Source organism: Pongo abelii, chromosome 11 (genome assembly GCF_028885655.2).
Source record: "Pongo abelii isolate AG06213 chromosome 11, NHGRI_mPonAbe1-v2.0_pri, whole genome shotgun sequence".
NCBI classification, from domain to species: domain Eukaryota; kingdom Metazoa; phylum Chordata; class Mammalia; order Primates; family Hominidae; genus Pongo; species Pongo abelii.
In genome coordinates, this window is record NC_071996.2 from 92690001 (window position 1) to 92913560 (window position 223560).

General features: G+C 36.7%; 3 protein-coding genes, 1 long non-coding RNA gene and 3 pseudogenes across 55 annotated transcripts in view; 3 read left to right on the forward strand and 4 right to left on the reverse strand.

Moving 5' to 3' along the window:
* The window catches only part of OSGEPL1 (O-sialoglycoprotein endopeptidase like 1), a 17492-nt gene extending 1396 nt beyond the window's left edge, over positions 1–16096 (reverse strand). For 3 of the 8 annotated variants that reach the window (XM_054548982.2, XM_054548978.2, XM_054548981.2), the window contains exons 1-8: positions 13926–16096; positions 12778–13018; positions 7251–7638; positions 6220–6424; positions 5995–6143; positions 4814–4944; positions 4618–4689; positions 2501–2607 (exon numbers count right to left, since the gene is read on the reverse strand). In XM_054548982.2, coding sequence (XP_054404957.1) covers positions 2529–2607; positions 4618–4689; positions 4814–4944; positions 5995–6143; positions 6220–6424; positions 7251–7638; positions 12778–12998 — 1245 coding nt within the window. In that variant the 5' untranslated portion in view covers positions 12999–13018; positions 13926–16096 and the 3' untranslated portion in view covers positions 2501–2528. Of the gene's footprint in view, positions 20–2500; positions 2608–4617; positions 4690–4813; positions 4945–5994; positions 6144–6219; positions 6425–7250; positions 7639–12777; positions 13019–13925 lie in introns of those variants that run through there. The other 5 variants (XM_024243730.3, XM_024243729.3, XM_054548980.2 and 2 more) reach the window with 4 other exon arrangements.
* A 5577-nt stretch (positions 16097–21673) lies between these two features.
* On the reverse strand, positions 21674–35638 carry ORMDL1 (ORMDL sphingolipid biosynthesis regulator 1). 9 transcript variants are annotated; one of them, XM_009237897.4, is made up of 5 exons: positions 35550–35638; positions 34322–34427; positions 33730–33910; positions 26872–27023; positions 21674–23268 (listed from the first exon to the last, which is right to left on the reverse strand). In XM_009237897.4, the coding sequence occupies exons 3-5, from the start codon at positions 33901–33903 to the stop codon at positions 23133–23135; spliced, it is 462 nt and encodes a 153-aa protein (XP_009236172.1). In that variant the 5' UTR covers positions 33904–33910; positions 34322–34427; positions 35550–35638; the 3' UTR covers positions 21674–23132.
* Positions 35021–146966, forward strand: PMS1 (PMS1 homolog 1, mismatch repair system component). Of its 37 annotated transcripts, none has more exons than XM_054548658.2 (15): positions 35751–35868; positions 36626–36751; positions 43116–43267; positions 47106–47288; positions 57021–57123; positions 69480–69643; positions 95423–95539; positions 104076–104198; positions 105346–105489; positions 105645–106534; positions 116008–116490; positions 120114–120244; positions 125816–125976; positions 129570–129676; positions 144840–146962. In XM_054548658.2, the coding sequence occupies exons 3-15, from the start codon at positions 43136–43138 to the stop codon at positions 144973–144975; spliced, it is 2874 nt and encodes a 957-aa protein (XP_054404633.1). In that variant the 5' UTR covers positions 35751–35868; positions 36626–36751; positions 43116–43135; the 3' UTR covers positions 144976–146962.
* Positions 70301–74637, forward strand: LOC134759552 (glucosamine 6-phosphate N-acetyltransferase-like; annotated as a pseudogene).
* Positions 146967–147139: 173 nt separating the features above from the next.
* Positions 147140–158438, forward strand: LOC129057849 (uncharacterized). The gene is made up of 4 exons (XR_008522623.1): positions 147140–149919; positions 154752–154822; positions 156047–156126; positions 156943–158438. It is a non-coding gene; the product is annotated as an uncharacterized LOC129057849 (long non-coding RNA).
* A 12070-nt stretch (positions 158439–170508) lies between these two features.
* Positions 170509–172923, reverse strand: LOC100434848 (telomeric repeat-binding factor 1-like; annotated as a pseudogene).
* Positions 172924–183026: 10103 nt separating this feature from the next.
* Positions 183027–183808, reverse strand: LOC112132398 (RING finger protein 11-like; annotated as a pseudogene).
* Between the last annotated feature and the right edge of the window lie 39752 nt (positions 183809–223560).

Below are 223560 nucleotides of genomic sequence, written 5' to 3' on the forward strand. Positions count from 1 at the left end.
AATCCATTCTCTACCTGGGCTGCAGTAAGCATTGAAAGTATATATTAATTAGCAGTTATTTTCCCCGATATGTACTTAGGGCTTTCAATGTGCCAGAGTCCAAAGTCAGTGGGTGAGTGAGTGGGTGAATGAATTATTATTTATTTATTTGTCTGTTTGAGACAGGGTCTTGCTCTGTTACCCAGGCTGGAGGGCAATAGTGCAATCATAGCTCCTGGGTTCAAAACAATCATCCCACCTCAGCCTCCTGAGTGGCTAGGGCTACAGGTCCTCGGTCTTTGTTATGCTAAGTGTGGTGGTACAGGCCTGTAGCCCTAGCTACTCAGGAAGTTGAGGTCTCTGCTGTGTTGCCCAGGCTGGTCCCAAATTCCTGGCCTCAAGTGATCCTCCTCCCTTGGCCTCCCAAAGCATTAGGATGAGCTACCATGCAAACCTTGTGTTCTTAACCACTAAAAAATAAGAGACCTCTTTAATCTTCATATTTAATTCTAAATTATCTTAATGGTACTGAGTCACAACTTTCTGGTGGATTGACTGAAATATAGGAAATGCGGAGGGAAATGGTCTATTTTATACTAGAAAGGGATACATATTCAAGTGATGAATTGTGTTATCCAGCACCATTAAGGATAAGAATTTATAACAATGGAAATATTAAGCTTCTGTAGATAATTTAAAAAGCCTTTAGAGAGCAACTTTTGAGCTCTGAAACTGGTTTCAGGTAGGCTCAAGACTATATTTTAGGACTATTTTCAGGTTATCAGAGTTTCTTTGCATTCAATGCCAGATATTTCCTGAGTATCTTGGCCTAGCCAGACCATCCTACCACTCCTAAAATTTATACTACTTCTCCTATAAATCTCCCCTATAAAGATTATTTTTATTGGCTGGGCATGGTGGCTCATACCTGTAATCCCAGCACTTTGGGAGGCCAAGGCGGGTGGATCACATGGTCAGGAGTTCGAGACCAGCCTGGCCAGCATGGTGAAACCCCACCTCTACTAAAAATACAAAAAATGAGCTGGGCATGGTAGTGCTTGCCTGTAGTCCCAGCTACTCGGGAGGCTGAGGCAGGAGAATTGCTTGAACCTGGCAGACGGAGGTTGCAGTGAGCCAAGATTCAGCCATTGCACTCCAGTCTGGACAACAGAGCGAGACTCTGTCTAAAAAAAAAAAAAAAAAAAAAAAAAAAGATTATTTTATTTTTATTACTCCACGGTTTTTTTTTTTTTTTTTTAAAATGATGTGTGAAAAGTCAGGCCCTGGAGGCTGAAGTTGGAGGATTACATGAGCCTAGGAGTTCTACTCCAGCCTGGGGCAACATAGCAAGATGCTGTCCATAAAAATAGAAATAAAAAATTATGTATGAGAAAGTCCTCCAGATATAGAGGGTTATATTCAAAGAATTGTACTTTTAGTTACTTTAATCAAGGCAGAAAAACAGTGATAAGCTTATAATATTTGCAGTACAGTTTGGATTAAAAAAAATCCAAAAAATCTCCCTCATTTATTTCCATCTGATTATATACAATTTCTCAAATAACTGATGTGAAAGTATGTGGACAACTAAAGCGTACAATACATACTTGAGGGATTACTTACATGTTAAAATTGTAAAACCTCAAATTATATGGATTTTAAAAAATGCATAGACATCCTATTTACTCCAGAGATGATGATACCTAATAACGAACTCTTAAAATTAATAACATATTATGTTAGAGAAAGTCAGCTTTTCTCTTGATTTGGAAATGTCTGCTTTGACATGACTGATCTAAAATCGCTCTCTTGCGCACATCTGTAATCCCAGCATTTTGGGAGGCCGAGGCAGGCAGATTGCCTGAGCTCAGGAATTCAAGACCACCCTGGGCAACATGGTGAAACCCCATCTCTACTAAAAAAACAAAAAATTAGCCAGACGTGGTGGTGGGCTCCTGTAGTCCCAGCTACTCAGAAGGCTGAAAGCAGGAGAATCGCTTGAACCCAGAAGGTAGAGGTTGCATGCAGTAAGCTGAGATCACGCCACTGCACTCCAGCCTGGGTGACAGAGGGAGATTATCTCCAAAAAACAATAATGATAAAAAAAAATAAAACTGCTCTCTCATTATAAAGTCAGCTTCTTGTTTCAGTAGGAGTTAAAAAATAGCTTCTCCTATCCTGATTTGAGGAAGTGGGGGAAAGTCCTAGGCCTGTATGATACAAGGCCAGAATTCAGCAAAATTACTGTGCTTCTTTCAAAGCTTTTCTTTTTACCTGCCAACATCAATACATTCCTTTCTCAAAAGATGTTTCATTTTGGTTTTTAATAATTAAAAGAAAAAGAAAAAAAACTATCTTCCCTTGTAAGACTTTAAACACATTACAGTATCTCAGAAGAGTAGGTAAAACATCAATTATAAAAAAAAAAAAGAAATAAAGTCTTGATGAATAATTAATATTATATATCTTCTACAATTTGATACACAAAACAATAGAAACTTAATTTTAACCTTAATACTACCTTTAGGGACTTTTCTGAACAGCAGAAATCATATCTCCATTTTTAATTGTGGTACTTTTATGGACGCTTCTCCAACTTCTTTTGATATGTCTACTCCAAGAGGACATCTACATCATAAGCAGACAAATTGTATTATTTATTTGCTTCATGATCCATCACTAGTTCCGCAGACTATTTGCTTAGAATTCTGACAGTATAAATATCTAATATTTAATTCATCATATGTGGTGATGATTCTTAAATACTTACAAATATACTGGGACCTCAAGTCAGGATAATGAAAGCTAGTCTCATTAATAAGAAATCTAAATTTTGAGATGTTTTTGAAAGAAACAGTTTTACTGTTCTCAAATACTGTAAATAAGTTAAAAACATAACATGAAGTATAAAAATAATGAAAAATATCTTATAATTCTCTACAAAGCTAAAAAGGTAAAACCATTTTTGCCACACAGCTAAAGTCAAACCTGTATCCATTTACATTTTAGAAATGTCCTAGGTTTCTATAGGTTCTTCTCTGAAGTTTCAAAAGCTGCCTTGCCCCGCCCCTTTTCTACCATCCTTTGCCATTACTAGCCAAAGAGGTCTTAGTTCCTGCTGTCTTTTTCTGTTCCTCCTCAGTAACTAATTTTTGCTTCAGATTTCTGCTTTTCTACCATGTTGTCCAAGATAAGGCTTTGCTTTGACTGAATCCCAACCTGGAAAAAGCCATCATCTCCAGCCTCAACACTGCCACAAGGGGACATAACTGAATCAGAGGATATACTCTATCTGAGACAAGGTATCAAAGGGATGCCTTCCGGTACTACTAACTCAATTCAGTTCATTCATCATCAGCATACATGTAATTCATATATAGCACAACTGTCAAGTTACGGAATATAATGCTGACAAGTTGTCTTTTTTTTTTTTTTTGAGATGGAGTCTCACTCTGTCACCCAGGCTGGAGTGCAGTGGTGTGATCTCGGCTTACTGCAACCTCTGCCTCGAGGATTCAGGCAATTCTCCTGCCTCAGCCTCCCGAGTAGCTGCGATTACAGGCGCCTGCCACTACGCCTGGCTAATTTTTGTATTTTCAGTAGAGATGGGGTTTCACCATGTTAGCCAGGCTGGTCTCGAACTCCTAACCTCAGGTGATCTGCCCACGTCAGCCTCCCAAAGTGCTGGGATTACAGGCATGAACCACCATGCCTGGCCAATGCTGACAAGTTTTAAAACATCAGATGAAACAGTGTTCAAAATATAATTATGTTAGATTATGAAAATAATTGTCTTTTACTATTCCAGAATTACAACAGAATTTGATAGTAATTTGAAAAACCAGCCAGGTGTGGTGGCTCACACCTGTCATCCCAGCATTTTGGGAGGCCGAGGTGGGTGGATCACTTGAGGCCTGGAGTTCAAGACCAGCCTGGCCAATGTGGCAAAACCCAAAAACTAAAAACACAAAAAATTAGCTGGGCACAGCTGTATGAACCTGTAATTCCAGCTACTCAGGAGGCTGAGGCATGACAATCACTTGAATGTGGGAAGCAGAGGTTGCAGTGAGCCGAGAATGCACCACTGCACTCTAGCCTGGGTGACACAGTAAGACTCTAAAAAAAAAAAGAAAAAAAGTAAAATAAAAAACTGTGCTATTCACTGGAACTTTGATTTGGGAGAGGAAATAAGGCTTGCAGGAAACAGCTATCTTTTGGCCAATTCTCAACTGCCTGTGTAAGAGCATAGTCACAACCCACTACTCTCACACCTGAATGCTTTCTGCATGTTTTCCTTAAATTTCCCAGCATACTTGCTGGTTCTGAGATGTTCTTGACATTGCAAAAGTCCAGGCCATGGACATAGTTTACATTCTAGTTCCAAAGGAAGGAATTCATCACTCTTACTCATGTCCTGTTTCTAACTCACCTAAACTTGTCAAGATTTTTATAATTTGATACTGTAGCAAAAATATTTCTCATATGGTATCAACCTTAACTAGGTTCATGAAAGAAATTTATGTAACTTTCCTTCAAGTACCACCAGAATGTCAATGAAAACCTCATATATAAAGGCAAAATCCAGGCTTTGTCTTAAGTAATGTAACTTGCATAAAGATCATGAATGATACCACATACTTTGGTTCATAGCGGATGCCTTCTATGTCATGTAAAATGCCCGAGCCAGCACGTAGTCTTTCAATACCATTCCTAAATAAGAATCATTAAAATAAAATCAATAGCTCCAAGATCTGAAGGAAGAAGGCTTAGTATGATAAAATGGCAATTAATATTTACAGAGTTATGAGTGAAGCACATATATCCTGTGGCTTACCATGCAATCATAATGCCATTATCAGTGCATAGTCTGGGAGGAGGACACAACAAAGTGCACTGTGTTGCGTTTGTTAAAATTTCCAGAGCTTTGCGGATATAGAAGTTACTCGCGACACCACCAGATGCAACCTGAAGGAATTGAGAAAACCAAAATAACTATCATATATGGATATGAACCAAGCTGCTAATTAAACCTGGAGAAAAATATCAGCATTAAACAATAATAAACTATCCCATTTTGAGATGGGTAATGGGCAGATGATATATCTATATAATAAAAATTTGGAAAGAAAAAAATTACTAACAATTCTAATAACGTACAAACATTACTAGCATTTTTGTATATTTTCTTCCAACCTTTCATCTAAATATTTATTTAATATAATTACAGTCATAGTACACTACTATTTTAGACCCTGAAATTTTTATTAAATATTTTGTGCATTTTACTACATAACTGAAAAAATTATTCTTTGATATCCATGTAAAATTCCATCTATGAATTACTACCATTTAAACATTTTCCCACTTTAGTTTATAATTTTTAAATGAATAACTTTTAATAATTTTAAATGAATTTTAAATGAATAGTAAATGAATTTTAAATGAATTTTAAATGAATATTAATTTTAATAATTTTAAATGAATAATTTTTAAATGCATAAAGTTTAAGATACAGTTAAACAGGATGTTTGTCAAGGCTTTTAAGCACAATTAAAGGGATTTCGGCTGGTACAATATAGTGGATTATCAGAACTTTATCAACATTAGTGTCACGAAAGTTGGTATACCACCTCCCACTGCTAAATTTGACTGGCTTATTAAAAAAACAAACAAACAAAGGGATTTCATCAAAGGATGAAGGAAATCCACCTATTTTTCTAAAAATAGTGAGAGCAGTTACTGCATTTACTTTCTTTATTGTAAGCCCTCTTTTAAATCCAACAAGAAGATGCAAAATTAGATTTATGTGCCATAGAAGCTATACAGCTGTCCCATAAAGCTGCCAAACTAGTACAAGAAATGGCTGTTAGTCTTTCCTATCCTGCATAATTTCATACTGTCAGGGCTAGCGTACGGCATAAAGATCTGTTCATCCTAAACACAAGGTCAAGGTCTTGGGAAAAAAGTAACATATTGCAAAGTGTAACTATTACTATAAAATGAGATAAAACTTACCAGTACTGCATTATTTTGAGGTAACAAGTCTCTCTGCTTACAAAACAGAATAGCCCGATGTGTTCTTTTCACAAGATGACATGCCATTGTGTGCTGTACTGTGGCAGCAATGTCTGCAGCTGAAGACAGGATTTGCCCCTTCTCAATACCTGCAGAAATGAGCAGCTATTTTTAGGCACAATCCAGGAATATTTATCTGTTCAACTTTACTAATTAGAAATATACCTTCCTCTTTTTCCTTTTTCATTATTATTTTATCAGTAACATGTTGAAGTCCAGTAAAAGAAAAATCACAATTTTTAGCACGATGCAAGGGAGGTTTGATGTCAAAATGAAATCTATTTCCTTGTTTGGCCAAATGTTCTATGGCTTTCCCACCACTCATGGTGGAGCACTCTGGATGTTTTATTAAAGAAAGTCTTCTTGCCACCTATCAAAGAAACATATTTTTTAGAGTCATAAAATTAAATACTGTGAAACGAAAAGATGCAAAGGAATAAATTGAAAATTACTAACAAAACAAAAATCCCCTGAATGAATAAAACATGCTATACTTTGGCAAATATAGATTATAGCTGATATTGAGGTAAGGAGACAACCCTGTTCCTTATGATGACCCGAACAATAAGAGGCCAATCACTGCCCCTGTCTATGTTTGCTCTTCTATTGGGATTGGAAAATAGGCTTGAAGTTGACAATAACTGCTTAATGATGAACGTCAATAAGAACTTGTCCTATACTTCCTATTATTTCACTGTGGGAAGCAGTGTTTTTTTGTTTGTTTGTTTTCCTATATATGGCAGTAGCCTCTGTAGTATTCTAAAACAAAGGGGGGCGGGGGGGGGGACCCTACCTGTCTGTGGTGTAAGTAATTGTGTGATTTAATTCTGTGCATTGCATATTTAATGTCCTTATGTTAATCTATATATATTCTCTTATTTTACCTTTTTTGCAGTATGTTAGTTTACAAAGCACGTTCTTTCACATATATTATTTGACAAAATACATAACTGTATCTGCAAACTATTTCAGCCTTTATGTACAGATATGAACCTCTTACCATTTTATTAAGAAAGGCTAAGAATTATAAAATTGTGTACTACTCTTTGTATTTTTTCTTACCATATGTGAATTTTTTTCAGTTTACTAAGATATCATTCAGAAATATTTAGGTGAATGGTGGTAGCACATCTATTGCTACTTAGTTGAAATGGACAACATAACAAAAAAGAATGGAGAAATTAATTCTTAATTACCTTGTCAAGCATGTCACCTGGTGCTATGTCCAAAGACTTTCCAAGAAGCAGAAAATCTGAAACTCCTTGAACTAATGCCAACAGACAGTGACCTCCAGAAATCAAAAGAACTAAAAAAGGAAATTCTACTTTATTGGTCAACCTAATAGTAAGTGCATGAGCCTCCATATGATGAATGGGAATGAATGGCTTTTTTAACTGTCCCACCAGCTGTAAGCTAAATGATAAGCCCACTCCAAGGCTTAAAGCAAGTCCTGGTTTTATGGTAGTTGCAATTGCTGAGAGGTCACTTGAAGAGATTCTACTGGCAGAAAGAGCTTCTTGTACTATTCGTTGAATATTTTCTCTGTGAAGCTGTTGAGCTACTGGAGGAACAATCCCACCTGTTCTGAAAGAAAGAAAGACAGCTTTTTGTAGTTTTAAGATTGTAAAAATGAAGAAAAATGATATTACAGCTAAAGGCATGCCTTCAAGTTAATCATTATATAGCTGAGTAAGTCAAGTATTTTCTAATTGTGTGCCTTCTAACATAGCACACTATGGTTAAAACTCAGTGAGCAGTAATTAAGGGGATAATGTTTCTGACTTTTTCAATTTATGCACAACAAACTCCCTTGGATTTGTTTGTTGACAAATGAAATCACCAAAATAATCTTGCAAAGCATTCCACACAAGTTTTGAGCATAGGAAGGACAGGAAAAAATTGTATTTAAGGAAAATTAATTCCCTTGCTGACAGAAGATTTTAAGAGAGATTACTGCGAAAGTATTTGGTAAAATGATTATATCTTAAACTGGGCGATTGTGGGAATGGAAAGAAAGGGACAGAGAACCTTAAGAACTGTAATAACTGTATATAAGGGGACAGGGGGACTAAGGCATCAAAGTTTGTTCAGCTATTCAGCTGGAATGACCGGGAGAAAAGAAATTCTAAAAGAGAAACATGAAGACAGTTTTATAAAGAAGATGAGTTTATTTTAAAACACATTCCACTTGAGGTCACAGCAGGACAGCAGATAGCTTGCAATCCTGAAATACAGTTTGGGAATCTGGTGCTCAGAGTTGGTAATTTGGATTTTTGGTCCATGTAGGATGGTGGATGGCCACTCCAAATGTCAGATGTAAAGAACTAAGAGACAATTTTGCTAGCAACAAATTTGCTACCATGTGATTGATTTACAATATGAGAACTAGAGCAATAAAATAGAGTCTGCAAAACGCACTGCTAGTTTCAAAAAAAAATCATCTTCAAATATTTGATGTTGCAAGATCTACTAGTTCTATGTGTAGAAATGAAAATCCTCAGTAAGTGCATTCAATGAATATTTGCTGAGTAATTAAAATATTGTTTCAGGCAATGAGGGGGATATAAATGAAATGATCTGATTTCAACACTTCCACATTGTAATATAATTTTCCTTAATTCTTCAAAGCTACTTTTTCTCTTATATTCCTCATCTTTGTTAGTGGCATCAAATAACCCTTGGGTTTCAAAGTTCATCTTTACTTCCTTTCTCTCCCTCACTCTCTGCATTTAAGTTTATCACCACTCCTACTGCCAAGTCTCAAAAGCCCTCATCTCAGTCTATTCAACAGTCTTCTAATTGTACTTTCCTAACAACGTCCTTTGATCCTTAGAGCCCATCCTATATTGCTGCCAGAGAATACTCTAAAGCAAATGCTACCACTGTTATTCCCCTACTGAAAACCTTTAGTTTCATGGAATTTGGGAGACATCAAATCCAAATTCTCTCCCTGCCACTCATTTCTTCCTTCTCTGTCTTGCCTCCCTCCTTTCCTTTCTATGCCTTTTCTATTTTATCTTCCAGGGATTATGCTAAACACTAGGGCCAAATAAGAACATGGCTTTATTCTCAAAGAATTAATAATAACAATGTATTTTTGTCTATGATTTGTAGACAGTATGGAGTGTGGATTAGGGAACAAAGCTAAAAAAGAGGCAGGGAAACCATTGAGGCTTGAAGCTATAGCCAAGAGTCTGTGCAAAAGACAATAAGGGATTGAACTCAATCAGTGAGAAGGGAGAGGAAAGTTGCAAAAAATATTTGGGAGATGGATTTACTATGAATGGATGACTGATTTGGATTTGGAATGGTGAGGGAGAAGTCAAGGGTGTCCTTCAGGTTTCTGGCTTGGAAGAAGGGACTCCTCCTGCCAAGTAATCCTCTATTATTGCATTTTCCATGCTGTTTCACAATGATCTGCTTACTGTCTTCTTCATTTTTACTGATAGTAGTAGTAGAACTACTATTGTTACTAATAGCTAGCTTGTATTCAGCCCTTGCTATTCATCAAGAATGCCCTAAAAGCTTTAAAGGAATTCACACTTAATATTCACAACACTAATTTGAGTTAGTGGTCATTATTATCATTTTACAGATAAGGAAACTGAGGCACAAAAAACTGTGCACAGTATCAAATGTAGTAAATGGCTGAACCAGAATATAAGCCTAGTAAATGGCTGAACCAGAATATAAGCCTACACTCTAACCCACTTATATGGTGAGCTGTTCAAAGGCAAGGGTCATATGTCTCATTTATATTTGTATCCCAAATGCCCTAAGTATTGCCTGGCAGCTATAGGTATTCAAAAAATGCTGAGATGAGCCAGGTGGATGGTATCACTGAAGCCTGTTTGCCCAGTAGTCTCCTCAATTGACCTATGCTCTAGCTAAACTGAATGTCTAGTACTTTCTCACTTCTTTGCCTTTGCTGACAATGCTCACTTAGTGATATGGTTTGGATCTGTGTCCCTGCCCAAATCTCACGTAGAATGGTAATTCCCAATGTTGGAGATGGGGCCTGGTGGGAGGTGACTACATCATGGGGGCATATTTTCCCCTTGGTACTGTGTTGCGATAGTCAATGAGTTCTCATGAGATCTTCTTGTTTAAAATTGTGGGCCGGGCACGGTGGTTCACGCCTGTAATCCCAGCACTTTGGGAGGCCGAGGTGGGCGGATCACTTGAGGTCGGGAGTTCGAGACCAGCCTGACCAACATGGAGAAACCCCGTCTCTACTAAAAATACAAAATTAGCTGGGCATGGTGGCGCATGCCTATAATCCCAGCTACTCTGGAGGCTGACGGGGGAGAATTGCTTGAACCTGGGAGGCGGAGGTTGTGGTGAGCCAAGATTGTGCCATTGCACTCTGGTCTGGGCAACAAGAGCAAAACTCCATCTCAAAAGAAAAAAAGTGTAGCACCTCACCCCCCTCTCTCGGTCCTGCTCCTGCCATGTAAGATGCCTACTCCCACTTTGCCTTCCGCCATGAGTAAAAGGTCCCTGGGGCCTCCCCAGAAGCAGATGCAGCCACGCTTCCTAAACAGCCTGTGGAAACATGAACCAATTAAACCTCTTTTCTTTATAAATTACCCAGTCTCAGGTATTTCTTTATAGCAGTGCAAGAACGAACTAACACAGCCGGGTTATAATATTCTTTCCATCTCCATTCACTGAAGGCCTAATGAAAGGCCACTGAACACCTGTGATGTGTCAAACATTGTGTTAGGCACTAGGCATAGCATAGTGATTAATACAGACATGGCCCCTGTCACCATGGCACTTAGACTCTACTGAGAGAGATTATACATACACAAGCGAATGTATAAATTGTGAAAGTATTACAAAGAAAATATGCAGGGTATCATGATACAGAATAAATAGGATGGGAGTACCTAATTTAGATAAAGTGGTCAGGGTAGTCCTTTCTGTGCCATTAACTTTTACATGTTCAAAAGTTCAGTGCACTCAGGAAAAACTGAAAGGACTGTGAAGCTGAGGCACAGTAATAATAGTTACTGTCTGCATCACTTGTTTTACCTTATGCTATGCTGCCTTGCACTATTAATTCTCCTTGTAGGTCTAGATACCATGTCTCCATAATCAAGTTAAGCTTCCTTAAACCAAGGACTTTGCAGTACTTCACAGTGCCTTACTAATATCCAACACAGTCCCTTTCACATAGTTATTGTTTGAGGCTTAATCTGCCTCTTTACATACATTATTTCTAATGCCACCCTCCCGTAATTCTATGAGGCAGATGTTAATTTTCCTTTTTTTTGAGACGGACTCTCGCTCTGTCGCCCAGGATGGAGTCCAATGGCGCGATCTCTGCTCACTGCAAGCTCCGCCTCCCGGGTTCACGCCATTCTCCTGCCTCAGCCTCCCAAGTAGCTGCGACTACAGGCGCCCGGCACCACGCCTGGCTAATTTTTTTTGTATTTTTAGTAGAGATGGGGTTTCACCATGTTAGCCAGGATGGTCTCAATCTCCTGACCTCATGGTCCACTCGCCTCGGCCTCCCAAAGTGATGAGATTACAGGCGTGAGCCACAGTGCCCGGCCAATTTTCCTATTTTACTGATGTGAAAACAGAATCAGAGAGGATATAGAACTTGCCTACAGTTACAGAGCCAATACCAAGTGCTTAATTCAGGATTCAAATACAGGACTGTGATTCCAAAATACCAGGCTTTTTCACTATTCAGATGTTGTAAATTGATAGCTTAAAGGTATACTCATCTGTAGAGTATTTTAATATATTTTAAATTAGCTACTAATGTAAAAAATCTGCAAATACGACATTAACAATCTGGATTTCCGGCCCGGCGCGGTGTCTCACGCCTGTAATCCCAGCACTTTGGGAGGCCGAGGTAGGTGGATCATGAGGTCAGGAGATCGAGACCATCCTGGCCAACATGGTGAAACCCCGTCTCTACTAAAATGCAAAAAATTAGCTGGGCGTGGTGGTGCGTGCAGGTAGTCCCAGCTACTTGGGAGGGTGAGACAGGGGAATCGTTTGAACTCGAGAGGCGGAGATTGCAGTGAGCCGAGATCATGCCACTGCACTCCAGCCTGGTGACAGAGTGAGACTCTGTCTCACCAAAAAAAAAAAAAAAAATCTGGATTTCCATTTTCTCTTGAAAATTATAATAATCTAATAACACAGGTCCTGCATTCCCACATGACAACTGGCTAGAGCTGAGTAGTGACCTACTCCAGACATTATCCACTTTTTATCTTGTCCATTTATTTAGGTAACCTGCCTGGTAGTCCTCTACAAACATCACAGTTTATAATCCTTGCACCATTCTATGCTTTAATACAACAGTGTATTATTATTTAAGTACTAATACAAGTTATATGTATAAATATGAATAGGATTTTTTTTTTCAATGACTGTTTTCCTAGGACTTCAGCTGAGACCATGAAACCTAGAAGTAGAGAAAAGAAGGAATGCATTACTGAAGAAAAATCATCAATAAATACTGAAGCTGGGAATGAGCTCAGTTTCTTTTGGCAACAGGATTAGTTAAGGTTGGGACCTTATTGTGAAGACCCTTAAAAGCCAGGATGAAGTGTTTGAGGTTTTCTATAGCAGTTATTAAAAGTGTTTGCAAAAAGGAATAAGACAGTAGCTCCTGAAAACTTTTATATATAACAAATACAAAAGAATGATTTTACTTTTTCCAAAAAAGTGGAAATGACTAAGATAATGTCTACTTACTTTAAATGAACTTCAGTTTGGGAATGTATTGCTTCTCCCAACACATTTCCAGTTTCATCCACCACAGCAGCTGCTGTATCATCACAACTGGTTTCAATTCCCAATACTATTTTATGAAGAAATAGTGTTCCAGGATGAAAATTAAAACTTCTTAAAAATTCATAAACTTTCCTTTTTGATGGTTTAAAAAAAACTCCTGCAGTCTTAGTCAAGATTAGCATACTTACTCTATAGATAATTCCTGAAAAAGAATTACAGAAACAACTTATTATTTGCAACTGACATTAGCCAGCTTATTTTTCAATATATAGTTTTATAGAATTAGAGGAAAGTTTGTAAAAGTCACCAAAAGTTTGTAAAGGCTACAGCAACATGTGAATATAAATAATATTATGAATGAATATAATGTTCTCCAAGGGGGAAAACAGGGGTCAGATATAAAATTTTTTAGTATTATTATTACTTGCATGCTGTTCCTACCAAAAGACTTATTATTAAGACAGCTAATATAAAGTACAATAATTGATAGTCCTCTGAAAAGTGCTATTTATTTTTTGACAGCTAAAATTAAGACAAAATGTGGATTTTCTAAAAAGAATCAAACAACAAAGGCAGGTGGAACAGATAAAAATACTGTTAATGTATTCCATCTCTTAAAAACATCTTTCAAAATAAAACTGGATCATTTGGTTCAAAAACAAGAGTTAACATAAACACACACACGCCAACTGCAACCTAACACCTATTTTTATCCTTAATTACAATCTTTGGAATTAAATCTCCACTTTTTGCTACAGGTTTTGTCATAACAAGGATCTTCCCAAATCCTTTTCCCCCAAAATAATAGCAGCCCATCACTAAAGCACACTAGTATTTTCACAGTGCGAAGCACCTAATTTTATGCCCCCAAATCATCCGTTCTAAAACTTTCTGGGTGTTAAAGCAGGGCCTTTCTCCACCACACTAAAGGGACACAGGGCATCCCAGGGATTAGAGATGAGCGACCTATTTGCAGAGGGCAGTTGCGGGCAGTGCAGCCCAGACAGACACAACCTAGAGGAATTAGATTTGCATTAACAAAATCTGGACAAGGAGGATTGTGCGAAGCACTACCCTTTCGGGCCAAGAAAGCTGCAGGGTGAACCCACGTGACTTGGGTAGCGCTGGTCTCCTGTCGGCTCTAAGGCGGCGATGGGCGCAAACTGGAACCGCTTTTCCAGGTGCGCAAAAGCGTCAGTGGGGTGAAGAGTGAGCAATTTCACCCACCTTCCTCTTGGGCGGCAGTAGCTAGCACTTGTCTCCTTTCCCTAGTAAAGACTGTTGACTCCCCTTATCGCTGCAGGAGAAAGCCCGAACCTGGCGCCCGGAAGTGATGTCATCGGAACTGTGCAAGGTCCCTTCCAGAGCCGGCTGCTGTTTCGCTAGCGAGCGGCATGCTTAGTGAAGAAAAGCTTAAAGGCCGTCTTTGCCAAAAATGCTCTCTGTGCGCGCCTGCATTTCCCCCAGATTTGCAGGTGATGAGAGTTCTGTAAAATTACACAGCTAGTGACTGATCCAGCGGAGGCCGAATACAGGTTTGTCTGACTACACAACATCAAGTTCCAAACACTAAGCTACATTAAAAAGAAATTGGTTTTTTGCCCTTGGCTGGAATTTGGTTGCTTCTGTGAGAAAAGGATGGGGTAGATTATTCGTCATTCATTTTTAAGGGAACTATCACCAAATCTAAACGTACGGGTGAGGTACCTGATACTTTCATCGAAGAAATAGGATGGAATCTAGCGGCGCCCCCTAGCAGGGTTACCAGAGAACGGAAGTGTTTCTGGTCGGACAGTGTAAACCGTTTCTCCCACTTCACTAGGAAGAAAGGGGCTGGCTTATTTTTACAATTAAAAAAAAAAAAAAAACTCGGGAGACTGAGGCAGGAGAACTGCTTGAACTGGGACCCGGGAGGCGGAGGTAGCAGTGAGCCGAGGTTGCGCCACTGCACTCCAGCCTGAGCTACAGAGCGAGACTCTGTCTCAAAAAAAAAAAAAAAAAAAGGCTGTGGTAAATATGTAAATATTCAGTTGCCTTAAAAAAATCCTATTTTCATAATGCATTATATTGTCCTTCCTTACTATGTACACGAAATTCAGCATGGTATGTTTGCAAAGTCTTGCACCTGCTTTTTCTTTTTTTTTTCTTTTATTGGTTTGTGAACTTCGTTTTGAACATTGTTTGGACAGATTTATTCCAAGAGTCAGCCTTTTCCCCTGCTGGTATTTTAAGATTTTAGTAAGCAAGGACCTTAGAATCCACTGTTGTACAGGGCTGGCATATATACCTGCACTTTGCACGTTGTGAAGCTCTGGATATAAAAGATGAGTGAATCCCATAACAACATGTTGGGAAGCCACAGAGTACAGTCTAGAGGTGGATACAGATAAATAAGTAAATAATTACCAGAATAGGTGGAGGTTTTTTAGGTGGAACTTATGTTTTTCAAAAATTTCATTTATGTGTAACAATAATGATAAAGTGGCACTATGTACCAGGCACCTGCTGTAGATTAATTTCTTTCAAAATCCCATGAAGTAGTTTCTGTCCTCATTTTACAGGCAACTGGACCACAGAGTTTGGGTGCTTTGGAGGTCACACAACTAGGAAAAGCAAAGCTAGGATTAGAAGTCAGGCCATCTGGCACTGGAGTCTGTTTTCTTAACGACTAGAAGAGAAAATAACTCACGTTTTCTCTAGGGTGCACTGTTGGCCTAAAAAACGAAAAAAAGAAAAATTAAAACCTAAAGGTTAAGAAAAATTAGTCATACTGTTAGAGAGGTCAGAGGTTATTTCTGTTATACACTGGAATCCAGTTTGAACATAAAACCTTTCACATCAGGTATTATTTTTCTTACAATTCCAATTATGTTCAGCAGGTATATCCCGATGCTCTTCTGTGCTGTCAAGACAAGCAAGATCCTATTGTGTGTGCCATCATTGGTAGATTCTTCATCTAGGCACTCTTGGCCAGTGTTGAGTCCGAATGCTGTATTATGTGAAATAGGAGAACTCTAGGGCACATTAGTATGGAATTTTCTTTCCCTTGACTGAATATATGTGAAGTGGCACTTATACAAGTCCCACGTATTTAGCAAAGGTGTACATTTTCTATGTTCTTTATTGTAACATAGGAGAGGGTTGTTGGGGGAAAAGCAAGTATACTCTCTGAGGCCTGTCTGTACTTTTATGCAGATACAGTTAGAATGCCACTCATGGGCATTCTAAAAAAATATGGCTTATGTAAGTTCAACATAAATCGAGAGTTCCAGCTGAATCTAGATACGCTTATTTTGTCTCAGATATTGTGTGTCTAGCTTTCCATTTGTAGCCTTCAGAGGAAATTTGTATTATTAATACATATTATATATTAATACATATAAGAATCTTTTTTAGATGGAGTCTCACTCTGTCACCAGGCTGGAGTGCAGTGCTGCCATCTCAGCTCACTGCAACCTCCACCTCCGGGGTTCAAGCAATTCTCCGGCCTCAGCCTTCTGAGTAGCTGGGACTACGGGTGCCTGCCACCATGCCCAGCTAATTTTTGTATTTTTAGTAGAGATGACATTTCACTATGTTGGCCAGGCTGGTTTCGAACTCCTGACCTCGTGATCCACCTGCCTCAGCTTCCCAAAGTGCTGGGATTACAGGCATGAGCCACCACACCTGGCCCAAATCCTATTTTTCAATATTTATTTCTTAATTATGTCCTACTAGGTTAGGTTTTATTTTCATTTATTACATATTTTTTGGGTTATTTCCTTTATGCTAGGAACTTTATTAGTTATTAAGGATACAGATAAGGTCCATTCTCTGTTCTCAAGAATCTGAGTCTATAGGCAGAAGACAAAATGCAGTACAGAATTATGGAAATGTGAATGGAAACTGCATTCAGAGAGGGGTATTGCTTGGGAAAAGCCACACTGGCGTGCCACAGATGTATGCCAGCCTGGCAGGCCCATAGTGTGATTACTTGAGTTTCAATATCTGATTCTTTTATAGGCTTGAAATTGGTTTATCAGGTCTGGAAGTGACTGGACTCAGGAGTACTGAGTTACCCATCACAAATTGCTAATAAAATGCTGTGTAAAAGCCATGAATACTACTGTATTATTTATGAGAAACACAATTACGGGGAAGCTAGGATAGTTGAGTTTGTTGATCATTATCTTCCTTGTATTGACCATATTACAATGAAGGCTAAATCCAAGTTATAATCAGAAGATTGCTTGGTAAATACGGAACAGAAACAATAGAAATGAGCGTGGTGCTTTTAATGGCTAATATTTCAAGCCTGATGCAACCCTTTCCACTTGAGTCACAGTCTTACATTCTTTGAGTTGGCTAGTGCTAAAAATACATTGCCATTTTCCTTTCTCCATTTTTTTTTTTTTTTTTTGAGATGAAGTCTGGATTGCAATGGCGTGAGGTTGGCTCACTGCAACCTCTGCCTCCCGGGTCCAAGTGATCCTCCTGCCCTAGCCTCCCGAGTAGCTGGGACTACAGGTGCACGCCACCACACCCAGCTAATTTTTGTATTTTTAGTAGAGACGGGGTTTCACCACGTTGGCCAGGATGGTCTCCATCTCTTGACCTCGTGATCCACCTGCCTCGGCCTCCCAAAGTGCTGGGATTACAGGCGTGAGCCACTGCACCCGGCCCATCCTTTCTCCTCTTAAATTTTCTTTGCTGACCAATATCTCTTGATGTGGAACGTTCTTTCATTAGTGGTAATACTGTCAATCAGGTCCTTGGGAGATATTTTGGGTTTTGTTTGCTGAGCCATTATGCTTATTTTACAAATTAACTTTTCTGAACTTTATTGTGGTAGAATTTACATAACAAAATTTACCATTTTAACCATTTTTAAGTTCAAAGGAACTAAGTACATTCACATTGCTATGCAACCATGACTACCATCTAGCTCAAAAACCTTTTCATCTTCTCAAACTGAAATTCTGTACCCATTAAACAATAAGCTCCCAGCCGGGCACGTGGCTCGCACCTGTAATCCCAGCACTTTGGGAGGCTGAGGTGGGCGGATTACCTGGAGTCAGGAGTTCGAGACCAGCCTGGCCAACATGATGGTCGTCTCTCCTAAAAATACAAAAATTAGCTCGGTGTGGTGATGAATGCTTGTAATCCCAGCTACGCAGGAGGCTGAGGCATGAGAATCACGTGAACCTGGGGGGCAGACGTTGCAGTGAGCTGGGATTGCACCACTGCACTCCAGCCTAGGCAACAGAGGGAGACTCCCGTCTCAAAAAAAACAAAACAAAAACAAGAACCAATAAGCTCCCATTCCTTCTGCCTTCCAGCCCTTGGCAACCACCGTTCCACTTTAAATTTGATTATTCTAGGAGTTCATAAAAGTGGGATAACACAGTATTTGTCATTTTGTGACTGACTTATTTCACATATCGTAATGTCTTCAAGATTCATCCAGGATGTAATATATATCAGAATTTTCCTCCTTTTTAAGGCTGAATAATATTCCATTATGTGTATATGTCATATTTCTTTTAACCATTCATCCCTTCATGGACACTTGGATTGCTTCCACCTTCTGGCTATTGTGAATAATGCTGCTGTGAACATAGATGTACAAATATCTGTCCAAGTTCCTGCTTTTACTTCTTTTGGGTATGTACCCAGAAGTGGAATTGCTGGATATAATTTTAATTTTTGAGGAATCTCCATACTCAGATGATCTTATTTCCTTATTTTTCAAGTGTGTGGGTCTACGTGTGGTTTTGGCAGGGAAGGGAGAGGGTGAGTCTCTGTCGTTCCCACATACTCCCCATGACTGTTAAGTGCTGTGTTAGAAGCATATGGTTTGATGAGAATTCTAGGAGAGACAAATGTTTCAAAGGATCTCTGTATTTTCACTGGCAATTACTAATAAATCATCTGGCTTCTCTGTTCCCCCTATAAAAATTATAAAATGGAGAAAATAATGCATGTTTTATCATCTTGGTAAAATGGTCAACATAAATGCAGAATATTTGAAAACTCCGGGGTTTTCAAAATAAGATTGTCAATAAAAATTTATAATTGCTAATTGGAAAGTCAGAAAATTTATACACTGTAAAATTCCTTTCATACTTTATATCTTAAAACTATTTTACAATGTTAATGAAGTAGCTTATTTCTTTACTAAAGTTCTTGTATTTAAGATTATTTCATCATGACATACTTATGCAGTCTGAGTGAACGGACACTGTGATAAACTGCCTTATCTGCTAAACTTAACATTATTTAGAACTTGAGAGCTACACGTAAGTCATTCCATAACCATTGTTTATCAAAGGCTTGAATAATTAGTCAAGAAATGAAATAAATTACAGTGCTACACTGAAAACCCAATTTTTTTTTACTATTTTTCTAATTATGAAATATTTCAGATTTTGAAAAAATTAAATACTATAAACAACTTCTGTGAGGCCAACATTCAACCTGAGATAAAATCATCCAATACAGTTGAAGCCCTGTGTCCTATATACTTGATACATTCAGGATTCTGACTTTGATGCTTATAATTCTCATGCATTCATTTGTAGCTATATGAAAATTTTTAAACCCAACATAACAAACTACTTGCTAAATCACTGGATCTTTTTTACCTGGAACTGAAATTAGGCAGTAAAATAAAAATGTGATACATCTCATTCTTTTTTTTGACACAATAAAGGAGAGTTTATCTCTGCTATTCTACTTACCTTCCCCTTCCCTGCGCTGCACTACTCCAAACCTCCTTTTAGGGTATTTTACCTAGACATGTCCTTTTAGTACGAAACTTGTTCACATTTCTCACATCGACATGTACTATCCATGTTATTGTTTTGGGAATTACTCTTCTCTGTCTATCCTGTTAGAAAGACTATTAAATTGCACTGGTTGACACTGGGTTGCTCCATTTGTGTTCTTCATTACTAGCATGAGGCTATTTTTGGGTGATACTTGCTGATGACATATATAATATAGAAGACACAGGAGAAATATACTGCATGAAAATCAAGATTCAGCTTTAGCTAGACAAGATGAATCAATAAACTAAAATCTAACAAGATGGAGTTCCATAGGAAAAATGTCTTAAGAGTTTGGTTTAATAAATCAATTTCACATGTGAAGGGTAAGCCATAATTTAACAGCACTACATATTGAAGATTTAAGGTTTTAGTGACATAAAGTGAATCAGTGACATGTGGTCGTCAAAATAAAAAACTAAAGTGGTATTAGGCAGCATTAAAAAAAAGCATCCAGAACAGGGGAAGTGGTACTCTTTCACAGCATATCTGATCACCTCTTGTATTTAACTCTTGTGCTATATAATAAGTAATAAACTGGAACTCAGAGCAGAATTACCAGGATAGGGAGAAATCTGAAACCATATCATATGGAAAATGGTGAAGGCTCTAGTAATATTTATTCCATGCTGTTGACACCAATTTAAAAGTTATCTTTAAATACTTGAAGAGTTAGGTAAAGATTAGATTTTTGACTCAATATACAACAAAGTGTAAATTCTATTACAAAAATAGAATATACTGTCTTATAAGTCCTCTTCTATTAATATTATTATTAAAACAGAACTAAATGGAAGGGTGGTAATTAATGAAGATTCAAGCTAAGGTAGGGGGCCCAGCATGTTGGCTCATGCCTGTAATCCCAGCCTGACTAACATGAGGCTGAGGCGGGCAGATCACTTGAGGTCAGGAGTTTGAGACCAGCCTGACCAACATGGTGAAATCCCATCTCTACTAAAAATACAAAATTAGCTGGGCATGGTGGCGCACGCCCATAATCCCAGCTACTCAGGAGGCTGAGGCAGGAGAATCGCTTGAACATGGGAGGCAGAAGTTGCAGTGAGCCGGGATCACGCCACTGCACTCCAGCCTGGGCGACAAAAAAAACCCGGCTCCAGCCATCTCAAAAAAAAAAAGTTAAGGCGGGGGTTGAATTACATGGTGTCTAAGGGCTTCTCTAACTTAGCCTCATATAGCTCTATAAGCTAATTCACATAGGTATTAGTGAAGGAGATATTATTATGCCCCTTAGGATCTTTATAATTCAATAGACAATAACACCATAAACCTAGAAAAAGGATGGGGGCAGGTCAAAGGGACACAGCAGTCAGCTTGTAAGAGCTCCTAATGGTCAAAGCTGGAGGACAATTTGAGCAACAAATCATGATAATGGATTATAACTCAAAGAATGAAATATCCATAAGCCCAGAGTATAAGTGATTTAATAAGTAAATGAGGAAGGGACAAATCTTCCTTATAAAAGATTCTAATAAATAATTATAGAATAAGGGAAACAGAAAATCATCACTAGAACTCCACAGTAGTAATTGCTACAAGAAAGATCCACCAATGAATGCTAAAATTTGTGGCATTTCTGAGCTCATGACTCCTTAGAAATTGCCATTATGTCTCCTGACTTGAAGTCAGGAGCATTTATGGCATGGCAATTTATTTTGTTCCAAGTAATAGTCATTTTTAGATTTTGTTTTAAACTGGAATGTAGGCACCAAAGGGAAGGGAGTTGGTTTTTCTTGTCTACAAACTATCCTCAATACCTAACATAATTCCTGTTACAGAGTGGGCCCTTCGAATATCTACTGAGTAAATATTTTTAAAACATTGACGGGAGAAAGCAGTGAAGAAAGCATGTATAAGAGGGAGACTTCTATCTCTGAAGTATGTTAAAAAAATGTAAGCCTTTTGAGAGGAACTTTAAAATAAAGAAAAACGAATGTTTTTTGTTACTTTAATTTTACAAATTCAGTTGCTTAAAAATAAACTTGAAAAATGTCACTTTAATTTTGATGACTAAATTTGGAGGGCTTTTGAAATAATCTTACACCAAGGAAAAATTTTATTAAATTATAGATCACCAGTTATTTTAAAATACACGGGAAAAGACAGACATACAAAGGTAGTATCATACAACTGATTTCTAAACTCAATACTTTTGAGATACAAAACAATGATCATTACCCCCAAAAGTCAGTTTACCGACACAAATTGATGTTTAAGTTGGTCTATAACTCTTTTCATTCAATTCTGTTTATAAATGTTACTGAATTTTTAAATTTTGTCCCATATCTGAACTTTTTTTTTGACATGTTTACTTCTCAAAGTAGTATATAGTTATTTCTTGCAATTAATGTCAGCAACTATAAGAAGCTTTCCTAAGTCACAAGAATTCAATGTGGTTGCTGTTCTGGAGACAGTTACCATTTTGGGCTATATATACTAAAACCCACGTATTCAAAGGCAAAATATTAATGGGCAAAATATGGGGGTTGAGAGCAGGAGGACTACTAAGAAAAGAAAATGTTATCTTTTACTGCAGACCTGCCAAAAAAGACTCCATTACTTACTTTGGTACTATTGCTAGAGACGTTGTTTCTGCCAGACCACAGGCTGGCTATATGGTTGTTCCTTTTATATTTCCTTTTTCAAATGATGACAAACTTTCCCAATTAAATTGTTCAACCAAATAAGCAGACACGTTTAAATTACCATATTTTTTTAGTTGCTTGAAAGAAATAAATTATTTTCTTAATTGGTTTAGCAGCCTTGTGTCTGGAAAAGCAGTAAAACCCGCTTTGTTCCAAAATTAGAACACTGACTCAGAGGCTGCTTGTAAGATACTTGGCTATCTTTTATCACCAATCAGTTACGAAGGTGAACCTCCATGAACTCTGTAACGTAATAAATGTAAAAATGGCCTCATTGCCCAATACACAATATTGAGCCAGCAAAACCAAAAAAGTACCCTCAAAAGTGGGAACTGGCTTGTATAAAACAAGAGGATATACATCCTCTTACATAAAACAAGAGAAATATGTATGGTAATAAAAATAATCTTTAATAAACTTGTATAGAGAGGATTCCGGTTTACATGTAAGTCTGCTTTAAATAACCATGGCCGAATGATTGGAAATGTTCTTTTCTTAACACAATGCCCATTCATTATAAGTTAAGCTGGTCCTAGTTTCTTACAAGTCTCTTATTTCCTTGAATTTATCTACTACACCCTCACTGTGATGCCCTTTAACTTATAAGCTGGGCCTGCCCAGCCTGCTTATAAAGCCCCCTCTTCAGAAATGTACCAGGTGTATTAAACAGAGGCATCATTTAATGGAAATCTGCACTTCAAAACAGCACTTGAAGGACCAGCCATTGGCCCTCCAATGTAAATACTTCTCATTTCACATTATCACAGAAACAGTGCAGTTTACTAACCACTCCTTCCTTGTAAGAAATTCAGTAGCTGTAAAAATTTTTGTTCAGTTTCAAAACATTTCAATACTTATTAATTCCAAAGATCCGAACACCATGTAGTTGTGGCATTTTGGGAATTAGCACACTCAGGAGAGAAGCTGTGTTTAGGATGAAGTGAGTTGGATCATACTTCGTATAGAAACTTGCCAGAAAATATCTGTAGAGATAAAAATTAAGAATATATATAACATCCAAAAATAAAATTACTTAGAACTTAAACAATTTTAAAGGTAGAAAAAAAGGCCACTAAAGCATAAATACCTAAAAATGAAACTATTTTTGAGCACTAAAACAAGAGGAATCAGTTTGGTCCCAAGTTTATCTCGTTAGGAACTAAAAAATTTGTTTAATGGAGGTCCACATTTTCCATTTCTGTAATCGTATTAAATACATTTAATAGAACACACTGCATCCTTTAAAGCAAGGCTTATCAAACTAGGGTTCATATGCCCTCTGTAATTACAGGTGTAGTTCTGTATTTCCATGTACGTTTCTGAAAAAGATCTGGATTCAAAGCATTCATCTTATTCTCAAAAAGTTTTGTGACTCACAGGTTAAGAACCTCTACTGTAACGCTCCGAAAAATGGGGTTTTAGTGCATTAGTACAATTGCTATCTTTGAAGGAAATAAATATTTGGTTGCCCTTTTGATGTTCTCATTTTCATACTGTAGTTGAGCAGCTCTATAACCAGTTTAACCGGTAACTTGAAAGACACTGTTGTACCATTCCAGCTGCTTTTTAATAATCAAATGCATGTATGTTTTTTGATATCCAACTGAGAATTTGTTTTAACAAGCCCCAAGCCTAAAAAGCACCTTTAAAACCATAAATCACCAAGTCCAGAATGTTTAGTTTTACCTACAGGTATATCAAGGTGCAGACACATCATCTGATTACTAACAGAATAATACAGATAAGATGTAAAGAATAAAACATCATATCTTATTTGTTCATAACTAAGAAGTTAGTTTCTATTTAGGTGTTTGCAGTATGCAAGGAAAGTATTCTAACAGTCTTTACTGACATTAGTTTCTCATAAGGGAAAATAAACATCTTGTGTAACATGGTTAGAAGAGAGGAGCTACTTCCAAGTATGACAAAAAACATCACAAGAGAATTTTATACATTTTTAAAACCATCTAGATTGAGAAATTCTACAATCTTCCACCTATTTTGCAAACTACAGTTGGAAAATTCTTTCTCTAGTGTAAACCATATTCCTCAATTCTGAAATTCTTTCTTCCTGCTTTCATATATTTAAAGACTAAATTTATACTTCCTTTACTGAACAAAATAGGACATCACTTGCATTTAGCAAACTCATTTTATTTCCCACCATCATAGGTTTAATCTATAATCTGATAGGTTAGAAATAATAAATCTTATAATGGGTTCTTTTGACTATAACCTAGCATATGTCCCCTTTTTGTCTTTTAATTAAAACTAATTTTGTGTGTAGATTATATGAAAATTACTTGACTCTTTCAAAAACTTAGACAATCCTCTGATGGTATGCAAAACCCAGGTGGGACTCAGTGTGACAACATTTATTTACCAACAGCTATATTGGAAAGAGACCTGTATTACAAGATAGTAGTTTAGGGTTTAACCTGAGCTCTGAACTCCAACTAGGTGCAAGATCTTCAACAAGGTAATGCATTTGAGTCTGTTTCTTTACTTAAAAATCTGGAATATGTAATCCCAGCACTTTGGGAGGCCGAGGCAGGCGGATCACCTGAGGTGAGAAGTTCAAGACCAGCCTGGTCAACATGGTGAAACCCCATCTCTACTAAAAATACAAAAAGTAGCTGGGCATGGTGGTGCACGCCTGTAGTCCCAGCTACTGGGGAGGCTGAGGCAGGAGAATCACTTGAACCTGGGAGGTGGAGGTTGCAGTGAGCCAAGATCATGCCACTGCACTCTGGCCTGGGCAACAGAGCGAGACTCTGTCTCAAAAAAAAAAAAAAAAAAAAAAAATTCTGGAATAACATTCCATGTTACACCTACCTGACAAATAATCAAATAAGAAAATGTGAAAGCACTGAAAAGTCTTAATGCTATATAGATGGCTTTAATGCTATTTCTTCAGTTAAGTAAGCAATTTAATCAGTATATTTGAAATCATACCTGTCGGTCAAAAATATATTTTGAGAAATATGGACACTGTATACAGGTACATCTCAGTTGGCCTTTTGTGTGATAGCTGTGATTAAAACTTCAGAATGTCAGGCATTTTACATGTATTATAATGCAATCCTCAATGTTTTACAGATGAGAAAACTGAGCCTTTGAAGAAAATGGCCAAAAGTCACAGAGCTTCAAAGGGGTTGAGCCAAAATCCAAATTCAGGGCCATCTGAATAACCAATATTTTTGTTAATACATGCATGCATGCATTCATTCACTTATTTATTTAATAAATCGGGTCTTGCTCTGTTGCCCAGACTGGAGTACAGCGGTGTGACTACAGCTCACTGCAGCCTCTAACTCCTAGGCTCAAACCATCTTCCTGCCTCAGCTTCCCATGTAGCTTATATTTATTTTTATTAGACTACACTGACACTTTTCTTTGAGGTTAATATTATATGGGACTAAATCAATTCAAAATTTCCTCAAAGGGCTATAAATTAAGGAAAAAGAACCCCATTATTTTATGATCAGTTTATTCCTTTCACTTGACAAATGCCTTCCCTTACTTAAATATCTAAAACCTAGTCTCTCTTAAGTTCTAGCATAAGGATTTCCAACACCTCCAAGAAGTCTTTTGTGCTATGCCAGGCTGCACTGACTCTATCATGGACATTATTATGTATAGGCTAGATGGTACAGAGTATTAAGATATATGAGCAATACCTCTATTATGTGTAGGCCAGTGTACTTACTGTGGGATTCAAAGCAATCCATGCACTTATAAATTCTTTGGAGACAAAATAAAACATATATACATTTTTTTATTTGTCAATTATACCTCAATAAAGCTGGGGAAAAAAGGAGGAGGCATTTCAGGTAGGAGATATGATTTGAACAAAGACAGAAATAGGACTATACATGAAATATTCAAGAAATGCTGCTTAGAAGGCCAGGTAGGAGTTGGGTGGGGATAGAATATTTACATCAAGGGAAAAGGAGGTAAGAACTATTTTCTGGAAGGCCCAGAACATCAGATAGGAGAAAGAAATTAGATACCAGATACAGGTTACATGCTATCCAGGTAGATTATTATCTCATTTATTTCTTACAGCATTAGGATTGAATTAGGTATCACTAGCTAGAATTTTATGTATGAGCAAACCAAGCTGGCTGAGTGATATATACAGTGACCTACTTTTTTCGAAACCATACTCTTTTCCAAGGAGGCTGAATATCTTAATAGGATAGGTGGCCAGTGAAATTCTTCTGATTATCTAAATCATTGCTTAGGAAGATTAATCTGACAGTGCAATATAGAATATGATTATGTATTTTGTGTCCTTATATGAAACCTAAGGACAGGAGCTGGAATACATTTGACCTGTATATCCTAAATGTCTAGGTGCACTGATTAGCATGTAATATTGTCTCTGTGTGTACTGACTGAAGTGAAAATTAGTTTATTATCAACTTGTTAAAAATTTTGTCTATATTTTATATTCTATCCGAGGTGCTACTTATTGATAGAAGTTGTCAACAAAATATTGTTTCTAATTCCAATTCAATCTGATGAAAAGGTATCTTCCTCTTATCCAATCCTCCTCCTACCTAAAAATTTCTGCCACTTACAGAATTATTGGAGAAATTGTGAAAAACTTCCGTGAAGATGTAAACTGTACTCCGTAGTCCAGTTGTTCCCAATGAGTTAGGAGCCTTGCTTTACCCTGGTCAGGAGTTTCGAAAGGTGTTCCTTTCACTGCATGCAAAAATACGTACATCCCCTAGAAAACAAGCAAGGGGTTATAAATGATCAATATTAAATACAAAATTAGTCTTTGTCAGTAGCATTAACGAGGTTCCAAGCTGTTTGTGAGAGTGCGTGATTTAACTGAGTTCGTTTTAAGCTTTCATATAATAGTGAAAGGCTGTAGCCAGTTTCTTTATAATAAAGTAGAACTTTCTGGGGTATATAAATATTATTAAGTGAGAATTGGTAAAAGGTCAACTGAAAGTAACCTGTTTGCATTTCTTTTCGTTAAACTAAAAATAGTTATCAGGGTGGCTTCATATCTTTACATTCAGATTTTCTTACACTTTTCCTATTAGGAAATAGGATTACTTTTTCCCCAATGTACAGGAGGTTTTTCTTCAGGGTATATTAGTAAATTTGATGATACTTAAAAAATGATAAAGACATACAAACTGGTAGAAAACAATAAAATGATTAAAATCTATTGGGAAAAATAATTTTGAGATATTTAATATGACGACTGCCTTTGCCTTAATAGTTCTCTTCCAAAGCAATAAAAATAGTTTGATATAATAGGTATAATGTTCCACTCAATTCCCTTTTTAAATCGCCATTATGCCTCAATAGTGTTTCTTCTGAAGTCAGTTTTTAAAACTCAAAGCAAATAACATTACTAAAAGCCATTCTGTCAGATCATATGTCTAAACATATAATTTTTTTTATTAAATTAGGGTAGATTTGGTTTCCTTGAGATTATGATACCCATTTAGACTGATAGGCAGTGTTTCATTCAGGATCACTGCTTAAGGCACTTTATGTAAAAGGATAATGCCTCAATATTATCATGACACAAAGTTTTTCCTTCTAGACGCCACAATGTGATGTCATTTTTCCTACCTCTACTTTTAATGATTATATAGAAAAATTAGGGATTTGAAATTTTATATGATACCAAGTTAACCAAGCCCTTCCTTTCAAGGCTTAGTCTACTTCCTAGTTATTCCATTAGGCAATTCAGAAGTCGTTTAGCTACAATAACACGTAAGCTATGGAGGAAAGGACTCATGTTCAATTAGATTTAACCCACCAAACATTTAATAAGTGGCTCATATGTACAAGACATAGGACATATATGCACATATGAAATTGAATGAGATGTACCCAAGCCTTGGAAAAATTCAATCCTCTAAGAGATGATAAGGAAAAAAAAAAGATATGCATAAACAGCTAGAAAGTAGGGCAGAAATTGCTATCAAAGGTACAATCAGAATAGTCAGCAAATGGCAGGGGAGGGAAAGGTTCCTTGTTGCTGTGGCAAAAGTCTTGATGCTACTTCATTAATTACCTCATTCTTAAAGGTTCAGCTCAAATAACAATTCCTTAGAAAAACCTACCTCATTAGTAATAATTTCCTGTTTATGTAGTTGTATACAATTTTATTGAAAATACGATTACAGTACAATGTATCATGTTAGAGTTGTTTGCATGATGTTTGTTTTCCCATTAGCCTGAATACACTCAGAATAAGCACTGGGACACCGCAAGACATTAGACATTGGACACTTCCAACATTAGAAATGTTGGAAGATGACATTACGCCAAGGAGTATTTATTCTGTAAGCTCTACGAAACCATTTTCATCTGGGCTTTAAAGTGAATTATAAAACAGAAAGTATATGTTTTCAAATCATCAGGGGGTACAGGACCCCCAAAAAGTTAAGAACATCTATTCCAGACCACATAGATATTAGAATCTAAGAGAATAATCATCCTCTCATTATTTCCTTCAAACCATATGTACTTAACTAGTGTTTAGAATATCGAAAGTTTATTTTATACATCTTTTCAGTGAAAAATAATAAAATCTTATCTGGCCATATATCTTCTGCCCCAATATTTTTTAAATTGCTTTTATGTAAAAATGTTTGTGATTATTATTCCTCCATTAAAAGAATTAGAGAACAAAAGTATGTAACTTATGGCTAGTCCTTACTAAATACCTACTGAATCAAAATGAATCATTCATTTTTAAAGCTGGGCCAAGAATCCTGTGAAGCATTAATACCTCTAAGGGTAAGGTAGCACTTAATAAAGCAACCACTGTAGGTTTCTACTGTACGGTTCAGAAAGGCAAATACACTGTATTTTTCTAACCAGGTGTGACAATTAGGTCCATTTTCTCATTTTTAAAGGCATTCAATACGTACTTCAGATTTTTAATTGGTTTAATGTGGCTATCTTCAAAGGAAACTTAAATTTGGAGTCATGTAATTCCAACTCCGATGGCTAATTAAGTTTTTAGTGTGGTGAACTAATAACAAATAAATCAGAAGTTTGCTTTTCTATACAATGTCAATTACCAATCATTTGTCCATGGTCAATCAATTTGAAACACGGTTAGGGGGTGGTGGTGGTACAGGGATGGCATCTAAACCGTGGTGGCTCACGCTCGGCATTTTGGGAGGCCGAGGCGGGCAGATCACCTGAGGTTGGGAGTTCGAGACCAGCCTGACCAACATGGTGAAACCCTGTCTCTACTAAAAATACAAAAATTAGCCAGGCATGGTGGTGCACACCTGTAATCCCAGCTACTCAGGAGGCTGATGCAGGAGAATCGCTTGAACCCAGGAGTGGGAGGTTGCAGTAAGCCAAGATCGTGCCACTGTACTTCAGCCTGGGTGACAGAGTGAGACTCTGTCTCAAAAAAAAAAAAAAGAGTAACTTATTCAGCAAACATTTAAATACGTTCTTAGTGATACAAAAATTAACGCATAAAGAGATAAACTGCTAATTATAAAACAATGACAAACACATGATAAAAGAATGCAGCATGGGAGTTGTGTAGATTCCTGGAGGGACAGTTTTGCTGTAGGAAATCAGGCAGAGTAGGAAGGAGGGAGAGGTATTAAAATAGTAGAGACTGGGCCAGGCATGGTAGCTCACACCTGTAATCCCAGCATTTTGGAAGGCCAAGGCAGGTGGATCACCTGAGGTCAGGAGTTCAAGTCCAGCCCGGCCAACATCTTGAAACCCCATCTGTACTAAAAATACAAAAATTAGCCGGGTGTAGTGGCGCATGCCTGTAGTCGCATCTGTTCAGGATGCTGAGGCAGGAGAATTGCTTGAACCTGGGAGGTGCAGGTTGCAGTGGGCCAAGATTGCACCACTGCACTCCAGCCTGGATGACACAGAGGGACTCCATCTCAAAAAAAATAAAAGTAGACCCTGAGTGCCATGGCTCACTCATGCTTTGGGAGGCTGAGACAGGAGGATCACTTGAGGTCAGGAGTTTGAGACTAGACTGGGTAACACAGCAAGACCCCCATCTCAATTGGTCAATCAGCTGAGCATGGTGGCACACACCTATAGTCCTAGCTACTTGAAGGCTGAGGCAGGAGGATCACTTGAGATCAGGAGTTTGAGGCTGCAGTAAGCTATGATCATGCCACTGCACTCCAGCCTGGGTAACAGAGTGAGACCCTGTCTCTGTAAGAAAAACAAAATGGCTGGGCATGGTGGCTCATGCCTGTAATCCCAGCACTTTTGGAGGCTGGTGCAGAAGGACTGCTTGAGGCCAGGAGTTCAAGACCAGCCTGGGCAACATAGTGAGACCCTATCACTATTAAAATAAAAACAAATTAGCTGGGTATGGCGGCATGTGCCTGCAGTCCTCAAATTTATTGGGAATCTAAGGTGGGAGGAGCTATGATCACGCCAGTCTTTTAAAAACAAAAGAGTACTTGGTCCAGGTGAAAAGAAAATATAGTAGAAAAGCTTAAGCCAAAACAATAAAATGAGAGCAAGATGATTTTCTTTATTGCTAGTGTATAGCCTCTATTTAGAGATGGCTGAGATAAGGTGAAGTCTTGTTTCTGCACTGTTATCAACTGGTCTTATATGTCACACAAGAAACTTGGATTTTAGTATGACTGCAATGGATCATCACTGAATGACTTAGAGTATGACTTGAGCAAACATGCATTTTTAAAACATCACTCTGCCAAGTTGGAATGGAGAAGGGTAGAGAAGCTTCAAGAAGACCATTTGATTTATCCGAGTAATTTACTTGAGGAAAAAATGAGGGTATGGGGATCAAGTTGAGAGTAAAGCAGTAGAAGACAGTGCTCTGAGCAAATGGATACGGAATATAAAGGAAAAGAAGTTATCCTAAGACTTAGGTGACCTTGTATTCTTGTTTGCATAGGATGGTTCTGATTATACCTATTCTCTTGTAGTAGTTATTACCAAAGCTCCATTTTACTCTCTAAACAGCCTGTTTGGACTATACATTACAGGTCGAGTATTCCTTATCCAAAATGCTTTGGAGCAGAAGTGTTTCAGATTTTGGATTGTTTTGGATTTTGGAATATCGGCATGTACATAATGAGATATCTTGGGGACAGGGCCCAAGTCTAAACATGAAATTCATTTATGTTTCATATACATCATACACACACAGCCTAAAGATAATTTTATATGGTATCTTTAATAATTTTGTGCATGAAATAAAGTTTTGACTGCATTTTAATTGCAACCTGTCAGGAGGTCAGGTATGGAATTTTCCGCTTGTGGCACCAGGTTGGTGCTAAAAAAGTTTCGAATTTTAGAACATTTTCTATTTTGGGTTTCCGATTAGGGATGCTCAACCTATATATTAATTGCTTTACCATTAACATTCAGCTGTCTGGCTTGGCCTTTGGATAAGATTAGTAGTGAAGTCAGAGGAGCAGATTGTGGGTGGTAAGGGACTAATCAGGAATAAGATAAGCTCCATTTATACTTGTTTAGTTTAAGGTGCAAGGTAATCTGGTGATATAAATAAATAGGAGCATCCTTATTCTACAGGTAGAAACAGAAAATATGGGTAGATGAAGTAACCTAGGTAGAATACATAGCATAAGAAGAGATGAAGAAAAGAACCTTGGGAATAGGAATATTTAAGAGAGGAAAAGAGAAGGAAGACCCCATAAGAAGAAAGAGAAGGTCAGAAATACATGCCGGTGAAAGCGATCCTATGGAAGCCAAAGGAAGTTTCAACAAAAGGGAGATGATTAGTGTAAAATATTTCAGAGAAGACACTATTTAAAAGAAAACATCGTTTGCCCTTACAAAGTCTATCACATAAAATGGACTAAATGGACACATATTTATCATGTCTACCAGCACATCATTCTTGTCCTCCTCCAGTCAACTTCAAATATACTCCAGAAGATAAAAAATAAATATTATTGTTATTATTTGAGGCAGGGTCTCACTGTCACCCAGGCTGGAGTGCAGTGGCACGATCTTGTCTCACTGCAACCTCTACCTCCCAGGCTCAAGCGATTCTCCCACCTCAGCCTCCCGAATAGCTGGGACTACAGATGTGCTGCCACCATGCCAGGCTAAGGTTTTGTATTTTTTGTAGAGACAGAATTTCAGGTTTCACCATGTTGCCCAGGCTGGTCTTGAAATCCTGAGCTCAAGTGATCTGTCCACCTCAGCCTCCCAAAGCGCTGGGATTACAGGCATGAGCCACCGCGCCTGGCCAAAATAAATATTAATTTTTAAAATCAATTTCTTCTGTTTTCCTGTCTTAATGCTTTAAGTTCATTTTTAAAAATATCTTTCAACAAATGTACTGCTAAACTGGATTCAATTAAAATCCTCAACTAACTGTATTTCCTCCTTTTCACGTTACTTTAATGGGTTATTAAAGACAAGAAAAGTCACTGTCAGGATTTTTTGTTTTTGTAAAAGGCAATTTCCAGGGCTGCATAATATGGTCAGTACAGTCAATCAAAACTTTGATACTCTGTAGAGCTAATACAAGAGAGTGGTATTCAACAAGCAGCAGCTAAGGCACCATAAGATCCTGAATCACATAAGATATGATTAAGTACAAAACTTAAATACTGAAACAGTAAAGTATACTTATACTATTTAGATAGATAAGTTAACAAGGATTGAAACTAAAATGATCTATTTTCTAGATTCTATACAATGAGAAAAAAAAAGTCTTACTTAGAAAAAGGCCCAATGTTGAAATAAAGTGTGAAAGAAAAAAGAAAATTCTATCCCAGATTAGAATTCTTCAAAATTAAGTCTTATATACTAAAAACCACTAAACTATACACTTTAAATGGGTGGATTTTATTGCATGTGAATTATATCTCAAAAAAGCTGTTTTTTAAGTTGTATACAACACAAAACCTTAAGCTTCTTTAAAAACTATGTTTAAACACACATGTCATAAAGTTTACCATCTTAGACATTTTTTTTTTTTTTGAGACGAAATCTCACTCTGTCACTCAGGCTGGAGTACAGTGGAATGATCTCGGCTCATTGCAACCTCTGCCTCCCAGGTTCAAGCGATTCTCCTGCCTCAGCCTCCCGAGTAGCTAGGACTACAGGCATGCGCCACCATGCCCGGCTAATTTTTGTAATTTTTGTATTTTTAGTAGAGATGAGGTTTCACCACGTTGGCCAGGCTGGTCTTGAACTCCTGACCTTGTGATCTGCCTGCCTTAGCCTCCCAAAGTGCTGGGACTTTAAGTGTACAATTGAGTGGTATTAAAAACATTCATATTGTTGTGCAATCATCACCATTACCATCCACATCCAGAACTCTTTTCATCTTACAAAACCAAAAACTCTGTACCCATTAAGCAATAACTTTCCATTCCTTCCTCCCCTTAATTTCCGGCAACCACTAAACCTAAAACTTTTAAGTGTTTAGTATAATGTGAAATTCTTACCAGATTATGTATAATATTTGTTAAAGTCCAAGCAACAGGAACACTGAAGAAGGGAATGCTGAGTAAGACAATATGAAGCAAGCCAACTCCCAATGCATATGTCAGCCACATACCCCGGCTGTTCATGACACGGGTATTTGGATTCACTTCACTGTGGGCAACTCCAACATTCATGTTTGCTCTGTAGGAAGTAATGAAATGAATCAACACTGATACAACTGGCAACCTAACACCCCCAGTTCTGACATGACAAGGTACATGTTTTACAAGGATTATTTTTTCCTAGTTATTTTGAAGTAGCACACAAACACCATCCAAAATATGCTACTTGTAGATGCTGATGACAGCAGTAAAGAATCTTCAACATTTGACTTTATGGTAAGACAAGACTTGTTATTATGGTTCTATTTGAAAAAATACTTAAAATGCCTTTCCTAAAGTTTGTTTTCTAGCATGTTGTTTTACTGAAAAGGAAAATTCAAACTGAAAGAGAAAACCTACATTTTCTTATATCATGAGAGCAAAGTGAAAAGCCAAAAGCTAAATTTACCAACATAATACATTTATATTAAAAAGAAAAAGCAGAACTCACCGAGCCAGTGTGTCAAGTAGTCAGACTCTTATATCTGACTTAATGTATCCATAAAGAATGGTCAAAATTCAGATCACTTCTTTCTGATCAATGTGGAAGGTACATGCTGTTGACATAATGTGGTGTAAAATTTACATGGTCAAGGGATAATGTTTGTTTCTCAATTTTGTGATACAACTAGGTGAAAATAAGGAGTCTTCTGAATATTTCTCTAGTCAAATCAAAAACTTCAGTTTTCTTTCTTCTTTTTAAAAAAGGTTTTCCCTTCTCCTTTCCATTGAAGATGGACTCCAAAGGAAGAATTGGTAATAGTTCTCAGTTCTTTTAATGATGGTGTTTACTTGAGTCTAAGAATTCCTTAAAATAAAACTGTCCTGAAGAACACCTATCATCCGACGGAGGGGGAAAACGAGGCTAGATTATATTTGGAACAGCTGTGATTTTAAAATACACAAACGCTTGTATTACGGAGTTAGCATACAGAGAGGAATTTCTCATAACCCCTTTCAGCAAGTGTTTCCGGAGTATAATGCTCCCTCTAGAGACCCATAGAACAGGCATCAAGGGTTAAGGGGACGAAAAGTTAGTTACACTAAGACCGCTAAAGTCTCCAATTTATATGTGTAAATCTTTCGTCTAAACACCCATGATTTATCATAACTATTAGAACATGCCAACACTCAAGATAGTTTTCCCACGTTCCACAGGATGGAGGCCTGAAATTTACATCTCAGCTGGAAGGCAAAGCTGGTGCGGTACTCATTCTATTCCAACCAGAAAACCTTTCCCCAGCAGGTTTGCCGCGCTGCCCACGACTGGCAAACAATGACCTTACAGACCGTGAAGAGGCTGTTGGCTCTGCCCTCGCCGGTGCCTCCGAAGACGGCGACCCGCAGCGGCCCCTCAGGGTAGTCCCCCTGCTAGACCAACAGCCCGAGCGCTCTGGGCAAGAGAAAACTCAGCAGAGGCCGCCGCTGCTACCACTTCAGCGCTTCCCCCAACCCGCCCCTTCCTTCTCGCGGCCGCACGTCACGTCAGGACCCTGGCAAGACAGCGAGGATTTGCGTAGGGGGCGAGCCTCTGAGGCCACTTGACTCTTACGGCCACGCAGGGCGCCGCAGATGCAGCCGGAGCCCACTTTTCCCTCTCAGGACGACCCCTAGGCCGCCAGCAGTTCCCTACCGAAGAAGGTGACTGTACAGCGTCCAACGCGTTCGTGCCCACTTACCCGCCGCCCCACTCCGGGCCGCCGGCTCGCAGCAGGACCAGCCCGGCTGCTACAGCCGCGGATACACGCCCTCAGGCCCGGCGCTGCGCAGCTTGCGGAAGCTTTCACGGACAGACTCGCTGCCAGCGGATTGGCTGCGAGCAGCGCCAATCTCACGTTCCCCCCGGGCGAGGCGGGACTCAGTGCCGCGCTCCCTGCATCCGCTCTGCTGCGCGCGCGCGTGGTGGGTGCGAGTATGGGGTCGGGCCTGCTCACCGGGTGAGATGCTGGCTGCTTGCCGCTAGTGGATGGTAATTGCTTGCCTCGCGCTAGAAGGAAGGTAGTGTGGTGTGACTAACGGGTATTTATTATATCCTCGATGGCTCGAGGGCCACCTTCCCTCTACCCGTCCTGGTCCGGGCGCGAACGCTATAGGGCAGCTAAGGGCGCTCCCCGCGGGGCGGGAAGCAAAGCCGGGCTTGCGGGCGCGCACACGTGGAACGCGTTCTCTGAGCGGGTCTGGGCTACGGGGTGTTGTGGCTTGGTCTTTGTTGCGGCCCATTCCCCAGACCCTTCTGGGTGGAGGACTTAAAGTTTGTTTTCCAGGCAGCAGATTTAACCCATGGCAACTGTAACTCATCTTGTGTGGGTGGCGGTTTATAGTATTGTATCCTGTGGCATCATACAAGGGGTGCAAGTTAAACTCTTTAAAGTTAATCACGATTTTTGCTCGTGGCCTTCTGGGTTTATCCGTACGCCGAAGAAGACAGGCACCTATATTACATGCTAAGGAAATGTGAATACCAAAAATTGATCCTGAGGAAAGTCTTGATTAGGTTTTTTGGGAATCGCCTTTGAAATGTAATTTCCCTCGCCTTGGCAGTGCAGAAAGTTTGTGATTTTTATTGCCGAAATAGCTTTCAACATTTTGAAATTGACTTAAGAGAATGTTGGCTGTGTATGTCTATGTATCTTGCATTTCTGTTGGCTTTCTGAACCTAATTGTTTTGGATTTAGTCTGATCTTTAAATAAATGATTTCTTTGTGTTCTCTTTAATGGAAGTCTGTGAGTTCTCTGATCTTTACTTCTTTTTTAGGCACACCTGTTGTCCTTAACTGACTTTCCGGGTCATCAGCACTCCTTCAGAAGTGTTCCTTTTCCCTCCCAGCAAATATGGAAGACTGACTATCTTGATATTCCCAGACATTCTTTGCTGTGATTTGTAAGCCCGATTAAACCCTTCCACTTTTTCAAAAGCATTCATTTGGTACACATATGGTATAGAGTGCTATATTCCAGGGGCTATGCTAGGGATCTGTGATTGATATAAAACCCTTGTCCTCAAAGAACTCTGAGTCAGGAGGAACAGACAGAAACACATATTAATAGAGTAACTTGTGATGAGGTTAATTAGAAATGAGGTAAAGGGGGACTGCAGAGGAAGGAATACCTAATCTGTTGGCAGGTGAAGGAAAGGAGGCTGCAGCGGGGAAGAAAGGCTTTCTTGAAGAGTTGATACTGAACTAAATCTGGAAGGATGATTAGAAGTCAGCTGAGAGAGAACCATGTGAGCTGAGGAAGGAGTGAGTGTCACCATGTTAAGAGAGACGAGTTGGCTGGGCACGGTGGCTCACACCTGTAATCCCAGCACTTTGGGAGGCCAAGGCGGGCGGATCACCTGAGGTCAGGAGTTCGAGACCAGCCTGGCCAACATGGTGAAACCCTGTCTCTACTAAAAATACGAAAATTAGCCGGGCGTGGTGGTGCGCTCCTGTAATCCCAGCTACTTGCAGGGCTGGGACAGGAGAATTGCTTGAACCTGGGAGGCAGAGGTTGCAGTGAGCCAAAATCGCTGCACTCTGGCCTAGCAACAAAGTGAGACTCTGTCACAAAAAAAAAATAAAAAAAGACAAGCTGTGCAGTATGATCGCCCTAGAGCACATTTGGGCAATGATGGGATGACTGGGAGAGTAGGCAAAAATCCAATTGTTAAGAAGTTTGTACTTAACCTGGTTGGCAGTTGGAAACCTTTATAAAAATTTTAAGTGGGGCAGCAACATGATGAAATTTAAATACAGAAAGAACCCTATAGGTGGTTGAGATTCGAGTCAAAATATCAATTAGGTGGTTATTGCAGTAGTTCAGGAGAGAAAGGTTGAGAGGCTGAATGGAGGCAGTACAAAGAGGAGAGGACTAGTTTGGGAAACATTTAGATAGTAGGAGAGAGATGACTGGGTGGCAGGATGTAGAGAGCGAGTAGAATTTCTAGGATGACTTCAAGGTTTCTAATTTTGCTTTATGTGCCTGGATGGAAGGTGTTTGAGATCATGGCCTTTGGAGTCAAACATGCCAAGGTGTGCATCTGCCACTTAATAGTTTTGTGATCTTGAGCAAGTTACCATGCCTTTAAATCCTATTTGGTGATAAAGGATGATAGTATACGTAGAGTTGTGAGGATTAAATAGGATAATATATATAAAATTCTCATGATGGCTATTACTTTTATTATTAAACAAGAAATATAGGAAGAACAGTTGATTAGAGGCCGGTCGTGGTGGCTCATGCCTGTAATCCCAGCACTTTGGGAGGCCGAGGCGGGCGGATCACCTGAGGTCAGGAGTTTGAGACCAGCCTGGCCAACATGGTGAAACCTTGACTCTACTGAAAATACAAAAAATTAGCCAGGTGTGGTGGCGGGCACCTGTAATCCCAGCTACTCGGGAGGCTGAGGCAGGAGAATCGCTTGAACCCGGGAGGTGGAGGCTGCAGTGAGCTGAGATTGCGCCATTGCATTTCAGCCTGGGCAACAAGAGCGAAACCTGAAACTCTGTCTCAAAAAAAAAAAAGAAAGTTAGAGAAAGATTCTCTAATCAGTTTGGGACATGCTATGTTTAGGTTGCCTTCAGGTCATCTAAATGATGATATTTAGAAGGTAGATGGAAGTAAGGCCCTAAAGTCCAGAAAAAAAGTGTGAGATACAGGTGAGCTGGGGATGGTGTGGAAGCCAGTTGAAATTATGTATATAAAGGGAAGGAGGATACTTTTTCTAATGTTTGCATTAGCATAAGAAAGATGCTGATAAATTATATTTAGTGGTCCTTCATTAATATTCATGAAGTGAAGGGCTTGCCATGAGTGAAGCATTTGATTGTTCTGCCTGGCATCCAGAGATACATAATACATAATGTCCTACATTCAAAAGTTGTACAGCAGGAAAAAAAAAAAAGTTTTACAGTTCAGGACAAAGATGTAGTAGGTTTAATTATACGATTTAATTAATTTAATCTTTACAGTTATTTTACATTGATTATAGGACAAAATGATATTTGATATTTTGAATATATTAGTTTATCCAAATACGTAATTAAAATTAACTTCACTTTTTTTTTTTTTTTAACCTTTTTTAATGTGAGTACTAGAAAATTTTAAATGATATATATGGCTTACATTATAGTTCTATTGAACAGTGCTGGATAGAGTACTGGTTAAAATGGCAGGCTCTGAAATCACGCTACTTTGGTTTTATCCTAGCTCTTACTAACAGCTACATAATACTGAGGAAATTAAACTTTCTAAAACTCAATCAGCTAATCTATAAAATGGAGATAATACAGATATCATATGCTTATGAATTTGGTAGAGACACAGATATTCAGACTGTAGCAATATTAGGAGAGAAGAAAGATGACATGACATGGAAGAAGAGTATGAAAAGAGATGCAGACATCTTAAGACCAGAGGACACAATGGGATGGGGTAGATAAAGTGTGATGGAATTCATGCTATGAATTGCCATGATCTTAGTAAACTAGAAGAATGAGGAATATTGGGATGCAATTATAGAGATTTAAAAAAAAGATTTTGGATTTGGCATTGTAGGAGATGAGGTATTATAGGAAACGAGACAAAGATGATGAGATTAAGACTGCTCAGAAGGAGTCAGTCTAGGTTTATACCCCAAAGTTTTGTTGATCAGTGTTTTTCTTAGATCCTTGGGATTTCCTAGCTGAGGTGGAAGACTTCTTGAACCCAAGCCTAATGTGTGAGCCCCTTTGGGGTAGGGGTTAGAAGTGGGGGGATTGTTCATTTGAGGGTTTAGAGGAGCTCAGTTTAGTCCCAGTACCCTGGGATGTTTTTAGCATTTATATGCCAAACACTGTAATACATTATTTATATATACTACTTTATTTACTTCTCACCACAATCATATGATATCATTATTAGATCCATTTTATAGATTAGGTGATTGCATTTTAGAGAGTTTAATTTCCTCAGTGTTACATATCTGTTAGTGTAAGAGCTAGGATAAAACCAAAGTAGTGTGATTTCAGAGCCTGCCATTTTAACCACTGCTCTATCCAGCACTGTTCAATGGAACTATAAGCCACATATATCATTTTAAATTTTCTAGTAGTCACATTAAACAGATTTTTTAAAAGGTTAGTTTTAGTAATATATTTTATGTAATCTAGTGTATCCAAGTAGGATAAAATCATCCTATAATCAATGTAAAAAATTGATATGATTTTTATTAATGCTGAGTTGGAAATTGAGTGTGTATTAGCACATCTCAATTTGGACTACTCACGTTTCTAGTGCTCTAGTGTTCAGTAAGCTACATATGAACTAATGGCTACCATATTGGACAGTGCAGATCTGTCCCTTAGATTGAGGTAATTCTGAAGCTTTGGAAGAGTGCAGAGGTGCCTTTTGCTTGTGACAGCACTAATTTGTGTGAATGTTATGATGATGGAGTAGCCTGTAGTCCACTGTTGTCCTGCTTGACTGGGACAGGAAAGCCTCCCAGCTGTTGAGAACAACAAAAACAACTATTGAGAGGTAGTTATTCACAGCTGCTCTCCTGAGAACTGGGTACCCCAAAACTGAATCAAATATATAGATTAATTAGAGGGTAATTAATATTTAAAAAGAATTCCCAGCATTCCTTTACATAATGATCTCTCATAATACTCTACATTTTATAAGGCCTTATCATTTGTAGAACAACACTTTATATATACTTCCTTATTTGATTCCTCACAGTAAACCAGTGAGGTATTAGCTCCATCTTTATAGATGATGAATTGATTTATGGAGGGATTTGAGTGATTTGCTCCATTTTTATAGATGACAAATTGATTTATGGAGGGATTTCAGTGATTTGCTGAGTTTATGTGTAATAAAGGTGAACCCCCAATACCTATTTTATAGGCTCTGGTCTGTTATATTTTTTTCATTGTGCCAATCACCTTTGCCTTGTATATAGCAAAATATACCGTATTTATGAACTGTGATCAGTTAACACTCTCGGAACCCAATATGTTGGCCTCTTCCCAGAAGTGCATTCCTTAAACTCCTGTGTAATTGTTATAGTGCCTATACTCCATTTCCGACTCAATTACTGAGTCTTTCTTTATATGTCTTTGTTTTATGCTGCCTGAGAAATAATCCTAAACTGATGACTTTTTGTTGTGTTTGTTTTTGGTGTTGCTATTTTATTTGCACCTAGATTGCATAGGATTAAATCATCATAGGAGCATGTAACTAGTCATGGGAAATAAAGTACCTTGAGTCCACTCCCAGCCCCCATTTTTTTTGTCCAATAAAATCTTGATTCTGCAGAGGAATTGCATGTTGTCAAGCTTGTGCTTATTTTCCTGTAATTTTTTCTGAAATTAGGCAATAAGATGCAAAAAGCACCCCCCTCCCTGCATGCTTTACAGATGGGATTTCCATAGAACGTTTTTGGATTTTTCATTTGTTTGAACAAAGGATTTCCAGTTACCAACAGAGATTTTGGATTTGCAGGTTGGATCTATAAAGGACCTCAAATGCCAACTTAGAGATTTGAGCTTTATATTATTGGCTTTGAGGAGCCACATGATTAAAATAATGTTGTAGGCAGAATAATATAGAGCATAGTTATCTGACATGTCTGGTATGAGACTAGTTCAGATTAACAGTAATCCTAACTCTAAAGGAGCTCAGTGATTGAAAAAGGCATTATAACTCATCAGAATGCATGGATGACTAATGATGTTTAAATGAGACTGTTGGTAAGGCACATAACTGATTGTCATTATCCACTTCCCAAAGTTATATTATCACTTGGTCATTCTCAGCCAACATTACAATCATTATAGCACAATTGTTCTTATCATTATTCAGTTATTACCATAGCATTTGTTTTTAAGAAATCTTTTTAGAACATGCATGTCTTGATTCCAGTATCTGTTAGCTTTCAGTGATCTACTGTAATGAGTTTGGACTAAGATGTAGTTGGCACAGACATTTAAGGAAATAGATTTGAAAAAATCTCAAGTGAAAAGTACCTGGGCCCAGTTACTTACTCAGCTTTCAGCCTCTTAAATGTCCATAATAAGTATAATGTTTTATACATAGTACCTGCTTTCTATGGTTTAGCGGTTTAAATGCAATCCCATATGTAAAGTGTTCAGCATACTATATATTTAATGTAGTAGTTGCTGTTCTTATTGTAATCATCATTTTAATAAACGGCAGTATAGACTGGGTGACCAAAGGTGAAGAGTCATTGGGGCTAATTAGGAAATTATATTGGGAACTAAACATGAGAAATACTAAGAAAAGAATTGATAGGATTTAGGAGTTGATTAGATTTGAGTCAGGGTGAATGGATTATTCCTGTAGGAAAGTTGTGGGTTTAGGGTAGGGATTGGTTAATTATACCTGGAGTTTGAGCTAGTGATTATTTCAGCAGGCAGTTGGAAATACAGAGTTCAAGTTTGCAAGAAAAGTCAGAATATAATTAGTCACACAAAATCCTGGAAGAAATTAGAAAAAAAGCAATTTCTTCCTCTAATGTTATTGTGGACTTTTTTTTTTTAGGTGCTTGTGGTAGAATATTGTGGACTTTTTGAACCCATTTTTGGTTATTTTTATTCATAGGCATTTATATGTATTCATATATTAGGTATCAATAGAGGAATTGTTGAAGGACTTGCCTTACTTCTGCCTCTTAATAACTGGATGACCTTGGACAAGTTTTCTAATTTCTTTATGCCTCAGTAGTTTTATAAAATTGAGGTGATAATGGCACCTGTTTTCATAGGGTAATAAGAAGAAATAGAAGACTTATGGCTGGGCGTGGTGGCTCACGCCTGTAATCTCAGTACCTTGGGAGGCCAAGGCAGGCGGATCACTTGGGGTCGGGAGTTTGAGACCAGCCTGACCAACATGGCAAAACCCCATTTCTACTAAAAATGTAAAAATTAGCCAGGTGTCCTGGCGGGCGCCTGTAATCCCAGCTACTCTGGAGGCTGGGTCAGGGGTGCCTGAACCTGGGAGGCAGAGGTTGCAGTGAGTCGAGATCAAGCCACTGCACTCCAGCCTGGGTGACAGCAAGATTTCATCTCAGAAAAAAAAAAAAAAAAAAAAAAAAAAAAAGCAGAAATAGAAGACTTAATATTGTATGTGCTAACAGTTGAGCATAGCATACAGTAAGTCTCAATGAAGATGATCTGTTATCATCTGTCATTATTATTGCCGTTTGTCCTGTTGGTCAGGAATGTTTAACAATTCTTACAAGTTGCATTTTTATCTTCTAGCTGCTCTGTTAAAAGCGAAAATGAAACAATTGCCTGCGGCAACAGTTCGACTCCTTTCAAGTTCTCAGATCATCACTTCAGTGGTCAGTGTTGTAAAAGAGCTTATTGAAAACTCCTTGGATGCTGGTGCCACAAGCATAGATGTTAAACTGGTGAGTGTCCTTGAGAACCTAAATACCTTTAAGACAAAGAATAGGGGCTGGACACATGTTTTCTCCTTAAACTGTTACCTTTATTTTATTTCTTTACACCAATAAATTATTCTTAGGACATTGGACCCTTTGTCTTAAGAGTAAATCCTTAAAAATAAATTTTGATTTAAATTAACATTATAGTAACACTAAAGGAAATATAAAAGAAAACATGTTCTTTAGGTCTCCATCACCTAAGACATCTAATGTTTGTATTTTCTACAAATATTGGCTATTCATATTTCCTTGTTTTAGATATTTACTTTTGCATTTTATTTTTTCCATCTAATCTAATTTCAAACCGTTTCCCTTGTTACTTTTTTCACATTTTAAAATTTAAGTGCTGTATATTAAATCATTTGAGTAAATATGGCCTATGTCACTCATTATGATTTGTTGCAATTAGTTTCCATGACTAGTTCCCCTGTTCTAAATTGCTAACACATAGAGATATGGTCTTTTTTATTCATTTTTGTGTCCTCTTTACCTGGCTAGTACCTAGTACGTACTAGGAAGGTAAATAAATCTGATTGAATGTAAGAATACATTTTTTTAAATCTCTTAATTATCAGATGTTTATGCTATTTCTAGTGTTATAGAACTAGAAACAATGCTGATAGAAATATATTTGTAGGAAAGGGACCTAACTTTTTCTTATCTACCAGATAAGATTCTATGAGGTAGACATGTGTATGTGTATATATATATATATATTTTATATGGACACAAATATATATATATCTATATGTAAAATAAAATCCCTTCTTATAAATCACTTGTCATAAAACACTGTGACTTAACTACTACTATACCCATTTTATTTGTTATTTATTTATTTATTTTTTGTTTTTTTGAGGCGAAGTCTCGCTTTTTCGCCCAGGCTGGAGTGCAATGGCGTGATCTCGGCTTACTGTACTCTCCCTCCCCAGTTCATGCAATTCTCCTGCCCCAGCCTCCTGAGTAGCTGGGATTACAGGCACCTGCTACCACACCTGGCAAATTTTTGTATTTTTAGTAGAGGTGAGGTTTCGCCGTGTCGGCCAGTCTGGTCTTGAACTCCTGACCTCAGGTGATCCGCCCACCTCGGCCTCCCAAAGTGTTGAGATTATAGGTGTGAGCCACTCGTGCCTGGCCGTACTATACCCATTTTACAGATAATGTTCTGAGAAGTTTCCCAAAGTCTCATAATTAGTAAGTAGTGGAGCTAAGACTAGAATCCAGGTCTTTCTCACTCTTAAAACCCATTCTTGATCTTCTCTCTGTGCCAGTGGTTCTCATGATGTTTGGGTGCATCAGAATAACTTAGGATGTTTGTTAAAACCGTTACTGGGTCTTACTCATACAACTTCATAGTCTAGATGGGGCCTGAGAATTTGCATTTCTGGTAAATTTCTAATTGATGCTGATGCTGGTGGGTTATGGAACACACTTTGAGAACCATTCTTCTATATCAAACCTCTGCTCTGTTTTGAATACACTCTAAGCTTTATAAATGAGAAAACAAATATATTAAATTAAACCCAAAGAAAGACAATTTGTTTTTCTTAGGCATTTCATATAGTCAGTTCAGTCTGATTAGAGTATAATTGATAATGATTAAACAGGATTAGATAGTTATATCTGACAGACTTCACTTAAGAATCTTTGGCAGGCAAACATCTTTTTCTTAAACATTTCTGGAAGAAAAACTGGTTTTTAAAACAGTGTTACAAAGCCAACAGAAGTCCTGTATAAACTAAGTTAAATATTTTAATCTGGCTGTAAATTTTAGTCTCTTGACATTTACCATTATTTGCTTTGTAGAATTTTAAGATATACACCTTAAATGTGTGGCTCTACATAATAAGACCTGTTTCATTATGGTTTTATGCTATAATAGCTATCCTGACTAGATATGTTTTCATAATTAATTAAACGTGATGGTACTATTTTAAACATTTAAACAAATCTTTGTGTTCTTTATTACGGGGTTTCGAGACCATGTTGCCCAGGCTGGTCTCGAACTGCTGACCTCAAGTGATCCACCCATCTCAGCCTCCTAAATTGCTGGGAGTACAAGCGTGAGCCACCATACTTCGCCTGATTTTTCTTTAAAATGAGCAAGACAGACGGTTCCCAGAATGTAAACTTAACTTTATTCGTTTATTTATTTATTTTGAGACAGTCTCATTCTGTTGCCCAGGCTGAAGTGCAGTGGTGCGATCTCGGCTCACTGCAACCTCTGTCTCCCGGTCTCAAGCGATTCTCCTGCCTCAACCTCCCAAGTAGCTGGGATTACAGGTGTGTGCCACCATGCCCAGCTAATTTTTTGTATTTTTAGTAGAGACCGAGGTTTCACCATGTTGACCAGGCTGGTCTCAAACTCCTGACCTCTAATGATCTGCCTGCCTTGGCCTCCCAAAGTGCTGCAGTTACTTGCATGAGCCACTGTGCCCAGCCAAACTGAATTTTAGATTGAGAGGTGTGAGGAAGAAAATCTTAGGCATCTGTCTCCAATGTTTTGTATATCTAATTTATCTAAAAATTGCTGACATATACAGTATTATATCATTTTAGGTTATTAAAAAGACGTGATTTTATTTTAAATGCCAGAGTCAGCATAATTATAGAAAGATTTTTTTTCCCCCTTTGTAACTTGCATCTGTGGTCATACACATAAGACTTTGTGGAGTAAAGTCAGACTTATTTATTATGGAAGTTGGCTACCAAATTTAGAATATGGTGTTCATAGAAAGTGTGATCACTATGAGAATTTAAATTTTGTTTTTGTTATATATGCATATTTTTAGTATAAGAATATAAAACTAAGCTATGAATTGAGATTTTGAAAAAATTTTCATCTGATATGATGGCTCACACCTGTAATTCCAGCACTTTGGGAAGCTGAGGCAGGAGGATCGCTTGGAGCCAGGAGTTTGATACCAGCCTGGACAACAAAGTGAGACCCCACCTGTACAAAAAATAAAAATAAAAATAGTTAGGCACTGTGGCGTGCACTTATAGTCCCAGCACCTCAAGAGGCTGAGGTAGGAGGATCACAAGCCCAGGCATTCAAGGCTACAGTGAGCTATGATCATGCCACTGTATTGTATGTAGCCTGAGTGACAGAGTATCTAAAAAAAAAGTCTTGATTTTTTTCAAATTAAAAACTCACTGTTGTTGCTAAATTAGATGTGTTTTCTCAGCAGTTTCCTGTTAGATGGCTGTTTGCAGAAAAAGATTTAGAAAGTTATAATGTAGTAAACATAGATTTTTATGTCTACAGTAAGGGAGAAAGTATTAAATATCAGGTTGATTCCTACCATAGAAAAGTAAAATAAGGAAACAAAAAACAAAATAAATAAATAACAATCAGGTTGAATAATGATACTTGCTAGGTTCTTCCTCACTAGAACATGTGTTACTTTGTCGCTGATGGAGTTCTGTTCTGTTTTGTTTTGTTTGAGGGCCATACATACCAAAGGTGTATGTAATTCAGAAGAATTTTTTTAGTCAAATTTAAACATAAATTATTGTTTATTGTAAATACCCATGATAATGAAACAGTGAAAAGAAACCTTAAAGATCAGCCTAACCTCCTTATTCAACAGTAGAATCTGTGTCCAGAGAAAACAAGGGAGTTGCCCATTGCACCATAACTAGAAATTAGTAGAGCTGAAGAATTTCAACTCTTATATCCATAATGCTATGCTTCCATAAAAGTAAATAAATGTCAAAATTCTTTCACTTGTGTTTCTTTCTAAGTGTGATAACAGTTTAATATTTTTACATATTAAAAGTGTTTTTTGACATTTTATAGGAGAACTATGGATTTGATAAAATTGAGGTGCGAGATAACGGGGAGGGTATCAAGGCTGTTGATACACCTGTAATGGCAATGAAGTACTACACCTCAAAAATAAATAGTCATGAAGATCTTGAAAATTTGACAACTTACGGTTTTCGTGGAGAAGCCTTGGGGTCAATTTGTTGTGTAGCTGAGGTAAGGTAATTATGTTGGTTATTTTAGTGATTTCATATTCACTGAATATTACAGTTAAAACTAACCCAGTATTTGGTGAAGTATGGTTTTAATTATTTTTATTATGGTAAAATATACATAACATAAGCCAGGCGAGGTGACTTATGCCTGTAATCCCAGCACTTTGGGAGGCCGAGGCAGGTGGATCACCTGAGGTCAGGAGTTCGAGACTAGCCTGGCCAACATGGTGGAACCCCGTCTCTACTAAAAATACAAAATTAGCTGGGTGTGGTGGCTCACATCTGTAGTCCCAGCTACTTGAGAGGCTGAGGCAGGAGAATTGCTTGAACTCAGGAGACAGAGGCTGCAGTGACCCGAGATTGTGCCACTGCACTCCCACCTGGGCAAGATAGAGCGAGATTCTGTCTCAAAAAAATATATATATACATAACATAAAATTTATCATTTTAACTATTTTTAAATGTACAATTCAGTGGCAGTGGCATTAGCTACAGTCACGTTGTCGTGTATCTATAACCACTATTCATCTCCACAACCTTTTCATTATCTCAAACTCTGTACCCATTAAACAATAATGCCTTTTCCCCCCATCCCCTAGTACTCACTGTTCTACTTTCTGTCTCTATGAATTAGACTATTCTAGGTATCACATATAAGTGGACTCATAAAATATTTGTTCTTTTGTATCTGGCCTATTTCTCTTATAATGTCTTCAGGGTTCATCCGTGTTGTAACATGCATCAGAATTTCCTTCCTTTTTAAGGCTGAATAATATTCCATCATGTGTATATACCACATTTTGTTTATCTGTTCATTTTCATCGGTGGACACCTGGGTTACTTTCACCCACCTTTGGGCTATTGTGAATAATGTTTCTGTGAACATTGGTGTACAAATACCTGTTTGAGTCCCTGCTTTTACTTCTTTGGGGTATATATCCAGAAGTAGACTTGCTATGTCATATCATAATTCTGTGTTTAATTTTTTGAGGAGCAGCAAAGTGTGTTTTGCATTTAAAAATTGTATTAAGAAAATTAAGCAGATATTTAACTATAGCACTTCTCAGAGCCTTTACTATATTCAAGCATGTTGTAAATCTCTAAGGTTGGTGGTTTATATAGGCACTTTTTCCTATACCTACTTGACCATCAAATTCTTTTATTGAGAAAGCATATCATTTTTGTTTGTTTGTTTGCTTGTTCTGTGGACTACACTTTGGAAATACCACTCTAATCAGTACAGTTAGTGAGATTATGCTCTAGAGATGTGAATTGACTTGGTCTAAACCCTAACTAGTTAAGGGCAGATTGGATCTGAGAACTTTACCCATCTGACTGTGGGTTAGGTGCTCAGTGTCTATGAACTCCTGAGTTCAGTGCTTGGCACACTCAATTGCATAGTTGCAATTATACTACACTGCCTCTGCCCCAGATCTTATAACTAGTTTGTGGCAAAGCCCATCTAGAACCTTGATCTCTTCATTTCTGTTATCTCAGTTGTGTTTGATCACGTGACTCTGTACTACTTTTTTTGTACTATACTATTACCCTGTGGATGTTGGGCTCTTATTGTGTGACAGTATCTATGTGCCAGGTGACAGGGTGATTGTGAGGGTCTCTTGAGCTATTGAAATTTGCCCAGTAGCCATGTAATCCTTCATTTGTGCTTAGGCTGGCAGGCCCTATTTAGGCAAGAATGTTCCAGTACAATAAAATGATAGGACTTCATACCTGTTGTTCTGGAAAAGTGGCACAGACATGAGATATTGTTGCTGTCTCCCCTTCTGGTCTTTGGACATCTGTTTAGTAGTCCAGTCTTGCCAAGAGTAATGATATATTCTCTAGGTTCATTGTGGTCTTCCCTCAGCCCTTCTGTTTTTGAAGTGCTGGCATAGGATAGTGTAGGTTTTCTCCATTTTTTGTGGCTAGCATTCCAGCTCAGTACAGATGCTCCTTGACTTATGAGGGGATTACATTCCTGATTAAACCTTTGTAAGTTGAAAATATCATAAATCGAAAATGCATTTAATATGCTTAACTTGCTGAGCATTACAGCTTAGCCTAACCTACTTTAAACATGCTCAGAACACTTACGTTGCTCTCCAGTTGGGCAAAATTATCTGGCAACATAGTACACTGGAGAGGATCTGTTGTTTATCCTCATCGTCACATGGCTGACTGGGAGCTGTGGGTCACTGCCTCAGCATTGCTAGCGTATCCACTGCTTTCTACTGAATGCATATCACTTCCACGCCACTGTAAAGTCAAAAAATCCTAAGTAGCACCATTGTTAAATTGGTGACCCTCTGGGTTCAGTTTTTTACTTTTGGGCTTTTCTGGCTGTATAACATGATGTCTTAAGTAGGCCAGAGAAATTGCAAAGGAGATGAAGTTTAAGTGGAAGATTTTGCTGTTGGAGCATAGAGGACTAGGGGCCCTTGCTTATTAGAATCCAGATGTTTAGACATCATTAAAGGGAAATTGCTACATGTACTCTTAAAACCGCTGTCCAAAATCTAGCACACTGTGTACTTCTCTATTTTCCTCAGCACTCGCTTTATTTGGAGTTCACAGAGCCTTCAAATAGATTTTGGGGAAGAGGGACTAGAGGGTTCAATTGGGCATTGTCCATTTTTCTCCCCAAGACTATAAATGGGAATCCACAACCCTGGATCTTATACAAAGAGTTTGTCTTTAAAATTGCATGAGGTTTCCATCTGGGAACCTCTGAATCTGCCAGTACTGTTTAGCTGTCAGTGGCTACTTTAGAAGTCATTTTTTTTTTCTGTTTTAGAGCGTAAGTATTTGATTTTTTTTTTTTTTTTTAGCTGTCGTTCAAACTTGACAGGCTTTAAGCTTTATTTGGTAGATTATTGTGTCAAAAAAGATAATTTGGCATTTCTGTATTTTCTGCAAGATAGATATGTAACCCTTCAGAGCTGAAATTAGTCATAATTAGCTTTGCCTACTAGGTGGCAGCACTATACTTGGTTTTTAGAAATAGGTTTCACATGAGCTGTATGATTTATTCAAATCTTCACTGTAGTTCTGAGTTTAGATGGCAGTTGTGTAAGTCTTTGTCCATTGGTCACTTTCTATCTTGTTTCCTTATTTGACTACTTAAACCCACTTGATAGGCAAGTTTATCATTTTGTCTTTGTTTTATTTTGAGGCACTCAAGTGGCCTTGAGTATAGATAAAATAATTTTGCTCATCAGAATTACAAAAGAATTGTCAAAGTATCACAATAGTGGAAAACTATAAAGTTTTAAAAAAAATGTTTGCAATGCCAAGCATTTATCTTAGAAAATATTAACAGTATTTTATGGAGTTTCCTTTCTTACAAGTCTTTGGGAAAACCACATGTAGATGTGTGTGTATGCATGCACACACACACCTACACTAACAACACAATGAATTTTTACATATGTGTACTCCTGATCAAGATTTAGACCATTATCAGAACCCCAGAAGGTTCCCTCATACCCACTCCCAGTCAGTACTTCTCAGAGGTAGCTGTCATTCAGACCTCTGTCAACACAGATTAGTTCTTTATGTTCTTGAACTTGATATAAATGAAATCATATGGTATGTATTATTTTGGCACAGAGTTTTTGATGATGATTTAGGTTTGATTGTACCTGAAAACTAAAGGAAATACAGAGCTAGTTGGAAGGAACTTTTATAGTAGTAGGGGACCCTAGTACACCATCTAGATCCCCCACTTCAGGACTGAGCAGTCAGCCCCCAGCTGCCAAGAGTGTTGGTGACTCACCCCTGAGTCTCCATCTGGAGCTTGCCCTTACCGCAGCTGAAGACAGCTGCCTTACCCAAGTCATGCAGGGCAACCTGCATCCAATGAATCCAGTGACTGGTTGAGGGGTTATAAACGTCCCAGTTCAAGACAACATTGCCCTATGCCCACTGGTGATCATCCCAGAGAACCCCCCAATAAACTGCCTGCTCACTAATCTCCATCTCAGAATGAGCTTCATGGATTAGCCAGCCTACAATGTAGGTCTTCTGTGCTTCAGTCTCTTCATAGTACTGATGAGGAAACTGAGGTCTTTTGAAGCCAAATGCCAAGTCTTCTTACCTCAACTTCAAAACACTGTCTCTAATACTCAAGTAATATTCATTGTCTACTGCATGCAGGGTGCTGCGCTAGGTAGTTGATTTCAGAGGAATTGTACACAGTGAAATATGAAATTTGTAACCTATTCAGGTATATATTGTGTGTTCAAGGCAAAGCCCAGAGTTCAGTCCTAATTTCATGCCTTTCAGTAATGTATTTTCCGTGGTAGGTTATATTACCTCTTTACTAGCATGATTAGAAATGTATTTATAAAGTTTAAAAATACCTCCATATTAAATATTAAATTATTTACAAATATACCCAGGCCTGCAGTGCTAAGTTCAATAGATAAGTTGTTAGGAGTAGACAAGTTGAAACTTATATGGGAGGACTGTGAATAGTATTTGAGAAAAACAGGAAGTAAGGTATGTTTGTTGAAGTCAGTTACATTTAAAAATAAATATTTTTAAATAAGACTTAATGGGTGCATTTTGGGGGAAAAGAGTTCACTTTTTAAACTTAACGAATATTCCTCAGCACTCAGAAAGAATTGAGGTTTCATATATAGAAAAAATATATTTTCAAGACTGGCTTATTTTGAAACTTAGATGAAAATTACAGTGAATGCAATAAAAATGAGTAATTTGGTTATTTTGTCTACCAAACTAACTGATGCATATAATTTTAAAGTCATAGGGTTGTAAACCGTCCTAGGCTCAGTGGATCGATACATAATTGGGCACACTATTAAAGAGCCATCACCTATAACTCTAGTTGTTGACATTACTTTCTGTTTATTTAAAAAATGTTATTAAAATTAAGTTAGACTTTCAGCAAAATTGGCTGGAGAAATCTAAAATACATCTAATTCTATGTTCTTTATTTATATACTTGAATGGTCAGTTTTCCTAATTTGTCAATTATAAAATAACTTCCAACCTTAAACAGTCCAAAGAAGTAAAGCATTATTTTTGTTTTGTTTTGTTTTATAATTTTTATAATTTTTTTGTAGAGATAGGGTCTCACTCTCTTGTTCAGGCTGGGCTCAAAATCCTGGCCTCAAGCAATCTTCCTGCCTCAGCCACCCACATTGCTGGCAGGCAGGAGCCACTGTGCCCTGCAGGCATTCTTTTTATATCTACAGAGTAAACTATTGGTATTTTAAAATGGAATTACTGCTTTCATGATCTGTGATGAGTATATCAGCAACTGACACAAATTTACTGGTAATGGTTTTCTTTAAAATCATAACAGCAAGCATAACTTCTTGAAATTTATTGTTTGTAGAGCAATAATTTTGAGAAATTTGTCATCTTCAATGTTTAATTACTGGTACTAATTACTAAGCACAGTGACTGGGTTGAAATAGAGAGAGTGAAAATCCTGTCTTGACCGTCTCATAAAAATTTTTATAAAGATAGTGTGTATTATTCCTATCACATAATAAAAAAGACAAAATATTTTTCTTTTTAGGTTGATATTTTATATGTGTTATCAAAGAAATGTTTAAGAAACTAACAACATTTTTGAACTGGATTTTACATGGAGGCTGGTTTTAGAAATATAGAACAGTTTATTTTATTTTATTTTATTTTTTTCTTAAAGAACAAATTCTGAAGTAGGAGTCAGAAGCCTAATTCTAAATCCTGAGTGTTTGAATAGGAGCCCTGGCCAAAGGCCAAAGTCAGATTAAGTTTTCTGAGAATTTTTTTTTTTTTTCATTTATCAAGTGAGGGTCAAATACAATAATACATCTTACAGTGTCTTGAATATTGTGTACATACAGATGCAAGTTATTTCTACTTTGGACTTTTATGTGAAAAGTAGTATGCATCTGGATAAGATCATTAGACTTGCTTATTCCCCTCTGCAAACAGTATTTCACCTCTGCATTCAATGTATGCTATTCCACATTTTGGGGAAATCCTTTCTAAAATGTAATAGCCATTCATAGGTAAATTCCTTCTAATTCTCACCAAATGTCTTCATTCTGTAGTGTTAGTTCATTTTTTTCTCTCGTTTTTCCCTCAGAAGAATAAATGTCATCCTCTGCATAACATTTACATTTATTGATTCATTCATCCACCATTTAAATGATTACAATGTACTGAATATTATTCTCGCCTTATCAAGCTCATTATGCAGTTGACCCTTGAATATCACCCAGTTGAGGTGCAGACCCCCCAACCCCACCACTTCGCTATGCAGTCAAAAATTCACATGTAACTTTTGACTTCTTAAACTTAACTACTGTTGACCGGCCTCCTGTTGACTGGAAGATAACATATTTTGTATGTTGCATGTATTATATACTGTATTCTTACAATAAAGTAAGCTAGTGAAAAGAATGTTATTAAGAAAATTATAAGAGAAATATGTTTGCTATTCATTAAGTGGAAGCTGTTCATTAAGTGTTCATGTTGAGTAGGCTCAGGAAAGGGTAGAAGAGGAGAGATTGGTCTTGCTGTCTCTGGTGGCAGAAAATCTGTGTGTTAAGTGGACCTGCACAGTTCAGACTTGAGTTGTGGAAGGGTCAACTGTACATAATTTTGTGATGTGATAATATAGGATCTGTAGGTTTGTTTTTGTATCACCTCACATTAAGCCTCCAGGGCTTAGAGGAGCAGAATGAGAAGCTGAGTCATTTTGTTTTGAAGATGGAAGTTGGGACTCACTTATTTGTGGGCCCACATACTATAAAAGGGTCAGGGGAAGCCCCTAGTGTCATTATGATGGTTCTAAGCCAAGGACTCCTGACTCCTTTTCCACAGTGTAGGGTTGTCTCGTATATTTTTTGTAGCTGTGATGGAAGAGCTTTAGTCAAAATACGTCTGGGAAGTTTTGAAGCAGTTGGAATATTTTACTTCCTAAATGCAGCTTGGTCACAGATGATGGAACTCTGTTGCTAGGAGAAAAGCCAGGGCCAAGATCTCCCTGTTGCTAGGCTCCCCATAGTGGGTATCTGGGAACAAGTCCTGCAGTCAGAGTACTTTAATTAGTGCACAGTATTTGCACAGGCAGGCAGGCAGGCAGGCATACTCACATGTAGAAAAGAAAACATTTCAGCCATTCAGGCAAAAGTCTGTATTTGACCTGAATCGTAAAGACCCTGCATTTTCAACTCGTTTTTGTGTCGGTCTTCATCTAAAAGTTAGCCCCCCCAAAACTCAAAAGGCTTTATCATAATTACCTTAAATGAATTTTTGTCAAGAGGATTTTTACCTGAATTATCAGGATATATTCTAAGTTTTTTCTTTACTTTTTATCTAAACATTGAAGAAAAACTATGTTTATCTGAAGTTTAAATGCTTTTATGTAATTTTAATTTTGTAATGATACTGCGATTTCTTGAAACTCAGTAAACTGGACCAGAGAGTCAGTTTTTAATAACTGACAACTAATATAGCCTCCAAGGTCCTCTAAGGACTTGTAAAACTTTTCCTTTTAAAATACTGGTTTTCTTTATTTCTTCTCTTGACACCACTAGATTCACTCTCTGCCACCATTCCTCAATGTCTCTAGTAAGAATCACCAGTAATAGTGTGTACTGTTAGAGATGCTCCTGATGGTGGAGTTACTGCAGGCTCAAATGCTAGCTCCTGCACCGCTAATGAATTCTGAACCTGTGCCTGGTCCAAAAAAGAGTTTCCTGCTCCGGACACAGGGTCATATAAGGAAACAAACTCTCGAAATACAATTCCCTTTCCTTCCTCTGTGGAACACACTGTATTTCATAAATTTATGAAGTACACTTATGTGTTTGCTTTATGTTTTACTGTCTTTAGCTATGAATTGGAAAGCATTTCATATCTAAATACGTTTTCATAGTATTCTACAAATTGTAATTTTACAAAATTTTAATGTTGGAAAATAGAGGGTTTTTTTTAAATTTTAACATAAATGTTACATTATGAGCACTAAGGTCTTATTTTGCTTTTTAGCACTTCAGTTTCTTCGTCTAGACTGGAGTATATATGTTTAAAGGATGAGCAAATTAATATCTTGTAAGATACTTTGAAGTGGTTAAAACAAAATCCCATGTAACCTTATAAAGTATTAGCATCATCTTCATCTTATCATCACCCTTCCCTTAAAGATGATCCGTGTAATCATTTATTCAGGACCATCTAGAAGCCACTGGCAGGGTTAGTACTGGAACTCAGAGTTCCAGGGCCGCCTTTGCTCAGTGACACCAACTTTAGGTCAGGTGGCTAGTTCTTTGGAGTAGAGAAATAGAATTCAGTTGACCTTAGCATTTTGGAAGAGCAGTTGGTTAAATGTAGAATTGTCTTTAAAGGGATAATTATGGAATAATTAGGCACAGAAAAGAAAATCTCTAGCACTTTCTGTCCTCTAAATTACACTGTTTTTGAACCATGGAATGTATTTTGGAAGAAGTAGATCCCTTAAGAGTACTCAGAAGCTCACAACTTTGTTTTAGGTTCTGCTATTTTGGGGCATAGTATCACAGTAATAGCAGCTTGACATAGTGCCCCTAGTAAGAGTTTCATAGACTTCTATTTTCAGAGAGAATCTAACGTCCTCTGCTGGTACTGTGAGCTGGAGAAGCCGTTTCTTTTTGTTGCTCTGATATTCCCTGCATGGTACCAACATGTTCCACAGAGCTGTAGGCCCTACAGTAAATCTGCTTGGTTAGGGCAGGGTGACAGAACCTTCAAATATAGACCCATCTGGATTCAGATGAGTTCCAGCAGTGGGGTTGGATTCTTATGGTGTCTAAATTATATAGATTTACTTTAGAATATTCAGCTGTTTGTATAAAGATGGCCAAGAAAGATGACTCCCAATTTTGGGTCATCATTGGCTCACCAGACGTGTGAGGAGGCTACCTTCTTCCCTATGCTTTCCTTGCCAGCATCCCCACTCCCCACTGTTTTTTTGGTTTTTTTTCCTGACAATGGCATATTTTACTATTGTTGTACTTTCATACCTACCTCATGGGGTAAGTAAATAGAAAACAGGGTGAAGCTAGCTCAAAAGAGGGCAGACACTTTAAAATATATATTTCTATGACTAACATCTGAGGAAATATTTTCATGCTGAATGAAATGTCTTCTTGACTTATGCTTAAATATTTTAAAGATTTTTTTAATTAATAAAAAATATATGCTTAATGAGTTTAAAGCTCAGTTGTAAGAAAAAATATCTGTAAATATATATATAATTTAATTTTTTTTGGACCATAAACTTGAAATACAGAAGTGCAGTTTTACACATAATAAAGAAGGGGGAGGGAGTGATCACTTTACCAAAGAACTATTCATTTACCAACAAATTTATGGAAATAGTCTGTTAAAAAGCAAGTTCCCTTAATACAGTTGAAGTACTTGCTTTTACAGACATAAGTCATATAATGCATACAATACAAATGGCATTTGAGGTATACTTGTTTGTGTACGAGTGTTTTAATAAAGTGAAATACTCAAAACAGTAATTTGCAACGTAAAAAAATACAAGCTGGCCTGTTGCTTATTCATGTAACTCTAAGGAATATTACAAAAGAACTGGTCACAAATGTTTATTAGGTAAAATACACTATTGAGTAAATATATTATGCAATAATCATTTCAAATCTTTGATAATGAACCTATCGCAATATCTGAAGTGTTAGTTTTATTAGATGTTTTTTTCCCCCAGGTTTTAATTACAACAAGAACGGCTGCTGATAATTTTAGCACCCAGTATGTTTTAGATGGCAGTGGCCACATACTTTCTCAGAAACCTTCACATCTTGCTCAAGGTAAGAAAGTAGCTTTGTATACAAACATTCTTTACCTTTTCTGTCTTAATTATTGGTTTTAAAAAAAAGAAGTTACTCCGTGAATACAAATGTATTGCTTTGGGCTTGGTCCTGATAAAGGCTAGTTAACTTCCAAGTAAACATTCAGCCTTTATTCTAGCCACCAATTTCTTAAATATTTAGAATTGTTCTCAAAAGGAACTGTATTGCTTTGGGCTTGGTCCTGATAAAGGCTAGTTAACTTCCAAGTAAACATTCAGCCTTTATTCTAGCCACCAATTTCTTAAATATTTAGAATTGTTCTCAAAAGGAACTGTATGAGAGACTGGACACTTCCATGGACTAGTTACTCCTCTGTAAAAACTAAGAGTATTTATTTTACCAGTGCTGGATTACCAGTGTCATCTTCATATATGAAGAAGATTAATATTTTATTGAAATATATAAAACATAATTGATTTGGTAATAGTGGTAATAAACCATACCATCAAGATATGATTAAATAGATAATTTAAAATCTATTTATTTATGGAAAACTTCAAACATGCATAAGAAGTTACTGTACTTATCACTCAGTTTCAATAATTTATCAACTCATTGCTAAAGTTCTTTCATGTAATACCCTCGCCCATTTCCTCCCTTTCTATATTACTTTGAAGCAAATACATATTGTTTCTACTTGTAATGTAGTTAGTGTTTTATATACTTTTATGTAATATTATTACATTTTAATTGATATCTTATGTTTTTATTTTTTATTTTATTTTATTTTCCTGAGACAGGGTCTCACTCTCACACAGGCTGGACTGCAGTGGCATCATCTTGGTTCACTGCAATCTCTGCTTCCCAGGCTCAAGTTATCCTCCCACCTCAGCCTCCTCAGTAGCTGGGACTACAGGTGCATACCACCACACCCGGCTAATTTTTGTATTTTTAGTAGAGACAGGGTTTTGCTGTGTTGCCCAGCTGGTCTCGAACTCCTGAGCCCAAGCAATACACCTGCCTTGGCCTCCCAGAGTGCTGAGATTACAGATGTGAGCCACTACATTCAGCTGATAGGTGTTTAAATTTCTCTAAAAACTATTTACTTATAAAGGTAAAAAAGATCTCTTTAGGCTTCAGTTTCACATATCTCCTTTAATCTTTTTTTAATAATTTCTAGTAATGGGGTGATTAAGAGACTATTAAAGCTATTACCTCTTTAGAGTCATGTTCAAAATAATTATTAGATCTGAAAAGGGACTTGTGGGTTTTGTTGTTGTTGTTTATCCTTCTGCTTCTCCGATTTGTGTTGTAAATTCATGTTTAATTTTGTGTTCCCTCATTGTAATTTATCAAAGTACATTCTGTATATTTTCTGTGTTTTTTTTCCTTCAGTTTTAATATTAAATTATTGGATTTTTTTTCCGAATGACTTCTGTCTTCATTTCATGTATAAAATATAAATTTCTTATATTTTAATACTGGTACCAAATTCTCTCACTCGTTCTCTTATTTTGTAAATCCTTAGCTTAATTACTGATTACTTTTGCCCATTAGGAATTGATATTTTTGTGCCACATAAAGGAGAGAGTTAATAGAAACTCCTAGGACAATGCACATTTTTTCCTCATTTATTCAGTTAATGAAAATGAGCTCAAGTCTAACAACTATTTTATTTGATGTAGAATAATACAAATATTATATATGTTTTAATTAAAAGTAATAGATTATAATTCTTTTACTATATATCAAAGGTTAGGACAGAGAAAAGGCATTTTTAAAATATGGCTCCTCTCTAGAAATACTCTGACCCCAGTTCTTACGAGTTCAAATTAGGAAACCATTAGGAGATATTTGAGTGGCTATCCAGTAGAGTACTTTGAAGTAATCTAGTTGCCTTATAAAACTTAAAGGAATTTATTTTTGTCTTAGTAGTGACCAGTCTAATCTGGATGGCCAATGGCTTTGCATCACTCATACTTCTCATGCTTTTCTTTATTCATCTCCATGGGAACTATGAAATAATCCTTAGATATGGAATCCATCTGATCTTTGCCCTTTTGCTGTTGATTTTCCTTTTCCTGCTGACCTCAGTCTTCTACCTTAAGTGAGACCAGGTATTCATATTAAGGAATTTCTGTAGTCAATAAATGAACTTTAACTTTCTTTAGTATATTTCTTTTATCTCAAGAAACAAGAATAAATACTTAGAAGATCAGTAGTTGCAAAACTACTAATTGCTTTTCATAACTCAATTTTTTCACCTAATTATAGTTGATTGGTTAGGAAAACAGAAAGTTAAAGTCTTAATTTTAAGTTGTTCTAGATGGACATATTATATATATCTACAAACACTTTCAGAAGCCTTTTATATTTACATTGCCTTAGTGCTGATAGGTTTTGAGTGATTGAATCACATACTCACATTTCACCAGCTGTCATTTAGCTTCCATTTAAATATTTTCTGCGTAAGATAAAATTACAGTTCAACCATCCTAATTTATACCTGTACATGTAGGGTTCTTGGCCTAATTTCTGCTGTGAGGTGAACATCCCTGCCTAGCATGTACTCTTCATGTCATCTGATATAATGATACCTGTGGGTGGTATAATTGTAGGTATGGGAACAACTTACAACAAAATTTTATTTAGGCATTGGAAAATTTGTTACTCCTTTAAAAAACATAATTTTTTATTATTACTATTATTTTGAGACAGAGTCTCACTCTGTCGCCCAGGCTAGAGTGCAATGGTGTGATCTGGGCTCAGTGCAGCCTCCACCTCCCAGATTCAAACAGTTCTTGTGCCTTGGCCTCCCAAGTAGCTGGGATTGCAGGTGTGTATCCCCACGCCTGGTGAATTTTTGTATTTTTTTTTAGTAGAGACAGGGTTTTGCCATGTTGGCCAAGCTGGTCTCGAACTCCTGACCTCAAGAAATCTGCCCTCCTCGGCCTCACAAAGTGCTGGAATTATAGGTGTGAGCCACTGTGCCCAGCCTAAAAAACATATTTTACAGTGTTTAAAAATAGTTTACTAGAAATTCCAGCTCTGGTTTTTCTAGGTGTATATTTGTTTTATGGATTAATTCAGCCATTTAAAATGATTTATGTGTTTAACAGTATGTCACCCTAAGTTGCCCTTACCTTCTGTTCACTACCATTTTAAAGCATTTTTTTAAACTAAAAAGAAAAATAGAAATAAGTCTGTCTTTTAAATTATTGTACCAAGAACATGGAGTAAATTATTAGCTTTAGTCCTATCATTTTCTGTCATCACTTCTATTCCCTTTACCCTAGATAATCAGTATTAAGCTTTCCAAATTGATTTACTCTCCTGGTAAAATTCTTTTAACATCTCCCAGTACTTCTGCCTTAGAAATTTCTCATATATCAAAAGTAGTATTTAAAGAGCTCTGATCATTTTCCTACCCTGTTACTAGAGTTTCAGAACATCACGTTCTTTGTAAATTCCTACTGTGTGTGATTGTGCGTGTATTAAAAGATCTTTTCATCTTAATTTAAGAATGGACCTTTTATTCCTTAAATATTTTAAGAAAACTTTCTGATATATTCAAGCAACCATACCTTTACATTAGGAATATAAATAGCTGCCATTATAATAAATGGCATGCCATAGGGTCATGTAAAAATATAACAGGGAGCATATTACAACACTGCAGTTTAATTCTGGTGTTTGTAGGACGTGCTAAAGTTAGAGAGCTGAATGATTTTCTTGTAAAACATGATAGTATAATGGGGCCTCCTCCCTATTATTGGCCAGTATTAGTTGGTACTTTTAAGGAAGCACATTTCTTATTGTTTGTTTTTTTTTTTTTTTTCCTTTTTGAGACAGGGTTCATTTGGAATCAGAAAAGACTTTTCCATAAGTATGTTTTATTCAAACATATAATTCTTACTAATCTCAATTGGCTGGGCGCAGTGGCTCATGCCTGTAATCCCAGCACTTTGGGAGGCCAAGGCAGGCAGATCTTGAGGTCAGGATTTCAAGACCAGCCTGGCCAACAAGGTGAAACCCTGTCTCTACTAAAAATACAAAAAATTAGCCAGGTGTGGGGGTGGGCGCCTGTAATCCCACTGAGGTAGGAGAATCACATGAACCCAGGAGGCAGAGGTTGCAGTGAGCTGAGATTGTGCCATTGCACTCCAGCCTGGGCAACAAGAGTGAAACTCCATCTCAATAATAATTCTCATTTTACTTTCAGAGGATATTTTTAGGTGCTGAAGCAATAATTTATCAATATACAGATTAGGTATAATGTGGTCTTAGATACATAACATATATTTAAAAATCAACAGGTATCTCTTTTTTACTTTCATATACACATTTATATTTTGCCCTCTTGATTTCTGTCTTCCTTCTGTCTAGAGCTACAGTGCATGCCATTATATTTGTCATCTAGGAACTTACTGACTAGTGGGGAACACAGGTGAGTGAATAATGACAAAATGAAGCCACTGACTGCCTAGAGAGAGGTTAGCAAGTTTTTCAGAAAAGATGACGTTTGAGTTTGAAGATGGTAGGAGTTTGAAGATGATAGATAAGACATGGAGTGTAACCTTTCGGCAAGAGAAAAATGATGTACACAGATTTTCAAGAGACCATTGCTATCTGCGTTGCAATGAGGGGAAAAAACATAATTTTAAAAACTTGTAGTCTTTAAACTCATTGAAGACCTGTGTCACAGAGAAGTTTAAATGAACAAAGCTCAAGAGAAACACTACATCTTCCTAGAAAAGAAGTGCCTGGTGGCCATTTGCATCCCTGGGAGCATTAACTGAGTCATAGGTGGATGAAGGAGCAAGTCTTCTATAAATAAGGGAGCTTTTATGGTACTAGGAGAAACCAGCTGAACTCTTATAGCCACTCGTGGGCGGACATGACAGATTAGAATATGGGATCCTCAAACAGAGCTAGTCCAACCCCCACACTGAATCTCAGCAGGACTTTAGTTGAGTAAAAAGTGATTAAGAAAATTGGGACTGAGCTAGAGAAAGAAGGATCTTAAAACCTTGCTAGAGAAAGAGACCTGATTCCATCTTCAAGACATTTGAAACCAAAGACATTTGAACTGGAACTAAACGGTTCAACTCAGATGAACTCCTGGTTAGATTGAAGAGATATATTCTTCACTCTACCTTCTTGGCAGGAAACAAAGCACTTTCTCTGGGAGAAAATATTTTCTTCTTTAGTATCTATTGTTCTTTTATATACAATGTTTGGCAAAAATAAAAATTTTGAGAGACTTGAGGAAAGGAAAATGGAATCCATAATCAAGAGAAACAATAGTGTAAATAAACTCACCAATAACCCAGATGTTTGAATTAACAGACAAAAACTTAAAAAAAAACTTATGTTAAAGAATTTAGAAGAAAAGATGGTCAAAATTGGTAAGAAGGTAGCAAATTTCAGCGGAGAAATGGAAACTAAAAAACTAATTGAAAATTCTAGAACAGAAAGTACTATGTCTGAAGAATTAATTGGATGGACTTATTGGGGTCAGGTCAGTAAAAATGATATGCAAACAGAAGCACAGAAGTAGAATGAGAAAAGAGCATCAGAGACCTGTGGGGCAACATTAAACGGTCTAACATACCTGTGACTGGAATCTCAGGAGAGAGAATGGGGCAGAACAAAATCTGAAAAAAAAAAGTCTGAGGGCTGGGCACAGTGGCTCACACCTGTAATCCTAGCACTTTGGGAGGCCAAGGTGGGCAGATCACTTGAGGTCAGGAGTTTAAGACCAGCCTAGCCAAAATGGTTAAACCCCATCTCTACCAAAAATACAAAAATTACCCAATTTTTTTGTGTTTTGGCACATGCCTGTAATCCTGGCTACTTAGGTGGCTGAGGCAGGAGAATCTCTTGAACCCAGGAATTAGAGGTTGCAGTGAGCCAAGATTGTGCCATACACTGTAGCCTGGGCAACAGAGTGAGATTCCTGTCTTCAACAACAACAAAAAAAACTAACAAAATTAAGATTAAAAAAATAAAATGTCTGAGAATATTCCAAGATTTTTGAAAAGATATAAAGCGACGTACCAAAGACAGTGAACAGAACCAAGTGGAATAAAAATAAACAGAACCACAGCTAACCACATCATAACTGAATTACTGAAAACCAGTAATGTATTGGACAGGAGTGTTGTTAAGGCAATGTATTATACTTAAATTGGAAGTGTTTTTTCTTTTTTAGAGATTCATGAAAGTGTGGTGCTATTTACAGCTTTCATGAAATATTAAAAGCAGCCAGAGGAGAAAATACATTGAATTCAGAGGAACAATAAAAATAATGACAGCTGACTTCCCATTGGAAACATAGAAGTCCAAAGAAAATGGAATGACATCTTTCAAGTATTTAAATTTTTCATCCGGGTGTGGTGGTCACGCCTGTAATCCCAGCACTTTGGGAGACCGAGGCAGGTGGATCACCTGAGGTCAGGAGTTTGAGACCAGCCTGGCCAACATGGCGAAACTGTGTGTCTACTAAAAATATGAAAATTAGCTGGGTGTGGTGGTGCATACCTGTAATCCCAGCTACTCAGGAGGCTGAGGCAGGAGAATTGCTTGAACCCAGGAGGCAGAGGTTGCAGTTAGCCGAGATCACGCCACTGTACTCCAGCCTGGGTGACAGAATTAGACTCTCAAACAAAACAACAAACAAAATTTGATTTAGACTTCTATAACCAGTAAAAATGCCCTTTAAAGAATGAGTACAAAGTGAAGGCAATTTCATACGAATAAAACAGAGAATCTCCCACCATGCACTACAAGAAATACTAACAGGGTTTTTAAGCTGAAGGAAAATGATTCTACGTGGCAACCTGAATCTGCAAGAAGGAAAGAAAAGCACTAGAAAATGTGTGGAAAAAATGGAAAGACAAGTATTTTAAAAACTTATTTTACAAAAACAAGATCAGTATATTGTGGAGTTTATCACACAGAAAAGTAAAATGCATGACAAAAACTTTACAAAAGGTAAGAGTAAATGAAGTACACTATTACAAAGTTGTTACATTGTGAAATATAATTTATTTCATGGTAATCAAGGTAGACTGATAATTTAAGAATATATGTTATACTCTCTAGAGTAACCACTAAAAGTAATACAAAGTTATATGGCTAAAAAGCCAATTAAAGCATATAAAATGGAGTACTAAGAATGACATGACAGAATTCAGTGTGAGGATTTTGGAGTAGTAGAAGCAGGAGGTTTAGCTTAGAAAGTGGTAGCGTAGGTGTTAGATTATGAAGGGCCTTTTATATCATACCAGGTAGTTTGTACCTTACCATTATGAGCCATTGGAATTTATTTTAGGCAGATGATTGATACCATGTTATTTACAAAATTAACTGGTAGGATTAATATGTTATTTACAAGATTAGCTGGTAATTTCTACTATAAATTTTGTCTTACTGTAAGATACTGTCTTCAACTATTAGGGTTTGAGGGGAGGGAAAGGACTTGACATAAATTGGAGAGAGACTCCTAGGATAGAATAGATAGACCTATAAGACTTATGCAATATTGCAGTAAGAAGTAGAGGGAAGAATGAATTCTTTCTGTAGTATCTGCCTTTGGAAACCATTGGATGTTGGTGTTATATGAGAAAGGAAGGTTAGGTGTAGTATCAAATCCAAGGAAGAAGATAATGAGTTCCAGCCTGAGTGTGATCGATTTCATATACCTTGAGGATAGCCAGGTGGAGTTAATGAGTGAGCATCTGTCTATAAAACTTAAAAGAGTAGTGTAGGTCTCAGATATGTGTCTAGTTAACCAATTCTAAGATGCACATTTTGTCACACTTGACGTCCCTGAAAACAGATTGTGGCTTATAATTAATGGCCTCCCAAAATCCTTTTTGGAAAAGCAGCAGTTTTGGATGTTCTTATTGTTGTATCAATTGAATTTTGTGCAATATTGATAATTCATGTGTTGACTGGAGGAATAAACAACTTCATATTTTATTGCAACAATTGCTTTATGAGAGTTAAAAAGGGAAACAGTCACAACTAAATGAAGCTGTGTTAAGTGCCAAAGTGTTGCTGTCATATGCAAAGCATTGAAATTGATGGCACCAGAAGAAATTGCCATATTCATGGGAGTAAAGAAATTTCAAAGGAATGAGAGGTTGATGTGACCGTTTCATGTGTTACACGGGACTATTGTTAAGGCAGTGTATCATAGTTTGATTGGAAGTGTTTTTTTCTTTTTTAGAGATTTATAAAAGTATGGTGCTGCTTACAACTTCCATGAAAAGAATCATTGGCATATAGGTAGTAGTTGAAGACATGGGAATGGAGGAAACATCTAGGGGAACAGAAAATGAAGTGAGGTCTCTGTGAATAGGATCTGGTATAGATTCTGGTGTGTGTGTATTTTCCATTTAGCAGTAGAGGCAGAATGCATACCTCTTCTGACTGCTAAATGCATGCATTTCTTGATCTCCATCAGCTTCTGCTCCAAAATTTGGCAGTGACCTTTTTACTTTCCTAAGCCAAAGAATAGTAGCACCAAAGTGTTACTAGTGAGAAATACCATGGTGTTCCAAGGAATTTAATCCTGCCTTTGGAAGTGATGTATGCAGTTAAGCCAAGGAAATGCTCTATATAAAAATAGAGGAAGACCCCCCCCCAAAAAAAATCGTTAGTAATGTTATATGCTGATGAGGCACCAGATCAAGAAAAAAGCAGGAAAACATCAAGTGTGAGCAAAATAGGAATATTGCACTTCCTTTAGTCTTTTTCCACAAAAATCTTTTCCCCCCAATCTTGTTTTATTTTTCTCTTATAGTAAATTTCCTTTCAAAAATTACAAGTACTATGTGTCTTCCATAAATAAATAAATAATTCAGACAAATACAAACTTTATTACTTTCTCTTATTTTCTTTCTTCAAGTATTCATTTAAGACTTTTTTGTTAAATGCCTACAGATTATTCATCGTTGTTTAAGGTGCTAGGGATATAATGGTAAACATGGTAGTCCTTTGCTCTCATACTCGTAGTCTAAGAGGCGAGGCAGACAAAAGTTTTTTCAAGTAGTGACATTTTCTAAAAAGAAAGAAAACATAGTTCCACTGTAGAAGCAGCAGCCTTGGATAGGGCATTTAGGGATGGATTTTCAAAAGATACGATACTCTGGGCCAGGTGCTGTGGCTGACACCTGTAATCCCAGCACTTTGGGAGGCTGAGGTGGGCGGATCACGAGGTCAGGAGATCGAGACCATCCTGGCTAACGTGGTGAAACCCCGTCTCTACTAAAAAAATACAAAAAATTAGCCAGGCGGGCTGGCGGGTGCCTGTAGTCCCAGCTACTCAGGAGTCTGAAGCAGGAGAATGACGTGAACCTGGGAGGCGGAGCTTGCAGTGAGCCAAGATTGCGCCACTGCACTCCAGCCTGGGCGACCAAGAGAGACTCCATCTCAAAAAAAAAAAAAAAAAAAAAAAAAGATATACTCAAGCTGAGATCTGAAAGAGTTAGCTGTGGAAAGGTTGACGGAAGAACATGTACAAAGGGTCTGAGGTGGAAACAATTCTGATGTGCTGTAGGAACAGAAGGAAGGACATCGGTAGGAGAGAAGTAGGAGAGAAGAAGGTTGTGTAGGACAGTGTAAGCTTTATACCTCTTAATTCCCACCCCTTTTCTCCAGTTAACTGGTGTTACTGATATGGTTTGGCTCTGTGTCCCCATCCAAATCTCATCTCGAATCGTCATCTCCATGTGTTGAGGGAGGGACCTGTAATCCCTCTGTGTTTAGAGAAGGTGGTGATTGGCTCATGAGGGCGGTTTCTCCTATGCTGTTCTCATGATAGTGAGTTCTCATGAGATCCAATGGTTTTTATAAGTGTTTGACAGTTCCTCCTTCATACGCTCACACTCTCTCATGCCTCATGCCGCCTTGTGAAGGTGCCTGCTTCCCCTTCCGCCATGAATGTAAATTTCCTGAGGCCTCCCAGCCATGTGGAACTGTGAGTCAATTAAACCTCCTTTGTTTACAGATTACCTATTCCAGGGTAATATCTTTATAGCAGTGTGAGAAGGAACGGACTAATACAGTTACTGATAATAGTTTATAACATTGAGTTACAAGCTGTTGTTAGGCCTTCTCAGACTTACATAATATCTCTTCATGAATCTTTAAGTTATGTTGCAAAGCCCACCCACATTAGCATCTTCTGTTTACAGTCAAACTTTTAAGATGCTTTGCACACCACATTTATTTTCTCATCTTGTTGTCATAAAATGTCTTTTTTTTCCCCCTTAGAAACAGGGTCTTGTTCTGTCACCCGGGCTTGAGTGCAGTGGCACAGTCATAGCTTACTGCAGCCTTGAACTCCTGGGCTCAAGGAATCCTCTCACAGCCTCCCAAGTAGCTAGGACTATAGGCATACACTACCGTGCCAGGCTAATTTTTAATTTTTAATTTTTAAAGATGGGGTCTCACTGTGTTGCCCAGTCTGGTCTCTACTTGCTGGGCTCAAGCCATCCTACTGCCTAAGGCTCCCAAGTAGTTGGGATTATAGGTGCAACCCACCACACCTGGTGAAATCTCTGTTTTCATATTATAGTCATTTGGTTAGAGTTTATCTTCCATTATTTTCATCAAATACATTTGGGTGATATACTTCTGGATCTTTGCAAGTCCAAAAATGTCTTCATTTTGCCCTATACCTATCTTAACTGGGTGTCAATTTCTTAATTTCTTCTTAATAGTTAGTAAATTGTTTGTCTTCTAGTGTTATAGGTGAGAAATTTGATGTTAGTCTTTTCTTGTAAGAAACTTTTTCTTTCTGTATGACAGTTTGTAAAATTCTTTTCTTGTCCTCAAAATTTAGGATTTCCAGTAGAATGTACTTTCTTTTTTCTTCCTAAAATATTCCTCCTTATAATGAAGTAAGCTCTTGAAATCTGCACTTAAGCCTTTAACTCGAAAATTTTCTTCTAGTATTTATTTAATTATATCTCCATTTGTTTCTTTTTCTCCTTTTGGAACTTTAAAACTACTAGTAATTTCTTTTTCTCCTCTTGGAACTTTAAAACTACGTAAAATTTTACACTACGGTTTCAAAGTCTTATATGTTCCTTATGATTGCCATTTTCTTTGTGTTTTTGCTCTATGTTATAAGCAGTAGGACAAAAATTGACCTATTGCAGCAACTTTAGCCTTTTTGACTGATTCACGGTAATAAATATATTTTACATAGCAACCCAGTTCACACACAGCTAATCAAAACAAAATGTCATGACATAATATTTATCCTAACTATAGGTGATGTACTCTATTTTTCTAGTTTATTCTATCTTTTTATTCTATTTTATTTCAAAAAAAGATGGTAGTTTTTAAATACTAAATCAGGGGTTCTCAACCAAGGCAACTTTGTTTCCCAGGGAATATTTGGCAGTATCTGGAGATATTTGATTGTCACAACTAGGGAGGATGCTACTGGCATCTAGTGGGTAAGAGGCCGGAGATGCTGCTAAACATTCTACAATGCACAGAACAGTCCCCCACAACAAATTACCTGGCCAAATGTCAATGCTGCGAAGGTTGAGAAGCACTACACTATAAATTTATTTCATTACTCCTCAGTGTAATGATTCTCTACTCTGACTATACATTCATAAGAATCACATGGGGAGATTGATTTCATAAATCTGAGATTAACTGGTGACTAGTATTTAAATGTTTCATTCTTCAGTGTTTTAAAAATATGTACCTGTCGTATATGGCTATGACAAACATTCAGTCCTAATTTTATGTGGTAGTGGTGTTTTTTTGAGTAAAAGCTAGTAGTTAATCTGATAGTTCAGCAGTATAATTTTTGCACCTTTATTCAGTTTTCCAGTTAAACTATAAGTTAAAAAAATTCTTTTGTTAGGTTATCCTGTGTTTTTGAATGTTGTTGAAAATGAGGTAAATTTAACTAGGTTACTAGATATTTCAGGTAAGAATTTCCAGTGACATAAGGTTATTATATAAACTGTGTAATATTATATCTCCAATAAATTATATTTTAAAGTCCAGAATAAGCACCATTCCCAGGTAGTTTGAGCACCAGCAGATTTCTTATGATACTGCATTCTTGTAAGCCCGTGTTTCTACGTAGTGATAGAAGTAAGATTATACTTCTTTAGACCACATAGACGAGGTCATACTTCGTAGGTCAGTCTTGTTACAAATAGAAGAGTCTAGCATGGAATCAGAGTAGTTTGCAAAGTTGAGCCTTTGGGTTTCTAGAATTGGAGGAGGAGACCTTCAGTTATAGAAGGGGTTAATTACAAATTATATACGGATTTGAAGATCTGTGACGTTCCTTCCAAATCTAAATATGCTTTTCTCTTGTCTGCCAACAGGTACAACTGTAACTGCTTTAAGATTATTTAGGAATCTACCTGTAAGAAAGCAGTTTTACTCAACTGCAAAAAAATGTAAAGATGAAATAAAAAAGATCCAAGATCTCCTCATGAGCTATGGTATCCTTAAACCTGACTTAAGGATTGTTTTCGTACATAACAAGGTAAGCATTATTTTATTTTTATAAGTTTCTGGGTATATGATATAATAAACAAACAATGTATACTTTCTAAATCAGTTAGATATGGGCTATGACTAAATGTTTGTGTGCCCTCACAAAATTTATTTGTTGAAACCTAATCACCATGTGATGTTGTTAGGGCATGGGGCCTTTGAGGAGTGAAATTCATGCCCTTAAAATAAAGGAGACCTCAGGGGGCTGCCTTCCTTCTTCCACCATGTGAGGAGGCCACTACATAGTCAGAGGCGCCATCTGTGAACCAGAAAGTGGGACCTCACTAGACACCAAGTCATCTGGTACCTTGATCTTGGACTTCTCAGCCTCCAAAATTGTGAAAAATAAATTTATGTTGTTTATAAGCTACCTAGTTTATGGTATTTTGCTAGAGCAGCCCAAAGACAACATATAAAGAGTCTTTTTTTCAAAATGTTAGTCCACATTTGTCTAGTTTTATCTTTATTTCATAAAGAGTGTCTTTAATTTGTTGCCTAATATCTATATGATCTGATTGAACTTTTCATTTCTTAATCTCTGAAATCAGGGATTCCCCCAGCAGACGTTTTTCATCTAAGAAATGGCTTGAGCGCTTCCTTTTATCGGGTGCTGTGATAGATTCTGAAAATATGAAAATGAGTAAGACTGGTTCTTTTCCTTTAAAGACTTCACAATTTAGTGACATTTTTCACCCTCTACACTGTTTATTCTTTGGAAGAATGTGTGTGTCAGGAGGATACAGGTGTAATTTTGTTACATGGATATGTTGTGTAGTGGCGAAGTCAGAGCTTTTAGTATATCCATCACCAGAATAACATACCCTTTTACCTTTTAAATAATTTGTCATCATCCACCCTCCTCCCTCTCTACCTTTGTGAGTCTCCATTGTCTATCATTCCACACTCTGTCCATACATGTGGTTTAGCTTCTACTTATAAGTGAAAACATGCATTATTTGTCTTTTTCTGAGTTTCACTTAAGATAATGACTTCCATTTCCATCCTTGTTGCTGCAAAAGACGTGATTTCATTCTTTTTTATGGTTGAATAGTATTCCACTGTGTATACATACACATTTTCTTTATCCATTTATACGTTGATGGCGCTTAGGTTGATTCCGTATCTTTACTATTGTGAATAATGCTGTGATAAACATGAGCACAGGTGTCCTTCTGGTATAATGATTTCCTTTGGGTAGATACCCAGTAGGGAGATTACTTGGTCAAATGGTAGTTCTATTTTTAATTCTTTTAGAACTAAAAATACTCTTTTCCATAGAGGTTATACTAATTTACATTCCCATCAGCAGTGAGTAAATGTTCCCTTTTCTCTGCATCCTCACCAACATCTGTTATTTTTCATCTTTTTAATCATAGCCATTCTAAGGCAAGATGATATCTCATTGTGGTTTAATTTGCGTTTTTCTAGTGATTAGTAATGTTGAGCATTTTTTCATATGCTTGCTGGCCATTTGTCTTCTTTTGAGGAATGTCAATTCATGTCCTTTGCCCACTTTTTAATGGGATTATTTGTTTTTGTTTTTGTTTTTTGAGGTTCTTATACCTTCTGGATGTTATCTCTGTTGGATGCATAGTTTGCAAATATTTTCTCCTATTCTGCAGGCTGTCTGTTCACTCTGTTGATTATTTCTTTTGCTGTGCAGAAGCTTTTGAGTTTAAGGAAAACTCCAGCTCCTTTCTTTCCATTTTTCTAAGCGCCGATAAGAGAGGGTAATCATCTTGTTACTTGGTGAATCTTAAAGGAAAGAAAGGTTTATATATTTTCTAATTATTCCGTTTATCTAATGAAATTTCACATGGGTATCCTGCAGGAAAGCAAACTACACAGCAATGTGGAAACCTGATGGGGAATAGGGAATTAACATCTATTGAGGGCCTACACAATGCCAGGACCTGTGCTAGGTGTATTAGTTTTCTGTAATCCTCACAGCAACAACCAAGTGATGTAGGGATTATATCAGTTTTGCAGTTGTTCTCTGAATGGAATTCAGATAGGTTTAATACTTTGCTCATTGTTGTGCAACTAGTAAATTGAGATGGGATTTGAAACTTAACATGCCTTCAGAGTGCTTTGCACTCTACCGTGTTCTCTTCCCTTTTTTTCTTTCCTTTTTTAATTGAGAGGGTCTCGTTCTCTCACCCAGGCTGGAGTGCAGTGGCACAATCACAGATCACTGCAGCCTTAGGCTCAAGCAATCCCTTCCACCTCAGCCTCCTGAGTAGCTGGGGCTACACATGTGTACCACCATGCCTGGCTCATTTTTATTTTTTTTTGTAGAGATATGGGGGGTCTCCCTATGTTGCCTGGGCTGGTCTCAAACTTCTGAGCTTTCAAGGAATACACCCTCCTCAAGCAATACACACTCCCAAAGTGCTGGGATTACAGGTGTGTGAGCTACTATGCCTGGCCGTTTTTCCTATTTTAATACTACTTTACATTTATATAGTTTTTTCCCGTGTTTCAGAACAGTTACAATAACTTTGTGAGATAGAAAGCATTATCTCTGTTTATATGGGGGAACTTAAAGCTCGAGGCAACTAATGGAATTGTTTTATATTTTACAGTAATAGTGCTGAGGTCAGAACCCTTTTTGATCCAGTTTTCTTATTGTCAGGAAGATTCTTTATTAAAGCCATGGTAGAATGTTTTTGATCAATCTTTGATCATTTAAAATAAAGAAAATAAGAATAGCAACCTGTTCTCATTGGCATAGAGCTCAACCAAATGATACCTTGAGATCCTTTCCAGTGCCACCGTGCTATGATTCCTTAGGATGTTGATGGATGGAGGCTCATCCTATTAATAAAAATAACCCTATGACCTCTGGATCCAGAGGATATTTAGTAATAAAAAGTTTGTCCCTAAATTAATAAAAGACCAACATCAGAAGGAACATAATAATTAGGAAGGAAAAACAGATGAAAAAGGTAAAATATAAAGATAAATAGGAATTATATATTTGTAAAAGAAAAGTGGGCTGGGCGCAGTGGCTCACACCTGTAATCCCAGCACCTTGGGAGGCCGAGGTGAGTGGATCACGAGGTCAGGAGATCGAGACTATCCTGGCTAATACGGTGAAACCCCGTCTCTACTAAAAATACAAAAATGAGCCAGGCATGGTGGCATGAGCCTGTAGTCCCAGCTACTCAGGAGGCTGAGGCAGGAGAATCGCTTAAACCCGGGAAGCAGGGAGGTTGCAGTGAGCCGAGATTGCGCCACTGCACTCCAGCCCTGGGCTACAGAGGGAGACTCCATCTCAAAACAAAAAAAAAAAAAAAAAAAAGAAAGAGAAAAGAAAAGTGAGTAGAAGAGAAATCTTTTGAGTTAGAAAATATAATAAGTGAAGGATGGGTCCGGTGGCTCACACCTGTAATCCCAGCACCTTGGGAGGCCGAGGCGGATGGATTACTTGAGGTCAGGAGTTGGAGACCAGCCTGGCCAACATGGTGAAACCCCATCTCTACTAAAAGTACAAAAATTAGACGGGTGTGGTGGCAGATGCCTATAATCCCAGCTACTCGTGAGGCTAAGACAGGAGAATCGCTTGAACCTAAGAGGCAGAGGTTGCAGTGAGCTGAGATCGCGGCACTGCACTCCAGCCTGGGCGACAGAGTGAGACTCTGTCTCCAAAACATAAATAAATAAATAAATAAATAATAGGTAAAAACAAGATTATTACTTCAGTGATAAAAATGAATATATTAGAAATATTTGAAATGACATTAGAGTTCTTATTTCAAGTCAAATATGTATCTTCTAAGTTTTTTTGAGAGGTTTATATCATTTTCCCAACCAATGTAAGATTATCAATGTAGGTATTTTCTTTAGAAATTGGAAAGCAGGGGCCCCCGCCACTCGCTCTCCGGGCGGGACGGGTGGCGCCTCGGGCCTCCACCTCCGCCTGCTTGCGCGTGGTCCTGCGTGAGAGGGCAGAGGCAGGGTGGAGGCATTGGCACGGGACATGTGGGCCACGGTTGCCGACTGTGGCGCGGGCAGTGGAGGAGGAGGTGGGGCTGGCGCTGAAGTCGGATCCGGATCCGTTGCTGTGCACCCTGGTCGGGAAGAGTGCGATGCGCCTGGGTAGGAGCACCGACTGCGGGGCCTTTACCGACCTTACTAGAAAGATGAAACCTGATGAAACACTTATGTTTGACCCAAGTCTACTCAAAGAAGTGGACTGGAGTCAGAATACAGCTACATTTTCTCCAGCCATTTCCCCAGCACATCCTGGAGAAGGCTTGGTTTTGAGGCCTCTGTACTGCTGACTTAAATAGAGGGGTTTTTTTAAGGTATTGGGTCTGCTGACCGAGACTGGAGTTGTCAACCCTGAACAGTTTATGAAATCTTTAGAGCATATGAAGAAATCTGGGGATTGTGTTACAGTTGTAGAAGATGTGACTCTAGGACAGATTGTTGCTACAGCAACTCTGATAATAGAACATAAATTCATCCATTCCTGTGCTAAGAGAGGAAGATTAGAAGATGTTGTCGTTGGTGATGAATGCAGAGGAAAGCAGCTTGGCTAATTGTTATTATCAACCCTTACTTTGCTAAGCAAGAAACTGAACTGTTACAAGATTACCCTTGAATGTCTACCACAAAATGTTGGTTTCTATAAAAAGTTTGGATATACTGTATCTCAAGAAAACTACATGTGTCTGTTTCTAGAGTAAAAATCTTATAATAAAATTGTCAAAGGAGCTAATGCTACAAGGCTCCACTCTTCCTAGAGTTAAAATATTTTGTTGCTGCAGCAGAGTGACCTCTGTAAATACTGGACTGAAAAAACATTGTGATACTACAAGTATAATGACATCTACAAGATTACTTTGGGCTGGTGGGAAATGCTGTGAATTTAGATTACAAATGAATATTATAAAGGTGATTTTTTTCATGTCTTTTTTTCTTTATTTTATTTTACATAATTCATGTCTTGATCTCTAAAACTAGGCAGTCACCTTTAAGACTTTGGATCTTTAAAAACAAATACCCTGTTACTCCTAAAATTTGACTGAAAAAACTCACAGATTTGGGTTTTTTTGTTTTTTTTTTGTTTTGTTTTGCTTTCTGCTTATATTTTATTTTTATTTTTTAAATTCATTTTTATTATTATACTTTAAGTTCCAGGGTACATGTGCACAATGTGCAGGTTTGTTACATATGTATACATGTGCCATGTTGGTGTGCTGCACCCATTAACTTGTCATTTACATTAGGAATATCTCCTAATGCTATCCCTCCCCCTTCCCCCCACCCCCCCCGACAGGCCCCGGTGTGTGAAGTTTCCCACCCTGTGTCCAAGTGTTCTCGTTGTTCGATTAAGGGGATGATTTTTAACCAAAGGAATATATTTTAAACTTGAATCTTTTCTTGCATGGTATTTTTCCAAAAGTTTGGCTTCATTTCTTGGTAGTTAAGAGTATGGGTAATAAGGAGTTATATGTCTGCTATCTGTGTTGCTCATTTAAAAAAAGTATATATTGAATAAGGCTGTTTTTTATCACAGGCATAAAATTAAATTTTTTTGTTTCAAAGAAACATCTCAGTACACTTAGGGGTGTATCGTTTCCCACATATTAAGTCAGGCTGGATAAATTAGTTATTATAACTAAACATAGTGTAGTCCAACATTCGTTGATCCCAATACAGGCAAATAACCTGGTCAGCCTTTTAAAGAAGTAGAAGAAATGAAAATTATTTGACAAGATTAAAAGTAAAACAATTTAAATGTTTTACTAAAAGTTTATATAGGTCTATGTAGATAAAAAGTACCACTTGTCTTATCTGTGAATTATAACTGTTCATTTGTTAAAAACACCTAAGAGCAATTATAGTGGGACATCTAAGGTACTTTTTAAACAGTGAATTAGCAAACCTCAGCATATGTGTTTCTACCTTGATTTTTTTCTTTTCATGGGTATCTGAAGCCTCTCTTCTGAGTAACAGGTTTTTCAAAAATGGAGTATCACAAAATTGAGTGAAATACAGTACTGAATCAATACTTAAAAATATATTGTACTGGATTTGTCAAATTCATAAAATGTTGATGGAAGCTTTACTTTTTAGTGTGATTATAATGGCACTATTCTGGTCATTATCCTGTTTTTATTTTATTTATTTTAATTATTTTTTAAAATTGAAGAATTAAATACTTTAATGGTTCTAACTTTTTGCATTCCATGTTACATTAAACCTGTTCATATGATGAGTAGTTTTCTGTTAGGAAAAAAAAGAAATTGGAAAGCAGTATTTATAGTGTACTACATTTTATTATTTTTGGAGGACACTATATCAGAACTTATATTTAGCAAACACAAGTTCCTCTATAGCCTTCAGTAATTTCAGATGCAGTTCAAATCCTGGAGAGTATGTTGAGATGATTATACTGTGAAAGTAACATAAAGTTATTAAAAGTCTTTTTGTAAAATTAAGTATTAGACATTATACAGAGAAATCATGGACTGAATTAGAACAAGCTATTTATGTTCAAGCTTTTTTCTCATAGTAGATTTTTTTATTTTTATATTTCTTAATAGTGCTGTTGCACCTTTAAAATGTTAAAATATATTGTTAAACCTCCCAAAATAGCAATGATGTGTTACTATAAATCTCTTTGAACATTGAGTCCTACTTTGCTCTTAGCCTTTTTCTTTTAAGCATGCCTACTTTCATCATTCTTTATGTACTTTTTTGTAAAGAATTTGTCTGCTTAGAATTTAAACCTGACGATATTACCTTTATTTTTTTCACGTTAGAAACAATCATATTGCGCATAATACGAGAAGTACTATTGCTATTTTGATAACTTGGATTAGATAGTGTTCCCTCTTTTTATGAAGGTTTAACCTGCCAAGACATTCTTTGAATACTGATAATGTTGATGTTCTTGCCAGTATGGTTATGTTAGAAAGAGGTATTTTTCTTCTTTCATCACCATGTTCCTTGAAAGCATAGTGAATAATGACACAGCCAAAGGGAAATAATTTACAAGTGGATTCAGTGAGTTTATTTAAAGTAGATATTATTTGGAGAACTGCTAGAGCCATTCCTTAGATGAGCACTACAGTTTTCAGCTTTAGTTGTAATAACTGAATCCCTGTGAGGTCCTACTGTAAATATTTTTATTTATAAAGTAGTTATTTTGCAGAATTAACAGTTTTTCTCAATATGATAGTATCTGAAACCACTTTAGTATTCTTAGCTATTTCATAGGACAATGCGTAATTTCATAGACCACTAGTTCAGAACATAATGTGAAACGTATGATTTCAAATAAGGGCTACTCCTATATACATTATAATTGCTGATTTGTGTGCGTACTTGCTTTTCCAAAAATATTATTTGTGGTTTTAAGAATTGTTTTGATTGAATTTTGTTTTGATAATTAGAGGCCCACTGGTATTTGCAAAAGCTGAATTGGATGTCATTGATATAAGAAGATTTTAACTGTTACGAAAGAGAGACATGAATTAAAGAATGTTTTCCTTCCTATTCCCACTTCTATATCACATGAGCATTAAGGCTTATTGAGATGTTGGTTTTCAGTGTTGTTTTTGTTGTTGTTGTTTCTTTGTTTGTTTTGAGGTCTGTAAGAATGATGTCAGCTCCGAAGGGTTGAATATCTCTTAATTCAGTTAATCTGGGAAGATGCAGGTCCTTAACCAGGAACAGAGACCCAAAAAACTGGCCGTGGAGATCTGGTAGTGAGTGGTGGCTGAAGATTTGGTTTATAAGATGAAGATAAATAAGTGATGCCCTATAATATATATCCCCTGCAATCATGATATTCTCCATGGTCATTTTATCTTTCTCTACCTTTTACCTGATCATCTTGAATGTCCCAGGTTTGTTTCACCTGTGCTATGGGGAATCAAGGAAAAGTCTTTTGCCACATTTGGTCCAATGTTAAGGGTCAGCTCCCCTCCCCCAATCCCAGCCAGGAATGTGGAGTCAGTATAATCAGAGAGAGGTTCCAATTCAGGAGTGTGGCTCAAATGCCCCTTCCTTAGGAACAAATTATTCCAGTGCCAATCTGGAAAGTTTGGGTGTGTTTTGTTTTTGTTTCCTTTTTAATTAAAGAAGGCAGACATCTTTTCAGATATATTTCAAGATTAGCTTGGGGCTGATTATCAATATGGTTTGGTTTGGGGTCTTTTTTTTTTTTTTTCTACTTACAAATTAATGATGACTAAATTTATTAAATGGTTTTCACGTGTTCTTCTTTTGTTAAGAATTCTTTTACTTTTCACCTAAATTTTGTGAAATATAGAAAAGATGAAAGACATATAAGTCAAGTTTTAGTGTAGTTTTTTGTTTGTAAGCACTATTAGGAGTCTCTGAAGTCTTCCATTATCCCTCAATAGGACATTATTCCTCAGCTGCTCTCATTGTGTTTTCCACGTATTTCTGTTATGTCATTTTGCTTCAGTGGCAGTGATTTGCATTCTTTCTTTCCTATTTGACAGCCTTTTATAGGAGGGAGGGTGCATCTAGTTCGTCTATATTCCCCTTAATACTGAGTGCATAGTGCAGGATGGAATATTAAATTAATTAGGTAGTGTTAAAGCCAAAATAGTAAGTGTATGAAACACTAGTTTTAAACACTCTGGCCTCTCTCAGACCTTATTCATAGTATTTATTAATAAAATTCATTCTTTTGAATTCCTTGGTGACCTCTTGTGTATTTAGGGAGTGTATTTTCACTTGTATTCATGTATACAATTCTAGTCCATTGCCCTTCCTGGAAGCTAAGTCACTGATACATCTTCTTTAGAACTAATAAAGAATACTATAAAGACTGCATGGATGGGGCAGTTGAGGGGAAACACTTGATGGACAGTCTCTAAGAGCTGTCAATTTAATGTATTTTGTTGCTATTAACAGTCAAATAGAACAACATAATTGTTCGTTTACTGATCCTCTAACCAAATACATTTTATGTACTTATTATTAACCCAAACACACATTTCTCTATTCCAACACTGTAGATTTCTCTTCCAAACAATAATGCCCAGAGAATCCTGTAAAATGTAGCTTTTTGAGTTAGGCCAATGAAAGTCAATGACATGATCTCTAAGGCCCTTTTTAACTCTAAAACTCTTTGATTTTTAAGGATGTTTACATATGTATATCTTGAGCACTTCATTTCTTTCTTAGAAAATTGGAATTTCACATTTCTCTTACTTAGAAGTTCTACTGAGTTCATATATGAAATCATAAAATAATAAAAGGTAGAAAGTTCTGCAATAAACATGGTTATGCAGATCTCTTTGACATACTGATTTTCAACCTAAATGCCCATCAAATGATGAATGGATAAAGAAAATATCATGTGTAAACATTGGATATACAACAGAATGCCATTTAGCCATAAAACAGACTGAAATCCTGTCGTTTGCAGCAATATGGATGATCTTGGAGGACATTATGTTAAGTGAAATGAGCCAGGCACAGAGAGACAAATACCACATGATCTCACTTACATGTGGAATCTAAGAAAGTTGATTTCCTAGAAATAGAGAGCAGAATAGTTGTTACCAGAAGCTGGGGAGGGGAGGGAGAAGGAGGAAAGCTGGACGGGTTGGTCCATGGGGATAAAGTTATGGTTAGGAAAAATAAGTTTTGTGTTTTTTTTTTTTGAGACGGAGTCTCGCTCTGTCACCCAGGCTGGAGTGCAGTGGTGTGATCTTGGCTCACTGCAAGCTCCACCTCCCGGGTTCACACCATTCTCCTGCCTCAGTCTCCCAAATAGCTGGGACTGCAGGCACCTACCACCACGCCCGGCTAATTTTTTGTATTTTTAGTAGAGACGGGGTTTCACCGTATTAGCCAGGATGGTCTCGATCTCCTGACCTCGTGATCTGCCCACCTTGGCCTCCCAAAGTGCTGGGATTACAGGCATGAGCCACCGCGCCCGGCCCAGGAAGAATAAGTTCTTATATTCTGTCACACCATAGGGACACCATAGCAAATAACAATGTATTGTGTATTTCAAGATATCTAGAAGAGCTTTTGAATGTTGTCATCACAAAGAAATGAGAAATGTTTGAAATGATAGGGTAATTGCCCCAATTCGATCATTGTACTATGTATACATGCATTAAAACATCACATTGTACCTCATAAATGTGTAATTATTGTGTGTCAGTTATAAATTTAAAATCAAAAATGTTTTAAACACTCAATTGCAGAGTTCACTGGTAAATACTTCACTGTAATAAAGCATTTCTCACAATGTATCTCTGAAGAAACATTCTCAGATTTAGCTTTTCAACCTGTGTATGTAAACTCTTCACAGTGTCACAATGGTAAAATTAAAATAGTTAAAAATCATGCTGTAGATGAAAAAACTAGCTTATAGGGTTTACTGGTAAACATTAAGTTCACTGTAATAAATAAGCTCACAACGCATCTCTGAAGAAACGTGCCCAAACTTAGCTTTTCAACCTTTGTATATAAACTCTGCCATAAGTCGCAATGGTCAAAACCATAGTTAAAAAGCATGTTCTAAACACTTGATTACAGAGTTCACTTGATTGGTAAACAGTTCGATTCACTGTGAGAAAGCAGCTCAAAATGTGTCTCTGAAAAAAAAAAAAAAGGACGTAGAAGGATCCTTAGATCTTTACATCTGAAAAGACCACTGAAAATTTTTTTTGTCCTGCCTCAAATCTTTTAGTAAATAGTGTTTTTAATGTTTTTAATCCTGTCCACCTCCCCTTTTATCTTTATGTGACCCCAAGAGTTTTAGTGGATTGCCCAATGACTTAAACATTGAATATAGTAGAGGATGAACTACAGTTCACATATCTTAATTTTTAATGCATCATTCATCCTCACTTACTGTAGCTTCCTCCCACCAACTATACTCAGAGTATTGAGTAGGTGCTTTGGAAGGGTTGAGTGATGGCTTGCACTCTGAAGGAGGTTACAATGTAAATGAGGAGATAAGATGTGAAAGTGTATAAACATAACATAAATATACCGTAGACCTTGTCATTGCCCAAAACCACACTCACTCCATAATTTCACTGTTAACGTGTTCCTTCTTTAATCACTACCTGATGCCTCTCCATCTTATTCTCTTCAACAATCCTTAGACTCTGTTGGACCTGTGATCCATTGTTCCTACTGCTTTTTAACTGTTTCTTGTCCCCTGGTGTCCTTGGTTCTCTCCTTCCCCTGCTTAAATTTTGTGGTCCATCATTATCATCCTTCTCTTGGGCACTCTGTCAGGTTCTCTTGGTCCTTTCTCACTTAATTGTACTTGTTTGACTAACCAAATCCTGATTAAAGCCATCTGGTCATCATTTTGGTATCTGAGCCAGTATGTAGGGGAAGAAAACACACACCCATGCTGAATAGTGCCTCTGTAAATTCATGAGCACTAATCTTCATGCTGCCAGACAGTCATACTCCTGTTTTTCCAGTTAGCAAACCAGAAGCCTTAGGGTTATTCTTCGCTACTGATTCTCTCACACTCTAATCTGATTCCAGAGTAAATTCTGTAGGTCTACCTTTAAAATATATCTAGAATCTAACGACTTTTCACCGTGTCTGTGACTACCACTGTGGTCCAAGCCACCATTATCTATCACCTGGATTTTTGTAATAGTATCCTAATGGACTCTCCCTGCTTACTTCTTACCCTCTTCAGTGTATTTTCAGCTCAGTGATTCTGTAAAAATGTGAGTCAGATCATATAACTTGTGTTTAATTAGTTCCCATCTCATTCAGAGTAAAATCAAAGCCTTTATAAGCGGACTATGAATTCTCTATCGGGGTCAGTATATTTTTTTCTGTATAGAGTCAGATAGTAAATATGTTAGGGTTTTTAGGGCCGTATAGTTTCTCTTACAGCTATTCAGCTCTGTTGTTGTAGTGTGAATGTAGCTATAGACAATAATACTTTATTTACAAAAACAGGAAGGCCATGGGCTGTAGTTTGCTGACCTCTGTAGATCTGATGCCTCCATTAATCTTTATTTTCATTAATCTTTTTCCTTTTGCTCATTTTGCTTCAGTTGTTCCTGGAACCTGCAAGTCATGCTTCCAGCTCAGGACTGTCGCATTTGTAGTTTCTTTGCCTAGAACATTTTCCCTCAAGTAACTGGTTCAATCCTCATCTTTTAGGTCTTCACTTAAACTTTCTCCATGAGGCTTTCTTTAGCCTTCCTAAAATTGCAACCATTTCCCCTGTCCCCCCTCCCCCCACTTTCCTGCTTTATTTTTCTTGAACTTATCAGTATTTAATATGCTATATATTTTATTTATCTTGATTTATTCTCTCTCCTCCTCTAGAATATAATTTCCTTGAAGGGAAGGACTTTGGCTCTTTTTTCGCTGTTGTATCCCTAGTGCTTACAGTAGTGCCTCAAGTGGGTGCTCAAAAAACATGTCAAATGGATGAGGGCTGACAACAGGATCAAGGGCTGAGAACAGGAGCACTCCATTATGCTGGTGGCACCAGCCCAACTGGACTGTAAGCGTAGCCCTTAAAGCACCTGAGATCCAGAAGCAGGTGTATCAGTGGAGATTAAAGGTAACAAGTGGACAGAGAGACAGCAAAACAGCAAGTATTAGCTCTCATACTCTAGACACTTCCCACTCCTATTGGTTGGGAGACTTCTAGAAAGTCACCAAAAAGAGAGGGGTGAGCCTGGCCACTTGGTAGGTGGGTGTTACTCATTCAGTGGAGTAGGAACAACTCTGAACGTGATTTCATCTAGGACCCCCACGTGGTTGGGTTATAGGAAAATTTTGTTCCAGCAGAATTTGGTTATGTGGATAAAATGGTCAAGATTATTCTAAGTAGAGAAATAGTTTAAACATAAAATACGTAGGCAGGAGAGCACATTTAGAGGCAGTGAAGAAGTTTCTTTAAATGAGTTGGTATTTAATATGAGAGAATAGAGGACGATAAATCCAGCAATTTAAACTTTTTAAATGAGAAAATTGGAAGCCATTAAAAGTTTTTAAGTAGGGAATTGACATGATCAAGATGCTGCTATCTTTGAGAGTCAGTTTGGCAGTACTCTACAGGGAGGAGCTAGGGAGACCATAAACATTTAGGAAGCTGCTATAAATTGTAGGCTTTAAGGGCCTGAATTCAGACAAACACATTAGGTGTGAAAAGCACAAAGTGTCTATTTTCTTTTGTAGCTATTATGAGGAAGAATCAGTGGGACTAGCTGTGAGTAGAAAAGGACCAGAAAAGGTTTGAAGATAACTGATTTATTTAACTTATATGCCTAAGGAAATGATAATACTACATCCTTTTTTAACCCCTGAATGCACACATTTGAGTTTCTCCTATAATGTATTACCTTCATGAATTACACTGACATAATTTTGATTTTACTCTCAAAAGAAGCTTTTAGAAACAAAACTTTTAAGTGAAATTGTTACTGCACCAGTAGAGAGTTGTTAACTAGTCAATTCAGAGAGAAAAGCTAATTAACTCTAGGCTGGATAGTATTTATTTTTTTTAATTTTTTAATTTTTTTTTTTTTTAAGACAGAATCTTGCTCTGTTGCCCAGGCTGGAGTGCAGTGGCATCATCTCAACTCACTGCAACCTCCGCCTCCCAGGTTCAAGCAATTTCTGGCTAATTTTAGTATTTTTAGTAGAGATGGGGTTTCACCGTGTTGGCAAGGCTGGTCTCCAACTCCGGACCGCAAATGATCCTCCCGCCTTGGCCTCCCAATGGATGTTATTTGTTACCCTTAAAACTTGTTGCTTGTTTTGAAAAAAGGCCCAGAAGTAGAATAAAGAACCATATTGTTGAGATATTTGCCTGAACAAAATAGGGTGTATGGGAAGGGAAATAACATTGAGTAGGTACCAGGGAGCTAGCTGATGGGAGTGTTATAAGCTCAACATCTGTGCGTTTGGTCTTAATATGAAGGAGAATAACTTAAAAATCATGTAGAGGATGGAGTTGTAATGCAGAAGAGATGATTGGGATGGCTTCATTTTGAATGGAAAACAGAATGTAATCTAGAAGGGTGTTCTATTAAAATAGAGAGTAAAGGCTGAAATCAAATACTACTATGTTGTTACAAAGCAATAGTAGCTTGATTTGTGAGTAACCTTTTCTGTATAGTGAAATATGTTAGAAATGAGCAGTTGCCTCAGGGTTCAAAGACTGAAGAACTTATCAGCAAGGCTGACCAGAAGGGTTTTCTTTTTTTTTAATTGAGATGGAGTCTCTGTCGCCCAGGCTGGAATGCAGCGGCACAATCTCGGCTCATTGCAACCTCTGCCTCCTGGGTTCAAGCGATTCTCCTGCCTCAGCCTCCCGGGTAGCTGGGACTACAGGCGCGTGCCACCATGCCCAGCTAACTTTTTTGTATTTTTAGTAGAGACAGGGTTTCACTGTATTAGCCAGGATGGTCTTGATCTCCTGACCGTGTGAGCCACCACACCTGGTCGTGTTTTCTTTAAACAGTATTAAGAAGTACAGATAATATAGAGGCAGAGAAGAGAACTTCAAATATTGTCGTATTTACCTAACTTCAGTGCTGTTTGAAAGGTAGGTAGTGAACTTTAGAAGGCCAGTTATTGAAATATTTGTTACTTAAATAGTAGTCTCCTGTTCCTAAATCATTTTATTATGTATTTTAAATAATAAAATACAAAAATGGATACTACTGTATTGAACAACTCCTGAATATTATTACTAGTGTCAAGACCAACCATCTCCCTCTGCCAACTTTGTTCTTGAAAACAGAATGTTACACATTTTAATGTGGTGAGCCAAGAGAGTTCTAAAAGGTATGATTTTAAAATTCATCTCCAATGTCTAAAAACACACATTAACTTCTTTTTCTTCTTCCTTTTCTGTGTGAAATTTGAGTAAACTTACTGTTGATTTGCTTCTCATAGAATAGTGTTGACCTTTTCTCCTAGTTGCAGTGACCTGTATTTAAGTTAAAGCTTGAGCTGGCTAGTATAAGAAACAAAATTTGCTTTCCATTAGTTAGTTAAATATAGTTAATATAAGAAGTAAATTTATGGCCGGGTGCAGTGGCTCACGCCTGTATTCCCAGCACTTTGGGAGGCCGAGGCAGGTGGATCATGAGGTCAAGAGACCATCCTGGCCAACATGGTGAAACCCCGTCTCTACTAAAAATACAAAAATTAACTGGGCATGGTGGCACACACCTGTAGTCCTAGCTACTCGGGAGGCTGAGGCAGGAGAATTGCTTGAACCTGGGAGGCAGAGATTGCAGTGAGCTGAGATCACGCCATTGCACTCCAGCCTGGCGACAGAGTGAGACTCTGTCTCAAAAAAAAAAGTAAATTCATTTTCATTTGGGTAATTAAATATTTCATATATACCAACTGATACTTTTTCATTAGGCTTTGCTTATAAACTTTAAATGTTATAATGATATGATTATTTTTAAAAACCTGAACCCCCACTACTTCCCTGCTGGAAGAAACCATGCCTGTAGCAGCACTATGTGGGAGACTTGTCTTGATGGATGAGAATAATTCGTAATTAATCTTTTTTTCCTTTATTTGTTATAGAAAGTGCTTTAGATCTTCAAGATTTTTACTTTTGAGAAAAAAATTATAGAACTTTCAGAGACCACCACAATCTTCCTTTCATCCTTAGGAAGAACTTACTTAACTACATATCAATAAAATAGACTCTGGAGCATAGTTTCAAGTTCTGACCTTACATATTGCCGCTAACTGGCTTACATTACGTGTCGAGGCTTCAATTTCTGTCTCTTTAAAATGGAATAATAGTACCTACCTTACAGAGTAAGGTTTTTAAATGAGAGAAAGCATTCACAGCACAGTGCCTGCTCTGTAAGTACTCAGTAGAGGTTAATTGCTATTGTTATTGATGTGAATATTATTAAAATCTGATTAGATTCAAAAAGGATTATTAGAGGAAGTGGCCTTAAGACTGGTTCTTCGGAAAGACTATGTGGACAGAGGTATTCAAAGCAGGGAGAACAGCATGTGCAATGTCAGGGAGTCATCAGAGGTCAGAGAAAGCTTGTCTAAGAAATGAGATGAGGCTACAAAGCTTGCTTGGAGCCAGATTCTGAAGGACCTTGTGTATCTTACATGGGAATGTGTACTTCTTGTTGAAGTGACCAAAAGGGAACTAAATTGAGACATTTCAGTAGGAGACTAACAAAATAAGATAATTCTCATGGCAGTTGGAAGACGGACTAAATTATGTTTAATCGTTGTTAAGAATGTGGAAAATGATTCCGTTGTCTGGGAAGTTACACAAGGAATGGAGAAGAGGGTCTAGGCAAGAAAAATATTTCTGATGTAAATAAGATTTGATTACTTATTGGAAATAATCTTTCTTGTTTTTAAAGACTGCAAAGAAATGAGTCTCAACAATATCCCTTTGAAAGTTACGCAGAGATTAACTTTATACCTTTACATTTTTATTAATGTTTTATTCTATTTCATTTTATTTTTAGAAACAGGGTCTCATTCTGTTGCCCAGGCTTGAGTGCAGAGGCATGATCATAGCTCACTTCAGCCTCAAACTCCTGGGCTCAAGTGATCCTCCTACCTCAGCCTTCTGAGTAGCAAGGGACACAGGTGCATGCCACCATAACTGGCTAATTTTTTTATTTTTTGTAGAGACAAGGTCTCACTGTGTTGCCCAGGCTGGTCTTGAACTCCTGCCTCAGCCTCCCAAAGTGCTGGGATTACAGGCCTGAGCCAACATGCCCAGCTTATTATTTAATTTTTTAAAAGATCGTACCTTTACATGGTTGAAAACCCAAAAATGTATGAAAAGGTAAAATGAAAAAATTATTCTTATCTTTTTCTTTCATCTGCCTAGCTCCTATAAACCACCCCTTCTGTAGGTAAAATGTCTATTAATTTCTTTGCAACCTTCAGGAAAAATAATTATGCATGTTCTCTTTCAAGAAAAGAATATAAAATTAAATAAGAGTAAAAGTAAGAGATTTTAGAACTCATTTGTACTGCATAAATTTTACCAAGACATTCATTTTTGAAAGTTTGAGGCTGCTTAGCAATAATCAATTCATATTAATGTTTATTATGTCAGTAGAATGTGGTTTGTTCTTTTAACAATAGTATTGATACTGTGATGGAATAATCTATAATTTTATACTGAATTTAAAACATTCAGCAGTGTCTTAGTGGTAAGCTGCTATAGCTCATATTGTTCCTGTGTTGCCAATGTGGGAAAAAAAACCTTTTCAATATTGTGTTTGTGCCTCTGTACTTTTTGGAGTCAGAGTCAGTGCAAGTACATACGCAGGAGTAAATAATAATAGATATAGATCTAGTTATAGTAACCTGTAAGATCTTAGAAGTAAACTTCTGGTACTTAAGAAATTTGGCTGGGTATGGTGGCTCACACCTGTAATCCCAGCACTTTGGGAGCCCAAGGTGGGAGGATCGCTTGAGTCCAGGAGTTCAAGACCAGTCTAAGCAACATGGTGAAACCGTTTCTCTTTAAAACATACAAAAAAATTAGCTGGGCATGGTAGTGTGCACCTGTAGTCCCAGCTAATCGGGAGGCTGAGGCAGGAGAATCCCTGAGTCCAGGAGGCTGAGGCTGCTGTCAACTATGATCACACTACTGTACTCCAGCCTGGGTGACAGAATAAGACCCTGTCTCAAAAATAAAATAAAATAAAATAAAATTCATTGGTGCTGCTTCTTGTTTGGTGAAAGAAAAAAAAAATCCAAATATGGGTTTAGTACATCTATGCCTACAATTTGCAAGAATTTTGGTTGCAGTCTAGGCCAATAATGTATCCTCTTTATCTAGAAGGAGTTGACTTTGCTCAAGCAGTTTTCGCATTGTACTATTCACTTAACTATGCATCATCTGTGTGCAGCCTACATTTCTCTTTATCACACAAATTGCCTTTACAAACAATTGAGGTTTACTAATTAAATATTGAGTATTCTCATCTAACTTCATTTTCTTCAAGTAGCGTATGTCAGTGAGGTAGGAATTAGGGGCAAGATATATTTGGCTAACTTCAAACCTAAGATGGTGTGCATGTAATAATATATTTTTGAGGTGTTTTTGCACTGTCATCATACTGACTAGAGTCAGATTCTTAGTTGGCACATCCAGGTGCTCCAACTTTGTGTGACCTAGATAGAAAACATATGGAGGTTTGTGTGTATTTTTAGCACATGTTAAGCTTTCGGCCTAAGGGCAAGATTTACAAAAACCTTCAGGAAGTGAAAAGAAAATCTCTGTTTTTGAAAATAACATAGAATTGATGAAACGGTAGAGAAAGCAAACTGAATACTGTATTCTGGATTCCCAGTATTCCCAGTTTTTATTCATCACATTTTATAGTTTAGTTTTTTAATGATGGGTCCTGTTTTGAAAATGAATCTTAGTTGCTCAATGAGAAGATTTCACTTGTTGGCAGACCACTTTTATTTATTGCTAGCCCAAGTGTAACTAGTTCAGAAAATGCTCTTAAATTAGTCCCTCGATCTGATGCAATAAAAATTGCCTAGTGTGAAATAATGCTCCCAGACTCCTAGCATGTTTACTTTAAAGTAAAATCACATTGCATAGTTCTCATGTTTCATAGCTTTTTCTAGAACCCATTTCCTGAAGTGATCTTTTTACAGTTGTGTATACTAACTATTCAGCAGGTCAGGCAGTGAAATAGCATCCTTGCATTAATCAGCAGCTAAGATTTATATCTATAACTAAGGCATCTAATATAAACTAAAATAAACAAGATGATGTTTACATTAGTAACACCGCAGGCTTTTTAGCTATATTCAGTGCAGGAATTTTAAAACATTAGTTTTTTGAAATATTTCCTTGAATGCTTTATTTTAAAAATGTCAATATCAGAGAGTTAGCATTTCTTTAAAGAGGTACACTTTTTGTGAATAAGTTTGGTGTTGTTTTTTTCTCTTTTTAGGGAGGGGGTCTCTCTCTGTCACCCAAGCTGGAGTGCAGGGTGAGCCACTCCCACCTCAGCCTCCTGAGTAGCTGGGACTACAGGCATGTGCCACCATGCCCAGCTAATTTTTTAATTTTTTTTTTTATAGAAACAGGGTCACACTATGTTGCCCAGGCTGGTATTGAACTCCGGACCTCAAGTGATCCTCCCACCTTGGCCTTGTGAATAAGTTTTTATGGTTCAGCTATTCTTTGCCATAAGGAACTTCTGATGTGGAAAATATGAAGCAGGGGACATTTCATTTCCTATAATTGCAGATTATTCAGAACCTTATCTACTTCCTTTAATTTTGAACATTGTTCCTTAAATTATTAGCTGTTGGCTGGCCTAAAACTAGAGCCATAATAGCAGAAGCCAGTAGTTTGCCTTTCCAGAGTGCATGTGGACGCAAAGATTACAGTCTGGCAGTTCTTCAAAAAACATGGAGCTACCATGTGGCCCAGCAGTTCCACTCATAGGTCTATACCCAAGAGAAATGAAAACATAGTGCCAACACAAAAACATGAACATGCATGTTTATGGCAGCATCAGTTATAATAGCCAAAAAGAAACAACTCAAATGCTCATCAGCTCATAAAAGGATAATTCAACTGTGTTATCTACAATGGAATATTATTCAGCCATTTAAAAGGAATGAAGTACTGATATAAATAAACTTGAAAAGGTTATGCTAAGTGAAAGAATCCAGTCAAAGACTGTATATTGTATGATTCCATTTATATGAAATATCCTAAGTGGGCAAATTTTATATAGAGAGAAGATAGATTAGTGATTGCAAAGGGATAGGAGTCACTGATGATGGATATAGGATTTCTTTTTGGACTGATAAAATTGTTCAAAGATTAAATCATGCTGTTGGTTGCACAGCTCTGTGAATAATCCAAAAACCATTGAATTATAAATTTAAAGTGGGTGAATTGTAGAGTATATGAATTATACCTTAAACTGTTATGTTAAGAGGAAAGAAAAGCAAAGATTGGTTTGGATTTCCTTAAGTCAAGTAGTAGACAAAAAGTGTAATTTTAACAGGTATGGTGGTGTGACAACTAGCAGCCTTCTCTCTAAAAACAGCTAGTTTTCAGCTCTACTGGGGTTACTTTTCCCTAGGGAAAAAAAAAATGTGTTTATTTGCTCATTCCTTTAACAAGTAAGTATTTAGTGGGCCTTACTAGGTGTCTGGTACTGTTCTTGGTACCAGAGACTCAACACTCAACACTGAACAAGCTGAAGTCATCATCTTCCTGCCACCAATCCTGCTCTTCTGAGTTTCTTATCTTGTTGAGTGTTACTACCACCATTCCAGTTTCCCAGGTCAGAAATCTGGGAGGCATTCTTGATTCTTCTCTTTTTATTCCCTCTCCACATGGAGTCAGTCATCAAGCCCATTTCGTACCATTTAGCCTGTCCCTGTTTTCTCTTTTCCTCCTACCAGAGTGCTGGTTCTGTTAACACAGCCCAGTAATTCTCAGCTGCAGTGTATTAATACTAGTAAAGTACCAAAGTTTGCAAATGGTTTATCTTAAAAAGCAAACGAAAAAAAACCTAAGGGAATAATCCTGTCAGCGTCAGTTTCACTGACTTGCATTCCACTGAACTTTTGCAAGAGGAAGAGAAAGCTGTAGCATGATAGCTAGTATATTAGGAATTAATTACACATAGTCCTCAGGTCACTTATCGGAATATTTTTTGAATGTGAACTTTCAGTTTTGCATGTCTTTTGTAAAAGTTGAGAGTCTCTGAGGTGGAGGAATACAATACAATCACTTTTTTTTTTTTTTTGAGACAGTCTCTTTCTCTGTTGCCCACGTTGGAGTGCAGTAGCGCGATCTCAGCTCACTGCAACCTCCGTCTCCTGGGTTCAGGTGATTCTCATGCCTTAGCCTCCCGAGTAGCTGGGATTATGGGTACCCGCCACCATGCCTGGATAATTTTTTTATTTTTAGTAGAGTTGGGGTTTCACCATGCTGGCCAGCTGGTCTTGGACTCCTGACCTCAAGTGATCCACCCGCCTCGGCCTCCCAAAGTGCTGGGATTATAGGCACGAGCCACCACACCTGGCCTTATGATCACATTTTATAAAAATCATATTGCTATAGTTTCAGTTCTCACTAAATCACTCTTGCCAAAGATCTTTTTCTAATATCTATCTCTGATCATGGTATTTTCCCAATTAGATTTATCCAGTGACTCTACATTGCACGTAAGGGAAACTATAAACCCCTTTGCACGATGTGCCGGGTCATTCATGATTTAGCCCCTATCTGTCTAGTTTCATCTCTAGCAAGGCATTCTCTCTATATGTTGATGATTTGGCATGTACTATCCTATTTGTCAGGAAGGCACTTCTTGTGATTTGTCTTAGAGACAAACTCCTGTCAAGTCTGATTGTACTTGTGGCTTCTCTGTGCAACTGACTAGGTTTCTTCTACGATGCTCCCACTGTGCTATGTAATAGTAGTTTTTATAATGTATTATAATTATTTTAAGATTCTGATTTCTTTTTATATTTTTAGCTCCTTTAGAGCTGGGACCTTGTCCTTTTATCTTTATATTCCCAGATTTTAGTATGGAATCTGGAACAAAATTGATGCTCAATACGTATTTATTGAACAAACTCAAAATTAGTTACTTTAAAATTTTTAATTTAACCAAAGTATTTTATGTTATAATATGAGATGAAATTAAGGGATTAAAATATGCTTATGGTGACTCTACATCCCATTTCCTGGAGCAATTCCAAATTTAGTCTACTTCATTGGCCTTGAAATATAATTAACAAAATATACCATAATTTTGTTTAGAAATGCAATATACACATTGAACCTATACCTTAAATTTAAAATTATATACAATTTATTTTTATACTTTGATTTCATATACTTGTTAAAAGAAAAACTTTAGATAAACTAAATTTAACAGTGTTTATTTGAGCAAATAACAGTTTACAAATCAGGCAGCCCCCAGAACCAGAGTAATTTCAGAGCAACTCCAGGGCTGCTGCATGTTCAGATGTTATTTCTGGACAAAAAAAAATGAAAGTGATGGACAGAAAACGAAAGTGAGGTGCAGAAACAGCTGGATTGGTTATAACTTAGTGTTTGCCTTATTTGAACACAGTTTGAACAGTTGGCTGCCTGTGATTGGCCGAAACTTTGTGATTGGTACAAGAGTAGGTTACAGCCTGTTGACACGTCCATTTAGGTTACATTTCACTATGTATGGAGAAACTTATAGGCCAAACGTAAAATATACAAGGAGGCAACTTTAGGCTAAACTTAATTTAACATACTTTATGTCTTTTTTTCTTATACAGGTCATTTTGAAAGCAATAATAGTGAAAAGTTGAAATTTAGGATGGAGAAATACCTGAATTATTTTTTAGCTCTGCTATTTTGCTGTGCATTATGATACTAATTATTGCATATCTGTATGAAAATGAATGCAAATTTTTGAGAATGTGTAAATCCTTAGGTATAAGGATCTGCATAATATGATTAAGGTTGTTACCAAGAACTATGTTCTCAAAAATATTCTGACTTTAGGATGCTAGAATAGTAGCTTTCAATCTTTTTGGACTTTACTATTCTAATGTGCTTTTTTTGAGTTGAGAACCCCAGTGTACTCCTTGCCCTCCTTCTAAAAGCAGATTATTTATCTGAATAGGATAAAAATAATTTTGTTTTGTCTTCACTGGTGCCCTCAATTGGAGATTACATAGCGTATCACAAGGCCATGGGGGAGAAAAATGCATTTGTCAGTCAGACCCTTTACTTTTTGAGAATTCCCAATTAGAGTCTGGAGTTGGTTCTAAATTGTTGTTGTCATTGACTAGACAGGGAAGGAATATTGGCAAAGTAAAAGGAGTGAATGTTTAGAGCCAGAAAGATCAGATATTGGTTCCATGACCTACTATTTTTGTTTCTTTGGGTGTAACAATTTCTTTGAGTTTCAGTTTCGTCATCTGTAAAATGAGATAATAATACCTACCTGAAATGATTGTGAAAATAAACAGTAGTTTCTAGAACATTAGTACCTAACAAAGAATAAGGTTTTCATAAATTTCAGCTCTTATCTGATTGGTATCAGTACAACTCTAGGAATAGGTAAAAGATCTTCCTGTTACACTAAATATTGAGTTATTTGTCTTATTGAGTAGTTGTTACACTATCTCTGCTTTCTCAAGCGGGTTGCTGTTTGAGACTCTAAAAACAAAGTGGTTTGCAGATGGCACAGATCAACAAGCAGAGTCATTGATTATTGTCACCTTGTCCAGGAGAGTGCATTCCTTCATTTCTATTCCTGATGTGCCGATTAGAGAACATGAGTCTGTTTACTTCACCTTTCATCTTATTATACGTAATATCATTACCACTACTTCCTGACTACATAGATTCCTGGTTATGGTTAAGGAGTTCCTTTGGCCAGAATCCTTTGGTCCAGTCTCCTCTCTCTTTCTCTGTTATAGACTTCTGCCTCTTTTAGACTGCAGGAAAACAAGACTCTCCCAAGAGTGTGCTGGACATCATTGGTTTTCAAATGGTTAAACAATGCAACTTCACACATGTAGAATGGGAAGCAGAATTTTATTACTCAGTTTCATTAGCTTGGTTCACTGAAAACCTTTCTTCAGTGAACCAAGCTAATGAAACTGAGTAATAAAATTCTGCTATTTTATACTTCCTCCATAATCATCAAATATTTAAATCACTGTTATTTTGCTTTCAACAAAAGACCTCCTTTCTGCATTTTAGAACAAAGGGGAGCTTTCTCAGCCTCCAGCCACTGAGTCTCCAAACCTACTTGCTAATGTACCCATTCTTCCCCTTCAGTTTCCTGGTCAAATGTGTCCTATTCCTGCCTTGTTATTTCCCTGTCTGCTTGCATTTCCCAGCCAGACTTTCTGAAACACTTGTTTCAGAAAAGTTCTTTTTTTTATATCCTCCCCACAGTCACTATCCAAATTGGTTCCGTTTACTTCTCTTGATTGCTGTTTAGCCAGCCACGTCTGTTCCTACCATACTCACTCAACATTGGAAACATATGATGACGACTTTCTTCAAAACGTCCTTATTCTGTGTACCACACTTTGCTGCTGCTCTTTCTGCCTCTGTGACCACTCCTTATAGGTTCCTCTTCTTCCTCTGCCTGCCCTTTTAATGCTGATATTGATGTTTTCTCCCAAGCCCTTTGCACAGTTTCCTCCAGACTTAGGAATTGCTAAGTGAATTTGTTTAATTCTACCTGTACTGATGATTTCTCAAGGGATTTGACTATAATTGGACCTTCTTGAACTGAAGAAATTGCAGTATGTCAAATCTGATTATGTACTTCACAGCCAAACCTTGGTCTAGGCTCTCTGGACCATGATTCTCTTAAAATCTACCCCATGTTGACCTAAAAGGAAGAAGCTGAGGCAGAATTAATATTGGGAGTTTATTTGAACCAGTGTTGAGGACAGCTGCCTCAGACACACTTCCAAATTACCTTGAGGAGTACTCCATTAGGCTTCTGTTACAAGCAGGTTTTTAAACGCAAAAAGGGAGACAAAGAGTGAGTTGATAGAGTTGTTTGTCAGGAATTTTGATTAGTAATTAGCTATACATCGTTGAGCTATAGGGCATGGATTATGGTGTCTGGTGTGTGGCATTGTTAGGTCAGTGGCTACTTGTGGCAGTAGCAAGCAGTATTTTCAATAAATACTTAGCTCAAGGGGGGAAATTACTATCATTTTAATGCCTCTCTGGGCCTGATAATTTAAAAGGGCTCACATTTTTCAGATACAAAGTATTTGTGTGTATATATATATATACATATGTGTGTGTGTATATATATATTTTTTTCTTATTTTCTTTTTTTAAGACAGAGTCGCGCTCTGTCACCCAGGCTGGAGTGCAGTGGCGTGATCTCGCCTCACTGCAACCTCTGCCTCCCCAGTTCAAATGATTCTCCTGCCTCAGCCTCCCGAGTAGCTGGGATTATAAGGGCATGCCACCACACCCAGCTGATTTTTGTATTTTTAGTAGAGACAGGGTTTCACCGTATTGGCCAGGCTGTTCTCGAACTCCTGACCTCAAGTAATCCGCCTGCCTCAGCTTCCCACAGTGCTGGGATTACAGGTGTGAGTCACTGCAACCAACCTATTGTTTCTCTCATCTCCAACGTACTTGCAGTGAAAAAATCCAGCCTCATTATTCAGCTTTTATGCTTATAGATTCAGTTAACATTTTGTGAATTGTCTATTTCAAAGGTACAAAGGTAATTTTAAATTATGATTTAATTAAGAATGCTTTTTCTGAGATTTTTATACCTGTTGGACTGTTTATATAAATCCTATAACATAGCTGATCATCCTCAGTAAAATAGTAATACCTTACTTGAAGCAGCAGTTTGTTTTTAAATATACACAGAAGTCTATATTTTGAATGTGAGGATTAGAGGTGGAGAGAGAATCAGTATTTAGTGAAACCGTTTTATGCCAGGCACAGGCATATGTGCTTGTCTACATATGGATTTTTGTCTTCCAACAACTCTGAGACATCTTGTAAAGAGGAGAAAACCAAGGTAAAGGGAAGTTAAATAGATTGTACACTGCAACATATACAGCTTCTAAAATTCAGAACCAGAGTTTCTTCTGTCAGACCTCATAGCTCATGAATCTCTTCTAAGTGATACTGAAATTTTAAGCTGAGGATGAATGCCAAATATAGGAATAAAATACTGACTTCTTGAGTTTAGTGAATCTAAATTGTACTAAAAGTTATCTGTATCATTTTTGTCCCTAGGCAGTTATTTGGCAGAAAAGCAGAGTATCAGATCACAAGATGGCTCTCATGTCAGTTCTGGGGACTGCTGTTATGAGCAATATGGAATCCTTTCAGTACCACTCTGAAGAATCTCAGGTATACTGCAAAAATGTTCTCAGATAATTCTGATTTACTAATGAAGCTGTTCACATATTTCCCTTTAGGGGAGTTACAGTGGCAAGAGGTTAGTCTTTTAATATTTTAATCAAATATGTGTGTAAGGTAAAAGAGACAATACAGAGCTTATGTTAAACCTCTTTCCCCAGCCCTGCTTCCCTTTTTATCTTTTCTGTTTGTTGCTTACATTGATTTTCAAAAAAATCATGTTCAATTTAGAATCTTTTCTGTTTACTTTCTACTATAAAAGAAAAATAGTTGGCTGGGCATGGTGACTCACGCCTGTAATTCCAGCACTTTGGAAGTCCAGGGCAGGTGGATGACCTGAGGTCAGGACTTCAAGACCAGCCTGGCCAACATGGTGAAACCCTGTCTCTACTAAAAATACAAAAATTAGCCAGGTGTGGTGGCACATGCCTGTAATCCCAGCTACTCGGGAGGTTAAGGCAGAATAATCACTTGAACCCAGGAGGCAGAGGTTGCAGTGAGCCGAGATTGCGCCATTGCACTCCAGCCTGGGTGACAGAGTGAGATTCCATCTCAAAAAAAAAAAAAAAAAAGAACCGTTTTTCCCCCCCTTTCCCATTCCAAATATGTACTTAAACTTTTTCTTGATCTATCAGTTTAGATAGTACTTTTTTACTCCCTAATACTGGATGACATTCTTAATTCAAACTTTTCTTCTTACTCCTTCCTCTTTCAATCATATCAGCAATAGTTTTATATTATCAAGCTTAATTATATATATAAATTTTTTCTTCTTTTTCTTTTTGAGACAGAGTCTCACTCTGTCACCCAGGCTGGAGTGCAGTGGTGGGATCTCAGCCCACTGCAGCCTCCATCTCCTGGGTTCAAGTGATTCTCATGCCTCAGCCTTCCTAGTAGCTAGAATTATAGAGGTATGCCACCACACCCAGCTAATTTTTGTATTTTTAGTGGAGACAGCATTTCACTATGTTGCCCAGGCTGGTCTCTATCCTCTGACCTCAGGTGATCTGCCTGCCTCAACCTCCCAAAGTGCTGGGATTATAGGCGTGAGCCACCACGCCCGGCCTCATATTTTCTTACGTAGCCATTTTTTAAGTCTTCTATCTTTTATCTGAAGATTGATTCTGAAAGTTGAAAACTTGTATGGACTATAAAACAATCTTCGTTAAAAGCCCAGTATTGTAGTAGGATTACATTTTACCTCTAGAGATCCATTGTTATATCTCTTATGCCATGCAAATGAGAATATTCCTAGAGCACTGATTAAATGGAATCTCTGTTCTTGTACTCCCTCAGTTGCTCAAAATTTATCATGTTTTTCTTTGCTTAATAAATGGACTATCTTACGTAGTTTTTCGCTTTTTCTGGGATTTTCAAAAGTTTTTTTTTAATGAAAAAGTTTTCTTCATCATGTTAGCAATAAAATCCAACTCTTAGTCATCCTAGCTGTAGTTGGTAATCCATTTCATTACATCTTTTTGAAGTCATTGTTCTTAGACCCCACTTATTTCTTATTCGGATCATATCTTAGGCCTTCTGCACAACTCTCATCTTCAGATATCTTTTTATAGGAATGATGGTTGGTTCAATTATTACCGGTATGTCATGCCTTCCTCTTTCTTGGCACTCATACTCATTTTTCTTTTTTTTTCTTTTTGAGATGGAGTCTCGCTTTATCACCCAGGCTGAAGTGCAGTAGCGCAGTCTTTGCACACTGCAACTTCTGCCTCCGAGGTTCAAACGATTCTCCTGCCTCAGCCTCCTAAGTAGCTGGGACTACAGCCACAACACCCAGCTAATTTTTCTATTTTTAATAGAGATGGGGTCTTACCATGTTGGCCAGGCTGGTCTCAAACTCCTGACCTCAAGTGATCTGCCCACCCCAGCCTCCCAAAGTGCTAGGATTACAGGCGTGAGCCACTGCATCTGGCCCCATACTCATTTTTCTGAGGCATATCTTTAAGTAACTTCCACAGAAAGAGGGGACATGAGAGGTAATTTTTCATGTCTGTGGCTGGGCGTGGTGGGTCACACCTGTCCCAACACTTTGGGTGGCTGAGGCACTTGAGGCCAGAAGCTCAAGACCAGCCTGGGCAACATAGTAAGACCCTGTCTCTAAAAATAAAAATACAAAAATTGGCCTGGTGTGGTGGCTCACACCTGTAATCCCAGCACTTTGGGAAGCCAAGGCGGGTGGATCACCTGAGGTCAGGAGTTTGAGACCAGCCTGGCCAACATGGCGAAATCCCATCTCTACTAAAAATACAGAAATTAGCTGGGTATGGTGGCAGGTGCCTGTAATCCCAGCTACTTGGGAGGCTGAGGCAGGAGAATTGCTTGAACCCAGGAGGCAGAAGTTGCAGTGTGCAAAGACTGCGCTACTGCACTTCAGCCTGGGTGATAAAGCGAGACGCCATCTCAAAAAGAAAAAAAAAAAACTAGTCAAGCATGGTAGTACATGCCTGTAGTCCCAGCTACTAGGGAGGCTGAGGTGGGAGGATCCCTTGAGCCCAAAAGTTAAAGGTTACAGTGAGCTATGATCATGCCACTGCACTCCAGCCTCGGCCAGAAAGAGACTGTGTCTCAAAACAAACAAATTTTAAAAATAAGTCCAAATTTTCATGCCTGAGAATGATTTTATCTTGCACTTTCTCTTGTTGATAGTCTGACAGACATAGACTTTTGGATTGAAATTAATTTTTGAGGTCTTGAGTATTTTTTTACTATCTATTTTTGCTAATGGGAAACAATGCGTTCCACTTATTTTTTTTCTTTTTTTTTTTCCCGAGATAGTCTCTTGCTCTGTCACCCAGGCTGGAGTGCAGTGGCACAATCCCGGGTTCAAGTGATTCTACCTCAGCCTCCTGAGTAGCTGGGATTGCAGGTGCACACCACCACATCCGACTAATTTTTGTATTTTTAATAGAGATGGGGTTTCACCATGTTGATCAGGCTGGTCTTGAACTCCTGACCTCATGATCCACCCGCCTCGGCCCCCCAAAGCGCCCATTTCTTTTTTCTAGATGATATGTTTTCTTCTATTTGAAAGTTCTTAGGATCTGTCCTTTATCCTTACAAGGATGTGTCTAAGTGTGTGTCTTTTATTATTTGTTTATTGTGCTGAGCATTTGATGTGGATCTTTTGAATCTGAAAGCTCATTTCTTTCTCAGCCCCAGGTTATATACTTCCATCCATTATCACTTCGATAATTTTTATTTTTTATGAACCTCCCTATTGTTATTAAGACCTCCTGTTAATTTTCTCCTATTGTTTTTTCTCAGGTTTCCCATCTTTAATTTTTTCCATAAGTTTTGAGAGATCTGGTTTTTAAACCTTCTATGGATTTTTTTTTATTTTAAAATTTATGTTTAATTTCCAAGAGTATTTTTTATTGCTTTTTCATACGTACTGTTTTATGGATACAAAACTTGGGTCTCTCTAAAGATAATTGTTTTTGTTTTTAAATTATTTGTTCCTTTAATAATTTCTGTTTATTAGGAGGTCAGTTTTGTTTTACTTGTCAGGTCTTTTTCCTTCAGTCCTCTAATTCACTTGTCTTTCTCCATGAATAGGAAATCTAATTGGGAACAGGGTGTTTGTGGCTGGGCTTATTGACTGTCAGGTTCCACTTGAGTGTTGAGTAATTAAGGTCCTAATTCTGTTCCTGGAGTTGTGCTAAGCAGTTGGCTTCTTTTCTTCTCCCATTTTTTTTCATAATTTGTTGAAACCTCTTCTGCTACTATGTCCCTTCCCATTCTCTTTGTAGTATTGAGTTCTTAATTATTGCTTATCATTTTATTAAAATCTTGGATGGAAGCTTGTACTCAGGTAATGCTTGGGATTTTCTTTGCCGGGGGACAATTCAGGCCAACCTTAGTGGCTACCTACAGTGTTGGCCATGATGTGACATGGGTCCTATTTTTCAGAGCTCCCTAAAGAGTTGTTTTCTAGTTTTGACACACTCCATTGCTACTTCAAACTGGTTACGGTCGCTGACTTGGGATGGCAAGGGTACTGTCTGAATTCTGCTGGATTCCTCGTAGCTTCGTGGTACTTTGTTGCCTACAGTGTAACCCAGGCAGCTTATGGCAGGAGATCTAGACTTGATACCTTTACCGGCATGCCCTGGATATTCTAGCTATCATAATTTAGTCTGAAGACTAGCAGTGTTGGCATCACCTGGAAGCTTATTGAAAATAAAGAATCCTGGGCTTCATCCCAGATCGACTGAATCAGAATCTGCATTTTAACAAGGTCCCCAGGTGCACATTCAAGTGTGAAAAGCACTGATCTAGACTTTGGTCAGCTATGATTTCATGAGTGAATGAGACTATCGCATGAATCAGTCCTGTACTTGGAAATCTTTTCCTCCCATCTGTTTTGAGATGTGTTGCCAGATCTGTGCTTGCCCATTGAATTTTTATTTTCAATGGGCAAGCACAGATAGAATTGCATAAAGACTCCTAGTAATCCATCATAGATATGAGAATTTTTGCTGCACCTCTATGTGGTTTTTTTTTCATGGTGGATTGAGGGAATTTGGCAAGCATGTGTTAGTGTTCCAGTTCCATGGGCTGTCAGAATGATAAACTTTTGAGTGTCTCTCTGGTGAGAGTGATCATCTAACCAAATCCCTCTTCTGTTATTGCACTGTGTTGTATTTATGTTGCCACCAGCTACCCATTATCACTCCATTCTTTCTGGACTTGTATGGTTGAAAGAGAATGGTCCTATATCACAGTTTCTTTGAGCCCTTTCTCCATCCCTGGCCAAAAGCAATCTTAAGTTGTTTTCCACTGCCAGTTAGTGGTTGTCCTCATTCACCTCACTTCTGTCCCCATTATATGCCTTTAAGTTGTGCAACTTGGCCACCAAGGCCTCTTGACTAGTCTGGGATGACAGTGCCATTGGCCGTTAGGAACCTTGGATGTGGAGAATCTTTATATATCTCTTCTCATAACGTGAGGGTACCTTTTTTTTTTTTTTTTTCCGTCTATAGGGACCCCACATGGGAAGAACTAATTATTGGTGGTGATCTCAACAGGGCCACTGCTCTGGTGGCTTTTGTGAGACATTTCCCATCGTGACTTTGTGGGCTTGATGGAGCTCCTGAAGTTATCCTTTTTGACATCTGTCTTCTTTTTGACATTTCCATCTCTGCATTACTTTATGCTAAGTTCTGAATAAATTCCTCATCATTGCCTGATTTTAATTCCCAAAACTATATATTTTGTTTTTAGGATTTACAATTTATTTGTTTTCATATTCTTCTCTTCTAAACTTGATTTATAGCTACCAATTCTAATTTCTTTACCTTTTTTTAAGTGTACGCTACTTTTCTTTTTTAAAAAGCACGTTACATATACTAATAATTTCAAAGTCCTTTTCATATTGCTCTGTCGTTTCTACTTTCTTGAGACAAAATTATCTAATTCTCTGATATTTTATATGCTTTGAAAATTTAATTTCAAAATCATCTTGAATGCAGGTTTATTGTTTTTGTTGCTTTGTTTTTGCTTTCCCCAACTTCCACTTCCTTCCCATAGTTTGGCAGATAATTCACTCGCCGGCCCCAATTCGACACCAGGTATCATATTAGTAATTCATGCCTCATCCTGCCAAGCTTTTACAGGCCCCTTTTCTTGCCAGTTTGGCTTAGCCTTGTTCTTGGTTTGGAGTTGTTTCTGTTCTTTCTTGTGACTCTGGCAAGCAGCTCCAGACAGTGGCTACAGTATTATTAAATTTTTTTTTTTTTTTGGAGAAGAGGTGCTATATGAGCCCCCTTTTTTAAATGGAAAGACAGATTTCAGTCCCCTGTCTTGAGTGGGGTGTTTTCAGTCCTTATTTCTGTACCGCAATTTAATTTCCAGCTGACACATCTTGTTTCTGATCCTAGACCACATAGGACATTTGACTTTAGCCGTCACTCCCTGTTAAATGTTTTGCAGTCATAACATCTTTAACTACTTTTATGTGGGTGGCCTTTTGAAAATTTGTATTTTATCTATCACTGTTATATATTTTCAGTTGGAATGGCGGAGAAGGGGATTTCACATGAACTTGTTTCACTGTCCGGACCAAAAGTACTTAAATTACTACTGTAAAAATGTAACTTCATGGTGTTGTGGAGGTTTACTGAAAGAGGAGAAGGATTAGTGTTAGGAGACCAGCCAGGGTTACATCAATATAATCAGGGTTAAGAAGAGGAAATGGGTTTGACAGACTGGGTAGCTGGCAGAGCCCTTATCATAGTAAAGGAGTATAGGAGGAGCTAGCAGGATAGAAGTAGGATGAAATATTTTACCAAGTTTTGAATGTGATGAGATTGAGAATATTTTTGTGACAGCCAGTTGAAGATGGTAAGCACTGGGGAGTGAAAGAAATAGCAGCTATACAGCTATATCTTAGCATCACTGGTGTATGGGTAGTTGTTGAAACTATAGGTGTGAATAAAATTAGGAAGAGTAACTAGAGAGCAAGAAAAAGGGGCCTGATAATGGAACTTGGGGACCATCATCATTTATACGGGGTAAGGAAAAGGAGAGAAACCAGCAAACCAGAATGAAGAGGAGGCATCAGAGAGGAAGCAGGAAGACCAAAGGAGAAGGATGAAACAGATTCATTTAGTGAGACACTTCCCAGATGAGAGAATTGTGAGGGTGTCAGGCTGCAGGGAGTCAAATAAGAGAAGGGCTGCGTAGTGTCCCTTGGAGTTGGTTATTGAAGTAGAAGCCTGCTTATACGGGATTAGAGATGAAGGGAAGAGAGGGGTGGACCATAGTTGAGAAGCAATTGGGGAGGAGAGGTATTTGTATTTTGCCTTCAATTTTTGTTATGCTTTTTAGGAAATTGATGAATACACTTGGGTACAGAATTTTGTAAAGTCTTATCTAATTTTCAATTTTGTTGTACTGATTTGGTGTCTCGAGTTATTTTTCCATGAACTGGCCTGATTTTCACTTTTTACAGCATTTTATGAGTCTACTGTTTTATTTTACTTTGCCATGTAACTTAAACATAGTTTGTTCTTAAGATTATCCTAAACCATTTTTAAAGCTCAGTATCTAGAATAGTAATTATTAAGTGGCCAACCAAGATAGTGTGAAAGGAAGTCACTAGCAATATTACATATTTCTTCTTCATTTTATTCTTTATTCTTATCCTCTCAGGGCAGACTTTTTTTAAAGTCACAAACCCAGTAAGTCTTTCAGAAGCCAAACAGGTTCTCCCTGATGCCCAGCAGGTGCTTTAAGAAGGGTCTCATGTTACCTGGTAAATTATACAACCATTTTTAAATGCTATGAAGTTTTGCAGTTAATTAAGTAGTATCATTTTATAATGGATTATACAGATTAATTTATTTTTTCAAATTGGCACAATTTGGCATTGTGACAATAATGCACTTAGTGTTCTAAAACTGGTAATCCATCTCCTTAAACACTTATTTCCAAGGGCAGGGATAGCCATAGACATAGGTGGCAGCTTACAGGCTATGTTAATAAGGAGCCCCACGGTTCCTGCTTAACTAAAAATAGTACCCCCAGTGACTTGCTTATTTTTCTCAACTAAGCTAAAATTTTACTATGAGTGTTCCTTGACAGATTAATAACACATCTAGTTCTAGTTGTTTCTGATAAGAGATTTTAAGCCTATATTTTAAATAACTTAACAAAAATCACATAGCTAGTGGTAGAACTGGGATTCAAACCTTGTCAATCTGGCTCTGTCTTATATTCTTAACAGTATAGTATGTTGTCTTTAGCTGTGTTCATTAACTAAAGATAAAAGTGGGAGCATGTTTTCTGCTTCCTATCCCTTCAATATCTTTGTCTTCTCTCTGGTATTCTTTTCTAGCATCCTTCTTCATTTTCTCTTTCCTCTTTATACATTTGTAAAGTAGAGAAAGATAGCTTATAAATAATCAGTAAAATTTTTGTAGAAGAGTTTTCTAAACAAAAATGAAGCTAAAGTATAACAGTGCAATCAGTATGTAGCCCTGAGGAAGTTAATACAGAGTAAAAGAGATTTTTTTTTAACTCAGAAATGAAAACCCAGTAAGATTGGCTTTATATAGCATACTCAGAATGAAGATAGAAACAGCAACTTCTTTATAGGAAAAGATGGTTAAAGAGAAAAGGACAAACAGCCAGAGAAAAGTCACAATGTGAGGAAAGAAACTTTTAAAAGACAGAAAAAAGGTTGAGTAGAGAGTGAATGCTGTATGTTCTATGACAGTTAAATATCTGAAAGTATAACCATTCATGAAGATTTTATAAATGCCAATTTTTCCTTAGAGTTGCAAAAAAAAAAAAAAAAAAAAAAAGAGGCAGACAGCACCAGTGTAGCATGCTTTACTATTTTATTTAAAGTTAATACTTGAGACATGGTTATCAGGAAGTATATGGCTTTTTAGACCTTAAGATGAAAATCTGTTTTTTAATTTTTTTATACCTTTCAAAGTTTTGTATATAGCCGGACCCGTGGAACTACACTGTTGACATTGCATATTCTGTAATTATTATATAGATTTATCTCAGTGGATTTCTTCCAAAGTGTGATGCAGACCACTCTTTCACTAGTCTTTCAACACCAGAAAGAAGTTTCATCTTCATAAACAGTCGACCAGTACATCAAAAAGATATCTTAAAGGTAATATGCTTTAGAAAAAAAAATTATTTGAATTGGAAATTTGTCACATTGTAACAAGGACTACTTCCAAGAATTTGCTCTAAAATAAAGAAAAAGAAATACAATGTCATTTATTAAGCATTATGCATGATAGAAAGACATATGATGTCTCTCTTATTCTTCATGGCAATTCTGGACTGCATTATCATCCCCATTTATAGTGAGGAAACAAATGTTCAATGTTTCTCTTAGGCCACAGAGCCAGGAAATTAAAGTTAGAGAGTTAATAGTTTTTTTTTTTTTTTTGAGACGGAGTTTCTCTTTCCAGGCTGGATTGCAATGGCATGTGGCGTGATCTTGGCTCACTGCAACCTCCTCCTCCTGGGTTTGAGCAATTCTCCTGCCTCAGCCTCAGAAGTAGCTGGTATTACAGGCACCCGCCACTATGCCTAGCTAATTTTTTTTGTAGTTTTAGTAGATATGGGGTTTCACCATTTGGCCAGGCTGGTCTCGAACTCCTGTCCTCAAGTGATCTGCCCACCTCAGCCTCCCAAAATGCTGTGATTACAAGCCAGAGCCACCGTGCCAGAGTTTTGATTTGAACCCTAAGCCTTTAGAACTTCCATGACATTGTGATTTTTAATTATTAAGCCAGTTTTATTGCATGTTTGTATTTGTTGTGAATGTTTGTGCTTCATTTAGGTTCAAGGCTTCCAAAGGAGTATTACTACTTAGTTAATGCTTTTCTTTTTTTTTTTTTTTTGAGATGCAGCCTTGCTCTTTTGCCCATGCTGGAGTGCAGTAGTATGATCTTGGCTCACTGCAACCTCCATCTCCCAGGTTCAAACAATTCTCCTGCCTCATCCTCCCAAGTGTCTGGGATTACAGGATCCTGCCACTATGCCCGGCTAATTTTTGTACTTTTTAGTAGAGACGGGGTTTCATCACGTTGGCCAGGCTGGTCTTGAACTCCTGACGTCAAGTGATCCCCCCGCCTTGGCCTCCCAAAGTGCTGGGATCCTAGGCATGAGCCACTGTGCCCGGCCATGATAATGCTTTTCCTGATAAGCAGTTGCATCTACTCAATTTCTCAGTTGAATTTGCTGGTTTTTATTGTACTTTTTAATTACATATAATTTTTTCTTTTATTTATTACGTGTATTTCTAGTTAATCCGACATCATTACAATCTGAAATGCCTAAAGGAATCTACTCGTTTGTATCCTGTTTTCTTTCTGAAAATCGATGTTCCTACAGCTGATGTTGATGTAAATTTAACACCAGATAAAAGTCAAGTATTATTACAAAATAAGGTAACTTTTCAGATAATTTTTTCTTACGCTATTTATAAACATATATTCCTGTTTTCATATAAAAAATATTTGTTTATATTTTTCTTTTTTATTATGTAAAATCTTATCTATTATTTTCATAATTTCCCCTAACATTTGTTAATTTGTATTTTTAGGAATCTGTTTTAATTGCTCTTGAAAATCTGATGACGACTTGTTATGGACCATTACTTAGTACAAATTCTTATGAAAATAATAAAACAGATGTTTCTGCAGCTGACATCGTTCTTAGTAAAACAGCAGAAACAGATGTGCTTTTTAATAAAATGGAATCATCTGGAAAGAATTATTCAAATGTTGATACTTCAATCATTCCATTCCAAAATGATATGCATAATGATGAATCTGGAAAAAACAATGATGATTGTTTAAATCACCAGATAAGTATTGGTGACTTTGGTTATGGTCATTGTAGTAGTGAAATTTCTAACGTTGATAAAAACACTAAGAATGCATTTCAAGACATTTCAATGAGTAATGTATCATGGGAGAACACTCAGACGGAATATAGTAAAACTTGTTTTGTAGGTTCCATTAAGCACACCCAGTCAGAAAATGGCAATAAAGACCATATAGATGAGAGTGGGGAAAATGAGGAAGAAGCAGGTCTTGGAAACTCTTTGGAAATTTCTGCAGATGAGTGGAGCAGGGGAAATATACTTAAAAATTCAGTGGGAGAGAATATTGAACCTGTGAAAATTTTAGTGCCTGAAAAAAGTTTACCATGTAAAGTAAGTAATAATAATTATCCAAGCCCTGAACAAACGAATCTTAATGAAGATCCATGTAACAAAAAATCAAATGTAATAGATAATAAATCTGGAAAAGTTACAGCTTATGATTTACTTAGCAATCGAGTAGTCAAGAAACCCATGTCAGCAAGTGCTCTTTTTGTTCAAGATCATCGTCCTCAGTTTCTCATAGAAAATCCTAAGACTAGTTTAGAGGATGCAACACTACAAATTGAAGAACTGTGGAAGACATTGAGTGAAGAGGAAAAACTGAAGTAAGTTTCCAGAGCTTGCATGTGACCTGAATGTTCAGCTATTTCCATTCTATATGACTCACTGTTTAAAAAGAATTTTTTTCACTTCTTATTTATGGAAAAGCAGATCGTAAAATACCTTTGGCTTGGATAGAGTACCTTTTTTGGTAACACTTTTTTTTTCTGCTGATTTAGGTTTTTTGTTGGGACGGGGGCTTGTATTATGTTTTTTTGTTTAAGCCTTAACTGCTTTCTGATTTATTAAGTTTTTTGCTAAAGGTTTTCCATTCATCTTCTCAATTTCAAACCACCATTTATCTTCTATTTTTTTTGTTTTATGTTTAATAACTTTTCTGTTGTAGAACTTTTTTAAAAAGCTTTTACATTGGAACAGTTGTAACTGGTGTTTTTAATATCTTAACTATTCCCTTTCTTAAATTGGTCTCCAAAATATGTAATACAACACAAAAAATTTTGTATTATTGGCGATTCAATTTAGTGTTGTTCATTTATACTGTTTTTCTATTCAGTATAACTTAAGACTTGCTTCTAAGATGTATTATTTATTATAACTTATAAACTATAGTGGGGTATTTTTATTATGTAAATAGGTGATTTGATCTGTCTTTGATTAAAATAGTACTTGCCATATTTAAATTAGATTTTCTGAATAAATGTTCCAAAATAATATGATGAATGTTTTTAATTGACTTAGGACACTTAATATAAACACAAAATATTATGTTCTGGTGATCTAACCCAGCAGAAAATGAGAGTGAAATTATACCTCCAATCATATACAGGTATCTAAGTATCTCAGTATTATGTCAAATGTGTGGACAAAATTTTAAACGTAATCCATCATCAGGAGTTTATATTTGGTGATAAACTACCTAGATACTTGACCAATTTTTTTTTTCATTCTTTCCTTAGCTTATTCAGTCTTATAAAAACAATATCAATTTAAAATGATAAAGACCACTATTAACACCAAAATGAAAAGCCTCCATAAAGCTTTTCAGCCTTTTTTTGTCATCTTTTTTTTTTTTTAAGTGGGAATGGTTATTGTATTTTGTTCTTTTGGAAATATCCACAAAAGTAGACATTTTGAAGTATAAAGCCATTACCCCATTTCACCACCCATCATCTCATAGTCAGTCCTATTAGTCCTGTTTCATCCATACTTCCATTCACTTTCTTTCCCTTTCTTTATTATTCTGAAGCAAATCATAGGCATATCATCTATTTCATTATGTACCTCTAAGAGATAAAGATACTCATATTTTAAACATAACCATAATACAATTGTCATAACTTTTTTAAAGGTATAGATTCCTTAATATGTCAAATACTCAGTGTTCAAATCTATAATTGTTTCATAAATGTCAGATTTTTAAAGATTTGTTTTGAATTATGATGCAAATAAGGTTCACACAATTGTGATTGTCTTTAGTTTTACCTAAATGACACAACTATGCAGTTTAAAGGTGAGGGGACTTAACTTTTAAATACAGTAAGCCCACAAAAGTTGAACTGCATTGCCCAGGGAAATGAACTGAGAATTGTCTGAGAATAGGAAAAAACCATAGATGTTTCAAGTTCTCATGGAAATAGGGACAGTGTACAAGCTTATGATGGAAACTTATCTTGCTGACTGTTCCTTTGCAGCCTCACAACAGCAGGTATCATTCCAGTTGCCTTTTGGGGAATGTCTGCATTGTTTCTCCTTGTGGGTCCCAACGTGGCAGGTTACTAGGATTATGATTAATAGGCCTCATCTAAAAATCCATTTACCATAAATTACCGGAATATTCCAGGTAATATTCTGGAATCAAGCTTACTTTCTCTCACATTGCCATAAAGTAGACAAAAGAGGCATTGATGGTCAAGACCTCTGAAGCTTCACTTGGGTTCTAATCACAGTTCTGTGTTAGCTTTGTATTAAAAAGTGTGGACGGTCTCTCATGGATTGTTGTGAGGATTAAATAAGATATTGTGTGTTATGATACAAGATCAATTACTAACACTTAGTAAATGATTGCTCACAATGTCAATATGATCAGTTTTTAATCTATGAAAGGGAATTTTTCTGTTGAGAACATTTCTCATTTGTTGAGTCAAGATTAAATTGAATTTGGAGGCCAGAAATAGAAACCTATGAAGAAAATATAGGTATCTTGGGATCAGAGTTCTAATTGTATGTCACAGAGTGCTGTGTTAGAACCTTTCAGAGCCAGGGGTCCTGGGACCATGATCAGCTGAGTCTAGTAGCATCATGATTAGTGAGAAGGTAGAGCAAAAATGATGTAACACCCAAGAATCATACTAGCTACCATTTCTCTCCCTGTCTTTATCTTGGAGTTCTTTCTATGACCCTAGATTCTCTAAGGTATATTAAGAGATATGAGAGTAGACTCCTCTTCTGTAGACTTTCAGTCCATCCTTTTCTTCTTTCTTATTTTCTTCCTTTTTTCCTTTTCCTTTCTTCTTCTCTCCATCCCTCCTTTCCCTTCCCTTCTTTCAACTAGGAAATATTAAGGGTTTTCTGCATATAAGGCCTGAGGTACTCTAACTAGTCACAAATAAAACATACTTTCCCAACTCATGAATGGTGTAGGCTAGTAAGGAAGATTCAGTTAAACAAGAATGTGATGAGCTTTAAGATGTAAGTTTTAAATATAAGGAATTAAGGGAAAACTTGGCAGTTGGACTTAATATTATCTGTGGGACAGGTAATGCTTCCCTGCATAGAAATTAACCAGAAGGATTTTAGGGAATTGTGTAGGTTGGAGGAACAGTATATGAGAAGGCTCAGAAGCTAGAAGGAACATGGTGTTATTAAGGAAATAAGATTCTATGACAGGAACAGAATACGAGGGAGTATGTGTAAAGAAAGTTGGGGGAAGGTGGGGGATGGATAATGGAAGGATCTCAAAGCTATAACAAAGAGTTTGAATAAGGAGTAGGATCAGGATTGTTCAGCTTTCTGATGAGAGCTTGGGACAGATTTTGGAGTCAGGGAGTTACTGACATTGTTTTAGTTCTTCCTTTCTGGAGTTTTTTTGTTTTTTGTTTTTTTCCTTGCTCGACTTTCTTCTAGTGGATTAAAATCCAGATTTGGGCCATGTGCCCTACCACTGGGGTCTCACTCAGTTGATGTTAGCTTGAACTTTTCATTTGCAGTAGTTATGAATATATTGCTATTTAAACTAAAAAAAAATTGCAATTAGGGTATTATGAAAATGATAAACTTTGTAACTAAATGCAGTGTTTAGTCACAAGAAAATTATTTGAACTGACTTCTGGTCAAATCAGGATTAATATTTTCCATTCAAGTTACTAAATCCCTTCTTGACATTAAGTACAACAGTAGCAGCTGCTTTTACTTAACATTTACTTAATATTCCTTTGGACATAACTTTTTATATTTCCCAAAGATGAGTACCATATGTGAAAATTTGCACATTATAATTAATTACAAATGGTGACCTTTGTTTTGAACTCATTTTACCGCTGCACAGGAAAAATCTTTAATTTGAATGTCTAAGAGCTAAAAATACTATTTCTAGGACCTGTTGAAAGTAAACTCTTGAAAATCATGTGTTTTCACTTCTAAAAAAAAAAAAAGAAAAAAGAAAATCATGTGTTTTATATAGCTAATCCAGAACCTCAGATTCTAAGTAGAAAATAACTTTAAAATTGTGAATATGGCAAGGTAAGTAACCAAAGGAGCCATTTTTTTTAATGTAGTTTACAATGAAATAAGGTCTTTTTTTAACAATCTTATTCAGGTAACATTTCTTCATTCAGCACACAGGTACTGAGCACAAACTACATGCCATGCTGTGATCTCTTGTCTTTTAAATCTCACTTTTAACAGCACTGTTCTCTCAATAATATTTTTATTTCTTCACATTCCATATTTTTCCTTGAGATTATTATATGCATATAATGAAATTGAGTTAGTGTTTTAAGAGTATGAGACTAGAAATAACCTTAATTCTCTAGTCCCAAGTTTAAAACTTTCTTAAAAGGTAATCTTTTAGCAAAGTTACTTAATTTCCAACCATTACTCCCCCCTTTGTTGTGAGATTTGTGTTTCTTGGTAGAAAATAATGAGAGCAAAACATTTATCACCATTTACTCTGTGCTAAGTAATATTCTAAGTACTTGGCACACTTTAACTCATTTTATTTCTCACAACAAAACTGAAGTAGATGTATATTATCCATATGTTACAGTTGAGCATGAGACACAGAAAGATTAAATAATTTTCATAGGTTTACAGAACTACTAAGTGACAGAACCAAGCCAGGCTGTCTTCAGAGTCTGTGTTATTAATCACCACACTTTGCTGAACAAATAACAGTAGTTTCCAATTCTGGGTATGTACTGCAATCACCTGTGGAGCTCTGTGACAACAGCTGCCCAATCTCAACCTAGGCCTAGAGAATTAGAAGCTCTGAGGGTGGGATCCAGGTATCACTTTTTAAGAAAAGGGGTGACATAACCGCTGTGCTAGGTCTTTGGCCCCGGAAGTTTCATTTTTCTCATATTGTTGACAAAAAGATCTCTTAACTTTCTACCCAGTGTAATTTTTTTTTTATTCTTGAGTTCTTAGAATCTATCCAGTATAATTTTTCGAACATCCATTATCTTGTACCTTTGAAATTGAGTTAAATTAGATGGTTTGGGTGTGTTTAGTTTATCCAAATTTATCTTTTCATTGATGACTAAAATGAGAGTTAAAAAAATTAACAATTAGCTAATCACATACTTTGTTTTGTGATTATTGTAGTGACTATAATTTCACTAGCAGTTACTAAATGAAGTATTATATACATAAATTTTCTTTAATGTTGTTCAGGAAATTGTTTATTCCATGTTGATGTTAAAGCAGATATATAAGGAACACTTCAGATCTGGAACTGATGCATTTCTTTATTCATCCTCTCTTTTTCTGATTGTTTGTGGCCCAACACTTTCTTTCTTTTTTTTTTTTTTCCATTGTTTAAGGAATTTTTATTAAAGCAAGAATTTTATAATCCAAATTACATTTCCTTGCTCAGTTATTAATTCTGTTACTTAGAACTGACATTTTGAGCTATTCCACAGTAAAGAATTACAAAATTAAAGAAAGGAATGCTTTAAATTTTTGTACTTTGCTGAAAATTCTTTTTCCCAGGGTCTATAAAACATTAATTTGTTTTTATATTTTACTATTTTTTTGTGGTTTTTTTTGTTTTGTTTTTAAATCAATAATTAATCTAGGACTAGCATTATGTTTGCTAGACCTGGCATTTGCTCGATACATAAGGTTCAAAGTTTCCTTTCCTTTTTTTATTTATTTTATATTTTGCAATTTTTTTTTCCATAATATTTAAGTTTTTCGATGTTTAGATATTTTTCTTCAGTGAAGCACAAGTTTCTTTTCGTGGTGCCTGATCAATTTTAAACAGTTGGAACACCGGTGGCACTGTTAACTGCTTTCTGGGCAGCCTCTTTAGCTTGGTGGGCTTGTAGTACAGCTACAGCTTCATCAGCCTTAGAACGGAGTGACTCTGGAGACTCGAGCATATGAAGAAGTTCTGAATTATCAGTCTCCAACAACATGCCAGTGATTTTACCAGCAAGAGTAGGGTGCATGGCTTGAATAAGAGGAAACAGCCGTTCACCCAGCATTTGCTTTTGCTCTTGAGGAGGGGCAGATGGCAACATGGAAGCAGTCAAAGGTTCCTGACCTTGTACATGAACAGCAGACTGTTGCATTGTAACTTGTGGCTGTGCGTTAAGATGTTGCTGAGGATTGCGAACTCCTGCAGCATATTTATACTGTGGAACGGTGCGGACAGCAGGAGTAGCTGCAGCAGCTGCAGCTGCAGGACGTGGACCCATTGTCTGTGTTGATGTCCCCACACTTTCTTAAATGGTTTTTTTAACTGGGTAAAATTACCTAATATGAATTGCAGAGATGTTAATGGTGTAATTTGATGCATTTTCATACATGTGTACACACACATAAACATCACCCCAAACAAAATAGAGAACATCTCCATCATCCCAGAATGGTTCCTCATGCCACCTCTTAGCCAGTCTCCACAGGCAGCCACTCTTTTGAGTTTTGTTACACTAGTTTGGTTTTGCCAGTACTTGAACTTCACATATGTATAAAATCATGTGATGTGTACTCTTTCGTATCTGGCTTCTTACCCTCAACAAAAATATTTTTGTGACTCATCCATGTTGTTGAATCTATGTGTAGTAGTTTTTTTTTAATCAAAGAATAATATTCAGTTGTATAAATATACCAAAACTTGTTTAATCAGTCTCCAGTTGATGGACATTTGGGTTGTTTCCAGTTTGGGGCTATTATGAGTAAAATTGTGTTGTTTACTTTCCAAATATCTGGGGCTTTTCCAGATATTTAATTTCTAATTTAAGTGTTTCATGGATAGAGAAAATGCTAAGTTAGATTTCAATCTTTTGAAAAGTAGTGAGAATTAAAGCCCAGTATATGTTCTGTCTTGACAAATGTTCCATGTTCACTTAAAAAGAATCAGGATTCTGCAGTTGCTAGACGGTAGTGTTCCAAAATGTCAGTTAAGTCTTAAGTAGTTGATAATATTGCTAAAATCTTCTATAGCTTTCAGGATTTTTTTTTTCTTTTTTTTTGAGGAGGATCTCTAGTTCTGTCAGTTACTGAGGGAGGAGTATATACTGTTGCAACTCTGGCTTCTTATGCTTACTATTTGCGTGGTATATCTTTTTTTCAGTCTTTTAGACTATCCTCGTCTTTATATTTAAAGTGTAGACAAAGTTGGTTGTTACTTTTTAAATTCAGTTTGATAATCTTTGCCTTTGAATTGCAATATTTAGTCCATGTAATATAATTGATATGGTTGGGTTTAGGTCTGCCATTTTCCTATTTTCTGTTTGTCCTATCTCTATTTTGTTCTTTTGTTCCTCCTTTTTGGGGGGAGAGGAGCCCTTTAGGGTTAAAAGAATATATTTCAGTATCTAATTTTAATTTCTTTATTGAGTTTCCATTAGTTTTTGCTTTGGTGATTACATTATGCATCCTTATAATCTACTTGGAGTTAATAAAATGTAAAAACCCTGTAAGTATAATTTCACTTGTATTTGGTGTCACTTTCCTTAATTGTGCACATATACTGGCAACTAATTCTCATCTTAATCCGAAAACATCTATTTCATCTTCATTTTTGAGGGACTTTTTTTTTAAATGATATAGCCAAATTCTGGGTTCTTTTGCCACTTAAAAGATTTCAGTGTTGGCCAGGCGCTGGCTCATGCCTGTAATCCCAACACTTTGGGAGGCCAAGGCAGGTGGATCACCTGAAGTCAGAAGTTTGAGACCAGCCTGGCCAACATGGCGAAACCCCATCTCTACTAAAAATACAAAATTAGCCAGGGGTGGTGGTGCACCCCTCTAATCCCAGCTACTCTGGAGGCTGAGGCAGGAGAATCGCTTAGAACCTGGGAGGCAGAGGTTGCAGTGAGCTGAAATCGTGCCACTGCACTCCAGCCTGGGAGACAGAGAGACTGTCTCAAAAAAAAAAAAAAAAGATTTCACTGTCATCTGGCTCTGCATTGCTTTTTACGATATCCCTTATTTTTGCGGTTTCCTATTTGTACTGTTTTTTTCCTCTTTATTTTCAGGATTTTATCTTAATCTTTGGTTTTCAGCAGTTGAATCTAATATACCTTCCTGTGAATCTCTTTGCATTTATTCTCTTTGGAGGTTTGCTGACCTTCTTGCATCTGTAAGTTGTATTTCTCCAAATTTGCTGATTATCAACCCTAATTTCTTCACATTTTATTTTCTTTCCCAGTTTTCCATTGTTTTTCTGGGACTCCAATAACATATATATTGGATTGTTTGTTTTGCCTTAGGTCACTGCAATGCTTTTCCAGTTGTCTTCACTTTTCTGTGAAAACAATACATTTTATCATTTCTATTGTTCTGTCTTGAACTTTACTGACCCTTTCTTTTGCCATCTTTTATCTGCTGTTAAGCCTACCTGGTGAATATTTAATTTCTGATATTGTATTTTTTAGGTCTAGAACTTCCATTGTATTTTTTTTATAATTTCCACTAATCTGTTGAGATTCCCCCTTCTATTTTCTCATTATGATAATCTTTTAAGACCTTAAACATTTATTAAACCTGTTTTTAAATGGTTTTTTGGTAATCTTGACATCTGAGTCATCTTGAGGTTGGCTTCTACTGACCACTTTTTCTTTTGACCATGACTCATTTTCCTGTTTTGTTAGAGTGATAACTTTTGATTGTATAGCGGGCATTGTGGGTGATATGTTTAAAACTCTGGATTCTGTTATCTTCTTCTGAAAAGTGCTGATTTTTGTTCTACCAGGTATTTAAATTACTAACATCACCTTGAGCTTGTAGAGGTTTTATTTTATACTTTTGTTAGGGAGAAGCTGTTTCAATTTTGTTCTTAGTCCCAGGGCAACTTCCTTGGTTTAGGACGTAGGTTTTTTATCCTAAGATGTGGCCCTCTTCCAGTTTTAATTGAAAGCCCAAAGTGTTTACCAGGCCATGAAACTGTGGAATTCAGATTCCAAACTTTGTTTCCCTGCAATGGGCAGCAGCTGAAATCTCTGTTCAGCTCCTTTAGCCTTCTAATGGTTGTTTTTCTTTGGGTTCCCACACATGGAATTTTCTGGGATTTTCTTTCTCAATTTTCAGTTGTTCTGGAAGCAGACAGCTCTGTGTCCTGGTGACTTAGGCTAATAAGAGTGCAACTTTCTGACTGAGTTCTGACCACCCTGCTCCCTGTTAATACTGAGGACTGCCCTCTGGTTAAAAGTCCTATAAATGTGGGTCTCTGTCTATTTTTTTCACCCCCCAAGGAGTGAATCCATTCTAATTTCTTCCTGCTTTTGGCTGTTCTTCAGTGCCTACTTTAAATAATTGAGGGTTTTTTTGTTTGTTTGTTGCTGTTTTTTCTTTTTGGTGTTTTTGTTTTTTTTTTTTTTTTGAGGCAGAGTCTCGCTCTGTCACCCAGGCTGGAGTGCAGTGGCACGATCTCGGCTCATTGCAACTTCTGCCTCCTGGGTTCAAGCGATTCTCATGCCTCAGCCTTCTGAGTAGCTGGGACTACACATGCACACCAACATGCCTGGCTAACTTTTGTGTTTTTAGTAGAGACAGCGTTTCGCCATTTTGGCCAGGCTAGTCTTGAACTCCTGACCTCAGGTGATCTGCCCGCCTCAGCCTCCCAAAATGCTGGGATTACAGGTGTGAACCACCACCATGCCCAGCCAATAATTGATTTTTATATTTTGTTCAGTGTTTGTCATAATTATATGCAGGAGAGTTAGTCTAATACATGTTCCTTTGTCATTACTATACCTGGAACACCAGTTCTTTGTTTTTATAAAATTTACTTCAGATGGTTAATATATTTCTGATTATGATCTCATTAGTTCTGTTTTATTTCTATTCTTAGATATGAAGAGAAGGCTACTAAAGACTTGGAACGATACAATAATCAAATGAAGAGAGCCATTGAACAGGAGTCACAAATATCATTGAAAGATGGCAGAAAAAAGATAAAACCCACCAGCGCATGGAATTTGGCTCAGAAGCACAAGTTGAAAACCTCATTATCTAATCAACCAAAACTTGATGAACTCCTTCAGTCCCAAATTGAAAAAAGGAGTCAAAATATTAAAATGGTACAGATCCCCTTCTCTATGAAAAACTTAAAAATAAATTTTAAGAAACAAGACAAAGTTGACTTAGAAGAGAAGAATGAACCTTGCTTGATCCACAATCTCAGGTTTCCTGATGCATGGCTAATGACGTCCAAAACAGAGGTAATGTTATTAAATCCATATAGAGTAGAAGAAGCCCTGCTATTTAAAAGACTTCTTGAGAATCATAAACTTCCTGCAGAGCCACTGGAAAAGCCAATTATGTTAACAGAGAGGTATGATGATACAATACTTTTTAAATGTAAAAATATTTATTATAATAGTTCATACTAGATTAAAATTGAAGGTAGAAGGTTGGGAATGTTTCCTAGTAAGGATTAGTGGTGTTTATTTATTTTAGTCTTTTAAAAATTTGATTTCTAGGCTGGGCACAGTGGCTCACGCCTGTAATCCCAGCACTTTGGGAGGCCAAGGTGGGTGGATCACAAGGTCAGGAGTTTGAGACCAGCCTGGCCAACATAGTGAAACCCTGTCTCTACTAAAAATACAAAAGTTAGCCGGGTGTGGTTGCACGCACCTGTAGTCCCAGCTTCTTGGGAGGCTGAGGCAGGAGAATCACTTGAACCTGGGAGGTGGAGGTTGCAGTGAGCTGAGACAGTGCCATTGCACTCCAGCCTGGGTGACAGAGCAAGAGTCTGTCTCAGAAAAAAAAAAATATATATATATATATTTTTTATACATTTATATAAAATATATAAATATATATATTTTTTATATATTTATATAAAATATATAAATATATATATATTTTTTATATATTTATATAAAATATATAAATATATATATTTGATTTCTAATCTTTAATGGAATTGTTTATAAATAGTATCAGAATACTCTAGATAGTTCACTTCTACATTTAATAAGTATGAAGCTCATTTCTCTTGTACATTAGTGACTTCTTTAGGGTAATTTTGAAGTTAGATTGCCATGTCTTTATTCCATTATGTACTCATTGTTTTAACATTTTCAAACACATAATAAAATAGAAGTATATGATGCATACCTTTATCAGTAATTATCCAAGACTTTGCTTTACCTTTCTATACAGTATATACACGTACATTTTCTTTCCTTTGCCAAAGTAGTTTGGAACAATTCCCCCTCCTATATCTTTCAATATCTCTCTCTCAAAAAATGGCTGTTTTCTCAACTAACCACAATACCTTTTTCATACCTTAAATAATAATAATTCCTTGGAATTGTTCCTCATTATCTCAAAATACCTTTTTTTCCAGTTTTAAAAAAAATTTATATTTAATTTGTATCTAAACAAGATCCACATACTACATTTGGTTATCTTGTTTATATATCTTAAAAATCACTCTATTATTATAGATTCTGAGTCATTTGTTCAGTGGAATGTTCTATTGTCTGTATTTGCTTTCTTATGTTGTTCAGCTTCTCTCCCCCATGTTTAATTGGGGGTTAGCTCAGGAGGGCTGAATAGATTTAGATTCTGTTTTCTGACGAATCTACTTAATAGGTTGGCTGTGTGCTTCATATTTCATCACATCAAAAGGCACTATCACTAGGTTCAGCTAATGACAGCCTGTCTTCACTGGAAAGTTTCCCATCAACCTTTCCATGCATTGGTGCCAATCATTGATGATTTTTGCCTGAAATAATTTTATTATTGGTTGTAATATAGGGTATTTCCTTTTCCTATTCTATATGAGCAAATTGCTTTCTGTAAAAATAACCTTGGATGACAAAGCCTGGGGAGACAAAAAAAAAAAGATTAAAAAATAAATAATGACTAACCTGTTAACATTTCCCTTTTTTAACTTAATATTTCTTTTTCAGTCAGACACAGGTAGAAGAGAATCATAACAAAAATAATAAAAACCTGAAGTTTAAAAAGATAATTTGTTCCCTAGGACACATCGTTAGATAATTCTGTTTCAGAACTTCCAAGAATAAAGCAGAAATCATTTATAAAATGTGTTAAAACTCTTGTTAAAGACACTGCCATCATTGGAGAAGAAAAAAACAGGGACAGAACACAGAAAAACTTCTGTTAAGTCTGTCTTTTTAAATAAGGAAACAGCAACCACATTAACCAAAATCCAGTATCTTTCATAGTATTCTCTTGAGATTGGCTTAGGAAACTGTCAGAGGAACAATTAGAAAATAGTGTCTTAGGCTGCATTCAAACAGTTTAAACACCTGATGGTGCTTTTCTCTTTCTTCCCTAAAAAAGAGCTAGGGTACATCTGAATTTTTAGACTTGACTGTTTTTCTGAATGGCATTTGTAAACTTCATTTAAATTTCAGAAATCTTTTTGCGCTTTTTCAAATTGTAGGTTTTTAAAAATATTTTTCTATGTGATGTTCTGTTCTTCAAAAAAACAAATACATTAAAAACTATTATTGTGGGACCATATTGGCCTGAAAAAAAAAATCTTTCTTAATTGAGCATAAACAGGAATAAAGATTAATTCAAAATAGTTTTTCCTCCTTCTTTTGGAATGTGGCATCCCCATCACAGTTAATGATGTAAGTTTTTCAAAACTGAGTCAGGGACTAATTTATCCCACAATGCGACAATGTGGGCAGGGTAATTGTAGGTTGGGCTCAGTTTTTTTGCCATAGTTCTAATGCTGTTTGTGTAACTTACCTCTAAGTGGAATAATTTAGGTATCTGTAAAGTAAGGGCTCAATAATAATAACCTTAGTGATGGCTAATATTTATTGAACATTTACTATATGACAGGAATTTGGCAAAGTTTTTTCATGATCTTCACATCAACTTTATGAGGTAGATAATATCATCCACATTTTATAGCTGAGGAAACTGAAATGTAATGGTTAAATAACTTACCTAGGCTCACACAGACGGTAAATAAGCCGTATGTCCAAGATTACAATCTAGACAGTTTAACTGTGGAGGCTGCACCATTAATTGCTATACAGTATCATAATCATCACCACCACCGCCATCCCTACTGTCTCTCAGATCGATTTTTAGGATATTGGTTAGATGAAACAGAATACATGTGATATATAGCCAAAGCTCTCTTCTCTATAATATCAGCTCTCACAGCCATTGGGGTCTTCAACCATTCAGAGCTGATAAGCCAAGACATCAGCGTACTGGAACACAGAACAGTGCCTTGCACACATACCTAGGACAGTATCTGCCACAGGGTAGGCACTCAAATATTCATTGAAGGAGTGGCAAAATGGTAACTATTCACATCAACCCCGACAGACACCTTTTGGCAATGACTATAACGCATCCTGACCAAGCCTAAAAGCAGTATGTGTGGTTGATTTGTACCCTAGGTAATCTTTGGCTTCCTCAAGTTTTTGCACCACTCGGAATCATTTCATATACCACCTTTGGCAGACATGCCAGACCTGCAGTAGACTGAAGGAAGCTCTCCCAAGCTCTAAATTGATTAATTTATTAGTTCCTAGAAGAAAGAGATTACATGTTTATCTTTTCGTTACAGAAGAAACTTTGAATAGCAATTGAAAATTTTGCAGGGTGGACCACCTAACTTGACAGTGTATTATTATGTCTGTTCTGAAGGAATAAAATGGAATTATTTATAAAGTTTTCATTTGTATTAGAGAGAGCCATTTTTAAAATTTCACATTCAATTTGTAACATTCTAGAAGATAGATTATCTTCTTTCTGTATACTGTGTGCAGTAGGTATTTTATAAAATATTAACAGAAACGTAAAACATTGGTTTCTCATAGGGCTACTTATACCTTTGTATTTTGGTTAATGATGATAACACTTGTCAAAGGGCCCTAGGATTAACTTTTTCCCATAAACCCTCTTATTTTGTGTTTTTAATAAGTTAAAGGGCCATAATTTCTTTTTCAGTCTTTTTAATGGATCTCATTATTTAGACGTTTTATATAAAATGACAGCAGATGACCAAAGATACAGTGGATCAACTTACCTGTCTGATCCTCGTCTTACAGCGAATGGTTTCAAGATAAAACTGATACCAGGTATGATAGTGTGGTTTAATATTTTCTGATGTGGAAAGATTAGTCTTGTTCCAAGAGTTACATTTGGGTTTCATGATTTACAGATATGGTGGTATATTTTTGTCTCACTATAAGTACAGTGTCAGCTATGTTAAAACATTTATTTCAAAACATCACCTCTGCCTGAAACAAGCCAGTTTGGCATCTCTTTCAGTCCAATGCTTTGCATTTGCATTTTCATAACTAATCAAATAGTATTATTGTAATTTTTGTCATCCTTTGACACAATATTCAAACTGCCTACTTTGTTTAAATTATTAAAATACTCCTTTGGATGATAAAACAGAAACATGTAGGATATTGGAATTGCCTAACAAAAATGGACATCTTTGCTTTTCAAAAAGCATTTGCTTGTTTTGCCAATTAGATGTGTAACATCAGCAGTTGTACTATATGGAGAATGGATGATTTGATTCCATGGCTTTGCTAAAAGACTGATAACCCTCTTTGCTCAGTATGGAAATTCACTGGGTGGATTTAAAAAGAAAAAAGAAAATCCATCTGGCTAGAGACTTCAGTTTTCCTGGCTAGCCTCTTCTCTGTTCTTTTATAGTTTCCATACTCAACTGCCTTCTGCCCTACCTTCTGTTACTTTCTCTTCATCTGGTATCAAAGAGGTACAGTGGAACCATGAGGAAGGACTCCACTGTCTCCCTTCCTGCCTCTAAACTTGTCATGCCCAAAGTATAGAAAAACAGAGTTCAACCAAAATAGTGTTTGAAGATTTTTAAAGGAACGCTTTACTGAGATATGAAAATAAGTAAAAACAATGTACAAAAGCATGGAGCTGGGTATATACAGAAAATACTTTGGTGTCCCAAACATAAACTAATTTTACTTGATTTTTGTGATTTTTAAAGATACCTAACCTAAGCTTCTTACCTCCTACCTCAATTCTATTAGTCCAAATCCCAGCACTGCCATTTAAAAACAATGTGTTTTGGGGAAAGTCACCTGGCCTCACTGTTGCCTTCATTGATAACAACTAATAATCATTGAATAATTATTATGTACAGAGCATTATTCTAAGTATTAAATGTATTAATTTAATCTCCCTAATATCCTTGTAAGTAGGTTCTATTACTGTCCCCATTTTACAGATGGAAAAATTGAGGCACAGAAGTTAAGTTTGCTCAAGGGGACACAGTTATTGGTAAAACCAGAATTTGAACCTAGGCAATCTGCCTTTAAAGCCTAGCTCTTAACTCATTTATTATATTGCCTTCCTGTCAAAATTTAGATATTTAGTCCAGGAAGTATTGGTGAGCATTAACCAAAGTAACAATTAAATCAGTGAGCATGGTACTTGGCAATGGGAGATGCTCACATATTCTCTTTTCTTACCATCCTTCAGCCCCCTTTAGCAGGCTTGCAGTCATCTGTTTTAGTCTTCCTAGAAATATTTCTTCCTCAGGGTTCCTGGCATCTTAAAATTTATGTGAAGTGAATTTACTTGAAGCAAGGGATGGGTGGGGGTATATGTGTTTTATTCTCAACTTAATCTGTTTTTCTAATTATATGGTGTTGGTGGCAGGTACCGGTTTTTTCATGAAAGATATTAAACAGGCCAGGCACGGTGGCTCATGCCTGTAATCCTAGCACTTTGGGAGGCCGAGGTGGGTGGATCACCAGAGGTCAGGGGTTCAAGACCAGCCTGGCCAACACGGCAAAACCCTGTCTCTACTACAAAATACAAAAATTAGCCAGGCATGATGGCAGGTGCCTATGATCCTAGCTACTCGGGAGGCTGAGGCAGGAGAATCGCTTGAATCCAGGAGGCGGAGATTGCGGTGAGCCAAGATCGCACCACTGCACTCTAGCCTGCATGACCGAGTGAGACTCCATCTAAAAAAAACAAAAAACAAAAAAAACAAAAACAAACAAAGATGTTAAACTGCAGGTTGTTGTTGTTTTAAGGATAACTGTCCTTTCTTACCTGCCACTCAATTCCAAGAGCATTTTTTTTTTTGAGCTACCCAGTAAGTTTATTTCTGACAGATGCTTTCAGCTCTTAGCTTATAAGTAGTATTTTTTAAATCTTATTGAATGCCTAATACTTTCCATAGCATCAAAGATGCAAAAATGATTAAGTCACCTGTAAACTGACTTGATTTGATTGGAATTAACTTTACTTAGATTATCATAAGCATTATTTCCCTTGTCAATAACAGAGCAAGTTAAAGATATTTATGTTTTCTTTCTTCATTTCTTTGTTTTTTTATTTTTTTAATTAGGTTGTATTTTCTTAACAGTTCTGTCTTATGAGAGTATTGTTGTATTTTACTAACTTTGAATCAACAGTTTGCCTATAGTCACAGTACTTCTTTGGATAAGGATAAAAGCATTTGAAAGAGAAGGAATACATCTGGCTTTGAGAGAGAAGATTCTCAATGTGACTCTAAGAACTTTGCATGCTAATGGGAATAGCTTTTTGTCCTCCATCAATAAGAATTCCATATTTTAGGAAGTGAAAACTTGTCAAACCACTTACTCATTTGATGTATTTTCCCTGAAAATTCGTAAGCATTTCACAGTATTTTATGGAAACTTTTCAAGGGTTATTGTTACATAGTTCCAATGTCTCTAACTTTTCCATATCTGAATTTTACAAACACAGAAGTTAAAATATTGCTCAATTTCCTTATTTGTTGCCAAGTACCTTTTACCCATTTCCACTAGTAATTCTGTGAAATGTGTATAATATTCCAGGGCAAATGTAGTTAGTATTAGACTTTTCATTCTAATCATACTGTAAAAGATTTAAAACTACCAATAGTGAAAAATCACTTAGACTTATATTTTTGGCAATTTTCATATCTATATAAATAGATGTGAACTAGAATATTCTGCTGCTACTTTTTGCCTACCACACACAGTTTTGAGTTCCATTTACGTTTCCCCTGTTGCTCAAACTCATTTCGTTTCCACTGTTAGTCCGTTTGTGTTTCTATAAAGGAATACCTGAGACTGTGTAAGACTCAGGTAGACCTGAGACTAAAAGAAATGACCACAAGCCTTCTTTATAAAGAAAAGAGGTTTATTTGGCTCATGGTTCTGCAAGCTATACATGAAGCATAGTGCCAGCGTCTGCTTTCCTTTTACATACAAGTTCCAAGTTTAAGTCATTTCTTTGCTCCCGTATCTGATGGTAGCCATGCCACTTCTTGAATGATTTGCTGGTTAGGAACTTCTTTCGCTAGATAGTGAAGTTAAATAGTGATGACCTGGGTCATCACTCTTAAGTTCAAACTTCCACCGATCCTAAGGGCAGAGGTGTCAAATCTTTTGGCTTCCCTGGGACACACTGGAAGAATTGTCTTGGGCCACACATCAAATATACTAACACTAATAATAGCTCATGAGCTTTAAAAAAAAATTGCAAAAAAAATCTCATGATGTTTAAAAAAATTTACAAATTTGTGTTGGGCTGCATTCAAAGTTGTTCTGGGCCACATGTGGCCCACAGACCACAGGTTAGACAAGCTTGCCCTAGGGCATGGACACAGTGCAGCCACAATCCTTGCGGGGACATAAAAAGGATGACCTTTACTCCAGTTTCCAATAAATTCCTCAATATCATCTGAGACTTTGTCAGCCTTTCACTGTCCATATTTCTATCAGCATTTTAGTCACAACCATTTAACCGGTTTCTAAGAAGTTCCAAACTTTCCCTCATCTTCTGGTCATCTTCTGAGCTTTCAAACTCTTCCAGCCTCTGCTCTTACCCAGCTCCAAAACCACTTCTACATCTTCAGTTATCTTTATAGCAGTGCCCCACTCCTCAGTACTAATTTTCTGTGTTAGTTTGTTTGTGTTGCTATAAAAGAATACCTGAGACTAGGTAATGTATAAAGAAATGAGGTTTATTTGGCTCATGGTTCTGCAAGCTGTACATGAAGCATAGTGCTAGCATCTGCTTCTGGTAAGGGTCTCAGGAAGCTTACAATCATGGCAGAAGGCAACAAGGAGCCAGCATGTCACATGGCGAAAGAGGGAGCAAGAGAAAGATGCCAGGCTCTTTTAAACAACCAGCTCTTGTGTGAACTACCACAGAGACCTCACTCATTACCATGGGGATGGCACCAAGCCATTCATGATGGATCTGCCCCATGACCGAATGCACCTCCCACTAGGCCCACCTTTAACAGTAGAGGTCACATTCCAACATGAGATTTGGAGGGGACACACATCTAAACCATAGCATCTCACTTCATTGAACTCTGTATCTCATCCCTTAATGCTTGATAATATAATATTATATATTATTCTCCAGTTGTTCTCTGGGAAAAATGTTTAGGATACCGTCTCTGTAGTCTACCAGCATTGCATCTGCCAACCAGGTCAAGGATCTAGTCTGTAATTGGGAACAGGTAAGGGATTGGATTATTGAAGTCTCAGGATCTGAAACTCTTCAAGTTATATCACATCTCTTTTTTTAAATTAATCCATTGATAGCTACTACTTATCCAAGATTGGACTGTCTCTTTTCCTTTAATTCCAGGTAGCATTATGTAGACTTCATGAAAGAACATTGTTACACAGATACAGCCAAAGAAGACACACCTTTGCTATGTTCCCAAAATATGCATTCTAAAGCCAAATCTGATGCTTTGAATTAATGTGCTGTTATGGATTATGTACATCCAATCCTGTAGCTAGTTTTTAGTTTTATTTTATTTTATTTTTTGCGATGGAGTCTCGCTCTGTCGCCCAGGCTGGAGTGCAGTGGCACGATCTCAGCTCACTGCAACCTCTGCCTCCTGGGATCAAGTGATCCTCCCATCTCAGCTTCCCTAGTAGCTGGGACTACAGGCACGTACCACCACACCCGTCTAATTTTTTTTTGTATTTTTGGTAGAGACGGGGTCTCACCATGTTGGACAGGCTGGTCTCAAACTCCTGATGTTGTGATCTGCCTGCCTTGGCCTCCCAAAGTGCTAGGATTGCAGGTGTGAGCCACTATGCCCGGCCATTTAGTTTTATTTTAATTACTAAGAGTAATTGAAGTAACAGTTAACATGTCAGTTTTATTTGTCCTATTAAAATATTTTGAACAAACAGTATTTTCTTCTAATTAATAATATCTCCATAAATTACTATGTGACTGTTTTTATAATTTGTAAGTTAAAATCACGGAAATAATTCAGGCGTTTAGATATTGAAATGGTAGGGTAGAATTTGAAGAGCAGCAGTTGTTAAAACACTTAAACCAGTTTTATTTTCATAAATATCATGGGACTCCATTTTCTCTCCAAAGCAAGAAATGATCTAAACAAATTTAAGGAACAGAACAGCAATAACTGGGATTAAGTTAAATTATATAAAGCACATGTGGTGCCAATGAGCACTTATGACTTAATGTGAGATCCTATGGGAAATTACTATTTGTTCTCCAACTAAGGAACAAAACTTTGTCCTGACTGTATTAAATTCGAATGAGGGTTCACTAAATGTTTTAACAGCAATTTTTGTTTTTAATGGACATGTTCTGGAATATGAACTTAACTATGTGTTTTTATTTTTTTCTCTCAGGAGTTTCAATTACTGAAAATTACTTGGAAATAGAAGGAATGGCTAATTGTCTCCCATTCTATGGAGTAGCAGATTTAAAAGAAATTCTTAATGCTATATTAAACAAAAACGCAAAGGAAGTTTATGAATGTAGACCTCGCAAAGTGATAAGTTATTTAGAGGTACACATTATTTTATATATATGTTATTGTATACAGGGGTCCCAACTCCCGGGCCAAGCCGGTTAGGAACCAGGCCACACAGCAGGAGGTGAGCGGCCTCCTGGTGGGCATCACCACCTGAGCTCTGCCTTCTGTCAGATCAGTGGCGGCATTAGATTCTCATGGAAGCACAAACCCTATTGTGAACTGTGTATGCAAGGGATCTAGGTTGTGCACTTCTTGTGGAACAATTTCCTGAAACCATCCCCACCCGCCAACTGGAAAAACTGTCTTCCACAAAACCGGTCCCTGGTGCCAAAAAGCTTGGGGACTGCTGCTGATTCTATATATAGAGGTATTATAGATTGGCCAGACTTTAAGATACTTATTTCTTAAAATAGTAAATTATTTCCAAATAGTAGAATATTTTCTGTAAGTTTTATTATGTATTTGCAAGAAGAACACTATTAAAAAAAAAAGAACATTCCATTAAAAGTTTCACATCATAGACTGACTGTGGTAAACTCTATCATGGATTCATACCATAACATTTTCTTGGGTACATATTGAGGAAAGACCTTATAAATGAGATATTTTGCAGTGAAGTTCTTTTTTAAAAACATTTCATAAATAATCCCCTTAGAAGGGGTTTAAAATAATCCTACCTTTATATTACATACTTGTCTAAAAAGTATTGTAATATAATTCTAAGTCCTGATCGCATCAAGAGGAGTAGAAGGGAAGGAAAGTGAAAGATGGGAATCTTTGAATAAGCAGAAATTTTCATTTTTGTGACAGTATTCACCACAAAAGAGAAATATAACTGGGTTAAAAGAAGGATTAAGGAAGGTTATAAACTTTAAAATATAAGATAGTAGCAGGAAAACAATAGTGTTTCCATCTGTATATCTTGTTCTGGATATCCCTCAAGATTGGTATTATTTAAAAAACAAACCTGAACTCTAATGAAGTTTTTCTCCCTTTTTAAAAATGAGCCATTTTTGTTTACAATTGGTAGTGTGCCTACTGTATTCTGAAGGTCGGACTTCCTTAACAGGAAAGTCTGCTTGTTACACCTTCTGAAGAATGTATTCAGTAATGTTCTGTGAATCCTTTAGGAACTTTGTCATGTGGAAATTCCCAGCCTGTTGTGCGGTAGCTTAACGTTGATAGTTTCTAGAGACTTCAAGGGAATATTTTCTTTTGATGAAAGAGTTAGTATGAACTTAAAGGTTGAGGGAGCTGTGGGTCGGAAGAACCATGTGGGGAGAAATGAGATTTCAGAAATAACAGGAAAAAAGTAATTGGGACTGGTTTTAAATATTTTTTTGCTAATACTTTACCTTTCAGTATGTTAAGGTAATGTGGTATAAGTGTTAAGAAAAATGGGCTAGAAAAAAAAAAGAGAGAACTTAAACCACGGGGATGCTTCTATTTAAGGTCAGTAAGATGAATCAGAGAGAAAGGAAAGTGAAGGAGAACCAAGAGAGGGGTGGATGTAAAAGTCAAGGAAGGAAGTAAATTTAAGCATAAGTAGTATCACGTTCTGTATAGGGTAATAATTGCTAGAAGACTATCAGATATGGCTGCTAGATGACATTGGTAACCTTGACGAGAATCGTAATGGCAAAGTACAATTGTCCTTCTGTATATTCATGGATTGGTTCCAGCACCACCTGTGGATACTAAAATCCAGGCATGCTTAAGTCCTGCAGTCAGCCCTCCAGAACCCACATATATGAAAAGTTGGCCCTCCGTATATATGGATTTTGCATCCCATGGTACTGTATTTTCTGTCACAGTTGGGGTTGGAAAAACATCCATGTATAAGTGGACCCACACAGTTAAAACCAGTGTTGTTCAGGGGTCTGCTGTGGTAGGAATAGAGGACATTTGCCAGTAGTTAAAGAGTGTAGTAGTGGAAAAGTAGGCAGCAAGTCATATGATAGTGAATAGTGAAAGGAAGGAAAGAGTATGTTAAGCATGTTTGTGTTGAATTGGTGGAAGACTGACAATAAAAAATTGCAGAGGAGGCCAGGCGCAGTGGCTCATGCCTGTAATCCCAGCACTTTGGGAGGCTGAGGTGAGTGAACCACCCGAGATTAGGAGTTTGAGACTAGCCTGGCCAGCGTGGTGAAACCCCGTCTCTACCAAAAATACAAAAATTAGCCAGGCGTGGTGGTGCACACCTGTAATCCCAGCTACTCAGGAGGCTGAGTGAGGCTGGAGAATTGCTTGAACCCAGGAGGTGGAAGTTGGAGTGCGCTGAGGACACACACTGCACTCCAGCCTGGGCGATACAGCTAGACTCTGTCTCAAAAAAAAAAATTGCAGGAGAAATGTTTCCATAAAGGCAAGAAGGAAGATAGGATATGAATTTAAGGTTTAGAAAGAAGAAACTGTCTGAATCAAGAGCAGAAAACAGAAAAGGGGAAAAATGAAAATAATATTTTTACATAAACTTTTTAAAAAAATTTTCTTAATCATTAGAACCTGTGAAATTTTAGGTGAACTTGAGAGAAGTCATGTTGATATATGTGGTGAAAGAGTAGAAGTTACCCGCTGAGAGTGAAGGGGTTGTGGGAAGGAGTTGGTAATTTTAGTACAGTAACAAAGATCTGAAAATAAGAGCTGTAGGTACTATAAGAGAAGGTTAATTAGAGAGGACTAAGAAGATTTCCAGGTGTCACTGAGGGCTTGTAAGAGTTAACATTTGTATTGGATCCAGCCAGGACAGTTTTATGACTCAACAATGCCCAGTAGAATTTGTCCAAGGGTAAATCAAAACACCAATTCCTCACCCTGTCCTAGAGGGTGATCTGGCCTCTGCCTAATTTCCTTTTCTTGTTCCTCTTTTTTTAACAACTATGTTGCACCCACACTGAACATTCAGTTCTTTCTCTTCTGTCTGCGTGAGATGCTTTTCTTTGCCCATGATCTTTCCATTAAGGTTTCTTATTTATTAATTTTTATTTATTTATTTTGAGACAAGGTCTTGCTCAAATGCTGGAGGGCAGTGGCATGATCACAGCTCACTGCAGTCTTGACCTTCAGGCTCAAGTGATCCCCCTGCCTCAGCCTCCCATGTAGCTGGGACTACAGGCATGCCCCACCATGCCTACTTTCTTTTTTTTTGTGGAGACTGGGTCTCACTGTGTTGCCCAGGCTGGTCTCGAACTCTTGGCCTCAAGCAATTCTCCTGCCTTGTCTCCCAAAGTGTTGAGATTACAGGCCTGAGCCACTGCACCCAGCCTGGTTCCTTATTTAAATTCAAGCTTAAAGTCATCTCCTCAAGTAATCTTTTTCCAACTCTACAATCACTCTATCATGTGGCCCAGTTTAATTTTGTGCATTATTTATTGACTGAAATGTTCTGTCTTTTATCTGTTTTCCGTTTCTCTGCACTAGAATGTAAATTGCACAAGAGCAAGTCTTGTTTTTTGGTTCACCACTACATCCCAAAGGCTGACAACATAGTTGATACTTAATAAATATTTGTTGAGTGAATTCATAAGATGAAAATAATCAAGATTCTGTCTTCCTTTTTGCCAGGATAACATGTTTTCTGCTTCAGGGTATATCATGGTAAAATGTGTGACTTTCCGTTTGGGCAGGGAGAAGCAGTGCGTCTATCCAGACAATTACCCATGTACTTATCAAAAGAGGACATCCAAGACATTATCTACAGAATGAAGCACCAGTTTGGAAATGAAATTAAAGGGTGTGTTCATGGTCGTCCATTTTTTCATCATTTAACCTATCTTCCAGAAACTACATGATTAAATATGTTTAAGAAGATTAGTTACCATTGAAATTGGTTCTGTCATAAAACAGCATGAGTCTGGTTTTAAATTATCTTTGTATTATGTGTCACATGGTTATTTTTTAAATGAGGATTCACTGACTTGTTTTTATATTGAAAAAAGTTCCATGTATTGTAGAAAACGTAAATAAACTAATATAGACTATTCATTTTATTCTCAAGAACCAGCCATCATCATAATTATGAGTTGTAGGCTCAAAATTGGAAAATAGGTAGTATTTTTGGGTGGTTATTTACTAGGTCCTCTCTGTGCAGGGAGAAATCAAACATCAAACATACTAGCATATCTGACAAACAGTGTCAATATTTTTTAAAGTACGATGGAGAGACAGAGTGGGAGAAAATGAAGTTTAGAGGAAGAAAAAAACCAGAAATCCTTCCATTACCTTCAATTTAGGGGGTAACAGATTAGATGTTGCTGTCTCTTTGTTATATGGTAATTATTGGATTTGGGGGTTAACTTTTGTCAGAGAACATGGGAAGAACTAGATTTTTAACAGAAAACTTACGGGAATTTTTTTTTTTTTTAAGACTCTCGTTCTTGTCACCCAGGCTGGAGTGCAATGGCACGATCTTGGCTCACTGCAACCTCCACCTCCCAGGTTCAAGCGATTCTCTTGCCTCAGCCTCCCAAGTAACTGGGATTACAGCTGTCCACCCCACACCTGGCTAATTTTTGTATTTTTAGTAGAGATGGGGTTTCACCATGTTGGCCAGGTTGGTCTCGAACTCCTGACCTCAGGTGGTCCATCCACCTCAGCCTCCCAAAGTGCTGGGATTACAGGTATGAGCCACCGCACCCAGCCATTAGGTGAAAATTATCTGTTGTACATATGCCCCTTCAAAAACCAGGTCCCACAGTGCACCAAAATACCTTTACAAAAAGTTGAAACATGATTTTTAATGAATATATTTGTTGTGTAAACTAAGATATGTTATTCTGGATACGATGTCTCCACACTCACACCATCTCCCATAACTCTCAAAGATCATCTTTAAATTCCTAAGATCCTTGTGTTAAGTACGAATTGTGAAACCTGGATTCTGCCTTTTCTTCTGCCAACATCATCCTATTTTGCATGACCCAAAATACTGCTTCCCCTGACTCTCCATTTCCCCTTTTATAAATGTGAGGCCCTGCTCTGGGAGAGCTTTCTGGGAGTAATCCTTTTAAATTAACTGGGTAAACTGAGGGAAGAGAGGCTAACAGAAGCTATCAAAGATGGAATTTGCATCACACATTTGCACTCACCCTAAGTAAAACTGTAGACTCATTTTTTAGCCAATATAGTCTGTACTGGTCCTACAACTATGTTGTAAATGAAGAAACTCATTTTTTCTCACTAGTTATGAATTGTGTCAAAGCAGGTCGGTAGGAATGGCAGTAGGTGTTTACCACTTATTTGCTAGACAGGTTAAGCGCTTACCTTGGCTAATCTCATTTAATGTTCACAGCGAATTTAAACTTGTAGTTACTGTTGAGATTCTAATCCCAGAGCTCCTGTTCTTAACCACCATTATACTGCCTGCGATGAGAAATGGGCCCTAAAGAGTTATTTGGGTCAACTACACATAGGTAGGGAGTATAAAACACTCCCTGACACCACTTTAACGAATGCTGGAGTAAATCAACTTTAGGATGCAACTTTTTTTTTGAGACAAGAGTCTCGCTTTGTCGCCCAGGCTAGAGTGCAGTGGGGCGCTCTCGGCTTCCTGCAACCTCTGCCTCCCAGGTTCAAACGATTCTCCTGCCTCAGCCTCCCCCGAGTAGCTGAGATTACAGGCGCCCGCCACCACGTCCAGCTAAATTTTGTATTTTTAGTAGAGACGGGGTTTCACCATGTTGGCCAGGCTGGTCTAGAGGTCCTGACCTCAAGCGATTGGCCCGCCTCAGCCTCCCGAAGTGCTGGGATTACCCACCGCGCCTGGCCGGCAACGTTTTCTAACGGTGACTGGAGTAGCAGACTGGCGTGAATCGACTGCTTTTTCCAGAACAGGAATGGGCTTCAGGTGAGGGTCTAGCGTCGCCCCACGGACCAATCCTGGTTCACGAGGCTAATGGAAGCCCAGCAATCTTCCGCAGCGCTCCCGTCCTCCACAAGTCCTTAGAATAGCCCCAGCACCAGCCGCGGGACCAAATGCTGGAGCTGGGAGCGGCGACAGGAATGGAGGTAACGGGCCGCTGCGGCCTGGGAGGCTTACCCGGAATTAAGGGCGAGGCGAGGAGATCCGAAGGAAAAGGAAAGCTTCACCTCAAGTTACCCATTTGCCTCTTCAGGCTGGGTTGCCAGAGCCCTTGGCCTGGGAGGACTCTTAAGGTATGAGTTCTAGAGTGCTGTTTAGACCCAAGTATGTTGCTTAGGATCCCAGCCTTGGCTATAGCCACAGGGCTGACCCAAAGCCGTACAGAAGTCAGGCCTGCAGGCCCCTCTTGAACATGTTGCTGAGAAGGTAGCCATCTACGGTCTGGCCAGACCTAGGAGGTTTTAGATATTTAACCTACTGAAAAATGTTAGACCTGTATTCAGATGAACGGATTTTTGTTACTTTCATTGGCTACGTGATTCTCTGTGATTTTATCCAGATTTTGTGGCTCAGGTTGTAGAATTTGCAACCCAACACAGCACAGCCCGCATTTCTCAACTAAAAGTGTAAATAGGAGCCACTTTTCCCTCTCCAAATTCTTACCTGTTTTATTTTCATCTTATGTTCTTATGTTTGCAAGCTTCCTCCAGCATTTTTTGGTGGTTTTTTTGAGGGCAAGAGGGAGCAGAAGCCACTAAATAAACTTGGGCTTGGGTCTACACTGAAAACCAAAAATAGATTTAACTCTTGTAAACCAAAAAGCATCTGAGATAGGTCTCAATAAATTTAGAAGTTTATTTTGTCAAAATTAAGGACATACCCGGGAGACAGGTCTGTGTACCTTTCTCCAAAGATGATTTTGAGAGCTATTTCATGGGGAAAGGCAGGCTGGAGAGGAAGGAGAGAGGATATGGTCACATTACTGAATCCACATGTTGCAAGAGAAAGGAGCAGGTAAAGGAATAAATAGTCAGTGTATTGTCTGACGCTGGGTAAATTCACACTTTACGTAAGATAAGGTGAACATAGAATAGCTACCTGTGAGGTGTTTATACCTTTTATCTGTAGCTATTGCTTAGGAACAAAGGAAGGGCAGTTTCTTGGATGACTCAGCTTTCAGCTTAATTTTTTCCCTTTGGCATAGTGAATTGGGTCCCAAGTTTTTATTTTTGTTTCACACTCTTTACAGTACCTAATTAATGCAAAGGAAATAATACATTTGGGGACCCCAAATGTTGATCACTAACTTAACCAAAGTTACCAGGCAAATTAAAATACCAATAATGATACTAAAATATTTAAATGACTAGACTTGTTCTTGGAGTGGAGCATTTCGGGCAAGCCAATGTTCATGGATTTATAGTGGCTAAAAGTAATCTTGAGGTGAGCCAACTAATTTTACAGATGAGAAAATAGAAGCCCAAAGTGATTACATGACATACGTGAGCACACACAGCTAATCTAGTGCTCTACTAGTTCCACTTTAAATGTTTATATTACTGTAAACAAAGATAAGTACTGAAAAAAAAATCAAATCTTACTGCAAAGGCAAATAAAAAATGACTTGAGATTGTCACCTACTTTCTCCCTTTACAAACATAAATAATCAAGAGTTAACTGTTAACTTTGTGAAAGGAAAATAAATCTTGGGGCCCCTAAATCACTAAGCTAAAGGGAAAAGTCAAGCTGGGAACTGCTTAGGACAAACCTGCCTCCCATTCTGTTCAGAGTCAGCCGTCTGCTCACTGAAATAAATGCGTATCTGATTGGCGTCTCCAAAGGATGGTTTATTCCTAGATGAGTAGATCCTGAGTTATTAGGAAACCTCATTTTAGCAGGTTTGTGAAGTCTCATGTCCTATGAAGAGAAAATAAGGGGAGGAAGGCAGAAAAATAATTAAACAAAAGAACAATCCTGGAAAATATATGGGCCACATTGTTCTGAAGTCCATAGATCTGTAGGCAGGTATGAAAGTGGCTTATGTATGTAAGTGGGTTGCTGTTATTTTCTTCTGAAGTTTAAGTTGTCTAGCTTCACTTTGCAGGGCTTTATGAAAGCACAGCCTAGTTTTCAGTGACTGCAAATTAGGAAAAATGGGGAAAAAGAAGGAAAAAAAATTGAAAACATCATTTTGCAGTCTTGTAGCCTGCAAAATAGAAAGATTAGAATTCAGTCCAAAGTAGAAAATAATAAAAATTGAAAAACATTAGGCAAGACTAGAATCTAAGAACAGGTGTACTACAGTTTTTGAAACATAATTTTTCTCGTTTCCCATTTTTGTTAAAGACAAATCATGGTAGAACTGATTCACTTTATTATACTTGTTCTGATTATTTGTATACAGTGCAGCAAGAATAATTATTTGTTTTTACATAGGCTTTTAAATTGGCTTTGATGGAACTTTGTTCCGTAGAAGGAATCTCAGATACAATTTTTTTAAAGCCAAGCCCAGCCATGGATTTGTGCCATCAAATACGTATGATTTGGGTGAATTCCTGTCTGAGGTTCCAAGATAAACTTGGGGCTCCTGGGCCTGTCGGAAAGTGACATTCTTTCTAAATTAACTGAGACCTGTCTCAGATTTTCGGAGTTCACAACTTTATTCTAGAGCTTTCATTTAATCTCACCTAGACTTGATAAGTTTTATTTTTAAAGCCTTCTTCACTGTTTCCAGTAATAACTAGTATGAACCTGAGAACATATCTCAATCAATTTAGAAAGTTTATTTTGCCTAGGTTAAGGATACACTTGTGACACAGCCTCAGAAGGTCCTTACGACGTGTGCCCCAAAGTGGTCAGGGTACAGCTTGCTTTTATACATTTTAGGGAGACATGAGACATCAATCAATATGGGTAAGATGTATATTGGTTCAGTCCAGAAAGGCAGGACAACCTGAATCAAGAGGCTTCCAGGTCATAGGTAGACAAGAGACAAAAGGTTGCATTCTTTTGATTCCTTGATCAGCATTTCATTGAATACACAATTTAACCTGGCTCAGTGAGTCTCAATTTTTATATAAACAGTAGGGCAAAGGAAGCAATCAGGCATTTGTCTCAGGTCAGCAGAAGGATGACTTTCTGTCCGAAACCCGTGAGGATAAGCTATCAGTTTACATTGCCAGGGTGAAATTCAACAACTGTTTTAAGGTAAAGATCTTGAGGCCCACAAGGAATTTCCTTGTGGGCAAAATATGAGGGAGGTACATAGCTTTTAAAAATCTTTGTAGCCGTCTTATTTAGGAATAAAATGGGAGGCAGGTTTGTCTGATGTATTATAGTTCACAGCTTGACTTTTTCCTTTGCTTAGTTATTTTGGGGGTCCCAAGGTTCACTTTTTTTTGCACACTAGCAACACACTATTGGGCTGTCACAACTGCTTTCAGAGATTTTCTCTGCTTACTTGATTTTTGGTCACAATTTTTATTCCTGCTTAAAACACTACAAATTAAACGTAGAGATATTTTCTCTAGCTTCTAAAAATTCTGTCCCAGTGGTTATCAACTTTGAGCATACATCAGAATCACCTGGAGAGCTTATTAAGCACTGATTGTTAGACACTGTGCCCACAGTTCCTAATCTTGAGGGTCTGGGGTGGGACTGAAAATTTTCACTTCTAGTAAGTTTCCAGATGATGCTAATGCTACTTGTCAGGGAGCCACACTTGGAGAACCACTGCTCTATCTCATGTATCAAAGTTCCCCTAACAATCAATCTCAAGTCCATTTCTATAAGCCTGTATTTCTTACTGACTTTTACTAAAATCTGCCAGACAAAAAACAAACCAGGGCTTAGAAGATCTCAACCTGACTATGCTGTTGTAGACATCCATTTCTTCATCTCTGAAATTAAGATGCTGAACTTGATCTCCAAGTACACAATCATTTCTAACATTCTGTTATTTTGTTTCTTCCTGGTTTTTTTTTTTTTGAGTGTCAGCAGGATTTGGAACAACCTTTTTTCCCTTACTTATGTCTACTATTAAACATATTTAAATGCCTCTGAACTAGCTCACTTTTTCATAAAATCTTTTAAACTAAAGCCGGGAGGGGTAGACTTCTTCCACTCTGCTTTAGTTGGACACAAAATCACTATAACAAACTCCTTCATCTCTATCTCCTTTAGTTATAGCTACATTTCTTAGTTTATTCAGTGATATTTATTATTACAGCACTCAGTGCTACTGAACAGAGAATATAGAGAGAAGACATTCCTTGCCCTCTAGAGGAAACAAAATAAGAGCAATATAATATAAATGTTTTGGTGAGGTTATATAGTATTGCTAATCTATATGGGTCTGCAGCACCCTCTTGGAAACCAACCTAAAGTTTCTAGTTGTTCCTTAAATTAAATAGTTTTTTAATTTATAAAGAACTTAAATATTCAAATATAATTTTCTAGTTAATATTTACACCCAGATGCTTAATAAGGCAAAGTAATGACAGGTAATTTAAAATGATCTTTAATTTTGAACTTATTTGATATTTAAGAACTTTCTTATAGGTATTTTAGTTATGTTTTGTAATTTAGATGATAGAAATGAATGATGAGTTAAGAAACAGGCAAGAAATTGTGAATGGATCAAACATATTTATGGGGAAAAAGTGGTATGTTTTGGTGTTATTTCTTTAAAAAGGCATTTTTGTTTTTAAAGTGGCTTTAATTTTACCTTAGACACTGGTAAATTACAGCATCTTAACTTGCAAGACGGTGATGCTGTACTGTCAAAAATATATTTTAAGTAATTCACTAATAACACTAGCAAAAAAAATTGTACATTTTTACATGTAAATTACTAAATACGTATGATACTCGTTATCTATTTTGAAGTTATTTGCACTCTTTTTTGGTCTTTTCTCCTTAGTTTTCTTAGTAAATAGCTGTTGTAGAAGAAACACTTCCCCATATACATAGTAATCACTTGATCCCAGATGAAAACAGGATTCCCAGCCACACACACACATTCAGCTTTTAAATTGTCAAAGACTTTATTGAAGCAATTCAGTTTTAGCTGTATTCCCCCATAAAAAAAAAAATAAAATGTCCAATCCTCTGCCCCTAAATTGAATGGATGGTACTTCATGTTTTGTAGGTTTCTTTGTTATGAGTTTGAGGATAGTCTGTTTATGCTAGTATATGAGTATGGGACTTCTCCAACTTTAATGTGCATATGAATCTCTCTGGGCTTCTCTGATTAAGTAGGTCTGGGGTAGAATCTGATATTCTGCATTTCCAGCAAGTTCTCTGGTGATGCTGATGCTGCTTATTCAGGGATTACACTTGGATTAGCAAGAGTGCACATAATCCTGAAGCGCTAGATTCCTGAAATAGAATACAGATAGATTTTTAATGCAAATATACACTGAAAATAAAATAATCAGATTAATGAATCTGCTTATGGCTCTCTAGGAAGTCAGATTTATGTTTTCTCGTGGGACATCATTCTTTTTTTAGAAAATCAGATTTATATATCTCAAAAATGTTATGAGGTAGCTGGATCTGCCATCATTTCTTTATTGTACACACAGGCATATCCCCCATGAAGAGGTAGGATCTGTTCCTCCACTCTCTTGAATCTGGGCTAGTTTATGATTACTTTGCCCATTAGATTATAACAGACGTGATGCTATACAACTTCCAAGACTACATCATAGAAACCTTGCAGCCTTCCTGGCTATCTTGAAATGGTAACTGTGGGGAAGTTAGTCACCTTGTGAGAAGTCAGTCTACCCTGAGTCTGCCATTGTATAAAAAGTACAAGCTAGCCAGATAAAGAGACTATGTGTGGAGAAAGAGATATTTGACTAGTTCCCAGTTGTTACAGTCATCTCAGCTCTGGTGCCAGACATTGAGTAAAGACATCTTCGGATAACTTCATTCTCAGCAGCCATCTGATTACAACTATATGAGGTAGCTCAAGAGAGAACCACCCAGCTGAGCTTGTTAACCCCCAGAACCATGAAATAAAAATTGCTGAACCATTAAATTTTGGGATGATTTGTTTTGAAGAGGTAGATAAATAGAACACTTACATTATGCTAATTTGAGGAGTTTTATTACTGAAATGCCTTTTTGGTCTTCCAGAAAATGATCAGTATAGGCATTGGAAATTCATCTGAAGTTTTCTACAAATAATATTATGGTCTTGATTTTTTACATAAATATGTAGCATTTCATTTTTTAAATTAAAATGTTCTAGTATTAATTTTTATTTTATTTTATTGAGATGGAGTTTGACTTTTGTTACCCAGGCTGGAGTGCAATGGTACAATCTCAGCTCACTGCAACCTCCACCTCCCGAGTTCAAGCAATTCACCTACCTCAGCCTCCCCAGTAGCTGGGATTACAGGTTCCCACCACCAAGCCCAGCTAATTTTTGTATTTTTAGTAGAGACAGGGTTTCACCATGTTGGCCAGGCTGGTCTTGAACTCCTGACCTCAGGTGATCCACCTGCCTCAGCCTCTCAAAGTGCTAGGATTACAGGCATAAGTCACTGTGCCCAGCCTAAATGTTCTAGTATTAACTTATATATGAGTCATGTCTTATGATGCCTTGGAGATTGGGGATACCAGTATTTTTGAGGCTTCTTTATAGATCTAATTTGTTGCTTTGTCACATAATCACTAGGGTTTTCCATTCTCACCTATCCAGGCAATCAAACTATGAGTGAGAAAACAATTAATATTCTTTATTGAACATTAGCTTTTCTTTTAACTTTGATCCATGCCATGTTTTGTCTAGATATTGCTCCCCACAGTAGTTTGTTGAGGCACTCTCCTTGAGCATTACTTCTTTCATAAGGAATGATTTAGTCCCATTTACAAACTTATTTATTTACTCAGTATTTACCAAACATCTATCATAAACATCCTGGGAGATTGAAGACACAGAGCAATTCAAAATTAAAACATAATCTGTCCTCAAGAAGATTTTGGTCTTAAGTGAGAAAAGTCCACAAATAACCATAATAAACCAATGTTAAGTCAGAAGAATAGAAATGCAGGAGAGGATCAGAATAAATAAAAGTCATATCAGCAAGGTGATCAGCTTCATGAAGAAAATGGCATTTGAGCTCAGCAATAGGGCTGAGAAGGTTTTCTTTTTTGTTTTTTAATTAGAAGTTAAGGCATTCTAGACATAGGGAAGAAAAGGATAGAAGTACTAGATATGAAACATTCACAACTGTGCCATAGCAAACATTCAGAACTGTGCCATATGTGCCATAACAAAGCTATGGCAGCAAGGTGTGAGAGAGAAACTCAAGTCCAGTTAGAGGCCTGTTGCAGTAGTTAGAGCACACACACAAAAATGCAGGCCCTGAAAATTAGAAGGAAGAACAAAGATAAGTGGAGATGAACTCAACAAGACTTGTGCTTGCTTTTTTTTTTTTTTTTTGATTTTTTTATTATTATACTTAAAGTTCTGGGATACATGTGCAGAACATGCAGATTTGTTACATATGTATACACGTGTCATGGTGGTTTGCTGCACCCATCAACCCATCATCTATTTTAGGTATTTCTCCTAATGCTATCCCTTCCCTAGCCTCCCACCCGCTGACAGGCCCCAGTGTGTGATGTTCCCCTCCCTGTGTCCATGTGTTCTCATTGTTTAACTCCCACTTATGAGTGAGAACACACAGTGTTCCTGTGTTAGTTTGCTGAGAGTGATGGTTTCCAGCTTCATCCATGTCCCTGCAAAGGACATGAACTCATCCTTTTTATGACTGCATAGTATTCCATGGTGTGTATGTGCCACATTTTCTTAATCCAGTCTATCACTGATGGGCATTTGGGTTGGTTCCAAGTCTTTGCTATTGTGGACAGTGCTGCAATAAACCTACATGTGCATGTGTCTTTATAATAGAATGATTTATAATCCTTTGGGTGTATACCCAGTAATGGAATTGCTGGGTCAAATGGTATTTCTGGTTCTAGCTCCTTGAGGAACTGTTCCACAATGGTTGAACTAATTCACACTCTTGCCAACAGTGTAAAAGCGTTTCTATTTCTCCACATCCTCTCCAGCATCTGTCATTTCTTTACTTTTTAATGATCTCCATTCTAACGGGTGTGAGATGGTATCTCATTGTGCTTTTCATTTGCATTTCTCTAATGACCAGTGATGATGAGCTTTTTTTCATGTTTCTTGGCCATATAAATGTCTTCTTTTGAGAAGTGTCTGTTCATATCCTTCACCCACTTTTTGATGGTTTTTTTTTCTTGTAAATTTGTTTAAGTTATGTTATTTGTAGATTCTGGATATTAGCCCTTTCTCAGATGGATAGATTGCAAAAATTTTCTCCCATTGTGTAGGTTGCCTGTTCACTCTGATGATGGTTTCTTTTGCCCTGCAGAAGCTCTTTAGTTTAATTAGATCCAATCTGTCAATTTTGGCTTTTGTTGCCATTGCTTTTAGTGTTTTAGTCATGAAGTCTTTGCCCATGCCTGTGTCCTGAATGGTATTGCCTAGGTTTTCTTCTAGGGTTTTTATGGTTTTAGGTCTTATGTTTAAGTCTTTAATCCATCTTGAGTTAATTTTTGTTTAAGATATAAGGAAGGGGTCCAGTTTTAGCTTTCTGCATCTGGCTAGCCAGTTTTCCAAACACCATTTATTAAATAGGGAATTCTTTTCCCATTGCTTGTTTTTGTCAGGTTTGTCAAAGATCAGATGGTTGTAGATAGGCAGGATTATTTCTGAGGCCTGTTCTGTTCCATTGGTCTATATATCTATTTTGGTACCAGTACCATGCTGTTTTGGTTACTGTAGCCTTGTAGTATAGTTTGAAGTCAGGTAGTATGATGCTTCCAGCTTTGTTCTTTTTGCTTAGGATTGTCTTGGCTATTCAGGCTCTTTTTTGAAATTTAAAGTAGTTTTTTGTAAATCTGTGAAGAAACTCAATGGTAGCTTGATGGGGATAACATTGAATCTATAAATTACCTTGGGCACTATGGCCATTTTCATGATATACTTCCTATTCATGAGCATGGAATGTTTTTCCATTTGTTTGTGTCCTCTCTTATTTCCATGAGCAGTGGTTTGTAGTTCTCCTTGAAGAGGTCCTTCACATCCCTTGTAAGTTGTATTCCTAGGTATTTTATTCTCTTTGTAGCAATTGTGAATGGGAGTTCACTCATGATTTGGCTCTCTGTTTGTCTGTTATTGGTGTGTAGGAATCCTTGTGATTTTTGCACATTGATTTTGTATCCTGAGACTTTGCTGAAGTTGCTTATCAGCTTAAGGAGATTTTGGGCTGAGATGGTGGGGTTTTCTAAATATACAATCATGTCATCTGCAAACAGGGACAATTTGACTTCCTCTTTTCCTAATTGAATACCATTTATTTCTTTCTCTTGCCTGATTGCCCTGGCCAGAACTTCCAACACTATGTTGAATAGGAGTGGTGAGAGAGGGCATCCCTGTCTTGTGCCAGTTTTCAAAGGGAATGCTTCCAGCTTTTGCCCATTCAGTATGATATTGGCTGTGGGGTTGTCATAAACAGCGCTTATTATTTTGAGATATGTTCTATCAATACCTAGTTTATTGAGAGTTTTTAGTATGAAGGGCTGTTGTATTTTGTCAAAGGCCTTTTCTGCATCTATTGAGAAAATCATGGGTTTTTGTCATTGGTTCTGTAAATGTGATGGATTACATTTACTGATTTATATATGTTGAACCAGCCTTGCATCCCAGTGATGAAGCCGACTTGATTGTGTTGGATAAGCTTTTTAATGTGCTGCCACATTCGGTTTGCCAGTATTTTATTGAGGATTTTTGCGTTGATGTTCATCAGTGATATTGGCCTGAAATTTTCTTTTTTGTGTGTGTCTGCCAGATTTTGTTATCAGGATGATACTGGCCTCATGAAGTGAGTTAAGGAGGATTCCCTCTTTTTCTATTGTTTGGAATAGTTTCAGAAGGAATGGTACCCTCTCCTCTTTGTACCTCTGGTGGAATTTGGCTGTGAATCCGTCTGGTCCTGGGCTTTTTTTGGTTGGTAGGCTATTAATTACTGAACTTCAGTACTTATTATTGGCCTATTCAGAACTTATTATTTCAGAACTTCAGAACTTATCATTGGCCTATTCAGGGATTCGACTTCTTCCTGGTTTAGTCTTGGGAGGGTGTATGTGTCCAGGAATTCATCCATTTCTTCTGCATTTTCTAGTTTATTTGCATAGAGGTATTTATAGTATTATCTGATGGTAGTTTGTGTTTCTATGGGATCAGTGGTGATATTCCCTTTATCATTTTGTATTGTGTCTATTTGATTCTTCTCTCTTTTCTTCTTTATTAGTCTGGCCAGCAGTCTATTTTGTTAATCTTTTCAAAAAGCCAGGTCTTGGATGGCTTGATTTTTTAAAGGGTTTTTCCTGTCTCTGTCTCCTTCAGTTCTGCTGTGACCTTAGTTATTTCTGGTCTTCTGCTAGCTTTTGAATTTGTTTGCTCTTGCTTCTCTTGTTCTTTTAATTGTGATGTTAGGGTGTCAATTTTGCATCTTTGCTGTTTTCTCCTGTGGGCATTTAGTGCTATAAATTTCCCTCTGAACACTGCTTTAGCTGTGTCCCAGAGATTCTGGTACTTTGTGTCTTTGTTCTCATTGGTTTCAAAGAACTTATTTATTTCTGCTTTAATTTTGTTATTTACCCAGTAGTCATTCAGGAGCAGGTTGTTCAGCTTCCATGTAGTTGTGTGGTTTCAAGTGAGTTTCTTAATTCTGAGTTCTAATTTGATTGCACTGTGGTCTGACAGACAGTTTGTTATTATATCTGTTCTTTTGGATTTCCTGAGGAGTGTTTTACTTCTAATTATGTGGTCAATTTTAGAATAAGTGCAATGTGGTGCTGAGAAGAATGTATATTCTGTTGATTTTGGGTAGAGAGTTCTGTAGATGTCTGTTAGGTCTGTTTGGTCCAGAGCTGAGTTCAAGTCCTGAATATCCTTGTTAATTTTCTGTCTTGTTGATCTATCTAATATTGACAGTGGGGTGTTACAGTCTCCCACTATTATTGTGTGGGAGTCTAAGTCTCTTGGTAAGTCTCTAAGAACTTGCTTTATGAATCTGGGTGCTCCTGTATTGGTTGCATATATATTTAGGATAGTTAGTTCTTCTTGTTTGCATTGATCCCTTTACCATTATATAATGCCCTTCTTTGTCTTTTTTTTTTAATCTTTGTTAGTTGAAAGTCTGTTTTATCAGAGACTAGGATGGCAACCCCTGCCTTTTTTGCTTTCTATTTGCTTGGTAAATATTCCTCCATCCCTTTATTTTGAGCCTATGTGTGTCTCTGCACATGAGATGTGTCTCCTGAATACAGCACACTGATGGATCTTGACTCTATCCAATTTGCCAATCTGTGTCTTTTAATTGGGGCATTTAGCCCATTTACATTTAAAGTTAATATTATTATGTATGAATTTGATCCTGTCATTATGATGCTAGCTGGTTATTTTCCCCGTTAGTTGATGCAATTTCTTCATAGTGTCGATGGTCTTTCAAGTTGGTATGTTTTAGCAGTGGCTGGTATCGGTTTTTCCTTTCTATATTTAGTGCTTCCTTCAGGAGCTCTTGTAAGGCAGGCCTGGTGGTGACAAAATCTCTCAGCATTTGCTTGTCTGTGAGGGATTTTATTTCTCCTTCGCTTATGAAGCTTAGTTTGGCTAGATATGAAATTCTAGGTTGAAAATTCTTTTTTTTCCCTCTTTTTTTTTTTTTTTTTTGAGACAGTCTCGTTCTGTTGCCCATGCTGGAGTGCAGTGGTGCGATCTCGGCTCACTGCAACCTCTGCCTCCCGGGTTCAAGCGATTCCCCTGCCTCAGGCTCCCAAGTAGCTGAGACTACAGCCCCATGCCACCATGCCTGGCTAATTTTTTGTATTTTTAGTAGAGACGGGGTTTCACCGTGTTAGCCAGGATGGTCTCGATCTCCTGACCTCGTGATCCGACCGCCTTGGCCTCCCAAAGTGCTGGGATTATAGACATGAGCCGCCACACCCGGCCGAAAATTCTTTTCTTTAAGAATGTTGAATATTGGCCCCCACTCTCTTCTGGCTTGTTAGGGTTTCTGCAGAGAGATCCGCTGTTAGTCTGATGGGCTTCCCTTTGTGGGTAACCCGACCTCTCTCTGTGGCTGCCCTTAACATTTTTTCCTTTATTTCAACCTTGGTGAATCTGATGATTATGTGTCTTGGGGTTGCTCTTCTCAAGGAGTATCTTTGTGGTATTCTCTGTATTTCCTGGATTTGAATGTTGGCCTGTCTTGCTAGGTTGGGAAAGTTCTACGGGGTAATATCCTGAAGAGTGTTTTCCAACTTGGTTCCATTCTGCCCATCACTTTCAGGTACACTGATCAAATGTAGATTTGGTCTTTTCACATAGTCCCATATTTCTTGGAGGTTTTGTTCATTCCTTTTCACTCTTTTTTCTCTAATCTTGTCTTCACATTTTATTTCATTAAGTTGATTTTCAATCTCTGATATCCTTTCTTCTGCTTGATCGATTCAGCTATTGATACTCGTGTATGCTTCATGAAGTTCTCATGCTGTGTTTTTCAGCTCCGTCAGGTCATTTATGTTCTTCTCTAAACTGGTTATTCTAGTTAGCAATTCCTCTAACGTTTTTTCAAGGTTCTTAGTGTACGTTCATTGCATTAGAACATGCTCCTTTAGCTCAGAGGAGTTCATTATTACCCGCCTTCTGAAACTTACTTCTGTCAATTCGTCAAACTCATTATCTGTCCAGTTTTGTTCCCTTGCTGGCGAGGAGTTGAGATCCTTTGGAGGAGAAGAGGCGTTTTGGTTTTTGGAATTTTCAGCCTTTTTACACTGGGTTTTTCTCATCTTCGTGGATTTATCTACCTTTGGTCTTTGATGTTGGGGACTTTCAGGTGGGGTTTCTGTGTAGACATCCTTTTTGTTGACGTTGATGCTATTCCTTTATGTTTGTTAGTTTTCCTTCTAACAGGCCCCTCTGCTGCAGGTCTGCTGGAATTTGCTGGAGGTCCATTCCAGACCCTGTTTGCATGAGTATCACCAGCAGAGGCTGCAGAGCAGCAAAAATTGCCGCCTGTTCCTTCCTCTGGAAGCTTCATCCCAGAGGGGCACCTGCCAGTTGACAGCCAGAGCTCTCCTGTATGAGGTATCTATCAACCCCCGCTGGGAGGTGTCTCCTAGTCAGGAGGCATAGGGGTCAGAGACCCACTTGAGGAGGCAGTCTGCCCATTAGCAGAGCTTGAGTGCTGTGCTGGGAGATCTGCTGCTCTCTTCAGAGCTGGTAGGCAGGAATGTTTAAGTTTGCTGAAGCTGCACCCAGAGCCACCCCTTCCCCCAGGTGCTCTGTCCCAGGGAGATGGGAGTTTTGTCTCTAAGCCCCTGACAGAGGCTGCTGCCTTTCTTTCAGAGATGCCCTGCCCAGAGAGGAGGAATCTAGAGAGGCAGTCTGGCTACAGCAGCTTTGCTAGCTGCGGTGGGCTCTGCCCAGTTGCAACTTCCTGGTGGCTTTTTTTACACTGTGAGGGGAAAATCGCCTACTCAAGCCTCAGTAATGGCGGTCGCCCCTCCCCCTACCGAGTTCAGGTGTCCCAGGTCGACTTCAGACTGCTGTGCTGGCAGCGAGAATTTCAAGCCAGTGGATCTTAGCTTGCTGGGCTCTGTGGGGCTGGGATCCACTGAGCTAGATCAGTTAGCTCCCTGGCTTCAGCCCCCTTTCCAGGGGAGTGAACAGTTCTGTCTCATTGATGTTCCAGACACCACTGGGGTATGAAAAAAAACTCCTGCAGCTAGCTGGGTGTCTGCCCAAACAGCCGCCTGGTTTTGTGCTTGAAACCCAGGGCCCTGGTGGCGTAGGCACCTGAAGGAATCTTCTGGTCTGCAGTTTGTGAAGACCATGGAAAAAGCATAGTATCTGGGCCGGAGTGCACCATTCCTCACGGCACAGTCCCTCAAGGCTTCCCTTGGCTAGGGGACAGAGTCCCCTGACCCCTTGCACTTCCCGGGTGAGGCGATGCCCTACCCTGCTTCAGCTTGCCCTCCATGGGCTGCACCTGCTTTCTAACCAGTCCCAATGAAATGAGCCGGGTACCTCAGTTGGAAATGCAGAAATCACCTGCTTTCCGTGTTGATCTCCTGGGAGCTGCAGACCAGAGCTGTTCCTGTTCGGCCATCTTGCCAGCCACCCTTGTGCTTGCTTTTATCTGTACAGCTGGCCCTCTCTAACCATGGGTTCTGCATTCGTAAGTTCAACTGACTGCAAATCAAAACATTTGGGGGAAAAAAGGCAATAAAAAATAACAATATGGGAGTATGTACATATGTTATATGCAAATACTGTGCCATTTTATTATAAGGGACTTTAGCATCTCTGGGTTTTGGCACCCACTATGTGGATTGGTCCTGGAACTAATCCCCTGGGCACATCAAGAGATGACTGTATATATAAATTATCAGACATCATAGGCATTACAGGTGACTCAATTTGCATCTATCTGCATAAATTGTAGTACCATTAGGAAAGGCTACATTATATGGATGGCCACTGGTGGAAGGGTCTGGGTTCAATAAAAACAGTTATCTCAGAAAATGTGTTTGCCAAATATATATCCTTTGTACATTAGGTAATAGACCAAGAATCTCTTTAGTTGCTGCTTTTAAAAATAAAAATTAGTGTGATATTCATGTCTTAGAAGAGCAGAATGAATACTTCTACTATCAGATACTTATATACAGAATCTTTGAAAGATAAATGAACTTTGCAGCCTAAGGGTAGATTAAAATAATTTTCTTTATATTATAACACATTTATGAAGTAATATTCTGTTTAATCTCCCTGATCAAATGCCCCTTTCTCATAGAATGGATATCCGAAGTTGTTTTTCTATCTTACCTATTTCTTCCACAGGTAGAATTTGCATCCACATCTTTTGGGCATCCTCAAATAAAATCTTGTTTATTATTGAGTTAGAAACAAGAACTAAAGCTCACTGAACTCACTGAGTTTCAATAATGCTTGAAACTACCTAATCAATTTTAGACTTGTTTCTTCTCGGATCACCTCATCTGGTCTCTCTTCTCATGACCATATCAGACAATTAAATTTTATTTACATAAGTTTCTTTCTACTTTTAGTTTTCCTCTTAAATATTATTATATAGTATTGTTATTTGTTACTACATTATTATATTATATAGTATTAAATGTTAATATATAGAAAAATTAATACATATCATTATGTTATATAAACAATATTTCTTATGCTTGAAATAGTCTCATTTTCTTAATGTGAAAGTTTTTGATGTCTTTTCTTAAAATGCCTCTCATAATATCTTATTTCAAATATCAGGAAAGATTTGTGCTTGTGATTTATATTTTTAAAATGTAAAGGCCATACTTAAAAACCTTAACTAAAAAGTACCAATTAAAATTTAGAAAATTTAGAATCAAATATAAAATATTGAGTATTAAACATTAATATTAAATATTTAAAACTTCTCAGTACTGAATTCTAGTCAATTGAAAGAACAACACTAATGAAAGAAAAAAAGACTGAAATAAAAAAGTGACTTGAACACTATTACAAAAAGGACATGCAATTGGTTACAATTAATGAAGAAATAAAATTAGATCACAACCATTAACATAAAAGAAAATATTAAAATGAAACAGCAAAGGAAAGAGAAAGTGGAAGAAAACAGTCTGATTAGAGAAGAAGAAAGGGAGTGAAAAAGAAGATCACCACGAAACTTCCACCATTTTCTCCTCTACTTGCATTTTATAAGGTTCTGCACTAGTATGTAATCCTAATGCCTGGATACTCCAGCTGGCCAAAATCTCCTATTTTTATTTTTAACACTGAACTTCTATACCCTAGCACTTGTGTTGATCATTCATTCAGTGCTTATATTAAAGTCAGTAAGTATTGTGACTTTTCTTATATTGCTTCACTTCTCTTTATCTTTATTGCCTAGCAATAATCGAACTAGTCTCTTCTAGTACTACTGGAGCCTAACCCAGAAGGCAATCTATTAATATTTGTATATTTGAATAAAATATTTTATTTAGCTCTCTTTTTCTCCAGTTCTAACTCTGCAGGTGTTAATGTACCAATACTGGTCTTACTCCCCATGCTCTCCAAAGGAGAAGCATCATGGGAAATAGGATTAATGTTTTATTTGGGACCAAATATTGAGGGGACTTGAATATCAGGCTAAAGGTTTTCAACATTGGAAAGAGCAACTAAATGTTTTTGAATAGGAAGGTAACACAATCAGAACTATATATAAGGAATATTACTTTAGAAGCATGCTTAAGATGAATCAGAATGAATAAGAAGAGAGGTGGGAGATCAGTTTAGAAAATCATAGTGCTATTACCCAGTCATGGTGGTGCATGCCTGTAGTCCCAGCTACTCCAGAGGCTGAGGCATAAGAATCGCTTGAACTCAGGAGACGGAGGTTGCAGTGAGCCAAGATCGTGCCACTGCACACCAGCCTGGGCAACAAAGTGAGACCCTGTCTCAAAAAAAAAAAAAAAAATACTGCTAAAATTTCATTTATGTATGTTTTAGTCATCTCACGTGAATTGTGTTCTTTCAGTATATTAATAGAAGTTCCTTTAGAAGAACTTGAAGAAGAATTTGACTTTCTTGAGATATACAATTATTTCTAAACTTAAATTCAATCATAGTAAAATTTTAAAGCATATATATATTTTTCAGTTTTCTATTTCTGATACTTGCCAGTAAAATGTGTTAGTGACTTTGGAGGATGACAAAGATGGAACTTAACGAGAGTGTTGAGTTTATGCCATACATGGACAAAAAGATGCTTTAAATTTAATTTTATCTTGATTTTCATAACAGCAAATATTCTTATATTTGCCTAGGGGAAAATGTACATTTTGTTATCTTTCTTTGTGTCATGGCTTTCTAGGTTCCTTGTACTTATTCCTGTCTCTGTACTTTTTCCTGCGTTCCATATGGGCCTAAATATTTCCAGATTATCTCTTGTTTGTTCTTTCCCAACTACCAAATATACCTCCCTTTTTCTGAATTTGGTTGATCTTGGCTAAACGTTAAAGGAAAAGTAATCAGATAGAAGTGGTTTATATCAATGCAAATGATATAAAGATGCATTCTATCATAAAGGGAGAAAACTATAATACGAATGACTGGAATATTTGGATCTTAAGATTCAGGCTCTAATTAATTGAATTTTAGGCAATATAGGGATATATTTTTGCTGTTTGGAGAATATTACCTACTTTCATATGCATGTAAGATGGGTCCTCATATTACATTTTTCTTTCCCCAAAGGATAAAGAAACACACTATAAGTGAAGATGGTAGTTCAAAAGAAGAACATGATATGTCAGTGAAATATATTTAATATATATTTTTTAATTTTAACTTTTATTCAAATATAAGGCATATATGTCCTGAATTTCAGAATCAATAGTGCAATATGATGTAAGACTGTGGACTTTGAGGTAAGATAGCTTCAGAACTGAATTCCAGCTCTATTCATTACTAGCTGTGTTACTGTAGACTGTTTTCAATGAATGTACTTCCTCTGTGTTGCATGGGGATAATGTTTACTTTGAAGAGTTTGTAAAGACTGAGAGAAAATGTAAAGCAACTAGTGCAAAGCTTAGGATATAGTAGATACTCAACAAATATTACTTCATATTTCTTATCTCTTTTTATCTATTTCTTAAGGGAATTTTACAATTAAAAAGCAAATCATTTTTAAAACACAGAGTCTATCTCTGTGCACCTAAGTATAACAAACCTTGTTATGTATAATTTTTGGTAAGCTATTCATCATGACAGTGTTTTAGAATTAGGTACCCTCTTAATTATTAGATATTGACAATAATTTGATAATGTAAATTACAGTTAACTTTCTATTAAGCTAATGAAAGAGAGCCCCTTTTTAACTACATAGATAAAATATTATGTATTCTGTGAAGTTTGCTTTAGAATATGAATATTTTTGGTCTGATTTTTTACAGTTCTTCAAATACAATAATAAGAACATTTTGGAGACCCATCTTAAGCAAATCTGGTAATTTACTGAATTTCTCTATCCTTCTTAGATTCTTCTCTTACAAATCTATTTTGGAAATAGTTTGCATCGGCTTTCAATGGCATAAAATATCTTTCTAAGGTAGATCTGAAAAACTATCAGTGTAATATCTACTTAGGTTGGTTAAGTTTTATATATTTCTTGGGGAAAATTAATTAAATTAATGAAAGCTCGTATTCCAACTTCTCTTTGTTTTGAATAAACAAATCATCTTTATTTCAGCAAAATGCTCTAAATGGGTAACAGTGTTGAATAATTTAGAAGTTATACATATCCCAGACATTTTACTAAATCCTCTCTAGAACTTATAATTGAATGAAATAGAAAAGTGAGAGTAGGGCTGGCCTCAGTGGTTCACACTTGTAGTCCCAGCACTTTGGGAGGCTAAGACAGTGGATTGCTTGAGCCTAGGAGTTTGAGACCAGCCAGGGCAACATTGCGAAAACCCCATCTCTACAAAAAATATAAAAATTAGCCTCCCATGGTAGCACACATGTACTCAGAAGGCTGAGGTGGAAGATCACTTGGCTTGAGCCTGGGGAGGTTGAGGCTGCAAAGAACTGTGATCATGCCAGCCTAGGCTACAGAACAAGACCCTGTCTCCAAAAAAAAAAAAAAATAAGAAAAGAAAGAAAAGTGAGAGAATAGGAACTAAAGCAGATTTTGGATGATTCAGGGTAATAATATAATAGCTAACATCCATTGAAAACTTACTATTTACTAGACACTGTTCTAAGCCCTTTGTATAAACTCATTTAGAGAGCTAGGCATTGCCTGAATTTTAAGTACAGCTTATTGGTGATTTGAAATGAAAATAAAGGCTTCTATTTTTTTTTAAAGCATCCCCACAAACATAATTTCCCACCTACTTTCATCTTTTCTCTTATCCACACATTATTTGTACTGCATTTTGCATATTGCCTTTTTCATTTTCCAGTGTGCCCGCATGCCTCTCTACGCATCCTCTTTTGGCATGTGTATATATGCTTTTAGTTCACATGCACCTATATACACATAATCACCATTATAGAGTCCACCCAAGCTCTCAAGTTGGGAACATGGGAACCATTTTAACATCTCCCTGATTATCTTGTCAGTTCTACTTAAAAGTTTTTGAGTCTCTTTCCTCTTCTCAATCTGTACTGCCACTGCCCTCATTCAAGCTCTAATCACTTCTGGCCTCAGTCATTTTAAAAGTCCTCGAACTAGTCCCTTCTAGTACTACCCTGGTCTTGTCTATATCCCATATTGCAACGAAAGAACATTTCTCAAATGCAAATCTAATCAAATCACTCTCTTGTATTCCTTGTTATAGTCAAACTTCTTAGTATGATATATCAAACACTTTATAGTCTGACCTCCATATACATTTTCAGCCTCATTTCCAAATACTTTTTTATCTTCTACATGAACTTTGACATGCTAAGTTGCTTGAACTTATCTAAAATAAACCTTGTTCTTTCCTGCTTCTGTATATATTCCTTGCTTTAGAATATACATCTCCAATTTCCACCTACCTAATCCCTCCTCTACACCATGTCAGTTCTAGAGCTACCCAGCAAACTTCTATTTATCTTACAAGACTCAGAATTAATATTACTTATTGAGAATTCTTTCTTGATTTCCCTAAACAAATTGAGCACCCTCTTCTTTATGTTTTATAAGCTAGTTATTGTTCTGGGCTAACCTCAGTAACACAGTTTTTATAGCTTAGTGATAATCTCACTGCTGTGACTCTTAGCAGTTTGCAAAGTATTTTCATATGAATCAGCTAGCTTAGTAATTCTGTTTTGTATTAACCTTTATGTGATCTCCTCTCCTTCATATAGATTCCTTGGAAAATATTAACTCTAATGTTTCCTAAGCCACTGTGTTGTTATTTTCATTGAGATAATTGGTAACCATCTTGTCAGAAATGGGATAATAAATGGTTGTTCAGCCTCCACTCTTTCTTGCTGCATGGTCTCCTTGAGGATCTTTGTCAATGGATTCAAACTTGTTTCTGTAATAATTTTGATTTTTTTTCCTATGGCCCAAACAGTGTATGAATGTGCGTACATAAATGTGTGTTTTTTCCTTCATTTGGCTGTTGCCGTTTTTCATCTCTGTTGTCTATGAGACTACTGTCTGCCTTTTTTTTTCCCTCATAGATTACCCCTTTGACTATTACCTTCTTTCCTTTCTTTTATATTCTGTTATTGTAAAAGTATTATCTATATTTCTTTCTCTACTTTTTACCTTCCATTTAGTTTTTTAGATTAATTCGTGAATTGCAAAAATGTTGCTATTTATTTTAGAAAATGTAGAAAATTTTAAAGGAAAACAAATCTAAATCCCTACCTAGATACAATTTCTATCCTTTAAAAAAAATTTTTTTCTGTGCACATATATAGTATTCATGGAAATTATAATAGTATTAAACATGCTGGTCTGCATATTGCTTTTCTGGTTTGTCAATAAACATGAACAGTAAATATAGTGATATATTTTCATGTCATTAATATAGACTAGAATCACCATCTTGCTTGCAGTATATTATTTCATTATATGAATTTGCTAACAACTTAAAACAGTATTGAATTGTTGCAATTTAGTTTGTTTCCAATATTTTTAATTATAAACAATTGTTTATAAAGAAATGCATTTTTCAAAAATACATGCCCATTTGTTTGTTTCTTTGGGATAAATTCACAAATGTGAAATTTTTAGACCAAAGAATGCAACTTTTTTTCAAGTCCAACAGAGCCTAAAGGTTAAAAAAAAAGGGATGTGACTTTTTCAAGAAGATGTTTTGCATATTACCACATGTATTCCCCCCAAAATGATAGTTCTTAACGGTCAGTGGAGATTTTCTTGCACCTTTGCCAACACAAGCTATCTTTGCTCAGCAAGCAAATAAAATATCCAAATAAAATATCTCAATATTATTTTATTATGTATTTCTTTGATTACTTGTGGATATGAAAATATTTTAGTATGTTAATTAGTAATTCTATTTTTCTTGTGAATGCTGTGCTCTGTCTTTACCAGTTTCTTTTTTTTCTGTTTAGAGTGTCAGTATTTTATTATTTGTAAGAACTACTATATTGGGGAGTAAAACTTTGTCCCATATGTTGCCAGTGTTGACTCTCTGGGGCCAATGTCATGTGGGCAGTAAAAAGAATTTACCAAGACAGTTTCAGGTAAAAGAAAGGCAGGTTTATTAGAGAAAGTATGAAAATGCGTTGCAAGGAAGCAATGGGCAAATGGGCAAGACAGGAGCTGACTGCAAGGAGACAAAGGCTTGCTGGGGATTTTATGGGATGATACTTGTGCTTTGTGCTGGAGAAGGCTATGTACGCTACTGATAACACCAAGGTTGCAGTGAGCTAACTTGCATTTTTCTATCAGCCAATGGTCTGGTGATAAGTCAGCTGCAGGACGATTGTGAGTTATTTGCACAGGAGGGCTGTGTCCCAGACCATGAGGAAAGGCAGACTTACAGCTTATCTGCTTTTTCTTTTTGCTTTCTCCTGCTCCTGTCAGCCTGACCCCTTTTCTCTTATTAGGACTCTACACTATATTCTGAAAAACAAAATTACCAATTTATTATGTGCATTTAACTTGATGGTGGTATATGTTGCCATGTAGATGTTTTGGGGTTTTTATGTCATCAAATATATTAGAGGGTTTTGTTTTTTTTTTTAAATGATTTTTGCTCTTGGTGTCCTTCCTAAAGAGAATAATCACAATTTAAAATTACATAAGTAGATATTTATGTTTTCTTGTTCTTCTTCTTTTTTTTTTTTTTTCTGAGTCAGAGTCTCACTCACTTGCCCAGGCTGGAATGCAGTGGCGCGATCTTGGCTCACTGCAATCTCTGCCTCTGGGTTCAAGCTATTGTCCTGCCTCAGCCTCCCGAGTAGCTGGGACTACAGGCAAATGCCACCACACTTGGCTAATTTTTGTATTTTTAGTAAAGACAGGGTTTCATCATGTTGCCCAGGCTGGTCTCAAACTCCTGGCCTCAAGTGATCTGCCCGTCTCTGCCTCCCGAAGTGCTGGGATTACATGTGTGAGTCACCATGCCCGGCTGCATTTTGATATAAATCTTTAAAATTAATATGGAAATTCATTTGGTATAAGAAGTAACATGGGTATTTATCTTTTTTCCCCAAAAATGTTAGCCAGTTGGCCCTCAAACTTAATAAATAATTCACATTTACTTGAAATGCTACCTTTATCTTATGCTAAATTATTATGTACACTCAGGTATATCTGCTGTTAGCTATATTCCCTTGACTAAGTTACTGTATGTTTGCATTTTTCTTTCCTCATCTGTCAAATGGACATAATAAACTCATAAATTTATTATAAGTACTATGTATGAATCATTAAAATGTAAATATGAATAAAACACATATATCAACATTTAGCACAATGACTAGCCCAGGGTATATGCTCAGTAAATGAGAGTTATTACTGTTATTTATTTTTATTATTAACATTGATGATTCTATTATATTAGAACCATACTTTTTATAATTATTGCTATGTAATTTTAATATCTCATAGGGCAAAATTTTCATCTTTATGTTTCTGTGAAGCCTAGGAGATTATATTCATCTTCATCTATTAAAATTTTATGTATCTTTATTTAGTATTCTCCATAAGATATGTAGCTATCTGATGAGATTCTAAATCTTGTTCTTAATTATCCTATCTGTTTTTCTTCCTCCTGAGAATTATTGCTAGGCATAGTCTCTTCTTTATTTTTTGTTTCCAATGTTATAGCTTCTTAAACTTAGAAATATTTATTTTTGCATTTTCAGAGGAATAATATGAGATTTAAGAAGTTTGGCATAATTACAAATGAATTCAGAAAACCTCCATGAATTTCTTGGTAATTTCTGCTTTTTTAATTTAAAAGAAGTTTTTAAAAATTTAAATGCATCATTTTGGAATATTTTCTAAGCTGCATAATTAGAAATTTCTCATAGAGCTTTTCCTTTCTTATTTTTTCCTTAAAGCTTTGGATTCAGTATGTCAACTGGTATGTAGTATCAGTATTAAAAGTATTACATGAGTGCTAATATGCTGTTAAAGTAAACATGTATAGGATATAAATACCATCTATATTAGGTCTCAGAAATTATTCCTTTTTAGTCAAGCCATATTTAGAACTATAAGTAAAAAATGTATACTTCACTGTTCAAATAGGTGCTCTTTTTTTTCATGATTCATTTTTTTTTGCTTGAATTTAGCCAATAGGAAAGAGTAGAAATAAGGAAGGTTATCAGTTTCACCGTACAGCTTGGTGGCATATATTTTCCTCCCCTTTCACAAAGTGCATTAAATAAAGTAAGTCTTTATTAATAATCTCTTAAAGAGATGATGAGATAAACTATAGAGAAAAAAAAAACTGACTAGCCAGTGGGAGATGTAGGACGAGGGAAATAATTTGGATTAACAGGATAGATATTAGAGGATATCTTAAAATAGTTTTTTTTAAGTATCTTCCCTATAGGAAAAATTTGAATTGAAAGCTGTCGAAAAATTATTTATAAATGGAAAATTAGAGAGTAAAAGATGGGCAAGATAGCTATATACCTTATATAACTACAAATTTTTCTGAACAATTTTTCTTGAGAGGTATGAAAACTTTAAATGCTGAATATGTTATTAGGTTAATTTTAATTATAGTAGCAAATTACAGGTTGAAAAACCAAAATAATATAAATAATATGGAAAATAATGATTGCCATGTATTTAACTTATATTAAACCTAATCTGTAAATTAAATTTCTAACCACTAAGCTTAGATAAGAATTATTTTTAAAATACTGCACAGTAATTTATATTCATAATGATGATTCTTAGAACAAGGCAAGGTCTTGAGAATTAAATTTTTTTCACTGTAGTTTAAGTATACGTTATTTATTATATTTAGTTTTTGTAGAATCAATAATGAACATTGTTATCACCATTAGATTCAGTAAATATTTGAATGCCATTCATATGTAAACATTAAGTGAATTCAAACTGTTAGAGCATTCCATTTTGGAAAAATGGGATGATACATTGCCTGTAAAGATGTACTTTATTTAAATTTTGACTTTTATTTTAGATACAGGGGTATATGTGCAAGTTTGTTACATGGCACTATTATATGATGCTGAGGTTTGGGGTATGGATAACATCACCCAGGTAGGCAAAATAGTATCCAGTAAGTAGTTTTCCAACCCATGTTCCCCCACTACTTTCCCGATCTAGTAGTCCACAGTGTCTACTGTTCCCAAATTTATGCCCATGTGTGCTCAATGTTTAGCTCCCACTTATAAGTGAGAACATGTGGCACTTGGTTTTCTATTCCTGCCCTAATTCATTTAGGATGATGACCTCCAACTGCATCCATGTTACTGCTGATTATGTGTATAACTTGTAGAAAGTAAACTTAGCATTTTATAGTCATTTTTTGTATGCAGAAATTTGAATTTGCAAGTTTTAAATGAGAGTGATTGTTTAAAAGATTATTCAAAATTTACTTTCTTTGATTTATGTACAACTTTTAATAACATTTGTATAGCTCGAAATAAGTTTAGTTACATACTATGAGTAGTAGTATCTACATCAGGAAATAGAATGAGCAAATCAATAATTATGTTGCCTTATATTTATGTACTGCTCGATGCCTTAGAAATTGCCATCATATACATTTTTATGTAATCCTCACAGCAATATTATAGGTCAATACTCTGTTTTGCAGATGAAACACAAAGTGCTTAAGTGACTAACCCAAGGTTAGGCCGTTGTAAAATCCCTTTACTCTTGGTTTAGTTGTCTTCCCACCATGCCAGCATTATACACAGGTTCTTACAGAATTATGGTGCCAATTATACTTTGTCATACAGGCAAATTATATGTTTCTTGTTTATCTCTAAATATATTTAAGCTGTTAACACAGAGTGGGAAAAGGGTACCTTACTGGATTCCTTAATGTGAAATGCAAAAACTATTTTCTAGGGAATCATCATCATTATCATTTTGAGGACAAAAATCTGTTTTTTAAAGTCACTTTTTGGGAGAAAATTTTTGCAACCTACTCATCTGACAAAGGGCTAATATCCAGAATCTACAATGAACTCAAACAAATTTACAAGAAAAAAACAATCCCATCAAAAAGTGGGCAAAGGATATGAACAGACACTTCTCAAAAGAAGACATTTATGCAGCCAAAAAACACATGAAAAAATGCTCATCATCACTGGCCATCAGAGAAATGCAAATCAAAACCACAATGAGATACCATCTCACACCAGTTAGAATGGCAATCATTAAAAAGTCAGTAAACAACAGGTGCTGGAGAGGATGTGGAGAAATAGGAACACCTTGACACTGTTGGTGGGACTGTAAACTAGTTCAACCATTGTGGAAGTCAGTGTGGCGATTCCTCAGAGATCTAGAACTAGAAATACCATTTGACCCAGCCATCCCATTACTGGGTATATACCCGAAGGATTATAAATCGTGCTGCTATAAAAACACATGCACACGTATGTTTATAGTGGCACTATTCACAATAGCAAAGACTTGGAACCCAACCTAAATGTCCAACAATGATAGACTGGATTAAGAAAATGTGGCATATATACACCATGGAATACTATGCAGCTATAAAAAATGATGAGTTCATGTCCTTTGTAGGGACATGGATGAAACTGGAAACCATCATTCTCAGCAAACTATCACAAGGACAAAAAACCAAACACCGCATGTTCTCACTCATAGGTGGGAATTGAACAATGAGAACACATGGACACAGGAAGGGGAATATCACACACCCGGGCCTGTTGTGGGGTGGGGGGAGGGATAGCATTAGGAGATATACCTAATGCTAAATGACGAGTTAATGGGTACAGCACACCAACATGGCACATGTATGCATATGTAACAAACCTGCACATTGTGCACATGTACCCTAAAACTTAAAGTATAATAATAATAAAATAAAGTAACACAGTAAAAAAAAAAAAAGAAAAGTCAGTTTTGTGGAAAGGTATTTGGAAAGCAATTGTTTTCCAAATTTTTGTGCAGTTATTGATGTTAATGAACATCAGTCTTTAATCCTTAGGTTTACATAGCCTATCTTGAGAGAAAATATGGCACAAAAGAGATAATTTTATGTATTACAAAAAATACTGGCTCTAAAGTGAAAGAACTAGGTTCAAACTCTGCCCTTGGCACTTAGTGACCTTAAGAAAGTCATTGATCTCCTTTGAACTTTAGTTTCTCACTTAAGAAATGAAGACAAAAATAGCAGTTATCATCTGACAAGAACATGCGGAATGAAACAAGATTATATATGTCAAAGTTCTATATAGTTATTTTCATTTATTACCACTAAGAGAATGTATATTTATATATCTCTTCACTTTTCTATCCAACAGAGAAGCATGGGGTTAAATAGGCCCTTTGATTCTAAAATTCTGTATTCAATAAGTAAGATTTACAAATAAATTTATTACTCAAGTTTTTACCTAAAAGAAAACTTGTTAAAGTCTTTGATAAAGGTAAGACATGTGTAATACAATTATTTCATAATTTATTTTTTCTAAAATATCTGGATTTTTTAGTCTTTTGAACATAGAGACAGCTACAGTTGTATTTCCTAAGAAGCTGACGCTTTAGTTGCAAACATACAATGTCCTGTTTCCATTTATATGAAGCTGCTTAGATAAATATTTTGAGCTTTATTATTTTATTGTAAAGATATGAAAATGAGGAAGTTTACCTCATATTCAACAGCTGACTGAATAAAGGATGTAACAAGAAGTATGTAGTTGGGACAAGCTTGATATTCGTAATTTCCCTACCTGCCACACACATTGAAATCTGAATCTCATAGTCACGGGAAAAGTCTGTAGCAGATAAGGTAGTTTTAGATTCTTATAGTGAAAGGAAATTTTATCCTTTTGTCTTCAAGGTCTGCAGTCTATAGATTACCTTGAATTCATTACCAGTATTGAAATTTTATTTAGTATGTTAAAAAATGCTTCCTCCCCAATCTATAGTCAGTTTTTAGTTATCTGTTTGAGGCAGTACTGCATATGAATTTCCAAGCTCTTATTGGCAGTATGAAGCTTTCATATTTTCCTATTTGGGCAAAAGAAAGCTTGGGAATTTCTCTCTAGAATTTACACTCAGTTTTAGGAAGATAATTTTTACAGTGCAATTTGAAATTTTCTTTCCATATTAGGGAAGTCTTTAGGCAAGAAGATACCCCAAGGCAGGAAGGTAGCAATTTGGTGTGCCTTTTACATAATTTTAGAATGGTACATTTTCCTCTAATTTGAATTGGATTGCAGACAAGAGTGAACAGGGTGAAAGAGTGAATGGCACAGTTTTCATATCCTTTTGAATTGGGTATTCATGGTAGACTTTGCATTTTACTTAAAATATGAATTTAGACTGTCAGATTTTCACATTCGTTTAAACAGATTTATCAAGCATTTAATATGTCAGGAACTATGCTGAGTACCCTCCTACTTCTAATCTTAAGTCATTATGTGAGGACAATTATCCTTCTTTTAGAAGGGAGGAAATTGATATTTAATAGAGAAATTAGGCTAAGAAAGAGCTGGTTAGTGACATGTCAGGCGTTTGAGCCTATATCTCAATTCTGCAAGTTCCTTAACTTTTACAAATACAAAATTATTTTCAAATTATAACATTAATTCCAGTTCACTGTAGAACATTTGAAGAATACAGAATATAAAAGGAGAAAATGAAAATAGCTATAATCTCACCCCCTGGAAATAGTATTTTTAGATATTTTCTTCTAGTCTTTTTGACATATTTTACATAACTGGAAACAGTTATGTTCTTTCTTCCAGAAAGTAGGAAGCTTTCAGATTTACCTTTTGGGCAAAAGAAAGCTTGAGAATTTCTCTCTAGAATTAACACTCAGTTTACACTTCAGAATTTACACTCTCTAGAATTTACACTCAAAAAGAATAAGACTGTGTGTACAGTCTTGTTCTTTTTGTATTCCATTGTATAAGGATTACCCCATGTTTTAAAAATAATTTCGTGTTATTTTAACTAGCTGCATAGTATTCCAACATATAGATATACAACTATTTATTTAAATATTCCCTTATTTTTGAACATTTCAGTTGTTATAATATGTCTAACTTTTTGGTTTAAAGTTTCTATGTATCATATAGCACTTAAATAAATTTACAAGCATAACAGAAACCAAGAAAAATATTTGCCTGATACATAATTGCTACCTTTTATGAGAATTTTAAATTACATGTGAAATTTCAATTTCATGTGAAGATAGCAGGGTACTAAGCTGTACATATTTTAAAATCCTAATTATGTTAATTATACACATGCTCAAATGCACAGGCAAAAAGACTGGAGGGAATTACATAAAAGTCTTAAGAGTTGCCCTCATCTCTCACCTAGGTTATTAAAATAGCTTCCTAACTGACCCCTTAATTCCATTTTTGCTTCCTTCTAGTTCATTCTTCACACAGCAGCCAGACCAATCCTTGAACTACAGAAATCATTTTAAGTCATTTCTCTGCATAGACCTTGCTGTGACTTTGTCACAGTGAAATCCATAGTTCTTGCCATGGCCTACAAAGTCTTACATATATATGGATCCCACTCCCCAACTTTTATTTTCTCTCTGATTTTAATCCTCTACCTCTGATCCCATGTTTCATTTCTCTAGACATACTAGCTCCTTGGCTGTTCCTTCAAAGTGTCAAGCTTGCTCTTTTCTTTTCCAGTTGCTATTCCTTCTGGAATGCTCTTCCTCAGGATACCTGCAGTATTTGTTGACTCACTTACTTGAAGTTTCTGCTTGAATATCATCTTATCAGAAAAATCTATAAATGCTATAAAATCTATCATTCTGTAAAAAATGCATCGTTCTATACTATATAATCTACATTATTTTATTTTTAGCACACACCTACTGTACATTTAATGGTTTGTTTCTACTCACTAGAAACTAAACTTCATGACGATAATTTTTTTTTAGTTATTGCTGAATCCCCAGAAACCTCAACAGAGCAGGGCATGTAGTAGGCACTCAATAATTATTTGTTGAACAATAGTGATTTTCTCTGAGTAGTAGAATTGTAGATAGTTTTAATTTAAAATTTTCATTATATTAAGCAAATATTATTTATAAAAGACCTAAAACTTTAACACATTACAGTTATTCTCTAGGAATTTACCCGTTACTTCTGGGTTATCCAACTTATTGACATACAATTGTTCATAGTATTCTCTTAGGATCCTTTGTATTTCTGTGGCATCAGCTGTAATTTCTCGTCTTTAATTTCTGATTTCATCTGAGTTTTTCTTTTTTCTGAGTCTAGCTGTTTGCCAATTTTGCTTATTTTGTCAAAAAAAATCGTTCTTAGTTTTGATGATCTTTTCCATTGTCTTTCTAGCCTCCATTTCATTTACTTCTGCTCTAATCTTTATCATTTCCTTCCTTCTGCTAACTTTAGGCTTAGTTTGTTTTTCCTCTTCTAGTACCTTAAGGTGTAAAGTTAGGTTGTTTATTTCAGATCTCTCTATTTTCTTCATGTAGATGTTTTATTACTATATACTTCTTCTTCTTTTTTTTTTTTTTTTTTTGACAGAGTTTCACTCTGTCACTTAGGCTGGAGTGCAGTGGCATGATCTCGGCTCACTGCAACCTCTGCCTCCCAGAATCAAGTGATTCTCCTGCCTCAGCCTCCCAAGTAGCTAGGATTACAGGCACATGCCACCACACCTGGCTAATTCTTTTTGTACTTTTAGTAGAGATGGGGTTTCATCATGTTGGCCAGGCTGGTCTTGAACTCCTGGCCTCAAGTGATCTGCCCACCTTGGCCTCCCACAGTGCTGGGATAACAGGCATGAGCCACTGTGCCCAGCCCTGTATACTTACTTCTTAAGACTACTTTTGCTGCATTGAATAAGTTTTGACGTGGTGTGTTTTCATTTTTATTTACCTTAAGATACTTTCTGATTTCCTTTTGATTTCTTTGACTCATTGGTTGTTCAGGAGCATGTAGTTTAATGTCCACATATTTGGGGATTTAAAAATATTTGTCCTGTTATTGATTTCTAGTTTCATACAATTATGGTTGGTAAATATATTTGATATGATTTTCAATTTCCTTCAATTTGATAAAACTTGTGTTGTGGCCTAACATACGCTCTGTCCTAAGGAATATTCCATGTGTACTTTGGAAGAATGTGTATTGTGTTACTATTAGATGGAATGTTCTATGTATGTCCCTTAGGTCCACTTGGTCTACAGTGTAGTCCAAGTCCAGTGTTTCCTTATTCATTTTCTGTCTGGATGACCTATCTATTCTTAAAATTGAGGTATTGAAGTCTCTCACTATTATTGTATTGCTGTCTATCCTTCCCTTCAGATCTATTAATAGTTGCTTTATATATTTACATGCTCCAATGTTGGGTGCATATATATTTACAGTTGTTGTAGTCTCTTGATGACTTGACCCCTTTATCATTATATGATTATCTTGTTTGTCTCTTTTTACAGTTTTTTAATTTCAAGTCTATTTTGTCTGATAGTAGAACAGTCACACTACTTTCTTTTGGTTACCATTTGCATATAATATATTTTTTTTATCCCTTTGCTTTTAGTCTGTGTGTTCTCAAAGCTAGAGAAAGTCTCTTGTAGGCAGCTTATGGTTGGGTCTTCTTTTAATAAAAAATTGAGTCACTCTGTGTCTTTTGATTGGATAATCTAATTTATTTACATTCAAGATAATTATTGATAAAGACTTATTGTTTATCATGTTAATTGTTTTCTGGCTGTTTTGTAGATGCTTTGTTTCTTTCTGTCTCTCTTGCTATCTTTGTGATTTGTTAATTTTCTGTAGTGGTTTGCTTTGATTTGTTTTTTCTTTATCTTTTTGGTATCTATTGTAGGTTTTTGCTTTGTGGTTACAACGAGGCTTACATGAAACATGTTATATTTATAATAGTGTATTTTAAGCTGATAACTTTCATTGCATACAAAAACACTATGCTTTTACTTCTTCACCTCTACATTTTATGTTTTTGATGTCATAGTTTACACATTTTTATATCATAAATCCATTTACAAATTATTGTAATTATAGTTACTTTCAATATTTTTGTCTTTTAAGATTTCTTAATTTTATTAGGCAAAGAAGTCAACACTGATATGGTAAGCTGTAATATTTACTGTACAAAACATTTGAATAGTTATTTTATTAATGGTCATTTGTATGTTTCTTGGTTGTATCATCCACTTTGATGATGAATAACTACTAGTTTCAATAGTGACAATTATGTGTCAAGGTGTTTTTTTCAAGTATAAAACTGATTTCTTTAACACAGGTCACATGTCTATAATAAAGAAATATGCTTTGCTTTAATTTGTGCTTGGATAGGCTTCCTATGTATAAGGTCTTGTGTTATTGGATATATTCTGAATTTAGCTTAATTTCATTCAGTAATTTATCATTTGAAATTGATGGGGCAGACATTTACCTTTGTATTATGAAATTACTAAATAAATGTACAACTACAAGTGAAAGTTATTTAAATTACTTTAGAACAAACATTAAAAGCCATATTTGCATAAAAGTCATGATAATTTATAATACCTACTTTTTATAAAGGAAATCTTGTAGAACAGGATGCATGGTTTTAGAAACTAGTTTGATAGGCATTAAGGATAACGGTTGCAGCCTTATATCAGCATTGGGTACAGTGTATTACTTTATTGTAGTTTGTTGTTTTGGCTTCACAGTATCACAGAAATCTTGATTCACAGCAGTATTGTTGCCCTTACCCGAATACTTTCCTGAGAGTGAATATGGTCAGGCCAAACTACTATAAACCAACAGCTTCATGCAAAACTATACTTTCCTAATCAATTGTAGTATCATAAGAATTTGGAATGTGTTCAAAGATAGAAAAAAAAAGATTTTAAGATATATTCTCTTTTTCTCTTCTTTCTTTCTCTCTCTCTCCCCCACCACCATCTCTAATTGTAAGAGACAAAGCGTAACCATATTTTTTTGCTGATAATTAGTATTTAAAACTAGAATCAAATTAATTACTAATATGGTGCAATATAAGTCACTTACTTAAATTCTCAATGAACACAATGACACAACTCTTAGGATATAAAACAAGGTGATATGTAGCATATATTAACTTTTAAAAGGGTGTTTATAAGGACTATTTTGTAACTTATTACTTGTACTAGAGATTGGATGTTATTTGACATAAACCAAACCTCAGTATCTATTTTCTTTTTAAGCACTGTTCACATTTAAAGGAGAGGCATAGTTTATTCCATGGATTTAAGTGAAGCTTTTAACATACTTCTCTAAAGGAAATTCCCTACGTGTTATTTCTTTCTATGGATTTACATATTGATAAAAAGTTTATTTGAATTGTTGGAAACTAGAAAATGTACATGAGGAAGAATTTTACTCCGAGGAAAGAAAGATGGAAGGAAAGAAGACTACTTAGGCTTACTACTTAGTGTCTTCAGAATTTACCATATGGATAACCACATCTTGGTTGTAAGAATTATGAGTAACACTTTGGGATTTTTGAAGTTTTATGGGACACAAAAAGCTGAGATGTGTTACTCTTCATACCATTTTATTAGGACCCATTTGAACATATGGTTATAATTATGTATTTTTTACTAATTTTGGAGGATGTATGTCAGTTTTTGAAATTGAAGTGGAGGTACATGCATTAAGATTACTGAATTTTGAAGGGGATTTCTATATTTTACTGACCTCTTACTTTCCTAAAATTTTTCAAGCCACAGCTGTAATTTATTATTTGATTGTTAAGTGGTTTGTAGTAGCTATTCAAGTACTTTGTAATGTCAAACACTATGCCAGTATTTATCTCATGATTCTGATCATATTTATGTGTGGTAGAAAAATAGTCAAATGTTTAACATAGAAATTTGACCAAATTTATAGTTTACTCTAGAAATTTGACTAAATTTATTGTATACAATGTGAATTAGAAAAATTCAGGAAAGGAAAGTTTTTGGTTATTGGAAACATCCTGTAGTTTCTTTAAAGGCTGATTTTTTTAAAAAGCATTAAGCTGTCATTCTTACTGTCTTTAATGACAATTCATTTTATCCCTTGGTTACCATTTTGCCTTATTTTCTCTGACTTATTTCGATTAATTGCTTTAGCAAACATTGTTTAAAAATTTTAATTTTCTAATATTTCTTAGAAAGCTCTATTTGTTTTTTTCTACTCCTAGTTTTTTTTTTTCTATAGTTACCTCAATTGTTTCTTTTAATAATACAAACTGGTTGATTTACCCTTCCTTATGAACATTAGAATAGAAAATAAATATATAATTACTTTAATAGATATGTATATCCAGTTATGGCAACAATTGAACAATTTAATATAATTTTGCATATTAAGGGAGCTTAGAATGTACATTGTACTTTTTGTAAGTTGGTATACCACAGCATGTACATAATTACATATAATAAACCTTATTATTTGTTTTTTTCAGTTGTTTTTGTTTGTTTTTCATAGAACCAATTCAGTTTTCTTGATAAACATTCTAACTTATGCTGTTATAATTAAATATGATAAATATTAATATAGCTTGGATATGGCTGGGTGCGATGGCTCACACCTATAATCCCAGCACTTTGGGAGGCCGAGGTGGGTGGATCACTTGAGGCCAGGAGTTCGAGACCAGCCTGGCCAACATGACGAAACCCTTTCTCTACTAAAAATACAAAAATTAGCTGGGCATAGTGGCTCACACCTATAATCCCAGCTACTCGGGTGGCTGAGGCTGGAGAATTGCTTGAACCTGAGAGACAGAGGCTGCAGGGAGCCAAGATCGCAACACTGCACTCCAGCCCGGGCAACAGAGCGAAACTCTTATCTCAACAACAACAATAACAACAAAAAGATAGTTTGGACAAATGGTCACATATAGTAATTTATGAAGGCCAAGGACTTTTATTTATATAAACAACTCAAATTGATGTATCATGTGATTTATTATTGTCTCTATACTTTTGATTAATTTATGAATCAGTCAGTCACATAGTTCACGGTAACATGTCATGGTTAACATGTCAACATTTTACCGCATGTTAGGCAGAATTAAGCTTTATTAAATTTTGCAGTAAAATTAGTGTTTTTCTTGATTCTTTTGACATGAAAAGTTACTTCCTATGTTTCTTTTCAAAACCTAAGCAGCAAACTAAGAATTTTCATTTGTCATAGTTGATTTCCAAAAGGACCAGAAAAACTGTTGTAACATAATGGCTTGCTGAGAACACTGTACCGCAAAGCTGTATTTTATTTTATTTTAATTTAAAATCATCTATACCTGAGCTAAAGAGAAAAAGGATCTACTGGGAGATCTGATGCTTTGTTCATCTTGAATAAGCAAATGTATATATTACACTTTACATGTTTTTCCTCATGTATATATTAAAATATAGATATAGTCTCAAGGATGCTTTAAATGTACATGTTAATGAACTTCTTTTTCTAAACCTAATTTGACAAATGTCTTTAATAAAAGAAAAGAAAGCAACTGGAACACCTTTGACTCCTTTGATATTCTCCCTTAACTTTTCCTCTCCAAGTTCTATAATTAAAAGTAAATATAATGGCCAAATTAAAATATTTCACACTGTTCTTTCTCATCAATTCTTTAATGTTTTCATCAGTATTGGTTTTGTAAATATTTGTCACTGTCACTTCTGTAATTTATAAATTAAAAATTATCCAGATTTATTAAATTACTAGAATAGTTCTTTTGCCCAAAACACTTTATTTTTTTTAAAAAGTAAACAAAAGCCCTCCTAAAACTATATGTTACATTTATTGTATTTACCAATTTTGATTACTTTGTCATGCTGTAGGGAAGTGGTTACTGATCATTTATTATTAAAATATTGGCTTTCCTCATGGTTCTCTTGGATTAAATACATATGGCTATAGGTTAGCTGGAGCACTGATGAAAATAAATTGTAAGCTCAAACTTCATTATCATTTGTAGCTTAAACATAGTGAATTTGATACAGTGTTACCTCATAATTTTGATGCTCTTTGCAGTAAATTTGATATAGAACAGTTGCTAAAGAAACCCTGTTCAAATGTGTGACCATTTTTACGGAAAACATCTGAGGTAATTATAATTAGTTCAGGATGTGTACTGTTTAAAAATAATCTTGAATTCATGGAGAATGAAGCATATCTTTTCCTTAATGACTAGAATAATCCAAATTAATGTGAAAAAAGCCCTTTAAGTTATTGGTAGCTATGCTTAGACTATGCTTTAGAATATTCCATACGGAAATGAGGAGTAACTTTTATGTAAAATGCCAAATTGGCACTTTACACCTGTTAGTGTGTTTCGTTTAGAACAGCTGTGTCTTTTATTATCAGTAAACAGATGCAGAAAGTAATGGAATGTTTTAAAGCAATATGTTAATCCTGTCTTCCACTACTGAACTGTCTCACAATATAGTGATTAAATATTGACTGTGCAGCTGTTACTTACAATTATAGAATTTCTTAGTTAATTTCTCCTTCCCAAGCCCAAATGCTTTAATATTTAGAGATCTAGTTTCTAATCTTAAAGTGTTTCATAATGTAGTTTATTTATTACAAATTGATTTCTGAAGACAAGTTGTTTGAATACTACAGAGACAAATTCATGTTCTTAAAATTCTTATTAAATGTTTCTATGAATTGACGAATGTTCTTGGTAGGATAAACAATTTAAAAATTTTATTTATTTATTTTTCTTCACTTGTTCATGAATATGAAGATGATTATTGAATATAACAATTTTGTTTAAAACTGCAAGCAGTAAGCTAAATAGGAAATTATGGCTCTTTCATCAGACATTTATGAACCAGAGTGTATAATACTTTCTTAGAATGATGAGTATGCAAGTTATTTCAATTATAATAGCCCTTTTGCAGTTTAATTACGTTTTAATTCTTATATTTACCTTGTCAGGGAAGATATTTAAAATGTTGCTTCATTAATTATATGTATTCTTAAGCTTGAGGAACAGTTCTATTAGCTAAGATTGTTATTAATATCTAACATTTATTGTACTCTTAGTATATGAAAGGTATTGTGTGAAGCACTTTATTATAATATTCTTGCCCCATTTTATAGATGAGAAAATTGAAGCTTAGAGACATGAAGTAAATTGACCAAAGTCTTACAGCTAGGAAATAGTAGAGCCTGGATTTAAACCCAGGCATTTTCACTCTCAAGCCTCTTGTTCTTAACAACTTTACATTTTGCCTGCCATTGGCATCTAATATCAACATTATACTGAGGGGAAATTATGTGCGAAGTAAATTTTGACTGTTCTTTTTTGAAGCCACATTGTTCACTGCAATGTGATTATTAAATCGTTTAGGCAACTTGCCTAAAAAGAAAACATAATTAAAACATGCGTGGAAAAAGAGAGAGCTTCACTTCTTGGTATTTCCTCACACAATTACTGTGTTGGTAGTTCACAGTCTACACTAGAATTGTTTTTTTTTTTTAACTCCCTTTATGATTTTACTCTCATTGTACTACTTGCTCAGACAACTCCAGCAATTTATTTGTTCCTCTTCCTAAAAATAACCTTTGCTTCTTTGCTTGAAGAGTTTTAAAAGAGCAGCATGATGTAGTTTTTACCTATGTTACATTGTTTATGCATTAACCAAGCAATATCAGTTATTATCAAAACTTTTATTAAATGACATTCCTCTGTCAGGATAGTCATTACTAACTACTTCTATATTCTCAGTTTGTTATATCATTTGTCATAGGATGTAACCCCATTTTATATATGAAAGAACTGGGACCTAGAGATATTAAGTAAATTGGCTAGGATCCCAGCTAGCAAATGATGTTTGTGTCAATTTGATTTTTTTTCTCAAAAGAAAAAAATTTGAAATTTAAAGTGTACAACTAATCATTTTTTAGAGGGTTTTAAGACTTCAAATTTCACCAGATGGTTACTTAAATATAGTTTCCGTTGACACTGATGAGAATGCTTATAAGATTAACTAGGATCAGCAATGTCATGAGGTATTGCCGGGGGAAATTTAATATATATTATAAATCCATTATAAGGTAATTCTTAAGGGGCACAATGTTCTTGGTTGCAAGCTGTCTAAAATATAAGAATAGATGTATCTTTGCATGCAATAAGATGAAATGTCATGTTTATAACAGATTTTAAAATGAAAAATATATTTTTGCTCAATTTAATTAGCTATTCTGTACTTATTCAGCATTATCATTTTATTTAAATTTTTATTGGTGTCTCCATCAAAACTAGTTACCCAACACATAGAATATAAGATAAACAATTAAGCTATCACTTTATAGTGTGTAGCATAGAGCTTTCCCAGGCAGATATAATTACTTGGCTTTTGTTTTTGTTTTACATTTTTGAAGTCTTTTAAAAAATAAAACTTTTTACTTTGGGATATTTGTAGATTTACCTGCAACCATAAGTAATAGAGATCTTATGTACTTTTCACCCAGTTGTCCTCAATGGTAACATATTGCAAAACTGTAGTACAATATCATAGCCAGGACATTAATGTTAATATACTAAAGACATAGAATAGTTTCATTGATCCCTCATATATTATACTTCTATAATTTTCTATAATTTTCTTCCTTTTTCTTTTTCTTCTTTTTTTTTTTTTTTTTTTGGAGACAGAGCTGTCACCCAGGCTGGAGTGCAATGGCAGGATCTCAGCTCACTGCAACCTCCACCTCCCAGGTTCAAGTGATTCTCATGCCTCAGCCTCCTGAGTAGCTCAGATTACAGGCATGCACCACCATGCCCAGCTAATTTTTGTATTTTTAGTAGAGATGGGGTTTCACTATGTTGGCCACGCTGGTCTGAAGCTCCTGGCCGCAAATGATCCGCCCGCCTCGGCCTCCCAAAGTGCTGGGATTACAGGTGTAAGCCACTGCGCCCAGCCTATACTTACATAATTTTCATATACCTGTACTAGATGTCTATAATTTTGTCATTTCAAGAATTTTACATAATATGGAATCATACAGAATGTAAACTTTTATGATTAGCTTCTTTTAAACTCATTTTAATTCTCTGAATTGTCATCCAGGTTGTTAAATGTATCAGTAGTTCATTCTTTTTTACTCCTGGGTAGTATTCCTTGGTATGGATGTACCACAGTTTGTTTAGTCATTTATCCATTGAAGGACATCTGAGTTATTTCCAAAACAGAGTAAAACCTGGTTTCATTCACAGTATAATTTATAGTTTTCCATTTTACTCTTCAGTTCATGATTGATTTTTTGTTTTGTATGAGCTTTTAATTTTTTCATTGGAACAGGATTTGGGGGTGGGGATACTAAACATGGCAAGGTTCAACAAATTTACATTTTATCAAAATAAGGTTCTTAAAGAATATAATGATAACATATACTGTAACTCTTATAGCACAAGCCCTCATATTAATTGAAGGTCCCAGAAAAATACTGTAATGCTTTAAACAAAAGTTTTAAAATACATCAATGATGCAAGTTTCAAACAAAACGCAGTGATCAAAATACTTAACTGCCCTTTCATCAGGCTTTTACAAACACAATCTTCGCTGTCTGAGCAAATCAGTTTTGGTTTCTTCATGGTCCTCCATCTGTCTTTTAACATGACACTTGTCCGGTTGTTGAATTTATAATGCAATAGTATTTTAGATCAGTTTCCCTCTCCATATTTCCTCACGCCAGATCTCAAATTCTTGTCTTCTTCTCAAAACCATGTCTGTTTTTTTCTAGCTCGATGTTTTTCAGAAATTACTGGTTGACTCTTTGAAACAGGTATTCTGCTTTAAGTGGCTCTTCTGCTTTCTTTTTTCTTTTTTGCACTTTGAAGAGTTCTTACTCTTCTTTCTTTCTTATTAAGGTCTTGTTGCTGGGTTCCATATTTCAACTTAGATAAGAAAAGATTCTTGTGAGACCTTTTTCTTGTATCCGAATTAGCTTCAGTTTCTATTTCAATATCATTATCATTAGGTTTATCTTGAGAAGTTATTGTTCTTTTTTTTTTTTCAAGCCAGACATTGAAGAGTTTTATTTTGGATATAAAATTATTTTTCATAAAGTTATGTTCTTTTTGTCAACATGTAATTGTTTTTTTAATTACTATTATACTTTAAGTTTTAGGGTACATGTGCACAATGTGCAGGTTAGTTACATATGTATATATGTGCCATGCTGGTGTGCTGCACACATTAACTCGTCATCTAGCATTAGGTATATCTCCTAATGCTATCCCTCCCCCCTCCCCCCACCCCACAACAGTCCCTAGAGTGTGATGTTCCCCTTCCTGTGTCCATGTGTTCTCGTTGTTCAACTCCCATCTATGAGTGAGAACATGTGGTGTTTGGTTTTTTGTCCTTGTGATAGTTTACTGAGAATGATGATTTCCAATTTAATCCATGTCCCTACAAAGGACATGAACTTACCATTTTTTATGGCTGCATAGTATTCCATGGTGTATATGTGCCACATTTTCTTAATCCAGTCTATCATTGTTGGACATTTGGGTTGGTTCCAAGTCTTTCCTATTGTGAATAGTGCCACAATAAACATACGTATGCATGTGTCTTTATAGCAGCATGATTTATAATCCTTTGGGTATATACCCAGTAATGGGATGGCTGGGTCAAATGGTATTTCTAGTTCTAGATCCCTGAGGAATCGCCACACTGACTTCCACAATGGTTGAACTAGTTTACAGTCCCACCAACAGTGTCAAAGTGTTCCTATTTCTCCACATCCTCTCCAGCACCTGTTGTTTCCTGACATTTTAATGATTGCCATTCTAACTGGTGTGAGATGGTATCTCATTGTGGTTTTGATTTGCATTTCTCTGATGACCAGTGATGATGAGCATTTTTTCATGTGTGTTTTGGCTGCATAAATGTCTTCTTTTGAGAAGTGTCTGTTCATATCCTTTGCCCACTTTTTGATGGGGTTGTTTGTTTTTTTCTTGTAAATTTGTTGGAGTTCATTGTAGATTCTGGATATTAGCCCTTTGTCAGATGAGTAGGTTGCAAAAATTTTCTCCCATTTTGTAGGTTGCCTGTTCACTCTGATGGTAGTTTCTTTTGCTGTGCAGAAGCTCTTTAGTTTAATTAGATCCCATTTGTCAATTTTGGCTTTTGTTTCTTGTTCTTTCACTTTCTACTACTTTTGCAGCTGCCTTCATTAGAAAGGTTGATGAATCCACTCTGCCAATTTGTGTTTTTTAATTGATGGAGTAGGACCATTTACATTTAATGTAATTATGGACTTTAGCCTGTCATTTTAGATTTTTTCTGTTTCTGCTGTTTTTTATTTATCTGTTTTATTTTTTCTGCTTTCCTATGGGTAATGTCAAAATTTTTTAGAATTCCATTTTGACTTTAGTGTTTTTAAATATCTCTTTGTATAGTTTTTTAGAGGTTGCTCTATATATTACATTATATATACATAACTTATCATTGTCTACTAGTGTTGTCATTTTACTAGTTTTAGTAAAGTGTAGAAACCTTACCTCCATTTATGTTTTTTTTACCCTCTCCTATTTATAATTGTCTTAATTATTTGCTCTATATATGCTTAGAGCCCCAGGAGACAATATTATATAGATAATAGACAATATTATACTTGTTGTTTCATCCATTAAACATAACTTACAAAACTCAAGAGGAGAGATAGAATATATAGTATTTATCTATGTTTTTTACTTATCATATTTCTTTCTTTCTGATATTCCAAGGTTTCTTCTTTAATTGTTCTTTCTGGTTAGAGAACTTTAGCTATTCTTATACAGTGGGCCTCCTAGTACCACACTCTCTTTTCCTTCATCTGAGAATGGCTTGATTTACCTGTCATTCCCGAACGGTATGATTCTCAACATCCAGTAAAAACACCCTAGACTTAATTATATTGACTAGATATCACTTCACACTCACTAGTATGAGTATAATTTTTAAAAATGAGAAAATAAGTGTTGGTGAGAATGTGGAGAAATTGTAACACTCATACCTTACTGGTGGGGATGTAAAATGGTACAGCTGTTATAGGAAATACAGTTTTGAGTTAAAGAGTTAAACATAATTACCATATAACCCAACAATTCAACTCTCTAGTATATACCCCAAAGAATTGAAAATGGTAGTCAAATATATAGTTGTACACAAATGTTCATAGCAGCACTATTCACAATAGCCAAAAAGGGAAAAACTAAATTTCTATCAATAGATGTGTTGTCCACAAATGTGGTATATTTATAAAATGGAATATTATTCAGCCATGCAAAAGAATGAAGTACTGGCACATAGTATAGTGTGGATAAACCTGAAAAATATTATGTTAAGTGAAAGAACCCAGGTATAAATATCACAACTGGTATGATTCCATTTACCATAGTCTCCCCTTATCCACAGTTTTACTTTCCATGCTGTTAGTTACCTCTAGTTAACCATGGTCCAAAAATATTAAATAGAAAATTCTAGAAATAATTCATAAGTTTTAAATTTTGGCACATTCTGAATAGTGTGATAAAATCTCGAAAGACTATACGTAGGGTTTGGTACCATCTGCAGTTTTAGGCATCCACTGACGGTCCTGGGACATATCCTCTGTGGACAGGGGGGACTACTGTATATGAAACTTCCAAAGTAGGCAAACCCATAAAGACAGAAAGCAAACGAGTAACTGCCAGTGGCTGGGGGAAGGGATAGATGGAGAATGACTGCTTAATGGGTATAAGGTTTCCTTTTGAGCATTAAAAATGTCTTGGAACTAAAAGTGATAGTGGCACAACAGTATAATGAATGTACCAAATGTTAATTAATTGTGTACTTTTAAATAGTTAATGGTTAATTTTATGTGAATTTTTACATCCTCTTCTTCTTTATTCTTAAAAAAAAAAAGCAGGATGCATGTGTAGAATGTGCAGGTTTGTTACATAGGTATAGGAGTGCCATGGTGGTTTACTGCACCTATTGACCCATCCTTTAAGTTCCCTACCCTTACCCCCACTCCCCAATAGACCCTGGTGTGTGATGTTCTCCTTTCTGTGTCCATGTGTTCTCAATGTTCAGCTCCCACTTATGAGTAAGAACATGGGGTGTTCATGGAGTGTTTGGTTTTCTGTTCCTGTGTTGTTTGCTGAGGATGATGGCTTCCAGCTTCATCCATGCCCCTGTACAGGACATGATCTCATTCCTTTTTGTGGCTGCAACATCACTTTTTAAAAAGCTGCTAGAGAAAGCTTCACTTTATGTTGTCTCTGTAGAGTCATCTCTAGCCTGAGTGTGAGCCTGCTTATGTACGTTCCTTATCCCTTCATCTTGCCCCTCCTCCATCCTCTTCCTCTATCTGCCTTCCTTCTTCCTTTTTCTCCCTCCCTCCCTTTCAGGGCTTTGATACAAAGTGGCAAGTAGCAGCCTACACACACCAACATTCTGAGTTTTTCCAACAAATTTCACTACACCTACAATAGTCTATCTTCCATGTTATTGTAGGATACAGTTGTGCCAGATTTGCTGTGGCTTAATCAGGATAATGTACTTTCCAATCTACCATTTCTATGCCCTCACCATTGCTGGTCAACCATATATTCTCAGTTTGGTTCTGGTAACACCCCACTTCCAGTATTGTATTTTATATTAGATTTGTTTACTATAACATAAAAAATATAAATGTATTCTTCTCTCATGGAGTCATCAATATAGGACCGATATGGCAGTTTGAAGATGTCAGATTCCTGGGCTTCTACTCTTTTCTTGCACTATCATTCTCAATATGTAACTTCCATCTCATGGTCTAGGATGGCTTTCCTAGATCCTGCCATCACATGTACGTTCGCACCAGTAGGCAGAAGAAGAAAGGAAAGTAGAGAGCATTATGTTGTTTTCCTTTAAGGCACAAATAGAAGTTGTACACCATTCTGCTCATACCCAGCAGCAAGCAAGGCTAAGAAATGCAGTTTTTATCTGGATGGATATGCTTAGCTAAAATGTAGTGTTCCATTCGTGAAGAAAGAGAGATGAATAGAGATCTTAATGTATAGGAAGCAATCCTGCCCCAAGGCCTGAGGGTACCACTATTCAATTTATACATTTATGCTTAATTCCTGTTTTCAAGGCAAAAGTTCAGTCCCACTTTCTTCTATGTCTTGTGTCACACTGTCTGAAACCTTTTTTGTTCAAATTCTCCAGCCCACAAATTTCTAGAGTACTACAGGAGAAAGAAGGAATGGAATAATAATGACCTGGCGAAGTGGTAAAAAGAAGAAAGATCTTGGAACCCAGTTCTCAGCCTGCCCACTCACCCCGTCTTCTGGTACTTGATGCCTCCAAGGGTTAATGCTTTCTAGGATTTTCAGGGTGTATTGTCTTTCTTCTCATCAGGATAACTTATTCTGGCCTCTACTGTTGTGCTAAGTCAATTGCTACACCTCTATCTACTTTATATCATCAGGAAATGTGAACTTTCTCACCCACTGATAGACCTTTTTTTCTCTTTTATTTGTCTTTGTGGAATTATACCTTTATGATTCCTTAACTATCATTTCAGTGGAATTTCTGCAAGGAGAAGAAAAAAGCATATGGTCAATTTGCCGTGTTTTCCTGAAAGCTTTATATTTACTATTTTGTGTGAAATGTGTTTTGCAACCACACCATAGTTTCTGTTGGTACCGTTTGCCTTAGAACTTTAGTTTTAAAGGTGGTTAGAGGAAGACAAGCAAAGAAGGCTGATAAGAAATAGTTAACAAGAAAAGAAAAGTCAGGAAAATGTTGTGTCATAGAAGTTGAAAGAAGAAATTATTTCAGAAAGAATAAAATGGTCAGCTGTGCACAGTGCTGCTGAGAGGTCAAATAAGATGAAGATAAACCTGTGACCATTGGATTTGACAACATGAAGTTATTGGTGAATTTGTCAAAAATAATTTCATTGAAATGATGAAGATCCCCAATATGGTGATTTGTAGAGATTAGGAGGTGAGGGATTAAAGGCATAAACTATAGATATCCCTTAGAAGATTTTTTTTAAAGGAGCAGAAAAATGGATGATAGTGAAGAAAGGTAGAGAATTATGGATGGGTTCCATTCATCCTTCCTATTTTTAATATGGGCAATAAATAGCATGTGTATGTGCTAATGGGAATGTTTCAATAGAGAGGGAGTACTTCACAATGTAGAACAGAGAACAGAGTAGACATAGAATTAGTTTGAGTAAAAGAGTAAGATCATCAGAATTTGTGTAGTATGATCAGCTGGCAGTCAGGAAGATGTGCAGACATATCACCTTCTCACACATAATGAAGAACTATTGATTTGTTCACCTGACATTAAACAGATATTATGAACACCTGGATATGCAAAGTACTGACTGGGTTAGGCTCTGGGGAAAGGGTGATAGTTGTCTCTGTCCTCATGGAACTAGCAATTCATTAAATAGAGAATTTAAAATGAATTTTTAAGTATAAAGAAAGATAGGGGAAGTATAGGGTGCTGGATGAGCACATAGCAGAAAGATTCTGGAAGAGGTAACAATAAAGTAGAAATGTGAAGGATTAGTGTGAGCTAGCCAGGTGAAGAGGGAACAATGAAATTGGCAGAAGAAATAGCATACACAAAAGCCCAATAATAAGAGAAACCTTAAAGAAGTTCTGTTTGGCTGAAGCTCAGTAGATAAAAGGGTAATAGCAAGAAAGGAGACTGAAAAGACAAAGATCATATCATTGTAATTTTGTTAAAGTGTTGGCTTTTGCTGTGGCTGGTCATTGAAACATTTTAAACATGAATTATATCAGATTTTAGAAGAAAAACAATTCTGGCTACTGCTTGCAGAATACATCAAAGGAGAGCCAGAAACAAGGAGACCAGTTCGAAAACTATCAGCTCAATCCATAACCAATATGGGTTGTCTAAACTAGACATGAGTATAGAGAGAAGTAGGTAGATTCAACAGATAACAGTTGATCCCTGCTGGTGAATTCTGTATTTGCAATTTTGCCTACTCACTAAAATTTGTTTGTAACCCCCAAATCAGTACTCGCTGTACTTTCACAGTCATTTGCGGATATACACAGAGCAGCAGAAAAATTTGTGTTGTCCAATGTACATGTTCCCAGCTGAGGTTGAACAAGTCAACATCCTGCCTTCTTTTAGTTCTTATACTGTAAACAAATACCTTTTTCACCTATTACTTATTGCCATGTTTTTCTCATATCTGCACTTTTTATTGGTAATTTTACTGTTTAACCTGGCCCTAACCATATTTTTAAAGTACTGTCTATATAGTGTTCCTCAGTGCAAGAAGGCCATGATGTACTTTATGGGACAAGTATGTTTGTTAAGATAACCTTCTGCTGGGTGCGGTGGCTCATGCCTGTAGTCTTAGCACTTTGGGAGGCTGAGGCGGATGGATTGTCTGAGCTCAGGAGTTCAAGCCCAGCCTGGACAACACGTTGAAACCTTGTCTCTACTAAAAATACAAAAAATTAGCCGGGTATGGCAGTGTACGCCTATAGTCCTAGCTACTTGGGAGGCTGAGGCAGGAGAATTGCTAGAACACAGGAGGCGGAGGTTGCAGTGAGCCAAGATCGCACCACTGCACTCCAGCCTGGGCGACAGAATGAGACTCCATCTCTAAAAAAAATAAATAAATAAAAATAAGCTTCATTATGGTATGAGTTATACTGCTGTTAATCATGAGCTCAATGTTAGTGAGTGAAAGGTGTGTTTAAACAGAAACACACTTTCTGTCCTAGACAATAATCTCTTCTCATTATACTCATTTAACCTTGAGGGAGGGGGTTTCGCCTCACATTTCTGGCTTCAGAAACCATGTATTGCACATATGAAAGTGAACCCAAAGATTATCCTATCCTAAACTGTTCCTGAGATTCATTCATACCCACAAACAGACCTATGAACATGTCCAACTGGATGTCTTTTAGGAACATCTAACAATGTTGTGTGTTGACTGATTGCTGAAAATCTGTGACCAGAGGCTCACAGGAATGTAATCCTCAGTGGTTTAGTGTTCACTAATTCAGTGTTCATAGCAATTTTATAGAATATAACTTATGCAAATAATAAGAATCTACTCAAGTAACAGAATATACTAGACTTCATAGTTCCTTAAATGGAGGTAATGATGAATGAGAAATAAAAGATAATTCCCAGGTTTTTGTCTTATACAAATGATAGTGCCATTTATGAAAAGAGGAAGAGCAGTTTTCTGGGAGGCAGTAGCCATAGGGGCTAGAGATAACAAGTTTAGTTTTTGACATGTTGAGTTAGATGTTCCTGAAAGACATCCAATTGGACATGTCCATAGGTTCATTTGTGGGTATGAATCTCAGGAACAGTTTAGGATAGGATGATCTTTGGGTTCACTTTCATATGTGCAATACATGTTTTTTGAAGCCAGGAATGTGAGATGAGACCCCCTAACCCAAGGTTAGGGTATAAGATGAGAAGAGATTATGGTCTAGGACAGAATTTTGAGAAATGTCAATAAAGAGATGACTAAAGGAAGAGGGCATGCAAGGATACTAGAGGCAGAGTAGAGAGAGAAAAATCAAGAAAGTATACATTATTAAAGCCAGGAGAAAAGACCATTTCATGAAGGAAGGTGTTTGTATTATCAAATTTATCAAGAGATTAAGGACTAAAAAGTAATCATTGGATTTAGTGAAAAGTACATTTATAGATCTTTCTGAGGATAGTCTTATGAAGTAATGATGGAAACCTACTTATACTGGATTGAGTAGACTGTGAAAAAGAGAAATCTGATTTGAAATTAATCTAGACACTTTTTCTTTAGTTTCTAAGTTTTCTGTTCAACTTTTGCATTATCATTGATATTTGGTTGATCCCATATAAGCAAGAGATATAGGCATTTTTTCTTGATTATTTTCCAAGGATGAACCCACTAAATCTCACTGTTTATGGAGCTTTCCATTTTACTCTGTGGAAATGACACTATATGTTCCATCTCTGCAGGGATAGAAACATGCCCAATGATTTTTACACTTTTTTTTTTTTTTTTTTTTTTGAGACGGAGTCTCACTCTGTCACCCAGGCTGGAGTGCAGTGGCGCGATCTAGGCTCACTGCAAGCTCCGCCTCCTGGGTTCACGCCATTCTCCTGCCTCAGCCTTCCGGGACTACAGGCGCCCACCACCATGCCCGGCTAATTTTTCGGGTTTTTAGTAGAGACGGGGTTTCACTGTGTTAGCCAGGGTGGTCTCGATCTCCTGACCTCGTGATCCGCCCGCCTCGGCCTCCCAAAGTGCTGGGATTACAGGCGTGAGCCACCGTGCCCAGCCTTTTTTTTTTTTTTTTTTTTTTTTTTTTTTGAGACGGAGTCTTGCTCTGTCGCCCAGGCTGGAGTGCAGTGGCGCGATCTCGGCTCACTGCAAGCTCTGCCTCCCAGGTTCAGGCCATTCTCCTGCCTCAGCCTCCCGAGTAGCTGGGGCTACAGGCGCCCGCCATGACGCCCGGCTAATTTTTTGTATATTTTTTAGTAGAGACGGGGTTTCACCGTGTTAGCCAGGATGGTCTCTATTTCCTGACCTCATGATGCGCCTCTCTTGGCCTCCGAAAGTGCTGGGATTATAGGCATGAGCCACTGCGCCTGGCCTAATTAATTGTTTTTTTAAGAGGAAGGATCTTACTCTGTTGCCCAGGCTGGAGTCCAGTGGTATGATCATAGCTCACTGCAGCCTCAGACTCCTGGATTCAAGTGGTCCTCCTACCTCAACCTCCCAAGTAGCTAGGGCTATAGATGCACACCACCATGCCTGGTTAATTTTTTTATTTTTTATTTTTTGTAGAGACAGATCCCTGTCTCTCTGTTGCCCAGGCTGGTCTTGAACTCCTGACCTGAAGTGATCCTCCTACCTCAGCCTCCCAAAGTACTGGGATTACAGGCATGAGTCCCCATGCCCAACAATGAACTTAATTTTGAAATACCTTTGCTACTTTAAATATTCAGTACTCAGGCTGAAATCTCAGTTCTATGCTCTTTCTTTTCTGCTAACTATAAAAGTTTAGAATAGCTTAATATATTATACACTTTTGGTCAGAGAGTGAATATTTTGTTTATAGAGTATAGAGGAGTTTTTTAAAAAATGAAATCGAATTAACAGTTGAACACTCACATTTCAAGAACAAAGTGAAAAATAGTGTACAAATAAGTTTTAGTGAGAATAATATTGATTTTATGCAGCCATTCTTTTCTTAACTTTTAATGTGCAATAATGGTAGACTTACAAAAATAGTATGAAGAATTCTGTATACACTTCACCCAGATTCTCAAAATATTAACGTTTTACCACATTGCTTTACCATTCTTTCTTTTCTCTGAAACATTTTGAAAATTTTAAGTTGTACACATGATGCTCCTAAACCTAAATACTTCAGTGTTTTTTCCCTAAAAATAAGGATATTCTCTCGTGTAATCTCAATACAGTCATCAAATCAGTAAATTAACACTGATATAGTACTATTGTCTAGTATATAAGCCTGTGCTGTTCAGTCTGGTGGCCACTAGCCATATGTGGCTATTTAAGTAAATTAAATACATTAGAAATTCAGCTTCTCATTTCAGGCACTCAGCAGTCCAGTGGTTATTGTATTGGAGAGCATAGATATAGAACACTACCATCATTGCAGAAAGTTGTATTTGTAATGCTCTAGACATTCAAATGTTGCCAGTTGTCCCATTAATGTCTTTTGTAGTAAATAAAAGATGATTTTTTTTCCTGTTTCAGGAATGATTGTACAATCAAGTGACATTTAGATTTCATGTCTTTTTAGTATTGTTTAATCTGGAATTGTTTTCAGAATTAATTTATCTTTCAGGTCCTTAACATTTTTCAAGAGTTATAGGCCTGTTATTTTATAAAATGTGCCTCATTTGGAGTTTAGTGTTTCCTTCAGATTAGTATCAGATATTGGATATTCAGGAACAATACTACAGAAATGCATTTGTGTCTTTTTCAGTGAATCATATTTGAAGGCCCGTTATATCGATTTTTCTTGTTACTGGTAATGTTAACATTGATTTAGCAGGTTCATTGATCTATTTCCATTGTAAAGTTGGAGAAGCTATTTTTTTCATTTTAAAAAAGTTCATTTACCAATTTCGACAATCGAGAAAAAAAGTCTGACTGTAATACTTGATGACATAGACATCATGTTTAAGTAGAAAACACAAGAATAAAAAAGCAATTATCACAGATAATATTTCACAACTTCAGTTGTTTCCTTCAAATTTGCTTTATGTAATTGGGTGGATATAAATTAATAAACAGAAATTTAAGCAAGATACATGTAACAGTTTAACACAACTTGATACTCTAATTTCTTTCCATTTTTCTCAAATTCATCTTTAAGTCTTTCCATTATGGGGCTCATAAGGAAATTTAACCAACGTATGGATACTACAGTTGAATGTCAAATCTTTACAAAGTACTTAAGAGATACTAAATTCCTCTATGTTGCAATTATGAAGAACCTTCATGACACTGTGTTTTGCATGTAGAAAAATGTTAGAGTCCAATATGCAGCTCAACATAAAATAATAAGAAACATTTCTGATTTCTTTATTAGGTTGAGACCACTTTTCCTTCTTCTAATGAATGATTTTTCTTTACTGTTATGTCACTGAGGTGAACAAGTAGGTCACCTTTGAGTACATATGAAAAAATAAACACACATTAAATCGATAAAACATTACTACTACGTCTTTACCTCTAACACTTCAGAAGCCTAGAGATTTAAAGTATTCTTACATTAACTGGAAGAAAAAATGGAGAAATTCCTTCTTTTTTGAGATCACAACTATGAAGTCATGTGGTTATATAAATTCTGCATTTGTGTGCAAAATATGAAACACTTATCTTTATTCTACCTGCTTCATTTTGTCAGTCAGCTAGCAGGACTTAACAGATACCTTTCCAAGAAACGGACTGAGATGTGTTTTATGTAACTTCAGTAACCTCAGCATTGCAGTAATGAGGGATGCAGTATCTTTTTGCTGTGGTTCAAGACAAGAGGGCAGGAGGTCACAGGAAACAGAATAAATCAAAATTATTACAGCTGAGTAACTATTTCTCGTGAGGTCTCACCATGGTGCCACTTTCATTTTTCATAAACATGGTGGCATAATTCAATCTCAATCAGAATTCTTAATATTTACAATTTACCTTGACTTTCAATTATCACATTAACAACCAAAATAATTAGATAAAACACACAGGAAACTGTATTATTAAACCCCGCTTTAATAGAGTTGGTTTATTGACACTTTTTTTTAATAGAAAAGGGATAGTGCATCTCAGTTTGCTTACAAGCTAGGAGATCACTTTGAATTCTGCATTTCCTGACTGCAAACAGAAGATAGCACTAACAGGTTATAAATAAACTGGTTTTCAAACATAGAACTAGCCCAACGATAATAGTACACTATTTAAAAGGACCTAAGGCAATGAATTCCATTTCTAATGGAAAAAAAGAACTGTGCAAACAAGCTTAAAACAACTTTTTTGTGTGTGTGCGCCAGTGTTATAAAATGCAGCTTTTAATAAAACCTTGACCCAAATGCCAGTAACATCAGAAAAGAATTTGGGGGTGGGGAGGGGGAAGAGAAGAAAGTTATTTCATTTAGGAAAAATAACTACAATCTTTTTCTTATCTTCAGTACACACAGTTTAAACAAATACAGCTGCTGTAACACTTTACACAATTCCTATGTACTGGAGCAATAACAAGGTCTAAATACAGTTACATTTTTGAACATTGGGTCAAGGCCTTACATAAAAATACCATCCTACTTTCTCTCTAAGTTTTGAAATATCATGTACTTTCCCCCCAACATCTTCAGCCATCCAGGAATTTTTGGGAAACTTTTGTGCATGATCTTAATTCCTAATCCCTGGTTCTTTGGGCTCAGTGACGAAAGATCAAAACCCCGCAACATGATGGTTCGCTTGAAGTCAGATGAGAGACCCTGGCTCAATAGTCTCCTAGGATGAAAGTGGTGCTGCATCAACTGGCTCCATGGAGGGGGAGCACGTGAAGGATCTCATCAACCAGTCATAATACAGTCCAGGTGGTAGATGTACATGCACGGTAGAAATTGAATTGGGGCTGGGCGCCATGGCTCATGCCTGTAATCCCAGCACTTTGGGAGGCCGAGATGGATGGATCACGAGGTCAAGAGATCGAGACTATCCTGGTCAACATAGTGAAACCACGTCTCTACTAAAAATACAAAAATTAGCTGGCGTGGTGGCATGCCCCTGTAGTCCCAGCTACTCCGGAGGCTGAGGCAGGAGCATCGCTTGAACCCGGGAGGCGGAGGTTGCAGTGAGCCGAGATCGCGCCACTACATTCCAGCCTGGGTGACAAGAGGGAAAGTCTGTCTCAAAAAAAAAAAAAAAAAAAAAGGAAATTGAATTGGGTCCCCATAAACAAAGTCCATCATACAGATCACACACTCCCAGATCTGTTTTTCTGATCTATCTCTTCCAGAGTCATAAACTCTTTTAAGCAGATGTTGTATAAGGCCTATTCTTTGAGCTATCCTAATTCATTAGGATAGGTGTTTGCTAGGTGTTGGATGGTAGACTGGAGCTGGAACCTGTTCCTCATATGGCAGCGGCTCCTGATACGGCTTAGTCCCCTTGCTAAAGCTAGCCCAGTTGGACTGAGACTCCTGAAGCAGGGAGATGTCATCCGAAGTGGGGGATTTGAGGCAGTTCCCCATCTTCCGGGGCTGGGGGGGTGTGATCTGTGCACTGACGGTCTTCTTTATTTTCTACCTTGAAATTAATAAGTATGTGGGATACTTTGAGACTATGTAAATATATTGTTGCTCATACTTTTGTCCACTAGTTTTAGCATCTACTGATGATGATTCTTACTTGAAACAGTTATGGTGGTTTGTGAAATGGTGGTTTTTTTTTCTTTTTAAATTTTATTTTGAATTAATTTACATTTACAAAAATTGTAAAAATAGTACACCCTTCACCCCAAATGTTAACATCTTACACAATCATAATATAATAATTGTACTGTGTATAGAAAACAGGAAATTAACATTGATGCAATATTGTTATTATTACTATTTTGAAGACAGAGTCACACTCTGTCACCCATGCTGGAGTGCAGTGGTGCAATCATAGCTCATATTAACCTCAAACTCCCAGGCTCAAACAGTCCTCCTGTGTCAGCCTCTCTAGTAGCTAGGACTACAGGTACACATCACCACACCTGGCTAATTAAAAAATTTTTTGTGTGTGGTGACAGGGTCTCGCTATGTTCCCCAGGCTGGTCTCGAACTCCTGTCCTCAAGTGATCCTCCTACCTCAGCCTTCCTCCTAAAGCAAACTCTTGTCCTCAAGTGATCCTTCTGCCTCAGCCCCAAATATGCACAATCGTGGCTCACTGCAGCCTTGACTTTTTGGGCTCTGGTGATCCTCCCACCTCAGCCTCCCAAGTAGCTGAAACTATAGGCACGCACCACCATGCTCAGCTAATTTTTTGTAATTTTTGGGGGAGAGATGGGGTTTCACCATGTTGTCTAGGCTGGTCTCGAACTCATGAGCTCAAGTGATCTACCCGCCTTGTCCTCTTAAAATGCTGGGATTTACAGGCATGAGCCCCAGCCTGATACAATATTATTAACTGATTTACAGACCTTATTTTAATTTTGCCAATTTCCCAACTAATGTCCTTCAAAGCAAAAGAAAAAAGTTCTAAATTTTGCCAAACACCTCACTGTTCTTACTTTGGTCCAGAATCCCTCATTGTGTTTAGTTGTCATGTCTTTCTTATGGATTAGCAGAGATTAACAGATGATCATCTTCATCCATGTGACCAATAAGACCAAAAAGGGATAATTCCTCACTTTCTTTTTATGACAAATGGTCATTAAAAAGTGAGGTCAGGAGTTCAAGATCAGCCTGGCCAACATAGTGAAATCCCATCTCCGCTAAAAATACAAAAATTAGCTGGATGTGGTGGCACGCACCTGTAGTCTCAGCTACTCGGGAGACTGAGGCAGGATAATTGCTTCAACCTGGGAAGTGGAGGTTGCAGTGAGCCGAGATCTCACCATTGACTCCAGCCTGGGCGACAGAGCGAGACTCTGACTCAAAAGAAAAAAAAAAAAGTCATTCTATTCATGATAAATGGTGATTCTTCCCCCACCACCCCACACGCACAACACTTCTAATATATATACCACATTTATTAGTTGGGATTCTATTTTCGGGAAGAATTATCCCTTCTCCTTTATTGACTACTATTGATAGGGACTCGTGCACCTTTAGTCCCAGCCACTCAGGAGGCTGAGGCAGAGGGATCGCTTGAACCTGGGGATGTCGAGGCTGCAGCGAGTCATCATTGTGCCACTATACTCCAAGCTGTGCAACAGAGTGATACCCTCTCTTTCAAAAAAAAAAAAAAAAAAAAAGAATCCATTACTATCATTAGTTATTTTGATGCTACATTATCCTAGATTTGACCAGTGAAGCCTTTCAAGCAGGTTTTTATCGACTGAATATGTCTCCTGGTAAAAATGGGATTGTTTTACATTATTGGTAACATTTAATTAAAAGCCGCATGGAATATGGCATTCTCTATCAGCTGAGTATCTTAAAGCTACTTAAAATATTTGTATCATTGTTAGGGTCCTAAAAAGCAAAGATTACTGATCATATATTGCTGATAGCTCATATCTAGATTATCCTATGTCTCATGCCCGTCACTGAGAACATTATGTCATCAACAGCATCACTTTATTAGTGTTTAATTTGGGCAGATATTCAATATCTTCAGTTTTCAGTTTTGAGAAAAAACTTATATAATCAGCATTTAGTTATTAATATTTTCTTGCTTGTTAAGTGCCTTTACTAATGCCAGTGCTTGTGAAACTAGGTTAACACTATATTTGGGTTGAAACTGATAGTTTACTCATGTAACAGAAGTATCTCTCATAAAGACTTCTACTCCTTTTGGGAGGGAGATGTGAGAGTGGTGGCAGAAGCAGTGTTTTAGAAAATCAAAACTGTGTACCTAGTGTTTAGCATTATGTTTGTCACACTTAATACTCAGTAAATATTTGTTGAATAAATGAATAATACCCAAGGAAGGGCCCACCTTTCTATTTCTTTTATTTTCAATTCTTTTAGATGATTTTTAAATTTAGTCATTTTTCATATGTGGGCCATTTTTGCTTGTCACATTTTACTGCCTAAATATCTAAAATTATCAAAGCCTTTCCAAATTGTCTTCTGTGGAAAAATATGTGGGTTGAAATTTTCAAAAAGGGGTAGAGATTTCATCTACAAAAATTAAATTGCTTTCTTTTTTGGACTTAGCTCACGGAGCCTTTAATATGTTAATTACATACCATGAATCTCTTAGAGATGGGAGAATACCCAACATTTTTGAAACTTATTAATGATAAAAACCTATTTTTCTCAGTTTCTAAGAGACTATGGGAAATGCTTATCTGATTTTTTAAAAACCTGCTTAACTCTCTTTACGCTTATTTCTTTGTTAATATTTGATATTATTTTGTCACTTTTGGACTACTTGATATGCCCCAAGTGAATTTTCTTTCTCACTAACCTGGACAGCCTTTTCTCAGCTAAATATGGCATGTCCTAAGAAGTCCATTGATTGCCCAAAAAGCTGAGCCCATGGATTAGAAATAGCCTTAAGAAGATTACTCATCTAAACATTTGCCACACATTTATCAGAGAAATTTAATGCAATTTTTCTAAGTCATCTAAATTCTTTGTAAGCCATTCTATACACCTTGGTAGGAGATGTTTCATATTTGTAGAAATTTCAAATATTCAAAGAATGTTGAGTCAGTCTCTTAATTGGCAAAATTATACAGAGTAAGAAAAATGTCCATAGAAATAGAACCAAGAGAAGTCTATATAAATAGTAGTGTGAAGAAGAGTGAATTCCTTTGTAGCTGTAACATCACATTTTTTGCATGTTGCACACATTGTTTAGCCGTTTCTGAACACATTTCCATTTACGTCATTTGTAAAAACTGCCTAGCCTCATATTCTGGAAAACTGACAAAGTTTGTAATGAACAGATGCAGATTCCATAATTGTAATTGGCCTTTATTCTAAACTAATTTTTGGCCCATGCATTGTTAATGATTTCTATTTTTCTCCATTTTTACCTTAAAATTGGAAAGAGTATATTTTAGAGGGAAACATTTTTTGTTGACTTTTAAAAATCAAGACTTACTACATTATGACCTGTAGGTTCTCCAATTACCTATATTTAAACCTAGAATTTTCAGGGTGCCTTTTTAATATTTTCTGTTAATACTTAATTTTACATCATCTTTTAAATTTTTCTTTTATAATTCCCAGATAAACACATCAGTTTTAAATGAAACCCCTTTTTAATTTTTTCTATAATTAATACTATCTTGTTTTTAAATAATATATAGATCATTTAGAATATAAAAGATATAAAGAATTTACTGTATCTATTTTATGTTTTTACAATTCAAGTCTTTCTTAAAGTGAATAATAAATATTAGTAGAGCCTCAAACAGAAACAAATATATTCTCATATTGTTTTATTATTGTATGATATTCTAACAATGCCATTTAAAAGACTGACTTTCCAAAGTAGGACTAATTCAGGTGAATCTCTGATTGTCTTAAAGGGACTATATGATCTGGCTGCAAGCATAATGCATGTAACGTTTTTAAATAAGATGAGATAAACCTGAAAATTTCTGATCTTTGAACAGCTCCTATGACAGCTTCTGACTAGTGCCAAATTTTGTCATATGAATGGGGAACATGATGTTTATTAATGAAGGAATGGGTTTTTAAAATAATTTTTTTAGTGTTTATACATCCTTTTTATTAAAGTATGAAATACACAGCGAGTGTTCTGGCATATTGTTGCTTGTTATAAGGAAGATTTAATAGCTTGTTTTGGACTATTAATATGAAGATAAGTCATTTGGAGTTCAGATATATATTTAGAACTAGCATGTGTGCAAAAAGATACAAAGTGAGTCAAGAAATTCTGGAAAAGATAGATTGAAGAAAAGAAGTTGCTATTTTCAAGCTAACATTGGTGAAGTAAATATCGAAAAGATACTTATTTTCTTTATTTTGAATATTTTATTAAGGGTCCCAAATAGAAACTTAGAACTGACAGAATTAAATCAGTGAAAGTATGAAACTCTTTTTCTAAAATAATAGGTACATAAATATAATTTTCAAATGGAGTCTAGGAAACCCAAAATGCTTACTGCAGTTAGGTATAGGAGATGATTACAAACTGAACAGCTGTCTGAGTTTAGTAACACAAAGCTATTTGTTACCGCTTATAGCAAATTTAGTTATGCTATATAAATTAGTTTTCTCTGATTTTGAAAATGTCTTTATCATGATTTTTGCATGAAGAGAAAATCTTCACATTTCACATACTTTTTCAGCAAATGTTAATAGGAATTCAATGACTTGTTCTTTAACTTTTAATTTGTTGATCAAAAGATGTGTATAATATTAAAAAAATACATGCCAAGTAGGTTTGCTGCATGAATTTTATAGCATATAATAAATGAAAACCCTGGTGACCTTTTGGCCTTGTTGGTCACATGCATGAAGATGATTATATGTTAATGTCTGCTAATCACTAGTACATCCTTTTACAGAAGACAGAACAGTTTTTGGTTGTGTTTCATTTGCTCTTTTGAAAAGTGCTTTAACTAGAAACTTTAGGAAATCATTTAATATTGTAAGATTATAAAATAATGGATATTTTCTATCTAAAGATGGTAAATTTAAAATGAGAATTAGAATTCTATACAGGAGCAATATTGAACAAAAATTCAACATGTATATGTCTCCATATTTTATTTGGGTATTTTTATGGGTTTGTTTTAGATGTCAATAATAGTTTTTTGAATGTCATAGACTTGAATGACTCTGTTAGACTTGTCGATACACACACACACACACACACACACAGCTATCTCTCACACACTTTCACATATGCAGTGCATTATTGTTATAACTGTAAAATTTTAAAAACTGTCAGAAAAAAACAGTGCCTCTCATACTTTGATATATGTATGATTTACCTAGGATGTTGTTAAAATCTAGATTCTAAGTCAATAGTTCTAGGGTAGGTTTTGAGAGTCTGCAATTATAGCAAGTTCCCAAATCATGACTATTCTGCTACTCCAGGGTCAGAAAACTTTTTCTATTAAGGATCAGGTAGTAATATTTTAATATTTTGCAGGACAAGAAGCAAAATCGAGGATATTCTGTAGGATATTTCCTACATTATAGGATAAAGAAACAAATGTCCACAAATTTTTTATTGATGAAATTCAATAAATGAGAACTTTTTTGTGGTATAGCTGTATACACTACTTAATAAAAAGGAATGATCTGATATACACAACAACAGAATGAATCTCAAAAACATTATGCTGAGTGAAAGAGACCTTACACAGAAACTACATACTATGTGATTCCATTTATATGAAGCTCTAGAAAATACAAACTGGGCCAGGCACAATGGCTAATGCCTGTAATCCCAGCACTTTGGGAGGCTGAGGAGGGAGAATCACGTGAGGCCCAGAGTTCAAGACCAGCCTGGGAAACATAGCGAGACCCCTGTCCCTGTCAGTACACAGAAAATAAAAAAATTTATGTGGGCATAATGGTGCATGCCTGGAGTCCCAGTTACTTGGGAGGCTGAGGCAGGGGTATTGTGTGAGCCCAGGAGATTGAGGTTACAGTGAGCTATGATCATGCGACTGTACTCCAGCCTAAGTGGCAGAGCAAGACCCCCTGTCTCTTCAAAAGAAAAGGAAGAAAGAAAATACAAACTAAACAACAATAACAGAAAGCTGATGATGGTTATATGGAGACAGGAGTGAAGGGATGGACTGACTACAAAGGAACCTGAAGGAACTCTTTGGATGATGAAAATGTTCTGTATGTTGGTTGTGGTAGTGGTTATGCAGGTGTATATGTCCTTCAAAACTTATTGAACTTGGGAAAGCCAGCTGACATGTTGTGAGGACACCCAAGCAGCCCTGTGGAGAGACTTTAGGTTCCAAAATGGTGTAGAAGCAAGTTGGCTTCACTCCCCTTCACAGAAAACCACAAACAAGAGAGCACCGAGATTATCACCAGCAATATCCCAGCACTCAAATATTAAGATAAAACAGTTCATAGAATCACAGGGAAATCAAGAACAAAATCTTTGAGCAAAACTCTATAGGAAAAAAATCTAATAATCCAATTGAAAAATTGGCAGAAGATTTGAATAGACATTTCTGAAAAGAAGACATACAAATGGCAAACAGATATATGAAAAGGTGCTCAACATCCTTGACCATCAGAGAAATGCAAATCAAAACAATGAGATATCATCTCATGCCAGTTAAAATGGCTTATATACAAAAGGTGGGCAATAACAAATGCTGGCGAGGATATGAAGAAAAGGGAACCCTCATACACTGTTGATGGGAATGTAAATTAATATAACCACTGTGGAAAGCAGTTTGGAGTTTCCTCAAAAAACTAAAAATAAAGCTACCATATGACTCAGCAATTCCACTGCTCTCTGTATACCCAAAAGAAAGGAAATTGGCATACTGAAGAGATACCTGCGTTCCCATGTTTTTTGCAGCTTTGTTCATAATAGCTAAGATTTAGAAGGAACCTAAGTGTTTATCAACAGATAAATGGATAAAGAAAATGTGGTACTTAGGCCGGGCGCGGTGGCTCATGCCTATAATCCCAGGACTTTGGGAGGCTGAGGCATGTGGATTGCCTGAGCTAAGGAGTTCGAGACCAGCCTGGGCAACATGGTGAAACCCCGTCTCTACTAAAATACAAAAAAATTAGCTGGGCATGGCGGCATGTGCCTATAATCCCAGCTACTTGGGAGGCTGAGGCAGGAGAATAGCTTGAACCCAGGAAGTAGAGGTTGCTGTGAGCCAAGATCATGCCACTGCACTCCAGCCTGGGCAACAGAACGAGACTCCATCTCCAAAATAAATAAATAAATAAATAAAATGTGGTACTTATACTATGTTGTATTATTCAGCCATGAAAAAGAATGAGATTCAGTCATTTTCAACAACATGAATGGAACTGGAAGTCATTATGGTAAGTGAAATAAGCCAGGCACAGAAAGACAAACATCGCATGTTCTCACTTACTTGTGGGATCTAAAAATCAAAACAAATTAAATTATGGAGATAAAGAGTAGAAGGATGGTTACCAGAGGCTGGGAAGGGTAGTGGGGGGTTGTGGGAAGGTGGGGATGGTTAATGGTTACAAAAAAATATTTAGAATGAATGAATAAGACTGAGTATTTGCTAGCAAAATGGTGACTATAGTCAATAATAATTTAATTGTACATTTAAAAATAACTAAAAGAGTATAACTGGACTGTTTATAACACAAAGGATAAATGCTTGGGGGGATGGATACCCCACCTTCCATGATGTAATTATTACACATTGCATACCTGTATCAAAACATCTCATGTACCCCATAAATACATACATCTACCCACAAAAATTAAAAATATTAAAAATATTTGAGTAGATAGTAATAGAATTGGACTTCCATATCTCCAATGCCTTTCCCCACAATCTGTCCAGCACCAGGCATGTGGAACATTTCTCCTCCTGACTCATGGTTTCTACACTGGAAAAAGTGAGGTTGAGATGGACAACCAGCTTCCCCAACATCTTGGGTTCCTGACAGGAGACCTGTCCCTGCTTCAACCCACAGGAAGCATTGGGAGTGTGTGAAGGAAGAAATATTCCTGAGGATAGCCAGAGACAAAGCAGGGAGGTGGGACTATCATCCCCAGCCATGGAAACTCTGTTACTCCACCAAAGGAGATGCCAAATCAATCAGAGTGGCCTTTCAGTGGCACCATGCTGTAGGAGGTTTGTTCCGTCGTTCCCCCGGGCAAAAACCCCTAGCCAGACTTTCTACACATTACTGGAATATCTCCTGCGGGACCTTCCCAATGTGGGATGGGCAACACTCTGATTGTTTACTAGAACTGAGGCAGACCTGTGCTTAAGGTACCATTTAGTGCCAAAAAAGAGTCTACAACCTAGCAGGGGGAAAAAAAAAGTAAATTACAAAGAATCTCTAAGTAAAGGTATCTAATAAAAACCAAAACAAGCCAGCAGAGAACACTGGCATAAATAACCAATCCTTCAATCCAAAGACATAGACATACAGGAAGCAACAACAGAGAACATCCTCTAATGGATAAGGCAAGGAACCAGTGACTGACTTTAACGAGATGGTGATGTGTGAACTCTATGACTAATCATTCAAAACACAGTTTAAAAAAAACTCAGTGATCTTCAAGATAATACAGAAAAGCAATTCAGAAACTTATGAGATAATTTAACAGAGAGATTGAAATAATTTTTAAAAATCAAATATTGGAACTGAGAAATACATTAGTTGAATTGCAAAATTCACTAGGAACTCTTAAGAGTAGAACTGGATCACACAGAGGAAAGGATCAGCACGCTTTAAACAGACTATTTGAAAATACACAGTTGGCCAGGCACAGTGGCTCACACCTGTGGTCCCAGCACTTTGGGAGGCCAAGGCAGGTGGATCAGGCTGGTCAGGAGTTCAAGACCAGCCTGACCAACAAGGCGAAACCCCGTCTCTACTAAAAATACAAAAATTGGCCGGGTGCGGTGGCTCACGCCTGGAATCCCAGCACTTTGGGAGGCCAAGGCGGGTGGATCACGAGGTCAGGAGATTGAGACCATCTTGGCGAACACAGTGAAACCCCGTCTCCACTAAAAATACAAAAAAATTAGCCTGGTGTGGTGATGGGTACCTGTAGTTCTAGCTACTTGGGAGACTGAGGCAGGAGAATGGCAGGAACCCAGGGGGCGGAGTTTGCAGTGAGCCGAGATAGCACCACTGCACTCAGGCCTGGGCGACAGAGCAAGACTCTGTCTCAAAAAAAAAAAAATAGCCAGGCGTGGTGGCAGCTGCCTGTAGTCCCAGCTACTTGGGAGGCTGAAACAGGAGAATGGCGTGAACTCAGGAGGCGGAGCTTGCAGTGAGCTGAGATTGCACCATTGTACTCCAGCCTGGCAACGGGGGGCGGTGGGGGAAAGAAAAAGAAAAGAAAATACACAGTCAAAGGAGAAAAAAGAACAAAGGAACAAAGGAACAAAGATTGCCTACAAGATATAGAAAATTACTTCAAAGACCAGGTTTAAGAATTACTGGTGTTTAAGAGGAAGCTGAGCAAGAGCAAGGGGTAGAAAGCTTTCAAAAAAAAATTCACAGGACATTTTCCAAAACTTGAGGAGATAAATATTCAGGTATTGAAAGGCCAGAGGGCTGGGCACATGAGCCATGTAATCCTAGTACTTTGGGAGGCTGAGATGAAGCCCCACCTCCACTAAAAATACAATAAATTAGCCAGGCGTGGTGGTGGACACCTGTAGTCCCAGATACTTGGGAGGCTGAGGCAGGAGAATGGCATGAACCTGGGAGGTGGAGCTTGCAGTGAGCCAAGATCCCGCCACTGCACTCCAACCTGGGCGACAGAGCAAGACTCCGTCTCAAAAAAAAAAAAATATATTGAAAGGCCAGAGAATACCAAATTAGTTCCAAATCAGACACCCATGGATATAATAAACCCTCAAAGGTCAAGGATAAATGGAGGATCTTAAAAACAGCAAGAGAAAAGAAGAATATAACACATAAAGGAGGTTTAATTCATTGGGCACTAGACTTCTCAATAGAAATCAGGCCAGGAGGAAGTGCAGTGACATTTTCTAACTGCCACCCAATAATACTGTACCCAGCAAAGTTTTCCTTCAACTATAAAGGAGAGATAAAGCCTTTCCCAGACAAATAAAAGCTGAGTAAATTCACCACCATCAGACTTATTTTTTTTTTTAAGAAATGCTAACTTCAATCTAAAACAACAAAACTAACACATGAAAAGAAAACATTGAAAAGTATAAAATCCACTGGTAAAATTAAGTACACAGACAAACTTAGGATGTAATTGTGGTGTGAGATCCACTCATAACTCCAGTGTGAAGGCCAAAAGACAAGTGTCTGGAAAACAATAATAGCTACAGCAACGTGTTAAGAGATAAGCAGTATAAAAATATGTAAATTGAGACAACATAAAGTCAAAATGTGGAAGGGTGGCAAGAATTTAAATGTAAAGTTTTTGTTTTGTTTTTAATTTTTGTTTTGTTTTTAATTTTTGTTTTCACACTGAGATCCAAAGTAAATATAAAATAAAATAACTTTGAGATCCAAAGTAAATATAAAATAAAATAACTTGTCATATCCATAAGATTTTTTTTGTGAGCCTCACATAACCACAATGCAAAAACCTGTAATAGATTCACTAAAAATAAAAAGCAATGAATTAAACATACTAACAGAAAAAAAAATCACTTAACCACAGAGGAAGACAGGAAGAAAAGAAGAGAGGAGTTACAAATCAATGAGAAAAGCAGCAACAAATTGGCAATAGTAAGTCCTTATCAATAATAGCACTGAATATAAATGGACTCAATTTGCCAATTAAAAGGCATAGAGTGTCTAAATGGATAAAGAAACAAGATGAAACTATATGCTGCCTATAAGAAACCCAGTTCACCTATAAAGATGTACATAGACTGAAAGTGAAAGGATGGAAAAAAAGTATTCCATGAAACTGGAGACCAAAAAAGAGCAGGGGGAGCTAAATTTAGATAAAATAGACTACAAAGCAAAGACTGTCAAAAGAGACAAAGAAGGTCACTATGAAATGACAAAGGAGTCTGATATAGTTTTGACTCTGCCCAAATCTCATGTTGAATTATAATCCCCCATGCTGGTGGGGAGGCCTAGTGGAAGGGTTTGGATCATGGGTGCAGATCCCTCATGGCTTGGTACTGTTTTCATGCTAGTGACTTCGAAGTGTGTGGCACCTCCCCACTCAACTCTGTTTCTTGCTCCTGTTTCATTATGTGACATGCCTGCTCTCCCTTTGCCTTCTGCCATGATGGTAAGCTTCCCGAGGCTCCCCTAGAAGCCAAGCAGATGCCAGCATTGTGCTTCCTGAAAAGCCTGAAGAACCATCAGCCAATTAAATCTTTTTTCTCTATAAATTACCCAGTCTCAGCTATTTCTTTATAGCAGAACAGCCTAACACAGAAAATTGGTACCAGAAGTGGGGCTTTACTATAAAGATACCTCAAAATGTGGAAACAACTTCAGAACTGGGTAATAGGTAGAGGTTGGAAGAGTTTGGAGGGTTCAGAAGAAGACAGGAAGATGAGGGAAAGTTTGGAACTTCTTAGACACTGATTAAATCGTTGTCACCAAAATTCTGGAAGAGATATGGACAATGAAGGCCAGGCTGCTAAGATCTCAGATGGAAATGAGGAATTTATTGGGAACTAAAGCAAAGTCATATGTGTTATGCCTTAGCAAGAGCTTGACTGCATTCTGTTCATGCCCTAGGAATCTGTGGAAGTTTGAACTTCATAGTGGTGATTTAGGGTATCTGGGAGAAGAAATTTCTAAGCAGCAAAGGGTTCAAGATGTAGTCTTACTGCTTCTAACAGCTTATGCTCAGATGTAGGAGCAAAGGAATGACTGAAAGGTGAACTTATATTTAAAAGGAAAGCTGAGCATAAAAGTTTGAAAAATTTGTAGGCTGGCCATGTGGCAGAGAAAGAAAAAGCTTTTTCAGGAGAGGAATTCAAGCAGGCTGTGGAGCAACCACTTGCCAGAGTTATTCACATAGCTAAAAGAGAGTCAAGTGCTAATATCAAAGACAATGAAGAAAAGGCCTCAAAGACGTTTCAGAGACCTTCACAGCAGTCCCTCCCATCACAGGCCCAGAGGCCTAGGAGGAAAGAATGGTTTTATGGGCCAGGACCAGGGCTCTGCTGCTGTGCACAGCCTCAGGACAGTGCTCCCTGCATCGCAGCTACTCTGGCTTCAGCTCTGGTTCAAAGGGCCCCTGATACAGCTCAGGGTGCTGCTTCAGAGTATGCAAGCCATGACCCTTGGCAGCTTCCACATGTTGTTATGCTTGTAGGCACATAGAGTGCAAGAATGAATGAGGCTTGGCAACCTCTGCCTATATTTTAGAGGCTGTATGAGAAACCCTGGGTGTCCTGGCAGAAGCCTGCTTCAGGGGCAGAGCCCTCATGGAGAACCTCTACTATAGCAGTGCCAAGGGGAAATGTGGGGTTGGAGCCACCACACAGAGTCCCCAATGGGACACTGCCTAGTGGTGCTGTGAGAAGGAGGCCACTGTCCTCCAGACCCCAGAATGGTAAATCCACCAGCAGCTTGCACCCTGAACCTAGAAAAGCTGCAGGCACTCAACACTAGCCCTTGAAAGCAGCCATGGGGGCTGAACCCTGCAAAGCCACAGAGGTGGAGCTCCCAGGGCCTTCAGAGCCCACCCCTTGCACCAGTTTGCCTTGGATGTGGGATATGGAGTCACTGGAGATTATTTTGGAGCTTTAAGATTTAATGACTGCCCTACTGAGTTATGAACTTGCATGGGGCCTGTACCTCCTTTCTTTTGGCTGATTCCTCCCTTCTAGAATGGGAATGTTTACTCAGTGCCTATACCTCCCATTGTAGCTTGAAAGTAACTAACTTGTTTTAATTTTAGAGGCTAATAGGTAGATGGGATTTGCCTTGTCTCAGATGAGACTTTGGACTTTTGCATTAATGCTGGAATGAGTTAAGACTTTAGGGGACTGTTGGGAATGCATACCAGGTGGACTAGTATTTTGCAGTGTGAGAGGGACATAAGATTTGGGAGAGGCCAGGGCAGAGTGATATAGTTTAGATATTTGTCCATGCCTAGATCTCTTGTTGAATTGTAATCCCCAATGCTGGAGCGGGGGCCTGGTGGTAGGTGTTTGGCTCATAGGGATGGATCCCTCAAGGCCTGGTGCTCTCTTTGTGATAGTGAGCTCTCATGAGATCTGGTCATTTAAAAGTGTGTGACAGCTCCCTGCTCCTACTCTCTTTCTTGCTTCTGCTTCACCATGTGATGTACCTGCTCCTGTTTGCCTTCCACTATGTTTGTAAGCTTCTTGAGGCCTCCCTAGAAGCTGAACAGATGTCAACACTATGCTTCCTATAAAGCTTGCAGAGCTATGAGCCAATTAAACCTCTTTTCTTTGTAAATTATCCCACCTTGGGTATTTCTTTATAGCAGTGCAAGAACAGCCTAATACAAGATCAATTCAGCAAGAGGATATAATAACATATATGCACCCAACACCAGAGTTCCCAGGTATATAAAGTAAACATTAATAGATCTAAAGAGAAAGATAAATTGCAATACAACAACAATAGGGGACTTTAACACCCCACTGTCATTAACGAACAGATCATCCAGATAGAAAATTGACAAACATCAGAGTTAAACTATACACAAGACCAAATTGGCTTAACTGACCTTTACAGGACATTTCACCTAAATGCTGCAGAATACTCATTGTTTTCATCAACACATGGAAAATTCTCCAGAATGGACCATATCTTAGGCCATAAAACAATCTCAACAAATTCAAAAATATTAAAATCATATCAAATATCTTTTCTGACCACCATGGAATAAAACTAGAAATCAGTAAAAAGAAGAATGTTAAAAAGTATGAAAACACATGGGAATTAAACAATATGCTCCTAAATGACCAAATGGTCAATGAAGAAATTAAGGAAATTAAAAAATTTATTAAAATAAATGAAAATAGAAACACAGCATACCAAAATCTATGGGATACAGCAAAAGCAGTACTAAGAAGGAAGTTTATAACAATAAGATCCTATATCAAAAATGTAGAAAGACTTCAAATCAACAAACCAACAATGCACCTCATGGAACTAGAAAAGCAAGAAGAAACTAAACTCAGAAATAGTAGAAAGAAAAGAAATAATAGAGATCAGAGCAGAAATAAATGTAACTGAGACCAAAACAAAACAAAACAGTTCAGAAGCAGCCTTATGGAGAGGTCTGTGTGGCTAGAAACTAAAGGCCAATAGCCAGCAAAGAATTGGTGCCTTCTGCCAAGAGCCAGGCGAGTGAGCCATCTTAGATGCAAACCCCACTGCCTCATTCAAGCCTTCAGATGACTTTAGACCCTGGCTGACAGCTTAATTACAACTTCATAAGAGACTTGAAGCCAGAGTCACCCAACTAAGTCATTCCTGAATTCCTATTCACAAAAACTGATTATAAAGCCAAAAACTAAAAAACTCTTCAAACTATTTGCTTTAAATGGATGTATTTTAGTTTCTTGTTTTAAAATTATACCTCACTAGAATGAATTTTTAAAAACCTTGATTGAGATCATGAGTGAAGAAAATATGTGAAATTACATTGTAAATTATAGATTGGCATTCAAATATGTTATTATTATTGTTTTAAGTACTTCCAGGGGTCCTTTATGTTATGGTTATGGCAACTAATAATCTGCACCTCTTTCATCAGGAGACTATTTATTCTGAAGTTATATCTGGCCAGTGTACATTTAAGTTAATATTAAGTAGTCATTGCTCTACAAATATGTCTGGACTAATTTCTCCAATAGAAGAGTAGGGACTTCTGAACTGTTTGCTTGAGAACTCAGGGTTTAAACATACTATAGTTGCTACTTGACACTTTCAAAAATGGAGATAAATGAAGAAAGTATGGTGGTATAATGTAACAAGTTTTGGACTTTATATCAAGGAAGCTAGGGTTCAATCTCCACTCCAGCACGAATTCACAAAACAATCATGGAGAAATTCCTCAAACTTCCCAGGATACTTTATAAATTTCTTCCTTTATAAAAGTGAAGTTATTAGACTAGGTGGTCTTAACTTCAGAACCCTTGATTCTATGAATTAGAACCCTAAAGGATTAGGGGATTATAATATATAGCATAAAATAGCATAAATACAGCGTTAAAAGATACTTTTGTTTCTGATCTTATATGAATCTATCTCTTAGGTACTATGAAACTTCAAAGATAGAAGTTTAAAGCTGGGAGCAGGCTCATGCCTATAATCCCAATGGCTTGGGTGGCTGAGATGGGAGGATTACTTGAGGCCAGAAGTTCAATATGAGCCTGAGCAACATAGGCCCTGCCTCTAGAATTTTTTTTCTTAAAGTTTAGTGCTTTCCTATGACCCTAGTTTTAAAAACAGGTATATTTAAGAGTTTAACGACCTGAAAGTAGCATTGGAACATTGTAGTACAAAAAAAAAAAAAAAAAAGAAAAAAAATAGTATGATTTTTAGACACTTGAACTTCCTGTTTCTCCTTTTAGCCATTAAAACATTTTTAGTTCCCAAATTCTGAAATTATCTGAAGTTATCTCTTAGATTACTAGATTTTTAGTCATAGTAAATAGGTACATGTATCATAGGAAGACATTTCTTTCTTAAATCTTCAAATAAAATAGAGATTTTAAAACAAATGTTTTTATACTTTTTCAAATGCTTTTATTCTTTGGTTTGCATTTCATATCAGAAAGCTAGCTTTCCCTGATACATAGTTACATAAGGGTAGTAATCAGTGATCAGTACATATAAATATTATTTTAAAATTTAGCTCATCATTTCCAAATTGTGCTTTCCTACACTGACATTAGCTTATGCTTAGTGCAGCTTTGGGATCATTTAGACCTAGATTCAAATCTCAGCTTTGTCACTTATCGGCCATATATAAGTTGTTCAAACTTTCCTCAGTTTCGTTTCTTTCTTTTTTCAAAGTGGAGTGATAATATCTGTCTTATGAAATTGTTGATTAAGGATAAAGTGAGCAAACACAAAAGTGCCTAGCACTGAGAAATTTTTCTTTTATTCCTAAAAGTTAACAAATTTAACAGTGCACTATTAGACCCAACAATTGGGTTTTTGTTTCAGCACATATGAAGAACTAGTAACAGAAAAAAGATCAGTTTGTTCTCTTAAGTTCCATCCTATTCCATTTGCACATAAAAGAATGGAAATAGCCCACCCATTTCTTTGGCTTGATATATGGCTATTTTATATTTTTTGCACATTGTTGGCACTGAATAGTTTTCATACATGGATTATTAGGTAGTCAAATCTTTTTATAAGTATACAATTTTAAACTATTTTACTAGTGCTTAAATTATTTCCATTTATTCTAGCACTAGTAACTAAATTTATAAAATATTTAATGAAAAGGCAATAATGATACTTTGTCATCAGAAAGATGCAGGTTTGAATCCCAATACTGGATGTGATCTTGGGCTAGCTGCATAATCTCTAAGCTTAAATTTCCTCGGCAATTAAATGATAATAATAATTATTTCGCATAGTACATGGAACATAAACACTCAAAAAAAGTATCATCATCATCATTATTAAGTGATAATAATATATTTAACGCTATATGGATTACTTATAGATTAACCTTATATGGGTTAAATCTGTAACCCATATAGGTTACTCTTGGTGATTTCTAATTCTAACCACTTTAGCTGACTTTTAGTGATTTCTGATTCTAACCAGAGTTTTCAAATCTGTGTGAAGAATAAACCTATTATTCAAAAGTGCATACTTTGTTGATGGCAGACCAATAATATTATCTTTATGTTACATGGAAATTTGAAGCAATAGGTTTATGTTATTAAGATTCTTGACAAACAGCTTTACCAAATTCATCATCATTGTTGGGCTATGCCAGTCTAACTTGGTGGAAAATTTGAATCATGAAATATTTGACGTATAATAAGTACATTTGTTTACCTCCTGTGAGACTTATCACAGTGGTAAGTACATTGTAGGCAGTGTACTAATTACTTTATTAATATTGACTTAATTTGTATAAGTTGGGAGAATTAAAAATGTATAGCATTCTTAACTTCATGTACTAGCAAATGGTATTCTGAAAGTTAATAAGAAATTAATTCATTTTAACTTCTTAGAGGGTCAAAAAAATTAATTCACAAATATTAAAAATCATTTTTACCAAGTCTTGTTACAGATTCTGAAAATGAGATTCAGATCAGAAGAATAATTTTCTTTGTCTCTGTTTAGCTTAGAGGACATATGCCTGTTTTTTTGGGTTTTTTTTTTTTTGCATTTAATTTTTACACTTAGCTTTTTAGAAAATAGTTTTTTTCCTTATGCTACAGTAATATGTACCTCCCTGAAAAACTTCAGGCAATATAGAGAACAAAATAAAAATTAACCATAGTTTTGCTCCCCTGCATTACCCACTGTGAACATTTCAGTCTGTCTCTTCTAGGCTCTATTTTTTAACAATGTATGTACATCCACCCCCATAAACATGGTAGGACCATGTCTGTCTGTGTTACTACATTAAACTTATAGCACCACTTTATCAATTGCCTTATGACTTTTTCTATTAGGGTCTTAATTTTTTAGCTTATTTTTAAGTGTTCTTTTATGTAAGACATACATAACATGTCAACATATATATAGCATATACATAACAAAGTCCTGCGACACTTATTTGTGGTACTTTTTTCTTGTCATACAAATTTTCAATTTTTATTTAGTAAAATCATTTTTTTTTCTTATTTATATGTTTTGGTATTCAGCTTAGAAAGACCTTTCACCTCAAGATTATGTAGGTATTTAAACTTTTTTTTTTAAGTTCTTTTGTGATTTTTGTTTTGTTTTTCTAGTTCTTGTGTGGTTTTATTTTACATTTAACTCTTAATCCTTTGCTAAATGCTTAAAGTACTTTGAAGGCCTAATCTAGGAAGTAGGAAAATACAGTTGTCCCTCAGTATTCACAATGAGGATTGGTTCCAGGACATCCCCCACCTCCCAGCAGACAGCAAAATCTTTGCATACTCAAGTCCCACAATCCTGTGAAAACCAAGTATACAAAAAGCCAGCCCTCAGAATCTGCGGGTTTCACCTCAGACAAATACCTCATTTTCTATCTGCCTTTGGTTGCAGATGCAGAACCCGTAGATATGGAGTACTGACTGTTTTTATTGAGAAAAAACACCCGGGCGCGATGGCTCACACCTGTAATCCCAGCACTTTGGGAGGCCAAGGCAGGTGGATCACGAGGTCAGGAGTTCAAAACTAGCCTGACCAAGGTGGTGAAACCTCATCTCTATTAGCCAGGCACAGTGGCAGGCACCTGTAATTCAAGCTACTCAGTAGGTTGAGGTTATAGTGGGCCGGGATCAGGCTACTGCACTCCAGCCTGGGCAACAGAGTCTCTGTCTCAAAAAAAAAAGGAAAAAAATCCACATATAAGTGGATCTACACAGTTCAAATCTGTGTTGTTCAAGGGTCAACTATGTATGCATAGGTAAACCCAATAGTTGTTACCTTTTTTTTTTTTTTTTTTTTAAGAGATGAGTCTCACTCTGTCACCAGGCTAGAGTGCAGTGGCACAATCTTGGCTCACTGCAACCTCCGCCTCCCGGGTTCAAGTGATTCTCCTGCCTCAGCCTCACGAGTAGCTGGGACTACAGATGCATGCCACCATGCCCAACTAATTTTTGTACTTTTAGTAGAGATGGGTTTTCACCATGTTGTCCAGGATGGTGTCAATCTCTTGACCTCGTGATCCACCTGCCTCGCCTCCCAAAGTGCTGGGATTACAGACGTGATCCACCACGCCCAGCCTGTTACCTACTTTTAAGTGTCCTGAAGTGTAACTCTTCCAAGGTTTGAAAGTCTAAAGTTACAGAATCAATCATGTTATCTTAGTTTTGTAGTTTTGGGTTTTTTTTTTTTTTTTTTTTTTGAGATGAAGTCTCGCTCTTGTACCCCAGGCTGGAGTGCAATGGCAAGATCTCAGCTCACTGCAACCTCCACCTCCCAGATTCAAGTGATTCTCCTGCCTCAGCCTCCCAAGTAGCTGGGATTACAGGTGCCTGCCATATTGCCCAGCTAATTTTTGTATTTTTAGTAGAGACGGGGTTTCACCATGTTGGCCAGGCTGGTCTCAAACTCCTAACCTCAGGTGATCCACCCGCCTCAGCCTCCCAAAGTGCTGGGATTACAGGCGTGAGCCATGACACCTAGGCTTTTTTGGTTTTTTTTGTTTTTTTTTTTAAAGGTTAGGTAATGAACCTTAGGTGCAGTAGTGAACATGGGAGCGAGAGAAGCATAAGGAGTTCAATCTGTTAACTGATTGTGAAGAGTCAATTGGGATAAGTCTCTACTTTCAGACCAGGCTTATCTTAGTCTTTAGTGTCACCTTTGCTGAAAGTAAGAAAGGGGCTAATGGTAGAAAGCCTTCAGGGTCTGAAAAAGATTAAGGAAGACCACCAAAGAGCAACAATTTACATCTTAATTATTACTTTTAAAAGCTAGCCTTTGTTTATATTTTCTAAAGTCATCACACTACATAAACAAATATTCAAAGACATGTAGATATGAGAGGTAAGGATATTGCATATGTATATAAATATGTAGAGTTCTCCTCTATTTTACATTACTTTTCTTCCCTCTAATGACGTAAGTTCCCCCAAAGACTTTACATCTTGTCCTGCCATTAATCAGAAAAGGGTATCTGATCCTTGCTATCTCTGGTTGAGATGTTTTATCTCACCTGATTTCCGGGCATGAGCCTCCACTGTCTATATTATGTACTATAAAAATATTTATGGCCAATGTAACTCTTGGTCTATTCTCTATTCATAGTCTAAGTCTGTCATTTATTAGCTGTGGGAAAGTTACTTACCCTCTCCGTGTGTCCGTTTCCTCATCTTTAAAATAGTAGGCAATAATAGTACCTATCTTATGGGGTTGTAAGGATGAAATGAGTTAACCCATGGAAATCACTTAAACAGCACTTAGCACATAATAAATGTTTGCTTTATTATCATTAGAGTCATCATCACCATCATTATCTTATCAATAGCAGGTTATAATGATTGAGAGCTCAACTGTTTCCTCCTGTTAATTAGGTCCCTTCTTGGTTTAGGGCTGCCCACTTATCAATCTTTGCCATTTGGCTCTCTATCCCTGTTATTATAATAAATCCCTGGCTAGTGTACTGAGCTAGTTAATTTTCAACTTTCTTTCATGCCTGTGGGGTTGGGGGGGGAGTAGCAGAATATGGGGAATTTTTCTGGATCGTTTCTGCACTTTCCTGGAGATAAGGGAAGTTTTGGGGTTGGGTTTGGAAGTATTATCTCAGACCTCTTCCACCGTTCTGTTGCGACAATCAAATCAGACTTCCTAGTACCGGTATTAGGTTTTTTCCTTCTACTTCAGTAGAAGAAACCTTAGTTTAGTTCTCTGAATCCTCCTTTTTTTCTTTTTCTTTGAGACAGAGTCTTGCTTCTTCCCCCAGGCTGGAGTGCAATGATGCGATCTTGGCTCACTGCAACCTCCACCTCCCGGGTTCAAGCAATTCTTCTGCCTCAGCCTCTCAAGTAGCTGGGATTACAGGCATGTGCCAACGCACCCGGCTAATTTTTGTATTTTTAGTAGAGATGGGGTTTCACCATGTTGGCCAGGGCTGGTCTCGAACTCCTGACATCAAGTGATCTGCCCACCTTGGCCTCCCAAAGTGCTGGGATTATAGATGTGAGCCACCGCGCCCAGCTGAATCTTCCTCTTTCAGTATCTTCGTGGCACTGTTTTCTTCCCTTTAATCAGTTGGGAATTAAATGCTTTAAGTACTTAAATGCTTAAATAAAAGTACTTAAATGCTTAAATGCTTAAATAAAAGTACTTAAATGCTTTAAGTACTTTGAAAGCCAAATCTAAAGCTTTCAAATAGGGAAGTAGAGGTATGGGTCAACACAATAGCTGTTACCTATTTTCATTGTCCTAAAAATATTTCTTCACTCTTCCAATACCTAAAAGTCTAAAGTTAGAGAATCATTTAGCTCATCTTCATTTTTAGAATAGCATTTGCTGAAGGCAAGTATAGGAGATCAGAATATGCCACCCCAAAATATGTCACTCTGGCATAAGAATTATTTTGAGCTGAAGGCACTCGAGAAATAGCAAATGCAGGAAGAACTCTCTGACCTCTCAACTCTTCTTATCTAAAAGCAGGTTATAAAATTTCCCATGAGAAAAGTGTTCTTCCTGAACCAGGAATAGAAGAACATTCTTAACACTGCAGACTGGGAGTTACTGCCAAAAGAGATCTACACAAACAAACTACACAAACTGAAAACAACCCTTATCTTCCACTGGTTTCCCCCGTATATTTCCTGGTCACTGCCTCACAATGTACTGCCCCTAGCCTAACACCCTTTGTCTTATATCCTCACAATTTATCATTCTTTGTTTTAAAAGGTATATAAACTTTCGAGCCTAACAGCTTTTTCAGACATTCATTTTTCTTGTGAGGGCTCCCATGCATGTAAAAGTATTAAATAAAACTTGTATGCTTTTTCCCTGTTACTCTATCTTATGTTAGTTTAATTCTCAGGCCCAGCCACAGGGTAGAAGAAAGAGGGTAGAAGAGAGTTTTTCCTCCCCTATGCAAGAAAGGGGCTTATTTCTTCTCCTGCCTTAAGCTGGTCAATGGTACTTCACACAGCTTGAGCTTCCAGTCTTCCAAACCAGACCTTTTTGGAACTGAAACAAAATCATATCATTTTTTTTCTCCTTGAATGAGTACCTAGATCTTAGAAATAGAAGTCATATTATGAAGATCTTATTTTGGAATTTAGCTCTTTTATTTTAGGTTTTATCTGTTCTCCTATATGAAAGCAATATTTATAAATTAGGAGAAATGGTAAAAGAAAGTTAACAATGGGGAGTAAAAAGAGCAACTTTTCAATATCTAAAAATATTCTATTACAGTTGTTTTTATGATCATTTTGAAACAGGATACTTCTACTGCACTTACGGTGTGCAACTGTAGGAGAATTACATATTACATATCCTTTTAAGAACTTTTACTTATTCTTTGGTCACATCTTCGATAACTTTGAATATATAGTCTGAGGGTGTTTCCTTTTTATTTTTGGCTATTTAATGAATTGGTTCTTATATAACTATAATGATCATGAATCGTCTTTGTAAATAAGTTACTTTTAGTTACACTCGTTTAGGACTTGAAAATTGCAGACTGTAGTGATGGAAAGGGGGAAGTGAGAACTAGAGTTAAACAAAACAGAACAAGATTATAGTAATATCAACAGAAATTAAAAATAGGAGGTCAGGTGGCTTTTGTTATCTATGCCAGTTGTAGAGATTGTGTCTTTTCTTGCTGGTTTAGTAATTTTGGTGCCTATTGTTAAATGTGATAACATCACTGGCCAGATATTTTGTTCAGGGCCCACTTACAAGTCTGCAATAGGGAAAGTGGGGACAGGCTGCATCTAAAAGGGCTTTACTCAAGGCCTTGTCCATCGAGTTCACTAATATAATCCAAATATGTAGTAGAGTGGTTGGCATATAGGTGGTCAAATAATGATAATAATAAGATTAATGATAAAATTAATTGAGCACTGTTATAAGACTTTTAGATATAGGCTGGGCATGGTGGCTCACACCTGTAATCCCAGCACTTTGGGAGGCCAAGATGGGCAGATCACCTGAGGTCAGGAGTTTGAGACTAGCCTGGCCAACATGGTGAAACCCTGTCTCTACTGAAAATACAAAATTAGCCAGGCATGGTGGTGCATGCCTATAATCCCAGCTACCCAGGAGGCTGAGGCAGGAGAATCTCTTGAACCTTGGAGGCGGAAGTTGCAGTGAGCCGAGATTGCACCATTGCACTCCAGCCTGGGTGACAAGAGTGAAACTCCATCTCAAAAAAAAAAAAAGACTTTTAGATATATTGATTCATTCATTTCTCCCAACAATCTATGAAGTGATATTGTTAGTACAGTATCAATATCACCTCATTCTTACAGATGAGGAAATTGATGATTTTCCCAAGTTCTAATGGCTAACAGCTGGTAGAACCAAGATACAAACTCAAGCTGTCTGGCATTAGAGTCCACCTCTTAACCACTAAGCTGCATCTTTTGTTTGTTTATTGTTTGTGATATTGATTGAATGAATGAATGAAGCCTGCAAGGGTATTGCCAACATGAAAACATTGTCAGAGAGAAGTCAAGCTGATAGTTGAAAGAGATGAGGATGTACGTTGAGCCAGACAGGTCAAGTGAAGATGTAGTCGTAAAATGAACATCAAGGTTGGGGAATCCCTGTCAGTGGGAAGGCAAGAGAAAGAGAAGGAAAGAGATACAATCCAGATCAGGTATTTCTCAAAGAAACATTCCACAAGTCTTTTTTCTTACCCTGTTGGTATAAACAAGTGGCACACCTACTTTATCAAATTATAAGAAAACAGCTATTTTCTCATAAGAAAATTTTTTAATGCATCCACATCCTTACACAGTAGATTCTAAGTGGCATTATGATAAATTTGCATATGTACACACACTGGTTACTTAAATTTATGGTAACTATATTTTGCAAATGAAAAGATCAGAACATATGATAAGATCAGAACATATGATATGACCAAACTTTTCTTCTGGTTTGGTGACATGTTTATATAAGAAATCTTACAAATATATACACATTAATATGCCTAGTGTTCCATTAATGGAACACTAAGCATGTAGGAGTCATTTATATCCTACTGCTCAAGGTAATCACCAAGGTCTGATTGCAAAAATTCAAAAAATTGCAACCTCAGGCATAAATGGGTTAAATCACATTACATTTGAATGTTATATATATTTAAAACTATGTTACAACTAACACATTTTTGCATCAATTTTATCATAAGTAACTAATTTTTTCCCAACATTTGTTGGCATATGTCAGAGTAATTTATTTGGAACACTGCAGTTTTATTGACCATCAATGACTTTTCTGATATTCAATTATCAGCAAAAATGATCTCTGCATCCTTGCTCAGAATTAGACCAGGCAGTTGTACATTTTTGCATATTACTGATGTTTAAATTACCACAATATTTACATGCCCAATATCTTTGACCTCTAAAAAGTTTATCTTTAAACTATTCAGTTAGCAAATTCTTTTTTTAAAAAATATTTTTTATTTATGGACTTAGGGGTACAAGTACAGAGGTGTTACATGGATATATTGCATAGTGGTGAATGCTGGGCTTTTAGTGTACTCATCACCCACATAGTGTACATTGTACTCCATAGGATCATATTTCATCCATACCTGCCTCCCACCCTCCCACCTTTTAGAGTCTCCAGTGTTCATTATTTAGTCTGTATGTCTGCATATACCCGTTGTTTAGCTCCCACTTATAAGTGAGAACATGTGGTTTTTAACTTCCTGAGTCATTTCACCAAGGTAATGGCCTCTAGTTGCATCTATGTTTCTGTAAAAGACATTCTTTCTTTCTTTTTTTTTTTTTTGCTAGTATTCTGTGGTATATATGTATACCATACTTTTAAAATCCAGTTATCCATTGATGAACACTTAACTTGATTCCACGACTTTGCTATTGTGAATAGTGCTGTGATAAACATACAAGTACAGATTTTTTTGATACAATGATGTCTTTTTCTTTGGGTAGGTACCCAGTAGTGGAATTGCTGGGTCAAATAGTAGTTGTATTTTTAGTTCTTTGAGAAATCTCCATACTGTTTTCCATAGAGGTTGTACTAATTTACATTTCCACCAGCAGTATATAAGTGTTTCTTTTCTCTGCATCCTCGCCAATGTTTACTGTTTTTTGACAGTCAGAATAACCACCATTCTGACTGGTGTAAGATGATATTTTATTGTGGTTTTAATTTGCATTTCTCTGATGATTAGTGATATTGAGCAAGCAAATTCTTATTGGGACGTAATTTAAGAACACAAAATTTGAGAGACGGTTTGTTATAATTTCTGTTCTTTTACATTTGCTGAGGAGAGCTTTACTTCCAACTATGTGGTCAATTTTGGAATAGGTGTGGTGTGGTGCTGAAAAAAATGTATATTCTGTTGATTTAGGGTGGAGAATTCTGTGGATGTCTATTAGGTCCGCTTGGTGCAGAGCTGAGTTCAATTCCTGGGTATCCTTGTTGACTTTCTGTCTCGTTGATCTGTCTAATGTTGACAGTGGGGTGTTAAAGTCTCCCATTATTAATGTGTGGGAGTCTAAGTCTCTTTGTAGATCACTCAGGACTTGCTTTATGAATCTGGGTGCTCCTGTATTGGGTGCATATATATTTAGGATAGTTAGCTCTTCTTGCAAATAGATGCAATAAAAAATGATAAAGGGGATATCACCACCGATCCCACAGAAATACAAACTACCATCAGAGAATAATACAAACACCTCTACACAAATAAACTAGAAAATCTAGAAGAAATGGATAAATTCCTCGACACATACACTCTCCCAAGACTAAACCAGGAAGAAGTTGAATCTCTGAGTAGACCAATAACAGGATCTGAAATTGTGGCAATAGTCAATGGCTTACCAACCAAAAAGAGTCCAGGACTAGATGGATTCACAGCTGAATTCTACCAGAGATACAAGGAGGAACTGGTACCATTCCTTCTGAAACTATTCCAATCAATAGAAAAAGAGGGAATCCTCCCTAACTCATTTTATGAAGCCAGCATCATCCTGATACCAAAGCCTGGCAGAGACACAACCAAAAAAGATAATTTTAGACCAATATCCTTGATGAACATTGATGCAAAAATCCTCAATAAAATACTGGCAAACAGAATCCAGCAGCACATCAAAAAGCTTATCCACCATGATCAAGTGGGCTTCATCCCTGGGATGCAAGGCTGGTTCAATATATGCAAATAAATAAATGTAATCCAGCATATAAACAGAACCAAAGACAAAAACCACATGATTATCTCAATAGATGCAGAAAAGGCCTTTGACAAAATTCAACAGCCCTTCATGCTAAAAACTCTCAATAAATTAGGTATTGATGGGACGTATCTCAAAATAATAAGAGCTATCTATGACAAACCCACAGCCAATAACATACTGAATGGGCAAAAACTGGAAGCATTCCCTTTGAAAACGGGCACAAGACAGGGATGCCCTCTCTCACCACTCCTATTCAACATAGTATTGGAAGTTCTGGCCAGGGCAATTAGTCAGGAGAAGGAAATAAAGGGTATTCAATTAGGAAAAGAGGAAGTCAAATTGTCCCCGTTTGCAGATGACGTGATTGTATATCTAGAAAACCCCATTGTCTCAGCCCAAAATCTCCTTAAGCTGATAAGCAACTTCAGCAAAGTCTCAGGATACAAAATCGGTGTGCAAAAATCACAAGCATTCTTATACACCAATAACAGACAAACAGAGAGCCAAATCATGAGTGAACTCCCATTCACAATTGCGTCAAAGAGAATAAAATACTTGGGAATCCAACTTACAAGGGACGTGAGGGACCTCTTCAAGGAGAACTACAAACCACTGCTCAATGAAATAAAAGAGGATACAAACAAATGGAAGAACATTCCATGCTCATGGTTAGGAAGAATCAATATCGTGAAAATGGCCATACTGCCCAAGGTAATTTATAGATTCAATGCCATCCCCATCAAGCTACCAATGACTTTCTTCACAGAATTGGAAAAAACTACTTTAAAGTTCATATGGAACCAAAAAAGAGCCCGCATCACCACGTCAATCCTAAGCCAAAAGAACAAAGCTGGAGGCATCACGCTACCTGACTTCAAACTATACTACAAGGCTATAGTAACCAAAACAGCATGGTACTGGTACCAAAACAGAGATATAGATCAATGGAACAGAACAGAGCCCTCAGAAATAACGCCGCATATCTACAACTATCTGATCACTGACAAACCTGAGAAAAATAAGCAATGGGGACAGGGTTCCCTATTTAATAAATGGTGCTGGGAAAACTGGCTAGCCATATGTAGTAAGCTGAAACTGGATCCCTTCCTTACACCTTATACAAAAATTAATTCAAGATGGATTAAAGACTTAAACGTTAGACCTAAAACCATAAAAACCCTAGAAGAAAACCTAGGCATTACCATTCAGGACAGAGGCATGGGCAAGGACTTCATGTCTAAAACACCAAAAGCAATGGCAACAAAAGCCAAAATTGACAAATGGGATCTAATTAAACTCAAGAGCTTCTGCACAGCAAAAGAAACTATCATCAGAGTGAATAGGCAACCTACAAAATGGGAGAAAATTTTCACAACCTACTCATCTGACAAAGGGCTAATATCCAGAATCTACAATGAACTCCAACAAATTTACAAGAAAAAAACAAACAACCCCATCAAAAAGTGGGCAAAGGATATGAACAGACACTTCTCAAAAGAAGACATTTATGCAGCCAAAACACACATGAAAAAATGCTCATCATCACTGGTCATCAGAGAAATGGAAATCAAAACCACAGTGAGATACCATCTCATACCAGTTAGAATGGCGATCGTTAAAAAGTCAGGAAACAACAGGTGCTGGAGAGGATGTGGAGAAACAGGAACACTTTTACACTGTTGGTGGGACTGTAAACTAGTTCAACCATTGTGGAAGTCAGTGCGGTGATTCCTCAGGGATCTAGAACTAGAAATACCATTTGACCTAGCCATCCCATTACTGGGTATATACCCAAAGGACTATAAATCATGCTGCTATAAAGACACATGCATACGTATGTTTATTGTGGCACTATTCACAATAGCAAAGACTTGGAACCAACCCAAATGTCCAACAATGATAGATTGGATTAAGAAAATGTGGCATATATACACCAATGAATACTATGCAGCCATAAAAAATGATGAGTTCATGTCCTCTGTAGGGACATGGATGAAACTGGAAATCATCATTCTCAGTAAACTATCGCAAGAACAAAAAACCAAACACCGCATGTTCTCACTCATAGGTGGGAATTGAACAACGAGAACACATGGACACAGGAAGGGGAACATCACACTCTAGGGACTGTTGTGGGGTGGGGGGAGGGGGGAGGGATAGCATTAGGAGATATACCTAATGCTAGATGACGAGTTAATGTGTGCAGCACACCAGCATGGCACATGTATACATATGTAAATAACCTGCACATTGTGCACATGTACCCTAAAACTTAAAGTGTAATAATAACAACAACAACAAAAAAACACAAAATTTACCATAAACACCATCATGTGACAAAGTGGGAAGAGAAGTTTCAAAAAAGATTTGTATTTTTGCTAAGTCATCCCATTCTGGGTTGTTTAAAAACCTAATCCAATATAAATATCTTAAAAGTTAAGATAACTCAGAAAATTAACATAAAACTGATCTAAGTCACAGTGAATATTATTGTTTAGCCATTTGTTTTTTCTGGGTTTTTTTGCCTTCACCAAAAATTATAAGTTTTATGTTCTAAATTTGGGTGTAAGAACAGATATTCGCATATGCTTCTCTATTTTGGAAATAACAGGATCCACAGTTTATTTAAAGATTATCAAAAAATATTTAAGAACAATGGGTCATTTTCAAATGATAATGCTCAAATCTTTGAACTTATTTTTACTAGTATATTTTCAAGAGGACTTAGACTCCCAAATCTTATATACAAACATGAAAAAATTAGTGCTGCACTATAATAAAATCACAGGTGTACATCATATACATGTAAGAACATATTAATTTTTTTTTTTTTTTGAGGTAGGGTCTTACTCTGTCACCCAGGCTGGAGTGCAGTGGCACAATCATGGCTTACTGCAGCCTTGAACTTCTAGGCTCAAGCAATCCTCCTGCCTCAGCCTCCTGAGTAGCTAAGACTCCAGGCACACACAACAATGTCTGACTAACTTATTTTTTAATTTATGGTAGAGATGGAGTCTCACTATGTTGTCCAGGCTGGTCTCAAACTCCTGACCTTAAGTGATCCTCCCATCTTGGCCTCCCAAAGTGCTGGGATCACAGGTGTGAGCTACCTCACCTGGCCAGTGTTAATATTTTTACAGTAATTTCAATTCAGCTTGAAGAATATCAGACATGCTTTCTATTATTAAATTTAATTCCAAGTTCAGGAGTTCAAGACCAGCCTGGCCAATATGGTAAAACCTTGTTTCTACTAAAAATACAAAAATTAACTGGGCATGGTGGCCCGCGCTTGTAGTCCCAGCTACTCAGGAGGCTGAGGAGGAGAACTGCTTAAACCCAGGAGGTAGAGGTTGCAGTGAGCCGAGATCGCGCCACTGCACTCAGCCTGGGCAACAGAGGGGGACTCCATCTCAAATAAAATAAAATAAAATAAAATAAAATAAAATAAAATAAAATAAAGTAAAATAAAATAAAAGTAATCCATGCTCATGATATAAGGTTCAGATGCTATAGAAAGTTTGGATGTGAGATGTTTAAGCAAAATCTATTTTCTCTGACTCTTACTTCCGTTACATAGAAATTTTCTATGCTATACATATATATTCCTTTTGGTAGATGAATGACATCAGCTCCATTATTAACTCATATTTTGCAGATGTGTCCTTTGCAACCAATCCTCCCCCATATTTTATTACAGTTAAGACATAAGTTATAGAAGTTTTCAGAAATCTATGCCTTTTGTAGCTCTAAGATTTATCATTAGCAAACTAATTTATTAGTTAGTCAGCTTGCCACCAAAACCAGAGAAAACAGCCATTTAACTAGCCATTTGTCTCAACCACAATTTTTCATATGAAATTCTGTAGTTAAATAAGAAGATATTATTATATGATAGAAACCACTATGACAGTTCCCCAATTTCTATGATATAGTTTTTCTAGCTCCTATAGTAAGACTTTTTCAATTTTGATAACAGCTATGAAAAATAGTTTTGAATAAGGAAAAGATGTTTGAGTAGCATACATTAAAATTAAGAACCCTTGTTCATCAAAAGACAAAAAGAGTGAAAAGACAAGCCACTGTGAAAAGATATTACATCTCACTCTCTCGCCCAGGCTGGAATGCAGTGGTGAGATCTCGGCTTACTGCAACCTCCGCCTCCCAGGTTCAAGCAATTTTCCTGCCTTGGCCTCCTGAGTAGCAGGGACTACAGACGTGCACCACCACACCTGGCTAATTTTTGTATTTTCAGTAGAGATGGGGTTTCACCATGTTGGCCAGGCTGATCTCGGACTCCTGACCTCAGGTAATGCACTCGCCTCAGCCTCCCAAAGTGGTGGGATTACAGGTGTGAGCCACTGCGCCAAGATATTTGCAACATGTAATTGACAAAGATATTTGCTACATATAATTGACAAAGGATTAGTGTCTTGAACATATAAAAAATTCTTACCTATAAGTTAGTAAGAAGATGAGCAATGCCATAAGGAACTGGGCAAGAGATTTGAAAAGCACTTCTCAAGTGGTTACTGATATGGCCCATAAACAGTCTAAAAAATACTCAACCTCACTGTAATCAGAGAACTGCACATTAAAGCTACAAGTAAACTTATCTGCTTGGCTTAAATTTAAAATTCTGAGAATATCAAACATTGACAGGAATATGGAGCAATTGGAACACATATACTACTGGTGAGCATATAAATTGGTAAAAAGCACATTAGAAAATAATTTGACATAAATAATATAGTAATATTTAATTATAGTAATATTTAATTAAGTAATAATATTTAATTAAATATATATACACACACATAACATATATATATAACATTGAAGATCCCAACATTCCACATCTATATGTGTGTGTGTGTATACACAGACACACACACATACACACAAATCCATTAGAAGCTCTTGCATATGTGCACCAGGACAGTTGTGCAAAATGATTGTAGTAGCACTGGGTAATACAAAGAACTGAAAAAAAAGCCCCAAATGTTCATCAACAGTAAAATATATAAATATATTGTGATACCTTTATATAATGGAATGCTACATAGCAATAAAATGCATGAATTACAGCTGCATGAAAGAACTTGAATGAATCTCAGCAGTACCATGTTGAACAAAATAAAAGTAAATGAATACTTAAAGCATTATTTAATTAATACAAATTTCAGAATGTTCAAAAGTAAACATAAGCTGAGCTGCAACTTTATGTGGTACAGTTTTTCTTTAGTACCATAAAGAAAAGCAAGAAAATAAAATACACAAAAGTGAGGAAAGCGGTGACCGCTAAGGGACAGAGGTGAAAGAAAGAAGCTCAGGAACGGGTGCACAGGACTTCAACTGTAATGTTATTTTTTTTCTTCAACTGGGTGATGGAATGTAAATATTCATTTTTTTTGTTATTCTTCATATGTTATATACTTTATAAATTTTATTTCCTGCCTACTCAACATTTAATAAAAATTATAAAAATAATTAAATGAAACAAATTTAAATTTAACTTTTTAATATAATCAAAAAACCTGAAAATGATTATCTTGTAAAATTATACATGCTTTCCCTTCCTTAGGGATAGTAGCTACATTTCCTAGAAATAATGCTGTAAAAATGAGTTATAGATAATCAACTACTATTTCAGAAATTTGTGGTTACTTCCTTCATTAGAAATATTCCAAATAATTAGACTTTATTTAACAGATCAATTTATTCTTTGCCATAATTCTTAAATGTTCACTGATTTTTTTTTCAAAATTATAGTGATATTTATACATTTCTCATTAGCAGTCCTAAGCATGCTTTAAATCATTAAGAAAATATTTAGAAATTGCCATTCCCAAATACTGATATTTTTCAAAAGTAAGTGCTACTATTGATACATTACTAGATTTTGCTGAGTAAAGCTCTTTCTACACACAGACATGTTGGCCACCTGCAACTGTTTGTCAGTGGACTTGGTTTGAGAACACTAGTAGTAATTGTAAACTTAGGAATGTGTGACAAGCTAACAGCCAGCTGTGCATATCCTGACTTTTCCCAGGTGTTAAAATAAATATGACCATTTGGTTCACTTGTAACTCAACAAAATATTTCATGATTCATTAGCTTGAAAATCCACTTACAGTTTTTTGAGTAGGTAATGTTATATTCATTTGAAATGAAAAACATATATCCAGAAATATTTGTGGTATTATTACTTACAATATTCAATGATCTTTTCATAAAATGAAGATAATGTAACATTTACGTAGGTTTTTTTCATATTCTTCTATAGGAAAACACCAGTGAGCCACTTCTGCCTATAGACATCAAAAAGAATGAAAATATGTCTCATATTCAATTAGAGTTCAACTTGCCTTGGCAGAACTGAGTTCCAAACTGATCTTACATTAATTACTATCTTTGCTACATACCACATGTTTGATCATTATCTGATAATAATTATTATTGATTGAACGCTGGCTGTTAGGTTGTTAGCTCAAGAGACCCAGATGCCTAAATCTTTCCTTGGCTAAACTACCCATCCTCATAAGGTTTCTGAGGGAGAATATACATACAAAAGACAACTGCAGCTGGGAAATACAAATCCATTTTACTATTAAATTATCATTGATCTGAAACTCCAAAGCTAGGGTTCCCAGATAAACTGGAGTGAAATATGTGGCTTAGGCAGCTCCTCCCCTCTTCTCCAAAATTAATGAACTGAAGAAGAGCAAAGAGGATGTAGTGAGCTGAAAGAGAGAAATGAGCTAGTAGAGCTCCCTTGCCTCTGTCCCCTTCTATTGCATACTTTTATTTCTAATCTTTTAACACAGTGATTACTATGACCCAAGCTTATGATAAAGCAAGAGTGACTCTACCCCTTGAAAGAGAAGATTCATTCTTGCTTTTCTCAGATAAGAGGATAAGTTATCATAACTGCTTAGATTTCTGGCCCTAATTAAGCTTCTTTAATCTGTGGCAGAGACATACTGTTTTTTTTGTTTTTTTGTTTTTTTTCAAAGATGTACACAGATGTAGCCTGCTTTCTTTCTCTTGAGTGAGATCTGCCATGTGGCTAACCAGAGGATGGTAAGGTCAGGGGAGTAAGGTCCCTGACCCCACCTTTGTGTACTTAACTCCCTTGTTACTTACCACTGCTTTTTATAAAAGTATACTGAGCCTACAGAGATTCCTTTCTTGGAATCAATTAAAGGAGACTATTGGTTAACTCTGACTCCAGACTAGAAAAAAAAATGTATGCCCATTCTACTTTCCATTCCAAATATTGCCCAGCTTCACACTTTAGCCTATACCAGATTTTAGAAGTTGACGCTAGGGTTTTGCCCAGTCTTTGAGCAGTATTGTCTTTGACCAATATTTAGAAGTGCATAAATTCTGCCTCATTAGGTTTCAGGGGCAGTATAACATATAAGACAAGTGCGAGCAAAGTGGATTCCTTCTACTCCTTTTGATCAGGTCTTCACAGCAGTTCCAGCCTTATAGAAGAGAAGGGAGGAACCCACACCCGTGTTCTTTGCACACATACATACCCCAATATAGAATCAGATTAATGTTTATTCCCTGGGAAGTGGGTGGAGAGGGCCAGGAGAAGGAGGAGGGAGCTCAGATATGATCTCTACCCAAAAGACTAACTCAATTATGCCGACACTGCCAAATACACTGGCTTCACAGCATAGGATTGCACTTATACTAGTTTATTGGTCTCAGAAATATACTTCAAATAAGACTGCCTTTACCATACAGAGAACAGTTTTTATTTTTTTCATGCTAAAAGATACACCATTCCTGTTTCTGGGAAAAATCATATATAAATCTTATATAAAGCTCTTTAAAACATATATTTTATACGTCAAAATTATGGTTTAATTTACCTCATAAGTCCCAGGTTCTTGACATTTTAAGGTGCTTTGTGACCTTAAAGTATCAGTCTCGGCCGGGCATGGTGGCTAACACCTGTAATCCCAGCACTTTGGGAGGCTGAGGTGGGCAGATCACAAGGTAAGGAGTTCAAGACCAGCCTGGCCAACATAGTAGAAACCCTGTCTCTACTCAAAATACAAAAATTAGCCAGGCATGGTGGAGCATGCCTGTAGTCCCAGCTACTCGGGAGGCTGAGGCAGGAGAATCACTTGAACCTGGGAGGTGGAGGTTGCAGTGAGCCGAGATCGCGCCACTGCATGCTAGCCTGGGTAACAGAGTGAAACTCTGTCTCAAAAAAAAAAAAAAAAGTATCAGACTCACTGAGAGTATATTTAAAACCACTTTGAGATGCAATGTATTTTCATACAAATGAATGGCCATTATTCTTGTTATAATTTTATCAATCTAATGGAAACTGTGAAAACCATATTAAAATACAGTCATGTGCCACATAATGATGTTTCAGTCAACAATGAACAGCATATATAATAGAGGTTCCATAAGATTATAATACATATTTTTACGTATTTTTAAATATTGAGATATTTTTAGATACACAAATACTTACCATTGTGTTACAACTGCTTACAGTATTAAGTACAGTAACACACTGCACAGCTTTTTAGCCTAGGAGGAATAGGCTATCTCATATAATGTAGGCATGTAGCTTATACCATCTAGGTTTGCATAAGTATACTCTATGATGTTTGCCCAAAGATGCAATCCCCTGATGATGTATTTCTCAGGATGTATCCCTGTCATTAGGTGACACATGGCTATATATGAATATGTTACTGTTAGAACCACTAAAGGCTAGAATTAATGATTATCTTCATTTTCAATATTGTGATAAAGGAAGAAATGTAAAAAATATTGGAAAAGAAAAAACAAAACTATTACTAACAGATAATGTGAGTTCTCCTAAACAAAAAATAATCAATTGAAAAACTTTTAGATCTGACCAAATCTAAGGTAAATATATACCTTGCACTATTAACAGTGGTTACCTCTGGGCAGAGAAGAGAGATGTTGGGGTTGGGGGAAAAAGGCTGACAATTACTTTTTAATCACTGTATTTTGATATTGTTTGAACTTTTACCATGAGGATGTATTTGTAATATTAAAAACTAAACTAGGTTAACTCTTTTTTAAAAATTTTTTTTAATTATTTTATTTTATTATTATTATACTTTAAGTTTTAGGGTACATGTGCACAATGTGCAGGTTAGTTACATATGTATACATGTGCCATGCTGGTGTGCTGCACCCATTAACTCGTCATTTAGCATTAGGTATATCTCCTAATGCTATCCCTCCCCGCTCCCCCCACCCCACAACAGTCCCCAGAGTGTGATGTTCCCCTTCCTGTGTCCATGTGTTCTCATTGTTCAATTCCCACCTATAAGTGAGAATATGCGGTGTTTGGTTTTTTGTTCTTGCGATAGTTTACTGAGAATGATGATTTCTAATTTCATCCATGTCCCTACAAAGGACATGAACTCATCATTTTTTATGGCTGCATAGTATTCCATGGTGTATATGTGCCACATTTTCTTAATCCAGTCTATCATTGTTGGACATTTGGGTTGGTTCCAAGTCTTTGCTATTGTGAATAGTGCCACAATAAACATACGTATGCATGTGTCTTTATAGCAGCATGATTTATAGTCCTTTGGGTATATACCCAGTAATGGGATGGCTGGGTCAAATGGTATTTCTAGTTCTAGATCCCTGAGGAATCGCCACACTGACTTCCACAATGGTTGAACTAGTTTACAGTCCCACCAACAGTGTCAAAGTGTTCCTATTTCTCCACATCCTCTCCAGCACCTGTTGTTTCCTGACTTTTTAATGATTGCCATTCTAACTGGTGTGAGATGGCATCTCATTGTGGTTTTGATTTGCATTTCTCTGATGGCCAGTGATGATGAGCATTTTTTCATGTGTGTTTTGGCTGCATAAATGTCTTCTTTTGAGAAGTGTCTGTTCATGTCCTTTGCCCACTTTTTGATGGGGTTGTTTGTTTTTTCTTGTAAATTTGTTGGAGTTCATTGTAGATTCTGGATATTAGCCCTTTGTCAGATGAGTAGGTTGCGAAAATTTTCTCCCATTTTGTAGGTTGCCTGTTCACTCTGATGGTAGTTTCTTTTGCTGTGCAGAAGCTCTTGAGTTTAATTAGATCCCATTTGTCAATTTTGGCTTTTGTTGCCATTGCTTTTGGTGTTTTAGACATGAAGTCCTTGCCCATGCCTCTGTCCTGAATGGTAATGCCTAGGTTTTCTTCTAGGGTTTTTATGGTTTTAGGTCTAACATTTAAGTCTTTAATCCATCTTGAATTAATTTTTGTTTAAGGCGTAAGGAAGGGATCCAGTTTCAGCTTTCTACATATGGCTAGCCAGTTTTCCCAGCACCATTTATTAAATAGGGAATCCTTTCCCCATTTCTTGTTTTTCTCAGGTTTGTCAAAGATCAGATAGTTGTAGATATGCGGCGTTATTTCTGAGGGCTCTGTTCTGTTCCATTGATCTATATCTCTGTTTTGGTACCAGTACCATGCTGTTTTGGTTACTGTGGCCTTGTAGTATAGTTTGAAGTCAGGTAGCGTGATGCCTCCAGCTTTGTTCTTTTGGCTTAGGATTGACGTGGTGATGCGGGCTCTTTTTTGGTTCCATATGAACTTTAAAGTAGTTTTTTCCAATTCTGTGAAGAAAGTCATTGGTAGCTTGATGGGGATGGCATTGAATCTATAAATTACCTTGGGCAGTATGGCCATTTTCACGATATTGATTCTTCCTACCCATGAGCATGGAATGTTCTTCCATTTGTTTGTATCCTCTTTTATTTCATTGAGCAGTGGTTTGTAGTTCTCCTTAACTCTTTACATAACATTTATTTTTAAAATTTTAGCAAAACACTATGTAACATGCTTCACTTTGTGTATTGGATATTTTTTATTACTGGGACCCATTATAATCCATATATATTACATTCATATGTATATATAATACAATATAGAAGAAATCACATTTTACATTATTTTGGACGCTGTTTGATAGCATTTTACCTGTAGTAAAACTTCTTTCAAAATTAGAGTCAATCTTCTCAAGCCCTGTTGCTACTTTATCAACTAAATTTATGGAATATTCTAAATCCTTTGTTGTCATTTTATCAATGTTCATAGCATTTTCACCAGAAGTAGATTCCATTTCAAGTACCCACTTTTTTGCTCATCCATAAGAAGCAAGTCTCATCTGTTCAAGTTTTCTCATGAGATTGCAGCAATTCAATCACATCTTGGGGCTTCACTTCTTTGTTTTTTTGTTTTGTTTTGTTTTGTTTTTTTGAGATGCAGTCTCACTCTGTCACCCAGGCTGGAGTGCAGTGGTTGTGATCTCCGCTCACTGCAAGCTCCACCTCCCAGGTTCACACCATTCTCCTGCCTCAGCCTCCCAAGTAGCTGGGACTACAGGCACCTGCCACCACACCTGGCTAATTTTTTTGTATTTTTAGTAGAGACAAGGTTTCACCATGTCAGCCAGGATGGTCTCCATCACCTGACCTCGTGATCCACCTGCCTCGGCCTCCCAAAGTGCTGGGATTACAGGCGTGAGCCACCGTGCCTGGCCCAGGCTTCACTTCTAATTGCTATTGCTACTTCTCTTGCTGTTTCCACCATATCTGCAGTTACTTCCTCCACTGACATCTTGAACACCTCAAAGTCAGCCATGAGGGTTGGAATCAACTTCTTCAAACTCCTGTGAATGTTGAGAGTTTGATTTCCTCCCGTGAATCACAAATGTTCTTAATGGCTTCTAGAATAGAAGGTTGTCAGTTTACTTTGCCCAGGTCCATCAGATAAATCATTATCTATGGCAGCTATAGCCTTCTAGAATATATTTCTTTTTTTTCTTTTCTTTTTTTTTTTTTTTTTTGAGATAGGGTCTCACTCTGTCACCCAGCCTAGAGTGTAGTGGTGCAATCACAGCTCACTGCAGCCTTGACCTCCCAGGATCAAGCAATTCTCCCAACTCAGCCTCCTGAGTAGCTGGGACTACAGGTGCATGCCACCATACCCAGTTAATTTTTGTATTTTTTCTACAGACAGGGTTGTGCCATGCTGCCCAGGCTGGTCTCAAACTCCCAGGCTCAAGCCATCCACCCACCTTGGCCTCTCAAAGTACTGGGACTGCAGGCATAAGCCACCAAAGCTGGCTGTAAAATGTGTGTTTCTTAAATAATAAGACTTGAAAGTCAGAATTTCCTTCTTAATCCATGGGCTACAGAATGGATGTTCTGTTAGTGGGCATGAAAACAACATTAAGTGCTTTGTACATCTCCATCAGAGCTCTTTTTTGGGTGACGAGGTGCATTGTCAATGAGCAGTGGTATTTTGAAGGAAATCTTTTTTTTCCTGAGTAGTAGGTCTCAACAGTGGGCTTAAAATATTCAGTAACCCATGCTCTAAACAGATGTACTATTATCAAGGCATTGTTGTTCCAATTATAGAGCACAGGGTAGATTTAGCATAATTCTTACAGGCCCTAGGATTTCAGAATGGTAAACGAGCATTGCCTTCAACTTAAAGTCACCAGCTGCATTAGCCCTTAACAAGAGAGTCAGCCTATCCTTGAAAGCCTTGTTTCCAAGCACTGACTTCTCTTCTATAGCTTTAAAAGTCCTAGATGGCATCTTCTTCCAATAGAAGTATTTTTTGTTGATATTGAAAATCTGTTGTTTAGTGTAGCCACCTTCATCAACGATCTTAGCTAGATCTTCTGGATAACTTGTAGCTTCTACATCAGCACTAGCTGCTTCACCTTGTACTTTTATGTTATGGATATGGCTTCCTTTAAAAAAAATATGAACCAACCTATGTTAGTCTCAAACATTTCTTCTGGAGCTTCCTTATCTCTCTCAACTTTCACAGAATTTAAGAGAGTTAGGGCATTTCTCTGGATTAGGCTTTGGCATAAGGGAATGTTGTGGCTGGTTTGATCTTCTATCCAGACCACTCAAAGTTCTTCCTTACTGCAATAAGGCTGAATCACTTATTATTTTTATGTTCACAGAAGTAGCACTTTTAATTTCCTTCAAGAACTTTTCTTTTGCATTCACAACTTGGCTAACTGTTTGCCATAAGAGGCCTAGCTTTTGGCCTGTCTTGGCTTTAGACATGCCTTGTTTACTAAACTTAATCATTTCTATCTTTTTATTTAAAGTGAGAGACATGCAACTCTTCCTTTCACTTGAACAGTTAAAGGCCATTTTAGGGTTCTAAATTGGCCTAATATCAATATTGTTGCATCTTGGGGTATAGGGAAGCCCAAGGAGGAGAGAGACAGGGAATGGCCAGTTGGTGGAACAGTCAGAACACACACAATATTTATCAATTAAGTTTGCTGTCTTATATGGGCCCAAGTTGTAGCATCCCAAAACAATTACAAAAGTAACCTCAAAGATCATTGATTACATATCTCCATAAGACATATAATAATAATGAAAAAGATTGAAATACTTAGAGAATTACCAAAATGTGACATACAGTCAAAGTGAGCACAGCTATTAGAAAAATGGTGCCAATATCCAGAATCTACAAGGTACTCAAACAAATTAACAAGAAAAAAACCAACAGTCCCATCAAAAAATGGACCAAGGACATGAATAGAAAATTCTCAAAAGAAAGTGTACAAATGGCCAACAAACATACAAAAAACTCCTCAACAGCATGAATGATCAGGGAAATGAAAATCAAAACCACAATGTGATACCACCTTACTCCTGCA

Coding starts and splice junctions, on each gene's coding strand:
- ORMDL1 (XM_009237897.4), bottom strand. CDS start 33,903: ATGAATGTTGGAGTTGCCCACAGTGAAGTGAATCCAAATACCCGTGTC. Junction 27,024..33,729: donor CAAATATTATACATAATCTG/GTAAGAATTTCA, acceptor CTTGTTTTCTAG/GGGATGTACGTATTTTTGCA. Junction 23,269..26,871: donor ACAATTTCTCCAATAATTCT/GTAAGTGGCAGA, acceptor TTATCTCTACAG/ATATTTTCTGGCAAGTTTCT.
- PMS1 (XM_054548657.2), top strand. CDS start 43,136: ATGAAACAATTGCCTGCGGCAACAGTTCGACTCCTTTCAAGTTCTCAG. Junction 57,124..69,479: donor ACCTTCACATCTTGCTCAAG/GTAAGAAAGTAG, acceptor GTCTGCCAACAG/GTACAACTGTAACTGCTTTA. Junction 106,535..116,007: donor AGTGAAGAGGAAAAACTGAA/GTAAGTTTCCAG, acceptor TTCTATTCTTAG/ATATGAAGAGAAGGCTACTA.